Raw genomic sequence first — 244,582 nt, 5'->3', positions numbered from 1 at the left:
TTATTTTCCCAGGGAAGAGGATGGGATGGGATAGGATATGTAGTAGTATAAGGCATAATGGTTAATGGGCATTCGCATTCGCATTCACATTGTCGTTGTCATTGGCAAATCGAAATTGCACTGCTGGTGTGTTTTCCAAAATCGCCTTTATTGTTTATTGTTTGTCCCCTTGTTTAACTGTTGCTCTTCGATTTTATTGCCCCCGAGAAGTTCAGGAAGATCAATTGGCGCTGCTGTTGTTCCGTAAAACTCTGGCGATTTTCTATAGATTGCCGGCTGCCTTGTTGTAGCTCAAATTGTAGTTGAGCGAAAAGTTGTTGATGGACTGGTTGGCTAACTATTGGCGATTAGTTGAGTTGAGTGGTAAAGTTGGCGCACATGGATGAACTTTATGCAGCTTAATGTTAATGTAATAAAATACATTTACCAGTTTAATAGAAAATAATTTGAAGCCACGAGTCACAAAATATATAGATTTATTAAATTTAAAAACAAAATGTAAACCAAATATTTGCCTAAAATAAATAAGTATTTAAATTAAAAAAATATTATAGACAGTATAGTGATATTTAATTTAAAACTTTTATAGACTTCAAAAAATCTTAAATTAAAATGCCAGTTGAAAATCTTTACTTAATTAATTAACTAATATTTAAATTGATACGAAATTATATGCAATTCATAGTGGGAAGTATTTAAATGGAATCTGAAATATTTTGATTTACCCAGCAACAGCATATGCGATGTTTTTTGAAGTACTTTGAATTAGTTATTGATTTAATATTATTAATAATTTAATTCTCTCATAATTTCCATTTAACCCGCAACTATTTTAAGAGCATTTTGAACAGCGACTTGCCAAAAATGTAGCCTCGTTGTTTGTCAGTTACTGCAGCTGCTGCTGCACTTGTCGCCGCTGGCTGGTTTTTGTTGCTAGTCGCTAGTTGCCAGTTGCAGCAGCAACTGTTGCAGCTGCGACCGGCAACCTGCGACCTGCGACCTGCGGCCCCGCGGATCAAGAACAGTTAGCTATTATTGTTACTGCCGCTGCATGTTGCTGCCGTCTGGCGATTACGGACTCTGATGTTGCTGCTGGGCTTAACTGTTGCTGTCGGTTCCTGTGCGTCGATTTGCATCGCAATTGCAATTGCAATTGCAATTTTGCAATTTGCCATTCGCATTCGCCATTTGCCTTTTGCCGCACCCCCATACCAATCGCAATCGCAACCCCTCGCCCGCATTTTCTTTCGCTCTTAATTAAAACATTTTGCAGTTGATTTGCGCGGCTGTGTGGTAATTTGATTAGCGCTCGGCCCCTTCGGGAGTTGCAACAGCCACGGCAAACTGTATCTGTATCTGCATTTGTATCTGCAGCTGGAGCTGCGTTAACGACTCATCGACGACCCGCAAATATCCACGAAATATCCGTGCATAGCTCGAAAAAAACTGCACATTTTCCTGCAACGCTGGTCTGCATTACTACAGAATGCAGGCGTAGAGCCTCCCCGCCAATGGGATATTGATAACCAACAGCAATTTGCAGCTGCAGATAATCAAATCACTCGGTGAAAAACGGAATCATTAAATATTTGTGAAGACATCGGGACTGCTTCGTACGAAAAAAAAAAAAATAATTCGACAGTCAGAATGCAAAGCTGGTCAACATGGTCTTTAAGCATGTCTATGCGAGACGCAATATAAATATACATTTAATAGACTGTTTAGTCCAAACCAGCAAGAATTTTTGGTTTGGTAAAAAGTTACCCTCAACAAAAATCTAAGAAAAATCCAATTCATTTTAAAAACTGTGAAAATATTGTTCCGAATATGGATTATCATACCTTTCTGAACTCGTTATTAAATTTCCATGCCATTTTTCGTAAAAAATCATGATGTAACCCCTTATAAAAAAATTGAAAATTGGCCAAAATTTTATTTTTCCTAGATCACCCGGAAAGTGTTATGGATTTATTTGTTGTTTTTTTATCTGTTGAAAACAGTATGTGTTTTTGGTGTAGGTCAATTTTTGGCCGAGTTACAGCAAAAAAACCAAAAGAAAAAAAATCCAATTTTGTACCAAAAAATTAGATCCCAATTTTTCACAAAAAAATAAATGGTTTATTGACCTTAACAATGGAAATAATGATCCAAATATGGATTGTCATACCTTTCTGAACTCGTTATTAAATTTCCAATCGATTGGCATTTAAACCTGGACAATTTATTTTTTTGCCATTTTTTGTAAAAAATCATGAGGTACCCCCTTACAAAAAAAATTGAAAATTGGCGAAAATTTTATTTTTGCAGGATCACCCGGAAAGTGTTATGGATTTTTTTATTATTTAGTTATCTGTTTAAAACAGTATTCATTTTTGGTGTAGGACCATTTTTGGCCAAGTTATAGCAAAAAAACAAACAGAAAAAAATTCAAATTTTTACCAATAACCCAGATTCAAATTTTTCACAAAAAAATAATTCGTTTTTTGACCGTAACAAAGGAAATATTGATCCAAATATGGATTGTCATACCTTTCCAAACTCGTTATTAAATTTCCTATCGATTGGCATTTAAGCCTGGACATTTTATTTTTTGGCCAGTTTTCGTAAAAAATCATGAGGTACCCCCTTATAAAAAAATTGAAAATTGGCGAAAATTTTATTTTTCCTAGATCACCCGGAAAGTGTCACGGTTTTATTTCTTATTTTGTTATCTGTTCAAAACAGTATGTATTTTTGGCGTAGGACCATTTTTGGACAAGTTACAGCAAAAAAACGAAAAGAAAAAATTCAAATTTTTGCCAAACAAGAAAGGAAGCTAGCTTCGGCAAGCCGAAGCTTATATACCCTTGCAGATCATTCTATTAATTTACAAATCGCAAAAATGTTAAATTTCTTATTATTTCACATTAATTTTTCGATCGTTTCTATCACAGCTATATGATATAGTACTTCGATCTTTTAAAAATTAAAATCGAAATTCGGAAATATTTCAAAATAGTCATATCCCAGAGTAGAAGGGAATGTAATAAAAACCAACAAAGATATAATTTTTTTCCCATTAATTTCCATTTAATTTTTCGACCGTTCCTATGGCAGCTATATGATATAGTGATCCGATTTAAAAAACAAAAAAACCGAAATTCAGAAATATATAAAAAAAAATATTCCCAAGAGTAGAAGGTAAAATTTCAAAAAACACCGGAGCTAGAATTTTTTTACGTTTTTTTTTTTTTATCCTTCCTATGGGAGCTATAAGATATAGTTGTCCGATCCGGTTGGTTCCGACATATATACTACCTGCAATAGAAATACGACTTTTACGAAAGTTTCATCCCGATAGCTTTAAAACTGAGAGACTAGTTTGCGTAGAAACGGACGGACAGACGGACGGAAAGACGGACAGACGGACGGACAGACGGACAGACGGACGGACAGACGGACATGGCTAGATCGACTCGTCTTGTGATGCTGATCAAGAATATATACACTTTATGGGGTCGGAAATGTCTCCTTCACTGCGTTGCAAACTTCTGACTGAAATCATAATACCCTCTGCAAGGGTATAAAAATCAGAACCCAATTTTTCACAAAAAAATAGTTCGTTTTTTGGCCTTAACAATGGAAATATTGATCCAAATATGGATTGTCATACCTTTCTGAACTCGTTATTTAATTTACTATCGATTGGCATTTAAACCTGGACATTAAATTTTTTTGCCATTTTTCGTAAAAAATCATGAGGTACCCCCTTACAAAAAAATTGAAAATTGGCGACAATTTTATTTTTGCAGGATCACCCGGGAAGTGTTATGGATTTTTGTATTATTTAGTTATCTATTCAAAACAGTATGTGTTTTTGGTGTACGACCATTTTTGGCCAAGTTACATCAAAAAAACGAAAAAAAAAATTAATTGTTTACATTTGATTTTGCTGGCAGGCGCAAAAACATAAGTCCAGCCGGCAGCAAGCTAATCTAATTAAAATTGTCTAATTATTGGGTCTGACTGCCGTTAACAGCTCATATCATAGTTTTCCCATTACATATAATAATTATTATTATTATTGTTGTTCTGATTATCATGGTTATTACGACAGCGAGTGCCAAAGCGGCGTATACTTGATGTGATTGAAGCGCAGTGCCCACATCATTCTGCACTTGGCCATAATGCTCTTATGGCCATAATTGTTGTTGCGGCACTCTGACCCGACTAATTGTCGAGCTCTGCTTTTTGTTCTCGGGGCCCCGCAGTTCTGGCCAGCCAGTCAATCCATCCATCCATCCATCCATCCATCCAGCTGGCTTCCCAGTTGAAGGTTGTGCATTCCGCATCCCACGGGGCGCTAATTGAATTCGCTGCCACCGCTGGCCAATTGCAGCCAAAAAATTGAACAAAGCCCCGCAAAGCACTGGAATAGGCAGAAACCTCGAAAACAAAAAGCGCAACTGAAAGCCAAAAACAAATGGAGATGAATTGCATTCGGGAATACCCTCTTTGGTATAGGGTTACCCACTGAGTGGGTTATAAAATTGCAACAAAATAGTAAAAATCCGGAGAATCCATGGATTTATATCACTGCATACTTTTATTACTATTCCAATCAATTTAAATTGAAATATTGGTTTTATCAATATCTGTGATTTAATGTTTAAATATGTTTTTATTTTTATTTTTAATTTAACTATTCTTTTATAAAATATTGCAATAATAATAATAATATAGCTTAATTCAATTTAAATCTACTTCCATTATTTTTTTAGATTTTTTTTTCAATATTGAAAATATTTTAAAACCCAATATACCCCGTTTTGCAGGGTGTCAATAACGAGCAGCATCAACAACAATCCGCTCTTGGTGGCAGGATGTGCGAGCCGGAGTGATGATGAGGCAATTTGTTTAGGCCAGTTATGCATCATTTGGGCGGAGGGGCATGAAAATGGTGATGGCCTGTGGGCGCTGGATTTTAGTGGGAGGGGATTGAAAACCAAGGACGATGGACGACGAACGACGGACGATGGGCTTAGGTAGGCAATTCGATTTGACGGCGCACAATTTCCGGCCGCGCTCGGCTCTGTTACTCATTACAAGCGAATAAGCCCCGAGTCCTTGTGGTCAGAAGCAGCAACAGCAGCAGCAGCGTGCCGCCCACTCAGCTTTATTCACACACGGAAAACTTTCACAATTAGCGGCCGGATTCAGGCTGCGATCCTGGAGGATATATTTCCGGACCTCGGACTACCGTCAGCAGCATTCAGTGGGATAATGTGCGCCCAGGAAGATATCGCAGGCGGAGCAGTAATGATTCGTCGTCCGGCAGCAGTTCCAAAAATAAGGACACAAACAGGCGCAGCAGCACCAACTGAAAATAAATCGTTTAAGGTTTAAATGCAAATATTTTATTTAAATAATTACTTTATAAGTATTTATTTGGCTAATTTTCATAAATCGGTTTTTTTTGGAGAGTAAACTGCAGGAGTAATATTTCTTTAACAAGCCTAATTAATTCACTTACCCCAAAATGCACAGCCAGAGGGCAAAAATGTTGGTGCGCTTATTTGGTGAGCTCTTCAAGCGAGTGAATCCCCGTTGGCCACAAGCTAGACAAACGATGTCCATCGCCTGGCTGCCCAATTTGGGTTGAGGGGCCACAATGAAGAAATCTTCAAGTTAGAAATATAACAAAATAATTTAATAATAATTTAATAATTTAAAATCATTACCTACTTCGCTCTGGCGGCGCTGTCAATTCCTCCGATGAACCCTCCTCCACTTGGGAGTACACCTCTTCCTCCTCCTCCAGGCGATTCATGGCATCATCATAGGTGGGCGGTTCCGAGGGGGACAGGGACAAAGGTCGCTGCTTCGGCTGATCCTGGTGATTCAGCTGATCCTGCTGGCTGGGATCCTGACCCTGGTACAACATACGGTGCTTCTCCTCGGCCATGGCAAACCCTTCTAACTGCCCCATTCATTGGCCCTTCGTTGGCTTTTATGCTCTAGTTTTTGGAGAACCGGAAAACAGGCCTTCAAAAAAAAACAGCTGTGTTGATAAGCGAACATTGCGGGCCAATTATGTCATCTGGTCACCAAATGAGGAAAGCTGGTCGGTTGGCAATGGTCGGGGTGAATCACCATCTCCATCTCCTCCCAGTCGTTGGAGAATATTGTCAGCTTCCGTTTCATTTCCTGTTCATAACTTTTTCAATATGTGCTGCTGACCGTTTGCACTAGCAAAAAAAATAAACCTTGAAAAAAAATATTTAGTAAAATAAATTTAAATATATTCTTTATATTTTATAACAATTTTTAGACTTTTTGCCTAAATAATAAATATTTAAGTGTGCACTTTTTTCACCCATTAGAAAAGCAAACATAATTTTTCACACACCAACTTATGGGTTAACCCTTAAATCTCCTAGTGTTACTACTCTTACTCCTCTCCTAGACTTTTCTCCATCGTGTTTGTGTTTGCGGATCCCCCAGTTTGTTTTTTGTTTTCCCTTCAAGTTTTTCAATATTTTCCAACGACGACGGGGAGCAGGAGGAAGAGCAGTGGTGGGGGGGAAAATGGGAATGAAATTCCGTTTGCCACTTTGCATTTAATCAACTTTATCGCATGCATGTAAATCGTATGCAGGCGCAAATAAACTAAACAGGTAGAGGTGAAATTATAATGAAAAATCTCATTTGCATATGGATAACTGACATCCCTCGATTAGGTTAGCCCTTTAAAAATTTGTTTGAATTTAAAACTAAAGTTAAGTCACACAAAAGTAAACATTTAATATTACCAATGCTTCAAAATATTTTTTATGTAAATATCACAGTAAGATAGTTGTCGCTTTTTCATGAATTTGTTAATTATTTCACTGCATACTTTGAGATTATAATAAACCATAAATTATAAAACCATACAAATTTCTTTATTATTTTCCCAATCAATTTTAATTAACTAAACTATTACTTCAAAATATTTAAATATTTTTATATAGTTAATTAAATTTTACATTAAGTTAGTTTTAGCTTTTTTTTTACTCTTTTTGATACTATTTTTCCACCGAATGCTTATGCTAAAATAATATTTATTTTAAAACTGCGCTAATTCTTTGATATATTTACTTTCCCCATTTGTGTAACAACGGTTTTTTTGAGCTCTTCAATTCAATTTTGATTATAAATTCCAGGGTGTGTCGCCGGCCTTTGATTTGTTTACTCCTGTTGTTCCGCCATCTGCCATTGAAATGGGGATCGGGCATTTGAGAGCTGTCGCTGCATAAATTTGCAGTCCATTTCAAGTTGGCTCATCGCTTTGATGTTTGATTTATTGCACACAGGCGGGGGTTGCGGGGGTTTTGGGCTAAAAAGGGGTTAAGGGGGGTGGAGTGCCAATGGAGTGGGCTTATCGGCCGACATGCCAGACAATTGTGAATGGCAACTGCAATTGGAAGTGACAGGGGCGGCGGGCGGTGGACTGAAGAGGGGTCCTGGGTATCAGGTGCTGACTTGGATAAGCAAATAAATGGATGAGACTGGCAAACAATCCTCGGATGGGTTCGCATTCCATTATGGATTCTGCCCTCGATGTTGTCCTTTTTGCCTTTTTAAGTATTTATGCATTCTGAAGGTCAGTTAAGGGTGGAAAAAATGGGTTAAGGTTATCAGTGGCTCTCTTTAAATCTAGATAAATCCATCGGGAGTATTTAATATTTATTTTATATTAATTACAAAATGTTCTACGAATATAAAGTTAAATATTCAATATTTTTTGAATTTATCATTTATTATATTATAGATTTTTATATTATAACAAATAATAGTGACGCAATAGCCTGCAGTCATTCAACTGATTAAACTGTTGGCTTTTTCTTACAGATCCCGAGGCCCCCAAAAAATAAAGCCATCTCGCTCCCACACTCGCGCGCCGTCTCTTTCGCACTGATTGCGACTTTGGCTGGAAATGTGTGCAAATAATATTTCGTGTAATTGCAATTAGCGCCAAAAAGGTTTTCACCGCTCACAGCTGCTGAATGGAGCAGTCGTGTCGTCTCCTTACCGCCCCCCCCCACCCCCTCCCTTTTTCACCTCTCTGTCACCACCTCCAACCACGCCCCCTTATCATCCGCCTCTTTCACTTTTTATATATATATCTCTATTTGTTGTTTGCCTTTGCGAGGAAATGCGTTCGTGCGAATTGCGATTTCTTCGATGCTTCAATTACACAAATATACGTATGTACATTTGCACTGGAAGAAATTTTTACTTTTAACTGAAAAGTAAGTTAAAAAATTTGGTATATCATATGTTTCAGGTTTTAATCTTATTTATAATGTGAGTTATTCTTATTTTATGTTTTAGTTTATTAAAGAAAATTAAGAAAAATTAGTAAAAAATATCTATTTAAAAAGTAAAGTAATATAAATAGATAAAAGTCATTTTTCATTTCATTTTTTGTAATTTTTTCAATTGTTTCCCTTAGTGTACACATACAACACCGTGTACCTAGGCGCCCGGAAATCAATGTTTAAAAGGGAAGCTGAAACTGCTGCTGACGCCTTTTGCCCATTTTTTCCCCTCCTGCTGGCTTGTTAATTTGCCAAAAAAAAGAGTGAGGGAAAAGAAGAAGAGAGATATTGAAGGTGCCAGATCCACAAAACTCTATCCTCAGCCGACGACCATTTATTCGCCCCCCAAAAAGAAAGCAGGCACTAAGGCGACTAAATAAAGGCAAGAAAAACAAAGAGGGAAAACAAAGGAAAGGAAAAAGTCGAGTAAATGTTCCTTGGGTTCTCTTCGGTTGCTCGTGTAAAATAGTTAAAGTTATGGGCCAAAATGGAGCCAAAGAGCAAAATCAACTCGCACACTCAGGCCCTTCAAGTGCAACAGTGTGTGTGTGTAAGAGGGGGTGGGGGAGGTGGGTTTTGGAGCGCGAGTAATTCACATTTCGAGCACGTTTCGCTTTTATGCTCTTAAATGGCGAGTGTATCTGTATCTGTGCAGGACCCCACATATGTGTGTGTGTGTGTGTGTTTGTGCGTTGTCTGTGGCAAAACGATAATTTTGTTGATGATGCCATGATTATAAGTTTTAGCCTCATCGCAAGAGCTCTCAACTTGGCCGGGGGCAACAATGGCAACGGCTAGAAAACACCGAAGAAAACCAAGATTCCGGATTGGTGAGTGCCGACAAAATACCCGTTGTTTATCTATAAATATTGGCAAATGCCTGATGAAAACGTTAAATTATTTTATAAAGAAATAAAAGGAGCCCATAACCTTTAAAAAAGTATGGTTAACTTTGGTAATAAACAGCAATAATATTTTGTATGTTTTGTATGATTGTTATAAATAAGGTGACCCCGATCTGAACTTCTAAGGCCCATCAGCTAACCAATCGAAGTCCGATTTTTCCGCAACGCACCTCTTAAAATGTGTGATTTAATTTACTAGAAATCAACATTTTGAAATTTTTTGTAAATATTATAAATAAAGTGACCCCGATCTGAACTTCTAAGGCCCATAACTTGCCCAATCGTACACCGATTTCCTTAGGACGTACCTCTAAATTCATGTGGTTCGGAGAACTACTCGAGAGTTTGACTACCGGACTACCGCTACCTACAGGGTATCACCTTACAGACCCAGCGACCGTCACCGGGCGCAATCAGGGGTTCAAGTGGCGTGTCTGGCTGCCGCGTATCTGTGCCACATGTATCCGTATCCGTATCTGTATCTATTCCTAAGTAAATTACACACACACTCGCACACACAAAAGGGCTACGGATGCGGTCCACATCCCGTGCGCGTGAATGACCCACATAAATAGCCGCGTGCCTCGACTCCAGCCGGCTCTTTATTGGCACGTACCAAACAAAGAAACGAAAAATAATAATAAAAAGAACCCCGAAAAAATCAAAAAAATATAGAAAGTGGGAAGAAAACCATTCAACAGTTTCACAGACACATTTTTCATTATGGAACGTCGAATTGAATTTCGACTTGGCCGCCGCAGGACGAAACGTAAGTGGGTCCGGAATTTGGCCCAAATCGATTGACATGGCCAAAGGCCTTGTGATCTGCTCAATATTTCATGGGACGCCCTCAAAATGAAGTGACATCTGGACAGGACGGAGTGGAGATGTGCATCATTAGCAGGGCCATACGTATACGTAATACGTATACGTAATTTCTTGACCCCCGCACCCCGAAAATATTTGTCTAATAAATTGTGTATTTATTGCTGTTGCTCGTAAGTAGCCATAAATTTAGCAAACATGACATGGCCAAGTTTCCCTCGTCCTGCTATTGATTTATTATTATTTTTTGGTTGTATCCACTGCCTCTGGAATGCCGAATCTTCCATTTTATGGGCTACGGCTACGCAAAAACCGAACTGTTGCATGTTGCCGGCGGGGGTATGTTGCATGTTGCTGCTGCCGTCGACAGGCACATTAACTGTTTGCTCGCCAGATTTGGCCAGACAATGTGAAAATGTTTACACTGCACTTGCCCGTCAGCTGGTTCGGTTCAGTTTTGTTATTACTGCTGCCTCTTTACTCGGCATGTTCAACCCCCTTTGACCTCAGACCTCCGCCTCTGCCATCGCCATGAATATTGCCTTTTTGTCCCGCTCAAAGTTAAATGTCCGCACAATCAAGACATCAGCATCAGCAAACGACTCGATGCCGCCACTAAACTCACAATGCAAAAAGCGGAGCCAGTAAGTTGACAAAAAAATAAATATATGGCAAGGAAGCAGGGAAAAATTAACTTCCCTTCGGTATTTTTTTTTGGTGTAGCTTTAGCCTGCCTACTTTTGAGCTGAGTATATTAGATAAATGCGATTTTGTTAATATAAATTAAGATATTAGACTTAGCATTTTTATTTGAACATTTATAATTATTATTCTGATTTATATGTAAGACAATCCATATTTGGATCAATATTTCCATTGTTACGGCCAAAAACCTAATTATTTTTTTGTGAAAAATTGGGTTCTGATTTTTTGGCAAAAATTTGAATTTTTTTCTTTTTGTTTTTTTGCTGTAACTTGGCCAAAAATGGTCGTACACCAAAAATACATACTGTTTTGAACATATATCAAAATAAGAAATAATTCTATGACACTTTCAGGGTGATCTTGAAAGAATAAAATTTTCGCCAATTTTCAATTTTTTTAAGGGGGTACATCATGATTTTTTACGAAAAATGGCAAAAATATAAAATGTCTAGATTTTAATGCCAATCGATTGGAAATTTAATAACGAGTTCAGAAAGGTATGACAATCCATATTTGGATCAATATTTCTATTGTTACGGCCAAAAAATGAATTATTTTTTTGTGGCAAATTGAAATCTGTATTTTACATAAAACAAAAATATTCTCCAAAATTTTAGCATTTTTTATTACCAAGCCCCCAAACGGCCGCTGTGGCTGCCGTATGCAAAGTTTGACAAGCTTTCCCTTTAGTTTTCCCCATCAAATTTCCCTTCAGATGCTGCCTGCAAGTGTGCGTGTGTGTTTACTTGGCGGAGTCGAGAATCGAGACTTTGCCGAAACGCTAATGTTGCTTTTGTTGATTCTGCTCTCCAATCCAACGTCGGCGTAATGCCCTCGGTATTTATTATTATTTTTGCTGGCACTTACGGCATTAGGTTGCCAAATTATTTGGAAACACTGCAGAGAGGCCGCCCTTTCCCGAGAAAATTCAATCCAGAATTGGTGGATTTGTTTTGCTACTATATTTACTGCTGCCTTCGATATACAATATTTGAAATATTTGCTTAAAACGTAATGCTTAAAAATGGATGGAATGATGTAACATAGTTGTGGATCTGGGCGATAATAAGGCTTAAATAGTTTAGGTTTTATAATAAAACAAAAAAGAAGGCGATGAGAGAAAACCACGAACATGTTTACGAGTAAAGTGATGAAATCTATACGATTAGGCATTAAGCATTATAATTTTCTTGTTTAAAATCTAAATGTATATGTTACTTTAGTTTATGTGTAGATCAGTCTGTGTGCAAGCACTGCTAAACGAAAATCTCTAAAAAAAATCTTTAATATAAATAATGGTTATATATCCAAAAAAAATAAAAATTATAATAAATCGAGTGTGTGTTGAGAGTTGGGTTGATCTTCAGTTTCGAGTTTCAGGCCAGGCAGAAGAGCTTCCTCCAGAAGGAGGGCGTGGGCGGCAGGGTGGTGGGCACGAGGCCCTCCCAAATGGCTGTGTCGAACACATCCTTGACTTTGTCCTGCGAACGAAATAATACGGTTATTAATCACTGCTTAATTAAATCAATAGTGCCCCCATAAAAAGCTTCTCTCCATTGTTTCTGTTTTTTTGCTGCACTAATTACTAACCATTGTCTGGCTGATATACATGGCAAATTAAATATTTTACCCATAACTAACTAGATGCTTGTATGATGTAATTAAATAGTTGTTTAATACTTAAATTATCCTCTTTTTTTGACTTACTGAATTTCTAATTATAATTATTGTTTTATTACAGTATTATTTTGGCTTTTGTTTACTTGGTAAATTAGTAATGATTTGTTATGGAAAATACATAGAAGTGACCATCAATTTATTAATTAGTTTTAATAAATGATTTCATTGATCGAAAGTCCAAATTCGTTTTTTTTTACAGTAAATATCAATACAAAATCATTAAAATTTATTTAATTATTTACTTAACAATATCCTTGATACAATTTCGAGTTTTTTCATATAGTTTAATGAGCTTCCAATTCAAAGTCGGCATATTTCCTTCACCTTTTTCTTAACACTTTGAACAGCTTTTTCCCACCGGCGGCAATACAACTTAATCGCGGTGTTATATATGGTGTCTTATTTTCCAGCAACTAGCGAAGCACTTGCTCAACAAATTGTCACCATCATCGTCGTCGTCGACATCAGCAACATCATCATTATAATCATTATTATCATCCTCATCTGGCTGGTGGTGCCAAGTGCTTTATAATTTGTTGCAATCGCTTCATCTTCGTTGTCGCCTTCTTTTGTGGAAGGAAGTAGGGGGCGGCGGGGGGCGTGGCTGTTACCTTCGGGGAAATCCGCGTAGAGTGCAATGCACGGCTGACAGGAGCGACGGCATTCAGTCGGAAGTGTTGGGGCAAACAAGAGGGGACTTTCCCGGCCATTCCATCTCTTAACCGCACAATTATGATTATTGTGTGTGTGTGTGTTGGTCGTGCAATGTGACAAGGCGACTCAAAAGGATAAAAAGCAACGAGGTCCTCGACAACGACGACGAACTGCTGCTGGCTCCCGCAGGAGGACACCTCCTTTTGACTGCGGAATTTAGCCAGCCTTATTTTTTATTTTTTCTGGGGGCTTCTTTCGCCAGATTATCCTGTGATAATCTTTGGGGTATGCCCCTTTGCTAAGTTTGCATTTAATTTATTTAGATTTATTTAGATTTATTTAAATATAATTTATGGCTTACACTAAAAATTAAAATTATTTTAAAAAAAAATTATCGAATGTAATTTCTATATTTTTATTTTATTTCATTGTTAATATAAGTTATTATTTTAAAAAGAACCTAAAGAACATTTAGAAAATTACAAAAAGGGAATACAAAAATGTTTAAGTTAAGAGGAAGTAGAGAATTTGTACCACAACTTTCCTAGAGGGTATCACATTTTCCCCCAGAGAGCGGAGGATTTTTTGTAAGTGTTTACACGAGACAGCCGCAATGAAGTCAGGGACCCAGAGCAATGACTTGTCTGCCTTTTGGCTTTAATTAATATGAGTTACGCTTGCTACCTCATTTTATTTACCATTTTCCCGCCCCCTTGGCAGTTGACTAACTAAACTAAACTGCACAACTCACCTGTGTGGCTGACGAAGTCTCAATGTATTTTGCGCCAATTGTTGTTGCCAAATCCCAGGCGTCTGCATATGAAATTGCTTTCTCGCCATTTGTCTGCAAAAAAAAAAGAGGGGAAGCGGAAAAGGGAAAAATCAAGTTAGTACCGGCGGCCAAAATAAATCAGAAATAAGAATTTCATAAATATTTGAATCGGAGGCGAGATAAATAATGATAAGGCCGCACCCGCAGGCAGCAAAATCATTAATAAATCAGCCCAGAAATCAGAAATCAGAGAACCCAACTCACCTGCAGTTTGTTGAGGACATTCGGGCTGGTGCGAAGATCGGCCTGGGTGCCAACCAAAATCAGGGCGGCCTTGGTCTTGGCAAACTTGGGCGCCCATTTGGCCTTGATGGCCCGAAACGTTTCCGGCTTCACCACCGAGAAGCAGAGCAGGAAGACGTCGCTGTCCGGATAGCAGAGCTCCCTCAGCGGATCCAGGGTGTCCTGGCCGGCGGTATCACAAATGGTCAGGTGCACCGGACTCTCGTTCACATTCACATCGGCTGTGGCGGAAGAAAAATATTGGGTTTTTAATATTAAAATTAATAATAGATAAAAGGAATAAAAGGAATAAAAGCAATAAATTAAATATAAATATATATTAATATAAAATACATATGCATTGATTTGTGATATTTAAAAATAAGATAACATTCAAAGAAAACAGTAGCAAAAACCCATTCAACATTATTTGCTGAAATCATGATCTTAAGCTTTCCACTTCAATGACAAACCATTTTCCATAGTTTTCCCACCCTTTTATTTACAAATGAATCAATCAATTGATTTCTGTGCGTGTGCTTGTGTGCGTGTGGGCCCACTTTGGCCTGATTTCGGTTCAATTTAATTGCAAAATATGTAAATTACTCTCACACTGAGGGTGGCCCTTTCTCTTTCGCACTTTGTGATTGCATTTTCCTGTCGGAATTTAATTTAATTTAAAATTCTTTGCCAATCCTTTTGTTGTCTCCTCCACGCAAGTGCAAATTTTTGGCATAGCACATGGTACACTCGAGCACCCACTCACAAACACACACACCCGCAAACTAGTGGACACTCACACAGACACAGGTAGCTGACACAAAAAAAAAGAGAAAAGCCGGAAAATTGGAGATGCCTGAAATTTTGCAATTCATTCAACCCTCTATTTTTATTTCTCAACTGCAAGTAAGCTGTAATCTTGGTGATAAATGAAGCACTAACTAAATTAAAGCTTCAAGAAAAAAGATAGTTTTGTGTTAAAAATATTTCCCTGAAAAAATGTGGTACTTTTCCGAGTATTTCAAAATATATGTAAAATATTTTTAAAATGCCTCCCAAAACTATGCTGTGAAAAAATAATTAATGAGGGCTTTCTCATTGCCATGTAAATATCATAGAACCCATAAAATGCATTGTGGTTAACTAATTAGCAGCTTAGAATTTTCATAACAAAACCACAAACGCATAACAAAAATTCTAATAATTATTTCACAGCGAAAACAAAGTAAACCGATAATATTTAGTAATCTTTTAACAAGAATTTTAGCACTCAGATTTTGGGTTTCCGGCAGTTAATGAATATTTGTCTTTTTAGCGCACATTTGTTTGCGGAACGCACCGCTTGCTGCTCAGTGATAACATCTGTTTAATTATATCCAACACTGCATTGATGCCCACAACTCGAACACCGAGCTGGAAAAGCGTCAGGAAAATGAAAATGAAAATGGTGGCGTGGAGCATCAACAATGAAACGAAACGCTAGCAAGTGAATTAGTAAAGCGCTGCGCAGGGAAACTCCTCCTAACTCCTGCCCACTTTTACCCACTTTCCCACCCACTTTTCCAGCCACCTCCCATGTGTGCAAAGAACATTCATATTTAAACGCAAGCAAAAATGATTTGAATGATGCTCAGGAGAGTGACGAAGGGGATGGCACTGTTTATAGAGTTTACACTCGAAAATTAGCAAGAAATTTTCATTAAATTTATTAAAAAATCTAGCTAATTTTGATTTTAAACAAATATTAAATTTTATTTTATGTATACAACTCTTATACAAATTTCATATTATTATTATTTTTTTTTAATAATTGTAAAGTTTTTTAAGCTAATTGCTAATTGTTTTCCGTGCCCTGAGGCTTTGGTTTGGTTTGGCTTGCTATTGCACGCCCCGCCAAGCAGATTTGACCTCGCGTTCGCCCGGAACCCCAAAACCCCAGAACCCCAGAACCTCATAGCCCCAGCCAACATCCCAAAGTCACCCATTCAACCCCCGGACTGTGTCCATGTCCTATCTAAAAGTTAATCATGGCAACCTTTCATTCAATGCAGCCTCCTCCGACTGTTTGGCCTGCGTAAATAAAGTTGCCCGGCTGCCCTGCTCGGGGATTTTTAATCAGCCTGCCGCATGCAGCACGTAGCACATGGCAGGTTGCAGGTTTCCAGGTGCAGCGAAGGTCGCCAGACCCACGGCTCATGTAAAATAAATTTAATTTGTGCAGCGTATGAAATTCATGAATACATTCGAGGGGCCGGCAAACCGAAAGCCGAAAGCCTGACGTTGATGTGACTTCATCATCTCGCTGGCCTAAAACCCCAGCCTCCTTTTTGGTTTAATGGAGCTTAACAAAAAACGTGCACCTCATTTTATTCGTTGAATTTTCTGGGTCCACAAGGGGTTTTCTCCTTTGAGGAGAAAATGCAAAGGTTTAAAATGCAAATTTAAATATTTAAAAAACTTAAAAATAATTAGCAAAAATATAAAGTCATATATATCTACAATTTTCAAACATATTGATTTTAAGCCAATTGTTTATAAATATCAGATAAAAAAGTGACTTATTTCCACAGCTTTATTTCCAGAACCCTTTTCTTGACTTAACTTTTTTCTTTATTTTTTTTTTAATCCCCATTTTCAGCTGCGAAAAATCGCAATCACTTTTCCCCATTTCATTGTGCAATTTCCTTGAACCCACTCATTGTTGCTTTATTAGTTGCCCCGTATTTCTTGGCCATTTTCTTGGGCTGCCAAAAAGTGTAAAAGTGGAAATCAATGCCAGAGAACACAGAGAATACACAGGCATTCAATGGCATTTCCTTTGCTTTTCGCTTTTCACAAAAGGGAAATTGTTTGCTAGCTCAGCTGAAAATCGCTTTACGCGATGGAGAACAAAAAGCAGTGAACTGAGCTCAAGTGAAGCAAAGAGAAATGAAGTGGGAGGTTGGCGGAGGAGAAAGGAAAGCCAGACAATGGCGAAGGTCGGGACAAAAGGCGAGCATCGTTAGCGGTTAAGGGAAAAGTCCCAAACATCAGAGAGTGTGTGTGTAAGCAAGTGAGCAATTGTGTATGTAATTGTGAGCCAAGAAGTCAGCTTCCTTCTTCCTCCTTCCTGCTGACTCCACCTTATTGACACCTAATTGAGTCGCAGTCTCCTTTTCCGATTGAGGGCTGATATGTCACGCAATTAAATATCAAGTCCCCTCCTTCGTAGAAATAAATTGCACAATTTGACGCACTTGGAGCCACTCAATTAGCCAACCTCCAGCCTTAATTAGTGCTCCCAAAACTTATGTCTAATGGCCAAACTATGCCAAAGTCTTGGCCTCCAGGTAAATATGCAAGAAAATAGAAATAAAAAAGAGAAGAAAAGATGACAGCAGAGGAAAGCAGGGGGAGGAACAGAGGAAAAGCTGGAAAAGGGAGTGCAAATTCCACGAAAAGTTGAGAGCCAACTATGCCCGGTATTCACAGAGCCGGCCAATTGTTGCTAAAAGCCTGGCTAAAAACACGGGGGACACGCGGCGTATGCGTAATTTCATTCTTAACAAACGACAACGGCACAAAAGCACAAAAGCAGCTGGTGTAGGCGAGTCCTGGCACCAAAAAAAAAAGAACAAGTGACATCCCTGGCATTTCAGGCCGAATGAAATGTTTCAAATACAAACTCCCCATCCCCCTAAAAGCACACAAAAAATAAAGCTGCAATCCCTGGCATTTCCAAAAAAGGGGATTCAATTAGCAGGACAGGCCAACAGCAAAGGACGAGACTAGGATATTTTTTCCCTTATCTGCCAAAATGTCGAAGAATTTAAATTGATTTATTATTTTCATTACAAAATTATAATCAAATATTTATATGTAAATAGTTTGAAGCTAAAAAAATTTACTTATATTCCATCTTCCCTTGTAACATTTTATATTACCATAATTTTATTAATTTTTAAATAAAATGTAATAAACAAAAATCCAAAATCCCATATAAAGGCATCAAATTGGCCCTCCACTCCACTGTTCTACTGCACACCTAGTTGAATCTGTTGAATTATTCCACGATTATCTGCAGGGCGAATTTGGCCAGGACTCTCACACTCCCTCACTTTTCAACCGACTGACTGACTGGCTGGCAACACACAATTTTTGGCCCCCGAAAAACGGGTGAGCGAGCGAGCATGCAGAGAAGTGCAAATTCATGCAAAATTTTATTAAAATCAGCCCCAGGGGCCTGGTGAGGGGTTAAACTGGCTGCTACTGCCGGCGGCAGGCAGTCTCGAGTGCCAGACTAAGGGTTAAGGGGGCTAAAGGCTAAGCATAATTCAATCAATTGCACATCGGCAAGAGGGATCTAAAAACGAGACCCAAAACAAAGTCAAGTTTTCCCTCTGAATAACCGCAAATTTCAATTTTCCGTTCATTAAAATTCGTGAATAGCACAAAGCATACAACACACTCACAAAAAAAAACTACAACCCCTCGAAACTCAAATCAAGCCAAAGCCCATCGGCCCACCGAAAATTCAGATCCACCTTTCACCCACACATCCCATCTTCATCCTTCACACGGAAAGCGGAAAACTCGGTAAAGATTTCACAAATTGGTTTTCAACAAAATGAAAAATTCATATACGTGCGCCGAGTGGCGAAACCCGAATTCTTGGCCCTCCTTTAATCGAAGCGAAAGGCCGCAAAGGTTGGGCCTCAAAAATGGGTGGAAAAAACGAGGAAAATCTTGGGATTGGGTGGTAAATTTAAGAAATGAAGATGGGAAACCTGTTGACGGGCGCCACTCACCATTGTAAATGTCCGAGGCCGTGGGTATGTGCTCCGTGTTGAAGCGGTTCTCCAGATACGACAGGATCAGATTCGTCTTGCCCACGGCCCCGTCACCCACCAAAACGCACTTGATCGACGGCTGTGAGGGGGCAGCATCTGTAGATTAAATAATAAATTTAAATTAATCTTAAAATAATTTAAATAATATTTAAATTTTAGAATCAAACGAATAAGCCAATATATCTACGGCATCCAGAACTCTTACAAGTACGAAAATGTGGTAAGAAATAATAAGTAAAGCAATTTATTATCATATATCATATAATTTCAAAATTTGTTCATATTTGTATACATGATTTTTTAAAGGAAATATTTCAAACTTAACAGCTTTTATATTTAACCCATAATTGGTTTATAATTTAAAAAATTAAACAATAGCCTTCCGCCAGACAGCTATCAAAATAAAACTGGGAGGCGGCCGGTAAACTTCCCCAAGGAAACTTTTTGGCATCTAGGTTGCAGATGGAAATTGGCCCTAAATTGGCAACCACTTACCCTTTTTGCCACCCTTTTTGGCCGTTGTTGCGGCCTCAGCTGCTGCCGTTGTTGTTGTTGTTGCGGCTGCTGCGGTTGTCTTCTTTGATTTACGCTTACGCAGTAAGAATTTGGAGCCCTTGCCACTACTGGCGGCACTTGTGTCGCTCAGCGATTGTTGCTGCAAAAAAAGAAAAGAAACGAAGCAAATTTAAATACGAATTTAAGAACGATAAAATCACTTAAACGAATTTATATACATATGCATTTAAATCCAGACTACAACATTTCACTCGGCTGCATTTAGATTTCCATCAAAATTTGATTATTTCCGAGCCGCATTGCGCATACGCCCGGTGTTCCTTGGAAAATTCGCCAAGAGTGGCAATTAAATAATGAAAGCCAACAGATTGAAGCAGCTGTGTGTGTGAGTGAGTGTGTGTGGGCCACATAGGTGTTAGCCATTTTCGGTTGGCGGTGGATGGAGGCTGAGATGGAGGGGTGCCAACTAATGCCTAGCGCGACACTTTTGCCTCGCCCGACTAATTTAATATGCACATATAAATTAGTCAGGAAGACAGCAGCTGCTTTCTAGGGAGAAAGGCGGGAGAAAGTGGCGTGGAGAGACAGGAGAAAACAGGAGAAGATTGACTGACAGACGAATAAAAATAGCTGGCAATGTTGCAGCAGTTGAAGACACATTTTGTTGATTTCTGGTGACATTGCGTATACGCCACCGACTAACAACCTTCGATGGCTTGAGTCTGCTTTTAGAAACGTTTCTGAAAATCTCAAGGATGTATTTCCCCTAACCCGAAATACATTTGGCAACTTTAATCAGAAGTTGGATTAATTATTTAAATACTTAAAACTTAAAAATCTATAAATTCCCACTTAATTTTTTTTCGGATTTTTCCCTTTTTATTGCTTCTCAATTTACCACTCAGCTTTTATTTTTTCCGGCCAATAAACATCGCACTAGCCAAGCGAATAAATATTCTCTGTATGTTTGATTTATTCAGTGAGCAGAGAAAGGGCAAATACAGTGTAATCGCTTTTTCAACAACAATTTAACAATTTAATTTATGAGCAACAGTTTGCAATTATTGCCCACTATTTGTTTTTTCTTGTTGTTGATTAAATCAAATCGTTTTATGGCCAACAGAAATCAGCACTTGAATTAATAATAGGCCTTAAAAGCATAGGTTCGACTAGCAGATACGTAGTAATTTGTCAGAAACTCATTTTGGGCTTCTAAATTATTTTGACTAATTAAGAAAAGTATTTTTTATTTATTATGAATTTTTATTTAGTTTCTAGATCTAGATCTACCAACTAATATACTTTCCATACCCTAATTGAAATTTTTTTGCTTAAACAAACTGCTGAAATTTTTCGAAAAATGCCACTTCATTCATCAATTTAATTATATTTAACTTTGTTCATATGAGCCAAAGTAAGCACAATAAATTAAACACAAATGAAGTGGCAACAAAAAAATGAATTTAATAATTGCACAGTGAAGTTTAAAGAGTTAAATATAAATATTTTAAGCCTATCAATCAATGTACAATTGCCAATTACAAGTTAACTTCTTGATGGGGGGGGGGGGGTGGGTCCTGGGAAATTCGGGAAAAGAAAAGCCTTCCTGTTTTCCCAATATGCTTGCCGTTCAAGTGGGAAAACATATTTGCCAGACGCTATCTAAATCAATATCTAAATTGCTCTGCGTTTTGTCGTTGTCAACTTGAGAAGGTCGCTCGTTTTCCTCCCTCCTCCTGCTCTCCCTTTTTCTTCTCCACACTTTTCCATCCTTCGCTTGCCATTTTCCGCTTGTTAGGCGATAATATCTCTACACGAAAGTGAAACTTAGAGTTTGGGGTTGGGATGGAATGCCAGAAGAAAGCTCAAAATAAAAATACACACATAATCGATAAATGCAGGCAAAAAGGTTTGACCTTTAAGAGAAATTGAAAAGAACTGTTAGGCAATCGGTCAATCTGGCAATTAACCTTTGGAAAGAACAAATAACTGCTTTCAGGTGGCGCTGCTATTAGTTTTACTAATTTCCCAGGCTTTGATCAAACTTTTTCGGCGCATTATTCACGGCACTCCAATCAACATAAATATAAAAAAAAATATAATAAAATAAAGACTCCCTCCCCTCCCCCTTTTAAATTAAATTAAAACGTCTCTCTTTCACTTAACTTCCTACCGTTAAGCTGACTAAAAATAATTCCTTTATTTTTTGGCCATTTTTGGTACATAAAACCGAAAGTCAAAGCCAAGTTTCTCCTCTTGACAGCCAGCCAACTTTGCTCGCAGCCAAAAGAAGCAAACTTTGCCATGTGCGTCTTAAACTAAATAAAGCTTCCATTTTCCCCTCCCAAAAAAAAAGAGGAAAATGTTAAGGGCCAGTCATGTCAAGAAAAAAAACCCCACTCCCCGGGGCTGAGGAAAACTTTACTCCTGGTCTTTTGGTCATCGTAAATATGCAACTTTTTAATAATTTCATTCGGCCATCGCTCCTCTTTTGCGGAAAATACTTATGTACTTATAATTTTATTTCGAAATGGTCGCAGTTTTTTTCTTCCTGTTTTATTTTTCCTTTAAAGTTTGTCGCTTTAACCCTTGACTTTCACGGAAAACCCCAGGGGGACCTGAAGTTGAGACAAATAATTGTTGAAAAAATATTGGCTGCCTCGCTGCGGGTTGTGGCAATGTAAATAATAATTTTTTATTTTAACCGAAAAACTTTTTCACCCCCATATATATATTTTTAAATATATATATAGTTTTTGTGGGTTTTAAGAAAAACTCCTGCAGAGACAGAAATATCTTTAGAGAGCCGGCAAAAACGCAGCAACAATAAGAGTTAAATAAATCAAAAGTGGTGGGAGAGAGAACTCCTTCTGGCTAGAAACTTGGGTGGTTTTGGCCCGGAAAAGGGAAGTGACTTCTGGCTTTATTCAAAAAGTTACTTCAGCATAAAATTAACCACGCAAAAGCAACTAATAAAAATGTTTAAGTATTACCAGATAAATGAAATACATATAAAACGTGACAGAATAAAAAATAAATATATAATAAAAATTGTTAATAATGAATAAAATAAATGAATGAAGTATTTAATTGATCTTTAATCAATAAATTCCCCAAATTAAAGAGAGACAATAGAATCTATTGTTGGCCAACTTGTAACCTTTCGGCCGACATTCGTGTGTTGTCATCCTGCCTTTCTTGGCCATTAAAAGTTTTTGTTTTGGCCAGCATGTAAATCATGCTTAAAATACAAGGACAAGGCCATTTCAGTGTGTGGGTGGTGGAGGGCAGTAAACTTGAAAAATGGGTCAAAGTTTTCTAAGCATGCGAAAGGAAATATATTTTGGGCAGGCAAATGAAGCAGAAAAACCTGTCGTTTATTTGCCAAAAAATGCCTAAAAAAGTAAGCAAGCTGTTGAAATTGTAATTTACATGTTTTGGCAAAATAAAAAGAGATAGCAGAGCAGAATTAAAAAGAGAGGTCCTGAGAGTTTCAATTGAATCCATTGCCAGGGGAAACCCCCATTTTTTAGGCCCCCACAAACTCACATGAGACCAAACTTATGGGGAAAAATCGACAATAATTTGTGTTTAATATATGAATGAGAGGGAAAAACAGCTGCTGCTGGCACAAGAAATTTAAATTGAAATTGATGGAATTATTATTTATGGATTATGGTTGGGTATGGATATATTTGATTTGATATTTGTCAAACTCAATTGGTTAAGGAAAAATAAGAGAAATGTTGGTGAAAACTTCTTCGTATTTTAGGCAAAATAGTAATTAAAATAGAGTAGAATATTTTTTGCCTTAGATCAAATATAAAAATTATATTTTTGCTGGCCTGGATTTTTGCATTTTTAATTTCGACACACTCAAAAGTATTGGCCCATTTCGACAGCTTTTGACAGATGATATTTATGGAATATTTTACGATTGCATTTTTCGCTTTTTGGCCATATATTTACGTCATAAGCTGCAAGTGAAATACCTACATATATATTCTGCTGCTTGTGATTTTCAAATTCTAATTTGCTTTTATGCTCTTATGAAACGTACTGTGTTTGTATGTTTTTTTTATGGCATGTTTATTGGTAACCTCGTTTCTGTTCTTCTTTTTCCTTTGTTTTTGATGCAACAGCAGCGCAGCAACTAATAAAATTGCGGTCTATTTAATGGCATGCCACTTATTGCCTCAAAAACACACTGGACGATGGAGAGGCGGCAGTGGAGATAGGGGAAGGGGGCGTGGCAGCGGTTACTACTAAAAGCACAACCGCAAAAACCGAAACTAAACAGCAGCGCAACAATTCCAATGAGCAAAATTGTTGTACGCCAAAATGGACATGAAATTAGTTTCTATTTCTGGCCAAAAGCTGTTGGCTGGAAAAGTCAGGGGGTGAAAAATTGAAAGTGGGAGTGATAATATTATTATTACGCAATATTTAAAGCTTGGGAAAAGGAAAACTAAAGGGGTACAAAATCACTTTTGCAATATTACAAACTATTTTAAGGGTTTTTATTGTGGCTCTAAAAATTCCTATTTTATATTTTTTCATCCTTTATTTACTTCTAAAAATGTTCACTAACCTAAAAACACACAATTTACCATGAAAATTAATAAAAACACACAAAATTCTTTTGTAAGCCCAAAAAAAAATTCGTGTATATAAATATTAAAGCTGAAGTGGAACTAAAATACTAAAACTATTCTGTGAGCTGTTCAGTAATTACAATTCTTACTTTCAAAGGCATAAAAAAACGTTGGCATTTCAACTGATGTTTTTCTAATGAAAATTGCAATGAAGAAAAAAATTTTAGAGTAGTAATAAAACAGATTTTTTGCTTTCTCTCAATGACATGTAAAATTATGAAAGACTGCAATGTAAATCACTTGCAAGCTAGTTTTTTCTTCCATTTTTTCTTCGCCACTCCTGCGGCCGCATTACTCATACGCCACGTAGTCCACTGTTTCTTTTTTGCTGCAGGTGGAAAACCCCTTTACATTTATCTTGTTTTCTGTCGCTGAGCTTTTTATTTTTCCCCAGCTGCCCGAGAGTATGCAGCGCAAATGAAAATGAAACAGAAAATGAAAATGGTCCTTGGCCAAGTTAATTGGCTTTGCGGACGTTCGCGATTAATAAAAGCAAAATATATATAGAGAAGCGATCTCGGAACTCGGGGAACGTGGAGAATGAAAATTACTTGTTGCCGGCATTTTGCGTGTGTTATTTCGGCTTATTGTTTCCCTGTGTTCGGCGTTCAGTTTCACCTCTTTTGTTTGTTGTTTTTAGCGGCTTAAAAAAGAGCCTACAGGGCGAAACAAAAAAAAAGGGGGAAATCCAGCCGAAAGGCGACAAGTGCAGCTGACAATTTGAATTGCATTGGCGGCGGGCAGCAACATTGATGTCACTTTGTTGTCATTGTCAACAAATTGGAAAAGCTTTTCTGCTCCGCCCAACTTCCATTTAAAACACAACAAAAAAAAGTTAGTCTGCTGTTTTTGTTGCATTAGCGCCACCGCAGCGAATTGGTCAATTTCAATCAATGGCCAAAATGCATTCACGAATCGCAAGTGCAACCTGCAACTGCAACTGCAATTGCAATTGCAACACTAATACAAAACAATAAAAGCCGCACGACGCGCAAAACCGCATTGAATTGTCAATGACAGACAGACAGCCAAAGTGGCAAAGGGAAATTGTCTAAAAAATATATATAAAATAATATATAGAGTATATAGAAAATATGGATTTATAAATATTCAATTTTCAAATAGTCGACGGCGCGAATTTAAATATTTGGTCTCGCTTTTGCGAATATTTAGTGGTTTGTTTTAAATTTCCCAAACGGAAATAGATTGAAAGAGTTTGGCCAACAAAATAATACAAATGAATGGCGGCGCAAATAAAGACAAATGCATTTTTATTGATATTCAAATGATTGAGTATACATATTTAAATTTCTGTCTCAATTTAAAGAATATAAATTTAAATTAAATCAATTTAAAGTCTTGAAACCAATTTAAATATTTTTTCATTATTATTTAAAGTCATTGGCAATTAATAAAATCTAATTGGTGGCTTATAACTATAATTTAAAGCCATTATTGCTTTTCAAGCTTTATAAAATCCGATTTTCCTTGCTCTTAAAAACTCAAAAGGTACTTGAACATATTGCAATAATAATTCTTCAGTTCATCACTTGAATTTGAAGCACTGCTGGGGGGAGGAGCTTTCTCTGCTCCGCTTGCTGCAGTAATGAATGCCACATCGCATCTAATCCGGCAATATCTGTAAGCCTTAACCCCCCCTTGTGCTGCTGCCCCTGCTACCTTAACCCATATGCTGTCGCGGCACATTGATTTGGCATCTGGGAGCAACACGGGGCTTAAAGCGACTTTGAGAGACCCGCTTGACAGTTAGATAAGTTGGCAAATGGCAACTGGCAAATGCAACATGCAACACGGCAGATTAACCTGCAATCCACAAACACACAGCTCCCCCCCTTTTCCACACCCCTGCTCTACTACCTTTCTACCATTCGGATTTGGATCCGTATCTCTCCGTCTGTCTGTTTCGTGCTGCGCTCTGTGTCATAATTAAAAATTCAGCAAATTACACATGCAACGACTGCGATGACAGGCATGTAGTGGGGCTATCGCCTTCTCGCTCGCACCCCGAGCCAAGTACACCCGAGGTGGCAGAAATAGCAACTGGGATTAAAAAGCTAAGTTAAATTCAACAATGCAATAATAACTTTCACTATACTATAAGAACCTATTATTTGTAGGATTTTTTATTGAATTATATTTTATATTCATTTAACTAAAAAAGTCTAAGGCTAATTTTATAAATATTTTTTTAATGAATTTTAAATTTTACTATTTTTAAAATTAAATAAATAAATAGGTCTTTCTATTTTAAAAGTTATACTGTTCTTTATACTTTTATTAGGTGGAAAAGAAATACTTCGCCATGTGAAAATCCTTATAAAAATATCTTATAGTCATTATCTTACAGTAATATCTTTAATCTTTTTATCTAAAGTTCGGACAAACTATAATCCCAGCCCCCACTGTCCACATAAATATATGTACAAACATACGGATCCATCTACACATATATATATATGATACCCATCTCTTGCGCTGTGCAACTCTGAAGATGACGACCCCAATTTCGCACTTAACCGGCAACTGAATGCCACAGCCAACAAGCAACCCGCTCTTGTGGCAGATGTCTCGCCGCAGCACCCAGAAGAGCTGGATATATATACCCATACCCATCCATATGCTATAGTATATATCCCCCGGTCCTTCCAGCGAGAGGTTGATAGATAGATAGATGGCATGCAGATGCATCTTTGCATTTATGCCAGCCCATCAAGTTAATTAAACCCACTCCCGGGGACAAACGAAGCTCACGGCATTAAGATATTGCCCAAATGGAATCGTATCAATCCGGAAACTCAAGTTACGTTTCAAAGACACCTTCAACTTTCCAAACCGAAGAAAGAAAAAATAAACCAAGATGAAGACGGCCATAAAACTAAAAGTAAACTCCGTGTTGTGGGGTTTCGGGGCAAACTTTTTAATCAAATAATGCAACAGGCGATGGTGGAGGTTAAGGGACGGTTATGGTGGGGTTAAGGGGTGGTGCTATTGGTCCAGATGCGGCATTAAGTGGTGTCCGAATGTCCGAGTGTCCAAGTGTCCCAGTGTGTTTATGTTGTGTGTCCGTGTGCATTTGTTGTCTCATGGTCGCTGAAACCGGCTCGGTTGGTCAGAGAGCAGCTCGGCTTTTGGCCAGCCAGTTGGTCGCGCCAGGTTGCGTTTTACCTGTCCACCACCAGCACTGCCCCCTCCCCTCCCCTTTTCCGCCACCAAAACACCCCCATCTACACCACCGATTTGCAGCTTTAACTTTGTCAGACAGTCCGACGACGCGGGCCAAAACAACTTAACTATGTGGCAACAACTATGGTCTATGGTAGTAACAACCACTCTACACAGAACAAATAAGCTTAAAAGTATACAAGATCTAGTAGAAAAAATGTGTGTCTAGTAAAACATATTGAAATTAATTTACCATATAATAAAACAAATAATAAATATAATTAAAATTCAATTCATATTTAAAGTTTCATCATAACAAATAAAATAAATAAATGACCTATAAATAAATTTCTAAATTTGTGTCACTTTACAAAAAATTTGCACACGTTTCATATCCTTTTTTTAAATTACCATATAATTTTGTATACATTTTATTTCGCACAGTGCACAAGCAACAGTGATTTCAATTATCCAAGTTGCAACAGACGACAACATTTGCAGCTGCGGCAGACAACGAATTTAACTTGGATTTTTGTTTTCAGCTTTGCTTTTGTTTCTGTTTTTTTTTTTAGCTGAAAGGTAAATTGATCTTAAGTGGCATAATTTTCAATGCAATGTTATACCAAAAACAAAGAAAGAATCAGGGGAAAAAGACCATAAGTAAGACAGACTTAGCAACAACAATCAGAACAGTAACCGTAACAAGCTGAGCAAAACTGGTAAATCAGCAACAGTGGACACTGAGCTACAGATATTTAAAATAAAAAATAATATTTCATTTAATAATAATACAAAAAAATATTTTAAATTAATTAATTTAAAAAAAATATTATTATTCATCCTTATAAAAGGTTTTGCAATTTCTTTCCCGTTTCAATTGTGACTCACAAAATCGCTGATTCACCTCTCTTTTGTTGGCCAGTGTAATCGATATTGCGCTACTTATCAAATGCCCATTGAGCTTGTAATGCCAAAACAAAATGATTCTCACTGTCCCACTCCCCTTTCTCTGACTTTGTGATTTTTTCCAATACGATATGTGTATGTTTGGGTATATATATCTCGACATATATGCATATATGGTCTGGTCTGTGGCCGTGTAATCGAAGACGATTTTTCGCAATTCAATTTGATTCGATGTTATAGAACGAACAGCAACAAAAGTTGTTCGATGTTGCTCGCTTTTTTAGACCGCAACCTTGTAGGCTTTATATAGCACATATATGGTATATATTGAGTGGAGCTGACCGAAAAACCTCAATTGTGTCCTTACAAAAATCACAATTGTTACTTGAAGTCATCTCTGTTATATGTGTAGATCTTGTATGTATATATTTTATGTTAATCCCCCAGTTTATTTGCAAGAATAATCTGGGAAAGCGGCGTAATTAACACGGAGATTGCATGTATCTGTAGTATCCAACATGCACTTAGCTTTCACCAACAATCTCAGCCCATTTCTCTGCTTATTTCTCTCTGTCCTATCGGGATACTAGCTAAAGTACCTTTTGCCCCAAAAAATAAAAACAAAAACTAAAACTAAGAAAGAAAAAAAACAAAACGAAACAAAATATCATAGACCCTTTAAAAAAATCAAGAAAATAATACAGCTGCACCATAATATATTCATTAATTTTTTTATGCCCACCCCATTTCGAGTAAAATAAATCCCATTAAATTTGTATAATTAGTATGGCCATAAAAATGATTTTCGCAAAGGGGCGGAAAAGCGAAAAAGTTGCAGCAGAAGCAGAAGAAGCGGAATATCTGTCCGACAATTAACCAACTTAAGTGTAATTACGAAATTTTCTTTTTCCTTCGTTTCAGTTTCTACTTTTGTGGTTACCCCTCTTTTCCCACCGACCATCACATTTGGCGACTTTTGCGGTTCTCGAGGGGAGGGGGTTTGGGGAAAAGTGTGGAAAAGTGGCGGAAAACTGGTCTGCCTGCGAGTTTGGAGTGGTGTAAAGTGCATTCACATCAGGGTTAAAGCATTTCATTAGCGTAATTTGCTTTTTAACTGGGCCCAGGCACATTCGACCAATTTTATCTCATTACAGGCAAGGCGATTTTCATGGCAAAGATTTAAATTCCTTCGGAAAGATTTTTCCCCTTTTTACTCTTTTATATTTATGTTTAACTGAATTTATTTTTAAATTAAAATGTTTATACTTTTGACTTATTTCAGTGTAATTAAGATAGTTGACGAAGATTTTTTGTATTTACTACCAAAACTATTCTAAAATTGAAATCGTTATATTTTCGATTTATTTCTGTATAGTAAAGCTAATTTTATTTATATAATTTTTATTTATTACCAAATTTATTGTTAAATTTAAATCTTTATATTTTCCCCGTATTTCGGTACAATTAAGCAAATTAACAACTGCCTTTATTTTCTGCATTTCCTTCGCACTGCCACCTTATATATCCTCACATCCTGTAGTTTCTCCTCATTTCCCTTACGATCCCATTTCATCCTTTAATTGAGCGATTTTTGGCCGCTCTCTCTCCTTTGCTACATTCGCTCACACTTGCTATTCATGAATTAATTTCATTATTAATTTACGAAATGTGCTTTAATCCTGCAAAGGATTCCTTTTTCGTTTCTGCTGGGGAAATAAAGAGAGCGAGCGACGCGAAAAGGTTCTTACATTTTATTTGTGCAACATTTTAATTTGCTTGGCTTTAATTGGCCAAGATGGTTGTGCAACGCAAAAGGGGGGTGGTAAAGTGGGTGGGAAATGGGTGGACTGTATAGTAAAGGGTCGTCGTTGCTGAAAGGTCCTGAATTTCCTCCTGCTGGCTGTTGAAATGAAAAGCTCAACCAGACACAGGCTCAGACATTGACGGGCTTTGTCTTCGTGTGGGCGTTGCTGTAATGGGAGGATTGTTTTCCCGCCGTCTGCTTAAACTGAGAATGGAAACCCCCCCACTGACCATCCAGGTGAACTGAGGAGCAGCATCTTCTTTGGCCATTATCAAAATAGACAGACGTCCCAATGCGAAGTGCTGAAAGCTGAAAGCAGTAGTTGTTGCAACACCAACAGCAACACCCACGCCATCAGCAGCAACAACGGTAAATTCTTAAGCCATCAAAACGGAAAAGTGCAGGGATAAAAATAAACTTAAAAAAACAGTAATGAAGAAGAGAACAACAATCGATTGTTTAAGTTTCTGGCTCCCTTCCAAACGGTTTGCATGCTGTGAAATTCTCATAGCACCTTCCTAGCAACCCAACTAACTAACCCATCCAACCCACTTTAGTGTGTGAGAAAAAATACACGAAAGTCAACAAAGAAATAGGTTTTTTTTTCTAGCCAAGACTTTTTCACACAGCCGTCCAGTTTGAAAATTTGTTGCTGCTGTTGGATTGCAGACGACTACCTAGGAATCTTTAGTAAATACACTGATACAACAAAAAAAATGATAAAAATTATGAATCATTTTTATATGGATTTTTGTAGGGAGAGAAATCGAGAAATACAATTTCCATTCAATGAAAATATACAGGTTAATCAAGTTGGTTCTGACTCTTTTCTTTATCTGTATTTAGGAATCAGAATAACTAAATCAAGAGATTCATGATCTAACTAAAACTATTAAAAATTTTTATTTATTTTTTTTATTTATTTATATACATATGTATGGTTGGTGGCCATTTAAAATTGCTTCAAAACCAGAATATATATACAAAAATAAATATTAAAATTATTTAAATAAATCTTTTTAGACATATAACTTTATGGTTGCAAGACATTAAATTTAAAAATTATTTTTATTGGTTTCTAAAAGGTATAACAAAAGATTTCTTCATATAAATATTAATTTTTTTAACTAAACAAGTTAGGAAATGTTAACTCACCAAGGGACTTCGGCTAATCACAGATTGTTGTTGCTTCAGCTGCGGCGGCGTCGGTGGCAGTGGATTGCTTCCATAGTCCGTCAACTGTTCCTCCGGGGCAATGCCAAAGATGAAGGGTCCACCTGCTACTCCCACTCCACCTCCTCCTCCTGGCGACCCATCCAACTGGACGACAGGACGACGCATGCAAAAATCATCCTCGAAACGGCTAGGATACAGGCTGGCGATATTCCCCGAATTATCCGGATAATAACGGGTGGGCGAGGAGGTGGATGTGGTGTGCGAGCTGCTGCAGTTGCTCGAGCTGCTCGAGATGACCTGATGCTGATTGCCCACCGAGGCGGAGGTTCCCCTGACCAATCCCGTCGTCTGTCGATCGAAGCAGAAGTCACTCGACTGAGCCGTCGGCGAGGGGGGACTGCCGTAGGGATAGCCGATGTGCGGACTGCTCTGCAAATGCTGATTATACTGCTGCGAAAGGGCATCGAAATCGTTGAACCCGTGCAGCCCCTTGGCACTGTCCCGCTTCTGTTGCTGCACATAGGGTGAGATGTAGCTCCTCAGGGGCGGCAGAGGGGGCAGTGGCACCCCCGCCTTGCCACCGCCGCCACCACCCCCCTTTTTCACCACACTCATCACCGTCAGCTGGGGTCGCCGATCCCCCAGCAGGGGTCGCTGTGAATTGTTGTACGGATGATTGCGCTGCATGCAGGTGTCCTCGTAGTCGTCCTGATCCTGATCCTGATCCTGGTCGTGATCCATCAGATGGCAGTCGTAGGTGGCCTGCAGATGCTCGTAATACTTGAGGCTCTTCATATTCGCATTTGGAGGCGGCAGAGGCGGCGGTTGCTGCTGCTGTGCTACCAGCGGTTGTTGCTGTTGCTGCTGGATATGTTGCTCCTGTTGCTGCTGCTGCTGGTCCAGGACCTCGACTCCAGACCCAAACAGCTTGGCCAATTTCACAGTCATCTCTTCTCTTCGCTGCTCTCGCCAGAAACTTTTTCAATTAAAATGTTGCCCAATGCCAAAAGACAATGACAGTTGCTGTGGGGAAAAGTTTCCACCAGTTTGTGTAGCTGCAAGAGAAACAGAGAATATATATATATTTATTAGCTAAAGACTTGCAGTTATTGGCAGTAAAAATCATATACATATAAGTAGTTAGAAGATAGCCTAGTATTTTCCTTTGGCATGTTATGCTTGGCACACAGCTGTCGTTGAAAAACATTACCTCCCTGCTTTGAGCCAAGAAAACCAGTAACGGAAACTGTAATGGGATATGTCAGCCGCAATTGCAACTACATACAGTCACCAGAGCAACGTCGCTTGATGCAATTGTTGCAGCCACAGCGGAAGCAGAGGCAGCAGCAGAAGGAGGAGCTTGAGCAACTTGAGTTGATATAAATACAGTAACAGTAACAGAAACAGGAACCACAGACAACACAACACACCGAACAACAGGAACTAAAACAACAAGAATTCTGTCGGCAGCAGAAATAGTCAGAGAAACATGATTGAAAATGATAAAAATTAAATAACAACTATAATTACACCTCTATATAAATTCAACAATTTCACCAACATTCAAAAAAACACCTGTAAAGTAGTACAAACATCTGAAATATAAACAATTACTCCAATTACATAAGAATTATTAACATTAAATTCACCAGAAAGCAGAATTCACTATATAAACATCAATACAAAAATTTCAACAACTTCACCAACATTGAATAAAACAGTAACAACAAATAAAAAACCAGCAATTACTCAAAATAATTTAGAAATATCACCACCAACACACAAAACAAAAACACCTGAAAAAAATCAACAATATAAATACTACAACTTAAAATTCACCTACATCATGTCAGAAACAAAGCTGCAGTCAAAAAAACAACCAAAGTGCAACCAACGTCAGCAACATTACTTTCCACATATTGAACAGCAATAAAACTGTCAATTCCATATATTAAAAGTGCGCAATACCCTACCCTTTTTCACAGACCCCCCCCTGCATTGCATTTCTGTGCAAGACATTTCCATAAAGTTAGAAATGAAAGTTTAAAACAATAATGGTAAAAATAGAAGAATCAGGAGCGGAAGCGGAAAAAAGGCAACCGCAGGAGGGAAAAGGGAAGGACCCACAGCAACTGTCAATTAAACGCTTCCCCCATTGACGTCATAATAAAATGTCATAAAAAACAAATAAGCGAACAAAAAGCTGCAAAAGAAAATGCTTGAAGAATGCACAATATAGCATGGGGTACAAAAAAAAATAAAAAGGTAAAATGATTCACCCGTTGTTATTTTCCAGCTTTTTTCTTCTTTTTTTTCAGGTACTCCTTTTTATATATTTTTCTTCTTTTTTATTGCTACCTCTGCTGCGGTCGTTGCATCGAGTTGCATTTGTCATATTGCTGACTGCATAAATGACAAAGGAGAGTGAGACTTGGCCACAGAGGGTCGGACATCAACTAACGAACGTCAGCCAAACGGTAGACGAGAAGGAAAACTATGAAAAAATTATTAAAAAAAAGAATATATATATATGAATTTTTCACGATCGTTGCGAAAAGCCAAGAGGTTAAATGGAAACGAGGAGAACAACCTATTTTAAGGTTGCCCAAAAGGTTAGCACCGTTATGCGAAAGGAGTTCTACTTTAAGCCAGTTGAATTTTATAGTTAACTCAACTACCTGTTGCCTCGTATCCTGGGATTTTCTTAATGCTCTTCCTTAAATCTCATTTCGTCCTACCCAGTCCCCTTAATTGTTTCCATTTCCCGCCTCGAACTCCTCGGTGTGTACATGTCATAAAGTTTACCTATTTTTTCTCTTACTTTTTTTTTAGCCTCTCCACTCGACCGGCTTGTTTCCCGGGTTCTCGGCCCTTGGTTAACATGGTCGAGTGCATCTTTTGCTTGCCAATTTCCACAGCTCCCCATCCTCATGCCCGCTGTTGATTCCATATCATTTTTAATTTTGTAGCCAACTCATATACCCCGCATACCCCTCGCCTCTCGCCAAACGAGCATGTTGTACGTGGTGCTTGTCAAACAAATGCTACAACAGCAGCAACATTGCAACGAGCAGCAACAGCAGCAACATAGAGCGCAACAGCAACATCAACCATGACAAACGGCAAAAATAAAAACAAAGCACAACAGAACAGAACAAAACAAAGACTAAATTGAAATTGCAGCAGAAAGCAGGGCTAATAAAAACTGGAAAGGAAAGTGGGTGTTAACAAGTCGAAGATTAAAATGCCCTTAACTCTAAAAAAAAAAATTGATAAAACTGAAAAAATTTAAAGAAAAATGTAGAAAGAAAAAATTAAATAATAAAACTGTAAATAAAATTAAATATTTGTTTCCAATTGCAACAATTTGTATTCCAAATGAATTTTAAAAAGTTGCAAAAGTTTTACATTTTTTCCCAATGTAAAAAAAAATATAAATCTTTTCTTCATATAATTAACAAATGGTTGCATGATTTTTAAAATTTTTTCATGTCAAATTTTGTGGTCTAAACTATATTTTAAAAATTTCTGTTACTGCAGGTTTTGCACCACTATGCACTTTGGACATTATCCAACCGAGGTGGAGAAGAATTACCCCGGAGAAAGTGGGGAGCGGGGCGAGAAGAAAGAGAGTGTCACGGAGGAGATGCAACAACGGCGAAAGATACAGACAAAAAAAGACAACAGACGCAACAACGGTGGAAAAAAACGCTGTCCAGTCTCGTCGCCCGCCGTTGATTGTGTGGCGCAAATGTTAATGAGACAAAAAGATGTCAAGGATAAAGGGGGCAAAGGGCAGAAGGTGTGTGGGGGAGGGGAAGGGGGTGAAATTAAGAGGAGTCTCTGCAGGATGACTAAGAGGAGACAGACGTCGGAGAAGAGCCATTGAAAGCTGACTTTTTAACGGGCTGCCAACCCATTTGCGATGATCTCCTTTGGCAAATAAGCCAGCAAACTCCAGCTCATTATCCTCCCCTTCGCCTCCTGTCGCCTGTCGCCTGTCTCCTGTCCACTTGTGCGTCTGCCAATAATTGCATTAGCCAGAGAAAATGGTCTCGTTGGCTGGGGAAAATACAGAGATGCAAGGTTTTCCGATTAGTCAAATAATTATTATTTAGATTTGGAACTCATTCGAGATTTTAGCAATTATCTGAGAAGTTAAGAATTAAATTCCAAATATATAAGTAAATTAAAAACAAAAATATTTATATTTTTTTGAACATAAACACTTTTGATCTATATCAATATCTATATGAATATCTTTATCAATATCTATAAGAATATCTTTATCAATATCCATATAAATATCTTTATCAATATCTATAAAATTATCAATATGAATATCTTTATCAGTATCTATAAGAATATCAATATCAATATCTAAAACATCAAAAGTTCCTATTATTATTTCATTGAAACTTGACAAGTAATAAATGCGATTTTTCGTAATCGGCTAACGATTATCCCGAGGAGCTAAATGAGATATCGGCTGTCAGACGGCTGAACTGGATAATCACTTAGGTGATTGGCTAGCCATTTCCCATTTGACCCAACCGACCATCTTCCCTCATCACTTTGTTGCACATAATTCGATAAACTTTCCGCTTTATACAGCTGCAGGGAAACTGAAAGATAGATTGGAAACCTTGGCTACCGCTCATCTTCCTTTTCTACAGCTTCTTCTTCTTCTTTAGGCCCTGACCCTGGCAATTGGCATACTTTCCCTCACCACCCCCCGTTTTTCCTGTCTCTTGGTTTTTTTTCCTTTAAGCCAACGAAACTTTCCTTGCAAATTCTTTTGACCAGTTCGAGCTGCTGTTTCTGTTGCCCCTTTTTGTTTTGTTTTGTTGTGTTTTTGTTGCTGTCAGAGACGTGACAGGAAATGGCCAACAAAACAAAAGGGGGTAAGGGGGGATTGAGGGGGTAAAAGGCAAGTCTTAGTCAGTCAAGTGCAGTGCAATGAATAAGTTGCCGCAGCAAAATTAGCCTCGTAAATTAGCAGCGCGCACAAGAATAGGCAACAAATCATTGGCAAAGGGAAAAACAGGGTACAAACAAATTGGTAAAGGGAAAACTAAATAAATGGAAAAACTAGGGAAAATTAAAAAATTTATTTAAAATACCAAAATATTACTTACTATTTCTGTAATAATTTATAAAGCTTTAATATTTATAGTAAGTTTTAAAAAAGAGTAAGCTTGATTTTTTTTTAATTTATTTACTATTTCTGTATTTTTGTAATAGTAACAAAATTATTTAAATATATTTGGTGTCCATTTTTCAGAATTATTAAGCTTTATTTTACAATTTTCCTGACTTCTCTTACTAAATATATTTATTTTCTCCTTGGCTTACTTTTGCATTTAAATTTCCCACTCGTCATATAATTATTAAGCCGCTTTCCATTCATTTGGTAGTCTGTTGAATGAATACGCACTCATCATAATGCGTCTGATGATGGTCTTTAATTTGTATTCATTGTTATTATAGTCCCCGAGTACACAGAATCGGAAAATGAACGATGAATATTTAACAAGGGCAATGCGCAAAAATGGTATAGCCCTTTTTAAATGGCAATCGTTGCAATTCAAATACAAATATGATTTTCGGCTAAATTATTTTGTGATAATAAATAATAAAATCTACTTTTTAGAGGGGCCAACCTGCATAATAGATGGATGTGGCAACAATTCTGTGGTAATTGCAGGTCGAACATTTTATGTATCTTAATCTCTGACTGCTGCGTGTATTTGTATCTCTGCAGGTGTAAAGATTGAACAAATAAATCTGGGAACCAAACCGGTTTCCAAGCGGCACTGGCATCCTTTTGAGAACAATTGAGCCGTTTCGAGAGCAGGTAAACGCTTCGCATAACCCCTACAAATTATGAGATACACATATATAGTATCTATTGGATACAAAACAATGGAGAAGCAACACACAACAGCTGTTGTTCCGGATCTCCTCTATATTTTCGTTCAAATTGATTAGATTCTGGGCAAGCAGCTGCTCTATATTATTTTTGCTTTTGTTTCTTTTCCATTTGATTTTGCTGAGCGTGTGAAACGTTTTCATATTTTTTCAGATTTTTTTTTTGCAGGTGTTGCAGTTGCAATTAAATGTCATTGCAGCAAAAGTACAAGTATCTTGCAGATACAGAGCTATAAAAAAATATTTAAAAAAAATCTAAAGAGAAGAAAAAAGAAAAGCAAAAGGGTGTAGAAAATATTATCGCATCACGCGCATCTACAAAATGATTTCACACAGCACAGCAACCGACATTAACTTGCTCTTTCATTATCGGCACATCATTATAGGCAAGAGTTTCCCCTTCTTTTTCTTCTTCGTCGCCGGCGTTGTCGTCACATTTGTCGACCGACTACGTTTATTTATTTTGCCCTTTAACTATTTGGGCAGACACATCCACGTAGCTCCAACAACCGAAACAACAACAACAACAACGACCACCGCCAGCGGTCTTCTTGTGTTTTTTTGCCCCATTCCCCTTTTTTACCCGGCTTGCAGATGCACCTTGATTAAATTCCAGGAATTGAAAAAATCTTTTAGTCGCAGACATGGACGGACGCTTGTTGATATTTACCCAATGATCAAAGGGGGTGTGAAGGGGTGACGGGGGGCTGGGGGACCCCCATGCAGACTGGCTCCATTAATGATGCAGCAAATGGTCTTCTCTTCTGCCTCGCCTTTTCCCCCTCTTCTCTTTTTTCCCGAGCCTAACCAGCTACTTCAGATTTGAAAATGTTGCAAAATGTTAAGGGAATTTTCCTTTATTGTTTAGCCAAAAAAAGAAAATAAATAAATAAGCCTTAAATCATAGAAGTAATCCGTATAGAATGGTAAATACTCTGGAAATTAGTAGAAAATTAGTTTTTGTACTTTTTTATAGGTATTAAAATTCTTAAACATAAATATGTAATTTCTAAAAAATTTAAAACTTACTTAAACGAAACAAAAATTGTTTTCCTAACTTTAAAAAAACTGTAGACGTTATTTGAAAAATATTATCAATAAAAAATATTATCAAAATCTTATCTGCAAATATTAAATCATCTTTCTATTTTTCTTTATTGTTTACATAAAGATAAAGATTTTCGTGATACAACGTTTTCCATTAGGATTCCACCATAACCACCTTATAAGCCAACTGTTTCGACCTTTTCATCTCGCAGTTAAAGAAGAAACGAAATAACTTTGCCTACGGAGCGAAGACTCGTCTTCTTGGCTTCTTCGGTTGTTTCTTCTCAAGTCTTCTACTTTGCGGTTGGATTTTCGATTTTCTAGCTGGCATTTCTACACAATTGAGGGGGAGGAACTCAAAGAGGAGGAGGAGGAAACCTGGCTCAAGTGTTTCCATCTCGAGTGGCTGTGCTGCTGAGCTTTAAAGATTCCCTTTGTTGTTCGTTGTTGGTTGTTTGGCTCTCGGGTTGCTTGGCATTTAACCGCAGTGCCTGTCAAACTGTGGACCCATAGACAATGTCCAAGGAACCGAGAACCCAACTCCAAAGAACACAAGTTGCTGATGCTGCTGCTGTGCCTGCCTTAATGATTTAACATTTTTTACATAAACAAGACCGACGACCGGGTCCCCAACCATCAGCTGTCTTTTCTTTTATTTTTCCTTATATTTTTTTCAGATTTTTCAGTGTTTTTTTCCTTTTCTTCTCCTGTTTTTTTTTTGTTTTGCTGGCGGCGGCAAATGCAACTCACGGAAAGCATTCAAAAGCAATTAAGCGCTTTCTTCGCAGCCAAAGAGCGCGAAAGAGACGGCCTTAGGAGGGTGGGAAAAAGAAGGGCGCACACATGAGTTGAAAATGTAATATCATCAATCAAAAAAAAAGAAGAAAAAATAAAGAGACAGAGACAGCAGAAAAGCAAAAGAAAAGCCTTGCCCAAGTTCAAAACTGGAAATTCTCTTTTACACAGAAAGGTTTAAGGATCTACCAGAAATGTAAAATAAAAGTTTAATATTTTTTATATAACTAAGAATCTTAACGTAATAAAACTTTAGCTTTAACTTTGACTTAACATTTTAACATTTTATTTCCCCTAAAATTCCCTCTTCTAAGCCTTTTTTCTTCCTGTGTAGTGAGGCAGCACGAAGCCAGCTCACGAAACGGCGGCAACAACAAATTTAGCTTGATTATGCGAACCAGCAACAACTGCAATAACAGCAACAACAACAAACAACCACAACGAATTTTTTTCCATTTTTTTTCTGTTTTTTTATCATCGCATATATTGAAAAATGCTTGAAACTAAAAGCCAAGCGCTGTAATCATATTTAACTTTGCCTCGGTTGTGCCTCATCTTCTGCAGCCGCAGCCTCATCTCTCCTTCACCTGATTTTGGTTGATGTTGCTGGTTGCTGTGTTGCTGGTTGCTGCTGTGCCGTGTTTCGTGTTGCTGCCGTCGTCGCTGATGTTGCTGCCGTTTGTATTGCTGCTGCTGCTGCTGCCAAACCTCAGAGCCAAACCGCAACAGGTAATTGATGCCGCTTGCGCGTTGCAAGAACTTTAATCAATTTTTCAGATATTTTTCTTTCGTTCCGTTGCCTGTTTATACCCGTTACTCGTAGAGTAAAAGGGTATATTGTATTCGTGCAAAAGTATGTAACAGGTAGAAGGAAGCGTTTCCGACCCCATAAAGTATATATATTCTTGATCAGGATCACTAGCCGAGTCGATCTAGCCATGTCCGTCTGTCCGTCTGTCCGTCTGTCTGTCTGTCTGTCTGTCCGTCTGTCCGTATGAACGCTGAGATCTCGGAAGCTATAAAAGCTAGAAGATTGACATTTTGCATGCAGATTCTAGGAGTTCCTACGCAGCGCAAGTTTGTTTCAAAAGGGTGCCACGCCCCCTCTAACGCCCACAATCGCATATATACGATTTTAAAAATTTCAATATTTTGGAAAAGTGAAAATGCAGTTTTATTGTGTTTATCAATACCTATCGAAATGTAGAAGAAATTTTTTAAATCGGACCATTCGTTAAAAAGTTACGGCGGATCAAAGTTTTTCTCCATCTCTTTCGCACTCCCTTTAGCTGAGTAACGGGTATCTGATAGTCGGGGCACCCGACTATAGCGTTCTCTCTTGTTTTCTTTTCAAGTTGTTCGTCTGCCTTTCTACGTGATGATGTTGCTCGTTGTGTTTTTCTGAGTGTGTGTGTGTGTGTGTGTGTGTGTGTGTGTTGCAAGTGGCCATAACAACCGAAAACGGCAACCGAAATGGCCAACACAAACTGCCGCCCGTGGAAAGGGGATTTTAAAGGGGAAAAGGGGGTTTCGGAGTGAACCCAAATGACTGGGAATTTGGCCAGGAAAGCCAGGTAAGTGCAGCCAGGGCCAGAACGGCCAGTGGCCAAGTGGCAAGTGGCTATCATGACCGGGCCATATTCCCGCAGTTATATATATACATATATATCGGGTGAGGGCAAGGCAACAACAAATTTCTGCAAATTACTGTGAGGTAACCGAAGATTCAAGGGTTCCCAGATCAGATAGCCCAACACGAAGGTATAAATATTGTTGAGAAAGGGGCCCTAATAACACTTAAAAACGTGGAGCTAACTAAAGCATTATTCTAACTGATGAAGATACAAAATGCAAAATAATCAGTCCATTTAATAATAATAGCCAATAATGATGGACTGATTTTAGAGAATATTAAAGTACCAAAAATATAATAATATAATAAAATATTTAATAAATATAAATCTTATAATATAATATAATAAAATATTTAATAAATATAATTATTATAAATATAAATACAAATAAAAATATCTTTTACAATATGAATGCCATAACATTTCCAATACTTCTATTTTATTGCTGTTCTTCTTCGATAAAAACTAGTGCCCATTGCATATTCATTGGTTATTCTTTGATTGCCACTGAATCACCACGATATATATATCCGATTTCCCCGATGAGTGGGTGGGTGGGTCGTTGGATGGGTTGGTGATTCGCGGAACTGGGGAGTACTTATGCTTTATATATAGACCGTAGAACCCAGCGACAAGTTGCCGTCATTTACTTAACTTTCACAATTTCGATTTCCACATTTTCATGGCTCCTCTTTATTCTCCCTGCACATCATCATATATGTATGTAGGTATAGTATATAGAGCCCCCCGATATGATCCCCCCTTGAGCCCCTGGACTGCGCCTCTGCGGTCGGCTGTCTACTCAATCACAGCGTAAAGCACTTCTGAGTCATAAAAACCAAGCCAGACTGCGATTGTGTAGTTGGCAATTTTATGCAGCGGCACTTGGAGCACTCTGGGGATTCGAGGGGGTTTTCGAGGGGGGTTTCGGGGCTTACCACGGAGTGAAGCGATAAAAATGACACATGGAGCTCAACTCCACTCCACTTCGCTCCGAAGGCAAATGGCAAATAGCGAAGCGAAGAGAGAGCCCTGTGGCAAGTGACATTTCGTGGGGGCAGAGACATGGCCCAAAAGGAGTCGAGCCGATCGACTCTGTCTCGAGGAGCTATATCTTTCATTTACTTCGGACAGCACCCCCGCAAGTGCTAAAGATTTCTCTGATTTATATGAAAATATTTGTATTGTAGGTGTATTTTTTAAGCCAAGTATTAAAAATATCAAAATGGGTAAATTTAAAGTTTAATATATTTTTACAGAATAAATAAATAAAACATATTACAAATTATAGAAAATATTTTGGGGAAATATATATGAAAAACAAGAGAGAACGCTATAGTCGGGTGCCCCGACTATCAGATACCCGTTACTCAGCTAAAGGGAGTGCGAAAGAGATGGAGAAAAACTTTGATCCGCCGTAACTTTTTAACGAATGGTCCGATTTAAAAAATTTCTTCTACATTTCGATAGGTATTGATAAACACAATAAAACTGCATTTTTACTTTTCCAAAATATTGAAATTTTTAAAATCGTATATATGCGATTGTGGGCGTTAGAGGGGGCGTGGCACCCTTTTGAAACAAACTTGCGCTGCGTAGGAACTCCTAGAATCTGCATGCAAAATGTCAATCTTCTAGCTTTTATAGTTTCCGAGATCTCAGCGTTCATACGGACAGACGGACAGACAGACAGACGGACAGACGGACAGACGGACATGGCTAGATCGACTCGGCTAGTGATCCTGATCAAGAATATATATACTTTATGGGGTCGGAAACGCTTCCTTCTACCTGTTACATACTTTTGCACGAATACAATATACCCTTTTACTCTACGAGTAACGGGTATAATAAATTGTAAACCAATTTTACAACCAATTCTTAAAAAAAAAACAAAAGTGAAAAAGAAACTAACAAGAAAATTAGGATACGATTTTATTAATTTTATTTATTGTCTTGTTTTCTTAAATGCTAATTTTGTAATACCCTAAAATGTCATCAAACTATTTTTAAAATTTTCCAAAATATGTAAGTACTAAGAAGTAAGTATTTTTGAAGACTGACCAGACAAGTTTTCGAAAGCAATTACAGCGGGCAATTAAAAATCGCTTGCGTTGAAACAAAAACCGTTTTATTTTTTTGGCCTGCAGACAATTGGGATTGCATAACCGGGAAACATTTTTCTGGTCTCGTTTTGGCTTCTTTTTTTGTACACCAATATATTTATATATCTTTTGTTTGCCTCAGTGTCCGAAAAGCGAGAGCGACAAGTTGACACAATCGTGGACAACCTTTTTCGTACACAAGCCAATCAACGGGGGACAGTGAAAAATACAAAACACAAAAAAAGGGCGAAATAATTATGGAAAAACAATTTTTAATTTGCAATTGCACTCGCAGCAAAAGCCAAAAGCCGAAAAAAACTCAACAAGCCAACCTTGGCGTTTTATGCCCTTTAATGGGGATTTTTATACGCTTGGATTGTTTCTTTTTTTTCGATTTTTGTGGACTTCACCTTGAGATAACTTTACGTGGAGTTGGAGGTGGAGCGATATAATGCAGCCCTTTTCGATCGTGTACAAAGGCGCAACCTTGGAATAAAATCAGTAAAATCTTTCAGAAATGATACAAAAAAAAAAACAAAATAACGATAAAACGATTGCCTTATAAGGTAAACAATTGAAGTAATAAAAGCCAACTGGCCGAAAGGAAAAGCCTCAATTGAAAGCCAGTAATCCAAAGCCCTTTAAGCAAACAACTTCAATAATCAATCAACAAATAAGGTGTATAGAAACGAATTAGACATTAAGATTCCTATTAAAATTAAAATTCCGAAAACCTTTCCCCTCTATATTTAGATAAGAAACAAGAACAGTTGTCCCCCCAAAAAGTGTAAATATTTAATAACATAAATTTCCCCCAAAAAAAGGCATTAAAGAATTTTTGGAGAGTTGGCGGGCAGATTTTCACCATCTTATGAATTTCATGGCTTGAACTTGGCGACACACCAAAAAAAATACAGCAAACTCACATAAATAAATAAGAAAACACAGAGGAAGCTGACTCCTGGCGTCAGGCCATAAAAAAGGTAAAACAAACAAAACAGGCTAACAAACAACAAACAACAACAACGGCGGCATATTCATGATGCACTAAAAAAAATGGAGGGTGGGGAAAAAAGCCAGGGAAAAGGGGGCAAAGTTCTCAGAAGGTAAAAAAAAACAGAAGAGAAAACAGGGGTCTTACTTTTTACCCTCGCAAGTTTATCGAAAGTCAATTGGGCGTAAACCCTGATAATGAATCGGTTTTGCGAATGAAAAGCAAAGGCTGATGAATAGGCTACGCAAAGGCTGTTATTTACAAGTTAAGCCGCAGCTATTCTAAAAATATTTACTTGAAAGATTAAATACATTTTCTAAATACTTTTTCTAAGACTTTTTTTTAAAGAATTTATTCGATTTTATATTAAATTATATAATTAGGAAGTTATTGTCATTCAATATTAATATATTTTTATTATATCAAAATAAAGTAGTTACAAATATTATTAACATTGTTATTATATATTGGTTTATTAAAAATATCCAAATAATAAAATTTATTTATTTTAAACTTAAAGTCAAATTCACCGCCCTCAGTTCTTCCCCAAAAGGAAAAGCCAGCAAAGGCCAAGCGACATTTTACTTTTACACACACGAAAACTCCCAGGGACTTAATTAATTAATTGTCAGGCGCTTCTCTTCCTTAATTGAAAGCCCATTCAGGCGCGAGCATCAAAAACTATAATTAATATTATTGTGGGCTGTCGGCGAAAGGTTAACTTGAAAACCGTTTAATTGCCGTGGGTGAATGTGAATGTGAATGAATGGCAATTGAGGCGCCAAACAGAAGCCAAATGAAAATCTCTCTTGGCAATTTGTCGTCTCGTCGAATTTGGGTCACACGGAAATGAAAGCCAAGTTAGCAGACAAGCGGACAAACAGACAGATAGACTGGCAAACAGCAGACGAATCGTTGTAGCATTTAAATGTCAAATCAGGCCCAAAAAAAGGTAGGAAAAATGAGAAAATTGAGAATGGGTGGGCAAAAGACAGGAGCAAATAAATCAAAACTAAGTGGCGACAAAATTAAAGTGAAATGTTTGCCAAGAGGCTTAAGTTGGCCCAAAAAAACAGTCAATGGAATGAGCAGGAAATTAAGGAATGCTGGTTTCTAAGAATATTTAGGTAATACCTAATATTTAATCTTCTTAGAATTGTGAATTTACTCGAGGAAAATTGCCCATTTTCACCTAACAATTCGCAAATTATATCGTATATCGCTTATCGTATATAGTATGCATATGCAACACTTATATAATGCAGTTGGTTTCTTTAAATCAAATTAAATTCGTTGTCCAAGCAATTAAATGCATGCAAAGTTAATTGAGAGAGAAGCAGCAGCAGCTGACTTCAAATGATTGTTGCTGCTGTACTTGCAATGTTCATTGCTGCTGTTTTTTTCCTTCAATTTTGAATTGCTTTGGCACGTTTCTTGTGTGCAAGCAACCAAAGCAAAGTACCAAGCACCTCGACTATCAGATACCCCTTTACTAAGCTAAAGGAAGTTATGCCAGTAGTATATCGACTGCTTGCATTAAATTGTTTGCTCATAACTTTTTAGTAAATGGTAAGTATTAAGCAGCACAACAAAATGACATTTACCATTTTACAATATACCCTTTTACTCCACAAGTAAAGGGTATAAAAACTCCAACCAAAAGGCACCTGCATAAACAACATATAAAACTATAAGTGGTATATGGGTTTTTTTTCGGTAGGGGTATCCTACACACACACTTAATTGCTCCCGACTTCATTGGAGTTCACTGTTGTTTCGCTGCCCATACTCGAGACACACATTTAAATTGTTTTCACTGTAAAAAGGGAGAGAGAGAGGCAATTTCCAACTTTGTCGTTTTGTTGTTCCCAAGGAAAAACTCTTGAAGAACTGCAAATTCCGTAGGCTTTTCCTTTGATGCAGAGAGGCCTGCCTATATGCAAAACACCGTTTAACGTATTTTAATTACAACAATGTGGGAAAGCCATTAAAACAAAGCAAAGAAGCGAAAAAATAAAGCTGAGAAATGAGAATTAAAATAATCAGAAAAGCAAACGCAAGCTAAGCCAAAACGCAAACAAAGCCGGGCAAAAAAAAAGTAGAAAAAGAAAAAATATATATGTCTGCATATAAACCGAACAACAATGAGCGCAATTAAACAAATAATAATTAAGGAAAATTACTGAGATGCAAAAAGAGAAACCCAGCATGTTGTTGCCATGATATTTTTATTGAAATTTCATTAACGGCCAACAAGAGGCGGAGAGTTAATCTTAAAAGCAATATGAATAATGGCGAAAAAATACAGTAGAAGCCCGTAAAATTATTCATTGAAGTGTAGTGAGGTTAATGCGCTTGATTTTAAATTTTATACATGAAAAACTGCACAACAAAATTGCATCTATGATATTCCAAAATCTTTAAAGATGTAAAACCCTACAAATCTCATCTCCTCGAGGCCACTTGCATCACATACCCCATATTTTTCTGTCTTTTCCCAACTAGTTAGCAGGCCTTAACTTGGCCAATTTCGTTTTGTCTCAGCCATTAAGCAAATACAAGAAACCTCTTTTCTATTTCACCTTTTTACCCATTAAAATCTACTACTTCTTTTATTTCTCATTAGCTGGCTCTCAAAGTTTCCTCTTCTTCGTCGGATCTTTTTTCCACTCTTTTCTCGCTTGGCTTTTTCACACGCTTCGTTGGCGAGCTTATAAAAAAGATCATAAAATTGAAAGAAATAAAGAAAAGCGACTTGAAAATGCAAATAGAAAAGGTTAACACACACCAAACAAAGGCTAAGCAACAAAAAAACAAAAAACAGGCAGAAAATAATCATAAAAAGTTGACAACTTGTTGACCCCTTTGTTGTGTTTTGGGGATCACGTTCGTTTTAAATCATAAAATACAATTTTGAAAACGCATCATTTCGTTATCAGTGTAAATTTCCATCGTCTTTCCATTTTTATTTTATTTTTCCGCTCTCTACTTTGGTTGCAACAAGCAAAGACAAAAAAGGTAAATTTAATTTTGAATTTTTAACGAAAGAAAATCAATATTTTATTTTGTTTCTTTTTGTCTTTTTCTCTGACCCGATTGATACCCAAAAAAATGGAAAATATATGTTATAAATAAATAAGCTTTTTAATTAAAAAATATTTGTACATTTTAACAATTTATTTTTGCCGAAATACTTTGAAAATTTCTTTAAAGTCTAATAAATTTTTTTGCGGTGTTTAGACTTACAAAATTATAATAGTTATTTATAAAATTATTTTTAAAACATCTAAATTTGCATTATATATTTCTTAAATATTTTTAAACTTTTTTTAGGTATCTGAGAGACTTTAAATCTTCGATTCCCGTTGCTGCTGACGTTGTCCGCTTTTCAGCCGCAGTTGTTGCTGTAATTTTCGCATAAATTTCCAATAATTTATGCAATGGCTTGTGCATTGTTGTCGATGCCTGAGTTTGAGTTCGAGTTTGAGTTTGACTCCGAGAGCTGCACATACAGCACAGTCTCTTCGGTTGCGGCTGCCATTTTCCTCCGCTTGTTTATCGGATTTTTTATTGTCATTTGTGTTTTTATTGAACAGTTTGTGACATTTTACGATTTTCAAAGTGAAAGGTACATATTTGGTAAATTGCTATGGCCAAAGAAATGCAACTCTGTGCCTCGGTTTAGTTTTGCTTTAAGTTCCAGTATAAGTTTGGGTTTTTTTGCTTTTTTGTTGCCTTTTTTTACCATTCTTAACTGGTTTTCCCCGTTTTCCCGGGGATGAGTAGTTCGGGCCGCTGGCGTCTTGTTGAAAATGGGGAAAATTGCACTTTATATATGGTCCATAAAAGTTAATAAGTAACCGCAGTCGGAGTAGCAAGTGCCAGTCACGAAATAGTTGCCTTTTTCTTCTCTTATTCGCTGTGAATCGTAATGAATCGATGGCAAGTTGTGTGTTTGGGTACACTCATTCGATTCGATATTCACGCGTGAGACACGCGATTTAATCGAAGAAGAAAATGGTCGAGTAATGTAATGGTTAGCCAGGTTTCAGGTTAATTTTTAATACAACATTTAAGGTAACTTTTTAATCGTTTACTATTTATAAGAAATTCGATTTTCCACAAAAACTATGAACACATTTTCCGCAAAAGATGAAAGTTCTCGATTTGTTTCACTTTCTCACCGTGGCGAAACATTAAAGGCAATTACAGCGGAGCTAATTTTGGTCACGTGTGACACACACAAAATAAAAATAATTCTTCAAAAAATAAAAGGCAAAAAGTCTCCCCTTTTGGCAAGCGCGAAAATCAACACAATTAAATGCAAAAAAAAGGGAGAAGAAACCAAGAATAAAAGAAAATAAATACAAAAGGGGAGCCCAGCAAAGAAGTTGCATCGAAAGGTAAACAAACTGAAGAAATGATTTGGCGGCAAGCCAGAAATTAACACAAAATATCTCGAGAAAAACCAGGGAAGGCGACAAAATGCAATGGCATATTAAAGGGAATATGGCGACTATATCTTCAGCTCAATTTGCATACAAAAAAGATGAGAAAAAAAGTGCGGCGAAAATGCATAAGGAAAATAAATATTTGTTCTTCATAAACGAAAGCGAAAATTGATTTTGGCAGTGGAAAAAGGCACCATAAAAATCATCACAATGTTGATGATATACAAACTTTACAGAAAAGCTTGATTAGAAAAAATATCTTCTGGGAATTTAATTAAATTTCATTAAAAATAAGTTTCAACTTACCCAATTCAATTTTCCTTCCTCCAAATTAAGGCAACTGCAATGAAAAAATACACACAATTAGTTATAAGTATTAAACAAATTTATTTTTTTAAACAAATTTAATTTCGACCTACATCAACTTTAAATCTCTTAAATTTCCTATACGCGTTTTTTTCCTTAAACCAATTTGCATATAAAAAGGTTAGCAACAAATGAACCAACAAAATTCAGGGAGTAAATCATAATGAAAGAATCCCCAGCCGAAACGGAACCAAAACCAGAGGAGGAAGGAAAACAACAAACAAATAAATCTAAAAGAATGTAGGGGCGTGGGCAGAGGGGGTGGTTAGGTTAACCGTAGTGAGGTAAACATGATGTTGCAAGTGTTCAATAAGACAGCGACGAAGGGGGCGGCAGCGCGCTGGGGGTGTGGCAGTAGACACTAGAGTGGATAGGTTGGATTATGGCTGCAAAAACTAACAAACCATAAAAATCCGCACATAAATTACAAGACAGAGGCGGGCGAGAGGGGGGTTTTTTAGGGGGTAAATAGAGAGAAAATGTTGCAGAAATTATTTAATTTTATTTATATTTCGGTAACTTAAGCGATGACAGCCATCTCTGGTAAACTTTAAAATGTGTTTTAAGCTTTAAAAATGTTTACTAAAATTCCAATTTAAATTGTTTCTTGTCTACAGAATATTTTTGAAATGTTTTAAATGTTTTATATTTTTAAAGCTTACTGGGAACTTTTCCCAGTGTATCAATAGTCGAAGAAGCAGCAGCTGCGCCGACGATGGGCAACATACGCAAATGCAGGCAGCAGAAATTTATGAGCAGCCATTCGCAGGCACAGGCATCGCCGAGGATCCGCCGAGCGAAACTGCCACAAGTGGCCAAAAAGATAGAAGCGCAAGGAGGGTGAAATGAAAGGAACGGGGGAGGGGATGGGTATATACTACCATGCTATATGTATAAGACCCGGGCCAAGTGCAATGACAAAGGCAAATAAATTACAGCATCATTTGCAGGCAGAAGCAGCCGACAAAGTGGCGAAGGAAGCACTAGGAACAGGACCAAGGAGAAGCTTAACTACCATAAATTGGCCAACGACAATAAAAAAAAAGAGGAAAAGAGGGAAAGAGGGAACAACCAAAGGAAGAAAGCAAAAAAAAGACCAAACCTCAATCAATGGAAAAATAATTACAAGCGTTACTTTCTTCAGACTTTTTTCGCTTTTCTCCTCCAGTTTACCCTTCTCTTTCCTTAAGCATTAATCAATGGTAATTGCATACAGCCCGAAAATAAAGGAAAAGGATTAAAAGCAGGTGGCAGAGGATTTTAGATTTTCGATTATATTTTGGATTTTCATATTGATTTTATATTTTACATCATAATTTTTGCGAAAAATGGCCAAAAAATTAAATGTCCAGGTTTAAATGCCAATCGGTAGGAAATTTAATAACGAATTCAGAAAGGTATGGCAATCCATATTTCCATTTTTAATCAATATTTCCATTGTTAATTTTTTCTTTTCGTTTTTTTGCTGTAACTTGGCCAAAAATAGTCCTACACGAAAAATAAATACTGTTTTGAACAGATACCTAAATAACAAATAAATCCATGACACTTTCCCGGTGATCTTGAAAAAATAAAATCATGATTTTTTACGAAAAATGGACAAAAAATAAAATTTCCAGGTTTCAATGCCAATCGATAGGAAATTTAATAACAAATTCAGAAAGGTATGACAATCCATATTTGGATCAATATTTCCATTGTTACGGTCAAAAAACAACCTATTTTTTGTGAAAAATTGTGATCTGATTTTTTGGCAAAAACTTGAATTTTTTCTCTTCGTTTTTTTGCTGTAACTTGGCCAAAAATGGTCGTACACCAAAAATGCATACTGTTTTGAACAGATAACAAAATAAGAAATAAATCCGTGACACTTTCTGGGTTATCTAGGAAAAATAAAATTTTCGCCAATTTTCAATTTTTTTATAAGGGGGTACATCATAATTTTTTACGAAAAATGGACAAAAAATAAAATGTCCAGGTTTCAATGCCAATCGATAGGAATTTTAATAACGAATTCAGAACTGTATGACAATCCATATTTGGATCAATATTTCCATTGTTACGGTCAAAAAACGACCTATTTTTTTGTGAAAAATTGGGATCTGATTTTTTGGCAAAAATTTGAATTTTTTCTCTTCGTTTTTTTGCTGTAACTTGGCCAAAAATGGTCGTACACCAAAAATGCATACTGTTTTGAACAGATAACAAAATAAGAAATAAATCCGTGACACTTTCTGGGTTATCTAGGAAAAATAAAATTTTCGCCAATTTTCAATTTTTTTATAAGGGGGTACATCATAATTTTTTACGAAAAATGGACAAAAAATAAAATGTCCAGGTTTCAATGCCAATCGATAGGAATTTTAATAACGAATTCAGAACTGTATGACAATCCATATTTGGATCAATATTTCCATTGTTACGGTCAAAAAACGACCTATTTTTTTGTGAAAAATTGGGATCTGATTTTTTGGCAAAAATTTGAATTTTTTCTCTTCGTTTTTTTGCTGTAACTTGGCCAAAAATGGTCGTACACCAAAAATGCATACTGTTTTGAACAGATAACAAAATAAGAAATAAATCCGTGACACTTTCTGGGTTATCTAGGAAAAATAAAATTTTCGCCAATTTTCAATTTTTTTATAAGGGGGTACATCATAATTTTTTACGAAAAATGGACAAAAAATAAAATGTCCAGGTTTCAATGCCAATCGATAGGAATTTTAATAACGAATTCAGAACTGTATGACAATCCATATTTGGATCAATATTTCCATTGTTACGGTCAAAAAACGACCTATTTTTTTGTGAAAAATTGGGATCTGATTTTTTGGCAAAAATTTGAATTTTTTCTCTTCGTTTTTTTGCTGTAACTTGGCCAAAAATGGTCGTACACCAAAAATGCATACTGTTTTGAACAGATAACAAAATAAGAAATAAATCCGTGTCACTTTCTGGGTTATCTAGGAAAAATAAAATTTTCGCCAATTTTCAATTTTTTTATAAGGGGGTACATCATGATTTTTTACGAAAAATGGACAAAAAATAAAATGTCCAGGTTTCAATGCCAATCGATAGGAATTTTAATAACGAATTCAGAACTGTATGACAATCCATATTTGGATCAATATTTCCATTGTTACGGTCAAAAAACGACCTATTTTTTTGTGAAAAATTGGGATCTGATTTTTTGGCAAAAATTTGAATTTTTTCTCTTCGTTTTTTTGCTGTAACTTGGCCAAAAATGGTCGTACACCAAAAATGCATACTGTTTTGAACAGATAACAAAATAAGAAATAAATCCGTGACACTTTCTGGGTTATCTAGGAAAAATAAAATTTTCGCCAATTTTCAATTTTTTTATAAGGGGGTACATCATAATTTTTTACGAAAAATGGACAAAAAATAAAATGTCCAGGTTTCAATGCCAATCGATAGGAATTTTAATAACGAATTCAGAACTGTATGACAATCCATATTTGGATCAATATTTCCATTGTTACGGTCAAAAAACGACCTATTTTTTTGTGAAAAATTGGGATCTGATTTTTTGGCAAAAATTTGAATTTTTTCTCTTCGTTTTTTTGCTGTAACTTGGCCAAAAATGGTCGTACACCAAAAATGCATACTGTTTTGAACAGATAACAAAATAATAAATAAATCCGTGACACTTTCTGGGTTATCTAGGAAAAATAAAATTTTCGTCAATTTTCAATTTTTTTATAAGGGGGTACATCATGATTTTTTACGAAAAATGGACAAAAAATAAAATGTCCAGGTTTCAATGCCAATCGATAGGAATTTTAATAACGAATTCAGAACTGTATGACAATCCATATTTGGATCAATATTTCCATTGTTACGGTCAAAAAACGACCTATTTTTTTGTGAAAAATTTGGATCTGATTTTTTGGCAAAAATTTGAATTTTTTTTTGCTCGTTGTTTTGCTGTAACTTGGCCTACACCAAAAATACATACTGTTTTGAACAGATAATAAATAAAACCATAACACTTTCCGGGTGATCTCGAAAAGGGTTACATCATGATTTTTTCATGATATATTTCTTTAAACTGTTTCCCCTATTAAGTTTTGTTTTCTGCATCAGAACTTTTTTTATCCTTTCATCAGCAGTTACAAATTATGAATCACTTGGGAGACTCCGTCTCAAATGTTTTTTTGTTTTTTTTTCTGCTTTGCTCTTGCAACAATACAAACAGAAATTATATTATTTCTCCTCTTCTGGTTTTTTTGTGTAATTGAGCCCCGCATTGTTGGAATGATTGTTGGGAACGGGTTCGCGCTCTTGTCCCGGGGACTTTATGATGTTTTATTGCTTCTTCTTTGCCAACTACCGCCACTTCAGATTCGTTTTCTTGTTGGGCCTTAAAATGGTAAGGTGCCGGTCATGACTTCAAAACAAATATTTCAGTTTTTAAAAGTTCAAAATAAATTGTAAATCCCAATAAAGCTTTATAATGTTTAAATGAAATGTTGTCCATGAAACTTAGATCTTGTTTATATTATAATTATTTCTAAAATCCTTCTTATGTCGCGCACTGTACCAAGTACACTCCCAAAAGTCATCTTGTCGGCAAAAGTCTTTGGCTTGGAAAAAAGCATTTTCAAGTGCTTTTTTCGCATTTGCCGCTTGACTGATGCCTTGTTGTTGTTGCTGTTGTGGAAATTGTTGTTATAGTTGTTGTTGAAAAATTTTGTTGCAATTTTGTTGGTGTTTTGACTGTTGTCGTACATGTTGTTGGCTGATATTGTTGTTTATGTTTCGGCTTGTTTAGTTATGTTTTCTCTTCACATTTTTTTGGTGTGTTTACTTATTTTTCGTGTAATATTACGTATACGTCTAGTACACAACCATTGTTGTTTTAATTGGCCCATGTTGAATGTGGCTTTTCGTGTTATTTTTTCAGTTTTTATTGCAATTGCTGTTGTTGTTGTTGCTGTTGCTGTCCTGCTCAAATTGCAGGCACATTCGTCTGGCGATTATTAACTTGCAGATTGCACATTTTACAGTCAATTTGGTGCGCAAATCGAGTTTGTGTTTTTTGCTCCCTTTTTCGGTTTCCACCCCTTCTCCATTTTCATTCTTCCATTGCCAACTTCTTGCTCTGTTTCCCCTTCGCATTTGATGTGCAATTTCTTTGGTTAAAGTAAATATACGATTTTCTATAGCAATTTTTTTTTTTTTTTTAATAAATTATTATTATTATTATTATTATTATTATAAATTATTATCGATCGATAAAATCGATAAATTACTAATAATCATTCATATTAAAATAAATAGTTCACGTTTCACTTAAGACAGACTCCACTGTGAAGTCCAAAAGACCCGCCGACACAAACAAGCCAACAAATCTCCCATAATAATAATTGATAAACACTCGACAGGTTCATGAACCCCTCACACGCACACAGATACAACCAAAGCGAAGCCAACCAAAAAATAAAACAAAAAAAGGTAAATAAAAAAGTAAGAGAAGTTGAGTCTATGGAGATAGGGCAAGAAACTTCATCGTTTAGTCATTTTTGCTGAATTTCTTATAATTATTTTTAGCTTTAGTTTTTTTCTGCCTCTGCCTTCGTGAGTCACGTGGCGTGGAGGGGATTCCCCTCACTTCGCCCCTCGCCAAATGGTCTTTTAATTGTTTGGCAAAAAGAAAAAAAATACAGAGCATGGGCAAAAAAGGCTGCCTATTAAAGTAATTATGGAAAGTTGATGATTTTTACGCATTCGACGAGTAAATTGATTTTCATAGTTTATTTTTGTTGTTTTTTGTCTGTTTGATTTGTTTCTGAATGCATCAAGAAAATCAATGCAGCATAATAAGTTTAATAAATTATTGTTATTCTGTTTAGCAAGGGGTTTTTCCAATTTCTGTAATTAAATATCATAACAAAATAGTTATATTCAACACAATTGATTTTGTTATCATTGCAATAGCTCTATTAATTTCAATCAAAATTAATTGAATGAAATAAAGATGATATGCAAAAATGGAAGACAATCTATCACAGATATGTATATATGTATACTGTGTGGGAATTTTTTTAGCTTAACCCCTTGGAACGAACCCCTTGTCCCCGTAAACTGGTCATGGGCCATGGCAAATCGGTTTTGAAATGCAATAAAGCGTGATTTTCCAAACTGAAGCGTAACGAGCAACGAACGAGCAGCAACAAAGGCAGGCATATACATATATTCATGGATCCAGTTATATATATATATGCTAACATATAGGTACATTGCAAAATAAACACCTGAAGCGAGACAGATAGAGCAGCAGCAACAATAACAATAGCAACACACAATTCGTAGGGCCAAAACGTAATCTCTTTTGTAGCCCCGAGGGCCGAAAAGGGGTTAACTCGGGTGGGGGGTGCTATGTTTTAAAACGAAAGTGAACCCAAGCCCCCATATCATCTCAGCTAACCCACAAAATCAAGGTGATTTCGCTCGGTCGAATGCAGCAGAACAAAACGGGAGAAAAAGAGAAAATCCAGATGGAAAATGTTTCCAAATCCAAGTTTAAACTCGAAATAGTTACCAAAAAAATATATGCATATGAAAACCAATCCACAAGCAATTATTGTTAAGCACTTTTGAAACGCTTCATCAATCAGATAATCGCCCAATAAGTTGATAAGATTAATGACACACAATCAATGTAAACGATTAAGCAATCAATCAGATAAAAAATCGGATTTTCATTTAACTTTTTTATCAGTATATATGTATTATTGTGTTATGAAATGTAATCAAATATATTTATAAATAATAAATAGTTTCATCAAAATAAGAAAGACAATTAATTAAGTTTTGATCAATCGATTATTGCGATAACTTCGATATCTTAGGAATTAAGGAAATTACAAGCGATAAATACTAATCAATCGAGTTTCGATAATTTAATACTTTTTGGGTTTATCTAATTTTAGTTGTTGCTTCACCGAGGAAAAGAGGAAAAACTTCCCATGCCAGACGGAAAAACAAAGCAATAGAACAAATTTCACTATTTCCACGAAACTTTTCCGGTGGTCGACCAACTTTTCCGCAAAACAAATTCGATACTTGCAGTTGAGGTCCAGCAATTTGCCAGTTCACGCATTTCGAATTCTCTTTCAGATGACAATAAGTAGATTCAGATACGAAATGCGAAGATACATTTGCCAGAGTTTTGCCGCCAGCTTATCAGGGGAGTATAAAAGGGGGCGTGGCTGTTTATGGGAGTGGGTGGGTGACTTGGGTCTGGTGGCACAAAGGGAATGCTTATCGGGCTTATCATGCGTAAATGATAAATGGAATTGAACACAACATTTTTCGGTACTCTGTTTTTCGGTGCGCTGCCTTTTTTCTCGGGTTTATTTCTCGGTTTTCGGTTTTGGTTTCGGTTTGTGGGTTTTATTTCTCTCTCGTGTTTTTGTTTTTATTTTGGATTTTTCTCCCCGCTTATCGCATCGTTTGCATTGTCAAATCTCCAAAAGCAACTAAGAGACGACAAACAATTGCAACATTGAAAAATGTTAAATTAAATAAATAACTAGGTGGAGGGTGAGGTTGGGCAATTTCCAAATGGAAGATTTGTGTCACCGAGGGTCAGTAAATCTTCGCTTGTGAAGCTTGTGGCTTCTACGTTGGCATCATTTCAGTTGGATTTTGGCCTGATTGTTTTATGGAGAACCCCAAATCTTTTTTAATGAAATATTTTCGTATATTTTATTTTACATTTATTTGTCTAGGTATTTAATATATTTCAATTTGTATTTTGTAATTGCATTTTTCATGTTTAGTTTTCTATTCTATTTAATTTATCGATTTGTTGGTTTTATTTATCGATTTTATCGATTTTTCTTTTGGTTTCCTGTGGATTAATATTTAATATACCATTTCATGTCACATTACCCTATCCTTTACTTATCAACCCCTTTTATTTGGTCGATAGTCGATATTATCCGTTTGACATTTAATTTAATACTTTTGCTCCTCGCTCCTCATCCGACTAAGTGGTGACCTCCTGAAAATGTGTCGTGTTTGTCACCCTTTCCCCAAACTTTATCCCCTTCAACCCAGCTGTCTGTCTGTTTGTCAGCTGTCTTGGCTTTCGCTTTTGTAGCCATTGCACTCGATTCTCATAATTTGCATTGACCTACACTTGTCTGCAGATTGACATTTGCCATCAGCTGTTGGACATCTCGCCGGGGGAAAGAGGAAGGGTTGGTTGGGATCTTTCCCCTTTTGAGAGAAAGGGATTCCGATCCCCCAATATCTCTTTTTCTCTGCCTTTGACACGAGACAAAGCAGCAATGGAGTCGAATAGTTAAATGAAACAATGCACTTGTCACACTGGCACTGTGAAAAACGGGATGATATGATGTTATATGATATTATAATGATATTATATGGTATTGTAATAAAACTTTAAAATATTAATAAATACTTTTTGAGAAAAAAAATACCCTTGGAAATTTCGATATAAATATTTTCTCTTCCCAGCTAATTCCTCCCATTTTCTCCCTGTGCATTGACCACTTCCACCTCTCCCGGAGATATCTCCTTATGCCTTTTCCCCTGCGGCTGGCATCTCATGCAATTGCACATTTCCCTCCTTTTTGCCGATGTTGTTGTGGCTGTTGTCATGTTATATAGCACACAATTTACTGGCTCAACTGTTTCAACTTCAATTACAGTTGGATGTTATGAGTTTGGAGACCCGGTTTTGCGGAAAAGGGGTTCATGTCTGAATGTCTCTCTGTCGGTCTGTCCTCCACTCTTTGCGGTTATGTTTCATTTCGTTTTAACAAACAGAATGTTTGTCTGCTGCAACGTGTGTTTAAAAGGAAAATGCATAGAGCCGAAAGAGGGGACTCCTCCCCGACGAAGCCGTGAAAATCGAGAATTTACAAAAGGCGCCAACGGCATTCGCGACATTTAAGGTATTTCTATATTTTCACGGAAAATTCCTAAAGCGGCTGGAAAAATTGCCAGTATTTATTAGGGAATTTTCCAAGTGCAACAAATATTTTCCAAAAGAATTTTATGGGAAACGTTATGGAATATTGAATAACAAAAATATTTTGCAGCTTTAAATTTAAAAGCAAAATAAAAAAAAAAGAAAATGTTTACGATGTTGTTATATTTAAAAAATTACTTATCATTGAAATGAATATAATGAAATTGTAGCAATGATTACAAATTAAATTAAATTACTATTTCGGCATACATTAAATTAATTGTGATTTGTGATAAACCTTTAATGCCCCATACAGCTCTCATCACGTTTCTCTATTCGCATGATATTTGTAATAAATTAGCATAATAAAATTGCGCAAATAATTGGGGGAAATAAAACGTAAAATCAGTTAGGCACTCAAATCACTAAATTAGCTTAATAAAATTTAGTTAAATTTATAATACTTTATGATAATACTTTAATCATTTAAAGGTAAGTAAATGATGGATTTCTACAACTTCCATCAACTTTATTGCTTTCTTTTTCCAGAGCCCACTTCTTTTTGAAACAGGTAAAACCTGGGAAGCCTGCGTTGGCAGTGCGAAGACATGCTAATTTGTGGGCTACAAAATGCAACCGATGACTGCCTGAGCATTTCGTTTACTTGGTGCGTGTGTGGGCTCAATCTCAATTGATTGGGTTAATTGGTGGGGTTAAGAGGGGGCTAAACAAGGCCATCTGAAGTGCCGCCAGTGACAGTTTCGATTCCCAGGGGACTCTGGACTTCCTACTTTCAAGCGCGATACCTCTGATTTGCCCGCATTATGCAACTTTTATTTGCCCACATATCATGGATATATCATCATCATCATTTTATCCGCTATTGTTGTTGACTTTGTTGCTGGTTTTCCGCAACAATTCATTTTCCCCCAGTTTGATTGAATCATGTCGCGGGGATTTTAATGCAATTTTCCCCGTCCAAGACCCATTTAATTGGAATTGCAATTTGGTAGCTGCGGCAAATAAAAAAACAGCAGCGATAAAATTGTTTTTCATCTCATTATTGCAAGTGGTCAAAGTAATTCATAACACACACACAAAAAGGCGGGAAAAGCTACTGGTTTGTTTATCCGCCGGCTTTTCACACGCCACGGGAATAATAATTTATTATTTCGATTAATCGAGGTTTAACCACTCGATGGTTTTGGGGTTAGCTTTAATATAATTAAAGAAATTTTAAAGTATTTTTTAACTTCTTTTAAAACGTTTTTTCCTCAGTGCATTAAATAAATAATTAAATAATTTGTCATTAAACTGTATTTAAATGGCTCTGCGTTTAATTTAACGGTTTTAAATACTCCCTGTCATTGATTTAATTCTCTAAAATATTTTTTAAAAATATATATAATTTGTTCTTTAGTCTATTAAATTATTTATTTAAAATTTTACCTAAAACCGTTTCTCAAAATAAATATATATAAATGGTATTTATTGGATAGATATTTAAATTTCACTACTTTTTTTGCAAATTCCCGAGCCTTCAACTAAAATAAAACTAAACTGGGAAAAATCACCTAAAGCATTTCGCTCGACTCTTTCCCCACTTTCTTTTCCCCCTTTCTTTTGTTTCTTATTTTTTCGTTCTATTTGAGAAATCTTATCCAACATCTTTCGCCATTTTTCCCCAGCCCAAATTCTAGCCCACTCACATTGCAGGAAAATGTGCGGAAAGCAGAGTCAATTTGCTGACTTACATAAAAAGTGCATATGCAACCATCCCGGGCTTCCCGGCCTTTTCGCTTTTCCGCCCTTCCGCTTTTCCCCTGGAAAACCCCCCAGGAAGTGCAATTTCCATATGGGGGGCGCTAGCTGAAAATGTACAACACTTTGCTTGGGCTTGAGTCTGTCTGTCCAGCTGAAACAGAAAATAAAAAAGGGAAAATAAAAAAAAGGCCCCTAAAAATACTTGCAAATGCTCCAAATCTCGGGGAGCGAAAGGAGGTGGCAGTTATATCCTGGCATCCAGGCAATGCCGCTGCCTCTGCCTCCTGGGAATTACCTTGGTTATTGTTTCAACATTTTTATCTGCCCGCCCTCGACAGCAGAGAAACTAAACAGGGAGCAGGTGAAGTGATACAAAAATGCGGGGGTCTACTAGGGGCTTAGGGTCCCATCCCAAAAACAGAAAAAAAAACAAACAAAAAATGGAAGAGGGGTGCATTACATATGCCACGAGTGCGTTTGGGCATAAATCCCAATTTAATCCATCCGGCTTTTAGTTTTGTACATTTTCTATCTCTATTTTTTTCCAGAGACTCCCCTTTTTATTTGCCCCAAAAGTCGCTGGACTAAAAATCCATTTTCGGCTTAGTTTCTCTTTAAAAAGTTGTGAATTTTGGCAAAGCTCTTTCTAACATTTTAATAAACTATTGTGTTATAGGTCTACTCATTAAAAGGAATTTTTTTTAAATACTTACAAATTTAAAATAAAAATCTTTTTTCTATGTTGAAGGACTGAAAATTTCTTTTCGGCTTAGTTTCTCTTTAAACCAGCGGTCGGCAGCGCCCTATTAAGTGAGCATAGGGTTTTGTTCTGCCGACGCGCTGCTCGCACATGTATAACGTAGAACAGCGGTCTGCACACACACATCGATGAGCTGCCCAGTGCAAATTACTCACACAAATATAAAACAAAATGTCAACGTATGTGTGTGCCGACCGCTGCTTTAAACAGTTGAGAATTTGGCATAAACTTCTTAATAAACTTTTATGTAATATGTCTACTCATTAAATGGAAAATGATTTAAAATATTAATAATATTTATATCGATTTCCCTTTAGATATTTTTTCAAGACATGGAAAAGACTGGTTGAATCTAAGTTATTTATATTATTTTTTTTTTATAAATCCTATTTATTTTATTTTTCTTTTTTATTTAATTAAAAAATAGAGCAGCCAAACTTCGTGGCAGCCAAAAGTCGTGAGAAACTCGCTGCATTGCCTTGTTTTTATTATATTTTGTTATGTTTTTTGGCATCCTCTTGCCGGCTGTTGTAGCACTCCCCGATGAATTTGCCAACATTTTCGTGTCTCGTGTTTGGTGTTTCATATTTTTACCTTTAAATGCTTGTTCTGGGGACTACGTACATACATACATATGTACACAGCTACCTGCCTACCTGCCGCCAAGCTGCGTTTGCGTTTCAAAACAATAAAAGATAAGCCGACTTAATCCCAATGGGGATTGCCCCCGAAATCTGCGTTCGAAAAGCCTGGCATTTCATTTCAGCGTTCAGCATTCAGTACTCGGTATTCTCCTGCAGTCTGTGTTTTTATTGAAATAGAAACTTATCAGTTTCAGTTGGCCTCTGGAAACGCAATCGTGGCACAAAAAGAACACACAAATGGCATTACATGGGGTAGAAAAACTTTGATAGGCGCCAGGCGCGATCGCGATTGTCGAAGAACGAACACAAATGATTGTGAATCACTCGGCGGCGGCAACAAGTTCGATTTCGATATGCAATCAAGGTCAAAGGTTCACAGAGCAATCGACTATCTGATACCCACTATTCCAGATATATCTTTTCTTAAGATTTAATATCATAAAATATTCCGTTATTAGTAAAAATATGTAGATAATGTAGAAAAAATAAATCAAGGTCTAAGGTTCAGAGAGCAATCGACTATCTGATACCCATTATTGCAGATATATCTTTTCTTAAGATATATTATCATAAAAATTCCATAACTAGTAAAAATATGTACATACATATATAAATAAAAAAAATTAAATCAAGGTCTAAGGTTCAGAGAGCAATCGACTATCTGATACCCATTAATGCAGATATATTTTTTCTTAAGATATATTGTCATAAAATATTCTATTGTTGTTAAAAATATGTATATAAATACATAAAAATGAAATTAAGGTCTAAGGTTCACAGAGCAATCGACTATCTGATACCCATTATTGTTAAGATAAATACATTATCATAAAATATTCCATTACTAGTAAAAATATGTATATAAATACATAAAAAGTAAATGTGCTATTTAATGAAGCGATTTAAACAAGAACTACTTAAAGGGAAATAAAATATTTACGATTGCCATTCGAAAGGGAATGTCAGCAAGTGAGTGACTAAGACTAAGACTAAGCTTCGATGACCTCTCTTTCCTCTGTCCCCTTCTTTCTCCTTCTTCACCAACTCATGTAGTTTTGTAACCCATTCAACTTGTCACCCATTTTCGCTTATCAATTCCACTTTCAGTTTCCATTTCCATTTTTCCAGCTCTTGTGAATGCGATAAGCCCTTCTTTCACCAACTAGTCGTCTTCCACTGGATTTTGTAGCACACAGATAATATATATTTTAATTTACAACAATATTTATTTTAAATAAATTTTATATATTTTATATTTTTTGATGTAATGAAATACAGGTAAAAATATGCTTTTCTACACTTTAATAGAAATTATGTAAATACATATATATTAAAATGCATTTAATATTTTTTTGCAGTGTACCTAAGAAGCTTTTCAATTAGCTTTGGGCAAATAAAAACAACTGAAAACCAGGCAGCCCAACACATTGAAATGCATTTTCGACTTACGACAAAGTTGAAGTCAAAGTTTAGTTGAAGGCCAACTGCAGCTTAATTCTTCTTCTTTTCTGCCTTTTCAGCTTCTTCTTCTTGTTTTAGCCAAAGAGAAGCCCCACAAAATGCACTAAAAGGCAGAAGCAACAAATGCAAAAAAAATAGGTAGGTACATACAAACATATATATATATATATATATATATATATACAATATTAAACAAAAAAAGAAAAACCGCCTGTCGAGACACATTTTAGCAATAAAAGCAAACTGCGAAAGAAGTGGAAAAGTATATAAGAAAGAAATAAACAACAATAACTACAACAAAATCACGGCGGCAGAAAAAGAAGAAGATGAAGAAGAAGCGCGAACCAGGTAATCAGCACCACCAAAATGGCACAGTGGGTCAAAAATAATACAAAATAATATTAATGGTAAATGGAACATAAAAAAGAAAAGAGATTACAAAAAACTAATCGTAGGCTAGAAATCCACAATTTTATATATTTGTATTTATATAATTTTTGTTGGTATTTTGATACTTTAATCATGTAGTTTTACTTTTTTAATACCATTTTAAATTTTAGATTTATTTTTTCTTGACATTTTGATACTTTAATCATGTTATTTTATTTTTTGTAATATATTTGTTTTACTTTTAAATTTTTATTTCTAACTTAGGATCTATGATTTATGACCAAAATATGCTGGTTTTTACCCACTGTTCCCACAGGAAGCCGGCAAGAAGAAGCATTGGAGGGAAAAAGCGAGCCAAACAAAAGGTAAAATTCAGTTGTGTGTTGAGTTGAGCAGCTGCTGCTTTTCCCTGCTCTTTGCTTTTCGCTCGGCGATCGCGTTTACCTGGTGTCCCTTATTTCACCTCTTACCGCTCACCTTTTCGTTACCTGTTCGCTTTTGAGAGGAAGGAAGGAAGAGGGTCGGGAGGGGAGGAAAACCTGGGAAAGGGAGGGGAAGAGGCAATAAACCTGCTGCAACGACCCGAAAAATTTGCATCAGCAGCGGAAAAAGGGAAGGAAATGGAAAAGTAATGCATCGAAATTCCCAGGCATTTATGAGAGCCATTTCCATAATTTCAAAAATTAAATATGCATGTGTGTCACTTGGACAAAGTGTAATAAAAATGCGGTTAAACAAATTTTCAATTGAAAATACTAGCCATAAATAGTTTGGATTACTGATAAGCACAGGGAAATTTTACAATAAATATGACAGATTTTTTAATAATAATTTAAAAATTATTTTAGACAAATCTTTGTAAATATTCCCATATAAAATAGAATTTTTTCCAGTGCATAGGTGGCAAATGGATTATCTAAATGCGGGTGGGTGGCAGTGGCAGGTAACAACACAGAAAATAATAATCCGGAAATTTCCAAACGGCGTTAACCAAATCGGGAAAAAAGAAACCGAAAACCGAGCCAAATGGAAAATAAATGAAATGCAATCCAAAACAGAAATCGTAATTGTCGGTTCATATTTTTAGCCCCCCCCTCCACGACTTTTTGTTTCGCCCGATTTTGTTTAGGCATGTAAAAAACCAGTGAAAGTTCTCGTCGAACGTCGAATGTCGCAACATGATTGAACACGAAACAAAAAACTTACCTCACTTCCAGTTGAAATGTAATTCCAATTAATTGTTCGTTGAGGCGAAATCCAATTCCATTTGATTCTTGAAATAAAAAACCGAAGAAACACTCAGAAACAACCGAAAAAAAAAAATGAACAAAAATTGTAAGGGGATTTTTCTTCACAATTTCACAATATTCGCAATTAATTTTTGTGTGGTTTATATTTTTTATAACTCGTTTTCATTTGTCAACTCCTGTTATTTATTAAAATTCACTTTTTGGTATTATACGGGTAATTCTTATAATTTTATTACATAACATGTAATCGTAATTACTTACAAACAAGTTTTTGTTGTTTAATTACTTAAACAGTTGAAATTCAATTAGTTGTTATTATGTTTGCTCGTAAAAAATGTAATAATTTGTCTAATTATGCATGCAGGAATTTGTTTAATAATAAGTTTCAGGTTGGCCTTGCCCAAATATCATTATATAATCACTTAAATCGCAATAATTGATAATTAACTTGTAAAAATGTAAATAATAGTATTTAAATCACTTTTATAGGTTTTTGTAATTGGTATATGATTGTAAAAATTGTATAGTTTCCGAAACACTCAAAAACAAACACCTGCAAACGCGCGCAACTTGCACAAACTTGTCGACATTTACCGTTGTTCCGCTGCTGTTGCGCCTGCGCCGCTGCGCCGTCGACGTCGGAGAACGCAGCCACTTGCAACAACGATTTTCGCTGTTTCTCCTCTTATTTTGCTGTTGCGCCTGCGTGCAACTCGGGGCACAGAAAAAAAAAGCGAAAACAGAACTTAATCGAAAACCGAAAACAAACTCCGCTAAAAGAAACCGACGGATAACAAAAACAACAACGAAGCGGAGCGAAAAACGAGGCAACCGCAAACGAGAATCGACGATCGAAAACAAGATACAAAAAGCGATCGGCGATCCGAAAGATACAAAGGTGCGACCGTTTTGGAAAGATTGAAAAATAACTCAGGGATGCAAAATACACGAGTTCAAATAGTCGGGACCCGAACATGGTTTGGAAATCGACTTTGTTTTCAACGCGCCAGAGTTGCCAACTGATTTTTTGGGGCGGTGTCGAGTTGCCAACTAAATTTCTGGACCGCAAAATACGTTCTCATGGTTCGTGTCCTCGCTAACTTATGTACAGATATCTGGCAACTCCGCAGACAGCTGTTTGAAAACTTGATAACTTGCAGAAATTAAAATCTTGATTAAAATTAAATTCCACAGGGAAGTACACCTGAATTGAAAGGGAAATCTATGAGCCTGCTTCACCGGCCAATTGGCGCGTCCTTGAAGGGCATTTCCCGGCTGATCCACCCACTGTTGGCACCACAAAACAGGAAAAAACTAGAAACACCACTGAATATCAAGCGATTCCTCGCCGGCAAAAGGATGAATTTAAAGTACCTCAACCAAAAGGAGGCCATCGCCGTGGACCAGGAGCTCTTCGGCGAGTACCAGTTCAGCGTGGACCAGCTGATGGAGCTGGCCGGCCTGAGCTGCGCCCACGCGGTGGCCAAGTGCTTTGCCGCCGAGAAGCATCCGCGAATCCTCGTCTGCTGCGGTCCCGGGAACAACGGAGGCGACGGCCTGGTGGCCGCCCGGCACCTGCGGCTCATGGGCTACACGCCCACCATCTACTACCCCAAGCCGACGGCCAACCGGCTGTACGAGAGCCTCAGTCACCAGTGCCAGAGGATGGAGATCCCGAGCATCGAGGAGTGTCCATCGGTGACCAGCGCCGCCTGCAGCTACGACCTCATCCTGGACGCCCTCTTCGGCTTCAGCTTCAAGCCCCCGGTGCGGGCCGACTTCCTGGCCGTCGTGGAGCTGCTGCAGCAGACCAAACTGCCGATTGCCAGGTGCGAGAAGGGTTCAGGGTTCACTAGGAGGATCGGGGGCTATAGTAACTAACTAACTAAGATAATTTCGGGGAAACAAGCTTGTTTGCTTAAGGATTTTAAGGAGGAATGGGTTCTATGTCCATCGAACGAGCATTACTATTATGATTTTCTTAATTATGATTTTTATTTCCTTTTTAGAAATCTAAAAAAGATTTTCAGGATTCATTTTTTATGTTTAAAATTAAGAAACAGATTTTTAGGATTAATGTTTTATGTTTAGAAATCTGAAAAAGATTTTTAGGAGTCCTTTTTCATGTTGACAAATTAATTACTTCTTAGGAGTAATTTTTCATATTTAAAAAACTGAAATAGATTTGTAAAATTTTATTTTCATGAACTAGATTTTTAGGATCATTTTGAAATTCTCAAAAAGGGGTTTTTCTGTCTATAAAATATCCTTCGAAAGATCATTTCTAATAGAATACTGAAGAAGACTTTTATGAAAATTTTCACATTTTTAGAAATGTTTTTCTGCGTCTACAAAATATCTTAAAATTTTTAAAAAATAAAATATAAAAGCTTAGAATTTAATTTGGAACACATGTTTCAATATATTCTTAAAGAAAATCTTTCACTCATTTGAATAATGTAAATAATCTATCATCAATTAATCCAATTCACAATATAATTCAAAGAAAAAACCGCAATCTTCCGATCTACTTAACCGAAAACTAATGATCTATACTCCTTTTCAGCGTGGACATCCCAAGCGGCTGGGACGTGGAGAAGGGCAAGGTGACTGAATGCGACTTGGAGCCCGCTCTGCTCATCTCGCTGACTGCCCCGAAGCTTTGTGCCCGCCAGTTCCGCGGGGAGCATCACTACCTGGGCGGCCGATTCGTACCGCCGGCCCTGCAGCGCAAGTACGAACTGAATCTGCCCGTCTATCCGGGCAACGAACTGTGCGTCAAGCTGTGATTTATACATTTATACGATGCCCGATTGGTAAATAAATAATCCAATCCCAAATTGCGGCTTTCTGCCCATTTTTGGCCATCTGAGATGGATAGTTGGTTTGAAAATTGAGTGTAAAAAGGTATAATTTTGAATGTAAAAATGATTGGGCTTTCTGAAAATATAAATTAAATATTGTATTAAAATTTAAGAGTGATTTGAAACGTGAGTTTTTATTCTTAACCTTGAAAAACTGATTTATTTCCACAAAAAAAATGTATAAATATTTAAAAGCCTTGTAAAATGACTGTATAAATGATTGGGCTTCCGAAAATATCAATAAAATATTTTATTAAAATTTAAGAATGATTTGAAACGAGAGATTTTATTCTTAATCTTAAAAAACTGATTTATTTCCACAAAAAAAAAGTTTATAAATATTTAAAAGCCTTGTAAAATGTCGTAAATTTACATTTTCCACCTGAAGATTTAAGTTCTTCCTTGAGTTTTATTTTATATATATTACATATTATATAAAGTCTACGATTAGGGGGTTATTACTCCCCGGTTATCTACTTGTACAAGCGATTGTAGTTCTTGCGCCGGCGGTCCTCCTCGAAGTTGTTGTTCCTGGCCCACTCCTTGAGGTTGCCCTTGGAGCGCAGCATCGCGGACTTGGAGTCGACGTCGCGCAGCACGAAGGGCGAGAAGCCGGCCATGTAGTCCTGGTCCAGGGCGTTCGTCTTGGTCTTGGCCACGCGCGACGGCATCTGGCGGGGCATCGGCTGATCCTCGAATAAAATGGGATTGCGCGAATGCTTGCCGCCGGTGAAGCGCGGCAGACTCTGATTCTTGTACTTGTTGGTCAGCGGCCGTCGCGTATTGATGTGTATCACCTGCCGCCCGTTCTCGTCCAGACTCACGGCCACTCGTTTGAGCGTCTTGTTGCCGCAGTTCGGGCAGAAGACCTTGGTCATGATGCTGGTTGTCCGATAGCAGGCATAGCAACGCAGTATATAAGTGCGCAGCTGCTTGATGATCCTCCCATTCAAGGCAGCCAGGTGAAGGTTCAACTGCTTTAGGACATTCTGCAGCGCGTAATCGGTGGTCATGCAGGCCACCGGCGGCACCTCATCCGTCTCCACCTTGCCCTCCAGCGCCTTCTTGGCCTTCTTGATGTTCGAATGCGTGATCCAGCCATCGTCGCCCACCTCATCCTCCTGATTTTGGCTCTGCACGGGCTCGGATTCCTCCGATTCCACTTCGGCGGGCTGGGAAATTAGCAGTTCAGCGAGTTCCTGCTCTTCCTCGGCGCTGGGCGCGCACTGCAGCTGCTCGAACAGCTTGTCCAGCTCCTCCTGGCTGGGCTCCTCGCTTAGATCTTCGGTGGGCAGTGGCTCCTTGCCAGCTAACTGAGCTTCAATGGCGGCTTTTATGTTGTCTACGGGTGGGGAATCCTGGGATTCCTCCTGTTCCTGCTCCTCCTCCCCCTGGGAGTCCTCCTCCTCCTCGGAGTCATCCTCCTCCTCCTCCCCCTCTGGCATGTACCAGCCCACCAGCCTCTTGTTGCTCGCATCCTGCATCTCCTCGGGCTTCTCCTTGGAGGCAATGGTCTGGGCCATCACGGGCTCCGTGCGCAGGTGGGCGGTGCCCACGGTGTCCGCCTCCAGTTCGTAGGTGAGCGAGATGACCTTCAGGTCGATCCCCGAGAGACTCGCATAGTCGCCCGTCCGCTTGGCGAACTCCACGCAGTGCTTGATGCTCTCGGGACGCGGCTCGCGCACCTGCAGGTCGAAGGGCAGGACGCAGAGGCGCCGGATCTGGCGCTTGTTGCGCACCTCGGCCACCACATCCGGTACGGTGAGCACCTGCTCCGCATATTCCTGGAGGGGATTAGGGGAGAATTTAGAGGTGTTTCACAGCGAATCTATGGCCTACTCACGTTCAGGGGCACGGCGTTGATGAAGGCGGTGGTGTCCGCCACCAGGAACTTGATCTTTCCGCTCGTCTCAGCCATTTTCCGGGGCGATTTTCACATGAAAAACAAAGCAGGCAGGGAAAAACAAGTCAGCACGTGTCGAAAATATTTCAGTGATGGCCGATAGCTATCGATGTCGATTTTAAGCGAATAAAATATCGGTAGTTTATAGGTTGAATTTATTCCGATAATTTATAATTGCTTAATTGGCCATTTTAACACGCAATATAATACGATTTATTGAAAGTTCGACATAAAATGTATAGAAAGAAGTTTCAATATTTCTGTTACATGGACAATTTTTGTATAATTGTAAATTGATTTTGCAAAATGAAAGATGGTACAAATATATCCACTTCTTTACATTTTGAATATGTGGCCAATATAATAAAATACGATTTTTTAAGACTTGACTTAAAGTGTACATATCTAAAAGAAACAATTTGTTTTTTGTTACTTGATTTTGCGAAAGAAAAGAAAGTACCAAAAAATCCACCTATCGAACTGTCAATTTCCTAATAGGCCATTTGAACAATAATACAAATTTTGAACAAGTAAATAAAACAGATTCTTCCTTTTTTTATTATTAACTTTAACAATAAGAAAACCGCTTGCAAAGTCTCCTAATTATTTTCGTATTTCCCCAAAAATAAACTCCCATCCGATATATCGATGGTTGACAGCCAGCTATCGATAGCCATTGACGGCGCCCAGAGGCCACCTCTAGTTTTCAAGCCAAAAATGGCGAAGTTTTCAGTTTTTTTCTCGTCCCGATTGCAAGTGATTTTGTGAAGCGCTCTTAGTTTTCCGGATAGCCCGTGTTTTCCGTGTTTTCCGGCAAACGAGAACTAAACAGAGAGTGAGCGAGAAGAGCCGCGAGTGAAAGCGCAGCATGTGGGGCCATTGGCAGACGGCCACCGGCGCAGTGGCTCCGATGGGAATGGGCATGGGCATGGGCATGGGCATGGCCATGCCAATGGGGATGGGAATGGGTGCTCCGCCGCCGCAGCCTTCGGTGCCGCCGCCCCTGCCCGACGCCCCGCCCCCGCCGCCGCCAGCGGATGGAGGGGGAGCAGCAGCAGGAGGAGCTCCTGGAGCAGCTACTCAACTCACCGATAGCAGCAGCGCTACCCCTTCCGCTTCCACTTTCAACCCCTATGCCAGCGGCGGCCAGGCGGCGGAGGGGGGCGAGGCGGCCGGGGGCAACCCCTATAAGCAGTACACGGCCGCCCAGTATGCGGCGATGACCCCGGAGCAGCAGTACGCCCTGCAGCACCACTGGCACCAGTGGCAGACCTACCAGGCGGAGTACGCCAAGTGGCATGCCCAGTACGGCGAGCAGGTTAGTCACCCTTAATTCCTACCTAATTACATCCTTAAATATCTCATCTCTTTTCCCAGTACAAGCGTGAAATGGCCGCTGCCGCCGCCGTGGCCGCCACTGGAGGAGTTCAGGGCGTCCAGGGAGTTCCTGCTCCCGTGGCGGCGGCTCCCTCGCCCGCCGCTGCTCCCGTAGCCGCTCCCGTGGCTGCTCCACCGGGTCCACAGGCCTATCCCGTGGCCCAGAATTACTACCAGGCTGCCCCGGCTGCCTCGCCATCCGCTCCATCGGCTGTTTCCACCACCACTCCCAATTCCGGGCCACCGCTGCCCGGTAAGATCATGGCCCAGCCGCAGATGTACAACCAGCCGCCGCCGCCGCCACCGCAAAAGAGCAACTACAATCAGCAGAATCAGAGCAGCAATGACTTGTGGTCGCAGCCGCCGCCTTCTAACCGATATGGCGGTCAAAACAACCAGATGAACTACAATAGCAACAATGCTGGACCATCGGACAACCAGGGAAGCGGAGGAGGATTTCCCAATCTCCAGCAGCCGCCGCCTTCGCTGCAGCGTCCGCCGCCGCAGCAGGAGAACCAGTGGGGCAACAACAACCAACAACGCGGCAACAACAACAGCAACAATCGTAACTCCTGGGAGTCCAGTGGGCCATCAACCGATAATTCTGGGCAGCAAAATCGCTGGGATGGACCTCCCCCGCAAAATGAAATGAATAATCGCTGGAATGGACCGCCGCAGGGCAACCAAAACAACAGCAACAACAACACGAACAACAACAACGACAACAACAATCGCCGCTGGGATGGCAGCTCGAATCAAACGCAGTCTGGCGGGGATCGGGATCAACAGAGCCGCTGGATGAGCGGCCCGCCGCCTGGCGAACAGAACCGCTGGATGAGCGGACCACCGCCTAGCTTGAGCGACCAGGATCAGCAGGATAATCAGCAGCAGAACAACAACAACCAGCAGCAGAATCCCCGCCAGAATCGCTGGCAGAGCAACAGCAACAACAACAGTAATTCCGATATGGGAAATAACAGCAAGCAGAACAATTTCCAAAATAATCGAAAGAGCTGGTTGTCAGCAGAGGAGCGAGGAGGGGGCAATCCCAGCCAGAATCCATTTAACAAGAACTCCCAGTCATCTGATTTCGATCAAGATCAATCCTCCGGCAATAACAACAACAACTTTGGCCAGCAAAGAGGCAACTTTGGCGGTTATAACAACCAGGGGAATAGTTATAACAACCAGGATCAAGGAGGAGGAGGAGGAAACAACTTTGGAGGCAACCAGGGAACCCGAGGAAGAGACAACTTTGGCAATAGCAATAATAACTTCAACAACAATCGCCGCCAGAGCAATCGCTGGGATACGAATCGCAATCAGAATCAAAATCAGGGATATTCTGATTCCGGAGGCAACAATGATTCTGGCGGAGGGAACTACAACCAAAATCGTGGCAATTTCAACCAGCGGAATGCGCCATTCCAACAGCAGCAGAATCAGTCGCAAAATCAGAATACCAATCAAAATCAGAACCGCCAGCAGCAGCAGCAGCAAACTCCCGACTTGGACGAGGCCAGCTTTGACCGCCTGTTCGACCAGTGGGAGCAGCAGTTCGAGGACTGGAAGCGGGCCAATGCCAATCATCCGGATCGCGACGAGTATCGCCGCTACGAGGAGGAGTTCGAGAAGCAGCGCCGTCGCATTGCGGAGCGCAGGGAGCAGATGCGTCGTCGTCGGCAGCAGCAAATGGGATCGGGATCAGCTTCTGGATCTTCTACAGATCTACCCAAAGAAGTGGGAGCTTCGCAAACCGAAGAGCAGGAGGATGATGGCAATTTCAGTGATCAGGAACAGGGATCGAAGTCCAATTTCAGTGCTCCCGCCTTCCGTGGCAACAACCAGGGAAGGCAGAGCCAATACCAACCAGCCAGCCAGCAGGAGTTAAAGGAAAAGCAGCCAGTCAACCCGACTAAAACTCCCCAGAAGGTGATAACACCTGCTCCACCGGTGGCGCCACCAATGGCTCCCGTTCATCCGGCTTCCCTGCCGCCGCCAAGCGAAGTTCCGGGTCCGCCTGCTCCGCCGGTGGCTCCTCCTCAGCCTCCGACCGCCAGCAATCTCGGAAAGCGTCGGCAAACGGCCAATCCCGCACCCACTCCCACGCCCGCCAAGCAGGTGAAGCAGGAGGAGGAGCCCATCTTCACGATTTCCCTCGACGACGACGACGATACGGACGAGGATGAGCTGCCCGCCGCCGCCGCCGCTGCCGAGACGCCCATGGGCAGCATTTTCAAGAAGAGCGATGGCATTCCGGGCCTGGATTTGGTGGAGGCGGAGCAGGGAGAATCTACCGAAGCTCCAGTCGCTGCCAACAAGAATGAATCCCTGAGCAACGTCCTAAAAGACCCGAATTTCCTCAACAATCTCACCCAGGCTGTGGCCAATGTCCAGGAGCGCGAGCAGCGCGATCGCCAGCAGCAGCAGCAGCAGCAGGGACAGGATGCTCCTCCGGATCAGGAGAGGGGCAAAGATGGACGCCCACTGTCCTTTGCCGAGTGGCAGCGCAAGAAGAACGGCGGGAATGACAACAAATCGCAGGATTCCCGCGATTCAATGAGTCCCAGTGTGGCGGAGAAGCCGGAGGCAGGCGGACCAGGTGGTAATACCAATCCGAATCCTCGTTCTCGTCCAAATTCGGGACCAGGTCATGGACCCCCCAACGATGGACCCCCTCGCTTTGACAACTTTGGACCGAACCAAGTGCCCGGCGGCAATTTCATGGACTTTGAGGGACCCAATGGTCCTGGTCCTGGTTTTGGTCCGCCCGGGCGGAACTTTGGGCCACGTGGACCCAACTTTGGTCCCGGTCCGGGTAACAACTTTGGACCCGGACCCTTTGGACCCGGAGGACCGCATTTTGGACCCGGTCCCGGGCCGAATTTCCGCAACAATGGCCCCAATTTTAATCCCAACTTTGGACCGAACTTTGGACCCGGAGGTCCTCGCAACTTTGGACCACGTGGCGGTCCCTTTGGCGGTCCGCGACGCGATGACTTTGGTGGCCCGCCTTTCGGGGGACCCAACTTTGGACCAGGAGGACCTGGAGGACCCAACCAGCGGGGATTCAACGGACCAGGAGGACCAGGAGGACCCGCACCCAACAGTGATAATCCCTTCCGCCGGCAGGGCGGACCACCGGGTCCCAATTTTGGCGACGATGATCTGGGCGCTGGGCCACCAAGAGGACCCAGGAATTTCCCCAACCGCAACAGCTTCGGAAATGCAGGAGGACCGGGAAATAACCAAAACAACAATCGGAACAAAAACTGGAATGATGGGTATGTGTCCTCAAGCCGTTTCTAAGTTATATATTACCTAAATATATATAAAATTAAATATATTATAATCTCGACAAAACTGGGGGAAAGGGGGAAGGGAAGAAGAGGAGATCTTTCCCCCTTTAAACTCTTTTTGGAAATTCAAAATCCCAATATCAATTGTCTGATTGTCTGTTGAAGATAGGGCAGCATTATCTTTTTGGATTGTATTATCTGCAAAATGACTATTTTTAGTACTGGGAAATTTAATTGGGGCTGCATGATAACACACAACTATTCAAAAGGGTTCTATAAAAGTCGTATATCTATTTGTTTCGGTCAAATACAGGTGCTATATCTATTTATAACTCATGCTTTAGGTGTTTATATCTATAAACTACACTTGTTTTGAAGGAAACCCAAGATATTTTTTACAATTTTGTCCGAGTTAACTACAGATGGAGTTCTTATAAGCCATAAAATAATATAATAAATTATTTCCGTATATTCCTCTCTTCGAAAGAAATCTTCAGAGTTACTTTCCCCTTTCCCACACAATTTGTCCCTTTTTAAATTTCTCTATCTGTATTGATATCATCCAATTTTATGTAGTTAACTTGCGCAGGCCTTTTTCTAGTTATCGTTAATGCTGGAATTTCGATTCCAACCCCGTTTTTTCTTCTTCTCTTCTACTTCTATGCAATACTGATAAATACTCGAAAAAAAAAACGAAACCATATAATTTAAATAATGTTACAAACGAAACGAAAAAAACCAACACAAAAACGAATATGTAACCGCTGGTATTGATGGTTTGGCGATGCCCCCGATACATACGTGATATATATATATATATATATATCTATACCGATCTCTGTGTCTGATCCATTGTCTGAGCAGCAAGAAAAGGGGGCGGTAGACGGTATATGAACCTCCAGCAGCAGCAACAGCAGAAGCGCAGGAACTGAGCTCTGGAACTCTCGAATCCGGGATCTGATTAGGAGATTTTTAGGGGGGCTATCAAATGGGCAGATGATGATCAACCCCCCTCGAAATCGAGTCATCAGATAACAGAGTCCAGAGGCCAGGGAAAGACCTACATTTAGAACCTAAGGATACACACACATCTGCCAGAAAACGAATATGAAATCGAAAAAAAACAACAACTTGTACTGAGACTAAATTTGCTGCTCGAAATTTTGAAACCATTTTTTTTGTTCCTTCTTATTTTTTGCCCTGAAAGAATTTACAAAAATAGACCAATTTCTTATTCACTTTGTTACTAAGTTCTTTACGTTTTACATTATGACGCGAATTCATGATTTTCCCAGTTAAATTCTTTGGTTTAGAACGCAAACTTTAAGTCTCGTTTAGTGGAATATGTAATACTTTTATAGCGCGGAGTTATATAAGTCGTATATGTTAAATATATACCTATTATGGAATTAATATCAATAAAGGAAGATAAAACGAAAAGTAATGTTATTGGGGGAAAATTGTCCGTCTGTTTTGTTAATTATTTCTATATTTAATATTAATATTTCCGATCGCTAAACACTGGTTCTGGTTTATATTTACATATTTTTAATAATTTGTAAAACGTCTAGAGGATTGTGACTCAAGATCTGTTTCATAAATACTGAAAATACTGCTATCTACTGTTGGTTTTGGTTTAATAAACCGATAATACTATAATTCGTCTTATTCCGATTTTGTCCGTTTCTAATTTTCCGATGTTAAGGCTTTCAACTTGGAATGTAATATAATTAAGCATTTCTCAACTTTAATATCCTAGAAAATAAGAAAATTGAGTATTTTCTAATTATTTAGATTAGCCAACTTATGACCAATTATTATTAAAGTAAATCTATTTGTCCGATAAATCGATAAACCATCTCTTTTGTCCGATAAAAACTTAAAATTCATTCTGAAATATTTCTTAAAATTAAATAGCTGTCAATATTATTTTATAAATTTGTCTGTTGTATCTAAATAATTTAACTATTGTGGTCCGTTGTGATTTTAAAATCACTTATAAGTAATTTCCGATATAATACTTTGTCCGCTTGTTAATCAAATTTTCTGCCTTTTCTGGTTCCCCAAATATAACAATTAAGTAATTAATATTGTAATTATTTCGACTTCAAGAAAGCCTTTAAACATTTTCAAACGTATATTTATGAATTGCCCAGAGAAGCTATTTATAAGCCAAGCAGTTTTGCCTAGTCTAAGTTTAGGGCCAAAATATATACATACGCATCTATTTATGCTCGTCTACAATTTTTGGGCAGAGGGACATGTAGATTGCGCACCCGCCCCTTCGTCCCCTGCCACGCCCCCCTTTCTTAAGTCACAAAAACAAAAAAACTATTTTAGTAAATTTCAACCCAAGTAAAAGTTCAAGTGTTTTTCTTTTGGTTTTTAAACATTGAAAACCTCTAAACCGAAATTAAAAACGATAAAACGAAAAAATCGAAAATATATTTAAAATAAAAAAAAACCAACCACAAAATCGAAATCCAACAAACGTAACCAAACAATTGTATACTAAAATCGCCAATGGTGTGTTCCACCCACCACCTTCGTCCACAAAAAAAAAACATGAAAAATCTAAAGGCCGGAGCAACAGCAGCAACAATTCCCCAACAACAACAACAATAGCCACCCAAACGAGCCCATCTATCGACCGATGAAGGTGTTCGACTATTCCAATAACCCACCTGCCGCCAAGGTGATCGATTATGGCCACAAGTCGGGCGACGGAAACCCCATCGATGGGCCTTCCGGCGGAAGTGCAGTGCCCGCCGATAGGATGCCGGATTTCAGACCCGTGAAGACCTTCGAGTATGGCCACTCCTCGAATCGCATGGGAATGCCAGGAGTAATGGGAATGGGAATGGGAGGAGGTCCAAATCAAGGAATGACAGGTGGACCAGGAGGACCGGGAGGACCAGGAGGACCGGGAGGAGCTCCTAATAGCAAGCGAAAGAATAAGAAAAAGAACAAACAGCAAAAAAGGGAGGAGCGCATTCAGTTCCATCAAAACCGACAGTTGCAATCGATTGCGGTTGACGAGTGCACCTCGTCGAATCCCGGACAGGATGAGGTGAGTGGTGGTCAGCAGAGTGAAAGCCTCGTCCTTGGTCTCTAATCCCGACTACGATTCTCCCAGCAGCAACAGCAGCAGCAGCAGCAACAGGCACAGGATGAGTTCCAGGATCAGGGCGATGAGTGCCCATCAAATAATGAGCCCAATGATCTCGAGGATATTTCCGATGGAGAGGAGTAAGTTTAAAGCTTGTGTAAACGATGCAGTGGCAATTATATCAAGAATTTCCCTATTCTACCGCTTCATCGTTTACAATTAGCTTAAGCTTTTAGTTATTCTCATGCGGAGTGTAAACGATGCAGCGGCAATTATAAAAGAATTTCCATATTTCACTGCTTCATCGTTTACAATCAGCTTAAAATTAAACTCAATATTTTATTAAAATCATATATTTTCTCCTAGCAATCTAACGCCACTGGATTGCGATGATGATGACAACGAAGCTCTGCCGCCGCCGCCCTCAATGAGCCGCTGGAATCAGGGAAATGCCCCCGAGCAGTTCAATCAAAATCCCTTCAATCCATTTCCCGCCCGTCAATTTGGCGGCGGAATTGATGGATCGGCTCCGCCGCCGCCAACCATGTCACTTTTTCCCTCGGCCGCCAATGCGAATGAAAAAGTACCCAATCCGGTGACGTCCACGCATCTGGAGATGTCGGTGCCGACCAGCGAGAATCGCAATACCATCTCCGTGGACGAGGTGCTTATGAATCCCGGCCGCCAGACGCGTCCCAAGCGCATCTGCATCATTTTGCGCGGTCCTCCCGGCTGCGGCAAGTCGCATGTGGCGCGTCTCATCAAGGAAAAGGAGCTGGAAATGGGCGGTGCCAATCCACGGATCCTGTCCATCGATGACTACTTCATCATCGAGAACGACTACGTGGAGAAGTGTCCCAAGACGGGCAAGAAGGTGAGCTGTGTGAGATGATTATTAGGTCATTAAATTTAATTATCAAATTGAAATGCTTGCAGATACCCAAGAAGGAGATACTGTACGAGTACGACGACAGCATGGAGGAGACCTACATGCAGTATCTAATCAAGTCCTTCAAGAAGACGCTCAGTGATAATCTGTACGATTTTATAATTGTGGACTGCAACAACAACTCGCTGCGCACACTGAATGAATTTTATTGCCACGCCAAAGACTCGAACTTTGTGGTGCGTCCATGGATAAATAATAATTATTATATTAATTATTTTATTTATTATAATTATTAACAATTATTACAGCCCTACATAGTGGATCTGCACTGCGATCTGGAGACATGCCTCGGCAGAAACTCGCATCAGCGCACCGAGGACGAGATCCGCGTGGTGCTGGACAACTGGTGCAACACGCCGCTGCAGTACATCAAGCTGGACGTGAGCACGCTGCTCGAGAACGTCGTCGAGATGGAGGATGTGGAGGATATGGCTACGGTAACTATGCACTAAGGCGGTGGCTGCCATATCGCCGCGGAACAGGAGCACTTGCTGCGGCTCCTGAGTTTCCCGAAACTCGCAAAAAGACAAGCCAAACTCTAGTCATGATTAATCTTTAAGAAAGAATATCCTAAATTCTGACCTGGCCGGGCCAAGTTAATTCAAAAAACCAAAGAAAAGCGGCAGCGCAACTCTAGACTAAGCTCTTCACTCTGGAATCGAATCCACACTATATATACCCTAAATATATATATATATTCCCATTTTATGACTTGCAATATATGTGCACCTCTAGGCTTTTAGTCTAAGCAACCATTACGAAACTACGTTAAGCTCTTAGTAAAGGCAACTCTGCAAGCTGGTCTAAGCGAACGTTTTGTTGATTTATGGCGGCTTCGTCTCACTTTCAGGACGATAATGCATGCGCCGACGATGGGGAGACCGCGGGAGCAGCAGCAGCATCCGAGGATGCGGCTGTCGAGGAGACGGACGACAGCAATAGCGCCGACGCCTCCAACGATGTAAGTGTTGCCCGCAATTGCGTCTGCGACTGATTGGATTGGATTCATTTTGAGGCACATGTGCGATGCGATGACGATGGGGTTTTAATGGGGTTTACGATTGCCAGCAGATTGCATTTTTTATGTCCAATTTGAAGAACAAATATTGTAACTTTTAATTACATTTTTCTGGCCATAATTAGTTGGCTTTTGGTGACTTTGCCTTGGTAATATTGTTAAATTTACATTCAAAGGTATACTTGTAAACACATATCCTATATACATATAATATCACAATATTTTTTTTATTATTTTTACTTTTATTTAAATATTTTCATTTAATCAAGAAATAATTATTTGAATTTAAAACGATTTCCGTTGTTAGTCGCACTATTGTCCCGAAATTAATAATCCAATCAGTCGTTAGAAATGTAGAAACAGGAAATTGGTGGCTTTTTGGGCAGCTTGGTTAGCTGGGGTGAATATTTCTTAAAATTTTCCTGAAATTCTACCATTGCACTCCATTTATAATCCGGCTCCCAATTGTGCGTTGTGCAGTGCGGCTTCCTGAAAAGCAAATGGGAATGTGACACCACCGAGGACAATCTGGGTGAGTCCCCTATCATCTTGACTTTGTTTTGTGCCACCAACTAACGGAATCCTTTCTTTTTTCAGCCCGCTTGGATGGCACCAAGCGTCTAATGCAGAACCGCCGGACCGCCAGCATGGCCGACTATCTGCAGCTGGAGGATTGGGAACCACCCAGGACCTCAGCCAATGGAAAGAAGCGCGTGAGTAGAAACTAATGGCTGGTTGGTTGGTGGGGAAACGTTTCTTTATAGTGGGGGTCTATAATAACAAAGAAAAACACATGGAAGAGAAGGAGATGGCTAGCTATATTGCCATCTCCCTTGCTCATGGGTTTTAATTACCTACGATATTTTGTTTTTATATATTTTCACTTTCTAATATAGTCTAAAATTATGGCTAGTAAATATACATTTTAAAATTGAAAATGATCGATATTTTCGATACTTCCACAATATCAATTCGATAATATCGACTTTTTTTTTTAGAGAAAAAACACATTAAATAGGGAGATATAGGTATTTTATTACTTAACTTATAATAATTAAATTATTTGAGTGCTTAAATATTAATTCAAATTAAATTAAATATTTCTTTATACAAATTTTTATAATATTTTATGTACTAGATTTTTTTGACCCAAGAAACGTTTCGTAGGGGCCTTATATTATATTTCAAAAAATATCTATATATTTCAATATCTTCCAGGTTCGCTGGGCGGATATCGAGGAGAAGCGCTCGCAGGAGAAGATGCGAGCCATCGGCTTTGTGGTGGGTCAGACCGACTGGAACCGCATGATGGACCCCAATGCGGGAAGTCGGGCCCTGAATAAAACCAAGTACATCGAGCGCATCAAGCGTCGCTAGACGCCAATTACAGCCACGCAACTGAGACAGACAGAAAAAAAATAACAAACAAAAAACTCGCGTCATTTCCACTAACCAAAACAAAAAAGCGCAGGCCATTTCCATTTCCACATACATACTATATGCATATGGGGACCGCCGTGCGCCAACAAAAGGCTCAAAGACCCCGAATTACGTTTAATCATCTATCATCCAAATGCTATCAGTATAATTTCGCAACAATCAGTCATTTTTAGTACGGCATTTACACAAACGAATATTCAATTTCGTTCGAACCACACGAACATCCGCGATGAAAATCCTAGAAAAATAGAATAAATACGGGTGTATTTTAATTGTAAATTAAATCAATTCGCTTTTAGAACCGAATGATGCACCCGACAATTTTTTTTAGTTTGACAAAATATACGAGAATATATATATATATATATATGTATTAACATAATTTTTTTTATTTACCTCAAAAGTTGGCGGGTTCATTGAACCTGCAGCTTTCTCGCTTTTTCGCCTGGCAGCTGTCTCTGTTGCTCTGTAAACAGCCCATCGACAGCTGTTCCTCGAGGGGGCGGGGGGCGTGGCCGGGGGCGGAATGGGCTGGGCTTTTTTGGGAGGCAGTGGGTGTGTGTGCATCGCACTCACATGCTTGCCAAGGTGAATTACAGATGACAGCTCCTGGCAGAGTTGCACAACATGCGGTGCATTTGGAGGAGGGACTTCGAAGGATCAGGGGGAGTTGGAACACCAATGCGAGCCATTCCATCCACTCTCCAGCTCACGAATCCATTGACAGTCAGTGCTGGTTGAAGTCCGAAAGATAGCTGAATATCATTACCTGATAATATTAATTATTGAAAGTAAAACAATTCCTGAATGTGAAGTGATTGTAAGTGAACAGGAACAGTGAATATTCCATACAGTGAATTATAAATAAAATACATGTAATGTTTACAAATAAAAAAGGTTTTAAAATCAAAGTATTACAAATTATTTATTTATAATATTTTGCAATTGTGGATTTAATTATTATTTTTAAAAATAGGGCAAAACTCTCATTTCGTACAAATCTTTATTAACTTATGTAATTTTTTGTTATTATATTTTATATTAATATTATTAAGTTTGCGATACCATCTTACCATTATTTTAAATACTTTTATAAGAGTAATCCAATATTTGGAGATTTTTGTGACGCAAAACTACCAATTTCTGTCGTACTTTTTATTGTAGCATACTTTTGGGTGGCTTTTAAAGAGGTTTCATTTAAAATCTCTAACATTTTTATTTCAAATGCCTTAAGCTCTCGTTTTAAACCTCTATAGTTTTATAGATAGTCTGCAATCTCTAAGACTTAATTTAAAATGTCTGGAGAATTATTATCAAACTTCTAGGGTAGAACTTTCCCTTTGTCTCTAGCTACTATTTTGTGGCTCTAAAACGGCCAGATCTGGCGGGAAAACTGCCGAAGGCCAGGCTCTGGCGGGCCATTTTCCGAGTCCCTGGCACGAAGCAACCGAATTGGAGGCGCTTCAGTTTTAGTTTCAGTTTCTGTTTCAGTCGAGCAACGCAACTCGAACGCAACGGTACATGAACGGCGGAAAGCTAACGAGAATCCACAAGAATCCAGTGTCCCGTTAACAACAACTCTCTCCAAACACCGAATTGCAGTTAAATTAAACAAACACTACGTAATTTTTTTTCAAGTTGAATATTTCCAAGTTGAACTATCTTGAATACCACCTTTCCCAACCGCAAGCAGTGCTTAAAATGCCCGAAAAATCAGCAGCCGCATTTTGAAGTTACGTCAAAAGGAGTCGCGAAAGAGGAGGACCAAGAGGAGAGGAGAAAGGAGGGAAGAGAAGGAGCAAAAATAACAACAAAGCGAACGCACGCGATAGGAGTAACAGTAAATGTGAAAGGATAAAATAGGAGAAAGTAGTGAAATCAGCAAGAGAACTTTTCTTTATTTTCTTCAGTTTTTTTTTTTTGGTTTTTGGCGCGTCGTCGCTGTTTGCTTTTTTGTTTTTATTATTTTCTCTCTGTGCCTGCGCCTTTGTTGATTGCTTTGCAGCCGGCTTTGGCCAAAAGGGAGGGGGCGATAAAGCTAGGAGGAGAAGGAGGAGGAGCAGAGAAAGCAGAAGCTTATGTAAAGCGTGCTTTAAGCGTGCTATGGAAGCATGTCGTCCACTTCCAGCTCCGTGCTAACGTTGTCATCGTTTAATCTATTATTTTTCACCCAAGGTAAGCGCACTTGACACTTGACACTTTACATAACTCCCCCATTTTTTGGGTCCCGATTGCCCGATTGGGATTAATGCGTGTCCAGCTGGAAGGGCGGCTGACCCAATTGGAGTCCAGTTGGGATGTCACCCGGGGGGTGTCATAAATTTCGGTCGACTTTTTTGGTTTATGTGGGAATATATGCGAAATTAAGATTAAGTGCTCATAAAGTTGGTAGCTCGGGTAAATTAGGAGATCCATTTGCTTATTTTAATGTGCATTACAAAAATGTTTTTATTCTTGTCATTAAATTCTTTATCCCAAATTCATTTTATTCTGGCGTAATTCTATTAAATTTTGAATCTTAAGTAAAAAAGAAAAAAGAACTTTGAAATCTTTAAAAAATGCGCCTAAAAGTATGCTGTGAAACATTTTTTGAAGCATACTTCTAGACACCTTTAAAGTATATTTGTAGTATATTTTATATTATATTATATTAGCATACCTTATCTCTATGCAACTTCCCTTATGCAGTTCAGGTCATTTTCCGGTCGGTTTGCTTGGGTTATTTCCGCAGTGGTTTAATTCGCCGTTGATGTGCCATGAATCCGAGTACAGATTGCGCCACCCACAGTCGCACGAGATAATAAATCTCAGTCAGAGTGCCCTAAGCGCGGGCTCAATCCAACAATCCTGCCCCCCGGGCAACCCATATAAATCCCAGCCCATTTAAAGAGCCGCCAAAGCGGCCTGACCGACTTGATTTGCATGCAAATTGCGTATAAATCCTTGAATTGTTGCTGCAACAGCGAAACCTCAGCGAGGAATTTTCCTCCATATCAAAAAAAAAAAGAAAGAAATACTTCGGAGGAAAATAGAAAAACAGTTGACTTGGGCAAACTCATTTAGTTCGGTAATAGTTTGCTTTTAATTAAAACAAAAAGGCGGCAGCACACAGAAGTGCTGTTTGCCAAGACCAAAAAATCCCCGCAGCTGTTCATTTGGACAAATTGATTTTTCTGGACCTAATTGAGGGACAAAGTGTGGCTGGCAAAGAAACTTTTTGGCAAATTAGAGACTAGATAGTGTAGAAGTCAAGGACATGGCGCCAAGAATTTTCCCACCAATCAAAATTGAATTCCCACTTTTGTTGACCCAACACTGCGGTTTCAGCACTTCGACACCACCGACAAAACGAAAATGAAAGCACATGCAACAAGGGCTGTGGCACTATTTTTAGACACTTGCCACCACCCAGTTGCCACAAGGTGCAATTAGAAGAAGGGTCTAGACTTTGGGACATCGTCGTCGGAGTTTCGGATGCCCTAAATGTGAAATATCTGTGAACAAAATATAACTTAATATTCATGGATGCATTTTAGAGAGCCTGAAAGTGGAGAAGTTTTTGAAATCTTTTTTAAGGGTGTCTAAAAGTATGCAGTGCAAGCAGAATCTCAACATTTGGCAAAATTCCAATGGAAAGGTTGACCTAAAAGATTTCATTGCATACTTTTAGACACGGTTACAAGTGATTTCAAACCACCTTTAATTTTAAAAGGCCTAAGTAAATTCCAAAAATTTTAAAAATATATATTTAATATTATTTAGTTATTTTTCTAAACCATTTCAATAGCCCTTCCCTTTGGCAAAGGGTATGAAAAGACAATGCTTGCGGTTTGTTGGGGGCAGGTTTTCAAAGTCAATGCCAAAACCAAAAAAAAAAGGTCGAGTGTCACACACGCACACAACAATGCCGGGCACCCACACTTGTTTACTTATTTTATTGGGGCGTGTGTGAATTTGAATTTGCATTGATTTTCCGCTTGGCTAGTCGATTCGAAAAGCCAAAAGGAGGGGCAGCAATATTTGATTATTTTCGTTTGCTCCTGATTTTAATTGCTCTCCCACACATAAAGCCCTTCGGATTGCCAATGGAAAAATGCATTTTGCAATTATGCCAACCGAATGGAACCAGAAGTACAACAACAACAACGACAGCTAGTTCAACAAGTGGGCGGGGTCGCCAATGGGCGGGCACATCATTAAGGAGAAAGTCCTGTGCCTCACTAATCCTTTCTCCCCCTTTCACCCTTCAACTGCCATCTGGTTTCTCCTGCAAAGCAAATAAAGTGCGAAATGAGAATTGCCGTAGAATGGTCACAGTGGTTCGAAATCGTTGGAAAAAGGGGATTACTATGTCATAAAGTTCAACAAATTTTGAGGATAAATATTAATTAAAATTTTCCTATTATGAGAATTACCGGTAATTTTAATTTTATTCGCTTATTTAATTTCAAATATAATTAATAACTTTTATAGCATTTTATTGTTATTTAATAAATAGTGTATTTGTTTTCTACGATTAAATGAGTTGAATTTGAATGGTGTAAAACAAGGTAAACAAAAATTTGTTTCAGGGCCTTAAAATTATTTAAAAAATCATAAAATCTATAATAATATCTAATATCTATAATATTCAGATAGCTTTACATTTTTAAACTATTTCATCTTAAATTCTACACTTTAAAAACAGATTTCACGCAGTTTGTTGGATTTTCCGATCCCCAAACTCCATTTCCAACCGCTTTTCGACCACTGTGCACTGGGCGGAGAACCCAAGTTGAGCCAGAGGCTGGATTAGCTCTTGTCGTGACCTCGTGGCCCGTTGGCATGCAAAATGCAACTAATTATGAATTTTAATTAATTCTGGCATTTTATTTTGTTGGCTGCTGCTGCTGCTGTGCAGCATTTCTGCCCGTGGGCAATAATAATAATAAAGTGAGTCGGGGAATTGCAGAGAAAGTCTTTAGCATTCTTTTTACCCCCTTCCGCCGCCCCTTTTTGGTCAAGAAAATATAAAAATAAAAGTAAAATGGGGGGGAAAACAAGAACATTGAATGACTCTTTTGTTCGGTTTTCGGTTGGGTTTGGGTCCTTTCTCCCTGGCCCGCAGTCAAGTGTCTGCCTTTCAGTTGTTTCTGTCATTTGATTGGGCCGCATTCGTGGCATTTTGGCCATGGGAGATTGCATTTCACTTTGACCGTTGAAGAATGCCACGTGCACCAGGGAAATGTTTTTATTTTTGAATGCACTTTGAAGGCATTCAGTGGAAAGTAAAGACTTTGGAAATGCCTTTCGGTTCGGTGGTTTGCGGCATAGAATTTTAGCAACCATAGTTTTATAGCAGAAAACTATTGGATCAATTCATAGTTTTGAATTTTTATAATAAAAACAGTCTTTGAATTTTTTCGAAACTGCAAATCCTATAGATTAATTGAAAAAGCAGACGCTCCATTTACTTTAGGCACCTTTCTAATTGATTTCAATCCCCTCATAATTAAATTGCAAAAAAGACTTTCCTTATTTTGAAGCATACTTTTGGGCACCTTTATAATTGATTTCGAACCCCACATAATTAATTTTCCTTTAAATAAATTTCCTATTATTGATTTTGTATTTGCCTAGAACATTCCCCCCTTTTATTCGCTTTCATTTTCTTTGGGCCATATATATTTTATTATTATTTTGTTGTGCCAGCAGAATAATCGCATAGTCTGCTTTTGAGGGCAACAGCTGCATCTGGCATTTGTGCCCCCATCTTAACCCCCGAGCCGCCGTGCTTAACCCCTGTTGTGCACACTTATGCCTGAAAGCTTTATGAAATTCCAATTTAATGGTCTTGTGGCTTAAACTGCATTTTGTCCATTTCTCCTTTACCCTTTTTTCTCCCCCACACACATTGGTTGTCGGTTCTGGGGAATCGATGGACATTCTGTGGTCGCTCTAAGCCAAATGCATTATTTAGCTCCATAAAAATGTCAGGGTTGTCGTATAAATACACCGGGAGCAAGATATATGGCCATTATAAGCTACTTAAAAACACTAACGTCGAAAAACAAACTGGAATTCCGTACTTATACGAGTATTTAAATGATTTCATTAAATAGTTTATGGCCATTTGGCAATGGGAGTTATTTTATAAAACGTTTCAGATGGTTTATAAATTATAAATTGTAGGAAATTTACATTAAAAAACAAATAAAAAAAAAAAAAATAAAATTAAATACAAAAATAAATGTTATATTGCAAACCACAGTTTAATTATTTAAATTCTCCTTTGTTAGTTTAAAATGATTTTTAAAGTACCCTTAATAATAGAGCTTGAAAGAATATCGAAAGTTGGCTATTTCTAGATATTTTATTTGTGTGCTCTCTTTCAAATTTTAATTTTATTTGTTTTGCTTTAGTTTTTGGTGATATTTATTCTCAGTGCATCCAAATGTATTCCCATACACCGTGTTGTTGTTTGTTTTGGCCCATGTGTTGAGGGGTCTTGAAGAGGGTTTTTGGGCGTTTGCCGGTGACACGGAATGCAATCGACACCCGCCGTGGGAGTCATAAATATTGCAACACTCAATTCCACTCAAAACCGACAGAGCCAAGTTGTCAGGGTTCCCAGGATTCCCACGATGGCATTTTCCAGGACAGGATTGCGGGATCTGCTCTTCATTAACCGAAGTGAAATCAATCGCAATGGCATCGCATTCCATTATTCAAGAGTCACGCACTTTTGTTTACTAGTTCCGCAATTAAATTATTCACTGGACAATATCCACATGGATATATGGGCAATATTAATGCCATTTGATTATGCAAACCGAATTAGTGACCCAGCAATTAAATTAACAGCGACTAACTGAAACAATATATGTTGAATTTTGGCAAACATTTGGGGTTTCAATTTAGGGATAAACTAATTGAAATTTATGGCTTAGACCTCACTTTGAATGAGTATTTATTAAGTATTTTTATTTTGTATTATTATTTTATTTTTATTAGGAATGATGAGTGTACTATTATTTATTTAAAGTAGTTTAACATTTAAATCTATATGCAAATTAATGTGAAAGGTATTCGTATATTTATGCAATTAAATCGGCCATGAAAAAGGTACAAATGTAAATATTTAAATACCTTTTAAAATGCCCTGTTAATTGAGGTAGAAAATTTGATGTGCAAATAAATGAAATCCGGTTAAAAAGGAATAATTTCCTGCGTTTGATGTCTGCCTCAATGATTCTGCCTTTAAAGGCGAGCATTTTTATTTTCAATTTAAAATCAGAAACCTGGTCGACGAGGATACATTTCAAGAGGGGGGACCCCGACTTCAGCTGAGATACTCAAGCGGGTGCTTGAAAAGTTTGCCCCTTGAACTCTTTTTCCATCCTTTCCTGGCCATTCAGCTTCGATCTGCCAGCTGGGTGCCATCAGCAGAACTTTATTTCGCCGCTTGTTGCTTCAATCGCCAAACGGAGGGGCATATCCGAGGATATAGCACGTGCAGGGAGGATAAGGGATATAGACGGGACCGCAAATTATGCAAAATGGCCGCAGCAGGCAAACAGGGAACGTGCTGCAAACTGGGGGAGCAAAAAAAAACGGGACAAATTCCACAAACTTAGGTTATAAAAACAAACTTTTCTCCCTTTCAGAAGGGTTCTTCTGTTCCAAATCCCTAATGTTGTTTTAAAGTTTTGGATTATTTATTATAAAACAGTTCTTTAAACTTTTAAATAATAAAAAAAACATTACTAATTAAATGATATTAAATTTTATTTTAATTAATTAATTGCAACATGTAATTAACTCAAGAAATAAGTTGAAATTACAAACATAAACCTAATGGAAAAAAAGGAGAAATTGCAAAAAACTTTTGGCCATAAAAACAAACTTTTCTCCATTTCAAGAAGGTTCTTTTTTCGCAATCTAAATGATATTTACTTTTTTTTAAAACACAAGTAATGGTTATCTGATTATATTTTTAATTAACTCAAGAAGCAGATTAAAATTACAAGCAAAGACCTAATGAAAAATTCGTCTTAAGGACCCCTCACTGTACTTGGACGTACGTCTCCCTAGTTTGGCTCAAATCGAGCCGAGTGCTTAAATAATTAATTACAGAAAAGCGCAGTTCCATGAAAAGCGTGCTGAAGTGGTGTTGCGGTTGCTTTCGGGGTGGCCATCGTGGGAATAAAAATAAATAGGGGAAAGCGGAAAAGTGAGGAAAAAAACCTAGGGAAAAAGGAAAGGAAAGCGAAAAGGGGCGGGGAAAAACCATCACAAGTCCTTCACTTCTCACCGTGTTGTTAAACCAATTGGCAAACATTTTTATTTTATTACATTTCAGTTGCACTTTCTGTTGCTTTTTGCCTTCTGCTTTTGCCTTTGCTTTATAACACCCCATTTTCCGCCTTTCCGCGGGGAAATTCCTCCGCACTCCGGCCAATCAGTCGTCGGGGTAAATAGTTGGTAACTAGGGGTTCCGCATCCGGTTAATAAACAAAAGGTGTCGCCCGCCCGACTGTCTCCGGATTTATTTGCCCGGTTTTCGGATTCCCCTGCTTGTTTTGCCATTGTCTCTAGGATTTTGTTTCTTGATAGGCGGCGGTTCGGTGGATTGGCGGATTGGGTTACGTTTATCGCCGGGTGGCTTTTGCTTCGGCTTTTCCCATTGCGGTTTCAGTGGTCTTCGCTTGGGTGGCCCGTGTTTATGGCAAAATCAATGCAAACAGCGTCTAAAAATAGGCAGCTGGCCAAAACGCGTCACGGCCAAAAAGCCCTGGGGCGACCTAATTAAATCGCTCGACAATTGATGGTTGGCCCATTGACAAAAGTGAATGATTGAACGACAGTCTGATTGAGTGACCTTGCACTGAAATCTAGAAAAAGGTAGATGTCCAAGTGTTGAAGAATTTGAAGAGTGGGAAACGAAGGTAGTGTGTAAATGCGGGTTTGCGGACATTTACTTTAATTTTAAATATGGTTTATATAAAATTTGTAGGTTTCTTTATTTAATTTAGATATATTTTTTTATTATTATTAAAAGCTTCTCCAGAATATTTTTTCTTCGCGTGTAAATTTAGGCGTCTCCATTGGATTCGTGTTGAAATCAATTAACTGACGTCAGCAAGGGATGATGGTGCTGTGGGTGGACTTTCCAGGGGGTGGTGCATACTTTTCGGCAAGCAGCTTGCGCCTTACATAACCCCACATGGGGTAACTTTTGTTTTTCAGAAACCCCTTATCCCCATCCCCCACTTCCTGTAGTTTCCTGGCGGGCGGTGCAAACTTATTATGGCCATTTTTGGCTTGTGCGAAACTTTATCAACATTATGGATGACTGACTGACTTACATCTGCCCCCAAACTTGGACAAGGCTGAACCTTAAAATTGTTTCTTTTCTGTTATTTGGTTTCTCGTACATTCTGTGTGTGTGTTTTTGGCGATGATGTTTGTTTGCCTTGTGGTCGGGATTACCCCGAAAGAAATGGGCAACTTTAAAAAAGCAATCTTATTAAGTTCGTCGTGTAGCGGGAAACTTTTCAGATTTTCAGGCATACAGGCAACAGACGAAATATTACAGCCATAAAAGTTTAATCCATGTTAAGTGAGCCACTCAAGGAAATCTGAAGAGAGAAATATAATTTGGGAAGTTGATTCTTTCTTTTATTTCTTTAAAATATTTTTAAAATACTTAAAACTTAATTGCTGTAAGTTCTTACTTTTAAAATATCCAAATCGATATTCATAGTCAAACCTTTTATGAATACCTCTTCAATATTGGAATGCCATTCTTAGCCCCTCCTTTTAGCCGCGTTTCTAGGTGACTTTTGAAAGCCAGAAATAAAATATGAGGAATGACGTTGCCTTTGGTGTTTATTGTTGTTGTTGCTCTTGCTTTTTTATTGTTTTTCCTGTCGAACGTGAATAAGAAGAAGAGGAAGAAGCGGAAACAGGCAGCGTCATAAATATGTAAGCAGTGTGTGTATGACCTTCGCGTGTCGCAGCAACATTTTCAGAATTTTCTGCATGCAGAAATCCAACAACGTTGTTAAATTGAGGAGCTCTTTTTTCTGTTTGCTTCTTTGCTTTTTTTTTTTGTTTTCCATTCGGCAAGCAAATCATGTTGCATGTTCCCACCGCGCTGACCTCTGACCCCGATATATCACCCCCGGCCCCAATGATTTATTATTCGTATGGCCTACGGCCTTACGAGCGATACGAACTGCAGGAATATAACGAGGGCCTCCAGAATGAAGAAGAACATCTAAGGGGAAATATAATATGGGTAATATCTATCTAAAATCTGTAAATATGATTTCTTACCCCCGCCAAAGTCTGCAGGTTGAGGTGATAGATCCCGCAGACATCGAATTGTATGGGATCCTGCATGATTTGCAGGGCAAACCCCTCGATTTGACTTCTTTCTGAGAGTGTCTGACCCGGACGATCCTTCAGTTGCTCCTGCAAGTGTTTGGACTGCAAGGAATATTAAAAAAAATTAAAAAAAAATGTATATTTGCGATGAAAACCAAAATCATTTATAAAGGTGTCCAAAAGTATGCAACAAAATATTTTTAGTCCGAAAAAGGTGTATGTTCAAATCCGGCACGATTTTAAGAGAAGGAAACAAACCGATATTAAAGGTAGTTAGTAAATGCGGGTCTTAGACACCTTAAAATTTAATTTAATGTATTATATAATTCAAAAAATCCCTCACCTTGGCCACACAGCGATGGCAGGCGGCGCACATGGTCCAGATCTTGATGAGCGAAGGCATCACAACGTACATGGTCTGGCCCAAGATGAACCAGGTGGCAGGCAATGCCTTCAGATATTGGACCATAAAGTACACATTGCACACGATTATCCAGTCGCCCAGGCAAAGGACGTTCAGCAGGAGCAACGAGAGCCCGAAGAGATGCGACAACGAACGCGATAATTTCGCCAGATGGGCATATTCCGATCGCAGCGTCTTGTAGTCCGACGACCCGTCGATCACTCGCCGATGCAGTTGCTCCAGCTGGCCATCCAACCGATCCACCAGCAGCATCATTTCCAAGTAGCGAGCCCGCACGGCCTGAAGGCTAAAGGCATATCGCATGCTCTCCTGGTCCCAGTCCTCCATATAGAGCAGCACTAGATTGCAGATGACCAGTAATGCCTCCAGGATTAGATGGCGGTACATAAAGGTGGTGGCCCTGACCAGCGGCAGTTGCTCCCGCAGACGTCGAACCCGCTGACACTGGAAGAGGGCCGTGAGGACAATCCATGTGTGTACCATTTTGTAGGTCACATTGACGCCCTGGATGGTCTTCCAGAAGTACGAGGACAAATGTTCGAAAGGCAGTGTACCACGAAAGTACCAACCGATTTCGGTGGCCAGTTCGATTAGTATTAGGACCAGGAATGTACTGCCCAAGAGGCGGCCCAAGCGACTGGCGCTCCAGCCGCAAACCAGGCCAAAAAGCTGCAGGTAACCGGTTAAAGTGCGTTCCAACCACAGCGACATTGGGCTAACAACTGGGGGATTCCGAGGTTCTTTCTACACACGAGGTTATTACAAGCCAGATATCTTTCAATTAATCAAAGAGGCGGTGCTGGGGCGATCCTATCGTCGGTCGTATAATAGGGTTAAGTTTATCAAAAGGTGACCCCGATTGTTCAATAAAAATTAAATAAATTGATGAATCGAAGGAAATTGAAATTCTATGCACTTGAAGAAAGGTGACCCAAAACTAGTCTTCAACTTTAACACAGTTTTTCTCGCCTGCTAGCTTCATAAATTGACGAATGAAATGAAATATAAATTCTATCAACTTGAAGAATGGTGACCCCAAACAAGACTTCTAGACTTCTTGGTGACCCCGATAGTTTAAATTTAACACAGTTCTTCTCGCCTGCTGGCTTCATAAATTGACGAATCGAATGAAATTAAAATTCTATGCACTAGAAGAAAGGTGACCCAAAACTAGACTTCTAGACCGCATAACTTCAGCAATCGGATTCCGATTTTAATAAGTCATATCTCTAAGAGTTTATAATTTTCAGCATTCAAGCTGCATTTAAATTGTTTATTTGTTTTTTGCTTTATATTCATTTGGTGACCCCGATTTATTACTTTTGCAGTGCTCACGGTACTCAGCTCGACGATCAAGTACAACGAATACGCGACGGACAAGGGCGGCAATGTGAGCATACCCTGCATAGCCCAGGGCAATATTATGTGGGTGAAGGAGCACGGCAACAACAGCACGATAATCCAGGTGAGTTTTTAGTGAATCCTTAGCAAAGAGCATTCCAGAGATAAATACCATATTCCTAAAGACTGGTCGTGTTTTGGTGCTGCGCAATGTGAGCACTACGGATGCGGGAATTTACGTGTGCTTCGCCTCAGTGCCACGCCCATCGACAACAACAAGTGCAGCAGCAGCAGCAACAACGACAAGCAAACCCGCAACATCAGCAACTACCTCACCGCAAAATCAGCAGGAGAAAGAAACGCAGCCAGTGGTGGATAAAAATGAGGATGGTATCGATGAGGAACCCCAAGTGGAGGAGGAACTGGAGTACCAGGCCCAGCAGCGAACCAGGCTCATCGTTCGCACCGTTCCGGGCCCAGTTTCGCAGCTCTACTTCAAGGCCTCCACCATACTGGGCTTCCTCATCTGGCGCTTCAACAAGACCCAATCCGGGGGCTATCCGGTGCGCAGCTTTACGGCCGAGTTCCGGAATGTCTCCTACAAAACCCCGCCGGCGAATGCCAGTTTCGAGCACGCCTGGAGCAGGATGGATCCAATCAACATAGCCTTCAATGTGGTGAGTATTTCACGATTTTGTATAGTATTTTTGACCGTAGCAATGGAAATAATGGTCCGAATATGGATTGTCATACTTTTCTGAACTCGTTATTAAATTTCAATTTCGATGGCTATTAAACCTGGACTTTTTATTTTTTTGCCATTTTTCATAAAAAATCATGAGGTACCCCCTTACAAAAAAATTTAAATTTGACCAAATTTTGATTTTTTCGATATCACCCGGAAAGTGTCATGGATTTATTTGTTATTTTGTTATCTGTCCAAAACAGTATGTATTTTTGGTGTAGGACCATTTTTGGCCAAGTTACAGCAAAAAAACCAACAGAAAAAACTCAAATTTTGGCCAAAAAATCAGATCCCAATTTTTCACAAAAAAAATTCGTTTTTTGACCGTAACAATGGAAATAATGGTCCAAATATGGATTGTCATACCGTTCTGAACTCGTTGTTAAATTTCAATTTTAATGGCTATAAAACCTGGATATTTTATTTTTTTGCCATTTTTCGTAAAAAATCATGAGGTACCCCCTTACAAAAATATTTAAATTTGACCAAAATTTTATTTTTTCGATATCACCCGGAAAGTGTAATGGATTTATTTATTATTTTGTTATCTGTTCAAAGCAGTATGTATTTTTGGTGTAGGACCATTTTTGGCCAAGTTACAGCAAAAAAACCAACAGAAAAAATTCAAATTTTTGCCAAAAAATAAGATTCCAATTTTTCACAAAAAAATAATTCGTTTTTTGACCGTAACAATGGAAATAATGGTCCAAATATGGATTGTCATACCGTTCTGAACTCGTTGTTAAATTTCAATTTTAATGGCTATAAAACCTGGATATTTTATTTTTTTGCCATTTTTCGTAAAAAATCATGAGGTACCCCCTTACAAAAAAATTTAAATTTGACCAAAATTTGATTTTTTCGATTTCACCCGGAAAGTGTCATGGATTTATTTGTTATTTTGTTATCTGTTCAAAACAGTATGTATTTTTGGTGTAGGACCATTTTTGGCCAAGTTACAGCAAAAAAACAAATAGAAAAAATTGCAATGTTTACTAAAAACAAAAAATGTAATTTTTTTCTGACCTAGTTATCCATTTAACTTTCTTTTTATGATTTATGATTATTTAATTGTCCTTAACTTTTTAATTAAATTATATTCTTGTAGCGCCAAATGGAAGTCTATCGGCTGGCCCCCAACACCACCTATGAGTTTCGGATATGGGCCAACAACGAGCTGGGCAGCGGCGAGGTGGTCACCACCAATGTGACCACGCTGCCGGAGACCAAGGAGGAGGGTGAGTACTCCTAGAACCATCTATTCATATCCTAGCGAATCTTAGGCTCTACTAGGCTAGGTTAGGTCAGGTCTAGATTATGTTGAATATGACTACTATTTTCGTACAACTTTGGTATTCTACTTTAAATGTGTAAACTGTAATTCTAATCGGTAGTTTATCATTCCTAATTTCCAATTGGTGTCAACATCTATATATTAAGGACCATCGGATGGGATTGCAAATGGAATAAAATGACGTTTTATATGAAATAAAAAAAATCCTGCAGCCAAAACGGCTTGAATAAAAATCTAAAATAAAAACCGGTATTCGGAGATAATAATATCTAACAAATCCTCCAAACTGAATGCAATTCTAGCCACGGTCACGACTTTAGTAACTTGATTGGTAGCCAGCATTATCGACTAACCTAAAAACCTAAGTGTAAACGTATAGCTCATTGTTTAGTATATTTCGATTTGTATTTTTGGTAATTTTCGTTGTCCATCTATCTATTTTTCTCTCCCCTCTCTCTCTCTCTCTGTGTGTGTGCCTCTGTCTCTGTCGCACCCGAACCAGATCTCATACGCCTTATAAAACCCGACCTAGACAATTTCGATCCACGCATTTGGATAGTGGCCGTCAGCATAGTGCTCGGAACCCTTGTGATATTAGCGATCGGACTCTGCATTGTGCTCTCCAAGGAGTGCTATCAGTCGGCGCAAATGGGTACAGAATAAGTCGATCAACTCCAAAACTCCAACTCCAAAAAAAAAAAAACTCCAGAATATCCCAAGTTATGAAAAGAAAAACCAAAAACAGCAAACAATCCCTGAGATATTCAGCAACAATTCTCACCCGTTTTTTATTTTAAATATTTTTCGCGTGTTTTTTAAATGTTTTTCATTTTCCATTTGGCTTTTCTTTTTCGGTTACTCATTATTTTTAACCTGCATTCTTCGGTTTTGTTATGGCTTTATATATATTGATGTTGATTGGTGTCGTTGTTGTTGTTGTCGTTATTGCCACATTGCTGTTGTTGTTGCCGCTGCTATTGTTGTTAATAATTAATAATATCGAATATTGTGTTACTTAACCGCATTTAGATTTTATTTTTGCCAGCGCCGGACGCGAATTGTTTGCTTTGCCGTTGGATGTTGTTTATATATGAATATAAATATACATTATATATATATACATATTTAAGTCCCCCTATAATAATTACCATAAATGTGTACATAGCCTAAGTGCGGCTCCTGTGACCTGTAAATATAATTTTACACACGAAATGCAAAGAGAAATGTATTTGCAACGAAAAGCTCAGCAGGCGAATCATTGGTTTAGGAAAATACTAATTAGTCTCATTTTTTGATAGTTATCCATTCATCAAATATTGATAATAATAATAAAATAATTAAGGTCTTTTTTTAGAAATACAATTTTGCAAATACTATTGTAGACATCAAGTAGGTCAAATAATCATAATAATATTTTAAACAAGTAGAAAAAGGCAGCTTTAATTAAGCAAAATATGTATGTTGATTACATTAAATCTGCCATTTCAGTTTCTCATTTTAATCAAACAATTATTTAGAGCCGCAGGATAGCCCTTCCTTTCCGCATTTATTCAACCGAAAAATCCCTAAGTAGTTTTTAGCTTTAAGTAAAGAAAAGTGTAATTTCCGCTTTAATACTACAAAAACCTAAAGAAAAAACCAAACCAGTCCTAGACCAAAAAAAAGCTTTAAGCACTTAAACTGTGATAGCCTGCACTTGTAGCCAAAAAAATCCAATCAATCAATGGAAACGATATCAAAGCAAAAACCGTCTAGAGGTCTCAACCAATTTTAAGCTTTAGCTGCAACAAATAAACCAAATGATATTGCTAAATAAATATTGTAAAATGCCTAGACCAAAATGAGAAAATGCTTTATTAATGTTGTAACCGTGTATGTATGTACTTTACCGAATATTATTGTGTGTTATTTGCATTTGCAACGAGATAAAACCCATATGAGCACGAAATTAAATGTTTTGAAAAACCAAAAAAGAGTGGATTGTATGAAATATTCCGTTGAGTTCCGATTTAGTTTTGTTTTGAGAACACTTGAGCTTGGATTTCAATAGAAAATGCACACTAAACACACAGAAAGACACACAAGATTGAAAATAAAAACTTACACGCATAGCAGCGGTGCTCAAAATAATAGGAGTATTTTAAACCTGTGGAAAATACATTTTAATTTTTTTGTAGAATTTGTAATTATTAAAATGGGAATTTTTTCGTTATTACATTTTATTTGTCTGTACCCTTATAAATATTTTTATTAATATTTTAATCTTAATTGAGAAATTATATATATATAAAAATATGAAAATTCAAAATACCTATTGTTTTGGCCACCGCTGTACTCACATTTATTTAGCGAGACAAAGTTGTTGCTTGCATTACGCATACGCCCTGTGTGACGCTTGGGGGCTAAAGTGCCGCTTTCTTTTGAGTGTCACTTGGCTGAAGCGCCGCCTGTAAATATTTGTGTTAAACTGTTGCACACGTACACTCAGAAAAACACCCCAAAAACACTCACACATGCCAACACAATCAATTAAAGTCCTTAGAAAAAAAAACCAAAGGTAACGTACGGAACAATTATCTCAAAAATGCCTAATAAATGTGTTTTTCTTCTCTCTCTCTTCCTCTCTTCCTCTCTTCCTCTCTCGTTCTCTCTTTCTCCTCCCCTATCTTTTGAATAAAATATAATATATGGAATATAATTTCTAATTTATTTTTCTCTCCTATTTTGGCCTGAAGAACTGCAAGATGGTTGGGACAGCATTGAGCTTATACCGAACATAATACTTAATCCCGGTTTCAGCGAGTCGGATGCTCAAGGTCAGGGTCAGGCGGGTGATCCGAATGGCGGGGAGGAGGGGCAGGATGACGACGACGATGAAGATGTGGCCATGCCCTTTCCGCGCACCATCATCTTTGGCCAGCACCATCGGACGCCTCCGCCGCCGCGCCTCCACCTGCCACCGCCGCACCACCAGCAGCAGCAGCACCACCACCACCTGCAGCACCACCAGTATCACCACCACCGGCGGCAGGACGAGGACGACGACGACGACTACGAGGAGGAGCACGAGCCCACCATGGAGCGGTTCAAGCGCAAAGTTTCCGTCTTCTTCACCGGACCCACCATCAAGCGCATTTGAGACGCATCTGAGTACAAACACTGGTCACCAAGGTTGTTGCACGGTTAAGATTCGGATTCGGATCGGGATAGTTAGGATCCATAGAGCTTATCGTTGGGAAGCCTCGTTTTCATTTCGGTTTCTCCTGGCCAAGCTTAAACAAATGATATAGTAATCTATTTATTGCTCATTGTTTTTGCTTCTCCCCGCGAATCACACACAACTCTATATATTATATAGTAGTATATACACACACGTATTATAAATATAAACCAAAACAAATATATTGCTGTGATACAAATTCAATTGAACGGACATTGTAAGGATTTACCATAGAGCACACGAAACACACACGAAGTTATTAACCATCATGAATTTGCTGAAGCTCGTAGATGAAAGCCCATATATATATATATTGAATTTTGCCTAGTTAAACACGCTAACTGAGTTGCAGCAACTGGATTAGACGATCCTTAGATCCTTAAAACAGAACAAACTCCCAAAAGAGATCTATTGCCATGTGTTAAAAATAATAAGTTGTCTTAGAAATTGTCCGATTGTCTGTTAAATTAAATTAATAACTCATGTTTTTCTATTCATAATCAAAATTAAACTAAACCTATAGCCGATTGTAAAAGATCTCCAATAGTCCAGGTACCCGACTATATCGTTCTTGATTTCCATTCTGTTTGAAAAGATTCAACAAACTGTGAAACAATTTTATAATTGAGCAAATATTTTGCACTGTAGAGCGCACCAAACGATCTTTATACAGATGTATGAGTATATATATTAAAAACCGATTAAAAACGTTTGATAAACATTTTAAATAAACGGCAAAATGTGCCATGTGCTTTAGTTCGGCCTCAAAGCTAATTAAATTGAATACGATATATGATATGATATAGGAATATTTATGAACGTAGCTAAAGTAGCTGGGCAACCAGAGATATTCAAAAGTAAATAAAGAAAAACTGCTTCCACTCACAGAAAACCAAAAACGAAAAACAAAATCGAAACAATGAAATTGTTATAAAAGATAAATCAAAACTAATTTTAAACAAGCGAATATTGTGTATATACCGATGCTAAAAAAATATATATATCTAAATATATAGGGAGTGGGGAATGTACGCACACATGTGAGGGATGTACATAAAGATAGCGAGTGGGTATCTCTTAAGAAAGACTGTAGCTAATCTTTAAGACACTTTGGCCTGCGCTTATACCAGTTTTTGGTTTTGGTTCTAACCATTTTTTGCATCGATCTGCTAGAGCTACAAACAAGTATATAGAAATAATATTTCTAACAATTCGGAATGTGCACTTAACTAAACCAGAAAACCAAAAAAAAATACAGAAAAAAAACACGAAATAAATAAAACTAAAGTCGCCTAAGCCTAAGCCTGAGCCCCGATCCTAAACTCTTGGCTGTACTTCTAATTGTTATTGCTTCAGGTTGAGGTTCATTGTTATTGCGCCAGCCTCCCGTCAGCGAAATTGCTCCCTAATCCCTAATCACTCTAAAGAAATTATTTTCCAACCCAAGGCTAAGCCAGCTTCTAAGGAGAAGCTTAGACCGCGACACCACAAAAACACAGATTACAATAAAATAAATCTAAGTTTACAAAACCAATTGCCGATTTGTATCTTTTGATTAGATTTTAAAGATGATTTTTGGTTAATTAAACTAAAGGAAGTGCGAGGGAGATGAAGTTTTGCAAGCTGTAAATCGACTGCTTGCATTTCGTTACTTTTTCTTTGCTCATAACTTTTTAATGGATGGTCCGATTTTAAAATGTTCTTCTACATTTCGAGAGGAATTAATAAACGCAATCAAATGGCACTAACACTTTTACGAAATCTAAAAAGATGTAGGAGATGTGGAAATTACAAAATATTCTAGTAATATTTTTTAGGGGATATTATTTAAAAGCTAGTCAAAACTAATTCTTAATTTTAAAGAAATAGTTAGAAATTCAAATGTTATTTTTAAGCTCTTTATCAAGCGTTTATTTGCTGAATTTAGCGATGTGCTCGTTACATGGTTGAGTAGTAATCTCTCGAAAGGGCCAATTTGGGTTCAACTTAGGGACTACAGTGTGTGTGGTTGGGTGGCCAGTGGGTTGTAAGTTGTTGTTGTCATTCTCCAGATACCAGATACGAGAAGTTCCCTACTGGTAGTCCTTGTTGTCCTGGTTGGTGTTCCACGCCTGGTGGACGCCGTGGTAGCTGCTCTGCTTCTGGGCGGGAGCGTTGCGGCCGAAGGGGCTCTTGGGGTTGACCTGCAGGATGTAGTCGCCCTCCAGATCGTGGGCGGTATCGATGCCCATGTAGGCGCGCTTGCCGAAGCCATCGTTCTGCTTGTACTGCTGCAGGGAGTTGGCCGGCACGGCGGGGAAGCTCCTCTCGTTACCAGGACGCACTGACTCGGCGAAGTAGCGGGTGGCGCGCATGGCGGCCTCCACCACATTGCTGGCACCGGGAACTCCGGCGGCGGGTCCATTGGGATAGAAGTCAACGTCGCCGGAACGGATGGGCGTGCCCATGCCGTAGACGGAGGTGTGGATGGCATCGACGAACTCGGCATCGCCGCGGGCCAGGCCGGTCAGGGTGTTCTGGCTCTTGGCCACGATCTTCGAGGGATCCAGACCGGTGACGCGACGCAGCTTGTGGCCGGTGAGACGGGTGAATTCCTGGGCAGCGGCGCCGGCGACATGGGCACCCACATTCTGGCCAATCAAATGGATGGTGTCGTGGGGCATATCCAGCTCATTGACCATCTGGACAATCCACTTGCCCAACTTGGCACCGGTCTTCTCAATGTCGAGCATCGCGTAGCGCTGGTAGTTGTTCAGCTTGGAGCCCAAATCGATCACGATGATGTCACCGCTCTGGGTCCTGGCGTTCTTCACCTCCTCGCTGGAATTCTCCTCGCTGCTGGTCTTCTGGCTCTGATCCTGGTAGTCCTGGTTGCCGTTCCTGCCCTGCTGGCGCTGCTGCTGCTGGTTGTAGCGCTGCATGTAGGCCTGCACCAGCTTGCGGGTCGCCTTCTTCACCGTCTCCGTCGTCTGGGGCAGTCCGGTCACAATGATGGTCACCTCGTCGTCGCCGAAGTTCTGCTTCTGCTTCAGACGCTGGATCATCTCGTTCAGGGGCACGGCGGTCTTCTCGCCGTTGGGCTTGGGCACGTACGCCTGGATGCCGCTGGGCACGTAGCTGGGCTCCACGTTGTGGTGGATCTGCGACAGGTGGTCTGAAAAAGGATTAAAGAAATAATTTAATTTAATTTTCAAATTCTCTAATTTTTAAATTATATATTTTTATATTTTTGGTATTTTAAAAAAGGCTTAAATGCCTCTTAAATGTTCAATAGTTTTTTTAAGATGTGGTATTTTTTGTATTTTTTATAGAAATATTCTTTTTTAATTATCTGCATTTCTGGTAAGTAAAATTAGGATTTTCTAAGAACTTGTTAAATGTAATTTAAAATAATATTTTTTTAGTAAATTTCTATAATGAAAATTTAAAGAATATTTAATATTATATATATTTGTAGTATTTCTGATATTTTTTTCAAAAGAAGCTTAGAAAGTCTGGAACATTTTAAAAAACCAAAAATCATTCCTTGTTTTTAAGTTTAATTTAAAATAATCCAATTTTAGCTAAATTTTTCAAGTCTCCTATTTTTCTAGTATTTTTTCAAAAAACCTTGGAAGGTCTAAAAAACTTTAGAAAACTAAAAATAATTTTTTTCCCCCCAAAATTTAGTTAGCACTCACAAACTTGCTGCAGCAGCTCGGCGCCACGCTCCAGGTTCATGTTCTCCAGACGCTCAATGGTGAGATCGTCGACGGCTGGGATGGCCTCCAGTTGGGATCCGGAGAGCCACTGGGAGGGCTTCAGGGCCTGGTTGACGGAGTTGTCCATGCGACCGTTGGGCTTGCCCATAACGGCGACCGCCAGGCAAGCCAGAAGGCTCAGCACTCTCATGGGGTTCATGGTTCGGAATCGGATTCGGGATCGACTTCAAGGAGGCGACTTCAACACTGAGCGAGTTGAACTGAATTCACCGCTGCCCCAATGGCGGCTTATATACCCCCTCGTAGCGAGAATTTTCCGATTTTCCGACGCTCTTTCTCTATTTCCGCTGGGTCAGGCCTAATCGTCGGTTGGCTCTGCTGAGTAAGGGTTTTTCTGGGCTCTGATTTCTGAGTTCTGGGGCCTGGGAATCAAATCGGATGAGCATATATGAGCTACCATGGGTAGCTGAATAAAGTGCACTTTGTGTATACAAAGTAAGTAGTAGCTGACCCCGCTGATGACTTGGCAGCACCTGCTGCCGCCTGATTATTTTAATTTGTAATCACTTTGTGATTGCAACTTTGTAGTCTTCCCCCGGATTTAGTTAAAAATGCCCTAAATATCGTTATAATATCAACATAAATCTTATATTTTCCAACCGTTATCCATATTTATTAATAGTTTCAATTAATACCTTTGTTTTTCACTTTCATTTTGCCTAATTTATGCACTCTAATTTTCCATTTTCATTTCAAGGCCAAACGCAGTTCATTGATTCCAGATTTTTGCCGCTGATACGAATGGAATGTGTTTGGTTTCCAGGCCAATTTAAATATACAATAATGCATATAGTTAAACATTTCATTATGGACTTTAGAAATATATTACAGAAGCACGAGTAGTTTATTGTGTGAGTGATTAACCTTTTTCCTTAACCTCTCTTTTTCTTTAAAGAATATAATTGGAATGCCAGATTTTTCTTTATTTATTAATTAAATTACTTACTTTTTTATTTTATTTCTCTTTGAATTAATTTCCCATTGAACCCTTTCCGAAATTTGTTTATTTTTTATTATGTGGAAATTGTTGTTATTTTGCTTACCCTTTTCTCTTTTATCAGGCCACTACAATTTCAGCGTTTATTAAATTAAAATGCCAATAAAGCGTTTGGGTAATTAAATAATACATTTTTTCATAAATCTTAAATAAATAAATAATTATTGTAAATAAAAATGGATCACTGTATATTAAAAGAAAGCTAGATATTATGCAAATCCCTAGACAACTAGTTAAAGATATTAAAATTTATTAAACACACATATAAAATAATAGATATTATACAAAAAAGTCAGTAATTAAATAAATATAAACTGGCTTATAATCTTTTAAGCTTGTCATTAATAACATTAATTTTGTCAAGTCATCTTGTAAAACATTTCAATTAAATAAAAAATGATCGCAAACAGTTTTAAATAACTGTTAAAAACCTTAATTTGGGAAAAATTCAGCCATCTGAAATAAATAAAATTCTGTTCATATAAATGTAATAAACGGCCTAAAAGTGTTTTTTATAAACAAAAGCCAAAGCAAAGTGTTTTTCATAAACAAAAGCCAAAGCTTGACCCCCCAACATGAGTTCAAGTCGTGCCCCCCGTCCAGCCCCCTTTTTTTGTTTATGTTTTGGTTACGCAAGCAAGCTGGATAAAGAAGTTTCCCAATAATAATAATACGAGTGCAAACGAGACTCTCGCAGTGAAATATTAAAGAGCTCATCAGAAGTGTTGCTAAATCCCTGACGCGGCGAAACAAACGCTTGTGCTGATCCAGAAATCAATGGCTGGAATCGATTGCTTCCGGCGCGTGTAATTTAAACTCAGCATATATACACTTTCTATATACGGACTAGTGCTATATAAACCCCTTAGATCGGGGAACTAGGTATGCAGTACAACTTGGTACGGTGTCTGAAACAGTCGAACTCGAAACACACGATGAATCCCCTGCGCAGCCTTTGCGTTCTTGCCTGCCTTTTGGCCGTGGCCGTCGGAAGCCCCCAGTCGGGCAGCCGGTCCTCCGGTCGCCGCTCCAACTCCCTGGACAACGTGGAGCAGCCCAGCAACTGGGTGAGCCCCCGGGAAATCGAGGATCTGCCCGCCCTTAAGCAGGTCAGCCTCAAGAAGCTGCAGGAGATGAGCCTGGAGGAGGGCGCCACGCTGTTGGACAAGCTCTGTAAGTAATAGCTGACACTGAAGAAAAAACGTAGTAAATTTAAAGATTTCGTATTTAATTTAAATTTATTAAATTTAAATATTTTTTATTCATTTGTAATATTAATTTCACTATTTAAAACTTGGATTTAACTATAAAGAAAGGGGTTTGCCAAAGATTTCATTTTAAATTTATATATTTTTCATTTTTCTTTTACAAATATAAATTATAGGAAATTTTAATATTTTAAACTATAATTTGAATATTAAATTCTTTTTTTTTTCCAATGGTTTCATATTTCATTTAAATATTTGTCGCTATTTTTTCCACCCATTACTTTGATTTAAATATGAAATTATATTTTTTTAACTACCTAAATCTCATAATTTCCAGCTTGATTCAAATATTTTTAAATTAAATCAGGCAGTTTAATTCTACAAATCTTTGCATTCCAATATGCATTCTTAACTTGTTTAAATAATTATTTTATTAATTAATTAGCTCCATTAAAGTAAATCTAATATTTTCCAACTCGATTCAAATATTTGTAAATTAAATCTGGCAGTTTAATCCTACGAATCTTTGCATTTCAGTATGCAAATATTTATATGTCTTATTTTTTAATTTTTTAAATAATTATTTTACTAACCAAAACATCCCCCCAGACCACCTGTCCCAGTTCAACCACGTCTTCAAGCCCGACTACACCCCGGAGCCCAGCCAGATCAAGGGCTACATTGTCGGCGAGCGCGGCCAGAAGATCGAGTTCAACCTGAACAACCTGGTGGAGAAGGTGAAGCGCCAGCAGAAGTTCGGCGACGACGAGGTCACCATCTTCATCCAGGGCCTGCCCGAGACGAACACCCAGGTGCAGAAGGCCACCCGTAAGCTGGTGAAGGCCTACCAGCAGCGCTACAACCTCCAGCCCTACCCGACCACCTCGGACTCGTCCAGCGAGGAGCAGCGCCAGAGGAGCTCCAGCGAGGAGCAGCAATCCCAGCGCAGGAAGCAGAACGACGACCAGGAGGACCAGAAGACCGGCGATCTGATCGTCATCGAGCTGGGCAATGCCATCGAGGACTTCGAGCAGTACGCCACCCTGAACATTGAGCGCCTGGGCGAGATCATCGGCAACCGCCTGGTTGAGCTGACCAACACCGTGAATGTGCCCCAGGAGATCATCCATCTGATTGGCTCCGGACCCGCTGCCCATGTGGCCGGAGTGGCTGGACGCCAGTTCACCCGCCAGACTGGACACAAGTTGCGCCGCATCACCGCTCTGGATCCCTCCAAGATCTACGGCAAGCCCGAGGAGAAGCTGACCGGTCTGGCCCGTGGCGATGCCGACTTCGTGGACGCCATCCACACCTCGGCCTATGGAATGGGCACCAGCCAGCGTCTGGCCAACGTGGACTTCTTCCCCAACGGACCCTCGACCGGAGTTCCCGGCGCCGACAATGTGGTGGAGGCCGCCATGCGCGCCACCCGCTACTTCGCCGAGTCAGTGCGTCCCGGTAACGAGAGGAACTTCCCCAGTGTGGCCGCCAGCTCGTACCAGGAGTACAAGCAGAACAAGGGCTACGGAAAGCGCGGCTACATGGGCATCGCCACCGACTTCGATCTCCAGGGCGACTACATGCTGCAGGTGAACTCCAAGAGCCCCTTCGGCCGCAGCACTCCCGCCCAGAAGCAGACCGGCTACCACCAGGTCCACCAGCCATGGCGCCAGTCCTCCTCCTCCTCGAACCAGGGTTCCCGCCGTCAGTAGATCTTCGATCCGCAGTGATCCTTAGATGACGACCCGATCGCACACCCCTCATGCGAGCGAACCAACCCCACACAGAACATCCTCATCGAGCAGATGCCTCTGCTCACAGCATCCCCTACTTTTAGTTACGCTTCGTTTTTTAATTCACAATAAAAAACCAACTGCAATTTAGAAAATTTCTATAGATTTTTGGCAGCGAACCCAGTCGAATGAGCACCCCCTTTCCCCATCCAACTGTAGCTTTGCTTTCTAGGATTGACAATAAAAAATCTCTGCATTGTAAAATATTCGATAAGAGTTTTAATTTTTATTTTATAAATTCCTCAGAAAAAACATCAGCATTTACTTTTGGTGTAGGACCATTTTTGGCCAAGTTACAGCAAAAAATCAAAGAGAAAATAATTCAATTTTTTGCCAAAAAATTAGAACCCAATTTTTCACAAAAAAATAATTGGTTTTTTGACCGTAACAATAGAAATATTCATCCAAATATGGGTTATCATACCTTTCTGAATTCGTTATTAAATTTACAATCGATTGGCATTCAAAGCGGGACATTTTTTTTTTTTGACATTTTTCGTAAAAAATAATGATGTACCCCCTTATAAAAAAATTGAAAACTTGCCAAAATTTTATTTTTTCAAGATCACCCGGAAAGTGTCATGGATTTATTTCTTATTTTATTATCTATTCAAAACAGTATCTGTTTTTGGTGTAGGACCATTTTTTGCCAAGTTACATCAAAAAAACGAAAAGAAAAAAATCAAGGTTTTGCCAAAAAAAATCAAATGCAAATTTTTCACAAAAAAAAATTAGGTTTTTTGGCGTAAAATTGTAAATGAAATGAAAATACCCATAAATTTTCTAAATATTTGAAGAACTTTTTAAATATTAAAAGATAATTTAAAATCCAACTATAAAATATTATCCACAGGTTCCACATACTTAAGTGGAAATGAAACACCCAAACGTTTGGATTACATGATATGTTTATTTGATAAAGAAAGCATATTATCCATTATGGTATATAGCGTACACACGCACAACCACATATATATGGCGCTATATATATATGGGATGGTGAACTACAGACAATATTTCTTGCTTACTACTGAGTTGGCAGGCGCAAAAAAAATTGGGTTGAGATATCACTAAGCTTAAATAAGAATAATTAACGTAGAATTTCCACTTTCTTCCTTCTCCTCTCGCTTCTCTCGTTTTCAATCTCGGCTGCTTCAGAACAAATCACAAATTGGGAAAAAACATGTACAAATGGGTTTAAAATTTGATTTTCCTCTTTTTCAATCGAATATGATTTAGGGTATATGATTTGGGTAAATGATTAAGGGTTTTTTAGGGCTTTTCTAGGCTTATTTAGGGGCAGTGGTTTTTTTGTTATTTTTTTTATATCAGTCTAGTCCCGGCAGGGCTGATCCGAGGGCGACCAGGTGCACATCCCGCCGACGCCGTCGTAGGTGAGTCCCTTGGGACAGGTGTACTCCCAGCCGACGATGCCGCCGGTCTCCTCGAACCTGGCGCACGATATGAACTTCCTGCAGTTCAGCGGGTGCGGAAAGTTGCCCTGCGCCCGGCACTCGATGATTCCCCGCCCGTGGACAATGACCTTGGTGTCCTGGCCACTCTTGGCCGGTGCGATGCTTCCGCTGCGCCGCCTCTGGGCCACCTGGTAGCCCCCGTCCTCCGCCGCCAGCTGACTGCTCGCGGTGGCCGTGAGCACGGCACTTTTGGCCGGCGGGCGGCTGTAGACCTCGATGTACTTGTGCGGACGACGACGACTCTGCTGGCGACGGGAGAGCGGTGGAGCCGAGTGTCCGGCCGGCGTGGTCGACCCCTGGGATGAGCCCAGCGTGGGCGTGGTCAGGGGCGTGGCCGTGGTCGACTGCGGTCGACGGGGGCGCGGTATCAACTGGCGTCCTGTTGGGAAATTGAAAATAATTTTTAAGTACATATAAACCAATATTATTTGCTAACATTTATCTGTATTATTTTCACATTTGTTTATATTGAGTAGATTTAAATATATTTTTTTAGGGACAAGTACAGGATAGTGAAAGGCCTGCAGCTATTTTTCAGAAATCGAATTAAATCAATTTGACATTGAATTGTTCTAAAAATTTAAAAACTCAGAAGATTTAATTTTTGGATCCTAGCTAATATAAATATAATAAATAAATATAAATATTATAAAATACTTTTTTGTAAAAAATTCCAACACTTAAAAAATAATATTATTTTTGCTTGCAGAAATCGGTGGATAAGATTTTTATAGGTTCGGCAAACTAAGGCTTACTTATTCCCTGGCTAATCACTGGCAGTGGTGCATTGGCGGTGGTGCTGGCCGTGGAGCTGGGGCTCTTCAGTGGCTGCGCCGGCAATGGCAGTTCGAATTCCTCGCGCGGACGCACTTGCTCCGGGATCTGGTTGAAGCGGCTGGTGTGAATGCTCGACTTGGCCACCTGATCCTCGTCGTCGTCGTTCAGATACAGCGTGGTGGTGGTTTCCAGGGCCGAGTTTGGTGGGTTGGTGGTGCGAGCGGATGGCGGTGTGGTGGATATCAGGGTGAGGCGACGCTTGAAGAGCGGGTTCTGCGTTCGCGGCACATCGGTGGCTAAGGGGAGCGCAATAATATCACATTAGATATATAATTTAAAACAGGAAAAATGGGATTTTTAACATTTTAATGAGAAAAGAAAATGCTTTCTTTTCACTGCCTCATTTCTGCTTTACTTAACATAAAGTTTTGTATATAAAAAGACGAATAAAATATAAGACCCTTAGGAAATTTAAGTAGAGAGAGTTGTAAACTATAAGTGCACAGTGAGAAATTAATTATTGTTTAAAATAATTTAGAAAATAAATTTATACAAATTACTCAAATTTAATTGAATTTGTATACCCTATTTTTTATTTATATTAATAATTATTCTTTGTAATTTCTTATAAATCTGGGTTTCAATTATTTATTTAGGTAAATTAAAAGGTTCCCTATTTTTAATTATTTTCCACAACTCTCAATTTTTTCTCTCCGTGTACTCACCACTCTCATCGCCGTTGGCCGCCGGTGCGAAGGTTGTCAGTCGACGCGTTTGAAATTGGCGGCGCAGCGCGAAGCTGGCGGGCTGGAACTTGTGTTGCTGTTGCTTTTGTGTGATGTCATTGCTGGCGATGTTGCTGCTGCTGCTGCTGATGTTGCTAGTTGCTGGCGTCAGTGTTGCTGCCTCGCCGGATGCTGCCGCAGCTGCTCCGCTCTTAGCTTTCAGCTTGTTCAGGTAGATGTTGCTGCTGGTTCTGCCGCCAGCAACAGATGTTGCTGCTGGGAAGGTTGTGGTTGCTGCTGCTGCTGTCGTAGTTGCTGCTGCTGCCGAGGGTCTGCTGCGCAGTCGGTTGTATTTGGAGGTCGTTGGCGGTTCTGCTGGCTGCTGCGTGGTGGTGGCCTCAACCGCCGCCGACGTCGGTGAGTTGATAATCCGCCGGCGGACACTCAACACCGGTCGCCGCGAAACGCTGCCAGTCGTCGGTTGACGCAGCTGCCAGTCGGTAGTCGCACATGAAATAATACAAAAAACAGGCACTCAATTTAGCATACAGTGAATTTGGGATTTTTCTACAATTTTTTTGCGACTCGCTGTGTGGTGTTTTTCTTTTTTTCCTGGCGGTGTGTGTGCAGTCAACAACAATTCAAAAGCGCGCTACATGCTGGACTAAAAACAATAATAAATCATATTAATAAATTTACAATATTAGTTGGATACAAAATATGCATACTACAATAAGCCTTAAATAAATTAGTACTGTTTGTGTTGAGTGTTTTTCTCTCTGTGGGTTGGGAAGTTTGGGAGATTGGGAAAAGGAAAGGCGACCCTTCTTATAGGTACTTTCTCTCCTTACAACTCGGCAAGATCAAGTTGACCACCTCTTGAGCAAGTGGAGCAACAACCGCAAAAATGCAGTCAGGCATTTTAATTGAAGGACGTTCGAGTGCAAAATAAATACAAAAATATAAACACACAGGCATAACAAGTTATTTGCACGGCTATTATTTTGTGCTAGTTTTGCTTTGTCCAGTCCGCCAATGTTGTTGACATTGAAAGCGGCAAAAGAGGGCAAATTATACTGGAATTTATTGTAATTACAGAAAAATTGAACTTTGAACACTTTTCTAAGATTCTTGAGATCAACTTTTAAATAGAAAGTTATTTTTCTTGGGGAACAAAATCAAATTTCAAACCTTTTCCTAAAGCAATCTTATAAATAGTTTATTTATAATAATTTTTAGATTAAAAAACTCTTTAAAAACCTGTGTAAAAAATATTTTTTAAAATTTTAAGATCATAAATATTTATAAGATTTCTTCAAAAGCGTAAGAAAAGGTTTAAAAGCTACAATATCTTCAAATCTTACAAATAATTTGTTTTTTTTATATTTTTTGGATTAAAGAACTCCTAAAAAACCCATGAAAAAATATTAAAAAATTGTTTAAGAAATAGTCAGCAGATTTCCCAGTCAAATGAGACTGTATAAAAAGAAGCTGAGAGAGAGTTGCCTTTGGAGATTTTTGGTGTCAATGTCGCACCTTCAAATAAGACAATGAATGGGCCGGAAAAATACGCATCAGCCGAAGCGTTTGCATAACTTCAAGCTGATGGGCTTCTTCTTTTTGTCGATTCGCAGATTCGCCGATATCGAAGCCTTTATTTCAGCCTTTTTCTGGCATTTTTGGTATTTGGCAAGCCGACTCGACTGCATGCCAATGTGATTACATAATCGCCGTACCCGACATAATCCCACTTGATTTTTTCCTCTTTGGCAGATGCGCAGTTTGGTTGTTTTTTTTCTGGTCACTGCAAACTGGTTGGACTTTAATTAAATATTGTGCAAGCCAAGTTGGTCAGCTCAAAAGACTGATGATGCGTGCAGGGCGTCGTCGTCTGCGGGATTTTCTGGCTTCTCAATGCGATTGTTGTGAAAGTGGCAAAACAAAAGACTCAAGACACGAACGCGCCGGGGAAAGCAGCGGCCGAGCAAAAGGGTGCTGCCGTTTCAAGGGCAAATAAAATAAAATAAAAGAGAAGGGTGGCCATTCATTGTTGGTTGCAAATATATGCAAAATAGTCAAAACTGAGCTTTGGAAAATAGTAAATTATTTTAAAATAAAAGAGTAAGAATTTTAAATTAATATTTTTATAAAGATTATTATTTTCAAAAAAAAAGAGTAATTTAAGAAATATTTAAATTGCTTTAATTTCATATCTGGCTTTTAAAGTTTAAATCTGTTTTTTGAAGTGGCATCTCATTTCCACACCTCTAAGATATCTCGGCGATCACTTCGTTAACCTTTTTTTCTGTGTAAACACTCCCTATTATTTATTTTTTGTGCCTATAGACATGGGTACACTTCAACCAACTGATGATGACAAAAGCAACACCTTTGATCTTCTTTTATGGCTTCTTTTTATTGCTTGCTTTGTGCGGCTTTTTATTATTTTCAAATGGGATTTTTCATTTCACGGGCACTTTGAAAGGAAAAATCTCCAAGCCCGAGCCCACTTGAAAAATACAAAAAAAAGGAAAAAAAACTGTTAACGACTTTTTGTCAACCTGATTTTTGGTGTCGCCTGTCAGTTCGTCGTGTTTGTTATGCGGCGCGTGATTTGACTTTTGGCAATTATCGTTCCGAGGAGACTAGCTGCCTATTATGAAACATGTCTCGTCTGCAAAGTCCCTCTCTCTCGCTCAGCAATTTGCAAATTGTCTTAGCTGAGCTCGTTTTTATTTTACAATTTTCGGTTTTTCTTTATTTTTTAATATTTTTTCGCCGTTTTTCCCGCTGACTTTGCACATCTTGCGGACTCATCGAAAGTTGAAACCGATTATCCAGACAGGCTTACACACAGACACCTATGAATAGGCATGTGGCAATAACCGCTTCATACAGAAAGAAAAAAAAAAACTAAAATAAAGCCAGGCTGACATTTAACGAAAGCGAGAAAAAAAAACAAAAACGGAAAACATGGAAAAGAAGCCCAGACTAATGACTAAGCAAATAACAAGCAATTCTACAAGTGACATTTGAAAGAGCATCGAAAGGCGAATGGAGGGGGTAAATAGATGCAATTATAATTGCTTTAAGACATGGAGAAGAATTTTCAGTAACCTTTGGAATTTAAGGTAAATAATCAACAAATTACGAAAATATTTTCACGATCCAAGAAAATGATCAGCAAATTGCCTGGGAAAAGTGTTTGGAAAAATCTGAGATGAAACTACTTTTACGATCTTTAGATCTTAAAAAAAAATAAATTAATAAAATTACTTCTTATATGTTTAATATTTTTAACACTTCCTAACTAAGAAATATTATTTTTAGTTCCCCAAACCAAAGATCTTTAAGTTTAAGTCCCGAAAATTGTACTGAAAAGAAGAAAATACATGTTTATAAAATATAAAAGTTAACCGATTTTTGTACACTATTTTCCCAATATCTTTTCCTATATTATGTATAGCTTTATACATTTTTAGGGTTTCTGGTTTCAAGGAGTTAAGGTGGATGGGGCGGGGGGCAGTTTATCGTGTTCTGTTGTGGCAATAATAATTTGTATAGTTTGTTTCTTTTTGTTCATTATTTTATTGTTGTGCATAAATATTTTACAACTAAAGCTAGACTTAAAGTATTTCGGATAGAGGGGGAAAGAGTGAAAAAAATTGATTAGCAAAGAGATAGAATTGTGAGAGAGAACTGCGCCTGGTAAAAGCCATTAAGAGTTACTTCAAGTTGATCAAGATTTTGCATCCACTGAGGGTCGTTGTTTGTCTAGATTTCTAGATTTCTATTCTATATTTGAACCAAGGAAAGACTTTTCGCATCTGCATGTGTGAACGAATGTGTGTGAGTGGATGTATATGTTGTGTGGGTGTTGTTGTTGTTTAGGTATGGCAGCTCGAAGAATACGAATTGTTTAAATAATTTACATAGCAAAAAAAAAAATAGATATATATAGTAGAGTATTCAAATTAAAAGCAGCAGCACTGGGAAATTTGGAAAGAGTTTAAAAGCAGCCGAAATGGTTGTTTACTTAATTTGATTTTTGATTTTCTTGCCATGGTTGTTGTTGTTAAGCCAAAGCAACGCAGCCAATTATCTAAGGTTTTGGCAACAAAAGGGTTAATTTCGCAGAAGACTCTCTTCTGTGGATAAGATAAGGGCTAAGACTAGAAATAACTAACTACGCTGATTTTCTCTGGTTGTTTTGTGGTTCTTTTTGTGACCTATTCCGGAACCACCGTGGTGGTGTCGTCAAGCGACGCCTCCACCGTGGTCGGCGTCTCTGTGGTTGTTGTTGTTGTCGTTGTTTTGCGGTTGCGCAGGCGTCGGCCACGCCCCTTGCGCCCCATCTTTTTGCGATGCACCACATGCGACTCCGAACTAAAGCTAACTGCCTCGCTAACTTTGCTGCCCACTGTGGTTGTGGTGCTGCTGCTGCTAGTGGTGGTGCTATTGCTATTGGTGGTTGTTGTTACTTGTGTGCTCGGATTTATGCTGCCACCAATAGCCCCACTAATTGCGCCAATTGTGGTTGTGGTTGTTGTTGTTTGCGTATTTTCTGGACTGTTTTTGGTGACTGTTGTTTGTGTATCGAGTGTCAGGTGGTTGTTGTTCTTGTTACTAATAGCTTCGGAACTAATAGCGCCACTGATTGTTGTTTGAGTATTTTCTTGGTGGCTGTTGTTGTTGTTGTTGTCAGCACTGCTAATTGTGCTCGTTGTTTGAGTATTTTCCTGATTGCCGTTGTCAGCGGTGGTTGTTGTTTGTGTGTTTAGACCAAGCTGACCCATAATCACAGCACCAATTGGCCTGGCTGTTAGTGTTTCACTGTCTTGTGTTATTTGTGTACTAATCTGTGGCTCAGTGGCGGTCTCAATGCTAAAGATTGTGGTCTCTTCAGCCACCTGATCGTCTGATGGCCTAGTGGTTGTTGTTTGCACAGCACCATTGACCGTTTGATCTTCAGTGTTGAGTGTGTTCGTGTTTGCGGCTTCTGGAGCCTGCACCACCAGCGGCTGGCGCAGCGAGAAGGCCGAATTTGAGTCAGAAGAATCGGCAGGGGTTCGGCTCTTCTCGGCCAGCGACTTTTGCACCTTGCTCAGAATCACCTGATCGAGATTGGCTATCGAAATGACCAGGGGCGAGGACTCATTGGACTCGGGTCGTAGGAGGGGTACAATGGGTCTTACGTAAGTGGGTGCCGGTGTGGTTGTCTCCCCGGTGGTTTCGGTGGCCGCAGCACTGCTGCTGCTAATGGTGGTGCTCTCTTCTGTTTCACTGATAATGCTATTGCTGCTCAGTTGCTTGCCCTTCCTGGCGGAATCGAATAGTCCCTCCAGCGAGATGGTCGAGGTCTCCAGGGCGCCGGTCAGCACTTCTGGAACCAAGGATTTGCCACTACGATCGGTTTCGGTATCGGTTGTTTCCGTTTCTGGCAGGGAATTCCTCACAGGTGCCGACGAAGCTGAGAAGTTGGGCTCCGTGGGCGTATAATCAGCCACTGTGCTGTGGCCATCATTGATTTGAATATCACTTCCATCCACCAGATGGACGTACTTCACCACACTGATCTCGCCCAGCTGCTCCACATGGGGCAGCGATTCCACGCGCAGCGTTCCAAAGTCCTGATTAGCCTTCGATTTCCGCTGAGCAGCCTTGGCCTGCTTCGAATTGATCTCGACAATGCGATTGATCTCGATCAACTTGTGCTTGGGCACCACCTCCGTTTGCACAGTGGGATGAAGACGGGCCTTCTGCGTCGGCCTTCTCGTCGTGGTGGTGGTTTCACCCTCATTCTCGGACTCACCCTCACCCTCGAGCAGGGTGAACACATGCAGCAGGGTGGTGGCAGGCGGTGGTGCCTGAGTGGTGCTGCTGCTGTTGCTGCTGCTCGATTGATCCTGTGAATTGATGGAAGTGGCTTCATTAGCATTGGTCGCTGTTTCAGTTTCGGTTACAGTTTCTATTTCAGTTTCTGTTTCAGTTTCAGTTTCTGTTTCTGGTGGCGTGGTGTCTGTGGTGGTGGTGGCTGGTGTGTCTGACTGTGTGCTGGGTGGTGGTGGTGCTAGTGGTGTACTGGGTGTGGTGGTCACAAAGCCCTGTTCCTGCTGCTGCTCCTCGGTGGTTTCCTCCTCCACCGCCACCGCCTCCGTTCCGGTTTCCACCTCCTCAACCTTCACCACCTTGGGCTTCAGTGCCGGATGCTTCTTGCTGTGCTTGTCGAAGATCTTCTTGTTCCTCGCATTCAGCGCATCGATATTCAGCTCTTCGATCAGCGAATTCTCGCTGGCCGTCTCAGAGGCCTCTGTGGAGGGACCCGTGTATTTTCGCTCGTAGCTCCTATTATTGCTGGGTATAAAGGGTGCCGGCTTCAAAAGGGTCAGCGGTGTGGTGCGCTCGTAATCACTGGCCACCGGTTTCAAGGTCAAGTTAGGTGAGGCCACTCCGGGTGGTCGGTTGACGACGCGTGGTCGCTTGGTGGTGCCAAAGCGGTTGGCCGGTGGTGCAATGCTGCTTGAAGATGATGGACGCTGGCGGGGATTGAAGGGCACGTTGCCTGCGGAGCCAGTGGGTCCACTTCCGGTGGCTCCAAAGGTGGGTCGACTGCCCGGCAGCACGCGGTTATCCTTGGGCTTGTACGGGTTGTTCTGGGACTTTTTCTCCTCCTCTTCCGGCTGATTCTTCTCAGCCGCCTCATCTTCTTCCTCATCCTCCTCTTCGTCGCCGCCCTCTTCCTCGGAATCCTCCTCCTCTTCCTCGTCGTCTTCTTCCTCACTGCCCTCTTCATCTCCAACCTGCTGTGGTTTAGTCACCTCCGATCGCGTCTTCGGCACAAAAGGTCGTCGCAAGGTGGTGGCAAACTGATTCTGCACATGCCTTTCTTCCACCTCCTCACCGTCTTCCGACTGACTCTTGAAGCGATCGGCTCCCGGCAATCTGGAGCCACGGGGATCGCTTCTCACGAAGCCCTCGCCGCGATTGCGAACACTCGAGTTGAAGGGATCGAAGCGGCCGTTCTTCTTGCGCACAAACTTCGCGGTGGGTCGGGTGGTGCTGAAGGCGAGTGGTGCCTTGGTGGTGCCACCACTGCCCGAGGTTGGTGTATAGGGTCGACGGGCCACCAGTTTGCGTTTGAAGAAGGGTCTGGCCGAGGAAACCGACGCGGAAGACTCGTCTTCTGTGGCCGAGGATTCTTCTCTCTGGCGAGAATTCGTACTTGTGCCCTTTTCGGCCAGCAACTTCTTCAGGCGATCGTTGATCACACCCTGCTCACCCTCTCCTCTCGCCTGTTCGGCCTTCACCTTGTCGCGCAACCTCTGCAAATCCGAAACATCCTGATCGTCCTTTTGACCGAGGGTCTTGAATCGATTGCTGATCACACCATCCTGCGGCTCGCCCCGTGATTGCTGCTCCTTGATCCGCTGGCGAAGATTCACCAGATCGTTGTTGTTGTCCTGCAAATCCGTGAATCTGGTGTGGCTGGGAACGAAAGGTTTACGGGTGGTTTCCTCGGAATTGTCCACACTAGACGCGGTACTCGAAGAGTCCACCACAGGCCTCAGTTTGCGGACAATTTTGCGGAAACGCTTGTTGCCAGTGGTGTTTGTGGTGGTGGTGGTGTTGCTGCTTTGGCTCAATGTGGTTGTTGTTGGTGTGGTGGTGTCTGGGTTATTAGTGTCAGTGGCGCTATTAGTGGTGCTATCTACAGTGGTACTATTGCTATTGCTATTCAAGGGTCTGCGGAATTTCAGCACACGTATGCGCTTTGGTGTTGGTCTGCTGGTGGTTGTGGTGGTTGTTGTTGTGCTGGAGTCTTCTTCCGCCTCCTTCTCCTCTTCTTCTCCATCATCATCTTCCTCTTTGTGTTCTTCAGTCTGCTCATCGACTAGGGTTAGTTTAGTTACCTGGCCACGCTGACGGCCCCCAAAGGCCAGTCTTCTGGCTGTGGTGGTTGTTGTTGGGGGTTGTTGTGTTGTTGGGGTGGTGTTGGTGGTGCTGCCTCTGGTGCGGCTCAATTGATAACGATTCTGAAAGCGTCGTGTGGAATTAACATCATTACCTAAGGCATTCAAACCAGCCCCACTCGTTCTCTTCTCCTCCCCCTCAACATTCTCTAGACTAGCATCGTTATCATCATCGTTAACATTATCATTATCATCTCCGTTATCTGGACTATCTGGCTTAAGATTAGCTGTGACTGTGACTGGTTTGTTTTTGCTGTTGTTTGTGTAACTGTTTGACCTGAATCGATTAATATAATTGGCTACGGTGCTGTTACTACGTTGACTAGCTACATTCAGTGCGGTGCTACGGTTAGTAAGATTGTTAGGGTTAGTGGTGGTGCCTCCCCCCCGAGTGTTGTTGTGGTTAAGTGTGTGGTTACTGTTCGATACCTCAGCGGAGCTATCATCATCATTATCATCATCGTTTTCTTCATTATCTTCTTCATTGTCCAAGTCAGTTTTTGTCTCTGTCGGTTTTTGGGTGGTTGTTGTCCTGAGTGGTTGTCTTTGCCTATTGGCAAGCAGTTGACCAAGTCGTGAACGTGCAGTGGTGCTTGTGATTTGGGGATCTACGGATGGTTGTTGTTCATCTTCCTCCTCCTCCTCCTCTTCATTTTCATTATCATCCTCTTCGGGTTCTTCCGGTTCTTCCTCTTCCCCATCCTGATCATCGTATCCCTCCGCTCGGTGGTATAGATTTCTATTGAGTGCCACCAGATTGCGTCTTGTGCTGGAGCTTAGTCTCGGTGGTGCTCCGGTGGTGCGACGAGCTGCAAAGTTGGGTGGTTTACGTGCCGGCACCTCTTCCTCTTCTTCCTCGGGTGTGCGTTGCAGAGCTCGATGGCGGTTCGTTTGAAGGAAGACGGCACGTGGCGGTGACACTGACACCTGCTCCTCATCGTCGTCATCATCATCATCATCGCCGTCATTTTCCCCACCGTCGGTGGTTGTTGTTCGCGGTGTTGTGAAGCGATTACGTGAGCGGTTCAAGGCCGCATACGGACGACGTGTGCTAATCTCGTCGCCGTTCGTTGATCCCGTCGTGGTTGCTGAGATGGAAGTCGCATTAAAACGGCGACGTGACAGAATCGTTCGCCGTGTGGTGGTGGTGGTTGTTGTTGCCGTAGCTGAGTCGCCCTGATCTATTTCATTGTCGGCACTGGGATTTGAGGTTGTCGTTGTTGTTTTGGTCGCATTGAAGCGTCGGCGTATCAAAAGTTGCCGCCTTGGTGGAGTTGTAGTTGCCGCTTTTGGTGTTGAACTCTCCGTATCATTTTGATCGATCTCATTCTGTAGATTTTCATCAGCGTCTGGGGCAGCCGTGGTGGTTGTGGTTGTTGTTATTACGGTGCCATTAAAACGGCGACGAATTACCAACTGACGACGAGTGGTGGTGGTGCTCACCGGTGTAGTGGTGGTTGTAGTGGTTGTTGTTGTCGTTGTGGTTTCGGTACTAGGTCCGCTTTCTTCTAGAGGGATCTCATTGTCATCGTCTATATGGGCTTCCAATTCGGGCTCTTCAGTGCTGTCTTCTGGTTCTTCGGAGGCCTTATTTTCGACGTCTTCTTCTGTTTCCTTAATCTCAACCTTATTTTCCTCAATGTCGTCCACGTTTAGAGAACTAAGAGTGGTTGACTCTTCGTCTTCTTCTTCATGGTCACTAATTTCAATTTCATTCTCCGCTGGCTTCTCAGTGGTTGTTGTAGTTGCGGCTGTCGTAGTCGTAACTCTACGACTAATGCCCACATAAGGTTGCCTTGTGCTCCTGACTTCATTGGTTGTGGCTGATTCGGTGGTTGAATCAGTGGCTTCCTCGGTGGTCGTGGTGGTGCTACTTCCCCTGCCTCTCAATCGGTTCAAACCGGCATAGGCGCGCCTTGTCGTTGATTCCACCTTTAATTCTTCTTCGTTGTCGTTTTCTAAAAAAAATAAATAATTTGTTAGTTAGTTTGGTTTTATATTTTAATGTAATGGCATTAGGTAAATTTATAGTTTTTTTCGTAAAAAAACTTACGGGTATTAGAAGAATCAGAGTCCTCAACTGCATTCACGGGTCTTCGGGGGGTGAACACTCTTCTGGTTGGGAACTTCTTGAAGCTATTGGTAGGTACTTCTGTGGTTGAACTGGCTACAAGCGATTCTTCCTGGGTTTTCTCTTTATTTTCATCTTCGTCTTCTTCTGCTTTACTTTCGGTACGTGTATCAGAAGAATCAGAGTTTTCTACTGCATTCACGGGTCTTCTGGGGCTGAACACTCTTCTGGTGGGGAATTTCTTGAAGCTATTGGTGGGTACTTCTGTTGTTGAACTGGCTACCAGCGATTCTTCCTGGGATTTCTCCTTAATTTCTTCTTCATCTTCCTCACTATTTTCCGTTGCCAATGTTTTTGGTGTCGTTGAGCGAACACGGAAGCGCTGTGGAACACTGTAGCTTCTTCTGGTTGTCGTTTCTAGTGGTTCATTTTGGGTCTTCTCCTGCAATCTGGTAGACAGGGTCAAGCGGGTGCGGTTTAGTCTGGTGTAGGTGCGTAAAGCCCTGGCTTCATCTTCGCTTCGTTCCCTTTCTTCTAGAAGGGAATAGCTCACAATTTTGGAGGTCTCGTTGCTCGAGTCTGTTGCTAGTGGTATTGTCTTGAATGTCTTTCCCTGTCGCTGGGACTTCACTCTTCCCTCGTTACCCTCATCCTCGTCATCATCAGCTTCATCCTCATCGATTTCAGCGGTTATCTCATCATCGTCTAGGGTTTCCTCTCCTGATCCGACCAACTTTGCCCCCGGGTGACCTACTTTGACCCGGGGGTTTTCAATAAAAAATGACCGAGTTCGGCATTGATTTCCTTGGCCTGCTCCATCGCCTGGCGATGGCCGTCGCTCTCTTCGCCCTCATCGCCTAGAGAATTGCTCGGTGACTCATTTTCGCTCACATTGAACACATCGTGGATTTGCTGCTTAATGTTCACAGTCACACTTTCAATATCTGGCGGTGCGGGCGACTTGTCTATGTAGGTGATCGGCGAATCCTTCACATACTGATAGTACTTTCTTCTGTGGTAAATCGGCAAGGAAAGCTTATCATCGCCATCACCCTCGGACGTTTCACTTCCCTTGTTGATGGTCTGGGCTTCTAGTTTATTCTCTGTCTGCAAACGATTTATGGCATTGCTCAGCTGTACTTTGAGATCGCTCAAATCTTCTTCGGTGGCTGCAGTTGTGCTTGCTTCTGTGGTGGTGGTTGTTGTTGTCGTAGTGGTGCTGGTCTTCAAGCGATTTACAAACTGTTTCTTCGCCGCCGCCAACTGATCTTCTGTAGACTCATCTTCAACGGGAGCTGATGTGGTGGTTGTTGTTGTGCTTACGGGTCTTTTAAAAGCAAGAACTCTTCTGGTGGTGGCTTCTACAGGAGCAGCGGTGGCTTCTTCTGTAGACTCATCTTCAATTGGAGCCGCTGTGGTTGTTGTGCTTACGGGTCTTCTGAAAGCAAGAACTCTTCTAGTGGTGGTTTCTACAGGAGCAGATGTGGCTTCCTCCGTGGACTCATCTTCCACGGGAGCCGCAGTGGTTGTTGTTCTCAAGGGTCTTCTAACGTTGAGAACTCTTCTGGTGGTGCCTTCTGAAGAGGTAGTAGTTGGTTCTTCAGTGGTTGTGCTGGCCTTCGAGGGTCGCTTAAAGGCGAAGCTTGCCCTGCGAGTGCTGGCCTCGATTTCGTTTGGTTGTTCGGTGGTTGTTGTCGTACTACCTCTAGTCGGCCTGGTCCTTCGGATTATTGGCCGGGCTGTGGTGCTCACACGTGGTGTCTCTTCCACTTCGTTGCCATCCTGACCCGCTTCGTACTCGAACTCCTCAACCTCTTCGTGTTCGATGGTCTCCTTGGGCTTCTTAAGCAGGCGTCTTCTCGTCTTGGTCACCGTCGCCTCTGTCTGGGCCTGCTTCTTGCGGTTGCTGCGCGAGGCAAAGTCCAGGGCCAGCAGGGAAGAAAGATCGTTGCTCTCGAAGCGCACGGATCCACGATTGCGGGTCACTGTACGCGGTGTGGTGCTGGGCGGTGGTGGGTGGGTCACTTCATCGACAACGTACTCATACTCAGCGGGCTTCTCCTCCACCGTTTTGGTGTGGATGCGCTTCACAACCTTTTGCCCGGCGTCCAGAGTGCGCACATAGGTGGTGCGAGTGCGAGTGATTCCATTGCCCAGGCTCTCGGTTTTTGTGGTGGTGCGGTTGCGAACGGCATTCAGCGAAGTTCGACCCGTGCTCAACTTCTCCACACTTTGCGGTTCTTGTTGCTCGGTTTCCTCTTCCTTGGTAGCAGCCGATGGAGCATCAGGTGTTTCTGTGCTCGTGGTGCTCTGGTTTTTCCTGGCTCTTTTGTTGCCATCTGCCGCCAGAAGAGACGAGAGATCTCCCTCTTTGCGTGGCCTAAAACTGCCTCTGACTATAACACGTCGTCGTGGCAAAGCAGTTGTTGACTCACTCTCGTCTTCAGCCTCCTTAGCTCCTTCGGTGGTTGTTGTTATGGTGCTGCTGGTGCCCTCTGTGGTGCTCCTAGTGCGGAAGAGACTACGTCTGGTGGAGCTGCTTACGTCGATATCTTCAGAGGTTGTTGTGCTTGTGGCTTCCGTGGTGTTCGGCGTCTTCTTGTGGAAAAGCGAACGACGGGTGGTTGTTGTATCGGCTTCAACCTCTTCACCAATGGAGCTACTATTGATTTCTTCAGTTGAAGTGGAGCTAGAAGTTTCAGTGGTGCTGCTGGGAGCCTCTGTGGTGCTGCTTCTGAAGAATGAACGACGCGTCGGACTCTCGGTGGTTGTCTCGACCTCGCTTTCTGGTTCAGTGGGGCTGCTGGGAGCTTCTGTTGTGCTGCTAGTTGCCTCAGTGGTGCTGGTTGCCTCAGTGGTGCTAGTAGCCTCAGTGGTGCTGGTTGCGTCAGTGGTGCTGGTTGCCTCAGTGGTTCTACTTCTAGGGAAAGAACGATGCGTTGGACCCTCAGTGGTTGACTGGACTTCGCTTTCCACTTCAGACTGGCTGCTAGGCGCCTCAGTGGTGCTGGTTCTGTAAAAGCCGCGTCTTCTTGGTCCTTCTGTGGTTGACTGGACTTCGCTTTCTGCTTCAGTGGTGCTAGTTCTGGTGCGCACGATTACACGACGTCTTGGGTTTGCCGTGGAAGTGGTTTCTTCTTCTGGCACAGCTTCAGTTGTGGTTGAGCTAAAGCGGTTGAATGTACGTCGAGTTGGTTTCTCTGTAGTTGTCGTGGTTTCTTGTTCACTAGCCACTGTGGTGCTACTGCTTTCTGGTTCTTCTGAACTGCTTGCAGAGGCTTCACTGGAGGCTTCCGAAATTAATTCAGTGGTGCTGCTGCTAAAGTCTTCAGATTGTGCAGTTGTGCTGCTAATTGGGGCTTCGGAAGAGCTGATTTCAGTCGACGATTCTTCGTTGTTGCTCTCTACAATGGTGTCTTTAGCTTCCTTGGGCTCTGCATCGACGGATTTCAATTCTGTGGTGCTTCCTAGACTTTCTTCCGCTTGTTCAGTGGTGCTGCTGACAGGTGCTTCTGAAGAAGAGACCTCCAGCTGTGGTGGTGCAGCTTCAGTAACAATTTCAGGAGATTCCTGTTCGGTGGCCGTGTTACTATCATCAGTATTTACACTTCCAGCTGGCGCCTTGGTCTCGCCCCTCTTCTCGTCATCGATTATCTCGGCAGCCACATTTTCATCTTCAGTGGTGCTCTCCAAGATTTGGCCTCCTCGGCTTATTGGTTGCTGTGGTCGCGTGGTTTTCGCTGCCTCACCGAGATTCCTCACAAAACTGGAACTCCGTCCGGCGGTGAGATGAGCTCCACCTTCGGAATCGCGAGTGATGGCTTTGTAGCGGATCTGAGACTCGTCTTCGGTGGTTTTGCTAGCAGTCGACCGCTGGATGCTTTGGTAGCTGCGGGATGAGCCACGAGTTGCCACCTCGAGGGCCACCTCGGACTCATCCTCGGCGGAATTGAGGCGACGACTGCGGAATTTCGTGGTCTGCTGGAGATCCTCTTCGCCATCGGATTCTTCGGTGTTCAACTGCTTGCCGGCGAAGCGTCGGGAGTCCTTGTCGTCGCCCGCTAAAGAATTGGCAACTGGGCGTCGCACCGCTCGCCAAGTGTACTTCAGATGCTGCTGGGTGGGTGGTTCTGTTGGGGATTGGGGGGCAGCATCGCTATCGCTTTCGGTATCGATGTGGTTTTGGGATTGACTTAAACTAGAGCTAACTACTTCATGCCTTAAGCTATCATTGCCACCGTTACCATTAGCTACTTCTACTTGGGACTCTTGGTGGTGCAGTGAGGAGGTTGTTGTTTTGCTTTTGGTACGTGAGTTGGAGATTGCTGTTGCTGTTGGAAGACTGGCACTCACCTTGGGCCTATCCCCTGGAGATAGTCGTGTCTTCTTCACTACTTGCGCAACTGCTCCGGTTTCGTTATCGTTATTATCGGTATTGTTATTATTATCGGTATTATCGGTTTGGGGAATTGTGGTTGTGCTAGTGCTGACTGTGCTGGTGGGTCGTGTGCGACGTCGGGGATAACCAAAGGGTCGGGGACTAGAAATGGTTGGTTCGGTGGTTGTTGTTTGGGTGGTCTGTTGTTCTGATTGGGGTTTCCTTCTGCCCGGGTTGGTTCTAATGCTATTTAAACTACTCAAACCGTTTGTTGGACTAGCATCGTTCGCTGCTTCTGCATTGTTGTTGGTGGTGGTTGTTGTTGTTGTGGTTATACGTCGACGGTTGGTGGTCGCATACTTGTATTGGGTCTTGGTTTTCGTTACCTCGCTGTCCTCGTCCACGTCGTTGTTGTTCACGTCATTCAGTTCGATGTTGCCTGTTGTGGTTGTTGTTCTCGGTGTGGTTGTAGTGGCCAGTTCGGATTCCGTTGTTGTGGTTGAGGTGGTTGTTGTCGGTGTGGTTGTTTCTATGTCGGGATTGGAAGGAGGGAGGGTGGGCGAGGCTTCGCTCAGCTCGGTGGCTAGCAGAGAGTCTGAGCTAATGCCATTGGAGGTGGTTGTTGTTGTTGTTGGGACAGTGGAGGCTACAATTGGTGTGGGTGTGGGTGTGGTGGTGGTGGTGGTGATGGTATGCAGGTTATTAGTTATGGTTGTGGTTGAGGTGCTTTCATTTGGTTCAGTGGTTTCGTTAGTTGTAGTGGTGGTGGTGGTTTCGGATTGGGCGGTGGTGCTGGGTGTTGCTGTGTTGTTCTCTTCTGTTGGTATTAGGTTATTCAGTTTCACATTGTTGTAGTTGTTATTGCTGCTGTTGTAGTGGTTGTTGTTCTTGTTGGTGGTGGTGGTGGTGCTGGCCTTGGCAGTCTCAGTGCCGGCGGTTGTTGTTGTTGTAGTTTCTGGTGTTGCTGTTGTGGTGGTTGTTGTTCTGCGGCCGATGCTCGCATATTTACGTGTGTTTGTGCTTTGTTTGCTCTGTACCGTAACAATGTCCTTTTGCTCGTCCTCGTACTCCTCCTCTTCCTGGTCCTCCGTCGGCTCATCGTTGGCATCCTCAGTGGCACTGGCACTCTTGGTGGGTCGCGTACGCTCAAAGTATTTGTAACTGGCAAGGTAAGAATGAAATAGATATCATTTAAGATTTAATGGATATATATTTTTAAACCACTCACCGATTGGTTGTCGAACTGGGCGCCGCTTCCGTGACCTCTGGTGGTGCAGTGGTGCGTCCACGCGTGCGACTCAAGGTGGCATAGGATTTGACCTGAGTCTGGGTCTGTTGCTCCACCGCCTCCTTCTCCTCCTGCTGCTGTGGTTGTTGTTCTGCCGGCGGTGCCACTGTGGTGGGCCTGGTGCGTCTGAGACTCGTGTAAGAGGGGGTGACTGAGCTCAGCGGACGACGGGTGGTTGTTGTTTGAACCTCGGCCAGGTTCTCCTCCTCCTCCTGCTGATCCTCCTCCTGCTCCTCATCGCCCTGACTCGCCGATCGATGGCGATTGATGGTCACATATTGCTTGCGCTCCTTCAGGAAGCCATCGAACTCGGCCAACTTTTCAATGCCCTCGTTCTGTGGACCCTGGCGGCTGTTGCCCCTCAGGACGGAGGAGTATTTGGAGTATTGGCCACTCGATGAGCCACTCGATGAGCCACTCGAAGAGCTACTCAAAGAAGAGCTGGCCTCCGTGCTCGTCTCGGTGGCTTCGCTGATCTTGAAGCGATTGCGGGTGAAGGAACTCAAAGTGCCAGGTCGACTCAACACACGATCGTACAGAGATTTACTAATAGTAGAAGGTGTGGTGGCCGCACCACTCGCGGAATTCTCCTTCAACGTAATGGAGCCATCCTTGTTGCGCAGCAGATGCTTCTCCAGCTGCTCCACACCGCCCACCTTGCGAATCAGATCGATCAGCTCCTTGATCACCTGCGGATCCTCCTCGGCATCGCTCGACTTGCTGGGCGACAGCTCATCGGTGTCCTCCTCGTACTCCAAATCTTCATCAACAGACGACGGGGTGGTTGTTGTGGTGGTGGTTGTAGTGCTGGTGGTGCTAGTGCTGCTGGTGGTTCGTGGATAAACGGGACGAGCTGTGGGCGCCGCAGTCACCCGATTCGAACGCACTGTGGTGGTCAGCGGTGTGGTGGAGCTCACTGCCGGTGCCGCTGTGGTGGATCTTAATAAAGAAAATAAAGTTTAATATTAAATAATATAAATAATAATTATTTTAGTAATTAATGTGATTTTTTTTTAGATTTTTATGTTAATCCGTTCTGGGTGAAATTTCCTACTGACCGTTTTTTAAAGGTCCAATTTTATATTAGTTTAGATGATATATACTAGAGTGGGTCGATTTGGAACGTATTCTATGGACAGTTCTAATCAATATTGCCCAAGAAACTATACCTTGGAAATTACGTTTAACTTTCCGCACTCGCAAGAAAAAAATACTGTTTTTTTTATGAAAAATATCTGAGTTGCCTTGAATTTTTAGCATTTGTATGGTCGCAAAAAAAGTTATGAATTGTTTGGGTGGAAAACAATCAACAAAACATTTTTAGCAAAGGGAAGAATTTTAATTAGATATTATGATATCTAATATATACCCACTTTTTGGTCTTGCAGGGCACATTGCGTGCAAAGTCGCAGGAATCGGCGGCCGGATTGAAGTAGAGTCCCGACGGACAGGTGAACATGTGAGCCACAATGCCCAGGCCAGAGGGTCCACTGTCCAGGCACCAGTAGTATTTCTTGCAGTCCCTGGGATGCTGGAAGAAGCCCTCCTCCTCGCACTTGAAGTCCGAGCCCGGATCGGGAGTCGTGGGCGGTGGCGGTGTGGTGGAGGCCCTGCCTCCAATATACAGCGAAGAGCCCTCGGCCTCCGTTAGCTTGAAGGTGGTGCTCGGTGGCGGTGCGTGGGTGGTGCTGGTGGAGCTTATGGCTGGCCTTCTGGTGGCACTGGGCCTCCTTGAACTGGGCGTGGCTTCGGTCTTGCCATTCAGACGATTCCTGGTGCTGGCATTGTCGCGACTGCGAGATCGCGACGGTTTCTGGGGACCACTTGGCTTGGCCACCTCGTTGATGCCCAGTCTGAAATGGAGGTAAGAATTAAATTGTGCTTCTTTTTGATTAAATAAATAAATAAATCCCTACCCCAGTGCCTCCACCATGGCCTCCTTGGCCGCCTCGATGAGCGGATAGGGCTTGCCGTTGCAGGTGCCGCGGAAATCGTCGTTGTCGATGGCCCAGAACATAATGCCGCCCAGTCCCTGGGCCACCACATACTCGGCCTTCTTGCGCACAATGGCCTCGTCATCGTAGCCCACCCACTGGTTGCGCCTGTAGGCGTAGGGACCCATCACATTGGCATTCGGCTGCACCACCGTCCACTCGGGATCGTCCTTGAGGGTCTGACAGATCTGTGGGGTGGCGATTAAAGTGGTTTAGTTATGGTTGAATATATTCATCAGTAGTTAAACACTCACTTCATAGTAGGCCAGGTATCCCTTTTCGCGCGTGGCATCACCCTGCTCTCCCGGACCCTCGGAAGGTGCCCCCAGTTCGGTGCTCTCCTCGTTGATCAAAGTGTAGGATCGTCCATAGGTGGGAATGCCCAGGACCAGCTTGTCCCGATCGGCACCCGCTTTCAGGTAGTATTTAATGGAGTAGTCCTGTAAAGGTTATTATATAAAATGAGAAATAAAGTAATATGAGAGTTTATTTCAAAGAGAAAATTGTTCTTGAATTGAGGGAGAATTGTGAGACAATTGTTCTTGAATTGAGAGACAAAGTCCTTGAATTAAGAGAGAGTTGAAAGAACATTGTTATTAAATTGAGAGAAAATTGTTCTTGAATTGAGAGAAAATTGTTCTTTAATTGAGAGAGAATTACTGTTGAATTGAAAGAAAATTGTTCTTGAATTGAGGGAGAATTGAGAGAAAATTGTTCTTGAATTGAGAGAAATTGTTCTTGAATTAAGGGAGAATTGAGAGAAAATTGTTCTTGAATTTAGGGGGAACTAAGAGAAAATTGTTCTTGAATTAAGAACTTTCGTTCCAACTCACAATATTCAGCTCGGCATCGTAGTTGTACTCGGAATCCTCCTCCAGCGAATAGAGCGGAGCGTGGTGGTTGACCGACGGCTCGTGGGAGGAGTGGAAGTCGTAGGTGAGCACATTGAACCAATCCAGATACTTGTTCAGCTTGGGCACATCGTAGCCCTTGTCGATGTACTCGATGCCGGCGGGCACGGCCATGGTGAGCAGGAGTCGGGTGCGTCCCGTTTTCTCCGCCTCCCTTTCGAACTCGGCCCGCAGCTCCTGGACAAACTGGGCATAGTTGTCGCGATCGCGGGACTTGCCGCCCTCGCGATGAGCCGGATACTCCCAGTCGAGATCGATGCCATCGAAGTGGTTCTGGCGCAGGAACTTCAGGATGTTCTTGATGAACTGCTGGCGGCGCTCGTTGCTCGCCACCAGGGGCGAAAATCTGGAACTCGCCTCGTTCCAACCGCCGATGGCAATCATGGTCTTCAGCTGTTTGTTGTACGTTTTGAGTCCAGTGAACTTGGCATAGCCACCTGAAAGCAGGAGGAGATGGAATTCAGGGGGTTGTAATCATCATCAGACGGACAGGAAATTAAAGGCGAGTCAAATTAACTGGCCGGAAGGAGAAGGGGGCGTGTCTGTGTGTTTTTCTGCTCACCCTGCTCGATGTCCTGGTACTTGTCAAAGGGCTTCATCTGGTTGTCCTTCGTGAATCCACCGAATGCGTACACCAAATGTGTACACAGGTATGGATTGATGTTCTGCGGATTGAACTTGGCGGTGCCCGGCCGATAGACACTCCAGTTTGTGTAGTAGCAGACCACGCGACCCTCGCTGCTGGCTTCTGTTTTTGATGGAATCCAAATTGGAATGAGAGTAGAAAATATAAAATAATTTAGTGACGGCCTTTGAAGCATAATTGACTTGTAGTAACTAAAAAAATATATATTGAAAGACTAAAAAGTTAATCAGAGGTAACAGAAGCTAAGTTTTCTGTTTTTGACGGCTTAGAGATGAGCTACGGAAGTTAATTAAAATTGCCTAATCATTTATATTAAATAGATAATATATGATAATCAAATAAAAATGTCCTAAGTGACTTAAAAATGTATAGAATTTTTAATAAAATATAATAGCTTGTATAATCGAATCATTAAATAATTTTATTATCATTAAAAAGGTATTTAGTTGAACATTTTAATGCGAATTAAAAAATTTGTCGAATCTAATATATCACAATTTAATAAAATAAAATACAAATATTCCAAATTGATACAAATAAATGAAAAAATTATTATTTAAAAACTTAGAGGCGTTTAAAACTATAAGTTTGAAAAAAAAGGAATTATTAAAAATGATAAACCAATAAAAATATAAATCATTTATAAAGGCAGTTGGTCAATGTGACAAAACGAAATAAACTTGTTAAAATATTTATTGAAATATATATATTTTTTTTAAATACAAAAATATTTAAGTGTATTATACGTTTATTAATATTATTTTTCCTAAGTTCTGTTCAAGTTATTGAGAATAACACTTACCATTTATGCAATAGGCGAGAGCGCAGAGCAGGAAGAGCGTTTGCCAGGCCGCTCCACGCCGGAACTGCAATAGAGGAAAAAGGAAAAAGAACATTAGGTATTTGAACAATTCAGACAATAGTAATTATATCAGTTCGATTCGATTTGAAAGATTTCTGGCCAGCACGAGGCGGAAGCCAATTAGCATATCGAGATTGCAGATCGCGGATCCGATCGCCGTGGGCCATCAGCATTGACACAGTGACATCGATGGATCGAATCGGCTTTAGGGGGTTTCGGAGGGGGAAGACCACAGAGATTGGAGATCGCATAAATCTGGGCGAAACAAAAGACCAAAGACACGAACTCGAAGAAGTGGTTCCCATGAAGGTCGCCCATCAAATCGCGTCTTACATAATCGCATGTGGTGTGATTTTGTGATATTGTGATGTGATGAGATGAATTTCATATGCAAATCGCCCGGGCTAATCAGATGCAAGTGCCACGCCCCGTTGTCATAACAGAAAGGGGCGGCTGGGCGGCTGACTAGGAAGTACTACACATATTCCACATTTGCTTGTGAGTCACACATAAATATCTTAAACGGATTTTCATATTAAAATGCCAAAGTGTTACAACAGCCGCAGCCACAATGGGCCCAAATCTTTTTGGATTTTGGTCAGCAACCGAAAGAGAAACAACACCGGATTACATAAGCGATCCGTACCAAAAACTCGACTTTGATTGCGTATGCGTGTGTGTGAGCCATGCCGGTTTTTTTTCCATTTTTTTTTCATTTTTTCTTATATACACACTTTTACTGGGCTTCATTCATCGAAGTGAATTTTTACACACAGCGAACAAAGTGCCTGGAAATAAAAATTGATCAAGTCGAAGACATCATCAGCATCAAAAAAAAAAAAACAGAAACAAAAAAACATCTGCCAGCAGGTTGGATTGCCGAGGCTCATAACTAATTAGCAGGCTGGCCACTTGAAGACCTCTCTATATACTGTATAATATATGTGCTATACGAGTCGCAAGATGAGCAATGAAGTTTGCTAATTGCATTTACGCGATGGCGGGGAACTTTCTTTTCGCCAGAAACAATTATCTATAGATAAAGGGAAATTAAACTTAATTCCAGATTTTATTAGCAGCAGCACAGCTATTGCTTCGCTGAGAAGAACATCACTTTTGAAGGCCACATTTTTGTTCATAAGTCACAAAAGATAAATCTAAACTAGTTTCACTTGTTTATTCCGTGCATAAATAAAGCGATAAAAAAATATAACATGAAAATTCGGTGACTAGGTTGGACAAACTAAAAACTTAAAACCTTTCTGGAAATACTATATTTTAAAGATAGTAATTAGCAACAGTAATAAAACTATAAACCTAATAAAATTCTAAAACTATTTTATTTTGCTAAATATTAAAATTATTAAATTCCCAAAGAAATTTATAACATTCTTAGGCAAATTTTAAATTTGTGGAATTTGCAAATACATTTAAAAAAATATAAAGAAAAATGTATTCTAGATATTCTGTATTTTTTAACAATAGGTTAACGTGTTGCAAGTGCAGTTGCAACCCCTTGGCAACATCACAAGTTGCCAGCTAAAACCTCAGACGTTGGGTGTAGAATATCACTTCCTTGAGTGGGTTCCTTTCAGGTTCTTAACCCAGATTCCAGCCAAGACTTCCTCTAAGCGGCACTTGCAAAACGATTTAGCGACTGGAAGCTTTCCCCTTTGGTCGTAAATCGCAAGCGTATCCATATCCGGCATACTTTCGTCCCATTTTTGCCAAAAGCCAAGGCACTCAACACAATTCTGGCGGAGGGGTAATGATGGCATATTTACCCAGTGCCAGGCGAACCGCGGAATACTTATAGAAATGTGTGTGGACATTTGATTGGGTCATTGGACCAGCATAGGTAAACAAGATATGTTTATGGAACGCTGTGGCAATTTACATTTATATATAGCCATCATTTACATGGCGGCTTTCGGTCGGTTTGCTTGGTTTGGTTGGTTTGGCGGTTGGTTTTGGTTTTGGTTTGGCTGGCTTACGCATTGCTTAACATTGCTTTATGGCAGCGACTGCAGCAGCTGCTTACATAAAATTGCATGCCGAATAAAAAAAGTAGAGAAACAAAAACAAAATAAATAAATGGAGAAAAAGTACGAGACTAAACAACTTGAATGAAAATGAAATGACAACAATTTGGATTGTACAATGCGCATGAGCATTCGCATTTCGCATTGATTGGCCTGACAAATTTGTCGATTTTACGCAAAGTGAACAGCAGCAACATCAGCAACAGCAGCAACACATGTACTTAAAGGCAAATGCCACATTTGTTTTCAGTTTAGTTTCAGCCTCGCTTTTTGTCCAGCCTTATTTTCTTTTAATTGCAACTAGCGGTTGGCAATTAAAATCAGGCTAAATGCGGCCTGGTCCAGTGTGTTGCTGCTGCTGCTGTTGCTGTTGCTGCTGCAACACCGTTGATGTTGCTGCAGGGCGCTCGAGCAGCAGGCCAAAATTGAGAATCGTTTTGGCCGGATTTACAGCCCCAGCGGCGGTACAATTTATGGACAAGTTGCTGCTGCAGTTAGCTGATGTTGCTGCTGTTGCTGGTGTTGCTGCTGCTGCTGCGACAACAAGTTGCAACACCAGTGTGTGTGTGGCACATTTATACAGATACTGCCAGATATATTTACAGATATATATATGCACTGTACTGCAACTGCAGCTGGAGAGCCCGTTGCTTACGTAAGGCATCGCATTACGACAAAATAAAACAGAAAAAAAGGCATCTCGCATCTCGCAAAAAATGCACAAATATTGCGTACATATTTACCATTTCTCAGCTGCCGTTGGCTTTGCATAAAATCTGGATTTAACCTTGAATCAAGAGAGCTAAGCGAAACTGCCTCATAAATCGCCGCAAGTTGCTCTCGATTTTTTTTTTGTTTTCTTTGCGATTTTAAAAGCAGGTCGACTTTTTCGAGAACTTAAAGATCATGTGAAGCGAAATGAATCGATGCCAGATACTCGGTACTCAATACTCGATACTTGAGCTGTCGCCCATTAGAAGTCGCTTGTTTTGCAGGCTGACTGACATGAATCAAGTGTCTCAACAAAGAGAAGTTAGATATTCCTAAACTAAATGAGTCACTTAATTTATGCCCTGAATTTCAGGGATTTATGTTATTAAATAAAGTATTATTTAGTTTAATTAAATATATAATAAATTCAATCTAATAAATTGTTAGGCAAATAAATCATAACAAAGTGATTAATGTTATAGCCTTAAATTAATTAATTGAATCAAAATGAATCATTTTTACTTTCAGCTACTTAACACTCCTTTTGAATACTTTATTAAAAACACTCAATTAACTTAAAGCAGTTCATAAATTTTGGTATGAATATGGTATGATTTTTATGGTTTTTTAAATATGGTCCGGTATGTTTTTATGGTTGTTCGTGAGTGTTAAACATAAGAGGTAAATTTTTTATTTAATACCTTAAAAATATTTCAGAAATTTCCCAGAAAGTGAGTCAACTTATGTTTTGCCTGGAAAATTTTTGTGAAGTGTGCTGTGGATATTTACAGCATTTTTTCTTGTTTTGTGCCCGAACACCCGTGAATCATGTGTGAATATTTGAGTAAATTGTGGGGCTGCTGCTGGCCATCCATCAGAAATTCCGCAGATAATGCTCTGGCTATTCATAATCCCTGAGCTCTGCAGCTGCCAACATTTACACATTCACAGCCGAAAAGCATGACTGGGCCAAAAGTAAAGTTCAGTTCAGTTTGGCTCTTCAAAGTGCAACTTAAAATTCAAAGAGGGTCCGCTGCAGCACCGCTGCCGCCTGGAAATTGACTGGAAATTTCCGTAGCACGTAGAATGTGCCGCACATCATGTCACGTTCCAGGTACCAAAGAGCGTCGCAATGTCAACGCCCCAAAAAATAAAATAAAATAAAATACAAAAGCATAAAACAAAAAACAAAAGCAACACGGGACCAGAGATCAATGTCTGGCCAAGTGAGACATTACGTATACGCCCCGTTTTTGCTTTTGTTTAAATTTCAAGAGCCGAAGAGCTTGGTAAACAAAAGTTTTGACATTTCAAACAGGCCACTCCACTCCACTTGTCCTGCGAAAAACACCTTCTAGAGTGGGTGTGCCAAAAAACAAAAATGATATAAGAAATATAAGCCACAGCCCAAAATCACAATGCCACAGATCTTTGGCCGATAAGCCGTTGCATTTAACTCATGCATTTAGCCGGGATTTATGCCGTGCGAAAGTTGAGCATTGTTGGCCAACATCGAGATTAGCGTGCGAAAGATTTTTCCCAGTCTCCAAAAGTCTCTCTAAAAATCACAGTTCAAGTCGACGGGCTTTCGGTTGGTTTTTCCAGCATCAAGGCATTTTCAATTAGGCAATAAAAACAGACCAACAGGCCACGACCCAAACTGAATCATGGCCAGCGGCAGAACACAATAATCGGGCCTAGAAGGTAAATAAAAGGGGGACAATTGTCCAAGAAATTGGTAAAGATCGAAAAAAAATATAAAAACAATTCTCTAATAATTAAGGGAAATTTAATTATAAATCAAGGAACATTACGGATTAGTAAGGAACGTCATTCTCTTATTTGGATTTTTTTTAGGAATTTAGTTTACATTTTTAGATTTATAGGTCAAACCGTTTTGGCTGTAGGTTCAACCTCTCTTTTAAAAAAGGTCTTCTTTTCTAGTAATATAGTACATTATAAAAATCAAAAAGTCATTTTATAATTTAAAATTTTATTTAATTTTATTTTTAAGTTATAAAAAATTTGGTAAAAAATCGATTACCAAAAAATTAAAATTTAAAAAAAATTTAAATATAAATTATATAATTTATTCCTGGCAATTGACCCACCGGTCATGACACCCCATCATCGTCATCAGTAAATCTCGTTTGAACTTTCCTCAACGCAATCGATTCGTTTGGCCAAGTGAAAAGCCAACCGACCGGGCCAAAAAGAAAATACAGATAGCAAACAAAACGCACTTTGCGTTGAGCAGAAGTCACCCAGTCATTGACTTCGCTTAGGGAACCAGTTACTAAGTTAGTTAGTTATATATCTCTATATAACTTGGACTGCTCCGCTTTTATTTTCTTGCTCCTTGGAGGCTTTCTTAATCGCCTTTTGGCGTGACAACCCAACAACCGAAAACTGAAAAACCGAAAACCAAAAACCGATACCGATGGGAAAAGCGAAAGTTGATGTGTCGCCGGATGCTGCGGATCTCACCCCATGTGAGATTATGTCCATCTTTATTTGGCCGCTGGATCAATGCATTATGGGTCAGCAAACGCAAGAAATAAGAAAAGCGGTTTTCCCAGCTCTCTCACACACAATTGAGCCATATAAACCGTATAGATATCGATCGATTGATTGTGAAACTAACTGGCCTGGCCCACTGCAACAATGAAGACAGTGCCTGTCAAGGCCGGGTACATGGCTACACCTCCCATAAAATAGAAATCCCCCACTCGCACCATCTTTGGATCTAACTCACATCTTCCCCCGATCAATGCCAATGCTCATCCATTCACTCAACTCACAGCATCGATGTCAAAATTTGCATTTTGCATTTCGCATTTGGCCAACTGCAGAATTCAAGTTCACTCGATTTTGTTCCATTGTCTGCATTTTGCCTTGATGTACCATCTCTTGGCCAGCCTCATCTCATCATCACTATCACTATCATCATCATCATCGCTGCGATTCGGCATTGTTTTCGTCACGTCACGAGCCCAACAATGGGCAGTTCATTAAATCCAATTACACGCCAAATATTTTGCGACTGCCTTTTAATGAGAATTTCATCAAATTTTCGGCTGCTTTTGGGTGCTCAGCTTTTTTTTTGGGCCACCCCAAAATTGGGGGATAAACTTTTCTTGTAAGCATGGTAGCCTGTATCATAACTTGGCATTATATCATCTTTGAAATAATATTTGATATTAATTTGCATTCACAAGATTTGTGTTATTTAAATTTATTATATTTTTTTTAGTAAAGTTATAATATTTTAAAAATATTTAATCAATTTTACAAATGCATAATTTTTTTTAATATTGTAAATGTAAATTCTTTAATGTTTTTATTTTTTAGAATTTAATTCTATAACTTAATCCCAACAATTATAATTTATAATTCAATAAATTCAAAGAAAATCTTCAAAGAAACCGTATTTCTGCCGCTAAAAGCAGAAGCCCCTACCCTCCTCTGCAACATTTCCAATTTCGCCGCATTTTAGCGGACTTAAGCTCTACTCTGCTGTCGAATCAAAATATTATCCTTTTTTGCGCGCGCTGCAGCGTGAAAATTCAATTTAAGGCCTGAATGGTCTAAGCAGGCGGGATGATGGCCAATGGAATCGATTCCATCGCGTTGACCAGCTTCCGGGACATCAATGATTCACTCGCAGAACCACAGAAACTGGAACTAATCCGTTTAGAGTTGAGTCTCTGACTCACCGAAGCCTAAACGCAAATTATGAGATTGCAATCATGAAATCGCGGCAAATAAAACGTGAAATGTCAGCTGAATTTAGTTGCAGAATTTTAATTTTAATTTCAATTGCGTTGTCTTTGAAGTTTCCGTTTCGGTTTCGTTTTCAAGGTGCTCTCAATCAAGTTGGTCAAAACAAACAAGACATTCGCCTACTGGCCATCGCTTATCACTTTGCATTTGTCGCCGTTAATGGTGCAATTTTCCCCATTAACGCAAATTGCAAATTGCCGGGCGATAAAGATTGGCCAAAACGAGGGAAGGCCAGATGTTTGGCGAAAGTCAAAGCGGTTAAACGATGAGGCGATGAGGATCACGAAAATTTCAATACAAGAAAACAGGTACGAGTTTAATTGAAAGATCAGATATTCGAATTTTGTTTAATTTTTTGAGTATTTAGGATTTATTTTATAATTCTAAAAAAAAATTACCAAGCATTTTTAAATTTTAAAATTAAATGTAGAATTAAGCAACCAACATTTCCCACGCAAAATTTCCAAAAACTCCCGCTCCTTCAATTTTTTGATGGCCATGCCATAAACTTTCCCTGCCAGTGTGGCCAGCTGTCAGGCTAATACCGTAATTAATGTTTTGGCCACCTTAATTGCCATTCGGATCGCACACCTGAGTTGACCATGAAAAGTCGGCGGAGGATTAAAGAGCGGATTTGCATGACATGAAAACCAGAAAACTGCAAGTGCAACACATGTATCTTTTCTCCAACGATGTATCTTTTCTTGTTTTCTTTTTCGTCTTCTTGAGTGAAATGTTTTTGCCACTGTCATTTATCATATCGGCGAGCAAAATTTTTGCGATTTGTCAACATACAGTTACGTCAAAAAAAAAAAGAAAACAAATCAAGCTTACAAAAAAAAACAGTAGTGAAAGCTTTTGAAAAGAAAACGATAATGCCAAAAGAGCTAATAAAACATATAATGCAGACAAGAAATCAATTAATTATGTGTTAATTTAATTTGGAATTTTTTAAGATCATCTGTCAAAGAAATGAAATAGAAAAAGCAAACGAATGGGGAGCTAAGTATTAAAAATGGAATGAAATAAATCATACAGAGAGAGTAGAAATAATATAAATATAAACTGTTATTTTTATAATGCCAAAAAATATGAAACTAAATTAAATATAATATTTTTGTAAAGACCTATTTTTAAATATTTCTAAACTTTTTTCTTGACCAATATTTTTATTCTGAAAATTTAAATCTTTTTACAATAATGATCTATTATAATAATCGAAATAAACTCGAAATAAATACACGCTACAATGTATTACTTAACCGTTTCTTTCAAGTCAATAGCCTTTGAGCCGCGCTTACAAATTGGCAAAGCCAGCGACATTTTTTAATGCGTGATTCAGGTGCGTAAGTTGCGAAGTGACCGCCGCTGCCACTCCAAAGTGAAATCGAAAGTTGGACTTGTGCCAGAGAGCCCCTATACCATATAAAACCCCCCTCTGTCGCTCGAAAAATCCCCCCTTTTCTTAGGGCGGGCAACGCATTTACTTTGCAATTATCAGCGGCCCAAGCGATAATTGGCAAGCCGGGCGAAATTAGCAGAGGGACTAACGGTAGGTGTTATACACCAACTCATCTCTTTTATGATTTTGTTGTTAGTTTTTTTTATTGCCGGTGGCTAAATTAAACAGTTACGAGCATTTCTTTAGCTGTTTTTTATTTCTTGCCCATTTGAACCAATTATGTCATCTCATAAACACAATGAAAAGCAAATAAAAGAAACCAAAACCAAACCAAACGGAAGAAGCTCAATCGAAGTGCCCAGTGATCTTGCGTAACTTTTATGCCCTTTTAAACACGGCTTTAGTATACAATTTATTTATACCTTTCGTATTAAATTTTAACCGTTGCTTCGCCTTCTGCGGTTTTGCTTAGCTCACTTTCAATTTCGTTCAGTGGAAATTATTAAGTCAAAAAACAAACTGACTGGCGCATCCGGCAACAAGCCAACCAAAAAACACAGAAACCCGTGAAAAAGCCGAAAATAAAAACATGAAAAGCCGAGAAGAAAACAAAATAAAAAGCGAAATAATCGTGATGCACATTCAGGTTCAAGTTGAGTTGCAGATGAAAATCCCAAAAAGACGAGATAAAAAAGAGAGGCTGAGGTCAAAAACTGGGCACTGGCTAATTTTGGATGATTTTCGGCGGCTCCGTGAAGTGGAACCCAGTGGGTTAAGGGGCGTTGGGGGGTTAAGAAAGAGATTTTGGGCGCCCATAAAGATAATGCCATTGTTACATCCGATTAGCCGGGGGCTCAACTTAATTAGATCGAAGCATGACTTTGAATTTTGGTTTTTTCTTTGATTTTTTGATTATAAAATAATGTTGTGTTATTTTGATATTGTTAGTTTATTGTTTGGATTAGCAAGCGAAAATTAAATGGAAATTGGAGGAAGTGAGAGTGGAAAAATAATGCGCTGGGAAAGAAGTTAGAAAGGTTTTACGAATTCATTATTTAAAGGGACGAATTGAAAAAAAACAACAATAATTTAATATTAGTATTTTTCAGAAGTAATAACTATCTTTATAAATTTAAATTTTTTTTATAGATTTATTTTTTATATAGATTTTATATATAGATTTATTTATAGGAAATTTTATTTAGAAGAACATTTTTTTTAAGATTTATTAATATATTTTTTAATTATCCAAAATCTCCATTTTAATTGTCATTTTTTATAAGTAATATTTTTATTATAATAAATAATATAATTTATTAAATATAAATAATAATATAATATAATAATATAATATAAATAATATAATTTATTATTATTATTTATATTTTTGAATTAACCGAATTCCCTGACATATTTTCATTAGTGTCTCCATTTTCTGCCCGATTCTGTCACCCAATCAACATTTATTTAGACGCCATCCTTGTGGCAATTAAAATGGCCATTGTTCACCCTCCATTCCATTCCCCGATTTGATTTATTTTCTTAGCCGTTTCGTTTCGTTTCGTTTGGGCCATTTGTGCTCTTTTTGTGCGGCAAATGCAGTCACATTCTTTTAAATACCAATTGGGGGTCAGTTGGACCGTTGGTCAAGACTCAAGACTCAAAACTCAGGAATTTGAGCAAGTGCTTTGTTTTGTTATTGCTTTAAAACAAGTTTAAATGCGGCGAGTGGAACTTGGCCAGCTCGGCGCTCTGGCTTAATAAATTAATTTATAACTCTTGCTTTTTTTCCCCACCACCGCGCGAAACACGTTGACCTTCAGGCGGCATAACCGATCCATGAGTCTGTCTGTAAAAACACGAAATTGTATGCATATACGTATAAATATTTTTGCTATATATATATGCTTATATCTGTCAGTTGAATTAACAGTTACGTCTCAAGTGCTTCGCCAAAAGGCCCCAGAGGCTGGGCTCCAAGGGTGGGAATCTGATTTTTGATGGAAAGTGCTGGCCATTGAACATATATTTTTTAATTGGCCAAGAGCTGGGCTTTAAGTCGCCAAGGAAGCACTTTACTTATTTGTTTATCTTTGTTTTGAGTTATAAATATTTTCAAAGCTAAAAAAAAATATTATCAAAAAATTGACGAAAAAATACCAAGCTTATAATTCTTAAATTCAAATAATTCACAGAAACCAAATGGTTCCTTGTTTTATATCAATAAAAAACCGATATATTTAATGTTATTTATTAATGTAAAAAATATTAAATTAACCTGATCTTTTTTGATCTTTTTCTGTGTTAATTAAAAACCGTTTAATTTGTTCAAATTTTAATGGAATAACACTAAATCAAAAAAGCAGAGCTTAAAGAGCGATTGCCAAACCCCGAAAGTTGCAACCGAATTCAGCTGGATATCTGGACTCAGATATCAAAGAGAGCCAGCACCCGACCCACCCCCTTGGCCCGTCGGCGTGTTAATGATTTGCATGTTCCCAAATCAAAGCCGAACGAAAGACCCCCTTTTTAACCCCCGACTGGCCCACAATTCGCAGACATGGCTGGTTAGCGTTGTTGTCGCTGTTGTCGTTGTCATGGAATTGAATCATCCCGGCGGTCTCTGGAGCATGTCTCTGCTCTTAACCCGCCCCTTAACCCTCTAGTGCCGGTGCCGGTACCACTGCCGATGCCGGTGGCGTATACGTAACGAGCCAGTAACAACTGCAGAAGCAGAAAAAAAAATGGCAAATTTTGCAATGAAACTGAAGGCAGATCCCGATGCACGTGTATCTGTGCATCTGACAGATACAATTACGAAAAGCGATTGCGCGGGGAATGCTGGAATTTCAGGCCAATGCGGTTTAATAGCCCAAAAACCGGTAACTTAATGACACTCTTCTATAATGCTTTTTGAATAAAATGCCAAAACGCATCATCGCCCCCCGCAGTTCGCCAATTTCAATCTATAGGTCTGTAAGTATATGTATAAATACATTCACTTTTTTTTTTTGTTTCATTCAGCTCCCCGCTCATCGGGTTTCACTTTCAGCCGGCTGCGAATTCCGATTTGCCAATCTGGAAACCTTTCCATGACTCCAAAGGCGGATGTGCCACCTCCGGGGTCAGATTATTCGCATTTACTTGGGATCGGAATCGGGATGCAGGGAGTCTCAATATTTTTAAGTCGCTATTTATGGTTTACACAAAGATATTGCACCGCATAATTGGGTTTTACACAAATACCTATTATAACTCTTCATTATTAAATGACTTTGCTATTTTGTAATTATTTGTGAAGATTTATTGCTTAGAAAAATGGTAAAGCGAAATTAATCATTTGGGGTTTTTGTTATCTTTAATACAATTTAAGTTTAATAAAGCCATAAATATTTTCTTCTCAACTCCTATTAAATACATAAAAAAAATCTATAAATCATAGAAAACTGCATAAAAATATAGTTTTAATAAATCAACTTTTAATATTTTATAGGTATTGATTTTTATTTCTTAGTTTTTGTTTTGACCCAAAACTGCACAATTAAAATATTTTTCTATTTAATTTAGAATCTGTCTTTCACTAAATTTTAAAAGATAAAATATAACGATTTTTTAGGATTTCTTGGTATAGTTTTCTATGATTTTCCATGGAAATAAAATAATACAATTTCAAATCTTAAAATTAATTACAGAAATGAATACAAAATTGTTGCAAGCAAATCAAATCTGTGTAAATCAAGGCGACCTTTCGAAAGGGTATTGAATTGAAAATCCGATGCTCGAAGAGGCGGCTGATTTAATATATGCATATATCTTGGAGGCTTGGGATCTCATCGGATCGGTTTGGATCGACTCGTCTTGGATTTTCAGTTCACTGTCATTGTCTTTTGGGTGCGGCTGCGTTGGCGTTGCAACTTACAATGTTGCATTGCAGTTGCAGTTGCTTTTGTTGCATGAATTTGCAATTTGCTATTTTATTTTCTGGGGCTGGGCCACCGATTTCCGCCTGTTTTTCTTCTTTCTTCTTCTTTTTTTGGTAGACAAAAGCCGTAGCCAATTTCCTCTTCTCACGCATTTTTGCAGACTGACGTCAAGCGGAGGATTGAGATGAGAAGACTCATCATTTTGCCTAGTCTTTCCAGCACTTGTCGTCAAACTTGTTTCGCCCCCGCGTCCCCACGAAAAAACGTGGCCAAAAATAAGTTCAAACCGAAAAAAATTGACAAAAATAACAAAAAGCGGGCCATTAAAATAACAGAAATAAAAAACAATTCCTAAACGAGTTTTCTGCGCATGCGCAGCTGAAAATTTGCATGAGCCAGAGAAATATCATAGGTTCGGACCGAAAATATGCCTCATCGAAGGTCCAAGCGGATGTATTATATATATTTCGATTCGATTTGGGCCCCTAAGCTAAATTAAATAGTAAAAGTCGGGGATGTATTTCTTTATAAAGCGTATCCACCATCATCATCTTTAATATGCGTGCAATGTACATCTCTTTCTGCGATTTGGGTTCGTGTTTGAAAGTTTTGCACTCGATCGATTCGATTAGCATGGGAATTGCAATCGCCGACGTCTTTGACGTCTTCAGAGGTGTTAATCGGGTAAAAGTTTCGGCATTGCATAAGTCTCGAGATCGTAAAAATGATTTTTAGACCAATTTATGTGGGCGCGCATCCCTCGGCCCTCTCACTTTTCTATTTTGTTTTAAAGTGAATTCCTCAATCAAGCATTCAGTTTCGCAGAATTTTAGACAAGTGTAAATTAAATTAAAATTTTTGAAATATTTTATGGTCTCATAAAAATGTTTGATTTTGGAATTCATATGTAAATATTGTATGAGGAAGACATATTTTACCAGGCCGTTTAAAATACCTTAAGATCTCGATATCTTATCTTGATCTTGTTTACATTAAAAAAGAAAACATTTTAAATACTCTAAAATCCAGAAATCTTATCTTGAACTTGTTTACTTTAAAAAACTATTATTTTTATAGCACAACATTTTCAACTATTATAAAAAAAACCCCATAAAATACTTTTACTTTCTGTAGATGCTGAAAACTTATATACAAGCCCAGAAGAATTCTTCGCGCCCAGCACGATGTGTCATCTATTAATTATGCAATCATCTAAGAGAGACATTTTAATATCAAGTCAAACCGGGCAAACGAAATCGAAATCGCGGCCTCGATGAATAATTCAGTTTGTGGACGAGAACGAAAAGCGAAAAGAGGAACCAGTTTGCGGATCTTTCCTGAATTTTTTCTTTTCTACTCTCGGCAAGGATAACAACTTTCGGTTAAGGATCCAGCCAAGGTTGTTCAAGTAAGAGAGAGATAGAGAGAGAGACCCAATCCCCCACTTCCCCTTTTTCGGGGGCCAGGAAATCAATCGTCCAGTGTCGATTTTTGCCGAACTGGACTAAATATTTACGACTTTTGGCCAGATTTGCGCTAATTGCGTACAAAATGCAGGCAACAAAAGCGGCAAAAAGCGGCCAAAAGCAGCGAAATAAAAATGATTTCTCAGTTTTGCAGTTAATGTCGGACGACGAGTTGTTTTAGTTTTTTAGTTTTTTTTTTCAATTTCAGTTGCTATTGCAACCACTTACCGGAAGCATTTTGGCGGCTTTTTGCTGGTCGAGGTGGCAATACAAGGCTCCTTTGGGCTAGATGTTGCTGCTGGCAATGGTGTTGCTGCTGTCGCTGTTGCTGTTGCTGTTGCTGCTGCTGATGTTGCTGCTGCTCTCGTTGTTGTTGTTGTTATTATTTCAGTTAAACGCGACGACAACGACGAGGAGGAAAAAATAATGCTAAGATTTAGTGTGAGATTTTTTGTCGTTAGCTTTTTGGAAAATATTTGCTCAGAAAACTGGGCTAAATGCGGTTGTTGCAGTTGTTGTTGCTGCTGTTGCTGTTGCTGCTGCTGTTTTATGCAATCTGCAGAGATCTTGGCTAAATGCTCCACTGCCTCCCAGCAGCAACAAAAACTAAAACAACCACCAGAGATGCCGAAAAAAAATAAAAAAAAATATAAAAACCAGGCCGAAAGTAAAAACTGTGTTACACACGTCTGCGCATTAAGTTTTTCACTTTCGGCCAGGCGCGGCGGCGCTCTTTTTGGCCCAATAAACCGAATAACTAAATCCACACACATATCGAATCGCAGAAAGGCTATCTGCAAATGAATTTTCCACATTCACTCGAGGCACGCAAAATCAACAAGAAAAAAAGAGCAAAAACTGGGCGAAAAAAAAACAAATGCAGGGAAAAATGCAAGAAAAGTTCCAGCCAACCAAAAAAAAATATTATAAAAACGGAGTGTAGTTTCTTTCGGTGGCGAGGAGTTACCGCTAAGGCCAACAATACCGTTCGAGAGTCGCCGCTGCACTGAATCCGTTTGGTGGCCAAAAAGCGTGGCCAACAGCAACCAGAAAGCAGCAACATGCGACATAACAGAGGCCAAGCAGCAGCCAAGCAACCAGTTGCTGCGCAGCCGCAAAAGCCGTCTGTTAAACCAGTTAACATGGCACTTTTGGCCAAGTTAAGCGGTTAGCAGCAGAGAAGCACAGAAAAAACACAAGAAAACACTCAAACAAACGCAGTTCTTAAGGCCCTAAAATTACCCACAAAAGCCAACAAAAAGCGCACTAACAACTAATGGCGCTGCTTTAATTATGCTGCGAGACCAGAAAATTATCAATTATGGACACACTTTTGCGGTTTTGGCGTTAAACGGCAGTGAAATCGGTCACTAATTGTCGGCCATTATCGAGGTAAATGGCGATTGTGCAAGACATTCTGGGTGTTGTTTATAGGAAAAGGGATTTCAACAGAAGTTATTGTTAATGTAAATAGATTTATATAGTATTTATGGTAAATAGAAAGAGTTATTTATGTTGGATTCCGCTTAAAATTAGTATAAATTATTATAAATACATACTTTATTTATATAATTAATAAATAAAATTATTCTTAAAGGCTTTTTATACTTATCTATTAATTAAACATATTTTAATTTAAATTATTTATATTTATTAATACCAAAAAAGTGATTCCCCTGAAAACGCTTATAGTTAAATGCAATAAAAAAATTTTAAATATATGTACCTATATTTCAAACTTTTATTTTATTACAAAATAATTTAAAATATTTATAATGGCTTTTTATAGTTATTATTCAATAATACATATTTTAATTTAAATAAATACTATTTTCGCCTATTAAATTGTATTAACCATTTTTTCTCTTATTTGATATATATTTTTTAGAATTTTATATTATGAACAAAAAAATGGGGTTCCCAAAATAAATACTTAAATTGAATCTAATAAAGTTTTATTTCCGTCTGCTTCATTTTTAAAATTAAATTTGTGCAATTTTCCCTGGAAATCTGTGCGAAAGTTAAATACCCCTTCGCTTCACATAGTTTTAAGCCGCTTTATAGACGATGCCCCGAGCTTTTGTGGATCATCCGGGGATTGGATTGGTTAGGATTGGAGTGGAATGGAGTGGAGTGTTCAATATATATTGCAACAGGTGATGGTTGATGCTGGTCGAAGATGCTTAATGGGCTTAATTTGTTGCGCACACAAGTGGATGGCATGGAAATGGAAATGGAGATGAAGATGGAGCGATGTGTGTGTCTGAGTCTGTCTTTGGGTTTTTTTCAACCAAAAAAAAACCTCAATTTGGGTTTGGCCGGAACTCAAAATCAATTCAGTGCCCAATAATTTTGTGGCTGACCTTTGTTTTGGACCCCAATCCACTCCACTCCAATCCCTCAGTTCCCAATTCCCAGTTCCCGCGTCACAAAACAGAAAAGCAACAAAAAATAGTTTACATAATAAGCATTAAATGCTGTCATCGAAATGCCAACGGCTGCCAAGCGGCGGCGCGAAATGAATTTCAAATATTTTATCAAGCGATTTGCTTATGTTGCTGTTGTTGTTTCTCCGACTGTTACTGTTATTGCTCTGGGTCTTTCTTCCTCTTTCTCCTTTTCGACCAGTCGAATCCACTCCATACATATCTCCACTCCCAACTTACATATCTTATAGGTGACTTTGCCTTTGCTTTCTGCTCCCCAATAGTTATTTGGTGTTTTTATGCTCTATGTGCGGGTACTTGGGTAGTCGTATTTTATATTATAAGTAGTTTATAATGGCTTTCATTTATGGAAATTTTATAGATCGTAGCTGAGCTAATCTAATCTATTCGTGTTATATTTAATTATTTTAAAAAATGAATTTAAGAATTATTTGTATTACATAAAATAAGATAAATATGTTATTTGGTACTTAAATATTAATTTATATTAAAATAAATATTTTATTTATATTTAAATATTATTTCTTATTATTCTTTCGTATAAATCCTTAAAAAATAAATATCTAAGGGCTATTTTTAAAAAATAGTTGTGCATTAGTTTAAAGTTTTATTTTGGCTTGAAAATTGGGTTTTAATTTGATTTATAGGTATCCGATTTAAATGACACATTAAAAAGTTGTTCATAAATTTCAAAATCAAATTTATAGAAATCTTTGGTTATCCATTTTTTTAAATTCCATTTTTAAATTAATTACAGTTACAAAGTGCATTTAAATCTTCGGCTCGTCAGTTTGGCCTTTCATTTCTTACTTATTTTTAGAGCTGTCTTCTCATTTCATTTCGTTTCATTAAATTTCATTTCATTTGGTTTCGTTTTTATTTCTCCCTCTGCCTTTCCAGCTTTTGAGGGCAATCAATCTCGCATTTGGTAACTGCCATTTGCCCAGGCGAACATAACAAACTCTCGCGTGGATGACGATGATGACGATAATGATACGATAATCATCTCCAGGATGACTCACGTTCGCTCCTGGCTGTTAAATGCATCCGCTGCAGGCGACCCTTTCCCAAAGTCTCCATATGGCTGGCATATAAGTATAATATTTATACACCTATATATTCAGGGCACGCAGAGCAGCAGCTCAGACCTCGGGGTGCCCAACTTCCGTTGGGAAGGGGGAACCTCTACTCCGCTACTCCTCCACTTCCACTGGGATTGAGATAAGAAGGTGGAAGGTGCAACCGAGAACACACACGAACCGTTAGCCAAGTGGAGTGGGTGGGAGCCACAAATATCCTAAAGTTTATCAAGCTATTTTGTGGATTAAAGGCTAACACACAATACCTCGGACCAAAGAAATCCCTGATAATGCAATTTAATCATCATATTTTAAGGAATGTTATTGCTACCAACGTTTCAAGGATTATTTATAAGTTTTATGACTAATATGAGATTAAGAAAAATAAACAAGCTTACTAAATTTATAATTTCAAAAAGAAATAAAATGTAATTTAATCACAATTTATTAAGATGTTAAAGTTTCCAACGTTTCAAAAATTATTTATAAATTTTATGACTAAGTTAGGATTCAAAAAATTAACCAGCTTATTAAATTTCTAATTTCAAAAAGGTAAAAAATATTTAGTTTGAGACCTAAATAAGTTTAAATGATAATGCAATTTAATCACAATTTATTAAGGTGTTAAAGTTTTCAATTATTAATTTTAAATTGGTACAAAATATTTGTTTTGAGACCTAAATAAGTTCAAAAGATTTCATTGCTAATAATTATTTTTATTAATACAGAACATGCAAATATTTTGAAGTGCAAGCAAAGTGAAAGTGAAACTTAAGTGAATATAATTCTGTGTTACCTAATCAACTATAATATGAAAAAAAAGATTATATAATAGATTAAAGCTTAACTATTTAGCAGACATAATTTCATTTAGAATAAATATTTCATCTAGCCACTTAAACAATCAAAAAACATAATGATATAAATTCCCAATTAATAATGACAAGCAAAACAATTACCTAGGTGTCCAGCAGCGTCAATAGATCCTCTTGGACCCGCTGCCAGGTGAACTCCATGCGGCCCTCCTCCAACGTGAGGCGACACCGCTCCGGGATGTGCTTGAAGAGCCGCCGGAAGGGTCCGTATTGCTCCAGGCACCGAACATCGCCCAGCAGGATGAGCTTGTTCTTGGCTCGCGTAATGGCCACTGTGAGGCGTCGCTGATCCTCCAGGATCTCCGCCTCGCGGGATCGTTCCATATCACCAGGTTCACCGCCTGTTTTGGAGCAACTATATATGATTAGGTTCTTGTCGCGACCCTGGAACTGATCCACAGTGTTGCACTCCAGTTGGCTGTCCAGCCGGGCGGCCAGCTTCTTGAGCAGCTCCACCTGCGCCCGGTAGGGAGCTATCACGCCGATCCCGGAGGCCTCATAGCCCGACTTTAGCAACTGCCTGAGCAAGTGCATCACCACCGCCGCCTCGCAGTAGTTTGTGTACTTGGAAACGCGCTTTTTACTTCTATTTTCCTGCTCCCTATCCTCGCCGTAGCTCTGCTCTATGGAGGAGCAGGTGGCCACCAGTCGCTGGGATGCCTGCACGAATTCCTGGCAGCGTTCTTGGCAATCTCCCGTATTTATCAGGGTCACCGCCTGCTCCAAATGGGTTAGCAGGGCACGCTGCACCCAACGGGGTGCTGGATTGCCCAGTTCCAGTTGAAAGCGGGCTGAGGAGACCTCCTCGGATGCGCATTTAAGCTCCCCTCCGTACGTAAGCTCATTGGCCAGCCGGGTGATCGTCTTGTTCATGCGATACTGCAGGCTCAGCACAGCGGTGGCCGCGGGCGAGTCCAATCTCTGGAAGAGCGTCTCATCGGCGCCCCTCTGACGCGCCTCCTTGGAGCGGACAATCGGCGGCAGCTGCTCGGGATCGCCGACGAGCACGAAGCGGCTGCAGTGCATCAGTGGACGCAGCACAGTGGGCTGCAGCACCTGCGTGGCCTCGTCCACGATGCAATAGTCGAACTGGCGGCGCTGAAAGATGGGATGATTGCAGCCCAAACAGGTAACGCCCACAATGGAGGGCTTCTCCAGGCACTTTTCCAGCTCCTCCAGGGTTTTACAGTCCCTCGTCAGCCGCTCCTCGCTAATCCCCTCCAGTTGGCTGTGAATTCTGGAGCTAGAACCCAAACGCATCATGGGCAAATCGAAGGGCAGCAGTCGCAGGAGCAGATTGTCCACTGCCGAGTGGGTTTGGGCCGTAATCAGGATGGTTTTCCCGAGGAGATGAAGCAATCGGATGAGGGAAACCAAGGTCTGGGTTTTCCCAGTGCCCGGAAGACCCTTGATCAACAGATGACTGCTGGTGGTCAAGGCGCGCAGGGCTGCTGTCTTCTGTACCTTGTTCAGCTGCACCAGCATCGCTGCTCCTTTGGTCAGGAGGATCTTGGGCAGCACCTTGTGCTGCTCCGGCTGCTTCCGGGCCACTATAATCTCGCGCAGCTCCTGGAAGCGCTGGCCATCTGAGAGCAGCAGCCCGAGATTGGTGAAATTGAAGGTGGCAAAGCTCTGCGACTCGTGCTTGTCCATTATGAAGGTTTCCTCGGGGTAAAGCTGGCCAAGATCGCGCTCCAAACGCAGATCCAGGCGACGGGCTGACAGGGAGACGATAAAACCAGAGGCGATGGCCAGGCGGGCAGTCGAACTGATGACCACATATTCACCCAGGTCAAACTGAAAAAGAAATAAAAGAGATTAGAAGATATTAATGCTTTTGGATTGGATTACAAATACCCCACTCAAACTGAGATCCCGGTGAGCCTCTGCCTCTTCAGCGAGCTCCAGGCTCTGGCGATAGCGTCCCTCCTCTGCTTTGACCCGCTGATTCTTCACCAGCTTCAAGTGGCAAACGGCTCTGCCCTGTTTTTGCCGCTTCTCTGGATCCTCGGTCCAAAAGTAGCGCGATTGCGAGGACAGGCGATTGTGCTGCTCCTCCAGGGCCAAAAGGCTGCACCAGTGATGCACATAGGAGTGATCTGCCTCTTGGAGGTGGCTTAATAGCTGCGGCATCAGTTTCTTCAGCGGATGCGAGGCGCTGAGGTTTAAACTCTCATCTCTGCTAGCAAAACTAGAGCAGATGGTGTTGTAGGCGCAGTTTCCGCAGGCGCTGTGATGGTAAACGGGTTCCGGCAGCTGCAGTTGCTCCAGGGGATCCTCTTTGCCGGAAGGAACGACCATTTCCCTGGTCAACCAGTAAGCCAACTCATTGCGGAGGATAACCAGATCCCGCTGCTCATTCCGCCCGCTGGGCACCTCGCGCAGCAGGCCCTCTTTGAGGTACAGCAGCAATCCCGACTGGGTGTCGCGTCCCTGGGCGGAGTGCATCAGCTGGTAGAGCAGCAACTGGCCCTTGTGCTCCATGGAGAAGCTGGCTCGCCCTGTCTTCAGTTCCAGCGGAATGATTTGCTCCTCCTGTTGCTTCGATTTCCTCACCCTCACAGACACATCCACCTTGCCCTTGAGCCCCAGCTGCGGCACCCAGAGGTTCTCCTCGATGTCCCGGATCTCCGCGATGCGACCACGATAGACTTCTGGAGGAAGAACATCCGGAATATCACCTTTAATGTACTGCGAAATGAAACTGCAAATGGGTTCAATGAATTTCAGCAGCTGCTCCTCCATTTCCGGCTGGCTGAGCTGGCTGGCATAGAGCAGGTGGGCCAGCGAGGAGCTACGCAGCATCTCCTGGAGGGCAGAAAGGATGTCCGCCTTGGCGGAGAGCTGCTGAAGGAGCACCTTTTGCAGCAACTCATGAACCAGGGTGCCAATTACCATCTAAAAGGGGATACAAATTAGATTTTTGTTGGCTTTGGGAGGCAAGAGGAGTACCCACCACCGAGCTGCCCGCATCCAGGCCGCGGAAACGCTCCTGGAGGACGGATTTGCGCTTGCAGAAGAGCGAACCGGTGACTGTGGTGCCGGAAATGAGGAAATCCGGCTGGGAGACGCAGTAGCCCTGCTCCTTGTCCACCACATGGCAGGAGGCGGCGGGTTCCCACCTGCCCAGCAGGCTGACAGTGTCGCCGGGCTCCAGGGTCATGTGATTCCAGGGCGGAAGCAGTTGGCAAACTCCGGTTTCCGCATCCCCGCCAGAAATCCGACGCACATGCAGTCGCAGACCCTCGGACTTCTTGGCCAGCTGCTCCACCTGCAGCACCTCGCATCGCTGCCAAACGCTGAGATCCAGCCGGTGGCTTCCTATCGCCTCCACAGCTCCAAGGGCCGCCAAAGCGAAGTCCTCGTCGTCGTCGCCCCAATCGATGTTCTCCAGTTCGTCCGGCGCGAAATCCAGCTGCTCCTTGAACTTCTTCAGCGGATTGGCGGGCGGAGGGGCGGCGCCATTGTCCGACTTGCTGGGCGTCAGCACACGTTTGGTGGCCATACTTTTAATTCATTAATTTAACTATTTAAACAAGCATTTCCTATTTTCAGTTTTGCCTCCAAATATTTTGGCGCAATTAGTGAGACCCTTTGTCGTTTCTGGCTAAAATACTCAGCCGCCCTTTGGATTAGCTATTTAATAGCTAGATTTTCTCTAGATTTTGGCGGCCATAATTTAAAAAATTAGCTATTAATTAATCTTATTAAATTCAATCTTATCGTAGTTTTTAATAATATGTAAATAGCAATTCTTTAAAACGTGTGTTCTTTTTCGCAGGATAAATAAATAAGAAAATTATAATTTAATTTCACATTTACTGATTGTTAAGAAATATAATGTTTCCATTTGGATTTTAAATGTTTTAGTTTTTGGTCCTATCTCTAAAAGATCTTTTTTATTTACAGTGTATTTAGCTTTTTTTTAAAGCAGTGCTCTTTTGTAATTGTTGAGCTGCGCGAAACAACCGAGCAGAGGGCGACACTTTGGCGGCAAATTCAATAATATTCAATTTATTTACAAATCCGTATATAAAGTATAAAATCAAAAAAACATTGAATAAATTATATTGTTTATTTTATTTATTTTTATATACATAACGAGATCGAATAATAATAATGTGCCGAAAAGCAGTTCAGCAAGCAGTTCACTTTCAAAGTTCCAGAAGATTAGAATAGATGGCGCTGCACTTAGGCGCAAATTTTAAAATAGATTTTCAAATGCAATAAATACGACAAAAAAATATAAAAAAATAAAGAAATGTTCAGGTTATCAATAATTTCATTTGGTTTTCAGGCAGAAGGTGCAGATGCTGATTCGCCTGGTGATTCCTTCGTTCTCGTATTTGTGTAGCAAACATGGCTGGCATTCAGTTCCTTTAAAGTTAATTAACATTAATTAATATAATGTGATTCTTACATTTTCGAAACTCACCTGTTTCAAGGGTGCTACTAAGATGCGTTATATAGCTGCTGGCCAGGCGGATAATCTCGATCTTTGAGAGCTTTCGATTCATGGGTTCCGTGGGTATTAAATTTCTTAGTGCTTCGTAGGCGGAATTTACACTGGGTAAAGAAATTAATAAAGAAAAGTTAAAAAATTCCATTTTTGTCAAAAACTGAAATCCCGAATTTCCAAAAAAAAACCAAAACCCGTTTTTTCGCTATAACAAAGTAAATACTGATTCAAAGTATGGATTGTCATACCTTTCTGAACTCGGTATTAAATTTCCTAACGATTGGCATTTAAACCTTGACAATTTATTCATTTTTAATTTTTCGCAAAAAATCATGGGGTACCCCCTTATAAAAAAATTAAAAATTGGCGAAAATTTTATTTTTCCAAAATCACACGGAAAGTTATATGGATTTATAGCAAATTTTGTTATCTAATCAAAACAGTATGAATTTTTGGTGTAGGACCATTTTTGCATAAGTTACAGCAAAAAAACCAAAAGAAAAAATTCCATTTTTGTCAAAAACTGAAATCCCGAATTTCCAAAAAAAAACCAAAACCCGTTTTTTCGCTATAACAAAGTAAATACTGATTCAAAGTATGGATTGTCATACCTTTCTGAACTCGTTATTAAATTTCCTAACGATTGGCATTTAAACCTTGACAATTTATTCATTTTTAATTTTTCGCAAAAAATCATGGGGTACCCCCTTATAAAAAAATTAAAAATTGGCGAAAATTTTATTTTTCCAAAATCACACGGAAAGTTATATGGATTTATAGCAAATTTTGTTATCTGTTCAAAACAGTATGTATTTTTGGTGTAGGACCATTTTTGCATAAGTTACAGCAAAAAAACCAAAAGAAAAAATTCCATTTTTGTCAAAAACTGAAATCCCGAGTTTCCAAAAAAAAACCAAAACCCGTTTTTTCGCTATAACAAAGTAAATACTGATTCAAAGTATGGATTGTCATACCTTTCTGAACTCGTTATTAAATTTCCTAACGATTGGCATTTAAACCTTGACAATTTATTCATTTTTAATTTTTCGCAAAAAATCATGGGGTACCCCCTTATAAAAAAATTAAAAATTGGCGAAAATTTTATTTTTCCAAAATCACACGGAAAGTTATATGGATTTATAGCAAATTTTGTTATCTGTTCAAAACAGTATGTATTTTTGGTGTAGGACCATTTTTGCATAAGTTACAGCAAAAAAACCAAAAGAAAAAATTCCATTTTTGTCAAAAACTGAAATCCCGAGTTTCCAAAAAAAAACCAAAACCCGTTTTTTCGCTATAACAAAGTAAATACTGATTCAAAGTATGGATTGTCATACCTTTCTGAACTCGTTATTAAATTTCCTAACGATTGGCATTTAAACCTTGACAATTTATTCATTTTTAATTTTTCGCAAAAAATCATGGGGTACCCCCTTATAAAAAAATTAAAAATTGGCGAAAATTTTATTTTTCCAAAATCACACGGAAAGTTATATGGATTTATAGCAAATTTTGTTATCTGTTCAAAACAGTATGTATTTTTGGTGTAGGACCATTTTTGCATAAGTTACAGCAAAAAAACCAAAAGAAAAAATTCCATTTTTGTCAAAAACTGAAATCCCGAGTTTCCAAAAAAAAACCAAAACCCGTTTTTTCGCTATAACAAAGTAAATACTGATTCAAAGTATGGATTGTCATACCTTTCTGAACTCGTTATTAAATTTCCTAACGATTGGCATTTAAACCTTGACAATTTATTCATTTTTAATTTTTCGCAAAAAATCATGGGGTACCCCCTTATAAAAAAATTAAAAATTGGCGAAAATTTTATTTTTCCAAAATCACACGGAAAGTTATATGGATTTATAGCAAATTTTGTTATCTGTTCAAAACAGTATGTATTTTTGGTGTAGGACCATTTTTGCATAAGTTACAGCAAAAAAACCAAAAGAAAAAATTCCATTTTTGTCAAAAACTGAAATCCCGAGTTTCCAAAAAAAAACCAAAACCCGTTTTTTCGCTATAACAAAGTAAATACTGATTCAAAGTATGGATTGTCATACCTTTCTGAACTCGTTATTAAATTTCCTAACGATTGGCATTTAAACCTTGACAATTTATTCATTTTTAATTTTTCGCAAAAAATCATGGGGTACCCCCTTATAAAAAAATTAAAAATTGGCGAAAATTTTATTTTTCCAAAATCACACGGAAAGTTATATGGATCTATAGCAAATTTTGTTATCTGTTCAAAACAGTATGAATTTTTGGTGTAGGACCATTTTTGCATAAGTTACAGCAAAAAAACCAAAAGAAAAAATTCCATTTTTGTCAAAAACTGAAATCCCGAATTTCCAAAAAAAAACCAAAACCCGTTTTTTCGCTATAACAAAGTAAATACTGATTCAAAGTATGGATTGTCATACCTTTCTGAACTCGTTATTAAATTTCCTAACGATTGGCATTTAAACCTTGACAATTTATTCATTTTTAATTTTTCGCAAAAAATCATGGGGTACCCCCTTATAAAAAAATTAAAAATTGGCGAAAATTTTATTTTTCCAAAATCACACGGAAAGTTATATGGATTTATAGCAAATTTTGTTATCTAATCAAAACAGTATGAATTTTTGGTGTAGGACCATTTTTGCATAAGTTACAGCAAAAAAACCAAAAGAAAAAATTCCATTTTTGTCAAAAACTGAAATCCCGAGTTTCCAAAAAAAAACCAAAACCCGTTTTTTCGCTATAACAAAGTAAATACTGATTCAAAGTATGGATTGTCATACCTTTCTGAACTCGTTATTAAATTTCCTAACGATTGGCATTTAAACCTTGACAATTTATTCATTTTTAATTTTTCGCAAAAAATCATGGGGTACCCCCTTATAAAAAAATTAAAAATTGGCGAAAATTTTATTTTTCCAAAATCACACGGAAAGTTATATGGATTTATAGCAAATTTTGTTATCTGTTCAAAACAGTATGAATTTTTGGTGTAGGACCATTTTTGCATAAGTAACAGCAAAAAAACCAAAAGAAAAATTCCATTTTTGTCAAAAACTGAAATCCCGAATTTCCAAAAAAAAACCAAAACCCGTTTTTTCGCTATAACAAAGTAAATACTGATTCAAAGTATGGATTGTCATACCTTTCTGAACTCGTTATTAAATTTCCTAACGATTGGCATTTAAACCTTGACAATTGATTCATTTTTAATTTTTCGCAAAAAATCATGGGGTACCCCCTTATAAAAAAATTAAAAATTGGCGAAAATTTTATTTTTCCAAAATCACACGGAAAGTTATATGGATTTATAGCAAATTTTGTTATCTGTTCAAAACAGTATGAATTTTTGGTGTAGGACCATTTTTGCATAAGTTACAGCAAAAAAACCAAAAGAAAAAGTCCATTTTTGTCAAAAACTGAAATCCCGAATTTCCAAAAAAAAACCAAAACCCGTTTTTTCGCTATAACAAAGTAAATACTGATTCAAAGTATGGATTGTCATACCTTTCTGAACTCGCTATTAAATTTCCTAACGATTGGCATTTAAACCTTGACAATTTATTCATTTTTAATTTTTCGCAAAAAATCATGGGGTACCCCCTTATAAAAAAATTAAAAATTGGCGAAAATTTTATTTTTCCAAAATCACACGGAAAGTTATATGGATTTATAGCAAATTTTGTTATCTGTTCAAAACAGTATGTATTTTTGGTGTAGGACCATTTTTGCATAAGTTACAGCAAAAAAACCAAAAGAAAAAATTCCATTTTTGTCAAAAACTGAAATCCCGAATTTCCAAAAAAAAACCAAAACCCGTTTTTTCGCTATAACAAAGTAAATACTGATTCAAAGTATGGATTGTCATACCTTTCTGAACTCGTTATTAAATTTCCTAACGATTGGCATTTAAACCTTGACAATTTATTCATTTTTAATTTTTCGCAAAAAATCATGGGGTACCCCCTTATAAAAAAATTAAAAATTGGCGAAAATTTTATTTTTCCAAAATCACACGGAAAGTTATATGGATTTATAGCAAATTTTGTTATCTGTTCAAAACAGTATGAATTTTTGGTGTAGGACCATTTTTGCATAAGTTACAGCAAAAAAACCAAAAGAAAAAGTCCATTTTTGTCAAAAACTGAAATCCCGAATTTCCAAAAAAAAACCAAAACCCGTTTTTTCGCTATAACAAAGTAAATACTGATTCAAAGTATGGATTGTCATACCTTTCTAAACTCGTTATTAAATTTCCTAACGATTGGCATTTAAACCTTGACAATTTATTCATTTTTAATTTTTCGCAAAAAATCATGGGGTACCCCCTTATAAAAAAATTAAAAATTGGCGAAAATTTTATTTTACCAAAATCACACGGAAAGTTATATGGATTTATAGCAAATTTTGTTATCTAATCAAAACAGTATGAATTTTTGGTGTAGGACCATTTTTGCATAAGTTACAGCAAAAAAACCAAAAGAAAAAATTCCATTTTTGTCAAAAACTGAAATCCCGAGTTTCCAAAAAAAAACCAAAACCCGTTTTTTTCGCTATAACAAAGTAAATACTGATTCAAAGTATGGATTGTCATACCTTTCTGAACTCGTTATTAAATTTCCTAACGATTGGCATTTAAACCTTGACAATTGATTCATTTTTAATTTTTCGCAAAAAATCATGGGGTACCCCCTTATAAAAAAATTAAAAATTGGCGAAAATTTTATTTTTCCAAAATCACACGGAAAGTTATATGGATTTATAGCAAATTTTGTTATCTGTTCAAAACAGTATGAATTTTTGGTGTAGGACCATTTTTGCATAAGTTACAGCAAAAAAACCAAAAGAAAAAGTCCATTTTTGTCAAAAACTGAAATCCCGAATTTCCAAAAAAAAACCAAAACCCGTTTTTTCGCTATAACAAAGTAAATACTGATTCAAAGTATGGATTGTCATACCTTTCTGAACTCGCTATTAAATTTCCTAACGATTGGCATTTAAACCTTGACAATTTATTCATTTTTAATTTTTCGCAAAAAATCATGGGGTACCCCCTTATAAAAAAATTAAAAATTGGCGAAAATTTTATTTTTCCAAAATCACACGGAAAGTTATATGGATTTATAGCAAATTTTGTTATCTGTTCAAAACAGTATGTATTTTTGGTGTAGGACCATTTTTGCATAAGTTACAGCAAAAAAACCAAAAGAAAAAATTCCATTTTTGTCAAAAACTGAAATCCCGAATTTCCAAAAAAAAACCAAAACCCGTTTTTTCGCTATAACAAAGTAAATACTGATTCAAAGTATGGATTGTCATACCTTTCTGAACTCGTTATTAAATTTCCTAACGATTGGCATTTAAACCTTGACAATTTATTCATTTTTAATTTTTCGCAAAAAATCATGGGGTACCCCCTTATAAAAAAATTAAAAATTGGCGAAAATTTTATTTTTCCAAAATCACACGGAAAGTTATATGGATTTATAGCAAATTTTGTTATCTGTTCAAAACAGTATGAATTTTTGGTGTAGGACCATTTTTGCATAAGTTACAGCAAAAAAACCAAAAGAAAAAGTCCATTTTTGTCAAAAACTGAAATCCCGAATTTCCAAAAAAAAACCAAAACCCGTTTTTTCGCTATAACAAAGTAAATACTGATTCAAAGTATGGATTGTCATACCTTTCTAAACTCGTTATTAAATTTCCTAACGATTGGCATTTAAACCTTGACAATTTATTCATTTTTAATTTTTCGCAAAAAATCATGGGGTACCCCCTTATAAAAAAATTAAAAATTGGCGAAAATTTTATTTTACCAAAATCACACGGAAAGTTATATGGATTTATAGCAAATTTTGTTATCTAATCAAAACAGTATGAATTTTTGGTGTAGGACCATTTTTGCATAAGTTACAGCAAAAAAACCAAAAGAAAAAATTCCATTTTTGTCAAAAACTGAAATCCCGAGTTTCCAAAAAAAAACCAAAACCCGTTTTTTCGCTATAACAAAGTAAATACTGATTCAAAGTATGGATTGTCATACCTTTCTGAACTCGTTATTAAATTTCCTAACGATTGGCATTTAAACCTTGACAATTTATTCATTTTTAATTTTTCGCAACCCCCTTATAAAAAAATTAAAAATTGGCGAAAATTTTATTTTACCAAAATCACACGGAAAGTTATATGGATTTATAGCAAATTTTGTTATCTGTTCAAAACAGTATGAATTTTTGGTGTAGGACCATTTTTGCATAAGTTACAGCAAAAAAACCAAAAGAAAAAATTCCATTTTTGTCAAAAACTGAAATCCCGAATTTCCAAAAAAAAACCAAAACCCGTTTTTTCGCTATAACAAAGTAAATACTGATTCAAAGTATGGATTGTCATACCTTTCTAAACTCGTTATTAAATTTCCTAACGATTGGCATTTAAACCTTGACAATTTATTCATTTTTAATTTTTCGCAAAAAATCATGGGGTACCCCCTTATAAAAAAATTAAAAATTGGCGAAAATTTTATTTTTCCAAAATCACACGGAAAGTTATATGGATTTATAGCAAATTTTGTTATCTGTTCAAAACAGTATGAATTTTTGGTGTAGGACCATTTTTGCATAAGTTACAGCAAAAAAACCAAAAGAAAAAATTCCATTTTTTGTCAAAAACTGAAATCCCGAATTTCCAAAAAAAAACCAAAACCCGTTTTTTCGCTATAACAAAGTAAATACTGATTCAAAGTATGGATTGTCATACCTTTCTGAACTCGCTATTAAATTTCCTAACGATTGGCATTTAAACCTTGACAATTTATTCATTTTTAATTTTTCGCAAAAAATCATGGGGTACCCCCTTATAAAAAAATTAAAAATTGGCGAAAATTTTATTTTTCCAAAATCACACGGAAAGTTATATGGATTTATAGCAAATTTTGTTATCTGTTCAAAACAGTATGTATTTTTGGTGTAGGACCATTTTTGCATAAGTTACAGCAAAAAAACCAAAAGAAAAAATTCCATTTTTGTCAAAAACTGAAATCCCGAGTTTCCAAAAAAAAACCAAAACCCGTTTTTTCGCTATAACAAAGTAAATACTGATTCAAAGTATGGATTGTCATACCTTTCTGAACTCGTTATTAAATTTCCTAACGATTGGCATTTAAACCTTGACAATTTATTCATTTTTAATTTTTCGCAAAAAATCATGGGGTACCCCCTTATAAAAAAATTAAAAATTGGCGAAAATTTTATTTTTCCAAAATCACACGGAAAGTTATATGGATTTATAGCAAATTTTGTTATCTGTTCAAAACAGTATGAATTTTTGGTGTAGGACCATTTTTGCATAAGTTACAGCAAAAAAACCAAAAGAAAAAATTCCATTTTTGTCAAAAACTGAAATCCCGAATTTCCAAAAAAAAACCAAAACCCGTTTTTTCGCTATAACAAAGTAAATACTGATTCAAAGTATGGATTGTCATACCTTTCTGAACTCGTTATTAAATTTCCTAACGATTGGCATTTAAACCTTGACAATTTATTCATTTTTAATTTTTCGCAAAAAATCATGGGGTACCCCCTTATAAAAAAATTAAAAATTGGCGAAAATTTTATTTTTCCAAAATCACACGGAAAGTTATATGGATTTATAGCAAATTTTGTTATCTGTTCAAAACAGTATGAATTTTTGGTGTAGGACCATTTTTGCATAAGTTACAGCAAAAAAACCAAAAGAAAAAATTCCATTTTTGTCAAAAACTGAAATCCCGAATTTCCAAAAAAAAACCAAAACCCGTTTTTTCGCTATAACAAAGTAAATACTGATTCAAAGTATGGATTGTCATACCTTTCTGAACTCGTTATTAAATTTCCTAACGATTGGCATTTAAACCTTGACAATTTATTCATTTTTAATTTTTCGCAAAAAATCATGGGGTACCCCCTTATAAAAAAATTAAAAATTGGCGAAAATTTTATTTTTCCAAAATCACACGGAAAGTTATATGGATTTATAGCAAATTTTGTTATCTGTTCAAAACAGTATGTATTTTTGGTGTAGGACCATTTTTGCATAAGTTACAGCAAAAAAACCAAAAGAAAAAATTCCATTTTTGTCAAAAACTGAAATCCCGAGTTTCCAAAAAAAAACCAAAACCCGTTTTTTCGCTATAACAAAGTAAATACTGATTCAAAGTATGGATTGTCATACCTTTCTGAACTCGTTATTAAATTTCCTAACGATTGGCATTTAAACCTTGACAATTTATTCATTTTTAATTTTTCGCAAAAAATCATGGGGTACCCCCTTATAAAAAAATTAAAAATTGGCGAAAATTTTATTTTTCCAAAATCACACGGAAAGTTATATGGATTTATAGCAAATTTTGTTATCTGTTCAAAACAGTATGAATTTTTGGTGTAGGACCATTTTTGCATAAGTTACAGCAAAAAAACCAAAAGAAAAAATTCCATTTTTGTCAAAAACTGAAATCCCGAATTTCCAAAAAAAAACCAAAACCCGTTTTTTCGCTATAACAAAGTAAATACTGATTCAAAGTATGGATTGTCATACCTTTCTGAACTCGTTATTAAATTTCCTAACGATTGGCATTTAAACCTTGACAATTTATTCATTTTTAATTTTTCGCAAAAAATCATGGGGTACCCCCTTATAAAAAAATTAAAAATTGGCGAAAATTTTATTTTTCCAAAATCACACGGAAAGTTATATGGATTTATAGCAAATTTTGTTATCTGTTCAAAACAGTATGTATTTTTGGTGTAGGACCATTTTTGCATAAGTTACAGCAAAAAAACCAAAAGAAAAAATTCCATTTTTGTCAAAAACTGAAATCCCGAGTTTCCAAAAAAAAACCAAAACCCGTTTTTTCGCTATAACAAAGTAAATACTGATTCAAAGTATGGATTGTCATACCTTTCTGAACTCGTTATTAAATTTCCTAACGATTGGCATTTAAACCTTGACAATTTATTCATTTTTAATTTTTCGCAAAAAATCATGAATATATTTTACTTTCCGACTCACTTGAATGTCCTGTAGCGCTCCCTGGCGTTGATCTTTTGGCGCGGCGGTCGTCTCCTGTGGCTCCCCTGATGACTCCCCTGGCCGATCTCCTGGCCCATCAGGGAGTCCTCGGAATCGGCGGCTGCCCCACTGCATCCACTGCCGCTGGCACTGCCACTACTGTTACTATCCTGGGCAAACACAGCCATCAAATACGATGATGATGATGATGATGCGACCGCCATCCGTCGAAGGCAGCGATTTGAGAGCAACTGAACGGATTCCCTGACCGATTCCCCGACTATATAGCCACTGCTCTATGTACAAGTATCCAGATCCCAGTACTTTTATGTTCTTTTCTGCTCTGTTCTGCTAAATGAATTAAGTCATCGGCTAGTGACGACAAATTGTGCGTGAAGATGGGAAATAATAACTGTGTGCACTTGTCAAAACAAGCGAAGAATGCCGAGCACTTGTGCGCCACTAATTGTGCATCAAGTGCCTGGCGATCCGAGATCCCAGGATAAGTAGCATATATATCCATCTCCATTTGTCCGTCGGATCGCCGATTTGTTTGTTTTTCTTGTGTGTGGAAAACGGAAGTGGCACTTAGACCCTGGACCCTGACCTTCCCCTCCTTTTATTTTTATTTTTACTTTCGGTTTTTCTGGACCGCACACATGCCACGCATGCGTTCAGTCAGTCATTCAGTCAGTCAGTCATTTAGTCACTCATTTATTCACTCATTCACTTGCTCACTCAAGCAGCGCAGTTTTGTGTGCGGAATGTGCCGAGATGGATATTCCAGATATTTATAAACCAGAATAGAGGGGGCAACGCAACCAACTTCACTGCGAAATTGTACGAATATTTGCAAAGGCCTTTTAATTGCCCAAAAATATTTTACACAATGGGTATTCATTTTGGAATATTTTGTAGTTTAATTGCTGGCTTGCTAATGAGTAATTTGTGCATATTAAGCAATTTTGGAAAGCGAATTAAACGCATTTTATTTAAAAATGGCAAGTTAGTTGAAAAATTACATTAAATTTAATTCAATTTGTTTTTAAGCCGCAAATGTTTTAATTCCTTAAATAAAACCCAAAAGCATTAAATCAGAACGTAACGAACTAAATTTAATTAGATTTTTTTTTTAAGTTGGAAATGTTTCAGTTCCTAAACAATTAAATAAAATTCCATTTACTTATAAGCTGCATATTTTTCAGTTCCTTAAATAAAACAACAACGAATTTAAAATCATTTTACTTTTATTTTATACACATTTTTCGAAAGTTTCACTTAGCTAGGCTAGAAAAAAATCATAGTGAGAAAAACACAATTCGCTTAGGATTAAATGGGGGAGTTACAAACAAATCCAGGGGACACAGGGATGTCGAACAAGAACAAGGATCTATATATTATATAATAGGCATATCGGATCGCGGTTTATATGGTATATATGTGTATGTATGTGTGAGTATGCTTCAGTGGTAGTGTGGGTGTTTTTTTAAGGGGCTCTTTGACCAACAACAGCAAATAAAAAAAAACATTAGGCTCGGCTAAATTTCTTCTAATAGAAACTTGACGGGTTTTCTGCGTCCTTTCTTACTCATTTTTCTCCTTTCTTCATCTTCGTTTCGTTTTCGTTTAAAATAATTAAAAATAATAGTAAATAAAACACCACAGTCATGATTTTTTTAATAGAACACAAAATATACACAAAAAAGAGAGAAGGGAATTGGATGGAAAATACAAATTAAGGAAAAAAGATCAGGAAAAGTGGTGGGCGGAAAAGTGCTATTTGCAAATAGCAAAATATTTACAAAAGCCGTTGGAAATTGGGGGAGGAGATTTGGGAAAATAGATTTAGCACTAGGGCAGGAATAATTGTATCAGGCGTTTCTTCTTCTTCTATACATATAGACATTTTAATGTCATACTTTCGATTTTTAATTTTTTTGTTTTATTGATATATATAAATAAAATTCTTTGATTTGTTTTTTTTTTGCAATTTTGCTTATAATTTTATGATTTTTTTGTGTTTTGTTTTGTTATAAAAAAATTTGCTAAAAATTTAAAAAAAATATGTTGAAATTGCCGGGAAATTTTCTTTGATCGAATGATGCACAACAAAATTGTCTCCGTGTGAGTGAGGGGGCGTGTGGGTGTGTGTGGGCGGGGGGAGGTAGGGGGCTTAGGGGGAGACAGAGAGAGAGAGAGACAGACGTGGGGTGGGGGAGCGAGATAGAGAGGGTGATCTGCTGCATTTGACTCTGTACAGGTTGGTGACTTGACTAATTCGGGCGAGGGAGCGTGGCCGGTGCTGACCTTGACCCTTGACCTTAGATCAGCGCCGTTATCAGCTTGGCCTTGAAGTTCACGAACTTCTCGCTAGTGGCCGCAACGCGCTGGAAAGAAAAGAATATGTCAGATCATTAGGTCATTATATCATTTTAAAGTTATTTTGTTGTTTCTATTTTTACTAATTTAAAATATTAAAACCGATTAAAAACAATCCCAATGTTTTGTTTTTCATTGTTTCATTTTGAGGTAGACTCACAGAAGAAATCTATTTTTATATATTTTGTCAATTTCAAAATTTTTAATTTTGTTTAATAATAAACTTGTTGTATTTTCTTTTTTATTGGAATATTTAAAAAAACGGTATAATTAATAAAAGTTTTAAGCATTTTTTAAGAAACTAAAATTGTTCTTAGGTGCTTTTAGTTTGGAATATCGAATTAATCGGAATATCGAAATAATCGATATATCGAAAAAGTGGAAATAATCGGAATATTTTTACCAAACTGTAGGTATAATCTATTCGATTCAAGCACTCACCAGTATCAAGTCCTGGACGAGATTGGCCAGACCGCGGTTGGCCAGCACGACGAGGCGCGTGACTGGGCCGGGAATGCCCTCGGTGTAGCCGTCGGCGTTGCGGGTGCTGTCGCCATCCGCGTCCCCGTCGCCGCCCAGGCTGCCACTGCTACTGATGCTGGCACCGCCGCCCACAGAGTTGGCCGCCTCATCGCCCTGCTGGGTCTGAACGCTGCCCGAGAAGAGCTGATGTTTGGGGGGGGGAGTCAATTAAAATATCCAATAATGTGGAAAACAATTGGGCAGTACTCACCCTCACCACATCCAGAAGGAAGTTGCCGGAGCCTCCGGCTCCCAGGGCATTGCCACCGCCGGGCGAGCCACCTGCACCGCCGCTGGAGCCACCGGCCAGACCCGCACCGCCGAAGCTGAGGAACCTTTTGAACAGATTACTATTGGTGATTGGCCATTCGAGATCAAATGTTGTTGATTTGTTGTTGAATTTCGATTTTATATTAGTGTATTGTTGAATTTCGATTTTATATTAGTATATTGTTGATTTGTTGTTGAATTTTGATTGTTGTTCCATTCCAATGGTTTGATTGTTGAGTGTTTGGCAAATGTTGTTGAGTTGTTGTTGAAATAGTATTTATTTATTATCAAGTTGTTGTTCAATTTTGGTTGTTGTGGTGAGGTCATTGCATTGCAATTGGTTGATTGTTGAGTGTATTTCAAATATTGTTGAGTTGTTGTTGAATTTTGATTTATTTATTTTTGTGGTTGATTTGTTGTTGAATATTGTGATTGAATTGTTATGGAATTTTAAAGTTTTTTGTTTATTTTGAATTTATTGATATTAGTTGGGATTTTTTATGGGTAAAGTAATTCCATTTGTTGTTGAAATGTTGTTGAATTGTTGTAAGGGGAAAAGGAAATGAAAGTGTTCAATTAGTAGAGTGTTTAAATTACAATTTAAGTGATCACAATCCTAGTGTAGTATCATTTTGGTCTTTGTATAAAGAAAGACGAAGGAATCCCCTCACTTACCTCTTGTTGCGATCGTCCAAGTCGGCTGTCTCCTCCGCGGAGTCGAGGGTCAGCTCATCGATCGCCGGCGACTTGGACTCGGACAGCTGGAGATCGTTGGTGCTCAGGGCCTTGTTATCCACACCGGCACTCGGGGTTCCGCTGGGCAGTTCGTTGTTGAAGCTCAGCTGGATGGGCTCGTTGTTCGATTTCAGGGGAATGGGCGCCTGGGCAATGGGCGAGGAGGAGGCGGACGAGGATGGGGACAGGGACTGGGCGGCCACTGCGGCGGCGGCTGCCTCCGCCTCCTTCACCTGGCGGGCCACTCGGATCGTCTCCTCCAACTGCTTGTTGATGGCCGACAAGTCGATCTGGGTATCGGTGGCTCCATTCTTTTGGGTTTTTCGATCGGGTTTTGGTCATAGGTTGGTTTTTGTAGGGCATTTGTTGCATTGTTTTTTTTTTATTGTGGGTGTTGGTTTAGAAATTTCGAATTTAGGCGTTGATTATGTGCGTGTGGTGGGAAGGGGGAGGTAGGGGATAGTGGGTGGTTCAGGGGGTGGTGGGTGAAGAGCCCAAGGTCGAGGGTTTTGGCGTTTGAGGGTAAGGCAAAGCGTAGGATTCGGCGACGTGTAATGTGTGTGTGTGTTTCGTTTCGTTTTGTTTTTCAGTGTGTTTTGTGTTTCAGTGTGTTCGGGTGTGGTGTTTCAGTGAGTTCAACACAAGTGAGGTTATGTCATCGTTTGTGAGGTTAGGGTGAATGTGAGGTTAGGTGGAGACAGAGTGGTTAGGTGGTTTTTTGATTGATCATTTGCACAGGCGATTTTTGTTGTCGATTGTGGTGACGAAATCGATCGATTGATTGATGGGCGGTTATCGAATACGTGCACAAATGCGTTCGATGTATTTGTGTATACATTTGCGGTTGTCAGTTATCGGTTATCAGTTATCAGTTATCGGTTATCAGTTTTCGGTGGAGCATTGTTCGTAATTTTTTTTTGATTGATTGATTTGATTGTTTTGGTGGTGAGTTATTTGCATTGCACAAATCGAATCGGTTTTTAATGGAACATGAAAATAAAGAGAAAAAGATACAAAAATAAGCAAAAGAGAAAAACAAAAGGAGCGAGACAGCACAGATAGAAAGAGATAGAGTGAGAGAGAGAGTTAGAGAGGAGCGCTTAGTCTAGAAATCCACTTTTTTCAGACATCGACTATCGACTACGCTTCCTTGGGTATATTTTTCAAGCGTTAAAATATTTTTTGTTTTTATTCTGGATAGTTGGAAAAACAAATCTCTTTCTTGGCCAACGGAAAATAAATGCAATCCCTGTCAACTCTTTTGTTTTTGCTTCTTTATTCTGCGGCGGGCGGAAAAACGAAGACGGCGAAAATGAGTGCGGAAATGAGTACACTGAGCATATCGAATAATTCTGGGGATGAGAGCGGAGAGATAGTTTGGAGATGTGAATGCACTCGTGAGTGTGGTGAGTGTACAGACGAGTGCGGTGGTGAGAAAAACAAGACACCCAACCAGAACCACAATTCACCTTCGTTTCAGGAGCGACAAAAATGAGCTTAATGGGTTTTTTACACGCTTTTTTCGAGTCTGTCTGCGCACCAAAAGTGTGTATGAATATTTCGCGATTTTCGAACATCTCCAGGTATCACAAAACTCATTTTTAAAGTGTCATCGAGAAGGCAGGGAAATATTTAGTATGCGGTATATACAGAAATGAGCAATACGTCGCCTACTTTTCGACACCTTTTTCTCAGAGCTTTGAAATCTCCAGAAATGTGATGTTTCTGGTTTGAGCAAAAAGTCACAGGAGCGTACAAATTATATCGATATATTTGGAAATGTATTAAAAAATGACTTACACAACTAATACAATATAAATGTAAAATATATAAATTTATTTTGTAAAAAACACCTACTAACCTAAGTGGAATGAGGGTGCGCATGAGGGAGCAGGATAGATATAAGAAGGAAATGTAGTCAGAAGTTCAGAGGATAAAGGTAGAAAGTAAAGGCGGAGGGAGCGAGAAAGACTGAGACAGAGGCGGAAAGAGACAGGAAAAGTGGAAAAGACAAGAGACAGAGAAGGAAGGCTGGTGAGTGTGTATGTGTGCTGAAAACCAGTGTGCTAAAGGTAATTTCAAAACAATCAAGTGTTGGTTAACAATGCCAATTCAATGAGAACGTCACTTTCATTTCATTATTCTCCTTTAACGTTTATTTCGAATTTCTGTAGGTTGGGTTGGGTTGGGTGGCGGTTGTTGTGCTGCGCGGAGAAATTTTTGAAGGGAAAGAGAAACCAATTTTAAAAGCCAATTCAATAGTACTTCTCGACAGAGCTGCGCAATATCAAAACCAAAATGGCAACTAGAGTTTTTCATATTAATATATCATCTATATATGAAATAATCTCTGAAGGTCACTGGAGTTTTCAAATCTCCTATAATAGTGTCTAAAAGTATGCAGTGAAATTTAGAAAAAAATTGTTGCCTTCTTTTAGACACCTTTATAAATGATTTGAAACCCCTTAGTAATTTTTGGTGATATTTTGACTCTGTTTTTGTGTTGTTGTAGCAAATGAAACGCACTTTAGGTGGATTCGGTGGTTGAGGTGCTGGTGGTTGTGGTGGTGCTGCTGCTGCTGCTGCTGCTCTTCTCCGCATCGATCTCGTTGTCATCATCGGGCTCGAAGGTGGGCAGTTCGATGGTCACACGGGTGCCACTATCGCTACCGGAACTGGTGGAAGTGGTGCTGCCACTGGAGCTCTTGGAGCTCTCATCGTCATCATCATCGAAGTCCGCATCGAAACTGGTCCTGGCCGCATTGGCACTATTTCCCTGGATCGCGGTACGCAGCACCGTGGGTCCCAAAGTTCTCAGGAGCTTCGAGATAATGCGGTTTGCCTGCTCGTCGATTTGCTACAACAACCACGAATCGAATCGAAGTGCGTGGTGCGGTGCGTATACGAATTTTGATTCGGTGGTGCAGGTGTGCATGGAGTTTATTTTTCGGGGATTTAAGTGGAGGAGGGGAGGGGAGATTAGTTAACTTCGGTGTTTCAGTTTCGGTTACGTACAATGTGGATGGTTTTTGGTTTTTGGGGTCAAAGATTGGGGCCTATTGGGGAGTATCAACAATTTACAAGGGGTAGGAATTTTATACAAGTGCTTAGTGGTTCAGAGGGTGATTTCTACGGCATATATGATGGTGGCGTGATTCCGAAGTGGTTTAAGGTGGTTCAAAAGTGGTTCACATACTTAAAATTTGGAAATTCATCAATACTTTTGAAATTTTATAACCAATATCTATTCGAAATGTTTGTAACCACTTAACGAACAACTTTTGAACCGATTCATTTCCATTTGTTAAACAATGAGCGAAAATCTCTAAACGAATTCGAAAATGCTTTTTTCTAAATGATGTTGCTGATGCTCTCTTGTTCTTCATCTTCTTCTTCTTCATCCATTTGTGGTTGTTGTTGTTGTTCTGGTGGTTGTTGTTCTTGTTGTTGTGATGGTGGTTGTTGTTCTTGCTTTCAATTCCTCTTTTTGCCTTTTTGTAATATAGTTTTTGTTTGTTGTTTTTGTGCTCAATCAAAGACGGGCAATAATTTCGTAATGTTGTTGTTGTCAATTGTTGTGGCCTTTGTTGTTGTTGTTGTTAGATTATCTCTGGTTGTAATAAAATAATTGGTAGAATTTAATAAACGATTTATATCGGCTATGATGGTTAGCAATTGTGGTTCATCGATGCTGTTGTTGGTGGGGAACAGAATGTTGGTGGTGGTTGGAGGTTCTATTGGTGGGGGTAAATCAGTGGTGCTAGAAGTGGTAGTAGTGGTGGAGGTGGTTGTTGTTGCAGGCAAAGTTGTCGTTGTCGTTGTTGTAGTTGTTGTTTCTGGAGTTGGGTCAGCGGTTGTTGCTGGCTCCAAGGAGCGCGGCAATAACTGGACCAGCTCCTCCACTGGCGTGCTAGTGGTGCTAGTGGTTCTACTAGTGGTGGTTGTTGTTGTTGTTGGATTACTGGGACTGGTGGTGGTTGTTGTTGGGGATGAAGATGCTTGATTGGTTGTGCTTTCGTCACCTTTCGTTTCTGGCGCAAATGTGGGCAGATCGATCTTCACCCGCCGGCTCTCTTCCACCTCGTTGACACTGCTCGGTGGTTGTTGTTCTGTTGGCAGCGGTGGTGCAGGCGCACCGGCACTTCTCGTCGACGGACTGCTAGATGGCGCCACATCGTCATCATCATCGAAGTCCGCATCGAAATCGGCATCAAAATCGGATGCTGGCGTCGTACTGCCACCACCGGCTGCACCACCCGCACCACCGCGATTCCCGGCCAAAATGCTATTCAGAAGACCCGGACCGGCCACCCGGATCACCTGGGCTATAATTCGATTGACTATCGAGTCGATTTCCTAGCGAGAGATCAGCGAAAGATCAACAGAAAATATGTGGTTGTTGTTTTTTTTACTGGTAAATGAGATTCTTTGGTGGTTGTTGTTTTGGTGGTGCTTTTTCCATATGATTAGATGCTGATAGCTGATTGGTTGTCGATTTGGTCGATTGTTGACTGTTCTTTGATGATCTTGGCCAATTGTTGGAATGATGATATCTGTTTATTTTTGCAGGCTGAAAACTCAATTGTGGGTGTTGTTTATTTGTGCGTCTAAATGTTCGTGTCTGTCTATGTGTTTCTGTGTGCTTTGTGGGTGGTTCAACCTCTGCTACTGGGTGGTGCTGGCATGCTGAGTTCAGGAGGTGGTTTTGGGTTGGTTGAGTGCTCGATTAGCTAAGCCTAAAGATAAAAACATGCAACATGTTGGAGGTGGTACACAAAATTCCAGGAGAGGACGGGGGGACCAGGCCAATAATAGTTATTGGGATAAAAAGCCTTAGGCTAATTTCGTTTCTGTTTTTTTTTTAAGTGTATCATTTCTCATTTTCAGCGCTCCTTTGCGAAATCCCCATCGGGCTGGAATTGAGTCAGGTCCTCGGGCAGTTGATCATAGTCCTTGGAACCCTCCTCCTTATCATCCTTATCACTGTCGTCTGTCTCTTCGACTGGCTTGCGCGGATGGAGGCCCCGATCGAAGGCCGGATTGAGAATTGTCCCGAGAACCACGGGCCCAACGCGTTGCAACACATTATTCACTAGCCGATTGATCTGCACATTGATCTCCTATATATGAGGAAAACATTTCGCGTGGCGCCAAGTTCAATACACTTTCATTTAGACAGGGGGTATACATATATTGTTGTTTCTAGGGCCCTAAAACCCTGGGCTAAAAGTGTCTGAGTGGATTGGGTTATATATAGATATTTTGCATTAAATATGGGGGGCGAGTTGGCTGACATTTCAGGGGCTCGAAGGACGGAGGACGGCTAATGGATCATGTTTATAAAGAATTACATCCGATTGGGCTCTCTTACCTTGGTGATGTCGGGGAACAGTTCGCGCAGCAGTCCAATCGTCCGTTTATTGCGATCGGCTATCAATGTTTCTTGGTCTTTGGCGCCCAATGTCAAGACATCGATTTCCTGGAAGAGAAAACAAAAATATATATATAAAAAATATAATATTTTTGTTCATGCAATTAATTATGTTTTAAATTAAATTAAATCTTTGATATTGGTTTCCTTTTTGTTCTAGGTAGATATTAAAGTAGATTCTACATATTTTGTCTTCTAATATAATTTGTTTACTTATTAATTCAACTTAATTATTTATAGCTAATACCAAGAATTTAAAACAAAGCCTTTCCTCGTGACCTTAGCCATTTGAAAGCCAGTTGGCTTTCAGGTTGGCAGTGAATGGTTTCAAGTGTGAATTACTTTTTCTGCGGTCGGGCTTAAACAATAATACCTATATAATTTCGTACATCTGTTGCATAATCTGGCAGTGAAACAGCGGAGAAGATGAGGCAGCAGCGGCAGATGCCGAGCGAAAGAAAACAAAAGGCCCCAAAGTGCCCGCAAATTGACAAAACTTTCACTTTAGACAATGAGTTGCCCCTAAGACCTCTTCCCCCTTTTTTAGGGGCGCCCCTGTCATTTGTGTAATCAAGTTTCAAGTGTAAATTGTAATTTTTCTTGGTGCCTTTCAGTGGTTACAAGAGATCTTCTACCGCATTAAGTGGCCTCTTGTTTTAGTTTGAGTTTCGTTTAGTTTAGTGGGTGGTTTAGTGGTTCAGCTGCTCTTCGACCTCCCCAAAAAAAATGTATATATATATAACCAAGAGTCAGGAGGCCCAGAAAGCCAAATGACTTTGCAAAAAGTTGTTAACGTTAATGGGCAATTGCCAACTGGGCAACAACAACAGCAATAAGCTATCTAAGCTAAGAAAATATTGCACAATAAATTTTCAAATTGCATTAAAATTGCATTTTGTGGGCGGTGGATGAATAGCTGAATGAGCGGCCAAAGGAGGCGGCTAACTTTTGGACAATCAACAGCACGAGTCACTAGGCAACGCAGAAAGGCAACGGCAACTTCTTGGCTGCAACAATTGTCAAGGTGCCACCAGGTGCAAGGGATTCCAGGCAGCTCAAAAGCAGCACAATCTAATAATATAGCATCAACACTTTAACAATTGGAAAAGTTTGCTCCGCTCCTCTATAAGAAGCAAACGGAACAACAGAAAAATAAGAAGGTTGTGCTGGGCGAGCATTTTAATATCGGACAATGTAGGCAAAGTTTTAATACTCTTAATGGACAGCGGGATAAGGTCAATGGGGAAGTGCATTATTTTAAAATCACCCATAAGGGTGCCTAAAAGTATGCAGCAAAAAATCAAAACATATTGTTGCCTTCTTTTAGACATATTTTTTTAGAGATTTGAAAACTCAGCAAGTACCCAAGGATATTTAATGTAATTATTTCACTTGAAACACAAATTCACCTATAAAGGGGCCTAAAAATATGCAATTAAAAAATTAAAATATGTTGTTGCATACTTTTAGGCACATTTATTAGAGATTTAAAAATTGGGTATATTTTATTTTATTTTATTCTCACTCAATACTCAAAAACAATTGCTAGCATTTGTTTAAATAATATTTATATATTATTTATGACACCACCTTTGTCAACTGACTACCATAAATCATCGACGACAATACCCATAGCTAATGAGGCTATTGTCTATATTCTACCATTGTTTTTATTTCACTTTGCCTATTATTCCAATTGTTAATGGCTTTGGCGTGTGTCCACCTTTGTTGGCCTTTGGTATTTGGACTTGGACTTTTTGCAGGGTATTCCCATAAAACTGTCACGTTTTTGCAGCCAGCCAACTTTTGGAATGCTACTTAAAGGCAAAAGAGATTCGAAATGGGATCCCCCTCCTGCCCCCAAGAGACCGTGGATATAGTTATATTTCTCTGAAGAGTGGATGTTGCTGTTGCAGTGTTTAATTGACTCAAAAGTCAGTGCGGAAGTTGACTTTTACACGCGGGCGGAAGTCAGCAGCAGCGACGATGATTATGATGATGAGGAGCATAAAATAAACTTTAGCTAGTTTGGCCAACAAACTGTTGCCAACTCTCTGTCTCCCTCTTGCCTTTTCCCAAAGTATGCGAGTATATTCATCATCATATTTTAAGCTGTCTGTCAGTGTCAGTTTAGTGCGACAATTGTTTGGATATTGCCCAGGGAAGGCGGAGGAGGCGGTTCGGGGGTTTCAGGGGGGCCAGAAACTACTTAAGGCAAAAGTTACGTTTTTATGGGACATCTTAATGAATTTCAAATGAGTTCAAGCCCAGAAGCTGCCTCGTGGCAAACGTCATTAAAGCGAATGCTGTGAATTTTAAGCAGTCTGCAGTATGTTGGGAATTTCATTTTCATTTTTGGACGGACTTTATGCCAAGGCGGAAGACACCGCTTATACACTCAGAAAATGAATCGCCCTGAATTTTAGAAAATCGCCTATGGATTTGCTTCACTGGCGATTTTTTTCTTTAAAATAAAAAAATTTTCTACTGGTAAAGAAAATTTTCTTCCAATTAATCAAAATTCATTAAATTCAAGAAATATTCCAGAAATATAGAAAAAAATCGCCAGTAAAGCAAATCCATAGGCGATTTTCTAAAATTTTTTTTTGAGTGTATAGAATCGAAATCGAATCGAAACGCTAATCGATTAACAAGCTAAAAAGAATCAAAATAAAAAAAAAACAAGTTGCTGGAAAAAACGCTTTTATAAATTGCCTTGACCTTAACCAACATAAGGCGACTCTCGAATCAATAAAAATGCCACAAATTACTGCCAAAGTCAAGCTCTCGTAGAAAGAGATATTTAAACGATAAGCCCCAAGTCAAAAAACTAGATTCGATAAGTCACAGATTGTGCATAAATTAACAATGCAAACTGGTATATTTTATTTGATATTTGTGGGTATTTTATTCAGTGATTTAAATGATATTTAAAGGGCATTAATGCATTTAATTAAAATTGGAACTGAAATTTATGGTGCGCTTTTTATAACAGATAAATTGGTATTTATTTATATTTTATTTTGGTTTAATTTACTTTGAAAACATAAAAACCTTTATTGTGGAACATATTTTATTTTTTAAACTATAAAAAAATTTGTTTCTAGATTTGTAATTATTTTAAAAATATTCTTATAGAGCATTTAAGCTGCGCCTGAAAACCCCCCAAACAATCCACAGAAAAACAAATTGAAATTCCAATTTAATTGCGAATGCGACCTCAGCGACAGTGCGTGTCATGACCGCAGTGGATATGGATTTCTATAGCCAAACAGATATATCATATGGCCACGCCCATTGCTAATCCAGCGGCTAGGGAGAGCCAAAGCCTTTTAGCCACTCGTCAGCCGGCCAATGAGGCCTTGTTCGGCGGCTAATAAAAATACGCGACACAATTAAATTAAATTGATAAATTAAATGGGCGAAACTGGAATTCGAAAATGAATAAATCAAACGAACTAAGCCGAACCGAACCACAAGACTATTGGATAATCGAGGGGCTTTAATTATTCTCGAGCACTGGCAAATCGCTAATCACAAGACAGCATGCATATCTTTAGTCCGCAATTCGGACTCCCCGCTGTATAAATTGTCTTTGGTTTTAGACTGACATGACAGACAAGGCAAGCGCGTCTCGTTTGGCACTTAACAAAAATGCAGCCACCACCGAGAGCTACCAACAAATTGCCAGGCAGCAACAGCAGAAACAGCAGCAACAACAGCGAATTGCGACTGACGTTTTACTTGTCGCACAATGCGGCGTATGCGTGATATGTGTACAAGAGCGCGAAGAGAGGAAGTTGCTGTTGCTGTTGTGCAGTGGCGGTGGTGGGGGGCCAAGGGGGTTTCACAGAAGGGGACAGGAGCCTCTGGTTACATAAGCGGAAAGTCAGCCACTAGGTAAGTCGTCTTGCACTTGGCAAGGAATCAAAACAATTCGAGATGGAAGTAAAGCAAAAATTACCCAAAAATGCCATTAACAAAATAAATAAAATGTTTAAAAATTAAGGAATTTAAGAATGCATCTTAAGACCCCTAAATATAAAGTCCAGTAATAAAAAATCCAGTTAATTCTTTATATATATAAGAATTTGAACAACAAACTATTTTATAAGAAAAATGATTTTAAAGTAGAGAAACACTTTCCAGAATTAAATTTAAAATATTCAAGAAAAAAAATTCTTAAAAGGTTTTGAAATTTGGCAGAAAATTAAACATTACTTTTAAGGCAAAGATTAAATCAATAAAATGGTTTAATCAGTCAAAAGTAAGCAAACACCGGTAATAAATACCCCCATAAGAGCAATTGCCGTAATTGCAGTCCGACGGATCAAAAACTTTATAGAGAGTGGGGACCACCGTTTCCTCCAAATGTTGTTATATCATTTTTGCCACGTGCTGGGTGCCAAGGAAGCCATCGAGCAAACGAATCGAATCGAATTGACGGAAAAGAGGCAAACAAATAAAGAGAGAAAAAAAAATAAGAAATACAAGTAAAGTGGCAACAATGGAGATATCATTGCAGTTGACATCGCAAAGAAAATTGTCCACAGCTCTGCTTATTTATATTTTTCTGCGATTCCTCGATTTTTCCTCGATTTTCACCCCCAGCTTCTTGAAAGCTAGTTCAATCGCCATTGTCATCGTCTCGTTAAATGATTTATGGCGCAAGGCATGTCAACACGCCAAGATGAACATCAGCTTCGACTATGAGTGAACTATATATATACCGATATTTGTACAAAAATAAGTATATACCCATCCATATGGGTATGTTGTATACAAATCGACTTCATTAACGTATCAGCGTTTTGTGGGCTAAATTTTGACCCAGTTTTGGCTCTCAACCGCAGAGCCAAATTGGGCAACAACAAATGCTCACCGTTTTGTGTAACATTTGCCTTTGGAATTGGTGGAATTTTTCGTATTTTATTTTTTGGCCTTTCAGCAGATGTTCAAAGACGCCATTGTAACGATGCGTGGGTGCAGGCATTTAAAATATATATTATGCTAGCATGATATCACAGTTTAAAGTTTCCTAATCTCTGTGGCAAGATGCAGTTTTAAAGGGCTTTAAATTGAGCGATTTGAGAAAGATTTTAAGTGGGTAATAAGAGGTTTTCAACATTAACTATTTAATTATAAAGCGTACTTTGAGAACATTGCATAAATGTGAGACCCATTTTTATCTACAACTTTTAAAAATGTAATTTTATTTAATTTGGCATTTCTAAAAAATTTTAATTTAAATTAATATGATTAACGCTTTCTAGAGATTATGAAAAGTATTGTAAATGTATTGAGATACCCGGAAAAATTTAAACATTGTATAAATTCTTTTAAATGTATTATTACTACTTTAGGTATTAGTTTCTGGAAACATTTAAAATTGTTTAAAATGTGTTAATGTGTAAAAACGGTAATTGGCTTTTCAAAGTAATGACAAATAATATTTTGAAGCAAGTAGAGTCTACAAATAATTTCCATAAATATCTAAACTCTTTACAATTTCTTTTAAATGAGAAAACTTCAATTATTGGTTTCAGAAAACATTTAAGCCGTTTTAAAGTGTAATTACTGGCTTCTCAAAATGATGACAAATGCTATTTTTAAATACAAAATTAACTTCTTACCAGGAAAAAACTCATGTGCTGTATTTACGGATTTCACACGAATATTAAAAAAAAATAATTGCATGCCAGTTTTGATTGACAAATATAACGACGTTGATATTTTTTTCTCGATTTCGGAGATTTGTGCAAATTTGTTGCACAAAGTGAAAGCCATAAAGTGACATAAAACAATGCTAAAAACTATAAGCCAAAAACTGGCCACCTAGCTCTTTTGGCCAACAAATTAGCCTCGGGGGGTTTTTGGGGGGCACAGGGGCGTGCGAAAGGGGTGCTAATTGCCGGCACAGTGATACAATGATCCCCGCCGATGATCGAATGCGAATGGGAATGGGAATTGTGGGGAACTGTCTCGCTAGGCAATTAAGTAATAAAATAACAGAGCTGCTGCAGTTGCTGGCTTGCTCAACTCGGCAAAGAGTCCGGTTTTTTCTTGGCCGGGCCAACACCCAGCTGAGGCCCAAAAAAAAAGCTAAGGAAACAGGTACCAAGTGTGCCAACTTCCTTGGAACTGGTCTGTTGGTCTGCTCTCCAAGAGATCGCAGCTCTGATCCAGTCACGCAGGTTGGACGGGCCCAGAGACCCCGAGACCCCGAGACCCGAATTGGCTAAAAAAATAATATGAGAAAATCCAAAAGCCGAAAAGTAAAAGGAAGTTTTTGGCTGGCCGTCTGGGCAACATGTTTGGCCGCTTCCTACCCCTTCCGAAAAATAAAGCCAAGCCAAGTGCAAATTTGTCAAGCAAATATGGTCGAAAGGGCAACTGAGGCGGCAGCACGCGCTACTCTTAACGAGAGTCGCTCCAAGAGTTCCACCACCATTAACTTGGGCCACTTAAACTTACAGCCAATTAAGCCAAAGTTAATGGCCCGAAATTGTTTTATTACACAGCATAGCATAGTGCAAGTTACGCGCTTAATAGATCTTTTACAACGCAGATTTTCACGTTTTAAAAACAATAATCACAATGTAGTAAAGACAACCTTTTGGAACCACCCCCCCTGCTGAATGGGAGAAAAAGTCGTCGAGGGCTTGGAATAATATTTGATTTACACACTCGCCTGTTTGACTTTCGGCTATTTTATCAATATCTTGATACAGTCAGCCAAGTAAATATTTGCTCTGTACTGTAAGTTTCTTTATATAATTTGATATGGCTATCCTAAGAATTTTAGCACTAGGAAACGAGTTTGAGACTAATAGATTGTTTATAATGTTACTTTAGGATAATAAGAAATAATTTTATAATTTTATGGGGAACTAATTAAAAAATATTAATAAAAAAATATAATAAAAAGATAACTATCTGACATTATATTGCTAGTTCTAAACCTATTAATGAAATTAAATATTTTTAAAAATATTAGAATTTGATCACTCAATGAAACCTAATTGTATGACAAAAATAAAAATTCCTGAGGTATGGAATCTATTGATATGAATTAAGCTTCACTTGATTATTAATGATTATTATTATTCACTTATTGATTAAAAAAAAACTAGAGAGATATATGAAAATCCTAATAGTATCCAATATTAATGTATTATAATTTAATCCGAAATTATAATGCGTACTCCACAAAATCTACTTATAGGCATCGATTTATGATCTAAAGAATATTTTGATCTCTCTCCTAAGAAAACCTAATTGCATCCAATGTAATCAAGGCAAATATTTATGTATTATATTAGAAACCCAAGCGATAATTCCTAATATAAAATCTACTTTAATTTAGATTCAATTGATCGTCATTTAATGGAATTTCTCCCAGTGTACTAGGGTTTTCAACTCACCTTGCCATTGGCCAGCGGGATCTGCAGGACGTCCAGTTCCGAGTTGCCGGCGGGCTGGGGGAGCGGAACGGCGCTAATGAGGCAGGCGGCGCTGCCGAGGACGAGGATCGCCAGGATGTGCTGTCTACTTGGCTGCCTCATGCTGTCTCTGTCGCGTGTGCGTGTGTGTGTGAGCGGGAAGTGGGCTGGAACGAGAGGGCAAGCTGGTTAGCGATAAAGACAAAAGATAAAGGTCAGACAGAAGGTCAGCATCTGTTATCGGGTGGTAAAAAAATAAATATCAAACGGAATTAAAGCCAAAAAAATCGAATAATCATATTTGATTTCGAGTCTGTGGTTTTTGTTTGGTTTGCTGGCTATTCTCTGGCCCCCAAGGTCTTCGAGACGAGATGCGGATGCTAACGATAACTGTCAATAGGCGATAGGCGATGGCCAATGGCCAAGTTTAAATATTGGACATTTCTTGGGCAACTCGGCGTATGAGTAATGCGCAGCGGTATGCTGCAACTGGCGGGCAATTTATAAATCACAACAACTAAATTATGTAATTTTAATTTTTTTACACTTTTTATTTTTGGTGTGTGTGCGTTTGTGTTTGTGCCTGTGCTGCCTGTTTTATTTTTTGTGCAATTTCTATGGGCAAAGCTTTTCAAAGCTGGGCTTTTGTTAAAAAGAAATTGAATAAGGCCCAGAGAAAAAAACAGAGAAGAAGAGAGAGGGGCAGACAGGTGCGAAAAGCAAGGCATGATCCGTAATTACACACAAAAATGTGAGAAAATGCATTAAAACAAAAAAAAAAACCAAGAAAAACAAAAACAAACTAAAGACGAAGCTCTAATTGAAGAAGGAAAGAGAGAGGGATAATTTCTTTGGTCAACAACTATAGCTATGCAAAATTGTGAGTCATCCCGAATTTAATAAGAGAAACTAAGTACTTAGTAAGGGAAACCGCAAATTAGAATCGCTGATTGCCTTATTAGACTTTGAGACACGAATGCGAGATGACATTGCGGGCTCAAAGGTTGAGGCTTTGGCAATTGGAGATCGGTTGGTGAAAAGTTAAATAGCCGACATGCCTAAGATTGCGGAATTAGTCATAACTAGATGGGGAACTTCTCTGGCTTTAGAAGCTTTTAAGCCTTAACTTTATTATTATACTAAATAAATTTACTAAATATTCTCCTATCGAAAATTGTTTTTTTAAGGGATGTGTGGAATTTTAGTTTCGATAAGCAGCTGTTTAAAATATTTTTTTGTGATTTATGTAAACATTTTTAAAATAAATGATTATAAATAAATACACAAAATAAATAAAACTTTTGATATTTTTGTTTTTTGGAAAATGAATAAAGCGTAAAAACATATTTTAAATGTCTTTTACTATCCATATGATAAACTAAAAAATTCTACAACTTCATGTGGTTTGTACACAAAAGAAATAAATTTTTAAATATTTTTATAAAAAATAAATAATTAGATAACCATTTTTCTATTCATTTAATAAACTAAAAAATTCTACATTTTTATGTCGTTTAACCCAATAATTTAATTAAACCGGGGAAACTCCAACAGCCAAGTCATCTTCAATCTTCAGCTGAGGCATGCAAGAAATGAACTTGAAAGCGTATTTTGGGCCGTTTTGTTTTGGCCGCCTTTGCTGTTTTGTTTTGCTGTTGCTGTTTTTGTTGCTGTTACTCTGGCTGTCAATCAAGCAATCAGTCAAACAATTTGGCAATACAAAGTGGTAGAGAAAGGGGGAACTGAAAATTGGAATTGCCACCTCGAGGCAAACATGCAATGCTGATGGTCAGCTCTTCGTCTGCGTCTTCGTTTTCGTCTTAACTTGGCCCGAAGTAGGGCGTAAGCGCCAAGAGCCAAAATCGAAAACGAAAATCCAACGAGCACAACAGAAACAGAAAAGCGAAAAGCGAAAGAGAAAGAGCGAGAAAACCGGCAACAACAGAGCTCCCCAGATATTCAGATGTTATGTCATCTTTTCGGGCTTTGCTTTTACTTTCAAGCCCTCTCTTTATCTCTTTCTCTCGGGGTCTCCCCTCTCTCTCTCTTCTGACTTGATCCATTTGCTTCTAACAATTGTCCGAAAAGTGATCAGTGATCAAAGCAACGTGACTTGACATATCCCATTCGGGTTTTTGAGTTTTTCTGTTTTTTTTTTTGCATACGGAACTTGGGGTTTTATGATTACGACTCACTGGCAATTGCACAAATATCATAAAACTCATAAAAAAAATCCGCATCTGGCATTGAGTGCATGCTTCGACATGGACATGTCGTAATTAAAAGGCAAAGCCCCGAAAAAACAACGGCGATAATCAAGGCTTGAGTGGGATTTCTTGGGGGATTTCGAAATATAATTTAAGCCAAATGACTGGGTGTTTTTTTGTTTTAAAAACAAGTCTAGTAGTGCACTTCCTGTGGCCAAGCTTGCAATTAAGCTAAGGCAACAGTGCGTATGCGTGATATTTTCAAGGTACCATGAGGAATTTAAAGATAATGGTTCTAAATACAATATTTAAAATCTGCAAAATAGCTAAATAGGATTTTAACCATGCATTAATCTTCAAAAAATATTTAAATTCTTACTAAAAATATTTTAAAATATTTAAAAAATTCTAGAAAATGTCAGAACACGTTTATGATATTCAACCGGCTCGCTTAGATTCTCCCTGAAGTTATAGCGCCAATTTGGAACCCCCTCCCCTTTTTGGCCACTTTGTTTTTCGAATCGATTTCAGCACTGCACACGAAACCTCTCGCAAACGCAACTTGGAAATTGGCAATCAAAAACGTTTTTGTGTTAACCAACTCGCATTAATTGGGCAATCGAAAACAAGGTAAATGAATGCAGCAAATGAGAAATGAGACAAAACCGAAAATAGTCCAGCACACGCGTCGGGTTTTTTTCTTTTGGATTTTTCTCTGGAATTTTCTTTGGGTGTTTTCTTAAGTTTTCCATGTTTTTTGATTCACAAAACCAGAAGTTCTTTGCAAATTGTTTGGCACAGTAAAAAAAATATAGAAAAAAATGTATGAGGTTCGAAATGTTTTCCTTTTGGTTTTTCAGCTTTTCATTCCGTTTGTTCTTTGGTTTTTGGGTATCCTCGCGATTATGATATCATTGTTTTTTTTTTTTTAATTTTTTAGCACTTCACAATTTGTTGTTTCAAAATACATACGCGTTGGGGCCAAAAAAGAAAAACAGCCGAGATAAAAAAAAAGTAAATCTCTGCGTGTTGGGTTCGGAAAGAAGCAGCGAATCGGTGGATCTGTGGATTGGTGGTGCGACTGCGACTGCTTCTCTTTGTGGTCTGGGCTGTTGGGCCTGCAATTGATTACTAACGTGATTTTATCACACACAAGCGACTAAAGCTCGAGACAAAGCGCTGCCAAAGGCGGCGTCGGCAGCGGTGTCGGCAGCGGCGCCGCTCGCCGTCCGCCCGTCGTACCGCCCCCGTACCGCTTGAGCCGCTCGAATTCCGCTCGAAACGAAAACGAAAGTGAGCGCGCCAAAGTCAAGCTTGAGTCGCTCGCGAGCTTGACCAGGCTTTTTGAGTGGAGTTTCTTTTTCGTATTATTTTTTTTTTCATATATTTTTACGAGCCGCTACTCTCCTGTATATTTTTTTTCTTTTTCGTACTTTTCCCAGTTTTTCGACAACACGATTACGCGAAAAGTTTCCGCCTCGTGACTGCCAGCTTCAGTTTGTCAGTTTGTCAATCTCCAACTCCATCTCAGCTGGCTCAGTTTGTCAGTGGGCCGTGGCCAGGATTAAAGCCAGTTTTATTTTTACATTTCCACTATTTTTAATTTTAGTGGCTTACACAACCTCCTGCAGCTGCGCATCTCAAAGATGCATTTTTTTTTCGTTGTTAGTAGTTTTTCCCTGCGATACCAATTTTTCGATTGCCATTTGGCCAAGACAATTCAATTTGATTCCATTTGATTGCATTCCCATTACCATTCCGCATTCCGAAAGTTAGCAGAAAAGGCAGCAAAACAAATAAAGCAACAGATGTCTTGGGCTCATAATGGAAATTTATGAAAATTACCAGCAAGTCGTGGGGTTAATGGAAGTCACGACTTCAAAATCTAAATAGTTAGAATATATGTTGGGCTGCTAGTTTCAGTTGCCTAAAAGCGACAAGTTCTTAAAACTAAATTATATATAAGCTGTATATTTAATAAATTATTAGATTATACAAATTAGGGTAGCCCAAAAATAATCTATGTGAAAAATGTAACAAAAAAATTAAAAAATCGTTCCGTTCTTTGTAAGGAATCTTTTAATAATGTAGGTGACCAGAATTGAAACCTTTTAAAGGGATCGTTGCTTTTTTTTTAATCTTAAAGTACTCATCATAATGATTAATTGTTAGCCACCGGATTTATAATCAATTACTTTAATAGAACAAGCAAGTTCACTGAACTTCGAGGTCCGCCCAAAAATTCTATGGACTTTCGAGGGTCTAACTGGGGCCCAAAAGGTTGGCCACACAAAATTTCCGCCCTGTCATGCTGGCCATGCACTTTGGCCAAAAGCCACTCGATGATAATCAGAAGCAGAAACCTTCGGCCGAGCACAAAAGCTCAATAGGGAAAAAAAACGAAAAAATTCAAAATAAACGGAAAATCGAATACTGACCAACCGCAAGACAATGTCGACGATCTGTGGTTAGCGACAGTTATGAGTTGTTCTTGAATGATGGATCATGATGAGTGTTGTGGTGATTATGATAATGATAATGATGATGGAGATGGCGATGAAGAAGTAGCCCAATTCGACCTTCTCAAGAAGCAGAAACAGCAGCACTTGCTCATCGTGGACGACATTTTTGATAGTTTTCAGTGCGTGAGTGAATGGAATTCCAACTCCTAGGCTACAGTGTGGACTGGCTAAGAGGCTTTTTGTTAATTAAAGATATGAGGAAAATCGTTTCATATTTTTTTAAATATTTTTTTTAGTAATAAAAATACATTTTATTTTAGATAATAAATTGCTTTTATTTTGTAACTTTAAATATTATTTTTATAGTTTTTAATAATAGTATTTTATAAAAAATCTTTTTTAAAAACGTTAAACATTTTCTAAAAATTGATTATCATATATTTTACATATTTTCAGTTAATTTACTGTTTCTTTTTAATTTACTCTTAAAATTAATTGTTTTCTTGCTCTATATTTTCTTCCCATAATCTATTGATATTTTTTCCATTATTTTTTTATACCATATCGCTTCCTCTACCAGTTTTTTTTAATGTAGATCCCAAACTAGTTGGATTATTACTTTTTGTAAAGAGACCACTGTGCTTCTCTTGGCAGTGTGAACCGGAAGCTAGTGCTCAATGCGAGGCGATTCCATTGGATTCGATTCGCTTCGATTTGATTATTGGTTCGAGCATCGCTCTTTTATTTGGTTTTTATATATGTGGTTGTTTTTATTTTTTTTCGACTGGGCAACCGCTTTACCTTCGGCGGCGGACTGTCGCCGCTCTGAAGGATAACCGGTAACCGGTTGGCGGTTTTATTTTTGTTTTATTTTCGCTTTTTTTCGTTGGCGGTGCCCTGGGTTAACGACCAACTGGCGCAGAAGTGTGGAAGTGCAGGCAGAAGGCAGACATGCATGGCAGGCTACAAATTACGCATACGCCGCTTGGTACCGACCGAAAACAAAAACTTAAACTGGAGCTGAGATACTGTATCTCGGCGATTGCAAAAGCAAAAGCAACAGCAAGCTAAAATCGCTAAGGCTGAAAAGCGGGCCAAAATCAGTCAGTCGGTCGACTAGTGAGACTCACTAAACTCACTAAAAGTTGCATGCGTTCGAAATCAGTTTAAGGTGAATTAGATTTTGACACACATACAGCGACAGCGTTTTGCATAAACAAAAACCAAAAATACAAAAAACCAAAAAAAAACACATACAAAATTATGAAATTAGTCTCAGTTGCTTGGGTCGTTCGCTTTTGCAAAAGCCAAAAGCTAAAGCTGCCAAATCGAAAATGACATCGAAATTAGCTTTAATGGCCGCTCCTCAGACGCTATTGTCTCGTTCTTTTGTTGTTATTGTTGTCTTTTGGGCGGTGCCACACCCACCGGTTCGCATACGATCTACAGAAAACCATAAAACCAAACATATATGTTTATTTGTTAATAAAATATATTTTATTATATTTTTAATATATTTAATCAAAAGCGGAAAAAAATTAAGAAATTTAAGAAATTAATTTTTAAATATTTATTAAAATAATAAGCATTCGAATTTGTACTCGAATTATTTTCAGTGCCAAACATTTTTTTTATTTAACAAAATATTAAATATAAATATATAAATAAATGATTATTTAATATACAAGTATACAAATTTACCAAAGGTTCTTTAATTCCGATAACATAAATAAACTTAGGTGTATTTTAGTAAGCCCGGACATGAAACAAATCAAATGAAATACAATTTACTTGAGCGATTCCTTGAACTTTTATTTCCCAGCCGAAACTTCGAGCTGTCATATCAAATTTTAAGACCCCGCCCAGTGCGATTAATTCGCCCTCTTTTTGGGGGGCCCTGAAATACGACCATATATAAGGTATAAAGTACAGTGGAGCCCATCGTCCCTGCCATTGAGCGGCAATTCATGGCGCATCAATTAATTCTGGCGACGTTGACATCGCTTTAAATCGAGCGAGTTGCAGATGGAGCTTCGAGTTGCGAGTTTCGGGGATTTCGAGGGGTCTATTGTGGGGATGGGGATTACTGACAGTTCACTTTGCCGTGTGCCCAATGGTGCAATTAAATGTAAAGACATCGCCGGAGTCACTGCCATTGTTCGATGTTTGTTGTCTGTTGTCTGTTGCCCGTTTGCCTGTTGCTGTTTCAGTTTTAATGACAGCCCATAGACAATAACAAGGTTTTTTCGCCTTTACCCTCTGCTTCTTCTTTGGATTTGATGTAATTGCCGGCGTTTTTGGCCCATTACAGGAACTTAATTCTTCGATTTTATGAGTAATCCGGCCAAAAGAGACCCTGAACGGGATGATGATCTATGGCGAGCGGACTTTGAACCGGATTGAAGGCATATCAATCGTCACGTTCGCAGTTCCCAACTTAAAATAAAGCACAAAAAAAGCCTTAAGCCTTGCATAAATTAGCGATTGACAAAGCCGCTCGGTTTCTGTCTCTCAGCCTCCGTCGGTGACTAATTGCAAACAATTACTAATATAAAGTACGAGTGCTTGTCCGAGTGTTCGAATAATCAGAGAGACACAAAGTGGCCCAAATGCAAGCGGACAACTTGATTTCTCGGCTGAAAAGGAAGCTGTCCGTTTGGGATTTATGATTTACGAATATATTGCGCATTTTAAATGCTCTAAGAAGAATTAATAACATTTTGCTGGTAAATTGCAAATAAATATTTCAATTATCTGCAAACAATTCTTACTAATATTGGGCTTCCAAAAATAATTAAATAATTTTTCAACCATAAGTTAAATTACTAAAAATTTAAAAAGTTTTTAAAAGTATTTTTTTAAAGTAGTTAAATCGCGTTTAATTATAATATTAAAGTCAAATAACCAAGGACCGTATCCAATAAACATAATCTCTGGATATTTGGTTTCAAACGCCCCAAAATCCACTACGGATATCCAATATGGATTTTACACTCACGGTCAAATGGATATATTTAACCACACTCCTATAAACGTATATATAAAATATATATATATTTACATATATAGAGGCAGATGCTGATGTTGGACTTTCGGCAGCCAATGAGCTCATAAAATTCCGCATTATCCACTCAAACACTTTGCGAATTGCGGCAGGGAAATACATATACATACATATATATTTGGCATGAAAGGCGAAAAAAAAACAGAAAAAATCATAATGCATTTAAGCCAAGTTAACATGTTAACAACTCTGCGGCTGCGGCGGCTTTTGGTTTTGGCCGTCATTTTCAGTTGATTGGCAAACCGAACGTGGTGGCCCAGCGAGAAAAAAACCGAAAAAATTAAAAAGTTTCGGTTGCTCAGAGGGGCGGTGGTGGCGCAGGGGGCGTGGCAGTGGTGGTGGTGTTAAAAAAAGAAGGCAAAGGAAAGGTGGTGCCGTGATTTATCAGCGCTGCCTAGGTGACTTTTTCCCCAAAACAAAAAAGGAAAAAGAAAAAATCAAAACAGAAAACCAAAAACACTACGTGATATCAATCAGGTTTTTTTCTCTATCTTTAATTTTTTCCAGTGTCACCCAAAGACCCCAAAGAATATTACTTACCACTCTTTAACGCCATGACTTGGCGGATATCAATCAGGCCTTCTGGCAGCCTAAATTTAGACTGTCTGGCTTTGATCGAAGTGATTGGCCGAAAAATAATAAAAATAAATGAGAAACCGCCGCACAGAGCTGTAAATAATTAAATCCATGAGTTGGCGATTGTAAAAGCGAGAGAGCCAAGCGAATTGGGTCATTAGTCTGGAATCGAAAAATAAAATCCTGAGAGCGGGAAGTCAGGCCAACAGCCAATTACACAATATATTTTCAATGGGATTTTCAACAACAAGTGGTTGATTAAAATTGCGGATTATATTTAGCTGTAATAATTTAGCTAAGTGCTTCCTGTGCATTCAATTGATATTTTCAAAAAAATTATAAAAACCAATATTGCTCCTAAATTAATTCTAGAGTTTTTTAAAAATTATCATTCGAATTAAATCAATGATTAAATGACTTGAATTGTAAGTTTCACACTTGTACATAGCATTTTATTTAGGAATTAATGAATAAACTTAAGACCATTTTTTGTTTGAATTTTAACTAACTATTTGCAGTTATTGCATTTTTTTTAATTTTTAATTTTAATTTCTATGCTGGCTCATTTTAAACGCCTCGCTCGCCTTTATTTAATCCCCGGATTAGCATATAAGAATAACGATCGGTCGAACTGGTTTTCTGGCTTTGAAGATGACAGATTATCTGTGATATCTCTGTGTATCTTTGGCTTTTTCTTTGGTTCGCCAATTAGCAGAAATTAACTCGAATCGCGAAGGACTTCTGATGGCCAAGAGTGCGTCGTCGAGTGGATAGCCCATTGTTTGGACCAATCTATTCCCCAGCTTAGAGGCTAAACCAATTGTATAACAAGCGCTAAAAAAAATAGATAATAAATTGCAGCAACTAGTTTGCTTTTAATATTTATGGTTGCTATTTATTATGTTAATTTCTGTGCGCCGCAGATATTTATCATTTTGCTGGCCGCTGCTCCAATTCGAAGATTAAATAGAGGCAGTAAAAGTGCAAAGTTTATAAAATCAAATTGTTGACTGCAAACTGCAACAAAGTCTCTTTTTTTTCTTTGTTTTTTGGATTTGCTATATGTATTTGTGTGTTATGTTGCCAAGCAGCGAAACGAAGTCAAACGATTTGGCAAGGTTATTATTTATTGCACAAAGATATGTGTTAATAATACACACAAACACGAATCGAGTTTCGAGCTTCGAATATATCTCCGAGTTTCGGATGTTTGAGTGGCTTTTTTCGCTTCTGACAATTGTCAATAAACCCTAATTGCCAGAGATCGCAGTTCTCCGTAATTCTCCAACCACAATGTCAAGTGCCGATGGCTCATTAGCAATGGCCGCCATTTCCGCTTCCGGAAGTCGCTAAATTCGCTGTCAAGTTAAAAGGGTTTCCCGCCGCTGGAATTAAATGCAACTAAACTAAAGATAACAATGATAATTACAAGATTATTCGATTTTTTTAGGGTTAACTTGGCTTACAAATATATTCAAGCATTCGAAATTGATTTCCTTTTTGAAGGCTAAGCGCAAGATTGATCGGAATTTAAACACTTTTAACATGTTCGGCTTATGTTTGTTTTTGAAGTGTTTATAATACGGTTTTGGCATGTTTTTAAACGGGATCTTGAGTGACTTGATGATTTTTAAATATATATGTCTTTCCAAGCGAATGGCCAATGCCATGGCATAAATGAACAAAAAGCATTTGTACACATTCAAGAATATATTTAACATCTTGATAAGAGCTATTTTATTTATTTTATAAAGATTTATTTTAGATTATTTTATTTCATTTTCCACATTTTAAAAGCTGATTTTGAATACATTAAATGAAATAATATTTTTAACCTTTTGATAAGAGCTATTTGTAGCTCATTTCAAGGTGATACATTTTTTAATTTGTGCTTCTAGTCAAATGTCAAATTTAATTCAAAGTTATATACGAACTTTATCTAGGATATTGTTAAAATTTGTAAAGCTTTTTTTCTGAATGTCATGTTCTAAATTCCCCCATAAAATCATCACCCTTGAGCATCTAAGGTTCAACACTTTAATGAACCTGACTCATCGCCCCATGAATGCCATGCGTACGAGAGACTGAAGATATCAGATCGTAAAGCTGCCATTAGATGCTCGAATTAAAAGCCAAAAATCTGAGGGCAATCGAGGCATTAAAGGGCACAACATTTGCACAAAGTGAAACAATTATATCATTATTGTCTTGGCTTTGGGCTCGTTTTATTGTGCCTTATAATTACGCCTGCGGTTTTATGTATTTTTATACGGGAGTCACTAAGATGCGTGTACTTAAACGTTCGTGCACTGTGAGAAATAAATGTAGTAATTTTTTTTTGTAAGAAAAAATTAAAATTTTGGTTAAAAAATCAGATTCCAATTTTTCACAAAAAAATAATTCGTTTTTTATCGTAACAATGGAAATATTGATCCAAATATGGAATGTCATACCTTTCTGAACTCGTTATTAAATTTCCAATCGATTGGCATTTAAGCCTGGACATTTTATTTTTTTGCCATTTTTCGTAAAAAATCATGAGGTACCCCCTTACAAAAAAATTGAAAATTGGCGAACATTTTATTTTTGCAGGATCACCCGGAAAGTGTTATGGATTTTTTTATTTTTAAGTTATCTGTTCAAAACAGCATTCATTTTTGGCCAAGTTATAGCAAAAAAACAAAACATAAAAATTCAAATTTTTACCAAAAACCCAGATTTCGTTTTTGCACAAAAAAATAATTCGTTTTTTTACCGTAAGAAAGGAAATATTAATCCAAATATGGATTGTCATACCTTTCTGAACTCTTTACTAAATTTCCTATCGATTGGCTTTTAAACCTGAACATATAGGTTTATTTTATAATTGTAAAGTCCAAAATTTATTTTTGTATTAAGAGTTGTTGATCTTTTAGTTTCTTTCCCTGTAGACGTGTGATTTTCGTTTGTTTGCCTAAGTTAACCCCAAGTGAGGCACGCTTCAACAGTTGGAATTGCGTTTAAACGCTTATGTCATGCCGATCCGATGCGATCCGACCTGAGTGGCTGGCTATATAACTGCGTGTGTGTGTGTACGTAACCCCCCGTTGATAAACATATATTCCCCCAACCGAGATCTCTGCGCACTTGAAAGGTTAAACGAGCGTGACGAGCCACCGCCGCCGACGTTTTGCGGCTTGGACTTGGACTGCGACTACCTGGCTTTAACCCATGTTCGCCATTACGGGGGCTACGGGGCAGCCCCTTCACGTAATCTCCGCCCAGTCAGTGCCCCTTAGATGATCGCGACCCAATCTCTCCCATTTATCTAATGGACATTGCTAATTAACAGTCACGCATAACTGCGACACCTGCATTTCGCTTTTCCACCTTTTAGTTGTTTCATTTACATAAGGCCTTTATTTCAATCCCCTCAAAAAAAAGGGGAAATAGGCATTAGGAATTAGCTAATGACTATGATCCCCTCATCTAAAGAAATGCCTAATGGGTCTTCTAGTTCTGAGGATAAAAAAAGGTGAGGAGTTCGGTAATTGCGACCTTTGAAGACCCCAATGTTCTGGTCGGCCTTTAAAGTGGTTTCACGGGGAAGTACTTACCGCAATTAAGCCTCATAATCATTTGGACTAAGTATTTTACTCTCATTTTATTAATATCATTTTGTGTTATTAAAGTTGTATTATTACACATATTTATTCTTAAGAATTTAAGTTAACCATGATAATGATTTACTCATTAAAACAGAAAATGTTCATTGATATTTAAAAGAGTCTATAATATAAATGAAAAACAATAATATTTACTTTTTTTCTGAGAAAATGATATACCCGTTCAAAATAAAATGTAAAGTGTAAATAGAAAAAAATTCTATAATATTAGGTATCGAACAATTTTTAAAATAAATATAGTAGTAGTTTTCTTATATATTAAATCTTAATCCTAATAATCCTAATATCTAGAAATTTCAAAATTGTATATAGAGATTTTAATATATTTATCTTTAAATGCCATATAATTGAGTAATGACAACTAGTTGCAACTGGAAAGGTAAACTAGTTTATAGAGGAGGCTCCCACCGCCCCCTAGTTAAGATGTGTGTTTAATTTGCGTACGACAATCCGACCGGGCGACCAAGATATGCCACACTGATCAGCTCTCCACAGCCGATTGACCCATTGCACAATCGTTAAAAAGCTAAAATGGGAAAAAAGGAGGCGGATCCATGTGGGAGGATCCCAGACAGCCCAACTAACCGTGAACGATCAATGGATCGCCGGATTGCCGGATCGCCAGATGTTATATGAGGTGGTGGATGAACCTTCCTGGGCGCAGTTTTCTTTCGATCGGCCGCCAATGGAGAACCTGCAAGTGCTGCGATTGCTCCGCGGATTCGGATTCGGAATCGCAATAATCCTGATTTCGGGATCGGTGGAGGTGGAGAGCAGGCCAAGTGGAGATCCCATGGCGTTGCAATCGCACTATCTGCAGGCCATCACCGCCTATCGGCGGCTGGAGAGGATCCTTCCCAAGGACGAGCTGCGGGCGGTGACGGGCATTGGCCTGCTGAACGGCGCCCGGCGGGCGGAGGAGCAGATGGAGGAGCATCTGGTGGCGGCCATCCGGGAGCTGCTGCTCCAGATGAATCTCACCGAGGGCGGGCGGGTGATGGCCAAGATCGATGCCATCGAACAGCAGTTGTCGCGGGATCAGCGGTCGCTGGAGATCCTCAATCGGGTGATGGATGTGGTGTCGCAGGCCAAGGACGATCACGAGTTCCGCGAGGAGCTGAGGGCGATGGCCCAGCAGCAGAGGGAGGAGGAGCTGTTCAACCAGGAGCTCTCGGCCGATCTCACCGATCAGCCCAAATTGGGCGAGCGACTGGGCAAGCTGAGGAGGAGCATCAGCAGGCAGGTGCCGCAAATGAAGAACGAACTGGAGGCCAAGATTGAGAAGGCACTGCAGCACTTGTTGGAGCAGGCTGGGGAGGATGGGCTGTTGGCCAGGGCCAAGCAGAAGGTGATCCACAAGAGGCAAATCAAGAAGGAACAGAGGAAGCTGGAGGAGGATCTGCGGGAGGATCAGGCGGAGCAGGAGCAGCGACAGATGCCCCAGGAAATGAGGATTATCAAGTCCATATTGTCAGAGGTGGGTGCAAAATATATTTCTAAAAATATAATAAAATTAATATATTTTTAAATAATATACATTAAATATTAATTTAAAGTAAAAGAAGTAATCGATTTCTAAAAATATTATCAAATTAATATAGTTCTAAATAATATATTACTAAAAAATTTAACAAATATTTTGTTTTTGGGATTTTAGTTTTGGAAAATAAATACTTTAAATATCCTATTTTTTGCCTATTCATTAATATTGTTCATACTCATTATTATTATGCATAAAGAAATTAATCATAAATAATTCTTTTAATTCTAGCTTAAACTGTATTTTATTCCAAAAGTTTATTGAATAATGTTATATATTTTTTATAGTTTAATTTTATTCTATAGATTAAACTTTAAATTTAACTTAAATAGCAAAAACCTTTTGGGTTCAAAAGTTGTTCAACTGCATGTTTTAAGTATGAAAACCTTGATTTGTTTTTGTAACGCCAGGCTCATGACTTGCGCTTCCAGGATGACTTTCGGGAAAACATGTTGGATGAGCCGCCACCGCGGCGGATTAAAATAGAGCCCAATCCCTCGGAGCTCGATGACCTGGAAGTGAACGCAAAGGTGAGCGGGGGAGAGCCCATTTTTGAAAAGCCCTTGTGACTAACCCGATGACCCGTTTGATGATGACCCAATGACCTATAACCTAACCCAACATTGACTTGGTTCACCTAACCCTATTGTCTGACGGCCTCTTGAAGTCGCCAAATGTTACAGCCAAGGCCAAAGGTAAACCCAAAATGAGAGCCAAGCCGGCGAAGCAGCAGGTGGAGGCAGTGGAGGAGGGCGCAGGATCCCAGGAATTGGCCACAATGGATGATGACCCCGATGACCTTGGCGATGGGGAGGGGGACGAAGCTGGCGGCGGAGGAGGAGGGGGAGGCGGTGGTGGCCTGGTGGGAATCATTGGCAGCCTCAGTGGTGTGAGTAAAATATTAATAAATAATATTTGTATTTATATTAATAACAATATAATGGATTAATTCCAGGGTGAAGGCGGTTCCGATGTGGGAGCTCTAATTGGAGCCCTCACCGGCCTGGTTTCCACCTTATTTGGCGTAAGTATACATGTAAAATATTTAAATTAATTTGAATAATATTATATTAAATTATTGTTATTATTTAATCATGAAGCCCGGTGGCCTGGACGTTCAGGGTCTGATCCAAACGGGAACCTCCCTGATTTCTGGTCTCTTGGGTGGCAACAAGAACTTTGGTCTCGTCCTGGGCCAATATGTCGGCACCGCCTTGGATGGACTCTCTGGTGGCGGTGGAGCGGTGAGTTTTAGATGTAACATTTACATTTTTGATAAGGGGTCATGCTTTTTTGCGAAAAATGGTCAACATGTTATTTTTTGGATTTAAATGCCAAATCGATAACGAGTTCAGAAAGGTATGACAATCCATATTTGGATCATTATTTCCATTGTTGCGGTCAAAAAACCATTTATTTTTTTGTGAAAAATTTGGATCTGATTTTTTTTTGGCAAAAATTTGAATTTCTTTCTTTTGGTTTTTTTGCTGTATTGTTACGGCAAAAAAACGAAGTATTTTTTGTGAAAAATTTGGATCTGGGTTTTTGGTAAAAATTTGAATTTTTTTATTATGATTTTTTGCTGTAACTTGGCCAAAAATGGTCCTACACCAAAAATACATACTGTTTTGAACAGATAACAAAACAATAAATAAATCCATAACACTTTCCAGGTGATCTTGGAAAAATAAAATTTTGGCCATTTTTCAATTTTCTTTATAAGGGGGTACCTCATGATTTTTTACGAAAAATGGCAAAAAAATTAAATGTCCAGGTTTAAATGCCAATCGATAGCAAATTTAATAACGAGTTCAGAAAGGTATGACAATCCATATTTGGATCAATATTTCCATTGTTACGGTAAAAAAATGAAGTTATTTTTGTGAAAATTTGGAATCTGCGTTTTTGGGAAAAATTTGAATTTTTTCTTTTTGTTTTTTTGCTGTAACTTTGCCAAAAATGGTCGTACACCAAAAATACATACTGTTTTGAACAGATAACAAAATAAGAAATAAACAATCCATATTTAGTTAATTATTTCCATAGTTTCAGCCAAAAACCTGATATTTTCTGGGCGGATAATTCGTTTAATACTTTAATTTAGTTTCAAGATCTTTATTATAATTTTATATTACTTAAATGGTTAAATTACTTCCTTTCTCATTATTTTGCAGATCAACAATGGGCAGTTCTTGGGCAACTTTCTTGGCACTGTGTTGGCCGCACTCAGCGCAGTATTTATACCTTCTACCTTTTATACGACCTTTTGGCTCCCAACCTCTTAACTGTGTTACTAACCCCAGAAAATGCCGTGAATTCACCAGAAAAAATAAAACAATTACTTTGCTATATTTTCTAAAAACAGGACCCCGAGGAGGAGGGCCCCCCGCAGCCGTTGACCTTCACCAAGAACCTGATCACCAGCTTCCTGGAGGCCAAGTTCCGTCCCAATTCGGAGGAGGGCTCCGAGGAGCGACACGGAAGTGCCGAGCTGCCACGCCCCCGCAAGAAGAAGGAGGGGGGTGGCGGTGGATGGGCGGCGGCAGCGGCGAATAATTTTGATTCCGGTGGCTTCGTGAAGCAGGTGGCCTCCCACCTGGTGAGCAATGCCCTGGGATTGATTTTGAACGCCGGCTTGGGGGCGGCGGGCGGAGCTTCGAGTGCGGCCAAGAACATATTCGCCAGCAGCAGCATGGGCCACCATGCCAAGCCGGCGGACCATCATCGATCCTGGAACGATCCCTATGACAACGAGCCATTCTAGCCGCCAGCTTAGTCATCACATAATAGCTACGTTACGTTACGTTAATCGTTTTTGTGTTTTTTTTTTGCTAGTTTGTAATCGAAATAAATAAAGAAGTGAGGAAGAGAAAGAAAGACTTGTGTTGGTCACTTGGGCAGCTAAGAAAGCGTAAAAGAGGAGCTCTAAATCAAATGGCGTAACTACTTGGACAGCGGCTGATGCAAGAGATCCGCTGGAATTCACTGGGAGCCACTCCCCCAAAGGATTGGATGGAAAAAATAAGAAAAACAGTAACAGAAACAGAAAAACAAAAGCGAAAGCTCCCGAAAAGCGGAAGTTAAAACTAAGCAAAGGTTGGGGGGTGAAACGACTCGGTTGGGTTCATCGCATAAAACTAAAGTTCAGGGAGGGTGGCCCAGGTCAACGAACTTTGAAGTGGGACTTTTGGATAATTTACATAACATACGAAATTCTTTAAGTAATAAATGGGAATTAAAAAATTAAACGTTTTTCTAAATACATAAATGTTATAAATAATTTATATATAATTATAACAATAAGTAAAATAAATTCACACTTGTTTCTTATCTATAATTTAATCTGATATGAATTCTTAAATTTATTGAACTTTGTTTCATAACAAATCATTTCTGTTAATATATACATACATTTTAAAGATATCACATAATAAATTTGTATATTTTGTTATTATTGTGCGTAAGTGTACACATTTTAAAGATATAATTACATATTACATATGTTTTTATAATTAATTTTTATATTTTGTTAATAAATGTTGTGCTTAAGAATAAGTAAATAAATATATCTTTTAAAATAAAAGTGATTTAATTTAATTTAATAAAAAGTATGTAACTATTTCACTTACTGGATACATATTTTTCCATTTCCTTGGCTCTCTGGGGAGTTCCCTCTCTTTCTTTGTCGACTTCTCCCTGCACCTTTCTCCGTTGGGCCAACTACTTACTTTGGCCAGTGGAGCGGGCAATGTGTCACTTTCTACTGATTACAGGTTTTATTAAAGTGCTTTTACTTACTTCTGGTGGTGCTTTCTCTGCCTCTCTCGCTCTCTCTTCCGCCTGCTCTTACTCTCTTTCTCCTTCTCTGTTTTTGAAGTGGGCTCAATTTTTTAGCGGCCAGTTTCAGTTTTCAGTTATGCGTGAATCTTTCACAAGACTAAGTGACATTTTGCGGGCCGTTTAGTTGTCGCGTTTTTAATTTGAAAAACCTCAGTTTTGTTTATTGTTTTGTGTTTTCTTTTTTTGCTGTGTGGTGTATTGTGTGCGGTGCTGTTTGTGCTGGTTTATTTGCATTTTGAAATTGTTAATGAACTCAATTAAATATTTGGGTGCTTCGGAGTGTTCGCATTGCAATTAAGTTTGGCAAGCCGCATCTTTATTTTATTATATTTCGGGTGAGTTCATGAGTATAAAGCGGTTGAAAAGGCCGAAAAACTGAAAAAGCGGAAAAAAACGGGGAAGAGAGCGAAAATCCCAGCTCGAAATGTGTGTCAAAACGAAAGACTTAGGCAACGAACTTGCTAACTGGGCTAAGCCTCAACTCGAAATGCTGGCATAGGTCAGGTATATTTTTTCTTAAAAACCCACAGCTCAACGGGGGGTGGTCAATGGCAGGGGGGGAGGGGGTCTGCTATTGATTAGCGCCCGTCCATTAATCGCTTTGGCTACCGAAATTTGGCAACGGCGCCGACGTCAACAATGCAAAAGTGAAGACTGAAATGCGTTAATTGCTTCATAAATCAATTAACAAAAGCTAGAGACTTGGCCAATAGTATGTGCAAGTGTTGGAAAAAGTGAGAGTTTTATTGTTCTCCTATGACGGAAGCATATTGATTTTTAATTAAATTAAGCTAAGGAAAATATTCAGTGTAATATTTTAGGCAAACGCTTTGATTGATGTGTTATGAAGATTTTTTTTAATTTAACTTCTTTATATATTTAATAATTTTCAACTGTATTAAATAACATTTTTAATTTTGAAAAGGTTTTTTATTTAATTATGCAGTGCATTTTCTAGAAGCCGATAAGTTTCATTTTGAAAACTATTTATACAAATTAAATTATTTTATTTTATTAATTTTAGTACATTTTCTTTTTCTTTTACAAGTAATAATTTATTATTTTCTATTTTATAAAAAATTGTAATAGGATGTTATATTTTTAAAGCATAATGCAGTGAATTTTCTAGAAGCCCTTTGGTTTCTTTTTGATTTTTCGGGGTTAACTACCTGGTAACCTGCTGGCGACTTTCGGCCTGACCCCTGAGTGAGGATGAATGAGCTGTCTGGGCTGAGAGCCAAAGAAACACCGACTGGTCTGGGCCATGCAAGAGTGGCCTAACCCAAAGAAACCAAGAAACCGGTAACGGTCTCAAGGTCGTTCGCTGTCGAGTCGATGGCTCTGGCCAGATAAGCCCCAAGCCCCAATCCCCAAGCCCAAGATACAGCAGCCAGTTCAGCCATCAACGCGCTTTGGGCTAAAAGCTAAAAGCCATCAGCCATAAGCAATAACAAAAGCCAGCGATGATAGCTGAAATCGAAAACGAGGGAAAAAGCGAAAGTAAACGCCATGAAAGTGGAGCAGTCGAGCTGGAAATCCGAAGTCCGAAAAACCGAAAACCGAAATCCGAAATCCAAGTCCCAAATCCGCCGAAGGCAAACCGGCGAGGGGGCGTCTCTATATAAACAGAGAGATATATGTACAGGTGTCATATCTAAGTCGGTCAATAAGTTTATTGACCAGACGACGCTCCATATTTTTTATCGGGGGGGTTATGCAAACGCGATATCGAAAAGCGTTGAAACTTATCATAAAACAATGCCCTCTTTTTTTTTTTGGTTCGCTTATTATGTAAATCGTGAAATTTCCACCCCTTTTCGGGATTTTATGTTTCAATTATGAGCTTTAAAGTCCGTATCGCACATCTTGTATTATCCGAATTTTCACACATTTTAACGATGATATTTTATGTTTTCCTATGAATGGCTTTTTATTGTTCGCAGATCTTTTTCCCCCATTATAAAAATATTTTTTAGTAATACTCTTGAATTGGATTTCATAAGCCTATGGCATTTTATGCATTTAGCTTAGAAGTGATTTCCAATTTACGGCTCATTTAACAGCACTAAGTTCTGCACGGCAATTAAGCAAAGTGATCAAAGATTCGAAATGCCTTTCAAAAAAGCTAAAGCCAAAATGATATTATTACGGGGCGACCTTCGCCGGCCGCCAGTGGCGAGATTTATTAATACTATAATTACATTAATGGCTGAGCAAACAAATAAACGCCACCTGACACCAGAATCGGATTCTAAAACCGAGTCTGAATCTCCGGCAACCTTTGATTCATTTTGTTTTGGCCAAGAACAAAGTTCGCCTGTCCGAGTCTCAATTCTGAGTCGCCGGTGAATGGTCAACTGGTCAACTAAACTGGCCGACTGGCAACGCCTTTTCCAATTAAATTCGACCCGGCTATTGGGCACAAAACAAAAGCTCTTGATGTGAAGGATTGGCTTAAACACGCTCTTAATATATTAACTAAATTAACTTTTTTTCGATTTGCGGATCAATTAGGCTGCCTTTTCCTTGGCTCATTGCCAGTTTTAGGAGATTGTCTTGGCTTAAATAAGTCAATTGGTTTCATTACTAAATATAAATCAAATGAAATATCACATTATATTTAATTTATATATATTTCTGTATTTAAGCTACCCAGAAAATGTTTTTGTTTGCGAAAATAAATAATATAATAATATAAAAATTAATAATATTTAAAAAAATATATATAGAATATTTTTAAATTATGGAGATATTTAGGTATTTTAAAAGGGACCTTTAAAAGTAAGTGTTTATTAAAAAATCTCATATTTGTCACCGTGCGATTAGCATAAATTTCAGTTTTTATTATAAAAATTTGGCAACTCCAGCGTTTATTTTCCCGAATCCTATGACTTTTCCTGCGGTTAAATGGCAAAAAGACTTGCGCAAAGCCATCGGCAGTTCATTAGAGGCGGAGATGAATACATTAGATGGAATGGGATGCGGAATCGAGTGGTGGCTTCTGCTCCTCCTTCACCCGCTTAACGAGCCGCGTTCGAAATGAAATTGTTAACGGTTAATGGTTATGGCTCCCAAGTTTTCGGCGTGTAGAAGTGGTAACTCGTAAAGCTAGGGGCCTGTTTTTTATTTTCCATTTTCCTATATCTCTTTTTATTATTTAATTTTTTTTTAGTACTTTTTTTTTGGTTTTTCCTGCGTGCACTTAGCGGAGTCATCGTGGCCAGAACAGCGATGAGCAGGTGACATTAATGCCGTGGCCCGAAGCTGAAACTAAGCAAGAAAAAAAGCAAAGCACAGCGCATAATGCATAATGACAACCGTTGCATAACCCCCCGCCAGTTGGGTAATGCCAAATTATGCCCCAACATGGCGAAGGGTATTATATGCTATATGGCATACGACCATATTTCCAGAGAACAAGTTGCCACCGGTTAGTACGGATTTAATGCGTCTGCCCCACTATTTTTGGCCCCTGACATTTTCGCTAAAAAAACTTAAAACTTAAACTGTAACCAAAAGGCGAAACTGGAAATGCAATGAAGATCTGGTTGTGTGGCAAACAAAAATAAATAAAGTCACTCGGGTTCAGGGGGCAAGGATTTGGGGCGCCTTTTTGGGGTCTTGGCCAGGCCAAAACGGCATGTTTCTGTTTCTGCGAGATTGGCTTGAATAAAAACCAAGACAAAGTACGCCCGTGTTTTGATGTTTTTTTTCTGCGTTTTTACTGTCATAAACATTATGACACGCGCTGTAAGACTGATGGACAGATTGACAGATTGACTTACTGACTGACTGGAGGGGCTGGCCAGCAGCAATTATGGCGTTCTAATTGAGGCGCCTCAACGGCAACGAGCTGTAATTGAATTTTCATGGATAATTTGCTAATTGAGCTGCCAAATTAGGCAGAACAACTGGCTGCTGGATCGTTTTTAAATGCCGATCTTTTCGATACATTTTTAATTTGAAATATGAAAGTGTCGCAAAAGATGGAAATTTCTATAAAATAAAGAAGGAGTCCCTAATTTTAAATATAATATTTCTTACTTAATAATATTAACAGGTCATAAATATTTAGATGTCAAATATAGTAACTTATACTTACCGGGCTCTAAATGGGTCAGAATGTGGCTTTAATTGTCAAAAAAAAAACATCTTCAAGGGCTTCGTGCGGCGACAAGAAAATTGAAAGTTAATTTAGCTAAGGCCACAAAGTAAGAGGCACTCGGGCATGCACTGGGCACAGGTTCTGCGATCTGTAAAAAAGACGAGAGATATAAAAAGACACAGACGAAGATGCTGAGATGAAGATGGAGATGGATCTGCAGGTGGAGGAGCTGCAGATCAGAGGCCCCTGAAGAGACAACTCCCGACCTTGTGACCCACAAAAACGCTGACAGCCGAGCGTGCACTTTGCATTTTGTCTCTTCTTCATTTTTTTATTTTTGCGGTTTCGTTGCTGAAATTTTTACATTTTTTATTTGTCATTTCAACGGATGCGCGCATTAATTTTGCTTTATCTGGGCCCCTCGCTCGGCTGTCGTCATATGAGCTGAGAAATAAAGCTGAAAACATGGCAAGGTGCGCCACCAGCACCTCTTCATGTCAATTAAGGATTATGTTTCGGTACCGTTCCGGCAAACGACCCAGATGACCTTGGGCCGAGGCGTTGATTGAGCCCGCACATTGATAAGCAAATTGCCGGATTGCCGCAAAAACGGGTTAAGTTAGGTGACTGGCGGCCAGGGGTTAAGTAGAAAGGTTTCTGCTTCCCAAGCGCCCAGAAATTGGCAGTGACATTTGCAATTAAACGAGAGCCTGATAGGTTGATTACAGGGGATATCCTCAAGGATTTCGGAATTAATGTGATAAGTCCTTGATTAAGTAACGTCTATCTTCACTAGCTAAAATAATTCTTTGAAAACAATTGCATAGTTAAAGTATTTTATTTATTATTTTTGAAAAGGTTTTACACATTCTTGGGGTTCTTTTTTCACAAAAATAGTTCTGTGAAAATACTCTTGTATTTATGCCTTACAATTTGAAATATTTATGTCCCAAACAATTTACTTAACAAAAAAAGTCGAAAATTGACCAATAAATCATGAAATTGCATGGGAAACATAATAAACATGCTAAAGTCGAGTGCAGATGATCTCATTCGGTTTTCGCCCAATTTAAATCTCAAAATTGACTTAATCAACTGCTTCGATTCGATTCGATTGAAATTGCAGGCGATTTATTTAGTTAATTGTTACGAATTCAGAACTCGGCTCGCAGAATTGACTAATTACACATGCAGCTTTTCGAATCGAATCAGATCGGTTTGGATCATATCGGATTGGATCGTATGGTATCAGATCCGATTGGATCGCATTGGAGTGCAGTCCATGCACTCGACATGCAATTCCAGTTATTAAGTTTCGTCTGAATTCGATACGCGCACTTTGACTCCAATTTATCGGTCTCCCTCTGTTTTCCGAAGGCGAGCGACTTGATTACATTTTCTTTAGCTTGTATTCTTTTTTTTATGTTTTTGTTCTCTAGCCGACGACATTTTACTTCTAGCCATAAATACGTATAATTTATGCTGATTATTAATCGTAAAAAGCGCATTAACATGCGAGTTTACATAGGCATTTCATTTCGACTTATGTTTGGTTCGATCTACTAGAAAATCCAGCTGGTGCTAAATTCTTAGTCAATGTTAGGGTCAAGGAAGGTGGCTTAGCTCTGGGTGAGGTTTTCAATTTATTTAATATTTATAGACTTATTTTTGATTTATTTTTGGATTTTTTAGATTTTTCTTTATTTTTTAATAAGCGGAATTACTTGTTTTCCAACCCATGATTTTTTAAGATTATATTACAAAAATTAAGGTCCTAGAATTTTATTTTGAAACCACGATCAATAAAATAAAATAAAAAATGTAGAACTCATATAAAACTTATTTATATATTTTTAAAAGTCTCCTTTCCTATTCCCAATGTTAAATATGCAAATTGAGAGAATGTTGATTCCCTTAGGACCTCAATCGCGACCCTTATATAACCACAGGCTTCCGAAAAAGTGCTTGAGAATGCACATTGCGCATACGCCGCGTATGACCGACTTGTGCCCCTGTTTGTGTAAGTGTGCGAGTGAGTGTGAGTGAGTGTGTGGCTTAATTGAAAGCCAAAGAGTACAAATTAAAAGCGCATTGCAGAAACAGCAGCAGAAACACCATTAACAAGACAACAACACCGGTGACTTAACATCTCCGGCGGCTGGTTTTGCACTTTATTGAGCGCTTTTCGTTCGGATTTGCGCTCAAAAACGTGTTTTTTGCGCCGGCGTTCCGCTCGAATCGCTGCCAGCGTCGCCGTCGACGTCTTGCATTCAAAGGCAGCGAATCCAACGAATTCAACGAATCCATGAATCCACGAATCGGGCGGCAATAAAATTCAATTTGGTCTGGGATTTTTGGTCGCTGTATTCGGTGGATCGGCACTGGATTTTTTGAGTGGACTGCGCAGCGGCGCTAAACAAAAAGCTCTGCGCATGCGCCGTGGGCTGTGTAACCGATTTTTTGGCCACTGCTAAATCATTGAAGTAACTTTCGTCCGCAGTCATTTGCTTAAAGTTAGTGAACGTGCTAGTATCGCGTATCTGGCGGCGCGGCATCCGAACGACAGAGAAAAACAAAAACCAAACATACACATTTTGTGGTTTTGAGCTTTAAGTGTTGTTTTTTGTTATTTTGCTATATTGCGGTACAGAAAAATAAATAAACATTTCCTATATAAAATAACTGAAAATTTTCCACAGCTAAAATCTCTAACAAAAGTTATTTTTTTGTTGTTGCAGAAAATAAATATGCAGTTCACCAGGAGCCGTTTGTTATTATCGATGGCCGTGCTATCGGCACTGCTATCGTTATCGCTGGGCCTGCCCGCTCCCCAGCAAATCAACTCTGAACTGGAGGCCAACTTCCAGGATACCAGCGATCCCGACTTGAATCCCATCAATGCAGAGGTAAAGAAATCTTAGAAAAAAAACTGAAACCCTCCGAGAAAAATCCGAAAATCCAACAAGGAAGTCTGCGAAAAAAGGGGAAAACTTGATTGTCTCCTGGCGTGAAAGTAACATTTCCCTCCCGCTCTCCCAATTTTTTTCTCTCTCCCTCTCTCATTTCCAACGCTTTTTTGCCCGTTGTGCAAGCTGCTAGCTGCTAATTTTATGGTGCATTGAACCGACTTCTGGCCAATTTTCTGGCCACCCGCCCGCTCGTATGCAAATCAGGCGAAATATTTAAAATGGACCAAGAGATCGGCTTAAAGCCAAATTCGATTCCGAATTCGTTGGCCATTCGACCGACCAGACGACCTTGATGGCGACAAAACTTGTTAACGACCTACGTTAACATTTCAAAATCATTCCAAAAGCCAAAACCGAAAAACCGAAATAAAACCAAAGCCAACGCCTTGGCCAAAGAGAGACGGGTAGATGCGGGCAGAAAGAGAGGGAAAGAGAGCGAGTGAGAGCATAAGGGAGCCTCTTCATGGCTCATCACCTCTTCTCCTCTCGCTTCCTCTTATTCGCACGGATTGTGAAACATTTCCGCGCCTCAAAAAGTTGGTTCATATATTTATTTCTTCGTCTTCGTGTTTATTGATTCAGCCATTCGCAGTGAAAAGCATTGAAATCGTGGTAATTGTGGGGGAAATTGGGGAAATTACAGAAATCCATGTGTTCATACTATTCACAAAATGATAGAAAATTCCATTTCATTCAGAAGACCTAAGCAAACGTTTAATTTAAACCTGCTTACAAATTTTCTGCCTTCAAAAATATTTAGAAATATTTAAAACTCTTTTCTTTATTTTTTGCAATATCCAAAGCATTATCTTAGCCAACATTTTTCCACTTTTCCATTCGAGTAGTAGTTAAACTTGTTGTAAATCCCTTCGCTTAACTGCTCGTTCAGCTTTCAACAACTGACCTGATTTAGCTCTATATAAATCATAGCTCACGCTTTTTGTTTGTCACTTCAACGGACAAAAACAAAAGGCGAAAAAAAGGTGTAGAGCGTAATGTGTTTAGCGTTTTGTTAAACTAATAAATCGCCTAGTTGTTTTAGCTTCTCGAAACCCAAAACGACCGAAAAAAAATAGACCATGTGGGCTGCTCGAGGCATTTTTTCTGTTGGGCAACCTCTCAAAAACTCTCAAGAGGGAGAATGGCAGAACAATGAACTGAAAACGCCAAAATGAATTGCATAATTTTCAAGATATTAGTCGTAATCAAAATCTGTGGGCTGAAGGCGAATTTTTGTTAAGCGTTTTCAAGCTGATTAACTGTCGTTGTCTTGTCTTTTTGTCTCTTTGACTTAAAGACCATTTCGTTCAACCTTTCAGCAACATGTTTGAAAATAATTTCGTTGACAGCCAACCTTAAAGAAATCTTTTGTTTTAATTACAGATTTTTAGAAGTTCAAAAAAATTATTTTTAAAGTAATTCATAAATGGTTTTTATTTTTTAATACCTTTTTAGTAAATACTTTTATTTCATAAATTGTTGATTTTGGCTTATGATAAATATTTTTTTAATTGTTCATTATTACTTAATATAATTTTTAAATTTCATTTCTTAAATTCCATTTCTTTTTGAATGATAAATGATGACTCATTTCTTAGATTGCATTTAATAAATTCAAATCATGTCAACTATTATTTTTTCATAACTTTATTAGAGGCTTAGAAGCCTTAATTTAAATGAAATAAAAAGGTCGTATAATTGCAAGTACGGAGAGTAATGCACTAAAATCGCAGCTGCTTCAGGTCGGCTGGAAATTCGATTCCGAGGGTTTGGATTTGGATTATGCGTTCGGGTTGGAAATGAGTTGATTTTGGCTCCGATATCGCGCTGCATACATATGGCCAAGTGACGATGTGAATTTTAAGTGCCTTGGACCAGCGAACGATTGAGAAGCGGTCCGAAAGTGCCAGATATACCAGATACCTTATACATACGGCCATAGACATATCGGCTTAGAATGACCGAAGGTCCCCGGGTCCACAAGTGATATAATTACTTATGTACGTACATGAGTGTTTTTATTATCTCTCTGCTTTTTTTCTTTGACCAGCCCCGAAAATTGGGTCAAGTCTAACTGGCCCCCCGGTTTCTGTCGAGTGCTTTTTTACCCGCTCTTTGGCAGCAATTAAACTTGAAGTCAGGTGTAATTAGGCAAAGAATCCAATCGATTAGAGCCAGACAAGTCCGAAAATGCCCGATCGATCGGCAATTAGGCAAGAAAAAACATGACTGTAAGAATAAATATATATACTTAGAGATCGTAAAAGAAGTTGGCAAATATTGGCATGTGCCAAGAAATTACTATGTTGTGAACGAAAATATGTATTATTATTGAATTCTTAACAAAATAGATTTTTTTCGAAAATATTTCAAAAACGTTTGGTTAAAATTGGTATCAAAAATACTAAAAATAATATTAAAAAGTCTTGCAAACAATCCAAGAGAGGACCAATTTTACCTGGCTTCCATTGATCCCTTCCCTTGTGGGTGATCCTGTATTTTCCACTTCGATTTCCCTTTTTCAGGAGGTGTTAGGTGTCCAGGAGCGCAACAAAAGAAAACTGCCCGATGCCACATTCGAGGCTAAGAATGCGGTGCTTGGCTTTGTCTTTGGTGTGAGTATATAAAAAAAGTTCATAAAATATAAAAAAATATAATATATAAAATCAAAAATATTTCCCCAAAATAATAATAGAAAATCGACAACTTCCTGGACACTAAGACCCGGGTGATTGAGCAGCTGGACCGTTCGAATATCGAGAAGAACAAGCAGTGGGACATCAAGTCGCCGGTGCCCATCAAGGACTTCCAGACCCTCATCACCGCCGTCGTCTCGCCGAAGATCCGTTCGATTGGCAACATTGCTAATGACCTGACCACCGGTGTGCTGACCACCATCACCGCCTTCAGCGGCTCCTCTTCAGGCGGCGGCAATGCGAATGCCGGGCTGGGAAATGTGGTATCCAAGTTCCTCGGCTTCTCGGGACCCATCCTGCAGGGATCCTCCGGCGGCGTCAATGGCATTGCCGGCGTGACGTCACCTGCTCCCGATTCCGATGAGGCGGGCTACTAGGGAAGGATACTACCTACGATACGAGACCAACGATCCAATGAGAGCTGTAACTTATCGTTGAACCCTTTTCTATCCCCTCACCATCCATCAGAATCTTTGTTGAATTTCCAACTCGAATCGTTTTTAGGTTTTTTTTTGTTTACACCCCTAGTTAAGTTTCATGTTTGTAAATATTCGGCATAAACAAAAAATATATATATAAATAATGTATGTAGAAAAATCCACGACACCACAAAAGCGAATAAAACCGAAAACAGAAAACCAATTTACTTCACACTCTAGTTTCAATGGCGGCCTTGGCCTTGGGTTTTTTGGATTTTCGATGTTGGGTTTTTGGATTTTGGATTTGAATTTTACGGCCATCTCTGCTCACTCACTTCGCTCATCTGTACTCATCTCTATATATTTATCTATATATTTATCAGACCAAGAGGCGTCGTCGGGCGGGGGGCAAAGATCTGAGCGATGCCGCCGAAATCATGAGCGACGCCTCCCTGGAACTGCCCTCCGAGCTGCTCAACAAGTCCCTGCTGACGGTCACCAATATCTCCAAGTCGCTATCCCGACTGATCCTGGTAAGTGGTGGTCATATATGGATTTTTAGATTTTTCTTTTGTTCTTTTGGAACTAGTCTTTAATTTTTAAAATTAAAAAACAAAAGTAATATAAAATATATAACTAAAGTTTTGAGCAAGAACCTTATATTATTTGTTGGCACATGCGTTTTACTAATATTTTCTTTAATATGCATGGATAATAATTTACAAATATTATTTAAAATTAATTAAATTAAATTAAATGTATTTTATATTTTTTAATTCCCCTCAGAACTCCGCTCGTCGCTACTCCCGCTTCGTGCTCTTCTTCAAGCCAGTTTTCGGAGATGCCCTGGTGGTCAAGGGTTCCGAGGATCCCACCACAACCACAACTGTGCGCACCACCACAACCACCGAAGAGACTGACAAGCTCAACGAAGTCTAAATCGAATTTATTTTATGTTTATTTCTAATTTTTGTTTATTTTTTTTTAACCTGTTGGGTGTTTTTTTGTTGTTAAAGTGTGACTGGTGAAATATACTGAATACCTATTTATGAAACAGCCCGCGGACGAACCAGCATGCGAACAATTTTCAGAGAGCCTTTGGGTCCGTCGAGGAAACCGCGCCACAAGATGCCTTTGAAGCCATCGACATCTCGCTCTAGGAGGCGTTGATAGAGTCCAAAGGGGTTGCTGTGGGTTATATTTATATTTAAATAAATGCAATAAAAATCCAAAAAAAAACTATAAACCCACCTGAGATTGCAGGAACTGCCATACCAAAAGGCCCCCGACTGCTGGGCCGCACAATTCGCCTCGCTTTCGTCATTATCCCGATCGTGGGTGCTGAACTTCTTGCCCGTGTGCTGACGCAGTGCATCGGCGGCATCGCCCTGGTATTTTCCCAGGACATTCAGGCGATACTGCTCCGACTCACTGCCGATGCTGAAGTGATCGTAGACGGCATAGCGCAGTTCCTGTTTCCTGTTCTGCAGCTGCACCAGCAGCTCGTAGTTATCGCTACTGGTTATCTGATGTAGCTTGTCCAATCCGATAAAGAACTCGGTGGTCAGAGGGCCGAAGCCTATTTGATAGTCGGCCCACTTGCGATTGAAGTCCTCGCTGCCGTCATAGCGATTTACCACCATGGTCCAACCGCCGTTCCTCACTTTCTGATCGCAGAAAACGAAGAAGGGCTCGACATTCGCACGCGGTCGGATTCGCACCACCCCGTGCTGCTGTTTGAGGCAGTTTTCGGGAGTCCCGGCGGATCCAGGAACTGCGCCACCAGTGCCCAGCAGTTGTGGCTCAATATCCAAGCTGCGGGGGGTACGAATTTTAATGGTATATTATTTATATTTTTTATTTACACCCACAATCGAGAGGCCAGAACATTGGGCGAACCGAGTGCCACCACCGGGGGACTTCCCGTTCTCCGCAGATCCACCAGCTGCTCCTGCAGACTTCCGATTTGCTCCTTTACACTGTCTATCTCCCTGCTCAGCGACTGCATCCGGGTGGTCAGGCCACTCAAGGACGAAACGGGACAACTCTGGGAGCTCTGGAAAAGCATATTAATAGGGGAAGATTAAACGATGCGTGAAAAAAGAATTATAATATTTATTCTTACTTTGATAACAAATGTGTATTCTTTTTTAATTTTTCCAACTTTCAATACTTATTCTTGAACTAGTTTTTAACTTATAATTATCTTATTAATATTATGTTTATAAAATTAAATTTTTAATATTATGTTGCTTAAATGTTGGATAAATATAAATTATGAACTGTTTTCTTTTGATTTAATTATGTTTAACAATTGGTTATAATATATTAAACCAATAATAATAAATAATATTTTAATTATACTAATCTAAAACATCGTATCAATATATTAGATGCACGAGAAACTGGTCTGCCCGTACAGTTCAAAGTTTACTGCTTTTCCGCGAAACTCTCCGACAAAACTCACCGCATTTTCCAAGGAGGGCGGCACCATCAGACCTCCGCCCAGATCTGTTTGCGTGGTGGACAGACAGGCCATGGCCATGACCAAGGCGTCCAGCTGGAGCATCTGCGACATTTTCCTACTCTCTTTCACTGGCCACTGGACTAGCTAACTGCGTGACTAACTAACTAAGTAACCAACTAGATACTAACTACCGATCGGAGGCACAATGCTAGTGCGAATGAAAACAAAGGTCACTCGATTGATTCGCATTGAGAAACGAGTATGCTAAGCAGCATCGACTAGTGTTGGGCAGTGCTTTCTCATCCAGTGATCATCGTACATTTAGTTAACAACACTTAAAAGTACACGGAGAAAAAAATGACCCAGGGTACCTTAATTATTTTTGTATGATTTATAGGATTTATGTAAAACAACTAAGAAAAGTTTGTAGAGATAGATCTTACATTTTTATATTTTTTTTGTATATTTTATTTATTTTTTAAATATTATTGTGTTCTTTGTTGTTCTACCTAAAACATATAATTTTCTTACTGAGACAATTAAATTTATATTTAAAGAAAAAAAATACGTAAAATAAATAAATTAAAAAATTAGATTAAATTATAAATAAATTAGTTTAAAATTTTATAGATCAGTGATCTTTGCGTCACGGTGATCGCTTTTGTCGTGACTTTTGTGGCATCTCCAATCATCCACCAGCTAGTAAGTAATCCAGTGAGGTAGTAAGCTAGTGAGCCAGCTTACTTAGTCAGTTGCCCAGACGAGCAGTTGCAACTGCGTTGCAGTCGCTGGCATTCGGAATTCAGGCTGGAATCGGAATCGGAATATATATATATATCGAGAATTATATATTATTAAATCGGAATGGCGCTGGAGGCGCTCGTCACGGCTTTGGCCTGCCTCAGCACCACCACAAATGCCACGAGCAACTTGCCAGGAAAACACTTTTCCGTGATAATGAGAAACTCGGCGGAGCCTTTTCTTCTCTCTGAAAATGTGCGTACAACTACAGTTTTAATATTACAAAAAAATATTTTTAAATACATTCTTCTTTTTCTTTTTAGGGCACTGCCAGCTGTCCTGTTAGCACTTTGGGTGGCCTAGCACTTCGGTGAGTTGCTTTTTAAAATGTTATAATTGATTTCCCATTAATGTGAAATTAACTTTTTAGCATACAATTCATGACGAATGAGCTGCAATCTCTTAAAAGTGAACTCAATGAACTGCAGGGACTTATAGAGGAATATAAAAATCAGGGCACTGGAGTGCCCATTGCAACCAGATTGTAAGTTAATAAGAGAGGGATGAAGACTAATTAAATTTTAAATATTCCTGGAATTTCATTTTTTATTTATAAATATGTTTTTCATTTTTGTAAAATATTTAAATGCCCTACAAATTTATATAGAACTTTTTAACAACCCGTAATTGTACAAAATATTTAATTCCATTTATTTAACTCATTGAATAAATTTATTTCGTCTTGCATGAATATTTCTGTAGTTCTAAAAATCCCCTCTCTTATTTCCTAGGCTCCGCCCATTGCCGCCCAGTGTCCAGACCTTTCCCCTGGCCCTGGCCACGCCCACCGATGATACGCCCAGGAATTGCCATGACGAGAAGCACGGGCAGGTGAGGATCCGGATTGCACCCGATGTGGAACCCTTCTTCGCGAGCTGCGACCAGAAGGTGAGGGGCGGCGGCTGGATGGTGATCGCCTATCGGTACGACGGCAGCGAGGACTTCAACAAGGACTGGCAGAACTACAAGTCGGGCTTTGGGGCCCTTAACGGGGAGTTCTTCATCGGCCTGGACAAGTTGCACCGCCTGACGAACAGCGAGCACCACGAGCTGCTCATCGTGATGCGAAATAAGAATCGGGAGGAGCGCTTCGCCCTGTACGATCACTTCAGTATTGGCAGCGAGTCGGAGAAGTATCTTCTGTATGTCCTGGGCGCCTACAAGGGCGATGCGGGCGATTCGCTGCGCTATCATGCGGGCAAGAAGTTCACCACCTTCGATCAGGACAACGATGATAATGGCCAGAACTGCGCCAGGACTCACGCGGGTGCCTGGTGGTACGGAAGGGAGTGCTTCGAGAGGTGAGTGAAAAAATACCTAGAGAATAAATATAAATATTTATTATGGAAAAAAAAAATTATCAGTAAAATTAATCATTAAACGATGCAGCGGCAGAATGTAAAAAACATCAAAAAAGATAAAAAAATAAAAAAGAGAAGGTATACAAATATAATAGGGAGTTAAATTACCCTTCTACAAATATTTAAAATTTATAAACAGGTTTATTCAGGCTGCCTAGCTCTCTGCTCTATTTAAATGAGGTGTAATTCCCACTAACTAGATAATTGCAAACACCTTTAGATAATTACACTTTAGACTCGAAAGCTACTGTAATTATATAGTAAAAATTTTAAAAATAGTTCTGAAAATTAAAATAAAAAATTGTGATTAACTATAAATAGTTTTTAAAATTCTTAATAATTAATATAATTTCCTATACATTTTTTTTAGCAACCTCTTTGGCACCTTCCAGTCGAAGTACGGCCAGGAGATTGGCTACTTCAAGGGCATCCTGTGGAAGACCTTCCTGCCAGGACCCACCGGCTCCCTCAGCTACGTCCGCATGCTCATCCGGCCGCTCAAGAAGTCGTAGGGGCCGCACTAAACACAAGACTCCTTAGCCATATAAACACACATAGACTACAATAAATGTCGATTATTTAGTAATTCAAGATGCTTGGCGAATTGTTGGGCAATTGTTTGTGCAAACATTTCTCCCTTTTGATCTGCTAGGCTGATTGCAAACGGGTTTTAATTATTGCAATTATTATATATACATATTTAGCATTAAGCGATGTTCAATTAATTGGCGAACAATACGCAACTCACACACACACAATCGCAGAGATGGGGGAAATAATGCCGCTCATTAATGGCATATTATCATGAGAAATTTTCGTTCTGCTCATTTGCATACAAAGGGGGCCAGAGAGGCTTTTGCTAAGCAACGGAAATTGTTTTCTCTAAAAATAAGCATATGCAATGATATCGAACGGCCCGCACTGCGTATACGTAATATCTGGGATAACGGGGCGTATGCGTAATGCGACTGTCATTGGCACCTAGCGTCGTCTCCTGCTTTGGCCTAAGAAATACGAGTATGGGCAAACTTAGACACCGGAATAAATTTCATAAATTTCAGCCAGGAGCAATTGAATGTTGAAAAGGAAGAGGACGAGGACAACTTCCTGGAGGATAAGGACGGGGGGCAAATAAGCTTCTGTGCAATTGTGTGCCAAATTCAATAAATAACAAGAGAAACTTGAGCAGTTATTGGGAGACAGCGCACAGGAAATACTCTGTCTTATTTAATTTCTGGGAAATTATGAAATAATCGTGGTGCCTATCACTGAAGTAAAATTACTCACTTTCCCGGAATGCAATAAATAAAAAAATTACAATGGAATGCCTACATTTATTTAATTTATGAGCTACTTTACATATTCATAAATTCTAGAAATTCAGAATAAATCAACTAGAACTTCGTTAAAACTCTGCAATCATTATAAACGTTTGCCGTGATCATTTGAAATATTTTTATATTTTTTTAGATAGCTAATATACCCGAATTATGGCTCCAGCTCATTGGCCGACATGATAGTAAATAAATTCGCTCACTCGAACTCCGTGAGCCCCGAACTTTTTGACAGAGTCTGAAAATATTAAACAAAGCGCACGATTCCGATTCCGCAAAACTCGACTCTCGACTGACAATGAAATGTTGGCCGAGTTGAGGGTGCCGGCGGAGCTACTTCATCAACTTCTTCTTTCACCTCAACTTCAACTTGCACTTGTTTGGCCTTTGTTTCGATTGTGTTTTTTCCTGTGTTTTCTGTTTTTTCCCTGTTTGTTCTTGTGTTTTTTGAATTTTCATAAAACTTTTGCTCGTTTGCCGCTAATAAATTATTTTCGGGGCGCAAAAAGTTTGGAGTTCCAGAGTTTCCACTGCCGCCGCTCCTCTAAGCTGTCCGCAGAAGGGACATTCCTCTGACTGTCTGTCTGTTTCTCGGGGGAAGGACTTCGATACCGATTCCATTTCCACTTCCACAAACTGCATATTGTCCAGTGGACCCTGGGCATTACAATCCTCGTTTGCCGTCGTTTGTTGTTTGTTATTCCTGTGTGTGCGCTTTGTTCATAAATAATTTGCCCCACAACTCAATTTCATGAGCGTAAATCACTGTGTGGTCACTTGGCACCACCCATTCACCCACCTCATTGTTTCACTTCTTCTTTTCAAATAATTCCCCCCATCTTGTTTCGTTGTTTTCCTTGCCGGCCATTTACCATACAATTCCTTATTTATATCCTGGCCAGCAAAGTTTGCCTTCTCCTTTGCCTTTTCCCACTTCATTGATGGAAGGACAAACGGACAGAGGGACTTACGGACAGACGGACAGCCTTGTGACTTTGTTGTCTTATGTGTGCTGGGGGGTGTTAAATCAACACAAAGTTGCCGCAAACTTTTCAATTGGCTTGACAAATATAAAGAAATTTACAATATCGCTTTCGGGGAGCACGGAATGAAAAAGAAAGAAAAAAACGGACAAAGGACTATCAAAATTCGAATGTCCAAGGCATATGGACTTTTTTGGGACCATAATAGCAGTGATTTTTCTCGCTTTATCTGTCTTTATCTTGTTATTTAAATTGGCGTTTTTTCTGTACCACATTTGAATTGTTCCAATTTAGTTTTACATATTTTAAATTAAAATAAAAAATACATTTTAATCTATAACTTTAATATATTCCTTTTTAAAAAATTGTTTTTTAAAATAATTAAATACTTAATAATACTTAAAAATAAATCTATAAAAATAATTCATCCAGCTTCCCTCGACTTAATACAAAAAAAGCTAGGAAAAATCCAAGAAGCTTCTGCAACACAAAACGGAAATCGTCACTTGATCGTCCTTCGGGGAAAGTTTACTTGGCTTTTCCGCCATCCACACCCCTTAACCCCTCGTCCCTTAGGGGGTGGCTAAGTGTATGCAACAACACTTTAATGCCCTGCTACGCATTCCGCACATGAAGTTGCAATAAAAACAACATTACACTAAATTCTCATATTTCTCTGGCTCCTCTCTCTTCGTTTTTCCCTTGCCCTTTCCCCCAGCTTGTTTATTCCTGGCCCGAAAACGAAAAAAAAGGAAATAAAAGGGCGGGCAGAAGGGCGTGCTGGCTGATTTTCCCCTTCAGAGCGGCAACGATAAATTGCAATTCCAAGTCACTTAAATTGCAACAAATAACAGGAGGCAGCTTGACAGCGAGAAAACGCAAACTGAGCAGCAGCCCCGTGAGATGTCAACGTGTTAAAGGCTGACAAAGGGGCGAATCGACCACGGAGGGGCGCTCGGGGGTTAAGGGAGTTTGCTCTCGGGGAATTCCGGTGGAGGTGGAAAGGCTCGTTTACCTTGGTTTCACAATTATGTAGATTTTTTTTCAAAAAAACAAGGTATTTTTTATGAAAAACTTGGATCTGGGTTTTTGGGAAAATTTTGAATTTTTTCTGTTTGTCTTTTTGCTATAACTTGGCCAACAATGGTCCTACACCAAAAATGAATACTGTTTTGAACAGATAACTAAAAAATAAAAAAATTCATAACACTTTCCGGGTGATCCTGCAAAAATAAAATTTTCGCCAATTTTCAATTTTTTTGTAAGGGGGTACCTCATGATTTTATACGAAAAATGGCTAAAAATTAAAATGTCCAGGTTTAAATGCCAATCGATCGGAAATTTAATAACGAGTTCAGAAATGTATGACATTCCATATTTGGATCAATATTTCCATTGTTACGGCAAAATAACCAAGTATTTTTTGTGAAAAATTTGGATCTGCGTTTTTGGGAAAATCTTTAATTTTTTTTCTGTTTGTTTTTTTGCTATAACTTGGCCAAAAATGGTCCTACACCAAAAATGAATACTGTTTTGAACAGATAACTAAAAAATAAAAAAATTTATAACACTTTCCGGGTGATCCTGCAAAAATAAAATTTTCGAAAATTTTCAATTTTTTTGTAAGGGGGTACCTCATGATTTTTTACGAAAAATGGCAAAAAAATAAAATGTCCAGGTTTAAGTGCCAATCGATAGTAAATTTAATAACGAGTTCAGAAAGGTATGACAATCCATATTTAGATCAATATTTCCTTTGTTACGGTGAAAAAACGAATTATTTTTTTGTGAAAAATTGGAATCTGGGTTTTTGATAAAAATTTGAATTTTTTTGTGTTTGTTTTTTTGCTATAACTTGGCCAAAAATGGTCGTACACCAAAAATGAATACTGTTTTGAACAGATAACTAAATAATAAAAAAATCCATAACACTTCCCGGATGATCCTGCAAAAATAAAATTTTCGAAAATTTTCAATTTTTTTGTAAGGGGGTACCTCATGATTTTTTACGAAAAATGGCAAAAAAATAAAATATCCAGGTTTAAATGCCAATCGATAGGAAATTTAGTAACGAGTTCAGAAAGGTATGACATTCCATATTTGGATCAATATTTCGATTGTTACGGCAAAAAAACGAAGTATTTTTTGTGAAAAACTTGGATCTGGGTTTTTGGGAAAATTTGATTTTTTTCTGTTTGTTTTTTTGCTATAACTTGGCCAAAAATGGTCCTACACCAAAAATACATACTGTTTTGAACAGATAACAAAAGAATAAATAAATCCAAGACATTTTCCGGGTGTTCTTGGAAAAATAACTTTTTGTTTATACCTTGATGCTTTAGCTTCCCTGAACTGCTTTCCTTGTTTTCTTTCCCTATTTGCCGCTTTATTTTATTGTAGTTCGTTGCCATTCCATTTGGTTTATGTTGTGCAATTGCTGTTGCCACTCAGAAAAAAAGGCAATAGCGAAATTCAGCAGTCAACAGAAAGTGTCAACGCTGATGCATGGACCAGATTTGTCGGACATCGCAGCGCCTTAGAAAACTTGGCTCTTATTGCATTTGGCCAAAATGCGAACGTTTTTATGAGCAGCTCGGACGCTGATTTATTTAGATTGAGAATTATGCTGGCCAACCAACAACTCCACCAACTGCAATATTTAAATAGACATAACTATAAAATTTTATTTAAATGTGCATTTGCTTTTAGCGACGGAAAAACAGGAACGGAATGAAATGCATTAAAAATGCATTTACAGCGAACCGCAAATGGTGGCAGGTGTGGTCAGGTAGACGGGTCACTGGGGGTCACGGGGGCGTGGGATCGGGGGGCGTGGCTAAGCCAACATGCCACGTAAAAACGAGTGGGCAAATAACTAAAAAAAACTTAGATAAATGCCAATGGCAAAGGCAAAAATGCTCGAAAGAGATTAGCATATGAAATAAGTAAGTGCAGTCGGAGAAAAAATAATTATTATTTTATTTAAACTTTACAAAATATATAATACTTAATTACTTAATTATTATTTAGTATTAAATTTAATGTTGAATTTATTAAGATAAAATTCTTTTTATATCATACATCTATTGTTTTTAATTTCCTAATAGTGTTTTTCTTATTTATTTTTACATAACTTTACATTTTTCTCTTAGTGCAACCAAAGATTAATATGTTTTTGCCATAAACACTATTTATTCAGGTATTTAATGAATTCGATTTAATTTGTTTTCCAGCTAAATATTGTCCATAAATAAATAAATGGCCGCTTTTTTTCCAGCTGGTCTGCCGTTTCCATTTGGCCAGCGAAGCCTGAAAGTTGGCTTCAATTAGTTGACGGATCAACTGGAACTAACCCCTGGACTTTTCCCTCGCTTTTCTCCATTTTTTTGGTTTGTACATTCGTTTTTTTCGCCTATTTTCTCTTGTGTTCTCTCTTTTGGCCGGAGTGGCCTCTTAATTAAAACGAAATGTTCACAGCCGCTTGGGCAATTCAGTTAGTTTCAATCTTCCCGCTCACCTGGATATCCTCCCATATTCCCCCCTCCCCGCCGATTTCCCCCCTCGATCCAAGTGCCATATATAACTCATAACGATTCGGTCGGCAGAATTGCAAAAAAAAGAAGTAAAACCTAAACGAAAAATGGCAAACAGAAACCCGAAAAAAATTGGTCAGGCCAATGGCTAAGCAGTCTGTGCCAAAAAAAAGAAAGCCGCAAAAAAGAAATGCAACTTTATGCGTGTGCTCCAAAAAAAAAAAAAAGCAGAGGAAAAACCAGAGAAAAGGAAGCGGGGGATTCCCATTTTTTGTGAGCTCGGCGAGGGCAAAAAGCTAAACAATGACAGCTGCAGCTGACGCGATGGGTGGTGGGTGGTGGGTGGTGGGCGGTGGGTGTTTTGATAGAGGGGGCTTCCCCGGCATTTACTTACGGTCGAACGCACTTCATCTGGAAACCATAAAATTGAAAAATGCTGCAGCGAACAAGGCGAAAGAGCGAGGCCATGGCAATGACGATGATGATGGCTCACCCCTGGCTAAGGGGTGGTGGCTAGGGGGGGTTAAGGGGCCTCAGTGGGTTAAGGCTAGCCCTAGCCCTATCCCTATACCCACGACTCTGCTGAGGTTTGGGTTCCGACTCTGGGTTTGGTTTTAAACCACACAAAAGTCATTTGAGCGCCGTCGTTAACATGTCACACACACAGCCCCACACACACAGACACTCGCCAGCCGGCAAACAATGCACTTGTCTTAGTGATGGCACTGTGAGAGGCGAGAGGTGAGAGTGTGTGTGTGAAGTACGCAGGAAATGGCGATTTTCTTTACTTTATAGATAAAATAAAAATAATAAATGGTAAATGGTAATAACAAACAATAATAAAATTATATTATAAAAATCCATTCACAAGTTCTTAAAAGAGTTTGTTTAAGATTTCTATTTTCTTAGCTTTATGAAAATCAAAATATTTATTTTAAATACAAAAAAAATCCCTTTTTTAAATTGATAGTTTATGTTTTATTATATTTTTTAAATATTTATTTAAATATGTATTTATTTTCATTAGTGTATTGTATTTTGATATATATTGTGTTTAAATATAAATTTATTTCGAAATATTTTCTTTTAATTTTCTATGGATATAATAAAATCTCCTTTTTTATTTTTTCCTACTTTGTCATCGCTATAATCTATATATTCTATATTTCACCGCTGGCCAACAATGCGGCCAACATCATGGCCATCATTGCCATCGCCATCGTCATCATCATCGCAATCATCAGCAGCAGTTGGCCTTTTCTTTTGGCTTAGACCGCTCCTTCTCCAGTGACTTTTGCCCCTTCTCAGCCCTTTAGCCCCTTTTAGCCCCCCCTTTTGGAAAGGCAACCGCAAAATGCGCGGGCCACATGACCATTTGGTTCTTTTCATTTGGCGATCGTCCCGCCCACAAACTGCCCCCTTTTCTCTTTTTTTTTTCTTTTTAACCCCCTTACATTTGTTGGTTCGGATATATGTATGTATGTGTTCACATATGACTTTGTTCATTTCGTTTGTTTTACAATAACAACAAAGAGGGGCAAAGGGTTAAGGGTTAAAGGGGAAGGGGTACTGAAAAGTGCGCTCATAATTAAAATGTTTGGCAGAAAAAAACAAAAAAAAAAGGAAGGAAAATGGGCAAGTAGAAGAATAAGCGGCTGCCAAATAGGAAATGAAAGAAAGAAAACGTTTGCCAGCTAAATGAAATGTTAACGGCAAATGTTAATGGCAGCCATTTCTCTCCCGCTCTATCATCATCTTTCTTTTGCCCCCTTCCACTTTCTCCTCCCACCTTTCTTCCAACCCTTTTATCATTGTTTTTTCGTAATTTTTTGTTGGTTTTTTTTAGCCCGTAGCGTTGGCGGACAATGAGGAATTCCAGTTTATTATCTACCGACAGGCGAAATGACTTTGAAATAACCATAAATATTCTGTACGAGTAACTTAAAAAGTAGATACAGGATTAATGTTTTAAATAGGGATTATGGTTTTTTGATCAGTGCAACTGTGTGATCTCACGATTTTAGTCCCCCAATTTTTAACACTAATGAGTTCTTTATTGTAAATGAACATCAACGATTTTTATTTAATAAATGTTTTTACCTTTAAGTTATTTGAAAAGTCAAAAAATTTAATATTTTATCTAGCTATTTATGAATATTTGTTTGGTCTAATATTTAAATATTCTTAATAGAATTTACCAACATCAGTTATTTTTTGTTTTCAAAAAAACAAAATAAATTCCTTAAATAATATTCATGATTAATCACCGTTTTAGCTACGGAAAAGTGTCCACTAAATGTATGGGAAAACTCACCTCAGATTTTCCCAGCAACCGAACGTAGAACAATTCTCCCAGCGACCGCTGGAAAATACAATTGTATGTTCTATTTCAACGGGGATTTCGCCGGCTGTTGTTGTTGCTGCTTTGTGAGCATTTTTACATTTGTCGACTATGCGAGCGCGTAATTAATTTCCCGCTGCTATAATTTGCATTGCAATCACAGCAACAGCCAAACAAAAAAAAACAAAAAACTAGCCACGACAATGCGAGCCGTTGGCATTTTTAATTACTTGCATGAGAATTAATTATGAAAATGGCGGCGAAGGGAGAATGCGGAAAAAGGCAGAGCGAATTGCTAAGCGGTGGAAAGCATAGAGGATAAGCGAGGGACAACGAAATGAAAGGGTTACAAATGCCAATTCAGAGATCAGTTAATTGAAAGCCGGCCTTGAGATGAGATTATTATTATGTATTATGAAACGTAAGTATTTAATTAGTAAAAAATTAAAATACAAATCTCGGCGTTATAAGATAATTGCCCAAAAGTATGCAGCATTAAATTTGTAATCCTGAAAACTCAGTTGCATACTTTTGGACACCTTTCTGTGTCATTTTAGTTTTCATAATTGTTTTTAAAAGGGATACTTTTACCTTAAAGATCCATCTACCTTATTGGTTCTCGTTAGTCGACCAACTTGCACCGATTCAGTCATTTCAGCCCGACTTTCTCCCGGCTAATTGTTTGCTGGCAAATAAAAGCGAGCCAAGCCGAGGCAAACAAAGCCAGTGAGAAAACAAATCGAGAGCTTTCACTTCACTCATTAGCATATCAATTAAACGCAACACGCACAGTGAAACGCACACCGACACACCGTTCTGTTACCAGGACTAACTTTTCTTTGATGAAACTTTATCCAGACGCATGCACACACACGCACACTAATAAACCACACACACGCACACACACACACATGTCGTTAAGGCCAAAGCTGTTTGTACACAGTTTGACTTTTATTATTTTAGTTAAACTTCTTTTGCTCGGCGAAGGTGGAAAGGGGAATGGGAATTCGAGGCCGACGGATGAGAATGAGAGTGCTGAACCCAAATCAAAGGCAGGACGTGTCAAGTGTGTGTGCGTGTGCGTGTGCGTGTGCATTGGGGTGGACCTTATCGGTTTTAAGTATTTAGGATAAATAAATAAATTGTTACTTAATTTTTTTGGATTTCTTATATTTCCGGAAATGTTTGTTGGCATTTAAATGACTTAAATAGTTACTTCTTTAGCTAATACAAATTAATAGAGGCCTGAAAAAATTTATATAGGTGTCTAAAAGTATGCAGTATTTTTTATATTTTAGAATATTGGATATAATAACTTTAAATAGTGTTGCATACTTTTAGTCATTTTTAAAAGAGATTTCAAACCCCTAGAAAAAAGAGTTTTTATTTCCAATTTTAAAATATTCAAGTAAATATTATTATTTGGCTAAATAAATATTAAGTCCCTTGAATGGACCACCCTATACTACATATGTGTGCGCTCAGAGATGTCTTATGGGCTTTCGGTGGGCCCGGCTTTATTGATATCCACACGGACACCCGGACACTCCCTGTCGTCAGCTGCCAGGCGAACTTAATGCCAGCTCCGTCCGTCTGAGCATCTGTCCATTTGTCCGGCTGGAGTCCAGCCAGCTCCTGTCCATCCTGTCAGCATCCTTCGCTGGCATTCCCATCCTCCATTCACCAGCCATATCCGCCTTGTTTTCGTCCGTCCGTCCATTGGCCACTAATTCATCAAATTTAGCTCAAAACTGAAGATTAATGACATACGTGTGGCATATTACGAAACTTGGTGACTTGATGAAATTTATTATTATGCCCCGGGCTTCAGGAGGTCGGCACTTTAATCCTGTCGCAGTCGTAAACCCGACTTTATGCCCGATTGTTGCAACTCCTTAGCTTTTGGGGTCGTAAAGCTGCCAGTGGCCAGCGGAAGGTAATTAGTTTCGGAAACAATCAGCCCCGACACTCGGTGATTGGATTATATTGGAAGCTGCACTGCCAATGGACTTAGTTCTGGTATTAGTATTAGGTTGTAGGAATATGCCATTTAGTTGCCGGTTTAGTTGGGGAGAGTTATATTTTATAGGGATTTTAATAGATTAGATTCATAGTTTTTGATAATCAATAAACTAGATTTATTCATCTTTTATATAAGATATTATAATAATTTATATTTTCATTAATTTTTAAAATGTTTCTGGGCCTAACAAAAAGTTCAGTTATTAATTTTTGGATTTATTTATTTAATAGCTCAAAAAGTGTATTTTCCTAAAACAACAACATTTATTTTATAAATTTATTATTATAAATTTATTATTATAAATTTTGATTTATTTATAATAGTTTGTTAAATGTTTTTGTGTCATTTTTATTTTTAATTTTTAATATTTATTTTAAACGTAAATACTATTTTATTTATTATGTCTGCTAAACAAGAGTGCATCTTGAAAACATTAGAAGAGCTGCTCAAAGTTTTTGCTCGCTATTTGGATACCTTAGCCTTGGAACAGACGGATATTTACCCACAATGGCCCTGGCTCACACACATATTTCACTTGTCTAACGATGTAACCAATAAAAAATGCATCGCCCTGGAAAAAATCAACCTGCCAACCGGACAGGCAAACATGGAGACACGGAGACATGGCGACATGGAGACACCGAGACAGTTGGTCAGTGGTTGGAAAATGGCTGTGGAAAATGTGGAAAATGGTTTGGGGAACTGGGGCAGACCGTAGACCGTATAGCGTAGACCCGAGTGACAGTTTGCCAAGTGGTCAGCAGAATGTCCTCGGTTGCATCTTAAAGATGCTTTTCAATGCTGTCACCGGGCATGTTGAGTGCTGCAGAATGCCGGACTTTCCACCCATTTTCCCCAACATTTTCCGACTCCTGACACGCTGCACTTTTGGCCATATTTTATTTTACCAACGTCCGAGTCAAAGTCGTGTGGCCATGCTTGTTCCGATATTAATGATGGAATTCCTCGGGGGAGACAACGACGCCAGACAGGATAATTCCAGCTGGAGGACATAACCAATTGATGGTGGGTCATCTGCATAAGGCGACAAGGTGGACACTTGCGAACGAACGATAAACATTGTACGATTGCATGTTGAACATATTTAGTTTGGTGTGTGTTTAGTTTAGTTTATTGGGTAACAATTTGCTTACAAATATTATGGATTTTTGTGGATTTAATCTTAAAAAAAGGTATTTTAACATGTATTTTATTTAAAATTTATTTAAATGGTAAAAATTCATGGTATTTTTAATATCTGACATTTTTTCTTTTTATTTAAGCATTATGATATTTTCAATATCTAAAATAGTTTTATTTTTTTTTTATAAATAGAAAAAAACAGATAATCATTTAAATTAAATACGATACTTAATAACAGATGCCCCACCCCCTTTTGCCCGATTTAGTTCTCCGCCTCTGCTTTTCCTAATGATGCGGCAATCTGTCCTTCGGTAGCTCATGAAATTAGGCACGAATGTCCGGTGAAGGTCGGAAAAGTGGGTGGAGGTTAAGTGGGAGGAGTGGGCCACAGGTAGGCCTCGGCCTAATGCCAGGTGATTTGTTAGACTCCCTTCCTTCCGCTCCCCCTTCCCCTCCCTTTTCCCCTTTTCGTGCGACCTTTGTCTCCCTGGAGCTTGTTTAGCCCCGTGCTGCTGAGGCATTCACCTGAAAAATTCCACAATGCCAGGGACACGACCCCAATGGCCATCTCCGGTTTTTCGGGGCCACCGGACTCTTCCCACTCTCCCCACCAAAAACCAGAAGCAATCCCAAACCCAAACTCAAACCCAAACCCAGACAAATTTGCATGCCATTTGTCGTGAATTTCATTTAAGATTTATTTAAATTTCTTCCCTGCGTGCGAACTTTTGGCCGCATCATTTTCACATCTCTTAAAGGTTTTCCCTTCCCCACTTCCATGTTTTCGCTTTTGTTTTGTTTTACGGCGTTGATATGATAATTTGCTTACCGTTTGTTGTTGTACTTTCTGCCGTCTGGCTAATGCTGCGGTCTGTTTTGGCCAACAGGGCACAGTGGATGTGGATCAGGATGAGGATGTGGATGTAACTGGAGTGCCAAAGTGGCCGAAATATTTTTGGTAAATATTTAACTAGATAAATTGCATAAAAATAGACTCTCAATTTAATTTTGACTGAAATTTGGCTAGTGGGTATGTGACTAAATAAAGCTTTAAAGTTAATATATTGTTTGTTTACTTATTCATTTTTTGTTAAATTTATTTAATTTTAAATATGTAATTAATGTAAATTTTTTTTTAATTTAATTAAATACATAATTTTTTGTTGTTGGCTAAATTTTCTGAAATATACAAATGGATTTTTACACTGCCGCCCAAAAGTAGGAAACACTTTGCTGTGCGACATAGATGAATCGAAATAAATTTAATGCTAATGCCGAGTCGAGGAGCAGCTTTTCCCAAGGGACAATGAAAAAAGGAAGCCGAGGAAGTACAAACTGCAAACAGCTTATTTTGCATTTGAGTAATGTGCGTTAAATTATTTGAGTGTGTAGGCCACATCGCACAGTGTGTGTGTGTGTGTGTGTAATTAATGTGGTTGTCTGTCTGGCTTCACAGGACCTTCCCAGGACCTCCCCCCTCCATTCGTCGTTGCTTACACTTTATTTCGAATTATTTGCACATTTGCTGCCTTGGCGCCTTGGAACAGAAACAACAGAAACAACAGAAGCACAAACTCAAACACAAACACCGACATTATTTTCACATCATTTAATTTAATGCATGGCCGGGGTGGCGGGGGGCTGGCGCATTAAAAATATGGCCCGGCTTCTTGTTTGCCTTTGTTTAACATTTTATTTCACTTGTTGTTGGCTGTTCACCTTGCGAGGGGTCACCAGCCCCTCAAAACCCCCCCTAAAACAGCTAATAAATGCCAAAGCAACGCGACGAACAAGGCACTAAAAATTTGTACACAACAAGCTCGATGACAGGGATGGAGGGGTGGGGGGCTTCCAACCCCCCTAAAACAGTTTTGAAAACTGTAATTATTTTAAGGGATTCTTTATGCTAAACAGCAAGGCCAGCCAACCTCAGTTCCCCCAAGAGAAGAAGGGCCAAATTGAAACGGCAGTGGAAAGGAGGGTGGCCAAAAAGGGGGCACAGGGGCGTCGATTCAAGGGGGCACAGCTGTGTGTGTGGTCTGTCAGGTGCAAAGTGCCAACGGCCTAGCAATGAATAATTACATTTTAATAGAGTGTCCAGGGGAAGTGTTTTAAAAACACAACGCCCACAAAAAAAGAAGCAAGGAAAAATGGGAAAAAACAGAGGGGGTGGAAAAAGAAATTTAAGGCTCTAAGTTAAAGTTGCATATGTGCGCTATCTCTTTCATTTTCGCACCGCTGACATAATAAAATTTTAATACAATTTTCGTAGCACAGATTTGGGCGCCATAAAGCGGCAGCGCATAATGAGTGGGGCAAAAAAAGGGGGTGTTTTTTGGACCCACTTTCACCTGTCCTGGCTGGCAAATCATTTTACGGTTATGGGGTCGCGTCGACTGGCCGCATTTGAATAACCATAAAACACTTTGTGCAGGGGCGGGGGCTTTGGGTTCAAAAGGGGGGTTAACAAGGCAGCATCAGGTGCGAATGGCCACCAAATCCAATGAATGTCAATGATGTCGATGTCGTTCGCACAAATGGCAGACGATGCAAATTTATGCCGCACATAATACAATTTCCAACCCCCCTCCCCCCAAACACACACACTCACACACACAGGTGAACCCTCCACACATACCTACATATATATTTATAAATATGCGTGCTTGTTTGCTTCGGCCACCAAATTGTGTATTTGCCTACGGCTTTATGCCGGCGTTATCCTCGCCAAGATAAGCTCCATTATCGGGCAAAAAGGCCTTTGTGTAATGCCCGCTTGTTGTCGCCATCTCGCTCTAATGCCGGACATCTATCTCTCTCCCGCTCACTCTGTATACACATATATATATACATATATAGATGGCAGATGGGATTTGCGGAGTGCAGTGCAACCATTTCGATATCCACTTGGGGGATTCCCCGGCTAAGCCCAAAAAAGCAGCAAACATTTTCACCATACGGAATAACAGAATAGTAACACAAAATGCTGCACATTCAACGCGGAAAAGGACGAAATATTTTAAGAGATTTTAATGCGAGAAACAGGACATTCAAGGTATAAAATGTGTGTAAACAAAAATTGCAAAATCATTTATCTACTTTATTTTACAAATCATTTTTTAAATATAATTGAAATATAAAATAAATAAAATATAATTAAATTCATTAGAATTAATTAGTATGAAAAAACAAAATTCCTATAAGTACAAAAATCAGTAAACAATATGCAGCTTCAAACGTTTAGCCCCTCCCATTTGATAACCATAGCAATTATTTTACTTTTGCACCCTTTTTACCAAACACCAATAAATGAATGCGCAAAAAAAGCGAGGCGACAGGAAGCCCGAAAAAAAATGTATATTAAACGGTGACCGAATACAAATAAAATAATTATGCGTTTTGCTGGCCTCAATGGGTTGCCCTGCTGATTGTCGCCACCCTTCCGGAAAAAGTCACCCCCCACCCCCAAGCCATCCATACCATCCCCCAGAAAATCACCCAACTTTCACCTGAGCGGCTCAAAAAGTTGCAAAAGTCTTGGCCGGTCGGCCACAGAAATCAAACTCATGAATAAACAAAAACCGGAAAAGCCAAGGAGAAAGTTATTAGTTTGGCTCCTTGGGATCCTTTGGCTCCTTTGGCTGGGGGCCACCGGCTCCTCGGCTCGCTCAAGTGTTGCACAAACAAGGGGCGGCCGAAATTAAATGAAAGCCACTGGAAACTGGAAATGAAAGGGTTGGGCGGCGTTGGCGGCGGTCGAGATGAAAGCGAGACAGAATCAGATTCAAATGAAAATATTTTAATTTTTGTGTGTGTTTTTTTTTCGCTTTGCCAAATTTTGGGAATGAAATTGAAATTGTGGCCGGGTAGCGACGACGAATTAATTGAAAATATTTTACATTTTCCCGCTGGCCCGGTGAAGTATGCAACACTTTTGCGCCGCCACCTCCTTTGGCTCCTTTAAAATCTAGTTAGCTTTTTCTGTTTACAGCGGAGATATTCGTGGTATTTTTTATCTGAGTTTTTGTAATATTTTTGGAAACACTTTTAGTTTTTTAGTGGCTTAAAAGGAGCGACTTTGGGGATACTTTATCATAGGATATGTATTGCAGCTTTTTTGTATTCAAATTAAAACATATTTTTATTATCAAATTAAATGTTATTAAAATTAAATAGGTAACCAAAATAGTTTTTGTTGTATCAGAAATATTTGTAATTTTTTCGCCATTATTTTCAGGATTTTTATAAATAGAATTTAAGCTCCTCTGAGCTTTCTTTAATATAATTTTAGAAATTTTCCTCAATTTTCCTTTAAATTGCTGGGTAACTTTGGGTCGACCTGGCATTCCCCCATCGCTTTGACTTCGATTCTGGGCAACCGCAAGCCGCCAAAAAGGAGGCCTAGCAGCAGTTCCAAGAGCCCAAAGCCCAAAGTCCAAAGTCCGAAGACCGGCAACGGCTCCTCCTGGAGGCCCCCGATGTTATGGCCAAATTCTTAGCATTTCCCCAAAATGCGCTTTGATTGCGTATTTTGGATCTGGGCATTCCGCACACAAAGAGCGGGGCGAATTGATGGAGCAAATTTATTGGTTAATTGGCATTTCAATCATTTTGATTAGGAAGCATCCAGCTTAGAGCTTAGTTTTGGGCCCCGATTTCGGGTTTAATTCTAAGTCGGGGAAATGGACAGAAAGATAGGCACAATGGCGAGATTAAAAATTGCAAATGCCCAGAAGCGGGACAAAAAAAAGCAGCCGACAGACGAGAAGCGAAAAAGTGTCACGTGAAAGTGCCCCAGGAGAAATACCGAAAAAGAGCATTACGGCTTTGCAAATGCTCTTCACAAGATATCCCCAATGCATTTCGCAAGTTGGCACTAAAAAATCATAACATATACCTTGGCGAAGAGTAGAGAAATGCCGTCATTTCTGGTGGCTGAAATCAAATTAAAATGCTGCAAAGAGCGGAAAATTATAACAAACAGAGAGCAGCGAGATGGGGGAAAATGGCTGGGGGCCACAAGGGAAATTGTTGCAGTGCAGATAGAAAGAAAACACACTCATACGCTGACAGGCGGCTGTTGGCAGCGCATTATGAAAGAATTTTACAGCGAAAAAAGGGGAAAATCTGGAGGCAGGACGAAAAAACGAGGGCTAAAAGGAGCAGGGAAATGGGAGGTTGGAAATGGGGAACAGGAGCCGCAGGCTCATTGACAACATCTTGCAAACGGATTAAGAGCAAAAACTCATTAAAATTATGTTGGCCATGCATTAAATGCAATTCAATGCAGGCAGACTCTGTTCTGCCGCCTTTATCCTTCATCCTTCAGCCTTCGTCCTGCCTGCGGCTGCCAGGACACTTAATGCGGCCTTTGTTGGGCGTTAAATACAGTTTTGGGCAATGGCCATGGAAAATGGAGGAAATGCCCGAAAAATGGCCAGGTATTTTGGCCCTCAGGCAAAGGAGAACTACCAAGAAATGAGGTCCCCGATTGCGGTTATTCATAACTGAAATGAGAGCTCTGAGCAATGACCAGAATCTTAAATATAAGATACATTTGTTGTGGTTAGTTGGCTAATAAAACAGAAATATTAAAAAATGAGTTTACTTGCGTTGTAATATTTTAAATGAATAAGTAAGAAAGTCCAAGTTTTAGAAGGGGAATGTGAGGAGTAAACTGAATTATTAAATGACAATAATTTATTACGTTTCCCATCTACATCAATAAAGTAGTCTTTAAAATAAAAACCTAAAATAAAAACCAAAATTCCATAATAATTAGCTACAAATAAATCAATTAAAAGCCCTTTACAAACCATCCTATTCAATAAATTCCCAGAAATGCGTTTAAAAGCACCAAATGCGGGTCTATAGGGCTGGGGAAAATCGAATCAAATCAACGAGCCTGTGGATCACTGACGCAGTTTTAAAGCGAAATCAAAAGCCATAGACTCGCCAATCATCGATGGCCACTGGACCCCTGGTCCAACCGACCGCAAATCCCTTAACACATTTGTCAACACTTCGTCATTGTCATACGGCCATCCCAACATCCTGGCTTTCTGGGCAAACATTTAATACACTCCACTGGACGATGGGACTCGGCTGCCTTTGGCCCCTTTTAACCCGAAAACTGGGACACGGAACAGGACTCGAAACAGGGCCCCTTGAGGAGCCAAAACAAATCAACAGCGATGAGCACAAATGGCAGCAGCCATAACAACTCTATCAAGCTTATTTCGATGGCCAAACAAAACACACAAACAAATGGGACAAAGGGAAGGGAAACTCGAACCCCAAAAAACCCCCTTCCTCACCCCTTGGACAAACCCAAGCCCCCGAAGGACTGAGGACAAAGGACAGTTTGGCATTTTGACAAACTGTGTCAATAGCATTTTTATTTGTGTCCAATTTGTTGGTTGGGACAAACATTGGGAAGCTATCACATGGCGATGTCATCGTTTCAAAGGTCGTGAGTCACGAGGAATCTCTGAGATCAATTTATAAATATTTCTAACTAAGGGTTCGTTTTACCTACCTTTTAAGGAAAAATATACAAAAAAATATTAAAATTAAAAGAAATTATTTCCTAACTCAATTAATATAATATAGTAATATTATTAATTGAAAGTCCATGGTTATAAGCTTATTTTAAAATTTAACAAGTCTCTAAAATTATTTATTTTTCTATAAGTTAACTAGGAATTTCAAATAAAAGCCCTTTATTTTATTATAGTTTTAGTTATAAAATTACTTTAAACAATTGAAGGACAATATTTTTACAATATTCAAAATTATATTAAAATTATAAATATTTGTTAAAAAATAATCGATCTATTTATATATATCCCAACTTTCCCCATCTTTAGTTTCTTCAACTCATTGTCCAGTATCTTGAACTGTGTCCTGCCAGTTTTCAAAGCCATTTACAGCGTTTAAAGTTAACAAGCGAACAAATAACAAAAAGTCAACAACATTCACACAGAGCTCCTGCCACGCCCACTTATCCGTTTGGGGCAACCGAACGCCCACCGCCCACCGCAAGTGTCAAAAATGTGTCGTCTTGTCCCCAGAAGGATCATCGTTTCAATTTGTAAAGGTTCATTGCTGTCGAGGACTTTATTTGAATTGCTGGCTGAGACGTTGACCTGCCAGCGACCTTCACACAAGCACCCACCACCCAACTTACCCACATTTTGCCAATCCATTCGAGCAGCAATACAATCAAAGATACAAGAAGGAGTCGCCCGAGGAGCTCCACATCCTGTTTAATGTCCATTTCTTACGGTTTGTTAAGTTCTTCAAATGTGTCAGCCGTTGGCCCAGAATCGTTTTGTCTTCGACTGCAAATACGTTCTCAGCCATTTGGCATTTGGCATTCTGGCACAAATGAATATTAATTCAGAGCTCGGAGTAAAAAAAGGAAAGGAGAGCTAACTGGAATTAATTGCCAAGTAGCCGGGGCCAAAAAGAGAAAAGCAATGGTTTATATAGCTACCTATATAAGTGCAGCTGAAATCCATTGCCAATTCGATGTCGGTTTGCCTTCGTTTGTTCTTCTTTCCATTTTTATTTTTGGCTCAAGTTCGAGATAATGCAGTATTGTAGGTATAGATTTAGCTGGAATTTGTGGACTTCTCCTGGCTAATTTTCACTGGCCCTAAACCCACCCATCCCTGCCAACTACTGACATTGTTCTCGCCCGGAAAAAGAAGCGAGAAACTTAATTGGAATTAATTAACCCGCCAATGGTGACCTACGGAAAACTACAGGCCCCAGGCAGACGTCACTCAGAAAAAGTGGCGAAAGGGGGTTAATGGGGGAAAGGCGAGAGGTTTAAGAAAGTGCACTGGGGAAATGGAAAATAAAGAAGACTATTTTTAATACAAAAATGAATTGTATAATAATAATATAATTTATAATTTATAATATAATATAATTATAATAATATGTATAATATAATTTATTCAGCTGTAAATATTCTTAAAAAATAATTTATTTATTTATTTAAATAAAGTCTAATAGGTATTGAAATTCCGAAGCATTTACCCCATTAAATAAATATTTTTCCCGCAGCGTAGAGAGTGAGAGTTGGCCTTGCTGTTCGGTGCGAAATATGGCAGAAGGAGTTCATCTTGGCTGAGAGTCTGGTCTGCTGGCCCTTATTTACCCCACGAGATGGCAACCAACCGAACAACCAACCGACCAACCAAGCAGGCGGCAACCTCATATCATTTACAGTCAGTTTATTTAAGCGTTTGGCGTTTGGCAGGACCCAGGATGCCATATTTTGTCCTGAGTTCCGAGTCCCGAGTCCTTTCGTCCTTGGCCAGAACTCCAGGACTCCTCATGTTGCTTTTGCTGCTGATTTGTTGTCGATACTGAGTTTTTTGCCTAGTCCATTTGATGCTGCGATGCTGCCTCCGATGGCAAACGATAAATTCTCATCACGTTCGCAAAATATTTTTCTATCACCTATAAAACATCTGAAGCAGCCTTGCGGCAAAAAACTTTCCCTGCTCCTTGGACAATGGATCCTGGTCTCTGCTACTCTGCCACTCTGCTACTCTACTGCTCCTCTGCCACTCCACATCTTGCATGCAACATTCCCCCACATGAATGTTTATTTATTTGATTTTTCTCCTTTCGTCTTCTTGTTGCATTTTGTTCTTGCCATTGTTGGTTTTTGGTGTCTTGTGCTCGGGCGAGCCTGCATAATGCTGCCATCTAGCCAGCCAGCCAGCTACCAACAAACAGCCTGGGGCACCAACAGCAACATCAGCACGGCAGCAACATCCAGCAGACGCAGACAGTGTGGCACATTAGCCCAAGTTCGCTTGGCAAGTTGTTCTTTGCTCGTGGAAGTTTTGGATTTGGATTGCAATTGCTATTGACTGTGGGTGTGGGCGGATGGGGGGCGAGAAAATGTATGGGGGCGTGGCTGGATAAATGGGAACATGAATACCATTTTGGCTAGAAAAAATCACAAGAAAATTATGTTATACTCAAGGTAGTTATTTAAAGATGCTAAATATATGCAAAAAAAATATAAACCAATAGAATTTCTATTTCTATATATAATAAAAATTTATAAACGGTAGGTATACAATTTTTTAAATAAGTTTTTCGAAATGATGTTTAATTAACAAATATATTTTTTTCCTAGCTACTTTTCAGCTTATAATTCAAAAGTATCACACTCGTAGGTTAAACTCCAAGTTGTCTGAACTGTGGAAACGATTTTGCCTGGCGGCCATTTCCACTTCCACTTCCGATCTGCAGCCATTTGAAGCAATTTTCGCTTCCGTTACCCAAATGCAATTGTCCTGCGTAAGTGCCACAAACACATACAAGCAGACACACACACTCGCACACTCACACTCATGCTGTTTTGGCCGTGTTAAGTTGTTGGCCAAGTTTAAGTAAAATAGAAAGCGAAAGAGACTCCGCAGAAAAATAGCTGGAGAAAAAGAACTGAATGTGAAAACTTTAGCTTTGTTTGCCATATGGTTGTTGTTGCTATACTGCTCTCAACTTTTCCAGCCATCATCATATATAACTTTACCGTTATTTACACTTGGACGTTTTGAGATTTTGTTGTTGTCGTCTGATCGTTGACAATTTTATTTAACTGATTTCCAGGGCTAGACCAACAAAAAAGAAGCAAAATAAAATTAAAACGAAAAGAGACAGGGAAACTTTTCAGCAAAAACGCTAATTAAGTTCAACTTTTCCCATTTAGTGCAGCAGAAAAAGAAAGAAAAAAAGGAAAGCGGGAAGGTGTGCGACTGCATATGATTTATGTCAGACAGTTTTCTAAGCAAATATGTGAAAAGTTTTGGAGTTGCCCCGATTTCTTAGGGGGATAGGCGTGTGCCATGTCATTGACAAGCAGTGATGAGTCGTCCAACGTTGCGTATGCGTAATGTGGCTACGAAGATAGATTTACGAAAAAAAAATATTTTTCCAATTTTTGGATTTTTTGTGAGGGCTATGACTTTTTACTAAAAATGCCAAAAAAATCTAATTCCCAGATTTAAATGCCAATCGATAGGAAATTTAATAACGAGTTCAGAAAGGTATGACAATCCATATTTGGATCAATATTTTCATTGTTGCGGTAAAAAAACGAATTATTTTTTTGTGAAAAATTGGGATCTGGGTTTTTCGTAAAAATTTGAATTTTTTTCTGTTTGTTTTTTTGCTATAACTTGGCCAAAAATGGTCCTACACCAAAAATGAATACTGTTTTGAACAGATAACTAATAAAATTTTTGTCAATTTTCAATTTTTTTGTAAGGGGGTACCTCATAATTTTTTACGAAAAATGGCAAAAAAATAAAATGTCCATGTTTAAATGCCAATCGATAGGAAATTTAATAACGAGTTCAGAAAGGTATGACACTCCATATGTGGATCAATATTTGCAATGTTACGGTCAAAAAACGAATTATTTTTTTGGAATCTGGGTTTTTGGTAAAAATTTAAATTTTTTCTGTTTGTTTTTTTGCTATAACTTGGCCAAAAATGGTCCGACACCAAAAATGAATACTGTTTTGAACAGATAACTAAACAATAAAAAAATCCAAACCACTTCCCGGGTGATCCTGCAAAAATAAAATTTTCGAAAATTTTCAATTTTTTTGTAAGGGGGTACCTCATGATTTTTTACGAAAAATGTCAAAAAAATAAAATGTCCAGGTTTAAATGCCAATAGATAGGAAATTTAATAACGAGTTCAGAAAGGTATGGCAATCCATATGTGATATCAATATTTCCATTGTTACGGTAAAAAAACGAATTATTTTTTTGTGAAAAATTGGGATCTGATTTTTTGACCAAAATTTGATTTTTTTTCTGTTGGTTTTTTTGCTATAACTTGGCCAAAAATGGTCCTACACCAAAAATGAATACTGTTTTGAACAGATAACTAAACAATAAAAAAATCCAAACCACTTCCCGGGTGATCCTGCAAAAATAAAATTTTCGAAAATTTTCAATTTTTTTGTAAGGGGGTACCTCATGATTTTTTACGAAAAATGTCAAAAAAATAAAATGTCCAGGTTTAAATGCCAATCGATAGGAAATTTAATAACGAGTTCAGAAAGGTATGGCAATCCATATGTGATATCAATATTTCCATTGTTACGGTAAAAAAACGAATTATTTTTTTGTGAAAAATTGGGATCTGATTTTTTGACCAAAATTTGATTTTTTTTCTGTTGGTTTTTTTGCTATAACTTGGACAAAAATGGTCCTACACCAAAAATGAATACTGTTTTGAACAGATAACTAAACAATAAAAAAATCCAAACCACTTCCCGGGTGATCCTGCAAAAATAAAATTTTCGAAAATTTTCAATTTTTTTGTAAGGGGGTACCTCATGATTTTTTACGAAAAATGGCAAAAAAATAAAATGTCCAGGTTTAAATGCCAATCGATAGGAAATTTAATAACGAGTTCAGAAAGGTATGACACTCCATATGTGGATCAATATTTGCAATGTTACGGTCAAAAAACGAATTATTTTTTTGAGATCTGGGTTTTTCGTAAAAATTTGAATTTTTTCTGTTTGTTTTTTTGCTATAACTTGGCCAAAAATGGTCCTACACCAAAAAGGTATACTGTTTTGAACAGATAACTAAATAATAAAAAAATCCATAACACTTTCCGGGTGATCCTGCAAAAATAAAATTTTCGCCAATTTTCAATTTTTTTGTAAGGGGGTACCTCATGATTTTTTACGAAAAATGGCAAAAAAATAAAATGTCCAGGTTTAAATGCCAAACGATTGGAAATTTAATAACGAGTTCAGAAAGGTATGACAATCCATATTTGGATCAATATTTCCATTTTTTCGGTCATAAAACTCATCATTTTATTGTGAAAAATTGGAATTTTGAGTTTTAATTTTTACATTTATTTTTTTCATGTTGTTTTTTTGCTGTAACTTGGCCAAAAATGGTATTACACCAAAAATACGAACAAATAACAAAATAATACTTATTATAACTTAATCCTGAATTCCTATTTACTTATCCCGCACTTAAATCGCTATTAAATTTTAAAGATTAGATCTCTGAAACGCAATCTTTACGTTGTCACCTCATCTGATCTTAAGTTTACTTCCCTTTTGAAGCACATTGTTTATCGTGTCACGCACTCAATTCCGACAAACTTTACAGGAAGAGCAGCAAAGCGGGTAAAAGTGATGAAAAATCATGGAAAAAAGGGGGAGGGGGGCGTGTGCCTTCGAAGGCGATGAAAAGCGGGGGAAAACATGTACAGGTGCAGTGACAAGGTGCGAAGAAGACTTTGCTTTGCTTTGCGTGCGAGTTCTTTGCATGCGGCGCTTAAATTAATTTGCACAAGCTTCGCTTTAGTTCATGGGAAATGTGTAAGCCCAAGTGAAAGAGATGGCGAGTGCCGGAGAGACAGAGACGGAGAGATGGAACTGTCAACGGCAAAGTTGTTGCCAAAACAACCAAGAAACAACAAGCGGCACAACTTTTTGCCAAACCAAAAATATTTGCCCCCTTTTCCCACCGACATCCCCCAGAGAAAACTATTATACCTATCGTTGTTGTTGATGTTGATGTTGCTGTTGTTTTTGTGTGCGTTTGTTAATGATACACTTTCAAAAAGTGGTGGAAAGCGGAAGGGGGGTTTCAGAGGTGTTTGCCTTGGCAGCTCTTTTGCCGTCAGTCAGATCCAAAAATTTAATTGGCTAGGGAAAATTGTGCAACCGAAATGACGAGCCAAAGTTTTTCCGCAGTAAATGCCAAAGGATGCGTAAAGGGATATGTGTCAGGGAACAGGGAAGTGCGAAAATATGGCTTTAAATGGTGAATTTTCATTTCGATTTATATTCATTAAATATTATTCTTCTATTGAAAGACACTTTGTTAAGATTTGATCCCTATTTTTGCTATATTTGCCATTATTATTTTAAATATATAAAAAACAACAAATTAAAAATAAAATATTATTCTCTTATTGAAAGACACTTTGTAATGATAAATAGGTGTGTTAAGTTTAGAAAAAAGTTTCATACAATACTTTATTTTTACCTTCATTATATTTTTTTAATATCTATCATTTTTATTCATTGAATATTTTAATCTTATTGCTTTTTAATTACGTTAGAAATATGTATTTATTTATTTTATAATTTAACTTTTTTCATTTATTTTCATCCTTTATTTCTTCTACTTTCACCAAACCCATCTTCACTTTCCCCATTATCATCATTATCTTCCCCTTAAATGGCCCTCACATTTGTCGCATTCAAATCACTTTTAACATAATTCGGCAATAAAAATTCATTGAATTATTTTTTGATTGGTTTATGACCGAAGAAATGGCGGTGGTGGCAAAAGGACGCAGGACATCCTGTCTCTGTATGTGTGTGTGTTTCTGTGTGTGGGCGGCATGTTTATGTTATTAGACAAAGTTGAGGCGACGACGAGGCCGGGAAAATGTCAATTTAAGACAAGGAATTGATATGCGCAGAACATAGGGCCAAAAAGAGGGCTGCTGGCCAGATTAGGCAATGTCCTGCCGGCAGTCGGCCATAATCGGGGGTGAAATAAATACAGGATCCCCGGGTTATGTCCTTCGACCTTCGAGACTGGCATATGCACCCCCGGTTTTTTGCCACCTTCGCCATTAACAGTTTCCGTTTGCGCCTTCCGGTGTCCCTTTTTATTTTGTTATTTATGCCATCAATAAAATTCACAGGCGTAAACGTTTCCCATTTTCTCCTTTTTGCCGCCAGGTGATTTCCCCTTCTCCCAACACTTTTCATGCTCCCTTAAACACACTCAGCTTGGCTAAATTATGCCGTGCCAAAAAGTCTGTTTATGGCATTAAATTTCTCACAGCTCTTTGCTCAATTTGATTAGAAATCGTTTGGCAATTTACATGACTTATATGGCAGCAGGGGTTTTGCATACAGTGGGGACTGTCAATGGGGTGAAATCAATACAATTTGATTTTTATACTCCAACATTGTAACTACAATATTTGTTAAATAATTAAAATTATCCAATATTTTTAATACATTTTATAAAAAAATATATTTATGCATTTATGAAACATTTTTATATAAATAGAAATACAATAAATAACTAATAAACTTTTTGCCCGAACAAATGAAACAATTAAGGGCTGATTTAATGTATTTCTCCATACTTAACACACCGAGAAGAGCTTACTGTCTTACTTTGGCCCCCACAACATAACCAACTCAATTAGTTTTTGTGGGCCTCCCGCTGCCACGCCCCCTACATCGCAGCCGCCCAACGCCCACCGCCTCCTTCGTCGAGCTGTCAACTAAAAACTCATCTGCTGAATTATGCGAACATTTGCAAGGAGGCAATAAATCGTCCTTTCTTTAGGGCCGAACAATTCTTCTTCTCTCCTCTGATATCCTGCCACTCCCCCTCCCCTGGAACTTCCTGTTGCCGCCCACTCAGGTGACTTTGTGGCCCACACACACATGAATCTGAGACCGAGACAACTGTCAACGGCAAGTCAACCGCCTGACAGCCACGCCCACCGCAGGCCACCGCCCATCGTCCTCATGGGGAGATATATACGTGTATATATAGATGGATTCTGCGGTCGGCGGCGCATCGGTGGGTTCATCAAATCTCTGTAAGTGAAATTTCCCCTTCTCCGCCTTTCACGCCCTTCCATCGAAATCGAAATGGGGGGCGTGGCCAGCTGGCCTCGTATAATATTAATAAAGCAGAAATTGACAGATTCAGAATGACAAATTTGTCGTCGAGCCTGATAAATGATATGAAATCTCGAGGAGAAATATTGTGGCAAGGCGAAAAGAAAACAGAGGCCGGGTTTTCTTTTTTTTTTTATTTTTTTTTTGTGCCGAGAAGAGCAAGATAAATATTGATAGCATCTGCGGCGAGCAGTTAAAAAACGAACCGAAAAATGAAATGAAAATTTGTGGAAAGTGGAGAGAGGAGGTTCACAAAAGATCCTGGGACATCCTTCGCGCCTTGAACGGCATGTAATGCGAAGCAATTTGGAATGCTGCCCCTCCTCGTTTTCACCTGGACAGCCGCCTGGCTAAGTGGTGTCCTGGCTGGAGTTCAGCTCCAGGTCCTTGGCTGCATGTTTGCATGTCAACCACGCCAATGCGGTGGGTGGTGGGTTGAAGGGCCAAGGGGTGGTGCTTTTCCGGCTTTTCCGGAGTGAAGTGGGTGGTGCAGTGGCCAAAAGAAGGTGCGGCATGTTGAACGCTTGCCAAGTGCAATTTCAAGATTTAACTGATAGTGTTCGTTAGTCAACGCCGCCCCTGGTCGAAGAAAGGGTGTGGGGGTTTTCCGGGAGGGGCTCTATCGAAAGGGAGCCAAGGAATAGCCACAGAATTCCTTGTAGCTTGAATGCAAGCCCAAACATATTATATATTCACTTTCTTGATGATTTTATTTCATATTTTCCTTTTCCAAATATTTAGAAATTTTTACTTGAGCTATTTAAATCTAAATTAAAATTTACTATTCAAGTTAAAAAATTTATAGTTATTTTCCCTTTTCTTTCATATTATTTATATAATATACAATTTAATCTTAGAGCTTCTTAATTGATTTTCTTTCTTTAAAATATCAAAAAAATTTTAAGTGCTATAATTATTTTTAACATTTTATTAAAAAAAATTTTTAGGTCGTTAGAATCAATATATTAAAAATATAAGAAATTTTAAAATAAATATAATATATCTAACGATCATAAAAGATGTGAAACATGATTTATTTGAGCTTTGAACTTGGCTTAATTTTATATATTTTTTCGGGATAAAAATAGTTAATATTAAAATTATCAAATACTTCTATTTGACTCTACCCGCATCCACCTTTATGCACTTGATATATTACCCGACTCTTCCCTAACCACCTTCCATTGTCAGCTGCTGACGCCTGTGCTCCTCGAAGCTGCATAATTTGTTCTATAATTTCACTTAGTCACCTGAACCAGCGTCAAAATCAGAGCCTCTTCCGGTTCGAGTTTGCTTCTTTGCATTTTCTTCTGGCTTTCTTTTCTGGCTTCTGAATTTCCCTTTTCCCTTGGCTTTCCCGCTGTTTTTGCCTGGCCAAGTGCTGCTTTTCGTGGCTTCTTCGAGGGGCTTCTTCTCTTATATTTTTCCTAGTTTTTTTTCTGTTGGCCACCGACTGCAATTTCAAGTGTTGGCTGGCTGACATCAATCTGGCCAAAACACGTTGGCCAAAAAGGGTGCGGTGGGTGGTTGATGGCCGCATTGTTTGTCAGCCTAATGTCTGTTGGGTGGTTGGGGGAAATGCTGCCTCAAAAATACAATAAGATGAAGATGAAAGACACCTGAGGGAGCGAGAGAGAGAGACTGCTTCGTCATTTTGGCAAGGACTCCCGCTTTTCCTGTTTCCTGTTTCCCACCACCCACCACCACCCACTTTGAAGTGATTTTCCTCCTCGCAGAAGGCGGCTGCATTGCGGTTTTTCTATGGCCAACTTAAAATTCAATTTGTTTGGCTGTGATTTAGTGTAATTTAAGCGCCCAACTGCCTGAAAGATATATGGGCACTTGAGACGAACGTTGAGAGAGAGAGAGAGATGGCAACAGGCGGTGGCGAAAGAGAGGGAGACATCACCTCAAAACCTCTAAAACAGGCTGAGGCGGTTTTGTGCGTGTGACAGTTCATTAGTATGCCAACGCCAAATGGCATTGGGAAAAGTGATTCCTGCAGCTCCCTCCACTGCATCTGCACCTGATTGAAGGACTCGCAGCAAACCAAACCGAAACCCCCTTTAGGACCCCCTTTTAAGGACCCCCCGTCGAAGGACCCCTTCATCTGCAGCTCTCGACGCCGTTTGTCAGCGGTTGACATGAATAAGTCATAGCCCAAAGTCGTCTCAGAGTTGTCAATTCAGAAGGCAATCGCTGCGAGGAACAGAGAAGGCAATACTGCGTGCGAGCGAGAGGGGGGATATGGTGGATGAAAGAGACAGAAGACAAAGAACTGGGACTATCGGTAAATCTAGCTTGAAATATGCTTCCCCAGAAACAGATGCTCGTAATGGAAATTCTGCAAAGATTCCTCGAGATTCCCTGATTGTTTTTATACCCTGAAATGTGAAGGCATTTCAAATGGCTGTTTAAAATGTATTTTACCATATTACATTTTTTTTGCAGTGAGTTGAAAAACTTAAAAATTTGTATTATATTTTCAAGTTAATTTGGTGACCCCAACTAATTATTCTGGTGCTGGCGGTAAGGTGATCCTGACCTGGATGGCTTTAAAATTTTTACTGTATTTTTGCTTAATTTTTTTTACATTTTTTTTTATTTGATTTTATTTTTTTTTTTAATTGGGGTTAAATTAAAAATGGGGTTTTTGATGTCAAATTACATTTACTGGAAGACCTTAAAATGTAACAATCTGACTGCTAAAATATTATCCAAACTAGAATGTGTTAAAATTTCGGGTATGGTGACCCCGATCTTTATTAATAATCAAGCTTTGCGGTGACCTCTTCATAGCTAAAAACTTTATAAATTACAAAATTCAATTAAGAATTGTTAAGATTCAACAAATTAGTCTTTTTATTTGCTATTTCTGCCTATAAATATTTTTCAAATTTATTATTTTAAATTTTAAAGGGGAATTGTAACTTTTTTGTGACTCAGCCAGGACCTCTTGGTCCTTCTTCTCATCGAGCTCATCATACTCGCTCACCTCGAATGACATGTGCAATATTTGTCTCTTCTTGCGCTGCCCAGAAAACAGAAATGGCAGCCAATACACTGGAGTTGTCAACTCATGCGCTCGCCTGTGCCTGCCAAGAGTAATGATGCACATGGTCCGCCCCAGGACCCCCCCCCCTTCGGAATGCCCCTGAAAAGGGGGGTTACCAGTTGCAGCTGCTTTGTCAGCGGCTAAGTGCAAGTTAAAGCAAAAGTAATGGCTCCGCCAAAGGAGCAGAGGAAGAAAAATCGTTGCTTGCCAGGGAAAAAATGAAGAAAAAAATCGGAAAAAAGAGGAAAATAGAACGAATAAAAAGGGAACGAGAATAGAGAAACAATTGCAATGCATCTTTCGAGAGGAGGGCGCACTGTACAGTGAACAGTGAGTCAGTGCAGCAGAATGAATGGTCATTGCTTAAGTTTCCTCTGCTCTATTTGCCGCCTTTTTGCCTTTCGCTTTTGCTTTTAGCCCTGCCAGCGACTTGATTGCGCATACGCACAGTTGGCCGCACCGAAAATGCAGCTTGACTTTGACGAGGCGGCAAAAATTCCCGGCCCCCTGCATCTAAAATTAGATGAGCGAATCTCAAGATGGGCGATGATCAATCGTGTGGAAGGAGCTTGCAAATTGAATTGATAGATGCAAAAATCGGGAATCGGGAATCAGGAATCGAGAGGAACAAAGGAGCTGGCGCCGGCTTCATGGGTTAATCGGTGCAAATTGGTGCAACCGCAAAAGGCAAACTGCATCAGTGAGTGGCTTTCCCTGCAAATTGGCAAAGCTCACTTTGCTTGCCGAACACAAAAGATGATGAGGAAAAGGTGGAAAGGCGGGCTTTGAATGCCAAAAACACAGAAGCTAGTTAAAGGTGAGGAAATCGTGGAGGGTTTTCTCATGATAAGCATGAGTTTTAAGTATGCTGGTAAGTGCGAAGTTGAATGATAAAAAGTAAGAAAGATAAGAAAGGGATTAATGAAAATCACTTTTAAAGGTGTCTAAAGTAGCAACAATTTATTTTTAGTACTAAATTATTTTTTTTTCAATTTTATAAATATTTTAATAAATATTAATAAAGAAATAAAGCAGGATAAATATACTAACGATTATCTCAAGACCTTAGCTACCTTTTAAGACCATTTTAAAGGCGTCTAAAAGTATACAACAATTTATGTTAAGCCCTAAACGACTTAATATTTATTGGGAAAAATCCATAGGCATTCTGAACTCAAAAGTTCAGTGGCTGAACTGAGCCCTTCGTTAACCGATCACCGGTTTATCACCTCATAATTGGTTGTATTTGTATTTTCTCCCCCAATTTCGTTTCATGGCAGACGATTTTTGTTTTATTTCGAATTTTTTCTCGTTTTTTGGCTGAGAGAAGGGGGAAATGCAAATGGAAATTTATGCAGTGCGCCATTTTTTGAAGTGTTTTGCTGTTTGCTGGATGGGAAACTTTTGCTCCTGCGGTTGCCGATGTCGATTTGGATGTGGATGGAAGGATGGCAGGATGGAAGGATGCCTCGGCCCCCTTAAGGATCTTGAGAACTGCAGCGTGAACTGAGTTGGGGCGAAATTTCTGGTTTCACGCTGACTGAATTTGATTGGAAATTTTCAATGCTGCCCTACTACGGACAGTGGAGTAGTGTACCCCCCTCTACGCTGCTCTACTCTGAATTTCCCCCCTCTAAGCAGCAAGCAAATGAAATCGAGATGGAGATGTTTGCCTGGGTATTCGGTTCCCTCTCTGTCTGTGTGTGTGTGTGTGTAACTGCAACAGGAGCAAACTGAAAACTCGCAGCCGGCAACAGGAAACAAGCCAAAGAAAAGCATACTTCCGCAGGCAGCTCTTCTCCCCGCTTTCCCCTCGATTTTCCCGCTTTTCCGCCCCGCAAATATGTCACGATAAACAACAACAACAGCAACTGAAACCGAGACTGCGAGCGAGGATTGCTGACTCGATATCCGGCTATACGGCGATGCTACACACGGAAAAAATTAGATTTTTATTCATATAAACAAATTCTAGGTATAGCATAAAATAAAGCAGATATTAATTAAATGAAATATTGATCCTCGACATCAAAATAACATTTTCTTAGCATCAAAAATGAATATTATATTATCATATTGACTTTTATCTTTAATATTTCTTTGTGTGCACCCAACTTTCCACCACTGATGAACGGGGGGCAGCAGACAAAACCAATGGAAACTTTCATCCATCCACTGGCATTGCAGCTTTCCCTTCCCTTCCTCCCACAAACTACACAACTACACAGCTACACGGCTACAGCGACAACGACAACGACAAAAAGAGGGAAAGAAAGCAATTCAGGCGTGCCAGGATATTTAGACTTTAGTTTAGATAGTCCATAGTCGAACGGAAATGGAGGTGGCAGCACAGTGGTTCGAGAGTCGCAAAAATACAACAAATTATTAAATTATTAAATTATAAAATTATTAGATTAATATTTAATTATATTTCTGAAAAGCTAATATTTTATTAACATTTTTAATCGGACTTTAAGAATTTAGTGGAATTATAACAATTAAAAACTTTTTTAAACTAACTTGATGACTTTATAAATGCATATATTTTCGTGATTAGCAAAAATTTAAATTTTATTTTAGTTTCTTGTTCTTAAAAACAATTTTCATTAACGAAAATGTTTAATATTTCATTAGAAAATGTAAAAAACGGTATTGAAATGTTTAAATGTAATGTATTTATTTTTCTATTTTATTCCAATTTTCAACCACTGTGGCATATGACACAGAAGCAGGAGGACGAAATGGAGAGATGTATTGCTGGGCAACAGACTTGGCACAAATTGACAACTTCTGGCACTCTTCTGGATGAGGACGATGGGGATTCCGGACTCCGGATTCCGGATTCCGAGGGGCGATAAGCAGAAAGTGCCGTCTAAAATACCAATTGGAAATTATTAATTTCAATCAAAACTTTCGACATCGCTGCTTATCTATGCGTGCTATCCACTGACCACCCCAATTTTTTGTTCTAAGGGCAAAGGCAAAGGCAATCTGGGGGAAAAAGTTTTTCGCTCTTACCATAATTCAGTGGCTGTTGCTGAGATATGAGCGAAGGAGCCAGGAGCCTTTGTCTCGGCCGAGATGCCAACATCATTTGTTAGCCGTGCACTCGTCGGTCCATCAGTCAGTCAGTCAGTCAGTCAATCGCTGCTGCAGGCAGTCAGTCAATCAGTTTAGTGCGTGAGCCACCGACCAAGTCATCGATCAAAATTGCTTAAGGACCAGGCATTGACATTCAGTGGGGGTTCCAGACTCCAGATTCCGAATTCCGCATATCGCATCTCGGCTAATCCATTATCCCACTCCCGATCCATTGTGTGCCTGTGAGCTGCGGCATTAAACAATATTTTTCAGATATTTATACATATACATATATGATAAAGCAATTTCCCAGCCGGTGCGATGGGGCGTATGCGCAATGTGCACGTGCCCAGAACATTTGGGAGAAACTGCCTCTGTTCATCGTGCTCATATGCAGATGCCATATCCTTTGAGGCGATACCCTAGCCTATATATCAATCAGGGTTATTATAAGGTTTAATTTACATTTAAGTCTGCGGGGCTTTGGAATATCTTATAAAGGCGCCTAAAAGTAGGCAACAATTTATTTTGATTTTTATTTATTAATTTTTCACTACATACTTTTAGATACCTTCAAATCAGATTTTAAACACCCATTAAATGTACTTTTTAATACAGATATAAATCAATTTTCTACATATCTTGTAATATTTAATTAAGAAGTTTATAAAAATAATCAGGAATCTGTAGTTTTTGAGGATCATTGATAAAGGTGTCTAAAACAATTTATTTTGATTTTAAAATAATCTCTTTTTTACTGACCTTTTAAATTTTATTTTTTGTAAAGAGTATCTTTAGTTCGTTGTGCTTTAAAATCGGAGACTTCCTCCCGTTTTCATTGTTGCCACTGCTGGTGCTCGTAGTTTTGTGCATCATTGACTTTATGCCGGGCTCAACTTGTGCCGCCCACCCTTAACCCCTTGACCCCGCTCCCCACCGCCTTAACCCCTGGCCGCCTGCCTTTCAGCCATGCAATGATCCCGAAACGTCACAAAAAAGCGCACAAAAATGAGGCAAAAGAAGCGAAACAAACAAATATAAGTTAGGCGACATGCAAAATACATAAACGTATATATCCAATGTCCTGGATATATATATCCCTATATATATACATCTTTATATATGTGTGTTTTCTGACTGCTGTCGCCATCGTCGTCTGCGTCTGTTTCACGTAATTTTATTTGCAATTTTTTGTGTGTTTTCTTTGGCTCTCCGTATTTTTTTCCGTATTCTTATTCCTTATGCAATTTTTATTTTGTCGTTGGATTTATGACAGAGCCAAGGCGGGAACAACAACAACGGCTGTAATTCCAAGTCGATATTTCTGTCGACTTCTGCGAATAAAAATAAAAATAAAACTAAAAGAAAAGCGCTGAAAAATTGCTGCGAAAATATAAATAATAATGCAACAAAAGAGGGGCAAGAAAACGATTAATTTCAATGCCAGAGCCGGACATTTCAAATATGCTGCACATTTAATTAGAGCAAATAAAGAATAAAGAAAAAACAGAGCGCCACCATAAAAAGAGCAAACAGGAAAATTAACAGCCACGGACAGAACATTAATTAATCGATTTATGACAAACCCACAAAAGCAAGCGAATTAAAAATGTAATATTTTTATTACTCAAATTAGGGGAGGGGTGGGATGTTAGGGCTTAACCATTAAATAATGGTGTCTGTGCAAAAATGATTAACAAATAAAACACACAATAAAACAATATATCAACTGAAGTGAAGGGATTTAAAAGGGAGTTTTAGAAATAATAATAAAAAATATTTTAACATCCATTTAGACTGTACTTCAATTTAACTGACTTTTATTCGTCGCCTTTTTTCCTACTTTATTTTTAAGACCTCTAATTCAAAGATTATATCAATTGATATGCAGGGATTAAAAAAAGGTTTAAGGAATGTTTTAATAAATATAATATATATATTTTAAAACCAATTTTAATTTTACTGCCTTTTTATTCGTCACCTTTTTTCGTACTTTATTTTTAAACCCTTCTGATTCAAGGGATTACATTGCTGGCTGTTCGGTTTCATAGAGTTTCGTGTTTCTTTTCTCAATTGTTGCTCGAGTTTCCTTTGTGGCTTTTCCTGTTCATTTTCATTTTGCGCGGCATTTTTGTTTCATTTTTCATTTATCGCCGGTCATTGATTATCGTTTTCGCTCGCCTTTATTTGTGTATTAAATTTATTTATGGTGCATTTTTTCGCCATTTCAGTTGGCTTTATTTCTCTGCGGCACCCGGGCCATTTTGTAAATCATACTTAACATGCGAAAATGTGGCGTGGAAACGGGTTGGTAAAGGGGTGAAGGGGGTGAGCTGCCTGTTTATTTGGTGAGTGTTTAATTGGTTTAAATTACACACACCCACAAACACAGACATTTCCCGCAAAAGTGCAAAAGTGGAAAAACAAAAAAAGAGAGAGTGAGTAGAGGCGTGAAATAAAAATAAAATTCGAATTGCGAGCGCGTGAAATCAACATTTTTAATTGTTTACTTCTCACTGATTACACGTTTAATAATAAAAATAAATAAAATTCACCGAATCGCCCCGTCGCATTCCGTTTTTATTGTTAAATCATTGCTCATTGTCGTCTGTTTTTTTTTTTTTTTTGGTATTTGCAGAATGCAGTATTTTTGTTACTTAATTATTGTTTGTTTGACCGGCCACGCCCCCCTTGTGACCTGCGCCCTACGCCCATGGAGCACTTGATTAAGGTGGTTTTAATTACAATTTCAAATATGTGTGCACCAAATAGCGGTATATATATAAATAGTATACAGGATAGCTTTGCACTTTGTTTGCGAATTTGCGTGGCAAATAAATTGGTTTCGATATATGGGCTGCTTTTTGCCTAAGGACACCCATGGAAAAAGGCAATAGTTTGGACAATCAATTGGTTTATTTTTTTTAGTTTTTGGTAATTTAAAAAAATATACACAATAACGAATATTCGATTTGGCATTTTTTAAGGGCATTCCCTCTTCGAACGCTTTTGAATGGTTCGATTACAGCCCTTGCGATTTCATATTTTCTGACAAATTCCGATGCAAAAATGCAGCATACTCTCGGGCCAGCAACGTAAATTGAGTAAATTAAATATATATGAAATGGAATATTCCCCGGGGAGTGGCGATGGGCCGGCTGAAGTGCCCTTGATGGGTGTAAATTTAACAAAAAACGGAAAACAACAGCGATCGCATCACTCAACCCATTAGCAGGCCCAACCCAAAAGGCCGAACCCAAAACTTGAGTAGAAATCCCCTGAAATAAATCTCGAATAAAAAATCTAAGGAGACGGGGCAGCGAATTAAAACTAAATATGAGACAACAGACGGTCTCTGGCGTCTATCTGTGTGCTTTTGACCTCCCTGGCCGCTGACATAAATTGATAAAGCCGCCCGATTGGCAATGCCATGGGTAAACATTTGAGAACCGCGCGACTACGAAACCGAAAATCGAAAATCTACAAACGACAAACGACAAACGACGAAAATGAAAACGAAAACGAAGCCGGCGAGTGTTTATTTATTAAAATCAATTTTTACACAAATTAATAGAGCAAAGGCCGAAGTCGAAGCCAAAGTTGACTTTGTCAATTCGCGATTTATATGCACGATATAATATTTGGTTTTATTTCGCCTTTTTGGGGAACTTATCCTCCATCGAAAAGTGGAAAATAAACAAATGTCGCTTTAATGGGGATATATATAGTTGTCTTTATACATACATATATGTAGGTAGCTTTAATAATGCCCGACGCGTTGGCCTGATTGTATAATTGCTCGAGCGATTCCCGGTAACGATGACATCACAAAACAGGCTCTGGCAGAGGAAAAAACAAATTACAAAAAAAAGATAAAAAATATAACAAAAATACATTACAACACTTAATCACTTTGTAGTGAAAATCAAAAACGAGAGCAGATCAACTAAGCTTTGTGTGCCGTTGGCGAAATTTCAGCGGTTAAGCTAGATTTAATCGGGGATTTGAAAAGGAGATAACGAGCTATGCCAATGGAACTTTCATATATTGAGGTATTAAAAAAAAAAATATATAAAAAGTAGTGAAATATAAGCTACAATTTAGTATCAATAGATTGTAAATATTGACGATATATAGTAAAATAAATTAAAC

At 38.9% G+C, this 244,582-nt stretch overlaps 17 protein-coding genes across 36 annotated transcripts; 6 read left to right on the top strand and 11 right to left on the bottom strand.

Annotated features, from left to right (window-relative positions):
- Positions 1–4,725: 4,725 nt before the first annotated feature.
- Positions 4,726–5,950, bottom strand: LOC108068011 (lipopolysaccharide-induced tumor necrosis factor-alpha factor homolog). The gene is made up of 3 exons (XM_017157352.3): positions 5,725–5,950; positions 5,513–5,660; positions 4,726–5,359 (listed from the first exon to the last, which is right to left on the bottom strand). The coding sequence occupies exons 1-3, from the start codon at positions 5,942–5,944 to the stop codon at positions 5,242–5,244; spliced, it is 486 nt and encodes a 161-aa protein (XP_017012841.2). The 5' UTR covers positions 5,945–5,950; the 3' UTR covers positions 4,726–5,241.
- Positions 5,951–11,702: 5,752 nt separating this feature from the next.
- RhoU lies at positions 11,703–64,661 on the bottom strand. Its single transcript, XM_017157458.3, has 9 exons — positions 64,389–64,661; positions 63,751–63,817; positions 48,498–48,531; positions 31,214–32,289; positions 19,490–19,649; positions 18,953–19,090; positions 14,148–14,407; positions 13,863–13,955; positions 11,703–12,258 (listed from the first exon to the last, which is right to left on the bottom strand). The coding sequence occupies exons 4-9, from the start codon at positions 32,180–32,182 to the stop codon at positions 12,154–12,156; spliced, it is 1,725 nt and encodes a 574-aa protein (XP_017012947.3). The 5' UTR covers positions 32,183–32,289; positions 48,498–48,531; positions 63,751–63,817; positions 64,389–64,661; the 3' UTR covers positions 11,703–12,153.
- A 254-nt stretch (positions 64,662–64,915) lies between these two features.
- Positions 64,916–66,790, top strand: Naxe (NAD(P)HX epimerase). The gene is made up of 2 exons (XM_017157496.3): positions 64,916–65,623; positions 66,361–66,790. The coding sequence occupies exons 1-2, from the start codon at positions 65,019–65,021 to the stop codon at positions 66,581–66,583; spliced, it is 828 nt and encodes a 275-aa protein (XP_017012985.2). The 5' UTR covers positions 64,916–65,018; the 3' UTR covers positions 66,584–66,790.
- Positions 66,791–66,955: 165 nt separating this feature from the next.
- LOC108068092 (RNA-binding protein NOB1) lies at positions 66,956–68,658 on the bottom strand. The gene is made up of 2 exons (XM_017157495.3): positions 68,502–68,658; positions 66,956–68,442 (listed from the first exon to the last, which is right to left on the bottom strand). Exons 1-2 carry the CDS (start codon positions 68,574–68,576, stop codon positions 67,132–67,134), a joined length of 1,386 nt encoding a protein of 461 aa, XP_017012984.2. The 5' UTR covers positions 68,577–68,658; the 3' UTR covers positions 66,956–67,131.
- Positions 68,659–69,263: 605 nt separating this feature from the next.
- On the top strand, positions 69,264–98,625 carry LOC108068044 (YLP motif-containing protein 1). Of its 7 annotated transcripts, none has more exons than XM_070219232.1 (11): positions 69,266–69,879; positions 69,939–73,222; positions 75,818–76,307; positions 76,377–76,486; positions 76,713–77,220; positions 77,283–77,471; positions 77,544–77,732; positions 78,146–78,256; positions 78,794–78,845; positions 78,911–79,026; positions 79,532–80,120. In XM_070219232.1, the coding sequence occupies exons 1-11, from the start codon at positions 69,430–69,432 to the stop codon at positions 79,688–79,690; spliced, it is 5,658 nt and encodes a 1,885-aa protein (XP_070075333.1). In that variant the 5' UTR covers positions 69,266–69,429; the 3' UTR covers positions 79,691–80,120. The 7 variants fall into 7 exon arrangements, with proteins under 7 accessions (XP_070075334.1, XP_070075333.1, XP_017012898.2 ...); XM_017157409.3 differs by having other exon boundaries at positions 76,374–76,486; XM_017157414.3 differs by lacking the exons at positions 69,266–69,879; positions 69,939–73,222; positions 75,818–76,307; ... (6 more) ...; positions 78,911–79,026; positions 79,532–80,120 and adding exons at positions 81,254–81,375; positions 81,447–81,928; positions 91,877–92,013; ... (2 more) ...; positions 94,431–94,580; positions 96,664–97,192.
- Positions 89,838–91,259, bottom strand: Gr9a (Gustatory receptor 9a). Its single transcript, XM_017157416.3, has 3 exons — positions 90,468–91,259; positions 90,074–90,226; positions 89,838–90,014 (listed from the first exon to the last, which is right to left on the bottom strand). The coding sequence occupies exons 1-3, from the start codon at positions 91,257–91,259 to the stop codon at positions 89,949–89,951; spliced, it is 1,011 nt and encodes a 336-aa protein (XP_017012905.2). The 3' UTR covers positions 89,838–89,948.
- A 407-nt stretch (positions 98,626–99,032) lies between the features above and the next one.
- Yp1 (Yolk protein 1) lies at positions 99,033–101,103 on the bottom strand. The gene is made up of 2 exons (XM_017157512.3): positions 100,829–101,103; positions 99,033–100,302 (listed from the first exon to the last, which is right to left on the bottom strand). Exons 1-2 carry the CDS (start codon positions 101,046–101,048, stop codon positions 99,221–99,223), a joined length of 1,302 nt encoding a protein of 433 aa, XP_017013001.2. The 5' UTR covers positions 101,049–101,103; the 3' UTR covers positions 99,033–99,220.
- A 1,692-nt stretch (positions 101,104–102,795) lies between these two features.
- Yp2 (Yolk protein 2) lies at positions 102,796–105,113 on the top strand. The gene is made up of 2 exons (XM_017157513.3): positions 102,796–103,079; positions 103,724–105,113. The coding sequence occupies exons 1-2, from the start codon at positions 102,842–102,844 to the stop codon at positions 104,824–104,826; spliced, it is 1,341 nt and encodes a 446-aa protein (XP_017013002.3). The 5' UTR covers positions 102,796–102,841; the 3' UTR covers positions 104,827–105,113.
- Positions 105,114–105,844: 731 nt separating this feature from the next.
- On the bottom strand, positions 105,845–142,339 carry Cht6 (Chitinase 6). 8 transcript variants are annotated; one of them, XM_044396143.2, is made up of 16 exons: positions 142,317–142,339; positions 141,560–141,760; positions 127,945–128,008; positions 127,059–127,244; positions 126,419–126,933; positions 125,840–126,025; positions 125,508–125,773; positions 124,965–125,444; positions 123,532–124,530; positions 120,830–123,464; positions 118,680–120,757; positions 118,091–118,557; positions 113,080–117,812; positions 107,885–108,374; positions 107,138–107,455; positions 105,852–106,761 (listed from the first exon to the last, which is right to left on the bottom strand). In XM_044396143.2, exons 2-16 carry the CDS (start codon positions 141,566–141,568, stop codon positions 106,241–106,243), a joined length of 13,947 nt encoding a protein of 4,648 aa, XP_044252078.1. In that variant the 5' UTR covers positions 141,569–141,760; positions 142,317–142,339; the 3' UTR covers positions 105,852–106,240. The 8 variants fall into 8 exon arrangements, with proteins under 8 accessions (XP_070074367.1, XP_044252078.1, XP_070074366.1 ...); XM_070218266.1 differs by lacking the exons at positions 113,080–117,812; positions 118,091–118,557; positions 118,680–120,757 and having other exon boundaries at positions 105,845–106,761; positions 123,341–123,464; XM_070218265.1 differs by lacking the exons at positions 113,080–117,812; positions 118,091–118,557; positions 118,680–120,757 and having other exon boundaries at positions 105,857–106,761; positions 122,279–123,464.
- A 3,477-nt stretch (positions 142,340–145,816) lies between these two features.
- On the bottom strand, positions 145,817–149,323 carry Dna2 (DNA replication helicase/nuclease 2). Its single transcript, XM_017157497.3, has 3 exons — positions 148,689–149,323; positions 147,590–148,630; positions 145,817–147,529 (listed from the first exon to the last, which is right to left on the bottom strand). Exons 1-3 carry the CDS (start codon positions 149,235–149,237, stop codon positions 145,817–145,819), a joined length of 3,303 nt encoding a protein of 1,100 aa, XP_017012986.2. The 5' UTR covers positions 149,238–149,323.
- A 465-nt stretch (positions 149,324–149,788) lies between these two features.
- LOC108068053 (transcription factor 15) lies at positions 149,789–159,520 on the bottom strand. The gene is made up of 3 exons (XM_017157432.3): positions 159,246–159,520; positions 150,168–150,298; positions 149,789–150,109 (listed from the first exon to the last, which is right to left on the bottom strand). Exons 1-3 carry the CDS (start codon positions 159,467–159,469, stop codon positions 150,015–150,017), a joined length of 450 nt encoding a protein of 149 aa, XP_017012921.2. The 5' UTR covers positions 159,470–159,520; the 3' UTR covers positions 149,789–150,014.
- Positions 159,521–160,474: 954 nt separating this feature from the next.
- Positions 160,475–179,334, bottom strand: LOC108068052 (uncharacterized). Of its 4 annotated transcripts, XM_017157430.3 has the most exons (7): positions 179,204–179,334; positions 176,007–176,191; positions 168,523–168,630; positions 163,092–163,462; positions 162,358–162,496; positions 162,066–162,290; positions 160,475–161,632 (listed from the first exon to the last, which is right to left on the bottom strand). In XM_017157430.3, exons 2-7 carry the CDS (start codon positions 176,145–176,147, stop codon positions 161,567–161,569), a joined length of 1,050 nt encoding a protein of 349 aa, XP_017012919.1. In that variant the 5' UTR covers positions 176,148–176,191; positions 179,204–179,334; the 3' UTR covers positions 160,475–161,566. The 4 variants fall into 4 exon arrangements, with proteins under 4 accessions (XP_017012919.1, XP_017012920.2, XP_070074885.1 ...); XM_017157431.3 differs by lacking the exons at positions 160,475–161,632; positions 162,066–162,290; positions 162,358–162,496; positions 163,092–163,462 and adding exons at positions 163,469–165,355; positions 165,678–166,008; XM_070218784.1 differs by lacking the exons at positions 160,475–161,632; positions 162,066–162,290; positions 162,358–162,496; positions 163,092–163,462 and adding exons at positions 166,557–166,761; positions 167,174–167,507.
- A 9,342-nt stretch (positions 179,335–188,676) lies between these two features.
- LOC108068026 (myosin-9) lies at positions 188,677–192,396 on the top strand. Of its 2 annotated transcripts, XM_017157367.3 has the most exons (7): positions 188,677–189,475; positions 189,949–190,068; positions 190,206–190,427; positions 190,494–190,562; positions 190,639–190,782; positions 191,713–191,772; positions 191,904–192,396. In XM_017157367.3, exons 1-7 carry the CDS (start codon positions 188,684–188,686, stop codon positions 192,300–192,302), a joined length of 1,806 nt encoding a protein of 601 aa, XP_017012856.2. In that variant the 5' UTR covers positions 188,677–188,683; the 3' UTR covers positions 192,303–192,396. The 2 variants fall into 2 exon arrangements, with proteins under 2 accessions (XP_017012856.2, XP_044252008.1); XM_044396073.2 differs by lacking the exon at positions 191,713–191,772.
- Positions 192,397–193,470: 1,074 nt separating this feature from the next.
- Positions 193,471–204,568, top strand: LOC108068071 (uncharacterized). 3 transcript variants are annotated; one of them, XM_070219170.1, is made up of 4 exons: positions 193,471–193,713; positions 200,222–200,389; positions 202,978–203,067; positions 203,148–203,591. In XM_070219170.1, the coding sequence occupies exons 2-4, from the start codon at positions 200,231–200,233 to the stop codon at positions 203,523–203,525; spliced, it is 627 nt and encodes a 208-aa protein (XP_070075271.1). In that variant the 5' UTR covers positions 193,471–193,713; positions 200,222–200,230; the 3' UTR covers positions 203,526–203,591. The 3 variants fall into 3 exon arrangements, with proteins under 3 accessions (XP_070075271.1, XP_070075272.1, XP_017012953.2); XM_070219171.1 differs by lacking the exons at positions 193,471–193,713; positions 202,978–203,067; positions 203,148–203,591 and adding exons at positions 199,974–200,127; positions 203,951–204,100; positions 204,354–204,568; XM_017157464.3 differs by lacking the exon at positions 193,471–193,713 and adding an exon at positions 199,980–200,127.
- Positions 204,498–205,399, bottom strand: LOC108068070 (fibrinogen-like protein A; the record flags this gene model as incomplete). Its single annotated transcript, XM_017157462.2, has 2 exons — positions 204,498–204,755; positions 204,819–205,399. Coding segments are annotated over 2 exons (723 nt in total), but the record flags the coding sequence as incomplete, so codon positions are not given.
- Positions 205,400–205,413: 14 nt separating this feature from the next.
- Positions 205,414–206,272, bottom strand: LOC123003405 (uncharacterized). The gene is made up of 2 exons (XM_044395861.1): positions 206,035–206,272; positions 205,414–205,623 (listed from the first exon to the last, which is right to left on the bottom strand). Exons 1-2 carry the CDS (start codon positions 206,143–206,145, stop codon positions 205,429–205,431), a joined length of 306 nt encoding a protein of 101 aa, XP_044251796.1. The 5' UTR covers positions 206,146–206,272; the 3' UTR covers positions 205,414–205,428.
- A 523-nt stretch (positions 206,273–206,795) lies between these two features.
- Positions 206,796–208,782, top strand: LOC108068069 (ryncolin-2). Its single transcript, XM_017157461.3, has 5 exons — positions 206,796–207,030; positions 207,099–207,145; positions 207,206–207,319; positions 207,567–208,136; positions 208,567–208,782. The coding sequence occupies exons 1-5, from the start codon at positions 206,899–206,901 to the stop codon at positions 208,706–208,708; spliced, it is 1,005 nt and encodes a 334-aa protein (XP_017012950.2). The 5' UTR covers positions 206,796–206,898; the 3' UTR covers positions 208,709–208,782.
- Positions 208,783–244,582: the final 35,800 nt, after the last annotated feature.

Source organism: Drosophila takahashii, chromosome X (assembly GCF_030179915.1).
Source record: "Drosophila takahashii strain IR98-3 E-12201 chromosome X, DtakHiC1v2, whole genome shotgun sequence".
Lineage (NCBI taxonomy): Eukaryota > Metazoa > Arthropoda > Insecta > Diptera > Drosophilidae > Drosophila > Drosophila takahashii.
Note: the sequence above shows the minus strand (reverse complement) of the source record. Positions and strands in the feature narration are given on the sequence as shown.

Excerpts from the sequence above, each read along its gene's own strand:
- LOC108068011 (XM_017157352.3), bottom strand. The coding sequence starts at position 5,944 with ATGGCCGAGGAGAAGCACCGTATGTTGTACCAGGGTCAGGATCCCAGC. Across the intron at positions 5,661-5,724 it reads GACAGCGCCGCCAGAGCGAA|ATTTCTTCATTGTGGCCCCT; the intron begins GTAGGTAATGAT and ends TCTAACTTGAAG. Across the intron at positions 5,360-5,512 it reads CTCTGGCTGTGCATTTTGGG|TTGGTGCTGCTGCGCCTGTT; the intron begins GTAAGTGAATTA and ends ATTTATTTTCAG.
- RhoU (XM_017157458.3), bottom strand. The coding sequence starts at position 32,182 with ATGACTGTGAAATTGGCCAAGCTGTTTGGGTCTGGAGTCGAGGTCCTG. Across the intron at positions 13,956-14,147 it reads ATGTCCTCAACAAACTGCAG|ACAAATGGCGAGAAAGCAAT; the intron begins GTGAGTTGGGTT and ends TTTTTTTTGCAG. Across the intron at positions 12,259-13,862 it reads AGACTTCGTCAGCCACACAG|GACAAAGTCAAGGATGTGTT; the intron begins GTGAGTTGTGCA and ends TTTCGTTCGCAG.
- Naxe (XM_017157496.3), top strand. The coding sequence starts at position 65,019 with ATGAGCCTGCTTCACCGGCCAATTGGCGCGTCCTTGAAGGGCATTTCC. Across the intron at positions 65,624-66,360 it reads ACCAAACTGCCGATTGCCAG|CGTGGACATCCCAAGCGGCT; the intron begins GTGCGAGAAGGG and ends ACTCCTTTTCAG.
- LOC108068092 (XM_017157495.3), bottom strand. The coding sequence starts at position 68,576 with ATGGCTGAGACGAGCGGAAAGATCAAGTTCCTGGTGGCGGACACCACC. Across the intron at positions 68,443-68,501 it reads TCAACGCCGTGCCCCTGAAC|GAATATGCGGAGCAGGTGCT; the intron begins GTGAGTAGGCCA and ends AATCCCCTCCAG.
- LOC108068044 (XM_017157409.3), top strand. The coding sequence starts at position 69,430 with ATGTGGGGCCATTGGCAGACGGCCACCGGCGCAGTGGCTCCGATGGGA. Across the intron at positions 76,308-76,373 it reads CGAATCCCGGACAGGATGAG|CAGCAACAGCAGCAGCAGCA; the intron begins GTGAGTGGTGGT and ends CGATTCTCCCAG. Across the intron at positions 77,733-78,145 it reads ATGTGGAGGATATGGCTACG|GACGATAATGCATGCGCCGA; the intron begins GTAACTATGCAC and ends TCTCACTTTCAG.
- Gr9a (XM_017157416.3), bottom strand. The coding sequence starts at position 91,259 with ATGTCGCTGTGGTTGGAACGCACTTTAACCGGTTACCTGCAGCTTTTT. Across the intron at positions 90,227-90,467 it reads GCCATCGCTGTGTGGCCAAG|TCCAAACACTTGCAGGAGCA; the intron begins GTGAGGGATTTT and ends TATTCCTTGCAG. Across the intron at positions 90,015-90,073 it reads ACCTGCAGACTTTGGCGGGG|ATGTTCTTCTTCATTCTGGA; the intron begins GTAAGAAATCAT and ends ATTTCCCCTTAG.
- Yp1 (XM_017157512.3), bottom strand. The coding sequence starts at position 101,048 with ATGAACCCCATGAGAGTGCTGAGCCTTCTGGCTTGCCTGGCGGTCGCC. Across the intron at positions 100,303-100,828 it reads CGAGCTGCTGCAGCAAGTTT|ACCACCTGTCGCAGATCCAC; the intron begins GTGAGTGCTAAC and ends ATCCTTTTTCAG.
- Yp2 (XM_017157513.3), top strand. The coding sequence starts at position 102,842 with ATGAATCCCCTGCGCAGCCTTTGCGTTCTTGCCTGCCTTTTGGCCGTG. Across the intron at positions 103,080-103,723 it reads CACGCTGTTGGACAAGCTCT|ACCACCTGTCCCAGTTCAAC; the intron begins GTAAGTAATAGC and ends ACATCCCCCCAG.
- Cht6 (XM_044396143.2), bottom strand. Across the intron at positions 123,465-123,531 it reads CCCAGTTCGACAACCAATCG|TTACAAATACTTTGAGCGTA; the intron begins GTGAGTGGTTTA and ends TTACCTTGCCAG. Across the intron at positions 117,813-118,090 it reads CTCTGATTCTTCTGATACAC|AAAACGACAACGAAGAAGAA; the intron begins GTACCGAAAGTA and ends TATTTTTTTTAG.
- Dna2 (XM_017157497.3), bottom strand. The coding sequence starts at position 149,237 with ATGGCCACCAAACGTGTGCTGACGCCCAGCAAGTCGGACAATGGCGCC. Across the intron at positions 148,631-148,688 it reads TGGATGCGGGCAGCTCGGTG|ATGGTAATTGGCACCCTGGT; the intron begins GTGGGTACTCCT and ends ATCCCCTTTTAG. Across the intron at positions 147,530-147,589 it reads GGGATCTCAGTTTGAGTGGG|TTTGACCTGGGTGAATATGT; the intron begins GTATTTGTAATC and ends TTTCTTTTTCAG.
- LOC108068053 (XM_017157432.3), bottom strand. The coding sequence starts at position 159,469 with ATGGCGGTCGCATCATCATCATCATCATCGTATTTGATGGCTGTGTTT. Across the intron at positions 150,299-159,245 it reads GAGCGCTACAGGACATTCAA|TGTAAATTCCGCCTACGAAG; the intron begins GTGAGTCGGAAA and ends TTCTTTACCCAG. Across the intron at positions 150,110-150,167 it reads TAGTAGCACCCTTGAAACAG|GAACTGAATGCCAGCCATGT; the intron begins GTGAGTTTCGAA and ends TTAACTTTAAAG.
- LOC108068052 (XM_070218782.1), bottom strand. The coding sequence starts at position 176,147 with ATGAGGCAGCCAAGTAGACAGCACATCCTGGCGATCCTCGTCCTCGGC. Across the intron at positions 168,631-176,006 it reads TCCCGCTGGCCAATGGCAAG|GAAATCGATGTCTTGACATT; the intron begins GTGAGTTGAAAA and ends TTTCTCTTCCAG. Across the intron at positions 167,508-168,522 it reads TGTTCCCCGACATCACCAAG|GAAATCGACTCGATAGTCAA; the intron begins GTAAGAGAGCCC and ends ATCTCTCGCTAG.
- LOC108068026 (XM_017157367.3), top strand. The coding sequence starts at position 188,684 with ATGGAGAACCTGCAAGTGCTGCGATTGCTCCGCGGATTCGGATTCGGA. Across the intron at positions 190,069-190,205 it reads ACCTGGAAGTGAACGCAAAG|TCGCCAAATGTTACAGCCAA; the intron begins GTGAGCGGGGGA and ends GGCCTCTTGAAG. Across the intron at positions 191,773-191,903 it reads TGTTGGCCGCACTCAGCGCA|GACCCCGAGGAGGAGGGCCC; the intron begins GTATTTATACCT and ends TTCTAAAAACAG.
- LOC108068071 (XM_070219170.1), top strand. The coding sequence starts at position 200,231 with ATGCAGTTCACCAGGAGCCGTTTGTTATTATCGATGGCCGTGCTATCG. Across the intron at positions 200,390-202,977 it reads TGAATCCCATCAATGCAGAG|GAGGTGTTAGGTGTCCAGGA; the intron begins GTAAAGAAATCT and ends TCCCTTTTTCAG. Across the intron at positions 203,068-203,147 it reads TGCTTGGCTTTGTCTTTGGT|AAAATCGACAACTTCCTGGA; the intron begins GTGAGTATATAA and ends AAATAATAATAG.
- LOC123003405 (XM_044395861.1), bottom strand. The coding sequence starts at position 206,145 with ATGTCGCAGATGCTCCAGCTGGACGCCTTGGTCATGGCCATGGCCTGT. Across the intron at positions 205,624-206,034 it reads CGCCCTCCTTGGAAAATGCG|AGCTCCCAGAGTTGTCCCGT; the intron begins GTGAGTTTTGTC and ends ATGCTTTTCCAG.
- LOC108068069 (XM_017157461.3), top strand. The coding sequence starts at position 206,899 with ATGGCGCTGGAGGCGCTCGTCACGGCTTTGGCCTGCCTCAGCACCACC. Across the intron at positions 207,031-207,098 it reads CTTTTCTTCTCTCTGAAAAT|GGCACTGCCAGCTGTCCTGT; the intron begins GTGCGTACAACT and ends TTTTCTTTTTAG. Across the intron at positions 208,137-208,566 it reads GGAAGGGAGTGCTTCGAGAG|CAACCTCTTTGGCACCTTCC; the intron begins GTGAGTGAAAAA and ends CATTTTTTTTAG.